Below are 267,078 nucleotides of genomic sequence, written 5' to 3'. Positions count from 1 at the left end.
TGTCGAATTGTACATCAAATTAGGTGAGACTGAAAAACTAGGGTTTCCACACGGATGAGGGCCTGATCACATGCACCGCCCCCTACAGGTCACAGAAGGACTGAGAGCTGGTGGGAGAGGAGTCACATGAGGAAAGCCGGGGTGGGACGGAGTCTGAAGAGTTCATTCCTTATGGCTTTTTCGTATTAAGGAGGAATGTGATTATCAGAGCGGTAAAATTACATGGCATTCTGTCAGGTGACTCTTAAAATTCATGTGGTTTCAAGAGTTAAAAAGATGGAATTTAATATTTGGGTCATTAAAAACACATCTCTTAAGCCAAAGCAAGGCAATTATCCAAGTGGTTCACAGAAATTCTACACAATTTAAAGCAAATAGAGTTTTTCTTATTGTAATTGAGAAACAACTTCCCCCTGAGGGCCCAAAGGGTCACAAAAATTAGAATAATTTAACTAGAAGGCCTCTTAACGATGTTTTTCCCAGTTGGAAGATTTTACTATGTATTTGTCTAATGCACAGTATGTTATGGAGCTGTGGTTAATAAGGAAAAACATTTTTATGGATTTTACTTTTAGATTCAGATGTTGAACAAAAATAATAAAGTGCACTTTCAAAAAATAATTCATTCAGTGGCCTCAGTATTAAGGCAGGTCTAAGTCTTACGAGTCTCCCTTTAAAATATGAGATTGAAGGAACTAGAAAAAGGGTGGGGTATAGCTCAGTGATAGAGCGTGTGCTTAGCATGCACAAGGTCCTGGGTTCAATCCCCAGTATCTCCATTAAATAAATAAATAAATAAACCTAATTACCTTCCCCCAAATTAAAAAAAAAGGAAGAAAAAACTACAATTAAAAAATAAAAGGAACTAGGAAACGGGTATGGATATTGCTGCATTCTTTCCAAGGTGATTCTGTTCAAATTTTATCAGTTTTTAGTTTTCCCACAACGTGTATTATAACACTCAAAGTATTCCAATCACATTAGAAAAACACGAGAATTACTTTAACTCAGTCGTTTTATTTTGAGAACAACATAAGGTATATCTCAAATCCACTTGACAATAAATATTTTAATAAATATGACATAAATAAATATAAGTTAGTTCACATGCTTTTATGAACACAAAGTTATATAAATAAATATTTTAAAATAAATTATGCTTAGAGTGGTTTTTTTCCTACAAACACTTGGGTACTGAAATAGCTTATAAATTCTTGTTCTTCTATTAAAGGAAAAAAAAAGAAAAACATGCCCTTTGAGGACATTTCCCCTTCTTAGTAATTTGCTCATAAAAACTTACCCCTAGGAAATATGAAATATATTCGGTCAAAGGAATTACGGGGGTAGAACGGTCACACCCTTCACATTTGGGATGCTGACCGATGTAGACAAGCATGAGAACTCCTGCACCAGCCTAAATGGGACCAGGTCCAGCCACCCCCACCCCAGATCTTAACCCACACCCTTTAGCATTTCTGTGGTTCCGATTTTTATAAAAATGACTAAGGCTGGGAGAGACCTCCAATGTCTAGGAAGAATTCAGATAGCTCATCATTCTGTCGATGGTCACTGCACGAATTCTGAAGGCGTGAAGAAGTATGCAGAGCTTGACTTTGGTCTTATAAAAATCCGGTTCTTCCAGGGAGGGTTTCTGCGGCACAGTCTCACCGCTGACATTCAGAGCCTAGGAGGATAAACATCGCATGTGACATAGACAGTATTCCGAAATCAAAACGTTCATCCGTAAAAATGGGTGAAGCCAATACATGTCTCAGAGCCTGCAACCCACTCCCTCATTACATCTCCTGAACCCAGCACAAATCTACTCCCAGCCAGATGGCCAGGCAGAACCTGAGAGAAGAAATACTCATTATCCAAGCACATGTATCTTCTGCAAGCTCTGAAAAGACCCTTAGAGCTATTTAGAAAATCATCAGTGGGAGTTGCATTTTAGAAAGGAACGATTCTGTTAAGATGACATCTGCTGTGGTATCTAATTAATTTTTATATGTCACATTAAGAAGCTACGACCTTTTTAGAACAGGAAGGTGATGGATTGCTATTGACTGGAAACTCTGTCAGTATCAGACCTGTTGACTAAAGACACCCATTCATGTGACCTGGCAACAAGTCTCCCAGCTTTAGCCCTTTACTTTGATAACACAATGCAAGACCCCATATTTGCACAATGATTAGTACTTCTGCTTGTTCCTCACAAAAAGCCTAAAAGAAAGGTAGGGTGGAGAAAGTCATTTTAAAGAGGAAGAAATTGAGGGGCAAATGGTCTGGGCATAGTTGTCTGATTACTGGTAGAACTGATTCCACTCTCAGTCCTGAAAATGAAATGTCATCTACAACTCCAGCTGGTGACATTCTTTGATACTTAACATGACGTTCACTGCCTTTCAAACAAGATTTGGAGCAACAATGATAAAAAGTGAATGAAATAAAAATAAATTTCTTTTTAGACAATAATTTTTGACACCAGATTTTTATCCCATGCTCTGGCCACTATAGTACTTACTCTGCTCTTCCTTAAGTGACTATTTCTATGTGGTATATTTGCATCATGTGCTATTGTGATTCAGAAAATTACAAAGCAAGTTCTTGTCTATGAGTAACATCGTGGAGGTGATAGGCCATTCTTTGATTTCATGGACATTTTGGTTCAGGATGGCTCATACCCAGGCACTAGCCCCGCTTATTTTCTCTAGCAGTGTTTGCAGACATGCATGCCAGCCCCTCACATCCACATTTTACAGACTTTAGAGGAGGGTAGTGGAATCCCTTTGATGGGGGTTTAAATCCTGGCTCCACCATTTACAAGCTATGGGACCTCAGACAAGGCGCTAACCCTCTAAGCGTGGGTTTCCTCCTTTGTATAGACCCCATGTGGTTGCTGCAGGGACCACATAAGGAAATGTATGAAGACCTTTGCTGAGAGCCTGGTGTAGACCACGTGGTCAACAAACAGGAGGCTACTCTTCTTAATGTGACCGGCTCATGCTGCCCTCTCTCTAGGGGGCGCCCTCAAGTCTGTCTCCCCCAAAGTGGAGCTGGCTTTAGAAGGGGGCATTTCAGGCCTCCCCCACTCCCGGAAGGGCTGATTATATACCCCTTCATCAGGGACCCCGCTGGCTGCCTCAGCAGGAAGGCATTCTCATTGATGGGAAGAGGCCTTACCTGCATCAGCTCAGCAATGGCTACCAGCATGTTCTGATCCAGAAAGATCTGCCTCTTAGGGTCCATCAGAAGCTTTGCATTCATGGCCTGGAACTCCATATGGTACATCTTTAAGTCCTCATAGATGCTGCTAAGGCACAGGGTCTGTGTAACATGACAAAATGAGGACAGAACCATTGAGATGGGCCAAAAATGTGCCCCACCCCCTCCTTCCCCCACCATTGCCTTTGAGGAAAGAGTTTTATGTCTTACCGTCATAAAAGAGGTCTTTCCAGAAGCCAGGCAACTCCCATGCTAGAAGAAAGAAATAATTACATATCAACGGCATGAATTCATAATGTGAACCGAAACCTATTTAATGTTTTTACTTACAGTTATTAAAGAGGTCTCCCTGGAAGCCAGGCAACTCTCATTCTAGAGAAGGAAAATCACACATCAAAGACATTAACTCTTAATATAATTTTTCTGACTTTTCTTCTCAAACATATGTATTTTTTTTCTCCTGGTAAAAAAATACACGTAAAATTTACCATCTTAACTATTTTTAAGAGTACAGGTCAATACTGGTAAGTATATTCACACTGTTCTGGAAAACCACACCTGTTTTTTAAATTAATTTATTTGGGGCGGGTAGGGGAAGTAATAAGGTTTATTTATTTATTTATTAATAGAGGTGCTGGGGATTGAACCCAGGACCTCGTGCATGCTAAGCACGTGCTATACCACTGAGCTATACCCTCCCCCCACATCTGTTTTTTGTATACATTTATTTTTTTCAAATCAAACTTCTGCTGTGGGACCTGTTAAAGTCCCATGATGATGGACCCCAGAAGCATGCACAGTTTCAGAAGAAGATGAGGTCTGATGCACAGCTCTTAACTGTATTACAAGCTTTGGGAGGAAAATCCTTTATACCGTGGCTAATTCCAGTGGTAAGCAGGCCTCCACTGTGCTGGTTTTATCTTTGGTGATATCTTCATGGTCAATCTCTTCAGAAGTGCAAGAGTAAAATTCTAGGGTTTGTCTGGCCTGTGAAACATAAAGAGAAACCCAGTTTATGGTAACAGTTAATATGGCATCCGGCTCCCCATGAGGGGGGGGGCGCCAGAGTGCCCGCTGCCCTTGACTCCATCTCTGACTTGTAGGAAATTCAGGGTTTTCATCAGACAACAGGTCATTTACAGTCTCTCTCCCTCCCTGCCTCCCTCCCTCCTCTCCTTTTGTTTAGGACATGTTTCTGTGGACAATGTTTTTCCATTATGTAAACACTATAAATCATTTCAACAGGCTGTGCTAACCAGCATCTACACCACGCGGTGGCACTTGCTTCTGGTGAAAACTGTTGTTTTCCTTTTGCCAAAGCGCCTGTGTTTTATGAATACCTTCTTCAAGTATAATTTCTGCAGGGGGACTGTTAAGGCCACTACTTGATGGCTATAACAAACAGGCAACCCTAAAGACAGGTGGAGATTTAATGTGCAGCAGACACACAAACACACACAGAGATAATTGTCTTACAAGCATGTTGGAAAGCATTGTTGAATATAATTAAGAAATTTCTCTTAAGAAGTTGATGACTTTTTGACTGAAGATCAAGACCATTTTTCCATTCAAGAAGCCTGATGTGTGCCAGGCACTACGCTGGGTACTAAGGAATGTGACAAGGAAGGAGATGATGTTATGCGTCCCCAGGATTCCAAGTTCAGCAGTGGAGACAGCCAAGCACCCAAGTGACTAGGAGACAAGCTGGCAGGTGAGGGGGGCTGAGAAGGGTCAGAGGGCTCTGAGAAGGTGGTGGAGAAGGAGGCAAGGGCGTCCCCAGAGATGGGATATCTGCATCCACAGGATTAGAATGTTGACAGGCAGGAGGGGGAATTTCAGGCAGAGGGAAGCCATGAGTCAAGGCTTGAGAGTACAGAACATGCTGGGGAACAAGCGGTCAGATCCCCGTGTGTGGCAGGCAGAACAGCGCCCCCACCCAAAGACAGCCACCGCCCATCCCTGGAACCTGGGGGTCCATTACATTACAGGGCAAAGGGGAATTCAGGTCGCTGATGAAATTAAGGTTGCTGACCAGCTGACTTTAAAATAAAGAGGTTATCTGGGAGTATCTGGGTGGGTCCAGTGTAATCACTCGGTCCTTATAAGTGGAAGGGGGGGGGCAGTAGAGTTAAGGTCTGAGTGATGCAGCACAAGACTCATCTGTTGGCTTTGAAGATGGAAGGGGCCCCCTCTACAAGCTGGAGGAGGCAAGAAAATGAATTGTCCCCTACAGCCTCCAGAAAGGGATACAGCTCTGCTGACACCTTGATTTTAGCCCAGTGAGACACATTTTGGATTTTTGGCCTCCAAGGCTGTAAGATAATACATTTGTGTGGTTTAAAGTCACTTAGTTTGTAGTCACTTGTTACAACAATGATAGAAAATGAATACACTGTTTCTGGAGGGGTTTTAGCAGACCGAGGCAGCCACTATCCTGAGCAGGTTGTAAAAAGTTAGACTTGGAAATTTAGGCCCGCTGTTATAGTTCTTCAGGTCTTTTCAAGAGAAGCTGGAAAACTGGATTCTTATATGAAAGGTCTATTTTTTTCAATGGCATCCAACTCAAACATCAAAATGAAATACAAACGACATGGACCAAACTCTACAGATCTGTGGGCTGGATCTGGCCTGCGAATCTCATGCATTTGCTACGTCTGTTTTCTGTGCAGCAGCCAGCTGATGTGTTCTGGCACATCTGACACACGAATCAAATTTTTAAAAAATCAAATTGAGTTCTGCAATCTTTTGACCTTTGGTGCTGCATCTGGGAGTAGAAGAGTCAGCTTTTTCACTTAAAGCATCTACGTAAATCGGAGCTGCTAGATTGTATCCATCTTGAACCTTTCTTCAGGAATCAAAGCGTTTATCTCTGCAGTTTCCAGTTGGTGAGCTGCCTTTTTAATTAAGATTGATTGAACTGAAGGAGCAACTGGCAGCCCATTATGAAAGATTAGAAGGGGGAAAAAAGTTCTTTAAGAAGGACTCATGGCACTGAGCTTACTTTAAGATATTCATAAAGCAACAAGATAGAAGTATTCTAGAAAGATTTACTAGGAAGCAGGAAGGCAAAAGGACATCTTTTCAAACATCAGTCTTTGGCAATTGCAGCAAAAGCAAGAGATGTTGGAGTGCTTTTAAAAGGCAAAAAAAATTTTTTGCATTAAAATATGAAAGCTAAAAAAATGGCTGAAGCTGTAAATAAAATTAGAAAACTCTCTCCCTAGAGAATGAAGCCTGGCCATGCACCGATCACAAGTTTTCTGAAATGTGTTGCTCCAACAACGAACTGAGTCACCAGACTGAAGGCTGGCCAGGAGTGTGAGGGGCAAGGCTAATTCATCTCTGTAGCCCCTGAGCACAGAGGCCGCCCCTAATAACAGTTTCCTGAATTGATAAGTGTGTCAGAGAAACAGTGTGGGCCTGACACAATTCCATCTGAGTTGGCAGGCTACAGGGAACACTGTAAATATCCACTTTCCTCTGCGTAGACACAGCCAAAATGAATGTTATTATAATTTATTACCACCCCTGCCTTCTCTGGAGACACAATTTCATTGAGACGCTTTAGCTAATAGTTGGACCATTTGTAAAGTTCCCTGTTCCTCTCTTGACAGCTCCTGATTAACTTCCACAATTTGCCGGCGGTTTCTTCAGGCGACCAGGGGTTCGGAGATGCCCCTTCACCAGAGAGGCTGCAAAGTGGGAGCAAAGATGTTGAAAAGCTCACCTTCTGAAGTGTGTCGCTGACGGCCCTGAGCAGGTTTTGGGAGTGGCTGAGGCACTGGAACATTCCTGGGCCCGCTGTGGTTGTGGGGAGGCTCCTGGCCAAACTGAGGTGGTCCAGGTGATTTAGGAAGACCAGGGTGGCCATGAGGAAGAGGCCTGGAAGGGAATCAAGCGGCAGGCTGAACTGGTCTGCCTCTACCTTCCATCTGTTCTGGCCATTTCCACTCATCCACTTCTGGGCACCAAAATCCCTCCACCCCTTTCCAACCTCCTTCAACATCTGAGAGATGAATCAGGTTCTTGGAGGGCAGCGCTCTGTTCTAGGAGTGGAAGCCAACTCACTGTGACGGCTTCCTTGTGGGTTCGGACAAGGGTGTTGGACAGAGTTCACCCAGAAAAAGTCTCCATTTCAAGAGGTGGGAAACTGAGGCCAGGGGTGAAGCGAATGGCCCAGACTCACCACCCCGTGTTTTGGAGACAGCCTCATTTTGAAGCCGGCTAGGATCTACCCTTTTAGAACTGGAGCTGAGGGACCCTGGGCAAGAAAACATCTGAGCAGACCTCAGCTTCTCATCTGTGAAGTGGGCAAAATACTTAACTCACGGCGCAATTTCAAGATTAAAAGAGACAACGTCCTGTGGAGCGCATGGTCAGCACGCAGTCCTTCCCCGTTTCCTTCTCCTCTGCACGAGATTGCCGACCCTCTTCCAGTCTCCGCACAGCCGGCCCCAAGTTTCTGCCTCCTCTTCCCCGCCCCTCCCCACCCGAGCGCCGAGCGCGAGTCTCGGGCTGTTACTCACTGCGCGGTGGGCACATGCTGAGCGGCGCTGCGGGGACACCGAGCTGGCAGTCGGACGCAGACGGACGGACGCCGCAGGTGAGGGCTGTGGTTGGGAGGCTGACCCAGAGGGTCACATTTTTATAATTGCCTGAGGCGCGGCAGGACTTTCCCGGGACTCTGGTCTCTTGCTTTCTTTCTCTCTGTCTCTCTCTACATCAGCTTCTCGGTGACACGTGGAGTCTGGCCCGCGGGGCTTGCGGCGCTTTCGGATTAACTCTATGGGCGCCCGGCCGCAGTCGTTCCGGGACGGCCCCGCCGCCTCCTGCCTGGCCCAAAACGAAAGTAAAATTTCGCGCAAAGTCGCGGCGCAGGGTCCCCGGGCAAGCCCGACACTTTGCCCTCCATCCTCGGACGCCCCCCGCCCCCAGCTATCCCGCCCCGCCGCCCTGCAGCGCCCTCTCCCGGGAGCGCCGAGCATTGGCACGCCCTCTCCATCTATATCCAGGATGTGCCCTGATTGTGACTCCCGCCTCGTTCTGGATGGGGGTGAGGAAATCATTCATTCAGCATTTATTTATTCAGATGATCCACGGTTCGCCAGGCCGACAGTGTGCCAGGTGCTGGGCATTCAGCAGTGAACAGGTCACGCTGGGGCACTCCCACACCAAATCTGACTCAGTGTGCTTTGTTCACGGGTACCATCTCAAAGATGAAAAGACATGAAACCAGACTGGCTATGCAGTAACAACTCTCTTAGAGAATCCAGTTTCCTACAATGTCCAGGAGAGAATCGTTACAATTTAGCGCAATGGTTGCACAGGGTCCTGGGAGGAGAAGCCAGAGAGAGGACACCTCAGCAGGAGCGATGGGGGTGAGGAAGCAGCAAAGGATCCCAATGAAGCAGGGGGACTGCGACCTGAGTGCCGAAGGGTGAGTGGGCATTAGACTGCTTCCAGTAGGATGGGGTGCGGGTCCTAGGTTGGAGGAACAGAGATCAGAAGCACAGTCAGGGAAGGTAAAGGGGGGTGGCCATCTATGGGTCATGCTATCCGGGTGTGAGGTGGGAGAGGGTGATGGGGCTGAGCCTTGAGGGGACTGGATTCCATGCTAAGGAGTGTACATTCTGCTGAGGGCGGTGGGGCGCCTTCTAGGTTTTAGGCAGGAGATATGGTTAGATTTGTATGATAAAGAGATTTTTCAGCAGCAGTATGGAGGATGGATCCCAGGGGTCAGAAGCAGGAAGGCATTTCCATGGCCCCGTTCAGGATGGAGACCCGAGGGTGGACAAGAGGGAGCCTCAGGATGGGGAGGGGCCAAGGCTTGGTAACTCCTCAGGTGTGAGGGGCAGGAAGGTGCTGAGAATGGCTGGATGGAGGTTGTTCACTAACCTGTACAGGGGTTACTACTGTAAGAGGAGAGTGAGTTTGGAGGAGATGCTGAGAAGTTCCATTTTGGACGTGTTGGGTTTGAGGTTCCTGTGGGACTTTTCAGTTCACTCATTTCTACCACGAGTGTTAGTCACCCTGGACATGTGTGAAAGGGAGCGGTGTTTTTGGTCACCCACTCAGAGCCTCTGATGGGTCAGACTGCACTAAGGTCCCAGGACTTCATGGGACCTCTGTGCAGATGTACTAGTCTTGGGTAGGGATGAGCCTTTTGGGATACAGGAGTTATGAGTGGGTACTTCCTCTGGGTCCCTATCTGATTTGGAATGGATGAGATCATTGTGAGCCTTGAGATGCTACCATGAACACTCGACAGGGCCAACCTCTACTGAAAATGGAGTGATGAAGCCAATTAGGAGAAAGCTGTGTTAGCCTCTCGTCTGATTCAAGCTCTCTCCGTTTTTGGCAGCATCATCTGCTCAAGGGTGATGAGGCAGCCACCACAGGGATTTTCAGGTGTGTGTAAAATGAGAGCAAATGGTTGATCTAGATCTAAGGCTCCTTCCAAGGCTGTGGCCTGTGGATTACACCATGGGAAATGAAGACCAGTGCATTGTCAGAAACAACTGCGTCTAGCAGATTGTGTGAAAGAATGACAGGTGCTGAGCTATGTTGTTGCCATAGGGGTTTAGGATGGAGTTAAATGTGCTTAAAGTTAGAATGAAGTCAAGTTTACCACAGCTGAGCTTTCTCCCTTGGAAGGGCCATGACCAACTTAATCCTCTTCATCTGATATCCTTACTCTGCCCAAAGAGTTGATAAGTAAAGACACTTTTTCTAAGCAGATAGCTCAAGATAGTTGTTTGCAAACTTTAATTGTAATTTGGTACATTCAGAGAGTCTTTCTATTAGTCATTTATTTTCCATTCATTTTGAGCAATGAGCCAATCTGAGATCTCACATAATAGTTCCATCACTTGAAATCAAAAGTCAAAGTTCTTTTCAGGAATTTGGCAGAATGTATTAAGACCCTGTATCAGGCCTCTCAGCTGAAGGTGATCTTGTTCCCAGGGGACATTTGACAATGTCTGGAGACATTTTTTGTTGTCATAATGGGGGAAGGGGGTTGCTACTGACATCGGGTGGGTAGAGAAATCATGCCACGTGCTGCTAACCATTCTATACAGGATGGCTCCTCCCTCCCACCAATGACAAGAAGTTATACTGTCAAAATTATCAGTAGTGCTGGATACCTGCAATAGTACCAAATAGCAGCAATAGCTCAGGACACCTTCTTTCATCATTATTCTTCTTGGTGAGCAGACCAGTTCATAGCCATAGGCTCCGAACAAAAGACTTGGGACTGTACCTTTGGTGCCATAATTTAGAATGGCAGCCCATCCTTGGACGAAGTGAGATCCCGCAGAGGCTTGTGATCAGTTGAAACTGTAAATGTGAATCTGTAGGGAGGTACTGCAAATACGAGGGTCTTTCATAACATAGAGAGAACTCTGTGGTCAGTTTTCCTGCAGTTCTGTTCTATAAGGGCCAGTGAACTTGAGCACAAATCAGCTGGTGCTCTCATGCCGTCTGATGGTGTGGATCCAGTACAGCTCTGCTCCCAAAAGGTGCTATCAGGGGAAGAAACAGAGCCTTACGTTCCTTTTTGCATGCACTAACCTAAGCACGACATGCTTGTGAGGCTGGTTCCATGGCGCAGTTTCTACTCGGGTGGTGAAGTGTTTCAGTAACAGGAAGAAAAATAGTGAGCTGAGCCAGAAAGATGACTATAGAGTCTTAAGTAACTTTTTATCTACGATCAAATGCCCCAAGTCCTAGCCCCCTCTGCTGATGGGTAGCTGTGTGAGCTTGGACAAGCCGCTGCCTCTCCTAATTTTCATATCTGCAAAATGGAGACAGTAATCCCTGGTTGTCTAGCATTTTCATGCAAATCAGATTGTATAATCACCAGATAAATATTTCATTTGAGTGGTAGAATGTCATCACTATGAGATATCACTATACAAGAAGAGGTGTGGTTATTATTTTTGAGTCAAGGAGCACACTTGCTAGTTTATTCCACAGCTGCCTCTTTGCACTCTTTTAAATGTTAAGTAGCCACTTCCCAACGAAGGGGGAAGGGGAGTCCTAAACATTCACAGCACCATTTCTAGAGGCAACGTCCATATGTTATCATGCTGTCTTGAAGAACCTCAAAAATATTAACAATGGTCTTCAAGACAGAATTCCAGGAAAGATGTTGTTATTGCTTATTGGTGCCCCAGAATAAAGATTTTTATGAATATTTTTGCCAGATTTTCTACATCTTGAGATAGTTTAACAAACAAACAAAAATGATACAGCTCCTAGGCATTGTAGCCTCATCCATGATGAGGTCACCTGGTGCTTAGACACTAAAAAGGAAAAAATGATGAATTTGACTATATAAAGAACAAACATCTCTGCAAGAAAAAGAAGCCATAAATAACATTTAAAGATAAATGATAACCTAGCAAAAAACATTTGCAACAGCATATGATGGACCAAAAGCTAATCTCCTTAGTATATAAATATGAATATTAATAAGAAAAAAGCCAACAATCCAATGAAAAATGGGTAAAGGATAAGAATAGACAGCTTAAAAAAAGAAAAATACAAATTATTTACAAACATATGAAAAATAGCTGCACTCAAAATTAAAGAAATGCGAATTAAAATGACTAGATATGATTTTTAACCTATAATTCGGAGAACTAAAAATTTGATGATTTATGGGTATGTGGAAATAGGTTGCCATAGTCTGTTGGAGAGAGTGTAATCTAGTGCAGTCTATTTGAAGGGTCAGTTGGCAATAGCTATTAAAATAAAAAATACATATACTTTTGCTAAGCAATTCCACTTCCAAGAATTTGCCTGTGAACTATTTGTACATATGCATAAAGACTGATTTCCATTAAAAGTATCATTTTTAATATCAGAAGACTTGAAACACTCTAAATGTCCGTTAATAGGGAATTGTTTCAGTAAAACATGATTCAGCTTTTCAATGGACTTTTCAATGTAGCTATTAAAAAGACTGAGTTTGATTTATATGTGTGATAGGAACAATCTTCAATATGTGAAATGTCAAGGTTCAGACCAGTGTATATAACTTGCTTCCATTTGTGTAAGGAAAAAGTACATACATATATATACACATATATACACATACAGATACACACACACACACACACACACACAGTATAGGTCTACAGTCATAAGAGCATAGAAAATCAATGACTATTTCCTCTAGAGGAGGAGATTGAATCTTTGAAGTAGGGGGAAAACCTGCTTTTTAGTGAATACCCTCTGTAGTATTTGAATGATTTAACATGCAAATATATTGCAGCTTTATTTATTTATTTATTTTTGTTTTGGGTTTTTTTTTTAGGGGGTAATTAGGTTTATTTACTTATTGTTATTATTATTTTTTAATGGAGATACTGGAGATCGAACCGATGACTTCGTGGATGTTAAGCATGTGCTTTACCACTGAGCTATACCCTCCCCCCCAGCTTTATTTTTGTTTCATGTTGTTTTATTTGCATTTTCAAAGATCACCTATAGCAGGCGAAGAGAGCTGCTGGCTCATTGTGACAGCTCTTGAACAGGGAATTTCCTCTAAGTTGCAGCATTTTTGGGGAATTTACTATACAAACTTCAATCTGTGAGTGGATTAACTCTCTACGGCTGAGACGGGGCGTTTGTGGCTGATTCTATCCATCCACTGTTCCATCTTCTACTGTTCTGAAGAATATGCTACATGTGTGCCGTGCACATTTAGATCTTCTAATTCTGTTGTGCACTTAACGTTATTTCCCTGGCTGGAGCCTTGCCGGCCTCTGGCCTGGCAGAGGCGAAAGACCATGGGCTTTGCAGTACTTACTGGGTTAAACTCCCCCGTCACTTTCTAACTGAGGAATTTGAGGCACTTTCATTGACTTCTCTGAACTCCTATAAAATAAGGAGAAAAACAGCCAGTTGGTGGGGTTGTTGGGACAATTTACTGGGATAGTGTACCCACAGCGAGACAGCGGGAGGAGCCCTGTAACACAGAGGCATTGCCCTCAGCATGTTGCTGGTGTCCTTTTGTGGCACTGGTTTCTAAACAGTGACCAATACGGCTTTGAATAATCCCTCAAAGGCCCGTCACATGCCATGTGCTTCAGTGGGGAGCAGGGTTGGGGCTAGTGTCGTGATGCTGGATGGCCCCTCATGTGGAAGGAAACAGAATAGTCCTAGTTAAGAGGATCCTCTTTTTCTTCTCAAAAGAGAATGAAAATTTCTCAACATACACGACCTGAAAGCTGGTACTAGTGCTAGCTGAAGTCCCCAAACAGCCATTTTGATGGTATTATATAGTCATTATTTATTTCTGTTCAGTTTCCAGTGTTTTCCCTCCCTCCACATTTACATGATCTTCTATCAGAGAGAAAGTTCCTTCTGCCCAGAGAACTTTCATTTAGACTTTTTTTTTAAGCACAGGTCAGCTGGCAGCTGGTTCTCTCACCTTTCATTCATCTTAAATGTCTTTATTTTGGCTCAATTTTTGAAATACATTTTTGCTTGGCAGTTATTTTCCTTCAGCACTTTGAAGCTGTTACTCCAGTGTCTTCTGGTTTCCGTTGCTCCTTTGAAGGTGATTTGGGAAGATAGTCTGTCTGCTCTTACGATTTTCGTTTCGTTTCGTTTTGTTTTCCCAGCAATTTGGTTATGACATTCCTAGGTGTGTTTTTCTCTGTGTTTATACTGCCTGAGGTTTGTGTACTTCTTGAATATATAACCTGATCCCTTTAAATCAGTTTTGAAAAATTCTCAGTCACTAACTTTTCAAATATTGCTCCTATTGCTCCCAACTCAGCTTCCCTGGGGAGCCCTTCTGGAACTCGAGTTACACATATGTTTGACCTTTTCACAATGTCCTACATGTTTTTCATGCTATTTTCCACCTTTTTTGTTTTTGATGTGGATGCTTCTATCTGGATATGTTCTGCCAACTGATCTTCCAGGTCACTAATGCATTCTTATTTTACAATTTTTTTTTTTTGGTCAGTGAAGGTACTGAGGATTGAACCTAGGACCTCATCCATGCTAAGCATACGCTCTACCGCTGAGCTATACCCTCCCCTGCTAATGCGTTCTTCATCTTTCCAAACTGTTGTTAAATTCATTATTTTGCAGTTTTGGAATTTACACTTAGCTTTTTTTTTTGATGTATACTTGATTTACAGTGTTGTGTTAGCTTCTGGTATACAGCAAAATGATTCAGTTATTGATATGTATATATATTCTTTTTCATATTCTTTTCCATTATGGTTTATTACAGGACATTGAACATAGTTCCCTGTGCTATACAGTAGGACCTTATTGTTTATTTTATACATAGTAGTTTGTATCTGCTAATCCCAAATTCTTAATTTATCCCTCTCCTACTCCCCTTCCCCCTTGGTAACCATAAGTTTGTTTTCTATGTCTGTGAGTCTGTTTCGGTTTTGTAAACAAGTTCATTTGTATGATATTTTAGATTCCACATGTAAGTGATATCATATAATTTTTTTAAAAGCTTTTAAAAATTTTTTTGGGGGGAAGTAATTAGGTTTATCAATGTTATTTTTTAATGGAGGTACTGGGGATTGAACCCAGGACCTCGTGCATGCTAAGCGTGCACTCTATCACTCAGCTATAACCTCCCCCATCACATGATATTTTAGATTCCACATATAAGTGATATCATATGATATAAGAGATCATATGATCTTCATGTAGTATGATAATCTCTAGGCCCATCCATGTTGCTGCAAATGGCATTATTTCATTCTGTTTTATGGCTGAGTAGTATCCCAGTGTATAAATATATATACCACGTCTTTATCCAAACATCTGTTGATGGACACTTAGGTTGCTTCCACATCTTGGCTATTGTATATAGTGCTGCTGTGAACATTAGAGTGTAAGTATCTTTTCAAATTAGAGTTTTCTCTGGATATATGCTCAGGAGTGGGACTGCTGGATCATAGGGTAAGTCTGTTTTCAGTTTTTCAAGGAACATCCATACTGTTTTCTATAGTGGCTGCACCAATTTACATTCCCACCAACAATGTAGGAGGGTTGCCTTTACATCCTCTTTAGCATTTATCATTTGGACTTTTAAATGATGGCTGTTCTGGCCAGTGTAAGGTGATACCTCCTTGTAGTTTTGATTTGCATTTCTCTAATAATTAGCGATGTTGAGCATCTTTGCATTTGCCTATTGGCCATCTGTATGTCTTCTTTGGAGAAATGTCTATTTAGGTCTTCTGCCCATTTTTGATTAAGTTGTTTGTTTTTTTGTTATTGAGCTGTATGAGCTAGCTTTATATATATATATAGATTTCAGTTTTCTGATGAAAGTATCCATCTTGTCATCTATTTACTTGAACATGCTAATCATAGTTATTTTACATTTTGTGGCTGATAATTCCAATATCTAGATCATCTGTTTCTATTGTGTATTTTTTTCTCTTGTCCCTCTCTCTTCATTTGCCTGGTAATTTTTGATTGAATGCCAGACATTGAGTATAAAAAGTTGTATAAACGCAGTGATGTTAACTCTGGCAGGCAGGCAGATTTTAAGCAGAGCACCTTAAACCAATCAGGGAATGAGATGATTTGGGGCTGAGTTTCAAACCTTGACAAAGGCTGGTCTATATCTATTTACCCTTATTTCTAGGATGTCGTCCCAGCAGTTCCAGCTGAAAGCAGGAGGTGTTTACCAAGGCCCCTCTGCTTTGGTAGGCCCTGCATGCTAATGCTTATTTATCCAGCACCGTGTACTGTCATTAGCTCTGTTCAGTTTCTCAGTCCCCTAACGGCCGCTTTTTGTTCTGCCTTTTTAACTTTTAGCCTGTTGTGCTTACTAATCAGCAGCCATGTGGAGGGAAAAAAGCAAACAATTCTATTTAAATCACTTCTCTGCACTTTCTTTTCCTCCAAGATCTTGGCATCTCAAGTGCTGGTTACTTTGGTGGCCCTGAGCTTCACTGTTTGTTTCTCCCCAGTGAGTATGCCAAAACCTCTACTCACCTTTTCTGCTTTTTAACAGCCACTTTCTGCTCAGCTCCTCTGTCCTGTACCCATTATGCATATGAGTCAGCAGATGACTCAGTGGGGACTGTAGATTCTTAGGCTGATCTCAGTGAGTTTTCCTTCTTTCAGAGATCTTCAAGCCCTGGCTGCCTTGGTGGCTCTTTAATGTTTTAAGACATTAAAAAAATTTTTTTGTTTGGCTCTTCTGGTTGTTCTTATGAGGGGATTTTCTCGCTACAGGCTAGCCTGCCATAGCTGGAAATAGAAACCGAATAGCCATTTTAACTACAGGGTCTGTTCAGAGTTCCAAAGTTGAAGCTCAGCTTCATTCAGAGTGGTTGTGACAACTGATGGTGTTCTCCTTTTTTAAAATAATATACTGTCCTTGGTACTAGAAGAGCTGTGATGGACATAGAATAATGATAATGACCTATAAGGTGGGCATTACTATTATTATCTCTCTTTTTACAGATGAGGAAACTGAGGAACAGGGTGTCTAAGTCAGTAACTGAAAGTCATGTCGCTAGCAAGTAGCAGTGCTGGGATTTGAATCCATGTGGTTGAATGCTTGAGGTCATTCTTAACGGAAGCGTAGAACTTTAAACAAGTTCCTATTATTGAGAAGGTAATATGATAATCCTTCTCTCCCCTTCCCCCTAAATCTATAACAAGCAATGAGAAACGCACAGAGAGACCTTTATGCCACAGCATCCTTCTGGAGCTCCTAGAATCCTCCTTTTCCATTTGTATCCCCTGCAGGCCTCGCACAGAGCTGGGCACATGCAGATTCATGATAAAACATTTTGATTTCCAGATCAGAGCTGAGGTCTGAGGTTATATTTTGTCATTTGTCCCTGTTGCTTTTCTTGTGTTATTGTTAAGAATTCAGCAACACGTCTGGCACTTGTGAAAACGAAATTTGCAGTTACACAGTACGGTTGTGCAAGCAAAGAGACAGTCTGGGGCAAAAATCGATCCTATGCTTTGCTTGTCAAGCTGTGATACACACTGCAGTGGGGAGGAAGGGGAGCCTTTTCCTTATTCAGGTTCTGGACAACACTAAGTTAGAACTTTTCTCTAATCTATCTCACAGGAGTAATTACCCATCTTTTCTGGCCAAAACAGTTGGACAGGAAGATATCTAAACCCAACTGTTTGTTTTCATATATCTCTGTTTGTTTGGGACCCATTGTATGGCAAACTTACAGGATCTGATAACACTGATCTCGGAGTAGGGAGAAAGAAATAGGACAGGAATACACTGGGCATATTTGTACTTCAGAAAGGGAAGAGTTGAATCAGTTTTCTGTTCCCAAATGCTACCTTTGGCATCAGACCAAAGCTTTTTGTTTAGTAGACTTCCAGAGAAGAAACTCCAGCTGAAAGCAGGAGCCAGGACCTCCTCTGATAGCCTACAATTTTATTTCCTCTGTTGTTTTCACAGCATGAAATACCCCAGTGTTTCTCTCCTAAACAATGACACAAATTTACCCAGTGTCAAGAAACTCCAAAGAATTTAGAACACATTCCGTATTATTTATCCCACTGGTGGTAATATCCTTTTAGACAATGGACACAGGACGGTTTTGAGTAGTGTCTCTCTAGAAGCTGAGTACTAATGTTTGAACACCCAGTAAATATCTAGCTCTATAAAAAGATTAGGCAAATGTATTCTCATAAAGCAATTGAAATGGGTCTGTTTGGGATTTGAATAGAACAAAACCAATTTCATGCAACAGTTTTAGGGCATCTATCTGATAAATAACTTTCTACAGCTGATTTCATTTACCTTGGGATCATCTCAACCAAAACTTCTGGGGACAGCCAAACAAAAAACTCACTGAATTCTAAGCAAAGTTCCAGCAGATCTGTCAAATTAATCGGAATAACTTCTTTGTTAAGTTGCTCAGGGACTTTTTTAAAAAAAATTTAAACATTGATCTCTTTTGAGAGGCTATGACCAAAATGTAGTAGATTGATGCTTATGAGACCTGTTTATGATAATTTATTACAAAGCTGTTTATGTTAATTCTCTCTCTTGCTGGAGAAAAAAAAATCCAAATTTGAGACATTGGCCCTTAAACAAATCTTTTCCCTTGAAATAATAAAGAAAAATTATACCGTTATTTAAATACGGTATAAAGGGCAGAAAACACCTTTTAGAAGACCCTCTTTTTTCCAGGTGGAAACCAAATCAGCTACTATTTTTAGAATACTGAGGCTCTGTGTGGCTTCAATGATTGAGTGACTTCAGCTATTCAAACAGTTTTATTAAACAGGGAAGCTTGGTACTTTTTTCTGACTGTGTTTAGGGGATTTTGCACCCAATTATTCCTCTGGCTAGGCGTGATTTGGGGAAGGGCGATTTTGCTGATTACTGGTAACAGCTGCTGACATTGGCTACATGCTATGTTCCAGGACTGTACTAGGCAATTTTATATTATCATTTAATTTAATTCTCACAGCAATCCTGTGAGTTAGATACTATTACTAGCCCTGATTTACAGATGAGGAAACCAAGCTTTAGTGAGGTTCGTAATTTACCTAAGACTGGAGAGCTGAGATTTGAACACAGCAAGTCTTTGCTACTCTGTTAAAATAGAGTGGGGCGAGGGGGATGGATGAGGGTAGTGGGAGGGGAGTGTAAGTTAATACAACCTTTTTGGGAAGCAGTTTTGAAATATTAATCTAAAGCCTTTAAAAATATCACATATTTTGACCACATAATTACACTTCTAAGGGTCTAGTTTAGGGCATCCATCAGAGACTTAGACAATGACTAGGTACATAAATGTTCACTGTAACATTATTTATAACAGTTTACAATATAGGTTGAAAATGGTCTCTCCTCATGGTAATAGGCACATAATATAAACTATGACAAAGGCATAGCTGGAATGTCATGTATCTTTTAGTAATAATATTAAAAAGCATACTTTGGGGAAAATGTTCACAATTTGTTGTCAGGTGAAAAAGAGATATAAAACTATATGTGTATAGTATGATCATAATTATGTTTAAAATGAAAGGAAATCCAGCAAAATGTCAAAAGTGCCCATCTCTGGATAATGGATTATAGGTAATTTTTATTTCCTCTTTTATGCTTTTTGATAGTTAAATTTTTTTCTAGAATGAGTACAGATTACTTTTATAATCAGAAGAAAATGCTGTTATTAATTTTGTGTAAGCTAAAGAATAGTAAATTAACCAACACTGCAATTTCCATCATTAGAAAAATCACCTTTTTCCTTTAAATTACAAAAAAAATTTCTTTTGCTCTAACTTAGTCTTTTTTTTAATTGAAGAGTACTTGATTTGCCATGTTGTGTTAATTTCTGGTGTACAGCATAGTGATTTAGTTATACATATATATTCTTTTTCATTATAGGTTACTACAAGATATTGAGTATAGTTCTCTATGCTATACAGTAGGACCTTATTGTTTATCAATTTTATACATATTAGTTAGTAACTCTAACATAGTCTTATTTTTTGCCATGCAACTTCTAAAATACCACTCCAGAAGAAATCGTCATTGCAGGCAGATACCTTGGGCAGAGTGAAGTCCTGTGTTTACTCAAACCTAGCCCTAAACGCTATTTGTAGGCGCTCTCTGTGGGCACATTGAAATCTCCTGGACCTTCCCAGCAGATGGTAAGGAGACACCCAAAGGTGGGGCTCGGGGAGCTGGGATCAAAGTGCCTCAGAATTGGAGAATGAGGTCACAATGTATCCTCTGAAACTGATGCTTATCCAAATAATAGAGTAGAGCTCCTACAAAGTAAAGTTACCTTCAAAGAAAAGCTGTGAATACATTCTTTTGTTTATCCAGGGAACATTTACAGACCACCTTCCATGTTAAAAATTCCGTGTTAGGAGGGCTTGGGAAAGTTAGTATAAGTCAGCCACGATGAGCCCACGTGGCTGCCTGAGTTTTTGTAAAGATGACAGAGGGTCTCCAATCAGGGGAGCCGAGAATCTCTCAGCTTAGGTAAGAGGCTGGCAAAAAGGAGCTTTCAAATCTGATTGAAGTGAGGAGGTATGGCAAAACCTCATAATAAGACCTGCATGATGAACATAAGGAAAGCTTGAGTCGCCTCCCGTGTACGTAGTCTGACCGTGTCCCATCCTTGCCAGACCCTAATTATAAGTGGGAAAGTGGGGCTGCAGGGGAGGAATGCAGATGTCCATTAGGCAGTATCTAGTGAACAGGATACTGAGAAGTGGTAAAACACAACTAAAGCAGATCTGGTTCCACCTTTCTCCTTCTCTTTTGTAATATTCTCAGACTAGAATCTCAGATTCCTTTGACCAATATCGTAACGAATGGGAACATCTCTCCACATGCTGGTCTGATCCTTCTCTGGTCTGACCTGGCCACCTCTCCGCCCGCATTTCCCACGACTCTGCCTCTTGTTCCAGTTGCTCCAGAGACACCGGCTTTTTGGCCATAACATGCCAGGTGTGTTCCCAGGTGTATTCCCACGTCAGGTGTTTCCCCCTTCCTGTTCCTTCTCTGTACCACTGTTCCCATGCTCTTTCACATGTCTGATCACAGTCCCTTCTCATAGTCCCTTCCCCAACATCAGCTATAAAACACTCTATTCTCCCACCCACCTCCCATGGCGCCTTGGGACTCTCCAGCCCCCTCCTCAGTTTTATTTTGCTTTCCTAGCATTTACCACTATTTGACAATATATTATGTGTTTAGTTGTTTGTTTATTGTCTGCTGTTCAGTATTAGAATATAGTTCCCTGTGCTATACAGTAGGATAGGGTATTTGGACTTTGCCCATTTTATTCACTATTGTATTCCCAGCATATAGAACAGAGTTTGGTACATAGTAGGTGTTCAAAAAGTAGTTATTGAGTAAATGAATGAATGAATGTGCTTTTCTGGAGGGCAGTTTGGGAATGTGTATCAAAACATAAAATGGTACATACCTTTGACCTTGCCAATTCAACTTCTTAGATACGGGTGAGAAATGACATGCATAATAAGGTTAATCACAGGATTTATTGTAACATGCAGAGTGAGAATCTAAATATCCATTAGTGGGATGTTGTGATATAGGCAAACTAGTTGACATTGTTATATGTAGATCAATATTTATCAATATGAAAATATATTTCCGACAGATTAGAGGGTGAGGAAAATTGACTCTGGAATAGCAAATGTGGAATGATTGCATCTTAATAAGATTCTGTCATACTTTGTATGTATCCGTGCATAGAAAATGTGAGGAGAAGTATTCACCAAAATAACAACAGTTCTCTTGGTGGGTGGAGTGGGATTTGGAGTAATTTTATTTGTGTCTGTATACTTTGTGTATTTTTTAAAATAAATGAACTTGTATATTTCTGAAAAAAATTTTAAACAAAGCTAATAAAGCTGCTTGGTAAGTGAAAAAAGTTCTTTCTACTTTGGAGTTTATTCTAGTCCACCCTGCATCAGAGCAGCCCGTGGTTAACTCACCTGCTGCTATTTCAGGAAAAAGTACTGCAGCTTTACCTCCCGCTCCCACAGGGGCGCTTCACTGTGCTTCTCGGGTTACAATTCCTTTTCTCCAGCACCCCGCCATTTCCCTAATTTAGATTCTTCCCTGGTCACTCAGACAAGACAGCAGTTGCCCCCTATCAGGTCTTCCCACCCCCTCCTCTCTCTCCCCTCCGGTGGAGCAAACCACAGTGGCTCCCCGTGACCCACAGCAGAGTCCAGGCTCTCAGCCGGTGGTCCTGGGCCTTCCACACACAGTCCAGCTTCTTTTCCTAACCTCATCCTCAACCACTCCCTTCTCCTGCCGTTTCATCTGCCCAGGGTCTTTGGCACATTAATGCCTGTCTTTCTTTGTCTCTGGAATTCCTTCCTCTCTTCCTCCTCTTTCTCTTAAGGCCCACCTCACCTTCAACTTTTCCATCCAAACCCTAGAGAACGACCTTCTAGAAAAACGACAGTACTTAAAATCTGTACTGATCTTTGCTTCTTAGGAAACTGGTTTCTCTTAATTTATCAATTGTGAACGTAGGCCGGTAAACTCTTTGAAGACAGGAGGTATTTTGTATGTTTCCTTGCATTATGTGCACGATCTATTTGCTATTCATTCAACAGGTGTTTGTGGAGCACCTGCTGTGCACTTGGCCCTGGGCTAGGTTCTTGAACGGAGCAGTGAACACACGGGAGCTTCTAGTCCAGGAAGCCACTCCGAAGGGCCTTACTCGTTGGACATCTCTTGAGTGATGGTCTGCCTGCCAAACTGCACATCTACAAGTAATATTTTCTCTGTCCCTTCAACAAGGGACTGGTTTGTAAGGAAGCGAGATCAGTAACTAACACTTGCTTTTATCAATAAGGACTAACAAAAGGGCTTTGAAAGGAAATAGTCTCTTCTCTTGGTCCTTTAAGCACCACCAGCCTTGACTCTAGAAGGACACCATCTCCAGATTTCTTTTTTTTTCTAATGAATTCTTTATTTAAAAATTACTTTTATTTACTTAGGGGGGCAGTAATGAGGTTTATTTATTTCGATGAGGTACCGGAGATTGAACCCAGGACCTTGTGCATGCTAAGCACACACTCTACCACTGAGCTAAACCCTTCCCCTCTTCCTCAGATTTCCTGATGAACAAAGTCTATTGAACCAGGCAAGCTTCCTGCTGAAGAGAGGGTAGTGATCATACTGGGAGGTGAGATCCTGAATGTTCCCAGACCTTTGTGAACTGTCAAATGGATCAGTCTGGGACGTAATTTCCTCCATGAATGTAGCAATTATGTAATATCACATCATACTGTATACAAAGTTTTTCATGGATATCAGAAACCATGAGGTTAAATCTAAGAATGCCAAGAGTCTAGTGTTTTCTTAAAATACAAAATATAAAGTTATCATCACCAATAAGTTTGAAAAGTTACATAAATATGAGTAAGCAATCAAAGCTCTCAGCAGCTAAATTAATAAAATGTATACTATCTAGGTACTTACCCTAAGTGTTTTAGGGGGATTCTTGGCCAATAATCCCCCTTGCTTTGTCAGGACATAAATTAAGTATTTAATTCTTGTTACTGAGAAGTGAATAAAAGATTCAGAACTCCGAGAGATAAACATAATTTAAAGGGCTTTTTCAGTAGAATCCCTTTTGCTCTCTGCTCAAGGTAATGTTAAATAAATCAGTGATGTTATTGTTAGATTTTTCATCTTTGTCCCAAAAGTCCAAATCGGTACCGTCTCCTAAGCCCTTCCTTATAACCAAGATGACTCTCAGTAGACATCCAGTTACAATGTTTCCTTTCTCACATAGACGCTGAAAGGTCAACTTTATTTTTCAATAGAAATATAACAAAATATTATAATTTCTCATGACAGAGAGCAAGACATAAAATGCTTGCATTATTGTCTTGTGCTTGCATTAATTCCCTCATGGTTATACATTCTCCTTTGGGAGTGAAATATCTTGCACCCATAGACCATGCCATTTTCTTCTGGAGGTAGGTTCCAGATGACAGAAGTGTTGTCACATGGTAAATAGCCAAGCCAAGCCACACCAAAATTGGTCTATGGGTGTAGGATTTTTCAAAGGTACCATTATCCTTTTTTTTTTTTTCCTATTGGGGAAAATGGCCTTAAAGATGGCCATGCATCATATTATTAGGCATGTAAATATTGGTATTATTTTAGACACAAAGATCAATAAAATAAACATTTCTCTAGATCACTTTTCTAACAATGTGGGTAGAAGCAGCCAGGGTGAGTTTGGTGGCTACATGGGGTTAGGGATCCAGGCTTCTTTCATCTTCTTGCTACACCCTATCATGCTGCTTCTACTTTGCGGCCAAACATGACTGCTCTGGCTCCAGCCATCACACCTGCATTTCAGATGTTGGGAAGGGGATGAATGAACATCTTTCCCTCAAGGGCATGACCCTCAAGTTGCATGCATCCTTCTACTTACATCCCACTGGCCGGAACTTAGTCACATGGCTATACCATGTCTCAAGGGGATCTAAGAAATAACAACCTTCCCAGGTGGCCTTAAGATGCGCTAAAACTCTGTTCACGTGTACGAAGATGAGAGTGGAAATGAGGAGACAGTTGGCAGCCACATCCCCATGCACAAACAAGGAGGGAGAAGAAAGGAGAATGAAAGACTTTAGGAAGTTAAGAAAGAGGGAGAAAGAGAACGAGAGAAGGAAAAGTCGAGATTGTCTTGGTAAAGGTAGACTATATTTTAAGGTGTTTTCTTATTTTCTGTTGTTCAGTGGATTCTACACATCTGAGTTTATTTCTCATCACTGCAATTTGCAATGCTATATAATGAACTTAAACCTCTGTTTACCTCTTCTCAGTAGCTCTTAATTATTGAACTTCATTCAAGGAATAAATATTTGTGAGTGCTTTCTGCAAATCTGAAACTGTCAGACATACAGTGGGGAGAAAGAAAGATCAGTCCCTGCCTTCAAAGAATAAGAAAGCAGGAGGTGAGGAGGGGCAGATCCTGACCAAGTAATTGAAAAATGATGAATGATATAAAGTGAGGAGTACAGGGAGCTATGGCAGCACAGAGGTGAGCACCCAGCTATACTGGGGAGAGAATCATTTCTCCTATTAAATGCCTTTCTGAATAACACCCCCACAGAAGCCTCTTAGAAGGGGAACGTTATTTTTCTGAATTGCTTTGATCCCAAGAATGTTACACCAGAGGCTAAAGAGTCAAGTCCATTTAACTGAGTCTAATGAAACAGCCATGTGTTCAGTGTCTACTGTGTCTGAGGTACAGGCCAGACACTGAGGGGGCCACAAAGCAGAACAAGAGATGGTCTTGCATCTTAAGTAGCTCCTGCTCTGGTGAAGGAGACAACAGTGCCACCCAGGGACTTTATGATCAAGAGCTACAGCAGAGATGGCCACAGACCTAAGGGGAAAGGGAGATGAATGCTGACCCTGACCCTGACCCTAACTCTAACCCAGTCTTAGAGCCTTCAGGGAGGACACGGCATGCTAACTGAGCTCTGAATGATGTGATTGGGTGGAAGGGTCTTTTAGGAGGACACAGCTGGCACAGAAGGCAGAAAGTGCAGAGTATGTTTAAGGACTGACTTTTACTCAAATGTGGCTGGTGAGGTGTCAGGGGCAGAGGGGTGTCATGGGACCCTGGGCCATGCATCCTAGATACTTCTGGAAAGGCACGGGGAGAGGCAGGGAGGCCTTGATCACAGAGCTGAGGACTTTGTTGTGTAGACTGCAGGAGTTTGATGATCCGCTGCTCTCTGCTTTGGGAAGCTAACCACAGAGAGGGAAAATCCAAGGCAAGAAAACCAGAGAGGCTCAAAGAAAGAGCCCTTGATGAGGGGGCATCTTTAGACTAAGCATTTGCCTGGCTGCTTACGGGGTGAGGTTGGGCAGGATAAGCAAGGGGGGATGCAAACTCTGAGGTTTTAAGCCTGAACAATTGGGAGGGTGCTGCTGACATTTAGTGGTTTAGGGGGGAAAAAGGAAGAAAGAAGCAGTGTCCGGACACTACTCATTGTCTACCCAACAGCCCTGTCCCTGTTCTTGACAGAGCCTGATTTTGTCAAATGTCAACCATCCTCAGCCCCTGAGGAGTGTGTCCTCACTGGTGTAAGCCAATCAGCTCAAGGTGACCCACCCTGCTGACTGTTCTTGGTCCAGGAGTGGACGTGGCACTTAATTGACCCTCTCCTACTGAGTGCATATCTCATGTCTGGGAATGCGTACTCCATGTTGTGGGAAGTACACAGCAGAGGGGAGTAACTGAACACCCAGACTGAAAAGGAGAGCTGAAAAGTATCAGGAGATTACAGAGAGAGAAGAGCTCAGGACATCAACCTCATCAAGTTGTTTATGAACCCCCTGGCTCACCCTTGACCTGCACATGTGTAGACCTGACCCTAAATAGGTTACCAGAAACTATGAGAACTGAATGATGGGACAGACCACCATGCTGGTCCCACACTGGTCACTGGATGGCACACACAGGGCGCAGATCCCAATAGCTGTGCAAAGACTTTGCAAACTGAGCTGTGATTAGAACTATAAGCCATAGAAGGCTAGTCAGAACTTGTGACCTGACCCCAACCAGATCAACTGCCTCCTAAGACAGGAATATCAAAATTCTCCATAAGATTTAAACAAGATCCCAAGTCTCATTACATAACAATAGAATATCAAAGGTACAATCCAACATTACTTATCATACAAAGGACCACGAAAATGTCAACTCACATGAGGAAAGATAAATGACAGGTGCCAATACTGAGATAACACAGACTTTGGAATTGTAACTTTTTAGCAGCTATTATAGAAATGCTCCAAAAAGTAAAGATAAGCAGTCTTGAAATGAATGGAAAGTTAGAAAGTCTCAGCAAAGAAATGGAAGATATAAAAAGAACTAGATGGGAATTTTTGAACTAAAAATACAAAAACCAAAATAAAAAGGTCTCCAGATGGACTGAATAGCAGAATGGATATAACAGGAGAAAGAGTCAGTACATTTGAAGATAAATCAATAGAAATTATCTAATGTGAATAACAGAGAAAAAAAGATTTGGCGACAGTAGAAAAAGCGTAGCCTCTCTCGCTCCTGTGGGGAGATACAAAGGGTCTAATGTTCAGGTCATTAGAAGCCCAGAAAACGAGTAGCAGGAGGAAACTTCAGAAAAAAATATTTAAAAGAATTAATGACTGAAAATGTCCCCAGTCTTGAAAATGAGTAAAAGAGATACAGGATAAGAATAAAGAACAAGGCAAACAAACTGTCATAGAAGACAATCAAGGACTGAAAAGATTTTGGACGTACAAATGCCCAGTACTGCCTCTTACTTATTGTGGGATCTTGGGGAATTTTGCTTATCTTACTGAGTCTCGGTTTCCTCCTCTGTAAAATGGGTAGAGTCAGACCTACCTGACATTTGGCTACCATGAGGATTGAATTTAGTAATCTAAATAAAGCACTTAGCACAATTCCTGACCCACAAGAAGTGCTGAATAAATAATAGCTTTTAAAAAAGGAGAAAGAGAGTGATCGGCGAAGATGTCAAGGACATTCAGGACTGGAAAGAGAATACAGAGTTTTGCACGAAGGTGATGATCAACTGAGATGATGTTGGTACCATGGCCAGAGCAGGAACCTGACTATTTTGAACTGAGAAGTAAAGAAGGGCAGAGGAAGGAGAAGTTGGCGTAAACATTTTTTGACAACGTTTGGTGGTGAAAAGAAGGTGAGAGAGAAAATACTCATTTGAGAATGCAAAGCTGATGGAATATTCCTTTCTTTCTTACGATGGAGAATTTGATCCTGTTTTTTAAGCCAAAGGGAAGGAGCCCAGGAGAGGAAGAGATTAATGATTCAGGAGAAAAATGGGATGGCTGATGGCACATGGCCTTGGAGAGGACAGGAAGTGACTGGGTCAAACCCATAGTTGTGTTTTGTTTGACTTTTTTGCTGTGTTTTTTCTTTTTCTTGTGGGAGTTTTTGTTGTTGCAATGGCTTAACAGAAATAAAAAGTCTGTTATAAAAGGATGTGTAATTGTGACCTGCAGATGATATGTTTACTGTTCTAAATCGGTGATTTTCAACCCTTTTCCACATTTGGCATGTGAAGAAAATGTTAATATCTGAAGGATATATTGGAATAAACCATAGGGAATTTGGAGTCAATTTTCTGTGGCTTGGTGGCAAAATTTTAGTATATTTTTATTATATTATATAATTATGATAACAAAAATAAAATGTAATGTATTAGGGAAGAGATTCAATATTGAATTTATGGTAAAACTTCCATGTAAAATATTCCCAAATTGTTTACCAAGAAATTTCAGCTTATTTCTCTGGACATAAATTTGATATAAGGTTATATGCCTGAGTTATAAACATTTCTTGGTGTTGACTTTTTAATGATCATCTCTTGTTAGTCAAAATGAATGAGAAACTTTGTTCATACAATTTGCTAGTTTGAAACACTTAATTTTTTTAATCTTTAAAACTGATAATAGTTGCCAAGAGAATATAACAGATCTTTCATCCTTTCATAGACAAATGTGATATTAAAATTTGTTGTGATGATGCAAATAGATTTTTTCAAAACCATATAGCTTTTTCAGATCATGTACTTCAAAGTAGTGGTGAAGCTCTAGTGTGAAGAAAAGGCAGGTGCTACTGGAGCAGTAACATTGCAAGTAGCTTGAATGTCACTAAAAGAATCCACCAGCACAAATACATGGCAGTGTCTACTGTACATCAGGACCACGATTCCAAGTTGCTGTGGTGAAGTGCCTGCTCTGAGCCCCCTTGGGCTGTGAACTGAGCACCACGCGCACCTAGTGCCAAAACCAGCAGCTCCACGGTCCCATGACCACAAGGCAGTGATGGGGCACTGAGGGGCCATCCTGGCTGGAGGGCACCCCGTGGGCGGGTTTAACAGGTTGCCACAAAGCAAGTTGTGTGGGATGTGGCCGGTTGTGCCTGGTGCTCAGTGACCTCACACGGTCAGAGGTGCCTTGCTTAGGGCTCTCTCTCGAGCCTCCAAGGAGCTTCTTGATTGTAGGTGACTAGCTCCATGGGACACACCAGACCTTCCTTGACTCCTGGGCAGTCGGTATCTTACAGAGCATCCAGTGTCCCACCCTTGGCGTCACAGCGGACCGCACGCAGCACACCAACTGGGAAGCTTAGGTCTAGAAAGCCTGAGGAAGAAAGTGTTGACAATAAAAGAGTGAAAAGAATGACTTCATATATGAAAGCTACATGCATACATATTGAGATAAATATCTGAAAATTACTGAGTTCTCTATTTACTAACTATAACCAGTGGGGAAACATAAATGGGAGAAAATATTGCATTCCCAATAGCAACAAAAGAGATGAAACACCTAGGAATAACTTAACAAGAAATGTGAAAGATTTATATGAGTAAATGACAAGATTTTACTGTAAGATAGAAAAGAAGACTTCATTAAATAGAACCATAATCTGCTTTTGGATGGGACAACTGAATATTATAAAAATGTCAATTCCTACCAAATTAATTTATAGTTGTAATATAACTCCAATCAGAATCCCAATAGGGTTATTTTTAGAGTATGACAAAATCATTCCAAAGTGCAGGCAGAGGACAACCGGCCATAGTAACTAATACACTTTGAGAAAAAAAAAAGGCGTGGCGAGAGGGATTAGCTTTCCCAGAAGGTAAAAGACAGCAGAAAAGAACGGTGATGTTTTCAGTTTGTTTCTGCTGCTAGTGTAGTTTAGTGAAACAGAATCGATAGGCCAGGAATAGCTCAGAGAATATACATAGTGATGAGAAACAGGGTGTCACAACACAGGGCGGAGTGAAGGATTCTCAGTGAGTGATGCTGGATGTTTACTGGTGGGGGCGGGGGGCGCGGTTGGAGGAAGGAATGGGGAGAAGCTGCCCTGAATGTGGGTTTCTGTGCACAGGGTCTTCAACTAGAGTCACACGTCCCTCTTCTCTCCCAAGCCCTCATTTTCTCCTCCCTAGGATAGGAGGAGGGAAATGCTTCGCTGATGAGTTTTGAAGAAGAAATGGGAGTGTGAGTGGCTCAGGCCCCTCCTCTCTTGGACCTGCGGGGCCGCAGGGAAGCCGAGCGCCCTCTGCCCTCAGCTCGTTGGCCCATCTCTGAGGAAGCCCTTGCCCCCGCCCTTCGGGGACGCACTGGGGTCTAGCAGGGCCTGGGTTTGGGCAACGAGGCCATTTAGTCCAGGGATGAGGTGTATTAACAGACTATCTTTTTTAGATAAAATTGCACATTCTAATCAGCTTTACTCGGGAATAAAGAAGACCTCTGCCTGCATTATGGCTCTCTTAATTGGTTTATAACTCATGAGTGGGAAAGGATGTTATTTGTTGGCTGAGCTAAAACTCCAAAACTGAAGTAAGTGGTTGGCTAGTTGGGGGGAAATTTTATATCATAACACATACCAATATATGAACAATCAACTTTTATAAATGTCAGGCTGTTAAAAAAAACTGGAAGACAATGCAAATTGCTGAATCAGGGGAGACTCTCTAAGGTTAAAAACAAATGCAAGGACCCCGAAGGTAAAGACACACAGCTCTAACAAGATTTAAAAAGAGCGTGTACATGTAAAAAAGCAATAAAATGAATGAAAAGGCAATTATCAAACTGGAAAATTATTTCTAGTAAATGTTACACACAATTGCTGCCCTAAATTTCCCAAGACACAGACAAAATGATCAGGATCATGAATGGCTAGTGAATATGTGGAAACTGCCCAATACACGTATGATCAAAGAGATGCAGTTAAAATGAAATGCCACTCTTTGTCTACCTGGTTGGTAAAAAGATGATAAAATAAGAATACTGGTACTGATGAGCATATAATGAAATGATCACTGTGACTGGTAGGAACATAAGTCAGTACCATTTTTCTGAAATGAAATTTGGCAAAATTTGTCATGAGTCCTAACACTTACACCTTAAAAAAAATTTTTTTTTTAAATAGAGGTACTGGGAACTGAACCCAAGACCTCCTGCATACTAAGCATGTGCTCTACCACTGAGCTATACCCTCCCCCCTCAACACATACCTTTTGACCCTAGTAAATCTAGGAATCTATCGTAAGGAATTTGCAGACATGCAAAATAAAGATTTATGTCCCTAGGTTTTTATGATAAAATAAGTGGAAAAACATATCCAATGTTAATAAATGTAAACCCAGTATATAATAGAATAGTATATGGCCATCAAAATTTAGCTACAAAAAGCTTCTTAAAATCACCTTAGAACAGTTTTAAAAATCAACAACAAGAAACATATAAGCTTCTCTGGTAAAGCAAACGATTTAAGGCAGCTTGTGAGTAAAATTAAAATTCAGCAAGATTGCTCAAGTTAGAAGTGGGTGAGGGAAGGAGGCCAACAAGAGTAGGGACAAAATAAGAGCTGGAAAGAACCTATTACAAAAATGAAAACCATTGCTCAAGTCTGAACGTTAGCTATGGTTGGGCCACAAGTCTGACTCTATGGAAATTCAAAAAGGAACGGTATCTTAGAACATCACAGTGTGGAATTCGCTAGGGAGGCAACATGAGATAAATCCAAAGATTGTTAGGCATGATTAAAGGCACATGTGAGGTTCAGCAACGACTTTGTGGTGGACCCACTTGGCAGATGTCTGTGATTTTCTCCAGCAACTCCCAGCAGCCTGAAAGCAACAGAAGCCACAGCATCAGAGGCTGAGAAAATGAGTGCTGGGTAAATTCAAGTTTGGAAATTGACACAATGAATGTGGGAGAAAACCAGAGTAGTAAAAGCATCTGGGGTACTGGTTTAAGCAATAATTAAGTCACTCAACCAAAAGTGATACTTTTGGATACATATCACGTGCCAGGCACTGTCCTAGTTTTTCTTTTTTTTTTTTTTTACATTTTTTATTGATTCATAATCATTTTACAGTGTTGTGTCAAATTCCAGTGTTCAGCACAATTTTTCAGTCATTCATGGACATATACACACTCATTGTCACATTTTTTTCTCTGTGATTTATCATAACATTTTGTGTATATTTCCCTGTGCTATACAGTGTAATCTTGTTTATCTATTCTACAATTTTGAAACCCCAGTCTATCCCTTCCCACCCTCTACCCCGCCCCCCACCCCGGTAACCACAAGTCTGTATTCTCTGTCCATGAGTCTATTTCTGTCCTGTATTTATGCTTTGTTTTTGTTTGTTTGTTTGTTTGTTTTTTTAGATTCCACATATGAGCGATCTCATATGGTATTTTTTTTTCTCTTTCTGGCTTACTTCACTTAGAATGACATTCTCTAGGAGCATCCATGTTGCTGCAAATGGCATTATGTTGTCGGTTTTTATGGCTGAGTAGTATTCCATTGTATAAATATACCACATCTTCTTTATCCAGTCACCTGTTGATGGACATTTAGGTTGTTTCCATGTTTTGGCTATTGTAAATAGCGCTGCTATGAACATTGGGGTGCAGGTGTCGTCCTGAAGTAGATTTCCTTCTGGGTACAAGCCCAGGAGTGGGATTCCTGGGTCATATGGTAAGTCTATTCCTAGTCTTTTGAGGAATCTCCACACTGTTTTCCATACTGGCTGTCCTAGTTTTTCTTGGATACGTCAGTGAACATAACTAAGATCTCTTAAGTATGGGAGTAGGGTGGGGAGGAGGGCACAGAACAAAGAATAAACACAATAAATATGTGTAATTAAGAACAAAAGAAGTGATTGAGCAGGGTGCAGGGAAATGGGAGTGTGGACTAGGTGGGTGAGGATGCGTGACTGGGCAGTAAGACTTAAAGAAGGCTAGGCACAAAGACATCTGGGCTAGCAGGGTCTAGCATGGGCAGTGTGGAAAGAGGGGTGAAACCAGGAGCTGCATCTTAGATGGAGAGGGTGAGAGGGTCTGGAAATAGTTCATATGGGAAAGAGAGAGAAGTCAGGAAGCTGTCCCAAGAGTGGGGAATTCCTGATTGGAATCTTAGAGATTCACAGCTCTTATCTTAAACTCACCCCCCTTCCTCGGAGAACTATTTTTAAAATTTCCAATTACACATGTCCCCAGAGGTGCAGCTTTTTCCCTGCCTTGATTTTAGGGCAAGTGCTATATGGACATAGTGAAAAATTAGGATTTTATAGGAAAGAACTCCTTGATACTTTTTTTTTCAGAAAAGGATTGAATGACTCACACCTTCAAAAGTGCCTTCTTTAGAAGTTTCAAAATAAAAGTAGATTTGGAGGGCACATAATTGTACAAACAGAATGATCGCAACTTTATCAGATAGCAAAACAGTCTAAAATCACATGCATAGAAAAAAAGAAGAGGAGGATGGAAGAAAATACTAAACTATCTACTATGGCTGGCTGGCTTTGGGTGGTGGGACAACATAAGCCCTTTTTTTTTTTTTCTGTGTTCCTTCTTGTTTTACTTTGATAATGGCTGAAGAATATTTTACTTAAAAATAGGCTAGGTTTTCTCCCTCAATTTTCGCTTAAGTATAGTCCTGCTAGAAAGGAAGGGAATGCAATGGGCCAAGGATACAAGAGATAATTACCATAGGAAATAAAAATAGTAAAGTTAGTATGAAAAGATAGGCAATATCACTAGTAACCAAAGATATGAAAATTGAACTTTTTAAAATGTATCATTTTTGCTTATTACATTGGCAATTTAAAAAAAAGATTTATAATCTGGAACTGGAAAAAGATGGAGGCAAAGAAATCATCAAGGAAATGGGTCAGCAAAATTCCTAGAACTAAAGGAAATCGAAAGAGCTGACTGAGTGACCATCAACACAGATGAAAGCAGACACACGTCAAGGCAGAGTCTCAAGACGTTTCACAACACAGAGGATGTAGATAAGGTCTTAGACGTTTCTAGAGGGAAAAGAAAACAGCTTATGCAAAAAAGGATCATGAATCAGAAGAGCTCTGGATTTTTCAACAGCAGAAGTGAAAACTAAAAGAACCTGGAGAAATGTCCTTAAAAATATAAGAGCAATGATTTCCAGCCTGTAATTTTATACCCACCAAACTATCAATCAAATGAAGACAGGATAGAGACATTTTCAAGATCTCATAAATTTGCCTCTGATTTTTTTTTTTTAAGGGGAGGCTCCTGGAGGGTGTGCACCACAAAAACTAAGGAGTAAACTAAGACAGAAAACCGCTGAAAGAAGAGGCAGGAAAAGAGGACATCTGGAGTGATGTTAAAGAGAGACCTCCAAGTGGCCGCCAGCCCCGCTCGGAACAGGTCGGAAGTCTCCTGGAGAAAATCCTTCAGGAATATGACCTGATGAATACCTGATGTCTGCCAACATGTTGAGAGGAATTTAGAGGATTAATGGGGAGTCTGTGGTCAAATTGGTAGTAAGTATGTTGAAAATAAACAAAAGTAGATAATTGTTGACTCCAGGGAAAACATGAAGTTGTACAAGAAGGGACTGTAAATCAGAGCACAGCTTCTGACTCCGTCTGAATTATGTCTAAATAGTCATCAGAATGTCAGCACTAACTATCCCTCTAATCAGAGTCGTGACACGACTCCACTGGAAGGATGGGGGACGAGGAAGAGCATGTGGATGATGTGGAGAAGAACTCTAAATCTTTTTCTTTCATAGAGGGAAGTTAAAGAAAGATGTGTAAGCCAGACACCTCTTCTCCCTCCGGACACTTTTAGTCTGGATGGGAAATTATCAGAATGGCAAACAGCCTGAGGACAAAGGTGACACACTGGGAATAGACAGCAGAATAGAAAAATGGAATCTGGCTCCTTGGTGATCTAGCACTGAATTAACCAATCCTGGAAACTACTGAGATCTCTTTGGTGTGCAAGGACCTCGGTGATGATGCTGTGAACATCCATGGCTTCCACATTCAAGTACTTGGTACTATGAGCCCCACAAGTTGGAAGATTTTCTATAGAAGTCTAAAAGCAAAGAAAAAGCCAGTGTTAATGATAAGATACATTATGATTAAGCACTCATCATGGGCCATGTCCTTTGAGCCAGCTGAAGACTGATAGCCATTTCGGACTATGAATTTCACTGCCTCTGGTCTTAAATCTCTGCATACACAGAATTATTGAAAGAAAAAATGACTTCACTTAAAATGACCCCTAATGTTTGTATAGAAGTTTACACTTTCTAAGGAATAATTTCAACACATGACAAATCACTGCTCTAAAGAAACACACTGTCATGTGCTAGCTACTTCAGAAGTGCTAAACTGAAGAAATGGGTAAGACCACGTACATTTCTACAAGGGCTTTCAAATATATAGAATTACCAAAGAAGGAAAAAATTTGTCCTTAACTTCACAGAACAAAAAAGTAAATAAATAAATAAAAATAAAGGTGGTGATAGGTGAACTTTTTAAAAAAATTATAAACTTTAACATATTATAATCACAAGCAATGGAATTAAGCTTCTCAGTATGTTTGCTGGTATTGCTGGAGATCCAAGGAAACTGACTCTTAACTGTTTATCTCAAGTAGCCAAAAAGAAATTCACCTGTAACCTAATGTACAATAATTGGTTATAATTATTAAGCTCCCCGGATGTGCTGGGGGGTTTATGCAGTACTTTATGTGCATCTTTTCATTGATTTTCGTGATTATCTTAGGAAGGGAGGTATTGTTATTGTCTCCTTTTGGCTTGGACAAGTGTGGCTCATGGAGGTAAGATCTGGACCCAGACATGCTCGGTTCTAGAACCTGTATGCTTAACTGCTGTGCTGTGTGTGCTCTGATTAACGGTGAGGACATCTGAGATCAGGTATGAGAATGATGCCTCGACCAGTCTTGAGTAGACTTCTGTATTAGACCTTCAGTGTGGGTTTATTAACGTGGGCCAAGAGTTCTCTAAATACAGGTGCGTACACCTGGTACTCCTCCCAGCTCTGCATCTCTCTTTGTGCTCAGATGTACTTGACTCTGGCCTGGATGCACCATGTAAATACCGCTTTCATATTTGCTCAAGATTTCAGTTTTCTGTTTGTTGTAAGATCTTACACTTACCATACCATCATGTCTGGTTTTGATTGCACGCCCCCATAGGCCAAGGAGTGTTGTCTGTGTTGCCCGCTTGTTACAGAGTTCTGTCCCAGTCCCGAGTCCTGCCAATCACTCATGCAAACTGCAAGTAAGAAAAATGAGTGAGCAGGAGGGGCTCAGTAAAGGGGTGGCACTGATCGAACCCGACTCAGACACAGAGCCTGGGAGCCGTCTGAGCCAAGTGTAAAGAAAGCGTGGGCCTCTAGGCCCCAAACGGAGAAGCCCAGAGTCTGACCAGGCACCCTCCAGAGGTACTGCATTTGCTTGCCAAGGAATCAGTACAAAGCAGCTTGTGAAAAATATCCCAGCATGCTCTTGACAATCCCTGAAATGAGACTGGAAAGCGTTAAACAGGATTGGATTGTCAATAAATGATAAGTAAGAACATCAACATAAAAAGCTTTATGTCTGTCTCAATTATTCACTCTCTGACGGTTCAGATGTGCATCTTCCCGGCCCTGGTGTTAATAAACACTGACATTTGAAGTGAAGTGAGCTGTTTCCATATCCTTTGAAAATGGAAATGGAAGTGTTGAGAGAATGCAGATGAATTCAGCTCTTTTTCAGTTGTTTCTGGCAGAAAGTTGTTCCGAATAACCTATGATATTACCAGAAAGAGAGGTTGGAAATTTCTTTACATGGAGTGAGGATTTCAGAGGGAATGGTCAGAAATTTTCCTAAGGGGAAAAAATATCATAGTGGCAAGAGATGGAGAAAGATATTCCAGGGAATATAGAATTAAGAATATATGAGGGGAAGGGTATAACTCAGTGGTTGAGCGCATGTTTAGCATGCATGAGGTCCTGGGTTCAATCCCCAGAACCTCCATTTAATAAATAAATAAACCTAATTACAACCGCACTGCTACCCACCCCCCCGAAAAAAGAATTATGTGAGATATCCCAGAGAGGCTTGCTCTTTGAACTATGGGTTCAGGATATAAGGTATTATTAACCGGCCTTTAGTTTCCAGAGAGGAAGGCAAAGACCCCACTAGTATCAGTCTGATCACTTGGTCCTACCTAGAGACTAGGGCTTTGGGCACCGCCTTTGCTGGGAATATAGCAAAGCTCTGAAAATCCATGGTTCTTCTGATCCTGGAGACTCCTCTCCTTGGAAGGTTGGGAAGGGAACTGTTGGGTTTCAAGGATGCTTACATCTTGAAAAAATTAGCAGTGGTACTCAGTGACTTGGAAGCTTCTTCTGTGTTCATTGTGATTTGGGATACTGTCTATGGCAGGAATTATGAACATTTCCCGTTTCAAAAGACTAAGTATTCATTTTATAATTTAAAGCAGTTATAGAAGTTTGTAGTTGTAGCTATGTGTTCTGGCACATCATTTGTGGCCCCTCTGCTGTAGGAAATGCTGAAATCCAGGTCGGAAGGCAACCTCAATTATGAATTATCCTATGGGAAAGTAGACCATGCTTTTTAGTGCTGTAATTACAGATATATTCACATGTGGACACAGAAACCCCCCAAGAGAACACATCAAGTATTGACAGTGAATTTTTAATTCTTCATTCAGATATTTCTTTGTTTTCTGAAATTTATGCAATAAGCCTATATTATTTTATAATGAAAAAATAACAGAAAGGGAGTGTATAGTGCAGTAATAGAGTGCATGCTTAGCATTCACAAGGTCCTGGGTTCAATCCCCAGTACCTCCACTAAAAATAAGTAAGTAAATAAACCCAATTACCCCTCCCCCCCAAAATAAACAAAAAAACCTCGGAGGTTCTTTTGGAACAGAAACAAGGTACTGTCTACTCCATCGCTGGATCAGAACATCCAAAAATCCTCTGTAATGTGGGGTCAGAATGCAATTACACCATAATTTACAAATAGCAAATACTGAAGCATAAGTAGTGGGGATACGGGAGAAGTGTCCTCAGCTCTCAGGTGTAGGAAGTAAGGTCAAAAGCCAGCGGCTCACAGGGAAATGTGGCTGCTCTCTTGTCTACAGGAATTCTGTTCATCCAGGAGTCCCCCATTAATTTGAAGTTACCCCAGGACTATTTATGGAATCCAGAAAGACCTTTGATGGCTTCACTCACTCTGTCTAGAAGATTCTCCTGGAGTCCTGAGCTTGTCTCAGTCAGCACTGAAAGCCTGAGAGAGAGACAAGGAGCGAGCGAGCCAGCAGCACACTTGCTTCTTGACTCAGTCCTGCTTTATAGCTGTACCTGGTGGAAACATCTGTTCTTCAGGTAAATGGAAAATATTTTAAATACTCATTGGTCAGATCCTATCACTGCTTTTGGATCAGCTTTTGGAAATGAAAATTTCAGCCTCATTTGGCAAGTTAGAGGGTGCCACTTGTGTTCGCTCCAGCAACCCCAGTTATGTCAGGAGCTTTGTCGTGGGAAGACTTTGCTAGATCTTGCTTTGACTTGGCTCTGTATATCCTGGTGACTCTGGGAAAATCACCTTGGTCTCTTCTGGCATCTGATCGCTCATCTTCCAGATGACCCCCAATAATTCCTGCCTCCTCCTAGTCATACCCTTGTGTAGTCCCCTCCCCACTGTACCAAGGGAAATAAATTTATTTGTATTGTATATACAAGAAACTGAGACTCAAAGGAGTTAAGTAATTTGATTAGTATAATGGGCTAGAGGAACATAAATTTTGTGTCACCTGATACCAAATCCAAGACCTTGTTCACCTTCTCATAATGCTGTTCCTTGGAAGGATAGGAAAGGAATGAAATAGTCACTTTCCATTGATTCAAATGGTTGCTCACAGGGTTAAGCAGTGCCCTCACACCCAGAGGTGATGTACAAACACATATTTACCCTCCCACAGTCTTTTCAGTCAAATACATTAATAAATGATGAGTAACATCAAGAGGGATGTGTACCCCCCTTTACTCTTGTACCTTTTAAATTAATCAACCCACCCCCTTTTCTGTTGGTGCAGAGATAGATTTACATAATATCCTGGTTGCCATGGCTGATACTGCCCTTTGTTAGTTAACTCTTAAAGGAGGAGTCGTGTAAAAGCCTGTGAATGACCACATGAATTATGCATAAGGGACTCAACTCCAGTCATGCATATAAAATGGGCATTAAGAACCCAACCTTGACGCTCTTATTCTTTCACAAAGAGCCCCACATAGGGCTTGCTGGCCTGGTCTGTAGCTCTTTCATAGCACGAAATGGAGTTTGATGTATTGGTTTGAACTAATTCCAAAATGGAGACCACTAACCAAGAAAATCAAGTTATATAAATACAATTGGCATCTGGCAACTGACAATAATGTGCTTTCTAAAGTTGCTGTGTGCCTTGTAGAGCATTATATTACACTCTGTGCACACAGTGACTGATGAAATCTAACCCCTCCTTCTTCCACCCAGCCAAGAAGAGCCAGTTTGAGACTGGTGAGTAATTTGCTGAAAGAATTCAGAAGGTACCAGAGGAGATTCATGTTCGAATTCCATCTCCTGTTCTCCAGCCTTACTCTCTAGGGTGCTTTTGGAGATCAAACTGAGTCTCCATGAAATCACCCTCCACCAGGTGGACAGACCATTTCGACTTTAGGAAGATGGTGACCCAGAGTGTCCCCTGCTCTTCAGTGCAGCAGCCAAACTCCCTTTCAACATCATCAGCTGTCCAAGATCCAGTTCAGTTAGCTCAAACCCATCTTCTCACCAAATTCCTAGGCTATTAAAGATTCAAGGATGCCTCAAAGAAGGTGTTTGGTCTGTCTTTTTGTCTGAGACTCTAAACTCTAGCATGGCCTGTTGGAAAAAGAGCATCCCTATGTATAGGTTTGAGTGAACCTTACTTGCGAGAATTGGTTTTTGTTTTTCAACCACTCGTAAGAACAGCTTGCTGATGCTTTCTGAGGGTGGCAATATAAAAAGTCAACATTTGGGTCAGCTGGCACGCATGCCTAGTCCAAGCCATGGCCATCCCCACCAGGCTACTGCAGTGGCCCCTGAAGTGGTCTCCCTGCCTCCCCTCTCACTCTGTACTGCCCATTTCCACACAGCAGCTGAAGCCACCAATGGCTTCTCATCACACTTAGAATAAGGCCCAAGCTCCTCCCCCTGGCCGATGAGGCCTCCAGAACATGGCCCCACCTGGTTTTTCTAACTGACTTTGTACCATCCTCCCCATGCCCGCCACTTTCCAGCCCTCGCTTTCTTACAGTTTCCTGAACACATTAAATTTGCTTCTACCTACAGTCCCTCACACTTGTTCCTTTTGCCTGAAATGACCCCGATGACTGCCTTTCCAGGTCTTCTTGTCATTTCCTTTTCTTATTAAATATCACTTCTCCTGAGAATCCTTCCCTGACCGCCCCATCTGAATGAGTTCCAGCATATAGCTTGGTTTTATTTTCGCCTTAATACTTCTGGTATTTTCTTGTTTATTCAATCTGTTCTACCGTCTGGCTTTCCCTGACTGTACTGTTAGCGCCAAAGGCAGGAACCTGGTGTGTGTTATTCTCCATTGTGTCTCTAGTGCCTAGAACCCTGGCTGGCACTAGCAGACACTCAGTGTTTGTTGAATGAACAAATGAATGCATAAATGCTTTTGTTTTCATTTGGATCAGCCATTCTAGAAAAATATGTTGGTTTATTTCCATCTGAATTGATTCAGCCATCTTGTAAAAACAAATCCTTCCCAGTTAAAAGTCAATTCATAGTTGAATAAAAATGACTGGGCGAGCCAGCTCAGGCTTCAGTAAGTTAATGTGCTATATCCCTGATGCGTACAATTCAAATCCCTGACTCAGATACCTGAAAATGTCGTTTGAGTTACAATTACTGGTCCTGGGACTGCCTTACTTTACCTTTATCTGGGCTCTGAGAACCCGACACAAGTTCTTTGTTTTCTGTAAGTCTTTGACACACCCTCCCCCCACCCCCAGCCCACAGAACTGCTCTCCTCCTGGGCTCCCTCCTGCTTCTATAGTGCCGAGTACTCCAGTCACTCCTCAGGCCTTGGGTGGAGGTGGCTATTAGATGTCTGCTCTGTGGGGGGAATTTGAAGGCAGCATGAGGATCTCGGTCCCTTTATTTGTCCTGGGCTTCTGTTTTGGACTCTTTCTCGCTGTGTTTGTCCTATGGGTATTCTGTTGACCTGCAGATCAACTCCAGTAGCCTTTTCTCTAGTTCTGTTCATTTTTAAATGACTGTCAACTCTTAGCAACACTGGGCGCTCAGGACAGTCTGCCCCTAATTCTGGCCACAGTTAGTGGCAGTGGTCAGGGCAGAGTTCAAAGGGGGGCTGTTTCTGAGATGCCTGAAATAGTCGAGGGCTTCCCCTTTTCCTTGTGGTTGAGAACATCCAGTGAAGCCTTTCTTAGCCAGAAATGGGTTGTAAAAAGGCAATAACTACATTCTTTTATCTCCCATAATAGCTTTCCACAAAGGAGGGAGATCTTTCCATCTGAGACAAAGCCTGACTTTAGCTGATGCTGCTGGCAGACCCACAACAAGCCCTCTCCATGGCCAGGGACCCACTGGCATCCTTTGCCTGATAAAGGGGGATGCATTAGCACAGACCCTGACATCCCCTCTCCCTGAAAAGGAGTTCGAATCTCGGAGGAAATCGTGTCCTTAGTGTAAAGATATGGTAAAAATTTTAACTTTTTTTGACAGCAGACAATCCTTCCCCTCTCCATAGGAAGACTGGTACTCTTAGGTGATTCTTTTGCTAAAACACTTGACATGAGAGTGGGGCATCTGAGTTACAACCCTGGGTCCTGGGACTACCTTCTAAGGAAGGTAGATTCAGATGATTGAAAAGTGCAGAAAATTCCTGCCCCCAGTTCTCTCTTACTGGCCAGGAGTTTTTGCCCCATAAATCAATTTCTTTTTGTCTTGAAAGCCTTCTGCTTTTGAGTGCTTTTATTAAAACATAACTCTCCCTGACAGGGATGGACTCTAGGACATTCATCAGGGGGTGGGTCATAACTGGTATGGACCCTCACGTACACGCCACAGAGTCCTATAATAGTATAACACTCTTACAGTATAGAATTGACCACATTGCTTGTTTCATGGTTGTCGCCCCACCAGGTGGACAGGGACTAGACAATTTGTCTTATCCATCCTTTTACCCCCGTGCCTAGTCCTGTGCCTGGCCCAGGATAGATCCTTAGCAGATATTTCTGAATGAACGACCAACATTGCAAGATGCTTCCAAGTCTAGAAGCCTGCTGAGCGGAGGAGTAGAACACAGACGCTGGCACAAAAATAGTTGTGGGGAGGGGGTCTCCCTCAAGAAAGGGAAGAGGATCCCCAGACGTCTGAATCTTTCATCCCTGGTGACACAAAACACAGATGGTGACAAGAAGAGCTGCTTCAGTGGAGAGACAGTGAAAGTTCTCAGGAGACACTGTGGACATTTTTAAACACTTTCTCCGGCCTACTGACAAGCCAAGGCCCCTGCTTCTGTGTCTGTGACAACTGAGCAAAGCCATTTCATTTCCTCACTAATCAGTAAAATTCTTTCTTTGCTACAGCATTTGGAGTGTGAATTCTAAAGGTAACCTTGGGAACCAGCTCCTTCAGTAAACCGAGGGAGTTAGTGCAGGCTTCAGTGTTGGCTGTGCCCAAGGTAATGTCGACTGGATTTTCTCAGGTCACATCCCACTCTGAAAGGAGAAATCGGCATTTCTTGGCCAGCTGCGTGCTGGGAACAGGCTTGTGGCCCCGGGACGGTCCCCACGGCGCACACGAGAGAACAGCGGGGGGGCCCAGTCCTGCGCCCCCCCCCCCCAGGGCTTTCCACACGGAGAGGGAGGCAGGATCCTGGGGGCCTGGCCGGGATGTATCATCCCCTAAAGCAGAGGGCCATCAGCTCAGAAGAACGCGTTTCAAAAAGAGTTTCTAGCATGCTGTCGAGACACCTACTTGTCAGGAAGCGGTGTGTGGGTTCCTGTGGCTATTTGCTTCCTAGGAGCTGTTGCTGCTTCTGTCCAGGTTTTGACTCCCTTTGCTCCAGGCAGTGATCATACGTGTATGAATTCATCTCATGCTAATAGTAACCCTATGAGGCAAGAACTATCGTCACCCCCATTTCACAGACAGGAACCGGATAAGACAGGCACAGTTTAAGGGCTGCACCTTAGCTGTCCTCTTCCCAACTGAGAGCGAGGTTTTACAGCAAGGTTTCAGCTTCTGGGTCTCCCATCTCACAGAGGCTCTGCCTCACTGGTTCTGCCTCCCGATTTGCCTCCCTCCTCCTGGCCCCCCTCACGCTGACCCTTGGTTTCCATGGTATGCCTGGCGGATGTGTCTGACTTCTGTCTGTCTGAACGTGCCGGCCTCGCAGCCACAAGCCAGCCCTGCCGCACCCCAGCACCCGGCTGGCCTCTGGAACCCCTGCCTGGCGTGGGATGGGTGGTTCCACAGGCAGCCCGGCTCGGGGAGTAACGCACTCGGCTGGGAGGGAGCACCAGGCCCTCTGGCGGAAGCAGGCGGGGCTCCCTGCGGAGGCGGAGGAAGCATGGCCACGATCCGTCATCACCGCGGGGAGCGCTCTCCATCTTCGGAGAATTTAAAGAGCGAAATCAAATGCACCGGCAGCCGAGCCACTTCTTTGAAGCCATGTTCAGGACGCCTCCTAAATGTCTTCCCAGAATCCACCTTCCCTAGGATACCTTCATTGAATCCCCACCCAACAGCCACTCCTCCTACCCAATTCTGCACACTTTGTCTAATCTCCCGTGCCTTACACCGTTCATCCCCCACTTCAGCCATTTACTTCTCACACGCGTCTCACTCCCCAGGCCGCACCTCACCTCACTGCCTTGCATTTCAGCGCCCGACATCATCCTGGGTGCTATCGGTTGCTCTTGCTTATTCTCCTTTTTGTTTGTCACGTTGTTTCCTTCAGTGGACTGTAGATCTGGGAAGGCACCTACTGTACTCCTAGTACCCAGTCCAAGACCGGGCAGAAGACACACAGCCCAGAAACAGACTCTGCGGTTGATGACGGGCCATACTGGCCCCTCACTGCATGGGCATCAAGTATCCTGGTGTGGGATGGAGGCCCTCCTTAAAACTGCGACCTCCTCCGAGGGAAATGCATTAGGGATTCAAATATATGTGAAGCGCCAGGGCCTTTCTATTTTTAATGCCAACTAGGGATGAGAGGCTAAAAGAAAAAAACAAAAAACTGACCTCCTCCCTTGCTGCCTACCTATGGATCTAGATTAACCTCCTTGTTTTTTTAGACTTTATTTTTTAGGTCTTCATAGACTTTTTAAAAAGCAGTTTTAGATTCACAGCAAAACTGAGTAGAAAATACAGAGATTTCCCATATACCCCTGTTTCCACATATGCCCTTGTTTCCTCCACTATCAACATCATGCACTGAGCGGGATATTTGTTACAATCACAGAACCTATGCTGACACGTTATAAGGACCTAGAATCCACAGTTTACATTCAGGTTCACTCTTGGTGTTGTACAGTCTATGAGTTAGGACAAATACACAGTAACAAGTGTCTGTCAGCACAGTATTGTACAGAGTACCTTCACTGCCCTCAGCTTTTGGCAACTACTGATTTTTTTTATTGTTTCCATAGTATTGCCTTTTTCAGAATATCATACAGTTGGAATGATACGGTGTGTCGCCTTTTCAGATTCAACCTTCTACTTTTCATCTTTCAATTACTTCCTTTGTTGGACCCTTTTCAAATTCAGGGTTTGGGTCTCTGGATATCTTGGGTAATCACATAGTGAGCATAGTCTGTAAGGTACCCACTTAGAGAGAAAGACCAGGGAACACTATAAAGGCAGTTCCAGGGATCTTCAAGGGCCAGAAATCCCCCTCCCGCTCTACCTTATATTGAGACTGCCCTTTAAGTTAAGATGTTGAAATTCCCTATTAAGATACAAACGTAGTATCTGCAAGGGATGATTATTATTATAATTATTAACTACCAACATTATTAAACATGAATGTCCTGACTCAGATGAGCAGAATGGCTTAAAGGATAACAAGAACCTGCGTGAATGTGCCCAGAAGGTAGGGCTTTGGAAGCCAAGGAACTGAATGAGGGATTTCCTGGGTTGTCTGCACTTGCAGTCTGGACTCCAGGAAAAGTGGAGAAAGATAGAAAAACGTGTGGTAGAATGAAAAGAATACACTTTTGGGAGTCAAGGAACAGAATGAAGTTAGTTATCTATTTCTGTGTAGCAAATTATCCCCAAAACTTAGCGGTTTGAAAAGATAAATATTTGTCATCTCACAATTTCTATGTGTCAGGAATTTGAGAGCAGCTTCACTGGTTGGTTCTGGCTCAGAGTTTCTCATGAGATTGTAGTCAAGTTGTTAGACGAGGCTGCAGTCATCTGAACACTTGTCTGGGATTAGATCTTTTTCCAAGATAACTCACTCACAGGGCTGTTGGCAGGAGCCCCAGTTCTTTGCTGGCTGTAGGAAGGGGGCCTCAGCTCTCTCCGTAGGGCTGCTTGAGTGCCCTTCCAACATGGCGGCTGGCTTCCCCCAGAGTGAGCGATCCAAGAGAGAGCCGGGAGGAGGCCACCATGTCTTTTATGACCTGGCCACTACACTGCCATGGTCTGTTTGTCACACGATTGTCATTAAGTCTAGTTTACGATGGAAGGACAAGGAGTTAGTAGGCTTTACTTTTTTAAGGCAGAATTTTGAAGAATTTGTAGACATATTTTAAAACCATTATACTTATATTGTACTTATTTACACAGTCTGGACTCCTGGGAAAGGAGTGAGAGAGAGAAATGTAGTGTAGTGCAAAGAATAATCTATTTGGCATCAAAGACCTGGCTTGAATGCTGGTTTTTCCACTCCTAGAAAATCACAAGTGCTCTGAACCTTTGTTTCCATTATCAGAATCAAATGAACAATAGGTTTTCCCTGCAAAAAGCCTATCGAGGGGTAAGGGCGATGTGTGTGAAATCTATTTTTGTATCACAAAACGCTACACAGACTTAACACTGTTTGCATGTTTGGACTGCTTTACGCGTGTTTGAGGGAAGCATCCATAGCAAAACGTATCCTCTTCCCCGTGGGCAGAATGAAGCCCTTGCCTCTTCCTCATCAGAAAGTGCAAGCCACAGAGCTCCTACACGGTTTTATTGCAGGATCGGGCTTCTAGATTTCAGGGAGGGATTCAGAGGGTTAGGCATTCTTGTTATATACCCTCTCCTAAGTTCCTCTGAGGCCTGCAGGAAACATTTTACTGTAGTCCCATTTCTTATAGGAACAAGTTGAAGACTTTTCTAATTAAGATCAGAGAGACTCTGATTCAGAAAACAAATGTTGCATTTTTTGTGCCAGCAGGACATTTTACTGACTGCCCTTTCTCCCTACTGCTAAGACATACTTGATTTTCTGCTTTGTTTAGTTACATGGTGGCAAAGTTTCCTCAAAATGCTATAAAGACAGATTTGTAAGTTGGGGATACTATGATTTTCTTTCCTTTAAACTCACTTCCATTGGTGGTTGCATGTCAGGTCCCTTCTTTAAATCATTCTTTGTGATGGAGTCATTAAGCACTGAAAAATGTAGACCTTAGAGGCGTGTAATGAGAAGATCAAATAGTGTGTTTGTTCCAAGGGACTGCAGGATTTCCACCTTCACCTACCTAAAAGTTTTTCCATGTTGGAAATGTAAAAGAGTAGCTGTTCAGATTTTAGGCAGTAACCAGTGAGATCAGTTTCAGTGGAGTAGCCTTCTGAGCAGGCATCATGTGAACTATTCTCTAAATAAAGACTTAAAAGGGAAGGAAGTGCACCTTGAAAACTGGAAATAAGCCTCTGCAAAGTTCACTGGGTTTTTTTTTTGCTGTTTTTTTCTTTTTTTGTTATTCTCTTTTTTTTTTCCTGCAAAGTTCATTGTAACCTTTATTTCTTAACCAGACCAGTACCACCAGCCAATGGTGTGAGGCTTTCTCTGATGTGATGCATGAAATTGACATTATATTTTAGGTTCTTGGACGACCCAGCATTTCTACTCTTTTGGAGCAAGATGGGCCATAATGGATTGAGCCTAGATTATCTTCAGGACAAATACAGCCAGGGGATTCCTGTTGTCTCAAGGTATTCAAAATTCTTACAGCAAAATCAGTTTAAGTCCTCTAGAAAATATTTAATAATAGATGAGAAATAATTTTTTTTAACCAAAGTATTAGGGAAAGTAGAGGAAGACAGGGGTTAATATGGCTGCAGATTGGAAATCACTAATTTCCTATGCACTCTCCTGTCTGCAGAGATTGCCAGTTGTCCCAAAATCAGATCTTTCCTTTGATACTCCAGCATCTATAGCAATATGCCTCCAGTTTTTAGCTGGACACAAGGTCACCCAACATCACTTGCAACTAGGTGCACCGTATGCCCAAGTTCTGGATGCATGGTGTTAGGTTAAAAAGAAATTCGAGTCTGCATCTTCTAGGAAGTTTTCTTGAAAGGAGAGATACCTGCTCCTCTCTTCTTTCTTTCTTCCCAGTGACTAGAATGCAGATGTGATGGCTAGAATTGGAGCAGGCATCTGGGACTGGGAGATGATGTTGGAAATGAGAACCACACACAGCAGAGCCTGGGTTAACACCATGAAGGGAGATGGCAGCCCTGGACCATCCTTCAGCTCCATCCCTCAGCTGAAAGTTTGTCCAGCTGGCATCTTCACCCTACCGTGTTGCCTGTTGGTGGTGTGGCCACAGGAGCAGTGTCATCTGGTGGTTAAGAACATTAGCCTTTTTGGGAGAGGGTAGAACTCAGTGTAGAGTGCATGCTTAGCATGCATGAGGTCCTGGGTTCAATCCCCAGTACCTCCATTCAAAATAATATAATAATAATAATAAAGTAAGAAATAAGAAAGTAAGCAAGCCAGGCAGAAAAAGACAAATGTCATATGATATCACTTACATGTGGAATCTAAAAAAAATTGATACAAATTTTATTTACAAACTAAAAACAGACTCACAGAGATAGAAAACAAACTATGGTTTTGAAAGGGGAAAGGGCAGGGATGGATAAATTAGGGATTGGGATTAACAGATAAACATTGCTAAATATAAAGTAGATAAACAACAAGGACCAACTGTGTAGCATAGGGAACTATATACAATTTCTTGTAATAACCTATAATGGAAAAGAATCTGAAAAGAAAAAATACATTTGTACACATATGTATGACTGAATCACTTTGCTGTATACTGAAACTAACATTGTTAATCAACTACACTTCAATAAAAATTTCGTAAAATAATAATAAATAAGTAAATAGATAAACCTGATTACCTCCTCCTACCAAAACAAAACAAAGCAAAAAGAACACTAGCTCTCAAAATCAGGTGATTTGAGGTTGAAATCCTGTCTTCACCACTTACTGGCTGTATGACTTCGGGCAGATTGTTTAACCTCTCTGTTATGGTCATGTGGTGCCATGGGACAAATTCCTCCCATTTTGCATACTTATAAATTTTAGATCAGAAAGGTGACGGGGCGCAGCAGGGTAGATTGTCTGTTTCCTGAGGTCTGGGGCCTTAGCGGGAAACTCACAGGCAGAGGGGGCAACTCTAGAGCTGGGGGTGAAATCGTCTGAAGGCTCAGTCACACACACGTCTAGCTGTTGGTGCTGCTGCCGGTGGGACCTCAACTGTGACTGCCAACCAGAGCGCCTACACCAGCCTCTTCCTGGGGGCCTGGGCTTCCAACAGTGAGTGTCCCAAGAGGGCCAAGTGGAAATTGGGTTGCCTTTGCTGACCTCGCCTTAGAAGTCACACAGCATTGCTTCTCCCACATTCTGTTCATGGAGACAACAGCACAGGCCCGCCCAGGTTTTAGGGGAGGGAAGAGAGAGATGCCGACTCTTGGTGGGGAAGTGACAAGATTCTTGAAGAGTACACGTGCTTGGAGATATCATTGTAGCTAATTTTGGAAAAGACTCTGCCATGCTGTCTAAAGCTTCCTGTTCTTCATCTGCAAATGAGGATAACCATATCTGTCTTATAAGGCAGAGGAGACGCTGGAAATATTTAATCACCTATAGAGCCTGGACACTGACCAATCACAGCAGTCACCGGCATCAACACTTCAGTCTACAGAATGGTCCTGGAAGTGCCCAGGGGAGAAGAAAGGGTGGGTAGAATGCCGTGTGCGCGGAGAGGGTGGGGGCTGTCACTAAGTGGTTTCAGGGCAGTGAATATTTTACCAACCAGTAACTTGAAAACCTGCTGTTGCACATTGGCTGAACGTCAGCTCTGCTCATAGGGTTGTTTTGAGGATTAAGTAAGATGCTGCACATAGAGCACATGGCAAGCCAAGGCACATGGTAAATACCAAATAAACAACACTATTATTGCTACAGCCATTTTTGGTACTTTCCCATTCTAACATGCAACATAGAAATTAAAATCTTAAAAACATGAGACCCCCTAATGTTTTCTCCCTCTTTTCACATGAAGACACACTGTCTTCATCTCCCCAAGAGCTTGTAGATCTTGTGAGCATCCAAGATCTTTAACAAAACAAGTAGATGACCTTTCAATGGATAGATTTTTCTTAAGAAATAAGGAGTCTGTTCTTTTCCCCCCTCTTATTGGAAACCATGAGTCAATGACAGCATTGCTCTGTATAAGTCTCTTCAACAGTTGAACAAAGCTTGAAATTTTCCTAGATGTTTTGGTGTACATGGTCAAGTGAACTGATGTGATAACGGAATAGAAACAAAAGAGTATTGCCCGGCTGTAATTTCAGAAGGGATTTCTGTGGCTTCATAGAGAAGTGTGCTTTGCACCATGGAACCCCGTATCCTAAATTTAGAATAGGCTGAGAGAGACAGAGTCCAGATCTATAGTTCCTCATAGGAGAGGAACCTTCTTTAATACTGAAATTAGGCTCACAGGGCCTGACTCACAAGCACATTTCCTGGACATGAACGACCTCCCCAGGGTTGGTCTGGCAGATATCTGAATTCTCTGGAAAAAGGCTGATTGATGCTGAAGGATTTTCCACAATACTGGGGAGCCCTATTTTTCCACCAAGCCTCATCAGCTGAGAGAAGTCAAAAGAAGAATTGTCTAATAATGGTAATGGAACGGAAGCTAACTTCAGCTTGGAATAGCTACCCAACAAAACACCCAGGATTCTCTTTTCCCAGCTCTCTGAGCGATGCCGCAGCTCTCTGTGCGTGAGGCCTTTCGGAGTATTGCTGCTGTGGGAGTGGGCTCCACACTTCATGCTGGGGGTCTGTATGCAGCCATGGTCTCCTCCATACTGCTGGGACTTCACCCTGTGTGGACTGAGGTGGGGCCAGGTCACTCCCCCTTTTGAATTAGCACAGAAAAGGTGCTCGGAGGTCTGATTTTAAATAGCTCTTTCTCTCAAGGATTGGCACTCAACCTCCCTGGGGCAAAGTTGGGGGGCCAATGAGAGGCATCATGTGTGGGTGGCACCCAGAAGTGTCTCTCCTTACTAGCCTTCACTGGTTTCCAGTGTGGCACCCCAGCACCTTCTCCAGCCTTGGAGTGAGTTCCTGACCCCACAAGGGCGCTGTCTGAGAGGCCAAGCCCACCTTTGCCCTTCCCTCCTCGGTTCTCTGATCTCTAACCCAGACGCAGAATCCTCCTTCCTCTCCCGGGCATTATGTATTTGTCCTTCTCCAGCAAAGAACCCGCCTCCTGACAACACTTGCTGAGGCCACCATTTGTGAGATGGGAACACGCATCTCCTAGATTGTTTCCTGTCATTTGGACACCTTCCTTTAACCCCGTTAATCAGAGGAAGATGAATTTTAATTGGGTTCAAAGCCAGACATTGACTACCCCAGCAAGTTTCATTAACCTTTTGGTTAATGAAGAGCCTTAACAAAGCTAAATGTACTTCACCCAGCTGATCTTCACTGACGGCAGATTCACTCGTTTTCAATTCACCAAACGTTTAGCTCTGCAAACAGGGCACTGAGCTGTGGGGACGCAGTGACAGTAAATGGTTCCAAGCACAAGGTGTCCCCACTTCTGGGGAGAGACGAGTGAAGGGACTGTGGCCACTCCATGTGCTCAGGCTGCGGGGGGAGCAAAAGGGGGTCACTCACTCCACCTGGGCTCCGTGGTGTCTGCGTCTGTAGCTCAGTGCGCAACCCAAGACATGATGGGAAACTCAAGACAAGCTGAAGCCTTCTTAGGTGGTTAGGAAAAGGGTTCAGGAAATGGTCACACATGTGTTTTCTCTGCCTCTGAGGAAGAAGGAATCTTGGGGACACAGGAAACAAACCTGAAAGGTTCTCAGACTTCTCCAGTGAGCTAAGCTAGGTTGGTAGGAAGGAAAGCTTTGGAAGGGATTCAGGAAAAAATGGGAGGCATGAGAGAATGGCCATGTCCCAGGTCTCGGCTGAGTCCTAGGATGTGCCCTGACAAGTGAGGGTCCTTGGCTTCATGCAGGAAAGAATTCAAGAGTGGGCCATAATTGAGTAAAAGTAGATTTATTTAGAGAGATGCACACTCTATAGATGGAGAGTGGGCCATCTCAGAAGACCAGAGAGGTAAGAGGTTTGTGGAGACGAGAGGGTTAAAATAGAAGTAGATACACATTCCATCGACAGAGTGCAGGCTGCCTCAGATGAAGAGAGAGTGCTCGAGACTGAGAGGTGCAGTGTTGCTAGTTTTTATATGCTAACAAGTGAGAGGATTATTCCAACTACTTTGGAGAAGGCGCAGGGATTCCTAGGAAATGGGCTACCACTCTCTGACCTCTCATGGTTAGCTTCAGAGCTGTCCTGGTGCCTATGGGTGTGCCATTCACGGAGCTAGTACATTACACTATGTACTGTGAAGCCCAAGGTACACTGGAGGTCCACTCGCCCACCATCTTGGGCCTCCAGGTCTCTTGGGGATGACTTTTCTGCCATCTTTGTCCTAATTGATGGCTGTGTCGCTCCTTTGATGGCTGTGTCTTGCCCCTTTCCTTCCATTCTCTGAAGGATTTCCATTTAGCCTAATCATTGTGGAAATTCAATAGTCCCTATTTTGAAGAAATTTCTTATTCCAAGGATCACAGCCCGCGTTTCTCAAGTGTTTTTAGAATATGAATTTTACATCATGTTCCAGTAAATCTGTATATTAAAACATGATTTCCAACTGAAAATTGTTTCACAAAACAAATACAATGTGGAATGCCCTCTCTTTTCTCTCTTATTCTTTTCCCCTTCCTCTCTCTCTCCCTCTCTCTTTCTTTCTTTCTTTTCTCTCCCCCTCCCCCCACCCTGTTGGTAACTACCCACTAAATAAATTTAACAGATAACTAATGAGTTTTAAAAGCTCAGCTCTAGAAAACTGAACCAAAAGCCTTGAATTGTCAATCATCCCCTCCCAGCAACTGCCTGACTTGAAATCAACTGTCTTGATGTCATCCTATCTCTGTCCCTGCCCATCGGGTCTACAATGAAGGCAATTAGAGGTCAAAGTGGGACCACTGGCAGGTCAGGAAGGCTCCCCTGGGGCACCATTCTGCCCTGCACAGTGGGGTGAGTTTATTCTTCTGCCTGTGCTTGGTGGAGCTTTCAAGATGGACCAGAGTGGGCAGTTGGCCTTGCTGCGTCATATAAGGACTTTATTCTATAATCCTCAGAGCTTTCTTGACCCAAAAAGCCTAAACACTTGGAAATCACTTCGAGTTGTATTTGGAGCCATTTTAGAAACATCAACTTGAGAATCAGTTCGTGCTCATTAAGAACATTCGGCTCCTCATTGACACACTTCTGTTTCTTGGACTTGACCCTGAGGAGTTGCTAGAAAAACCCATTCAGTGCGGTGCAGTGGCTGGGTTGGTGCTGGAAGTCAGGCGTGCCATTAGACAGTCTGCGCTGCAGCTTGTTCACCTGTTCAGTGGGGGCAGTCAATGTCCTGCTTTCACAGGCGTGGTCTGGGGATGAAAGGATACGTGACTGTAATGTTCTTTGCAGAGGCCCGGCTCCTGGCAGATGCCTGGTGGCAGGTGAGGTTCGCTGGTGTTGCCATACCACACGACTCCACACTGGGTGCCCCGCCACCTTGCTCAGGTCAGCAGTCCCTGCCCCTAGCTCCAAGGGGCAGTTCTGAGGGTAAGTTCTTGACCTATTGGAACATCCTTGTTTAGATCCTGCTCAGTTCCTCCCCAGGTTACCTCCTTCCTTGTTAAAACACAGGAGAGAACTTTACTACAACAAGGAAGTGAGACTCTCCACAGCTCTTCAGGGGGACACGTAAGTGAGGGTGTCAGGTTCAAACCTCCCATAACTGTTCAAATTTTCGCAGGGACATCCTCCATGCGGGAGCCTCACCCCTTAAGGGAGAGACACAGAGAAGACTCAAGTCTGCCTGAAATTGGATTAAAGAGTGACAATAATGATCTGTGATTTAGGAAGAGGGAAGATGGGGTGAGATAAGGTCCCATGAACAACTGAAATCTGGAGAGCATTTAATCCAAAACATTTATTGTGCACCTACGGTTCACATTACCCTGTACCAAAAAAACAAAAAACAAAAAACAAAAAATCTCCCACAGACTCAGACCTCTAGGTACTTGCCATCTAACTGAGAGTTAAAATCTGTTTATATGTTAACATTCAAAAATGACCCACAAGAACTCATGGGCCATTGGGTAATGGTGCTCCAAACCTATTACTAGTCACCATGTGTTATGAATTGTAGACATTTTCCAAACAGGTTCTGTGGAGGAGGCTGAACCGAAGCTGAATCCTCCTAGGGGTAAACTCCAGAAGAGTGAACAGGATGGGGGGGGATGTCCATACCGTGGAAGGGAGTGCTTCAGGGAGAAACTGAGTGTTCCAGTGGAAGTGAAATGGAGCACAGGGTGGGCACATGTGAGAAAAAAGACTGAGCAGTTAGACTGCGGCCAGGTCATACCTGATGACCGAGCTGCCTCTTTTTATTCAGGTGTTTCGCATTCCCCCAACAAGCCTTTCACCAGAGCTGCTAACAAGTAATGGCAGGACCAGGGCTAGATGGAGGCCAACTGCTGCCCTAAACACAGACCAACAATGGTACCTCCTTGGCTCCTCCATCCTTTCAAGTAAAGGATCTCTTACACAGATTAGCTGATGAGTTAACCACTAGTCAGACTCAGCCCTTGTGTTTACGCTGGCTGGAAGTGAAACCCTCACATCACGAGATGGAAACAAATGAGATATCTGACGACACCTTCAAATCAAACTTAAAACTTAGTCACTTACTGTGTCAAAGAAAATTATTTCCAGCGATGTTGATTAAAGCCGAATATACGCAGATAATGACAATAACAAAAAATTCCATTTGGGTCGAGAATGGCAGTGTAAGAGTTAAGGGCAGGAGCCAGGGGAAAACTCCAAGTTGCCCCTTTCCCTTGGGCAATTAAGCGGATGCTTATTTTGCTTAATGCTTCACCCAGGGCTAGAAAGAACAAGGAGAAGAAGAAAGGGTATGAATACTTTCCAGGCTTATGTCATGTTAACTCGGAGGGGATGGCTGTGAGCTCCTTGAGGCAAGGTCCTTGTCTTAATCATCTTTTTATCCCCATGTCTGACCCCAGATCTGTCACATAGGATTCAAATGAACAAACATTTATTGACCATATACTATGTGCCAGCATTTGGAGCTTGGAACAAAAAATGATCAAGACTGGGTCCTGCCTTGAAGGTACTCATAGCCCTGAGAGAGGCAAGCAGTGAGTAGGTGACATAGAGTGTAAGAAATGCAATGAGCAATTCTTCACAAGTCAGGTGATCCCAAGGAAATGATATGTAGGTTGGTTCTGTAGGAGAGGAGCCAGCAAAGGGTTATTGCTTTAAAAAATTACTTTTAAAAAGGCATTTTTAGGCAAATTTGACTCACTGAAGATCAACACAGACTTGCCGAATGAGTGAAGGTGTGATTGAAGAACATGTCCCCAGGGACTTACAGGGAACAGGCATACCATCTAAAGAGAGTTCATCACTCGCGGTAAGTTTTGTCCACAGGGAAACACCAAGAAAGCTAGTCTTGGCCTAAGATGCTCTATTGCTGCAGAAGATGCTTCGATTGGCCCATCAACAGAGAGAAATCAAAGGCACTGTAGAAGGACAAGTGTCCATGATTCCAGTGAAAGGACTGGCTTGGCACCAATCCCAAATTCAGATTTTATACGTCTATATTTATATCATATACAATATATACCTTATGTATCAATACTTTTTTTAGGAGCAATATATGCAGCGGTATAAAACTTTACCCTTCCCCATCCTTCCCAAGGTGGACTGCTTCAGAGCTGAAAGACCAGCCAGACGTTCAGGTATGAAGTAGTTGTCCCGGGAAAGGATCAGCATTAAGGCGGCCAGGCTCAGAAGAAAGATTATACATTGCTTTTTTTAAATTGCCATCTATTTTATTTTACTTTCTCTCCACAGAGGGTGGTCAGGAGAGAGTCAGTTTCCAGGACCACAAGAAGCAGAAAAAGACAGGTTGAGTCTCTCTCCCCTCCTGCCGGCGTCGGGGTGGGGACCTCTCTGCAGCTTTGACTAGATGGGCAAGGTCTTCAGGGGCTTTCTAAGACTCTTCCCCTCAGCCTCCTGACCACAGGTACCATGCGCTTAGCGGGAATCCCCACCCCTGTGGTAACGGCATGCCTCGGATTTTACAGCCCCTCTCAGGGCACCGGGATGCCTATCACCTCATTTGAACCCGGCAGTAGCCCGTGTGTTCTGTGCTTTATTTTTACGGAGAAGACAAAGCAGCCCAGATCTCCAGACTATAAAAGTCCTCTGCACTGAACCAGCCTGTTTGACTTGGCCAGGAAGCCTGCGTTCCTCTCCCCAGAGGGAGACATCTATGCCTACACACATAAAAAGGGGTTCCTTTTTATATATATATATATATATATAAAGAAAGCAGCCTTCATTTTTTCCTACTGCAAAATGCTTGAGCCTGTTTTTATATGGAAAAATATCCCCATAGCAGAGAGAAATAAAGTTAATTCAAGAAGCAAATACGGGGTGGGGGAGGGTATAGCTCAGTGGTAGAGTGTGTGCCTAGCATGCTCAAGGTCCTGGTTCAATCCTCAATATCTTCATTAAATAAGCAAACAAACAAACAAATAAATAAACCCAATTACCCCCTGAAATTTTTTTTAATTAAAAAAAGAAGCAAATATGTCTACTTACAGTTATCTGAAAACAAGGTGGCCATATAACCCAGATTTCAAAGGAAAATTCCAATTTCTAATGTTTAATAATTATGTAGATGATATATATAAATATAAATAAATACCTGAATTTATTTCTTTATTCGGATTTTGCTTCAATAAAGATAATTTATTAAATGTGCCACTAAATGTGATACTCAAGCCAGAAAATTATTTGTCACCAGATTTTAAGTCCTAATTTTTGTTTTTGAAAGATGGAGTCATCATTCTTAAAAGAAAAAAAAAAAAACAGCCTTCAATTTAGAGTGTCCTAAAGTAGATTGGTTTAAAACTGACTTCATAGGGCCAAGGTTGGAACAAGACAGGGACGTATCTCCAGAATATGCAGAGCCTACTTATGGGCAACTTGAGCTACTTCTGTCCAAGCAGGACTCTGAAACCAGTGTAGGGCTGAGCTGCCGAGAAAGTGGACCAGAGCTCCTTATCCTTCCTGTCCTGCCCAGTGAGGGCTGCTTCCAGAGTTGAGACATGGGCCAGATTTACAGTTGTAAAGAGATAGGGCCCACAGCCATCCAAACGAAAGGCATGCCAGGACAACAGGTTAAACAGATCATTGCAGTAAGTCCATTTGTCCATCATGCTGAAGAGCCCAGGCTTATTTTGGGGGGGAAAAATTCTTAGAATTTTAAACTTGTTTTTAAACTCTTAAACCAGTTCTTTATTATTATTGTTATTGTTATTGTTATTATTTTATTGAAATGTAATTGATTCACAATGTTAGTTTTCAGGTGCACAGCAAAGTGATTCAGTTATACACATACATACGTATATATTTTTTCTTTTCAGATTCTTTTTCATTATGTGTTATTTCAAGATATTGAGTATAGTTCCCTGAGCTATATTGTAGGTCCTTGTTGTTTATCTATTCTATATATAGTAATGTGTGCCTTTATTTCCCAGCCCCTAATTTATCCCTCCCAGCCATTTTAAACCAGTTCTTAAACCTGTTAGAATTATATGTGAGATAAAATATGATGGCTCTCATAAAAAAGAATGAAATTCTGCCATTTGCAGCAACGTGGATAGACTTGGAGGAAATTATGCTTAATGAAATAAGTCAGAGAAAGATAAGTACTGTAGGATATCACTTATATGTAGAATTAAAAAATATATGCAACAAACTATTGAATATAACAAAACAGAAGCAGACTCACAGATACAGAGACTAAACTAGTGGTTACCAGTGGAGGAGGGTGCAATATAGGGATGGAGGAGCAGGAGGTACAAACTACTGGGTGTAAGATTGGCTCAAGGATGTCTTGTACGACACAGAGAATATAGCCAATATTTTGCAATAACTGTAAATGGAAGGTACCCTTTAAAAACTGTATAAAAATTTAAATAAAAAAATTGAGAAGTTGTCCAGGTGATTACCAAAAAAACAATGGCTCTGAGTAAAAATATGATAATCACTACAAAAAAGAAGGTGTATAAACTTCAGGGCAAAACCATGAGATAGATATTTCTTTTGGCCACTCTGAGATCATTCCTACTTCATATTTTTTGACTGCTCCTGATAAGTCATTTCTTGGTAGGTAAAATATTGTTATAATTAATTGTGAATACATATAAAGCACAGATGCATGAAAGCTGTAGATTCTTTACATCTATTGGTTCAGGCATTTAAAATATATATATAGCTTTTCAGGTGTATAGCATTATACTTTGACATCTCTATACACTAAAAAGTGATCACCACACTATCACCACACTGGACCACAAGTCTATTTACTATCCATCACCAAACAGTTTACCCCCTTCACTCATTTCACTTACCCCCAACCCTTTTCCCTCTGGTAACCACTAATCTGATCTCTGTATCTATGAGTTTGTTTTTGTCTTGTTTATTCATTTGTTTTGTTTTATTTTGTTTTAAAGATTCCACATATGAGTGGAATCATACAGTATTTGTCTTTCTCTGTCTGACTTATTTCACTTATCATAATACCTTCAAGGTCCATCCATGTTGTTGGATGGCAGCGCCTCACTCTTTTTTATGGCTGAGTATTATTCCACTGCATATGTATACCACATCTTTATTCATTCATGCATTGATGGACGCAGTTTGTTGCTATATCTTGGCTATTGTAAATAATGCTGCAATGAACATAGGAGTATATATATCTTTTTAAATTCAAGTTTTTTTTTCCTTTGGATAAATACCCAGAAGTGGAACATTTGGGCCATATTTTAATTTTTAAAGGGGTGTCCATACAGTCTTCTGTAGTGGCTGTACCAATTTACAGTCCTATCAATAGTAAATAAGGGTTCTCTTTTCTCTACATCATCTCCAACACTTGTTTTTCTTGTCTTTTTAATAATTGCCATTCTAACAGGTGTGAAGTGATGTCTTGCTGTGGTATTGGTTTGCATTTCCCTAATAACTAGTGATGTTGAGCATCTTTTCATGTGCCTGTTGTCCATCTGTATGTCTTCTCTGGAAAAGTGACTATTCAGATTCTCTGCCTGTTTTTTAATCGGAGTGTTTGGTTTTTCTGTTGTTGAGTGTATGAGTGGCTGAGGAATTTTCTCAGCATCCACAGGCAGAGGCAGATGTCTTGTAAAGCATGAGAGACTGAGGCATGTCTATGTTCTCTGTGGCACTCAAACTTCTAGGAAAAAAGACCTTTAATTTAAAACTACTGCATGAAAACCATATTGATATTAAAACTGTGGGTACCTACTTTCATTTGAATCAGGTATTTTTGGTCAGACAGTAACAGTAGCAAATTTCCAAATAGCCTTTATTTCTTGGGATTCAACCAGTCACTAAGGATCTTTGATGCATATAGCTCCTCTAAGGGGCCAATAATTCTTTCCTGTGGTGCTCTTTTGGGAGACTGTTTAAAAAACTGATTGCACAGCTAGGAAACTCCCCTTCATGGTTTGGAGGAAAATATGTGTTATAAAAAACAGTTATTTATTTTTAAGTAGCTTTGGCTTCAAAGATATGATTGGCTAAAACAGTGGCTAAATCACACTAGAGGGGAAAAAGAAACTAGGTTACCATTTCCTAGACTTGAGTTTATAGTGGTGTTCCATGGGATTTTTTTTAAGTTTATTTATTTATTAACTAACAAAGGTCCTGGGGATTGAACCCAGGACCTCTGCGTGATAAGCATGGACCCTACCACTGAGCTATACCCTCCCCACTTTAAGCTGTTAATTGATATTTGGTGAAAAATAAGAAAGGGATCCCTTGGGCAAGTTTTGAGCAAACTGTCAGCCTCTGAGAGGTTTATAATGCACACCAGTATTTTAAAGGTTCTGAGAAGTCCTGCAGATATATATTTGAGTCACATATTCAATTAACAATCCTTATTGTAGGTTTATTATGTGTCAAGTACTATTCTAGGCACTGAGATAGAGTGATAAACTTAAACCCAGCATTCCCCCCACTTTTCTGATCATGGAATCCTGGTGTTAGTGCAATTCAGTAACATGACTTGTTTCAAAGAACACCATTTGTGAGATGTTGACAGGGTCTTCCTGTGCTTATGTTAGCATTCCAGCCAAGAGTACTTGTAGGCTCCTCCCTCTAGAAAATTAGGAGGCTTCCTCTGGGAGCTGAACTGTGGTGTTGGAGCTGACTGATGACGTTTGGGTTGGATTTGACCGATAACATTGCGTGGGATTTGCCCATAGACTGTAAACTATGAAACCGAAGATGAGACAGCAAGTGAAATTGGGCTGAACCAAAAAACAAAATGAAAGTTTCAGGACAACTGAGTCATCCATCCAGAGGCTCTGTGGAGACTCCAGGTTTGGGGCAACAGAATGGCATCTTAGGAAACCAGACTAGAGTAAGAGGGCTTGAATCCAAATATAATGTGAGAGAAGCCCAGAGAGTTCTTGAAATTTTTGCAGCCTGTTTATCACCATTTTATAAGGCACCAATGACCTTGGCCATGGGTAGCAAGGGGACTTTCAAGGACAGAAGTGATAGCTGAGACAATGTGTCACTCACATGGAAACATATTTTTCTAATGATCTCATATGCTGCTAAACAGTGGTCAAAGGTTGTTTGGCAGCCGTTTTGGAAAGTGATAGCTACAGAGAGACAGCCGTAGAAAGAGTTAAGAGTGTACCTGGTCTTGAAACACAAACTTCCAGGTTCTTTAAATAGCTTTTGAAGCAGGGGGCTGTGGGGTATGAAAAATGGGTTGGAAGACTGAGTGGTTATTTAAATACATTTTCTTATTTTTCCCTTGTGGATTTGAAAAGACCCTACTCACATCTTGCACATAACGTTTAATATATCTGATTACTGTTATCAAGTGCTCTGCTCCCCAAAGCCCCACCAGCTCCCCAAGCTTTTCATCTTCAACTTACCTCTTCAGACCAAAAAATGATCTCAATTTATGTTGCCTTCCCATGTAATGATCATTTTTGCAGCCCATTTATCATTTTCATTGATCACTAAAAAGTCTCTTTGATACAGGAAAATGGGGCGAGAGAGGATGGCCATGTTCCAGGTCTCAGACAAGCCCTTGGGTTGCATCCTACCAAGAGAGGGTCCTTGGCTTCGTGCAGGAAAGAATTCAAGAACGAGTAAAAGTAGATACATTTAGAGGGATGTACACTCCATAGACAGAGTGCAGGCCAAGGCAAGAGAAAGGCCATGAGGCTACCCGGGGTGGGTGGGTGAGGGGGTTAAAATAGAAGTAGATACACACTCCGTAGACAGAGTGTGGGCTGGTTCAGATGGAAAGAGAGAGAGAGAGCTTGAGACTGAGAGGTGAGGTGTTGCTAGTTTTTATATGCTAAGAATTATTCCAGCTATTTTGGGGAAGGGGCAGGGATTCCCAGGAACTGGGCTACAGCCCTCTCTTTGATTTTTCATGGTTAGCTTTGGAACTGTCATGGCGCTTGTGGGTGTGTCATTCACCATGTGGGTACAAGGTGTGTATTATGAAGCTCAAGGTTCAATGGAGGTCCACCCTCCCGCTATCTTGGGCCTCCAGGTCCCTTGGGAGTTGACTTTTCTGCCATCTTGGTGCTAACTGCTGTGTCACTCACTGGATTTCTGAACTTCTTTTTAGAAGCCAGATTTAGTCAAAGCCGGTCCATGCTGGTCCATGCCAGTCAGATCTGCATCAAGAAATACTCTCCTCTAAGAACCCAGAGCCTGGGTGGACCTCAAAGCTGAGTGCTTGAGTTGTGGTGTTACAGGTGGCAAGACATGCTTCCAAGGGACAATGTTTATTTTATACACATTCATAAAATGACTGCTATTTCTTGCTTGAGAAGAGCTCATCATCCAACACACGATTAATATTTACGTTCGTCAAGTTTTCGTCAGTCTTTTCACAAGGGCTTTTGGAGGGTAGAGACTAATGGGAACTTTTGAGCCCTGGGGCCTCGTCTCTACATGAGGGCCTTCTGAGGATGGATCACAGGCAGAAACAGAGCGCTGTGGTGATGAATCATTGCTTTCTGTCTTGGAGACCTGCCTCATGAAATCTCCTTCCTGAACAGTGAGAGGAAATTCCACTCACCCTGGCTCCACTCACAGAACCACAACGCACATTTGTGGGCTTTTTAGTTTCCTTCTTTCTGAGGTGACCAGCTTTCTTCCAACCAACTCCTTGTTGGCGCCTCTTCTTTATTTTGGCTTCCAGAATGAGTGCCGGTCCTGCCCTTCCACAGGCGCCCCCGCCGCATGAGCTCACAGGTCTTCCCTGCTTTCACTTCTCTCACCGTTACTGCTAAGCCCTGCGGGGTTTTTAAACCACGCGTGTTGAGTAATGAGACTCCAGCAGTGTGGTTTGTTGTGAGAGTAATGCCATTTCTGGTGAAAAGGCTCAATATTTTGTTGTTGCTCTTCGTACCTGCCCCTAAGCCCAGGAGAAAATGAAAGTCCCTGTTTACTCTTTTATGAGAAACGCCCACAGTCTCCTCAAACCTCTTCCTCAAAGGTCCAGCTTTGGTTCCCTCTGGTGTTCACTGTCGCAAGGGAGACAGGCAGTCCCTGAACTTGTGGAACTGGTTTGAGCGAAGGGCTTCTCCCCTTGATGATAAGTTGGAAGCTTTAGTTTTCCAAGAGCTTGGGCTGACTGAGGCCGGCTGAGTCCCCCGTCAGGGTTCAGCCCAGCCAGGTCCCATAGCTTCTCGGCCACAGCCTAGGTCAGTCAAAATGTCCAACCTTCACTCAAGCCAGAGCTCTGTCCCTCCTCCTCGTGCAAGCTAAGGAGCTCAAAGAAAGCTTTTCTGTGGAAGTGACATATAAGCTGAAGGGCCAGGTCACTTAATGAACTTGAATCATGGCCTCAGGAATGACAAAGGTTAGCCAGACACACTCTTGCTTACCTAAAACCCAATAAAGGCCTCTATTGTCTTCATAAATCCAACCTCCAGCTTGGTCTGCAGCTCTTTGTAATCCCTCCAGCCTTTCACCAGATTCCATGACAATCCTGCCTCTCACCTCTTCACAACGTTTCTTGAAAGCCAGAGGTTTCTTCTCGTGAAGGCCTCTGCATATGCTCCTCTCTACCTCAAGTACTTTCTCAGTTCTCCTTCCTCTTACTTCTTAGTTAAGCCTCACTGATTCTTCACATCTCAGATTAGATAGCTCTTCTTCCAGGAAGCCTTCCCTGACCACCCAGGTGAAGCTAAGTTCCCTAGCCCTGTTCTTGTTAGTCTTTGTCATGATTGCCTGTGTCCCCACTGGACTATAATTTCCTTAGTGGCAGGGACCATATTTGCCTTCTTCACTACTTGATCTCTGGCATTTAGCACAATGCCTGGCACATAGTAGATGCTCAATAAATATGGGATAAATGATGGCCTGAAAGCAACTGGTAGACCCTAAAAGCAGCAGCAGAGTCAGGGGGCTTTCCAGGCCAGGTTCCTTGTATTGCATATGTATGAGAGAGGCTGATACTGACATAACCAGGACCTGGAAACATCAGCACAGAGGAAACCCAGAGTCTGATCTTTTCCGACAGCAGGAAGGAGCTGCAAAAATGTACTATTGGGGAGAAGAGAGTGACTCTGCAGCCAAGACTCAGGGCTGGCAGCCTGAAGGCCGCTGTCTGGATTCCACAGGCCTGCCCTGCCCATGGCCAGCTGGAGCGCTCTGCCTGGGAGCCACCTGGAGTGGGCTTTTGACTCCCCATCTCATGAGCTGCCTGGATCCAATCAACGGATCTGTCTCAACCCATCTGCTGACGTCCCTCCGCTCAAACGTCAGCCCTAATGGCAGACTGATGATTTGTTCTTTCTAAGTCAGGTCAAGGGCAAAGGAGGCTGCAGGATCTGAAAGAAGAGAGTAGAGGGGGCTCAACTGGAAAGGTGGGGGGTGGTGTTATTTGCTTGGTCTCCACTGTGTCTCGTGGGTATTTCTGTGTACTTGAGAGATGCTGGGAAACCAACCACTCTAGGCTGACTAAGCCGGGGAAATAACAAAGAACAAACCCCTCTCTTGTTTGTTCTCAGGGGTTGGCACCGATAGCATCTCTGCTCTCTGGCTCAAGACTGGGCCAGGTCTGGCCCGCCAGATGATGGGGGCAGCATCCTAACAGGTGTGGGGGAAGGCCCGGCAACCTGGCAGAGGGGCCTGTGGCCGCAGCTCCCAGTGGGCCGGCACCCTCTCCTCCCTTGGTGAGGCAGGCTGCGAGTGTTGGCTGCTGAAGCTGCACTATCCTGGTTCAAACCCCAGCTCGGCCATTTATGCCTGGCTATGTGCTCTTCGGCAAGTTACTTAAAAGCTCTTTGCTTCATTTTTTTTCTCTTGTACCCTTTCCACATGTTTAAAGTCCTTAGAATACTGCTTGGCACCTAGTAAATACAGAGGCAGCATTTTCATCTGTGAAATGGGAAGACTGGACCTGGTGAACTCTGAGAACCCTTTTGATATAAAATTCATAACATGCCTGGGTCCAAATCCTGAGTCCGCCACTGCCCATCTGGGAGCTCTCAAGGTCAGGGTTAGCTTTGTCCCCTCAAAGGGCCTGGGAGAGTGCCTGACACAGAGTAGGTACTCAGGACAGTTTGCATGTATGCATGAATTGCTTGGGGAGGATCCTTTAAAGAGGCGTGAAGACTTGTTACGAAGAAGTAAGTGCCGCTTTCCCTCTGCTGCTAACAGCTGGCCCACAGCCCAGCTGCCACGGCCTTCGGGAAAAGGGAGCGGCCTCCTCTGTCTTAACAGATGAATTTGCGGTCTTGGGGAACACTGAAGCCATGAAGGAAAGGGGGACAACCAGAATTTGGATGACCCAACCAGAAATGTGTGGCCCGGCCCCCTGAACAGGGAGACCGGCTCCCAGCTGACCTAGAACCCAGCCGCCCAGCAGGAGGGAAAAACTCATGGAGTCAGAACCCAGGGGCCTGAGTTTGAATCCAGTCCTGCTTTGCTCCATTGTGTGCTTTGGGGCAGAGCACAAACTGTGTCAGACAATCAATTTTAATAAACCAGGCAATGAATTTTAAAGCACTTCTCACAATACTGAGAGAATGGATGACTAGAAGCATCACTACAGTCAATATTCTCCCTTCCTTTCTCAGGAGGTCAAATTATGTAACTTTTTCATGGAAAATTTTAGTTACCAAAGTGCTTTTAACATAGCTTCCCATGCACAGAACACCCCTGCAGGGCAGGAACCTTTCTTCTGACCATTTTGGAGATTTGATTTGCCATGGGTGCTAAGATCACCTGACAGATTTGCAGACCGTGAATCTTGCCATTTTTCTTTCTTCCTCTGCCTCCTAGCACGCAGTGCAAATGTCCAGACTAACATGAGATCTTTCGGATAGTTGAATAAGAAAGAAATCTGGAGAATATATATGTGGGGTGCATGTGATTATGGCTCAAACTGTCAAGTGGGTGCCACTACTCCTGGGAACTGGAGAGAGAGCAAAAGAACCCATGAGCTGGCCCAGCTGTGAACACTGCAGGGTGTTCAGCTCACCTATGGGTGAAGTGCCCAAAAGGGTGCTAGTTACTGAGACAAGGTAGATGCGGAACTCATAGTAGGGAAATTCTTCTAAAGAAGAGAAAGCATGCAGCCACTGTGGGAAACACTATGGAGATTCCTTAAGAAAGTAAAAATAAACTTACTATATGGTCCAGAAATCCCACTCCTAGGCATACATCTGGAGGAAACTCTAACCTGAAAAGATACATGCACCCCAGTGTTGACATCAACTCTATTTACAACAGCCAAGACATAGAAGCCAACTAAACGTCCATCCACAAATGACTGGATAAAGAAGATGTGATATAAACACACACACACACACACACACAATGTAATACTACTTAGCCATAAAAAAGAATGAAATACTGCCATTTGCAGCCATATGAATGGACCTTGAGATTATCAAACTAAGTGAAGTAAGTCAGACAGAGTAAGACAAGTATCATATGATATCGCTTATATGCAGAATCTAAAAAAATGGCACAAATGAACTTACAAAACAGAAACAGACTCACATAGAAACCAAATGTATGGTTACCAAAGGAGAAAAGTTGAGGGGGTGATAAGTTAGGAGTCGGTATATTACTATATACAAAGTAGATAAACAACAAGGACCACTGTAAAGCCCAGGGAACTATATTCAATACCATGTAATGGCCTATAATGAGAAATAATATGAAAAAGAATGTATATATAACTGAATCACTATGCTGTACACCAGAAATTAACACAGCACGGTAAATCAACTATACTTCAATTAAACAAAAAAAGGGGAAAGCATTAGTTCTTTGACCTGTCCGAGATCTTGGTATTTAATGCCTTAATAGAGAAAAACAGATCACTATATCACAAATTTGTTTTTAGAATATATTTCCTAGTTGTAGTTCAATATAAATAGTTTCTTTTGTAATGTTCTGTATATTATGCATTTAAAAACCTAGACAAGATCTATAGCTTTACCAGACTATTGAATGGTGCAAAATAGGTTAAGAACACTTGATCTAGAAGCAGATTTATGTGAAGCTAATAAAGTTAAGGCTTCAAGGTCCTGCACTTTACCCTGTCCTTTCAGACTCTGTTCCTCAACTTGCATGTGTCATTTTATATTATTTCCTTAAAAGATTCCGGCATTTGTATCTATTTCATACCCCATAGCACAAAACTGTGATCCACCAAGACAATTAGCTTGGTAGTGGGCACAGAGCAGGCTTTCAGTAATTAATTTTGGGTTGATAGGTTCTGGGAAATGTAAAGAATCCTTGAGGTGTATCTGGAGATCCTTCAGACCCCAAGTGAGCACCTAAACTCCCTAAAAGGAGTGGGGCATTAGGGGCTCAGGAAGGGAAGGAAGGGCTGGCTCTACAGCTTGGAGAGCTGTGGGATGAGAAAAAAGAGGAGAGGAGAAAATACTGGAGGAAGACGAGTGCAGTATTTCATTTTGGGTCTTTGTCTGATACATCTTCCTGGAGAGTGTTCTCTCAACTTAGAAGGAAGATCTGGGGACTTAGTTTGAGGATTCGAAGCCTTGAATAGTCTGTTACACCTCCTCACGAGATCACCAGGCAGCTCCGTCCTCTGTGCCAAGCATTGCCCCAGGCGCTTTAGGGGTACGGAGTGGATCCAGGTGTAGTCCTTGACCTTGAGGAACTTCCAGCTGCTGGGTGATATAGTCAGGATTCGAACTCAGGGCCTCGGGCTTCCTGTTTTGTGTTCTAAATTAATACTGTGTTGCCCAGTTAGAAAATGCCAAGTCAGCTTGGAGCAATCAAGGAAGGCTTCTTGGAAGAGGTATCATTTGTGAGTTGAGTTCAGCAAGTGAATGAAGAAGGAAGTCTGTTCTACAGAAGGAAAACAATATGCTCAAAGGCCATAAGGTATGAGAAGAGAAAAGCATGTTTAAGCAGCAGCAAATGATGTGGAATGACAAAAGTAACAATAATAATGATGAAAGGATGGTAGAATGTGCGTAGGCAGAGGAAGGAGATGAAGCTGGGGACTAAAGTTGGACCCAAACCATGGAGTACCTTAGCCCCCATGCTACTTTGCCTTGTGTCTTAGTGGCACTGAGAAGTGGTCGATGTATTTCAGGCAGGGCAGTGGCATGACCAGCACTGTGACATGGGACACTGTGTTCATGGGGACCTTCCAGGAGGGTGTTTCCCAAGCCTAGTCACTTACTAATATAACCGTTTTTCCTTCTTTGAACTCACTTTTCCTCCAGCTTTCCCCACCATGGTAAATGGTAAATGAGACAAATGTGTGTCTCAGGTCAAATATCTGGGGTCATCCTTGATTCCTCCCTTTCCTGCACTGCCAACATCCACCCATCAGCATGTTCTCTCCTTTCTGCTTCTAAGACGTAACCCAAGTCCATTCATCACTCTCCATAGCCATTGTGTCTGCTTGTCATCAGGTTTCTCCTGCCTTCCTGCAATCTCATCCCTATGCAGCAGCCAGACGAATGTGAAAAAATCAGATACTGTCAACTCCTCCTTATATCCCCTTACACACAGCTCTCCGCTGCCCTTGGAACAGAATCCAAACTCCTCACGGTGGCCATCGGAATCTGGGCTCGTCTCCAGTAACCTCAGACTCAGTTTACTCACCCTCTTGTTAGCGGGTCCTGGCCAGCTGGTCCTCTGATGGCTTCTAGGACTTGCCGAGCTCTTTCTGACTCAATTCTTTGGACTCGCTGTGTCCTGTTTCTAGAACCCCCCACTCCCTGAGCGGTTCCTGCCGCCTGCTCCTCCCCCGCCTTCCAGCTGAAATCTCACTTGTCGGGGCCCCCCCCGCACACCTCCTGCAGTTACTCTTCATCACAGCACATGGCGCCTTTCTCCCACAGCTCGCTAAGTAATAACAACAATAATAAGTTTAAAATATATATACATAACCTTTTTCATCTCAATTTGGTTCATTGCTTACTTATTTGAGGTCTGTCCTGTCCTGGGAGAACGCGGGCTTCTTGAGGGCAGGAGCGCGCCCATCCTTTACCGCGGTGCCCTCGGCCTCACACAGGAGATGGGGCCTGGAAAACTCAATAAATATTTGTCGAATGAGTGATTGAGTGAATAAATGCATGCCATTTACTCTCCTGGAGCAAGACTTTTTTTTCCCCTCAGTTGTCTCTCATTCTAAGAAGGGAAGGGATGCTGAGTGGGAAAACAAACAAACCCCCCCCCGCAGATTCTTCCCTTTGGTCTTGTCTCTCTCCTTTGCCAGTCTTCACTTATTGGTTATGAAGATGAATTTCTGATGCTTATTCTCTTTCCCCAGAAGATGCACATTCAGCGTGCTGACTGCTGAGGCCTGTGGTGACAGATTTTCAGCGAGTCTAGGAGCTGTTGCTTGCTCCTGCCGGTCGGAAAACAACGCCATGTCAGAACAGGGGGGCAGCAGTGAAGGCAGCCCACCGCCCAGGGCAGAAGGCCGAGCAGAAGGGATGGGAGAAGCGCACTTCAGGCTTAGCCCATTTGTTGTATAAATGAGGAAACTGAAGCCTCAAGAAGTCGAAGGAACCAAATCCCATCCTGTTTTTCCTGACTGTCCACCCACCGCCACCCCAACCTGTTTCTGGTGAGAGCCTGGATCTGAGTGACATCACCGCCCTGTGGTCCATTCCTCACCAGGGTCTGCTCTGATGGGGACACGGGGTTGTGCTGTCAACAGCCTCCTTGTCCTTCTTGAGCACTTAGGGATGTGCCTGACATTGGAGTGCCCTCTGCCACTCTAACTTTGGTTATGTTTCCAGGAATCTAATGAGACTTTATTTTATTTCATTGTTTTTTTGGGGGGGGATGTGGGGTAAATAGGTTTGTTTATCTATTTATTTTAATGGAGGTATTGGGGATTGAACACAAGATTTCGTGCTTGCTAAGCATGTGCTCTACCACTGAGCTACACCCTCCCCACAAGGAGGCTTTATTTTCATTCTCAACCCAAATCCTGCCCTATGGGTTAATGAGGTTTTTAACTTTCTAACTTAAAATGCAGTAATAGAACTTTTCTTCATTTACATTTAATTTACTTCTGACAAGATCTAAGGCAGGGCCACCACAGGGGACCTGTGAGCCTCATGTGATTTGAATGTCTCATGCCCTGCAGGCATGCTCTGCTGAACCCCCACAACTAATTTGAATTAATTGCCAAGATTAAAACTTGGGCATTTTAATGTAATAATCTGAGATTATGACTTCTCTTGAAAAATACAAATATCCAGCAATTCTGGGCCACACTCCATTATGGTAACATTTGGCTGGAACTGAGTAGAGTTTGCCTCACGTAGACCTGGGGACACTCCCTAGTTTAACAGTCACTACCACTCTCATGGCCTTACATGCAGCTGGCTTTACTCATTTCTTTTACCTGCTCCGTTGTTATTATTTATTTTTTCGAGTTTGTAACCCTTGGAATATCCTTCCCAAAGCATTCTGGATCCTGCTGAGGTCATGATCTTGCAGACCTTCAGCACAGCACGTCCCAGCCTCGGTCTTCACAGTGTGAAACCAACTTCTGCTCCACTGGGTCATGGTCATCACGTGCTTTCACCTGAATGACTGTGAGAACTGAAGCAAAGTCAGTCCAGAGGGATTTGGAGGAAAGATGCAGGCCAAACTCAAGATAAGCTGTAACTATTTTAGGTTAGGAAGGAGGCAGATTCAGATTCAGATTCAGAGAATCCTCCCAAATTTCACTTGAGGAATATTTATTAAGGTTCGACTATACTCCAGGCACAAAGAGATAAAAATGTAGGTTATTCTCACCCACTTTCTACCATTGCCATCTGCTTCTGCTCCTCCCACTCTTCTGAAGTAGCTCTCTCAAAGGGCATTAACAATCCCTGCTATGGACTGGACTGCCCCTCCCACCCCCTCCCTGCCCCTTCATATTTTGTAGCCTTAACTTCCAGTGTGATGCTATTTGGAGACGGAGCCTTTGGGAGATAATTAGGTTTAGGTGGGGTCGTGAGGCTAAGCCCCCATGATGGGGTTGGTGGGCTTAGAAGAAGAGACACTAGAGCTCTCCCTCTCTCTGTCTCCCTCTCTGTCTCCCTCTCTCTCTCTCTCCATCACTCTCTCTTCTCTGCCATGAGAGGACACAGGGAGAAGGCAGCCGACGGCAACTCAGGAAGACTCACCAGAACCCCACCATGCCGGCACCCTGACTTAGGACTTCTAGCCTTCAGAATTGTGAGAAAATAAATTTCTGTTGTTTACGCCAGTCTATGGTATTTTGTTGCCGCGCCCTAAGCAGACTAAATAAAGGGCAAAAGTCCATCTTTGACGTTATCCCTTCTTGCTCTGATGCTTTTCTTTTGGAAAATTTCATCTTTTTTCCAGTGGTTTCAAACTCTTTCTTGAACTCCAGACTCACATCTCCACTTACAGGCACATAAACCAACAGGATCCAAATAAACCACTGCCCTCTTTTTAGTGAAGTATAGTTGATTTACAATGTTTCAAGTGTACAGCAAACTGATTCAGTTACACACACATATATAAATCCATTCTTTTTCAGATTCTTCCTCCCATATTTTTGCTTACTCGTGTCACCTTTGAATCTGTTTTCCAACCTGGAAACTGGGAGTCATACTTCATTTATTCATTAGATAGTTGTTTTTTGAGCACAGTGTGCCAGGAATTGGTGTAAATGCCAAGGACACGGCAGTGCGTAAGAACTTCCTGTCCTCATGAGCTGTGGCAGGACTGCTCCTACCCTTTCACCCCATGTCCAGTTGGTCTCCATGTCCTCAGTGCTTAAAACCTCTCCAAAGCTGACCCTCTCCTCCACCCCCACTGCTTTCCTTAAGCTCTCATCTCCCCTTACCTGGACGTCTTCCTTGCCTCCTAACTAGCCGCCCTGATACCAGGCTGCTCCCGCCCTCCACCAGAGTTAACTGGAAAAAAAATCAAATCTGCTCCACAGCTGAAGATTTCTATCTCTCCTTTCACCAAGGGACCCTTTTGTTTGGCTTCAGTCATCTTTTGCTTTTTGTTCTGACTTCTGACTTCTCTAGCTTTTTTCTTATGAAGCATATAATACATGCAGAATAGTGCCCGTGGTGCAAATAATCAGTGAACTTCTATTTATTTATTTATTTTGTTTGTGGCGGGAGGTACTTAGGTTTATTTATTCATTATTTATTTAATGGAGGTCCTGGGAATTGAACCCAGGACCTCGTGCATGCCAAGCACGCACTGTACCGCTGAGCTGTACCCTCCCCGCTCAGAGTGAACATTTTACCATTCCCCAAACATGTCAGGTTCTTTCTTGATATTTTGTTATCTGTACACTCAGTATTCCCTCCACCTGCACTGTCCTTCCCCTATCTCTTCTTGGCCTGAAGTCTGAAGAGCCTGTTTTGGTGCCAACTCCTTGGTGAAATTTTCTTAATTTTTCAAGGTAGTTTTTGAGAAAAGTCGCTCCCATGCCCACCTCCTCCCTGCCAAACTCCCACAGAACCCCGTTCACGTACCACTGAGATACCTGTTGAATTCCTCTGTTATTACCTGTCCATCTGCTTTGAGGACGGGGGTCTATGTCTATTTATTTCTAGATCTCCAGTACCTGCTGGACGAGCCTGTTCATAGAAGGCAACTGACACATTATTCATAAAGACACGTTGTCCAATCTCAAAGAAAGTTTACTCTGATAGGGAAGCAAGACCCGAGCGCCCACACCGGGAAGTCCGTGATCACTGCTGTACAGTGGGAGGTTTGTTCCAGGGTATCTTCAAGTGTTTATTGCCTTGTGAGTAGGAAATGTTGTTCATTATACCTTTCGGTTAGTTTCTTCTGATGGTGCTGGAGGACTGTGGGTTAGTTTCCCATGGCTGCTGTAACAAATTTCTAAAAGCTTGGCAGCTGAAAGCCACGGCAATCTGTTTTCTCACAGCTCTCAAGGCCAGAAGCGCAAAATCAGGACCACCGGGCCGAGACCAAGCTTGCTGGGGGACACGGCAGGCCGGTGTCACAGGAAGTAAAAGAATTTACCAGAGACAAAGAAAGTTTAAGAGACAAAGGAAAGTTTAATAGAGAGGCTGCTATAGGCAACAGCGGGCCACACAGACAGAGGTGCCTGTGTGAGCCCCGAGGGTGAACGTGCAGGATCTTTTACTGAGGAAGGGGCTGTGAACACAAAGAGAGAGGGGAACGGATTTCTGATCGGCTACGAGTGAGATGAGGGGCTTTGGAGTATGGCAAGGTGGTGGGATTTACGACTCCGATAAGATAAAGACATGGGCTGAGACAAGCAGGGTAGTGGAATTTACAGCTCCGATAAAGAGGAGACGTGGGCTGAGAAAGATCAGCCTGGGCTGGTGTGAGGTTAGCCATTTCCCAGGGCTGTTAATTCTGCTATGGCAACACACGTCAGGAAAGGGTGTACTTTATGTTCCAAAGAGGAGTAGGCGGATGCCTAAGAGCTGGAGGTTTGGAGGTCACAAGGCCTCGGCAGGCACCACAAAGCTGTCAGCGGGGGTGCTCTGCCTCCTGAGGTTCTAGGGGAGTCCGTTGCTCGCCTCTTCTGGCTTCTGGTGGCTGCTGGTGTTCCGTGGTTTGTGGCCATATCACTTCAATCTTCAAGGTCAATCTTCAAATTTCTCTCTGCCTTCACATCTCCTCCCATGTGTGTGTGTCTGTGTGTATGTCTGTGTGTGTCTGTGTTTGAGTATGTGTGTGTGTGAGAGATCTCCCACTTATGACACACATGATTGCACTTAAAGTCTACCTGGATAATTCAGGATCATCTCCTCATTGCCAGATCCTTAACTTAATCACATCTGCAAAGATCCTTTTTCCAAATAAGTCAACATTCATTAGATTCCAGGGACTAGGACCAGATAGCTTTGGGGGCCATTAATAAGTCTACTAAAGACTGCTATTGATTTTGGTGTGTTAACCTTGGATTCAGCAACATTTAAAAGGTTTGTCTGAAGAGTCAACTTTTCTATATAGACAATTATATCGTAAGCGGTGAACACTTTTGTGTTTACCTACTGACCCAAAGGGCGTCTTCTTTTTGCTTCTGTCTCCCTCTTCCTGTGCACTTCTTTTTTGCATTCTTCTTTTCCTGTTTCTTCTTTTTTTAAAATTTCCGTCTTATTTTCTTATTTTTAAATAATCTGAATAATTATTCTCCTTTTATGTTTGTAACAGCTTTATGGAGACACAATTCACATACAATTTACTCATTTCAATCGTAAAATTCAGTGGCTTTTAAGTATATTTGCAGTTAGGTAATCACCATCACAATCAATTCTAGAACATTTTTCATCACCCCATAAGAAAACTGCACATCCTTTAGCCATCAAGCCTCCATCCATCTCTCCCCTGAAGCCAATGCAAGATACTAATGTAAGGACATTAGCTTTTCTCCTTTGTTGTCTCAACCTTCTGTCTCTTCCTTCTGCTTCCCAGGATCACATTCCAAATAAACTACCTACATGCAAGCCTGTATCTCAGGCTCTGTTTTCAGGGAAACCCAGGGGAAGACAGTTTTGTCTCACAAAAATAAGTTGGTCTTTCTTTCTTTTTAAAATTGTGTTTGGTGTGAGAGTTGCCTAGAGTAGGGATCATCTGTTGGATGTTGTTGAAACCTGCCTATGGGACTGCGCTGTGCCATTTGTGAGAGGAGATGGGGGAACTTTTTCCCCTGCAACTTATTCAAGTTCTTAAACTGTTGTTGGTTTATTTAATCTTCTGTTTCTATTTAAAATTATCTCTATAATTATATTTTTCAAATGTATAATGTTTTCTCCTTCAGTTTTAACGTTTTCTCCTGTATCTGCAGTTACGTCTTCCCCCTCATTTCTAATGCTGTGCCTAATTCCTGGCTTTTCTCATTTTTCTTGGTCACTGTAGTCAAGGATTTATGTATTGTCTCTTCAAAGTACTTTAGTTTTATTGATCATCATTAATTTCTGCTTTTGTATTTATTTCTTTTTTCCTGTTTTTTTTTCAGTTTGAATCAAATGCTTTCTTAGTTAACTCATTTATTTTTCTTAAAAATTTTAATATATGAGATATCCCAAACACTGAGAAAACCAAAAACCAAAGACCAATGAATGCCCTCTCCAATTAATATATCTGTAATAAATATCAATGTAACTAAAACCCAGAAAAAATTCTGCACCCAAAGCCAGTGTGTTGGGGGAGGGTTCCCATACCAATAAGCAATTGCCCAACACCAACTGGGTGTCCAACGAATCAACACAATTCCAACATTATTGAAGGAGCAGGACACTGTGGGGTCCTCCCTGATACAAATCCTTTCCGTATCTCCCATTTCTTGTTTGTAGGAAATAGGGTTCATTCAGCCTCCTTGACCTTCCCTGAGTTCTAAAGGGCAGAAATGCAAAAAAAGCAGAAGCAGTCAAAAAACAATCTTGTAGCCTTGGGGCAGGGTCCTGGTTCCTCCTCAAGGAATACATATGACAATATCTTTGAGTTCTTCTGCAGGAACTAAGGCCCCCTCCCAAGTGGAGGCAATTTTAGGCTGAGCACAAGATTTCTGGAACACCACCCCATTACCTCACCACCAACCAATCAGAAGGAAATCACACACCCTGCACTCTCACCCCAGATTTTGCCTATAAAAATGTCTCGCTGAAAACCATGGGGGAGTTTGGGGGCTTTGAGCACAAGCTACTCATTCTTCTTGCTCAGCCCTGCAATAATCCTTTCTCTCCCCAAACCTTGCTGTTTGGCCTCACTGTGCATCGGACACATGAACTTTTGTTTGGTAACACCATCTACCTGGAGATGGCATCAGATTCCACAGGTTAGGGTTAGGGTCAGGGAGTCCGTCTCACAGTTAAGCGCCCCCTCCTTCACTGTGTTTCTGACTATCGATCCCACTTCCCAACAACCCCCTCCTTGGGTCTGATTAGTTTGCTAGCAGCTCAGAGTACTCAGAGAAATATTTCACTTACTAGATAAACCGGTGGGTTTATTATAAAAAAGGATGTGACTGGGGAAAACCAGATGGAGGAGATGCACAGGGCGAGGTGTGGGAAAGGGCTTGGAGCTCCCTTGCCCTCTCCAGGTGCACCGCTCTCCTCCAGTCTCCTCCTGTTCACCAACCTCACAGCTCTCTGAACCCTGTCCTTTGAGTCTTTTCAGAGATTTCATTAAGTAGTTATAATTGCTTAAATCATTGGCCATTGATGATTTATTCAACTTCCAGCCCCCTCTTCTTCCTGGAGTTTGAGGGGCAGGACTAAAATTCCCTTTCACCCCTGGGTTGGTTTCTCTGGTGACCAGCCCCAAACTCAGGTGACCTAGGGGCTTTCCAAAAGCCACCTCATCAGCATAACAAAAGACAACTTTATAGCTCTTACACAGGAAATTCCGAGGGTTTTAGGAGCTCTGTGCCAGAAACCAGAAAGAAGGCGAAATACCTATTTCTTACGGTAAAGCCAATATCACAGCCAGATTTGAAAAATCATATTTTTTCAATCTTAGTTACTAAAGATTTCTTACTTGCTAATAAAAGCATTTAAAACTACACATTTTCCACATTAATACAACATTCATTGCATCTTGATTTTTAGAGCTTTGATTATCGTTTAGTTACCAATATTTTAAAATTTTCTCATAATTTCTTCTTGTACTTATACATTATTAGAATGATGTTTTTAAAATTCCAAATGTATTTTTCCTTATCGTCTCATATCGACCTCTAATTTTATTGATCTGTGGACAGAGGATATTAAATCTATTCTTATAAGTTATTTGATGCTTCTTTTATTGATTTGAAAAGATGCTTATGACATATTGTTGAGAGAAAACAGGGTGTTAAAAATGAATGCACCAGAGAGAAAAAGCATGTACACGCTTACAGGGAGAAAAGATGAAGAGGATATAAGCCCAAACATTTATCTGCCAAATAGTTATAACCAAAGTGAAAGGAGATTATGGAAGGATTTTTTTTTTTTAATTTGCTTTGCTTCCAAAGTGTTCAATAATTTCTTCAGTGACCATATTGTCTTAAAAAATTAAGAATCAGTTTACTGTTTTTAAAAAGTATCTTTCCTTGTAAAAATAATCTATGTCCATTCAAAAAAACCTTTAAAAATATAGAAACGTATACTATAGAAAGTTGTTCAACTTAACATAAGCGCGTACATTTATTAATTTAAAAAATGGTATTATATGTAAATGTATGTGTTATATATGTATATGTAGATGTAAGAATATATAGATGTTTCTGTAACTTGCTTTCATCCTTTAAAATTACATTATGCATATTTTCTTTCGCTATAGCAGACTGACCATATGATTTGCACACTTATCCTCCTCAAACCTCATTGAAATGACAGCACAAAAGTCACAAAAGAGGCTAAATCATGAAAATAAACTTTGAAAGGGGTAACAAAAAAATGAAACATATGAAGAGTCTCAGGAGATGGTGGTGCTGTTACCCGGGAAGGCATGGGGAGGCGGATCAGGGAATAAACCTGACGTGTTTGGGGAGCAGACCACCTCCACTTCCTGCCTGGCCCCAGTCAAGGGATAGTTCTTCAGAAAAATGGACCAGGGATGCTCTGAACTTGGGAACACAGGACATAGAAATTTCTCCGGAACATATCAGTAAGTGAAACAAATAAACATGTTGTAGAGCAATATATATGAGTTAATTCCTTGTCTACCAACAGACAAAATGAAACATACATACATAAATATGAATGTAAAAGCACTGACCGACAATGGAAAGATACATACAACATCTGTGGTCATCCTGTAGCTGGGTGCTGGGCCTCATCTCTAAATATTCTTCCTGGGTGATCTTACTCATTTCAGTGGCTTTCTAAGTTGTCTTCACGCTAAGACTCCCAAATTTTTGTCTCCTTTCAGAGAGGTTCCAATGTTGGCTCAGACTAAGCCAACCATATTATTGCATTCTGTGGCCACAGAGATTGGTTTAGGAAAGAGTATTAGACTCAGTTAGAGCCCATGAGACTTTGATGGAACGTCTTCCAGCTGACTTTGAACCTGAGAGGAAGAAAAGTCTTGTAGCATTCTTGCCATGGCTGTATAAGTTCACACTGCCACCAAATTGCTGCTAATTCTAGGTGTTATCAATTATTTATTTTTCTATGCAAATCAAAACTACAATGAGGTATCACCTCACACTGTTCAGAATGGCCATCATTCAAAAGTCCACAAATAATAAATGCTGGAGAGGGTGTGGAGAAAAGGAAACCCTCCAACACTGCTGGTGGGAATGCAGTTTGGTGCAGCCATTATGGAAAACAGGATGGAGATCCCTCAAAAAAACAAAAATAGACTTACCACATGATCCAGCAATCCCACTTCTGGGCATATATCCAGAGGAGACTCTAATTCAAAAAGATACATGCATCCCAATGTTCATAGCAGTGCTACTTACAATAGCCAAGACGTGGAAGCAACCTAAATGTCCATCGACAGATAATGAATAAAGAAGATGTGGTATATGTATATGTATATGTATATGTACACACACACACACACACACAAACAGAGGAATACTACTCAGCCATAAAAAGTAAAATAATGCCATTTGCAGCAACATGGATGGACATAGAGATGATCAAAGTAAATGAAGTAAGTCAGACAGAGAAAGACAAATATCATATGACATCACTTACATGTGGAATCTAAAAAAAGATACAAAGAACTTATTTACAAAACAGAAACAGACTCACAGATAGAGAAAACAAACATGGTTACTGGGGGAGGGGAAGAGGTGGGTGGAGGGACAAATTGGGAGTTCAAGATTTGCAGATACACACTACTTTGTATAAAATAGACAACAAGGTCCTACTGTACAGCACAGGGGATTATATTCAATACATTGTAATAGCCTATAATGAAAAAGAATATGAAAAGGAATATACATATGTGTAACTGAATCACTATGCTGTACATCAGAAATTAATACAACATTGTAAACCAACTATACTTCAGTTAAATATATATATATATATTTATTTTCCCCTTTGTGTTACGAGTAAATATATCTAGTTTACATATTGTTTTTCCTTAGTGGGGTTAAGCATCTTTTGGTATTATATGGTCATTTCTATTTCTCTCATAAGTTGCCTATTCACTCTCTTTTTCATTTATAAATTGCACTGTTAGTCTGTTCCTAATTGATATGATGTTTTAAGGAATTGTAGATATGATGCCTTTGCTGTATGTATTACAAATATATTCAGCACATTGTTTTAGATAACTATTTTCTATCATTTTAATGCTGCTGTTGATGCTGAGCATGTCCTGGGACAGTCACTAATCCACTGCGTCTATAAAGTCACAGGGGAATTAAAGAGTGCAGCAGGCCCTCTCCAAGTGCTTATTCTTCTAGCCCTATATCTCAACACTGGCTCAGCGTGGATGGCTAAAATATGAAAATTCTCCTCCACAGACTGTTAAATCTTTGAAAGACTATACTCTTATTAAAATTTTCAACACAAAGAATAAAATATTTGAATAATCATTGTTCCTTTGTTTTATCCTTAAAGCATAAATTGCATCGAATACATTGACTTATGTGTAAATTACCTGATTGATTAAGAGTCATGAGAGTTTTCTGTCTTAAAAATTAAGTCCATTTAGGGGTAGGTTTTTGTGGCCTCTTTGAGTTCCCTGGACCAGTGGTTAGGAGATGCTGATTCATCTGGCCAGTAAATCATATGACAATAAATAGAAGAACAACTAACCTTTAAGAACATCAGCAATGTGTCAGGCACACACTATATCCTTTGGTTCTTAAAACAAGCCAAGAGGAAGGGGTGTGACTATCCCTCTTTTCCAGAAAAAGGAGGAGGCACAGGGGGTTAATGAGCTGGTGCAGGCTCGCTCGGCCACTTAGGGGGAGTAGGTCCTTGAACCCAGGCTGCTATGTGCTCTGGCTGCACTTGAAGCCACTACACACACAGCCTTCTTAGTGCTTTGCTTTGCTTTGTTTTGTTTTGGTTTGCTTGTCTTCACCTTGAGTTTTTTTCATTTAAATCCATATGGTGTAGATCTGAGTTTATGTTATATGGCATGAAAAGGGGGAGTTAAATGTGATAAGAACTCTTAGCGAGTTTAATACTGAGCTCTCCAAATAGGATTGGCCTGTATTTCTAAGAGATTAAGAACCGTTGAAAACATTCTGTGATGTTTCAGGCAGCCCTAAGCAAAAGCTGAAGTCAGATTTTGGAATAATTGTAATTTTGACCTATACTGAGAACATGGCATATATATATATACATATATATATATACATATATATATATACATATATACACATTTTTTTTTCCCACTGAGTTTGTCTTCATCAAGCTGGTGGCTGGTAATTTCAGATGATCAGAAAGGCAGATACCAGCTGTCTTGGCAGGGTTATGGGCCCCCGTGTCACCTTAGGGTATGTCAGCATTGCCTGGAGCCAGGCTGAGCTAGCAGGCTGAACTGCCCAGGGCAGGCCCCTAGGGACCTGGCCATGGGAGCTGAAGGGAAGAGCTGGGAGAATCCAGGTGAGGGGACCTTTGACTCCTGGATGCCCAGTGTGGGGAAAGTTGTGCTGGGTCAGTAGGGGTATGGCCCAGGCACAGTGAGGGCATGAAGGCTCAGGGGGTTGGGGTGGGATGGTCCCAAGGGGCTCCCAGACACAGGTCTGAGGCATGTGGTGGCCAGTGGGTCATACTGAGTGGATTCTGTGCCATTTTGCTGGGCATAGTTCTGCATCTGAAAGAAGCAGTAGTAGTTTTTTTTTCTTTTTGTTAAATTGAAGTACAGTCAGTATACAATGCTGTGTCAACTTCTGGTGTACAGCATAATGTTTCAGTCATATATACATACATATGTTCTCTTTCATACTCTTTTTCATTATATGTTACTACAAGATATTGAATATAGTTCCCTGTGCTATTCTTTTTTTGTTATTTAATTGAAGTGTAGTTGATTTACAATGTTAGTTTCCAGTATACAGCGAAGTGATTCAGTTCCCTGTGCTATTCTTAAGCTCCTGCTCTCACTTCCCTGCTCTATTTCAGGGCTGGTAAGGAGATTTCATGGCCAATAGCCTCTCACACAGGATACACTGGGTCACCCTAGATACAATGTTGTTTAAAAATATTAAAAAGAACTTACATCTGTTGAGCTCTTGCGATGGATCAGGAGAGATTCTAAGACTTTCCACATGTACCAATCTTCCGAGGAGAGAATCTAAGACTTTCCACATGTACCAATCTTCCGAGGCTGGTATTGTTAATATCATCTTCTTCCTTATTTTGCAGATGTGGCAGTCGAGGCCAAGGGAGCTTATGAAAATTCCCCAAGATCGTACAGCAGACAAAAGGGGCAGCAGAAAGGGGTTCAAGCTGAGGGAGCTAGACTCCAGACCCTGCACATCAACTATTAGGCTGTATTGCCTTCTTGGTATGTTAGTAAAGGGATTGCTCTCTCTGGATATAAGAGGAGCCCTGAATTTGCTACACTGCAGAGAACAAAATATGTCAATCTCAAAACAATACTTCTTTCAGCCCTTCAGCCCTCTCCCAGAATTCTGACTGTGCACAGTCCTGTGTGAGGGTGTCTTTTGTTTGAAGGTCTTCTCTTGATTTTCCAGGCAGGGAAACAGTTCACTTCTCAGCTTTGAAGCCACAAGAGGAGGTTTCATTACTCTCTGAATGTGTAATACATCTTTTCACTGCTGCTTTCTTGTCCTATTAGGCTCATTTTCCCCATCAAGTTATCTCCGAAGAACCAAGACAAACTGTGTTTGCTGAGTGGGGTCGAGCCACCTCCTGATTACAGGTCTGGCACGGTGATGTTGCGTCCTGGGTCTCCTTCCAAAGGCATCATTACTTAATGGAGAATGTCCACTGAGGCCAAGAATCAAAGCTGCTGGAACATGGAGGAACCAAATAGAAGAAAACTGCTCGTCTTAAAACCCAAATCCCAGACTTCCAACAGGGCAGAGTGAGAAAGTCTGCAAATCATCTCCCTAGAAAACAACGATAAAATGAGACAACATTGTCAACTTCATCCATTTCAGAGCTCTGGAAATTGACCAAAGGCAAACAACAAACAGAAGCCTTTGTTGTTTTTGTTTTTGTTTTTATTTTCATGAAGAACTGCTCTATCTCAGCAGGAATAGTGGGAGGCTATGGCACTCTTGCCTGGGACTGCCCCCAGCCCCGTCCCAGCTCTGTCAGTGAAAAGGTTCTAGCAGGATAGGACACGCTGAGAAAACCTGCCACTTCACCGATGGAGGGAGTGCAACTGAGCAGAAGACGGAGAACCCACGCCCAGTTGTGTTGTAAGTTAAAGGAATGATGTGAATAGGGAAGGACGGTACTTTCTTTCTTTCCCTGAGGCTGCAGTCCAGGTTGGGGAAAGCAACACTATGGCCGACAAGCCAGAAATTTAATAAGGAGGTCCTAGAAATGAGACAACCACAGAGCGTCTTGAACAGTTCCCCACACACCCCCTGCTGCCTTTTGAGCACATGCAGGGTGGGAACAGAGATGATGCAAACCATCCACTCGCCGCTGGCTAACTGATGAGGTGAACTTGCAGAGATGTGGGTGGGCATGCGAGAATCTTACTGGATTGATAGAAATGCTCTAAAACTAGATTTTGGTAATGTTTGCACAACTCTGAAAATTTACCCCAAATCACTGATTTTATACTTAAAACAGGTTAATTGTAGGGTATAGAAATGATACATCAATAAATCTGTTGAAAACACTCAAATTCTAATAAACAGCTCTAAGAAATGTTGTCTTGAAAACTTCCCTTTGGTACATTAAGGCACTGCAAAGTGAACTTCTGTCAGAATGATAATTAACTGTTTTGGTAATAGGTATGGGCCATCTACAATGAGTTCTTCAGTCCTGTATGTCCTGCTTGGAAGGCTTTAAATAGCTAAGACCATCAATAAACAAGACTCACTTGAAAACCACATATTTAAAAAAATGTGAGCTCTGGGACATCATGTGTCAACATTTATTGAGCATGGAGTTTGCCACAGAGACTGCCCTCAAAGAACTTACACTGTTACAACTGTAAGTTGACATACAATAGCAGGTCAAAGCTAAATAATATATAATATTACTGGGATGGGGATGGTTAAAAAAAAAAGACCCTGCCAAACACACATGACAAATTATAAAGGTCTACCGCATCCATTGTTGCATTTAATCCTCATACCAACCTTGTAGGTTTTGCCAGAAGACAGGGAAACTGAAGCTCAGAGTGGTTCAGCAACTTGTTCAAGGTCACATACCTCACGCCAAAACTGAGATTTGAATCGATATGGCTGATTCTCAAGCAAAAGTTGGTAAGGATCTGGGATAACCAGCACGCATCCATGGTTAGTAAGGGTGTAAATTGGTAGAGACTCCAGGGAAGATAACTTGGCATTATCTGTCAAATGACAACTGCATATATTCTTTGTCTTTGGAATTTCACTTCTAGGATGTTTGTAATATAGTCAAAATGGCCATCCATAAGGAATTTGTTAAATTAGGCTCTATTTCTAAAATGGAATACTATGTAGCCATTAAGAAGGAAGTACAACAGAAACAGACTCACAGTCATGGGAAACAAACTTATGGTTACTGGGGGAAAAGAGGTTGGGAAGGGACAAACTAGGAGTTCAAGATTTGCAGATATTAACTACTATGTATGAAATAAATAAGCAACAGTTTTCTACTGTATAGCCTAGGGAACTATATTCAATATCTTATAGTAACCTATAATAAAAAGAATATGAAAATGAATATATGTACGTATAACTGAATCACTATGCTGTATACCGGAAATTAACACGACATAGTAAACTGACTATACTTCAGTACAAAAGAAGGAAAGAAGTGTATCTGTATAGATACCTGAATAGAGTGATTGCAAGATACATTACTAAGTTAAAAAAAGTTGTTTCCCACAGTTTTTGTGTGTTGTTTTAAAAGGGAGTGTCTGCCTAAAGAGGTGAGGAATTGTGGATACCATCATGAAGCCAATTACACAATTTTAAACGGAGATCTGTGGTTAATTTTTAACGGATGTCTGTGGTTTCCACGTTTGCAAGTAGCAAAGTAGTGAGTTGTTGACTAGGATATGGGGTTGCCTTATGACAAAGTGAAAATTTTTATGGGATTAGTGTTGTTGAACCCAAGTTCATGGGCCAATGCACAGTGAGGCCAAACAAACCAAAACGTCAGAGTTTGGAGTAGAGAAAGGTTTATTGCAGGGCCAAGTAAGAGAACCAATGGCTCATGCTCAAAAGACCTGAACTCCCCCGTAGGTTTCAGGGAAGAAGTTTTTATAGGCAAAATTTGGAGGGAGGGTTGCAGGGTGTGGGGCTTCCTTCTGATTGGTTGGTGGTGAGGTAACAGGGTGATGTTCCAAGAACCTCAATCATCAGCCTTCTGATTCCAACCAGCCTGGGTCCATCCATGAGCTTGTGCTCAGCCTGAAGTTACCATCCTCCACCTGGGTGGGGGCCTTAGTTCCTGCAGAAGAACTCAGAGATCTGTAACAGGTTGTTGTGCAACACCCCTACCCCGACCCGCAACCCCACCCCCAGGAAGAGCCAGGACCAGATCTCATGCTGCAGTGTTGTTTCCTCCTTCAGTCCTTCACTCCCCTCATTAGTAACTGAATCTGCCCTTTGGAACGCAGGGAAGGTCGTGGAGGCTGAAAGCCATTTTCCTACAACCAAGAAACTGGGGAGACAAAAAGGCTTTTGTGCCCAGGAGGGCTCGGTTTTATTATTTAGAAAGAATTCTTCTTAACCTTTTTTCTTAGATTCTGGAAGCTCTTCTTTTTTCTGACTTGGCCAATCTCCATCATTCATTGAACATTTAAAAATTAAATAAAAATAAATAAATTAAAAACAAAGTATCAGAGTATATTGCACATAGAAAGGCTACTATTTCCCCTTTTTATTGAAGTATAGTTGATTTACAATGCTTCAGGTGTACAGCAAAGTGATTCAGTTACACACACATATATGAATCCATTCTTTTTCAGGTTCTTTTGCATTATAGGTTATTACAAGATGTTGAATATGGTTCCCTGTGCTATGCAGTAGTTCCTTGTTGTTTATTTACTTTATATCTGTAAATCCCAAACTCCCAATTTATCCCTCCCCCTCCCTTCCCCTTTGGTAACCATTAGTTTGTTGTTTATGTCTGTGAGTCTATTTCTGATTTGTAAATAAGTTCATTTGTATCCTTTTTCTTAGATTCCACATATTAAGTGATATATATTTTTCCTTCTCTGTTTAACTTACTTCACTTAGTATGATCATCACTGGGTCCACCCATGTTGCTGCAAATGGCAATATTTTATTCAGAAGGCTGCATTTCATATTGGGAAACTTTGTGTTTTATAATATGATTCTGTGTGCATGTTATTTGTGTGTAGTGTGTGAGTTTGTGTGTGTGGTCTACATGTGCATGTATGTGCTTCTTGTGTGCATTTTTGTGTGTGATGTGCACTTATGCATACATATGTGTGTATATGTGTGATGGTTTAAAATGTATTTTTACTGTAGGCCTTGAACTAAAAAGTTTTAAATCCATTATCCTCGTTCAAAATACCTTATTTTATGGATACGGAGCTGGAGGCTCAGACAGGCCAAGTCAGTTGCCCAAGATGACTAGCAGGGCTAGAATTCCTGCATGTGTCCAGGCTTACAGGTTTCCTCCCTGTTTCATCATATTTCATAGAAGCCTCTGTTGCCAGTGGAGAGGTAGGTAACTGGACTTGCTTTTCTGAAAGAGCATGAGGCATGATCTGGAGGTTGGACTGGAGGGAGCTGTGTGGAGGCAGGGACGCTGGGGAGGAGGTTTTTATATCAGCCCTGGTGAGAACTGGTGACTCACTCCACTAAGGCATTAGCCCTGGGCCCACTAAGGAGAAGAAACATGGGAGATTTACTTAGAAGGCAGCCATGACAGGACCTGGTGATGACTGAATGTGATGCAGTTTAGGAGTCAAGAAGTCCAAGTTTGAAACTTGGGTACCTGGAGAAGTGGTACAGCTGTTTGCTGAACAAGAGAAAACAGGAGAAAGAGCAGTTTCAGGGGCAAAGATAATGAGGATAGATTTGAGATGTCTTTGGAACCTTCAAATAGAGACTTCCAGAATGGAGTGAGAAATCCAGCTGGGAAGGCAGAAGAAAGCTCAGAGATGGAGCTAATCACCTGGTAGTCATCAATGGAGGTCAAAGGGTAGCTGTGAGATGATCTCTTTTTTGGGTTCCACTGGTCCCTGCCCCTGAATGTGGTTTCCAGGGTTTCTTATTGGAAAGCCATGAGCAGAAATTCTCATGGCACATTACCTCAACCAAATGCCACAGAAATGCAAAATGAAACCACAGGGACACACTCAGAAACCAAATCAACAAATTCTCCTCTCAGAAGCTCTTCCTTTATTTACTCATTTGGTTTCTATTTGTGCCAGGGTAATAAAACAACCCTTTCTTTTACTTGGAATCTCTTTATTCAGCCACCAGGGACTTCCCTCTGGTAGAAGCAGCAGCCACCCCGAGGACTTACCCCAGAGACCTCAGAACAGAAGCAACTGCATTTCCACTTGAACCGTTATTTCTCTGTCTAAGGAATCATCCTGACCAATAATCCTGCTAACCCTTTATGGGAAATTTGGCCTTGGGGCTCCATTACAGATATTAAATTCACAGTGAAACTGTGGAAGACTCCCATTCATTAAAAATTCCATTCATACTCTCCAAGCTAAAAACAAGAAACCACATTTTGGATTGTAGAAGTAGCCACTCTAAATGACCCAACTGACCAATTATTTCTGTTATGATATATGTTTTTTGTGTATGTGTGAATTCCAAGGGAATTCATGAAATAGAGGGAGAAAAATTTTCTTATTTCACTTATTACATAGGCACTGCAGCTTTGTTGGGAAGTTGCATGGGTAGGGGGCAGGGACATTTCTCAGTGGCAGCTATGAAACTGGGCTACGTTAAAGGAATTTTGGATGCAGAATTTGCCTGGACTAAAGGTATCTAGAGGATTTCCACTGGCCACAAATACAGGATCTGTCACTGACTAGATTAGTGACCTTTACAAATTGCTTCACCTTCTCAGGCTTCATTTTTCCTCTTCAAGAAAATGCAAAAAAGCCTTTCCACACTAACCAGAGAGGGGTCCATACAGCGGAGTTGTTCTGGGCTCCGTCTTATAACTGAAAGGGGAATTTTCACAACGTCTGGAGCCTTTGATGTCCTGCAAATGAAGGAGGAGAATGTCCTCAAATCCTTGCAGTAGAACCCGCTTAGGTGGCACCAGCTGTCACTTCCAAAGGGAACAGCACGTCCACAAAAGGAAAAGTGATGGCATTAACTCATAAACCTGAAGAGAATGTGGGAAAAGCTTCTGCTGGCAGCTGGTGTCATTGTTGACACTGAGAACCCGGCTGAGGCCAGTGTCCTGTCCTCCAGGAACGCTGGCCAGTGAGCTGTGCTGAAGTTTGCTGCTGCCACCAGAGCCGCTCCTGTTGGTGCCGCTCCTGTTGGTACCGCTCCACCTCTGGAAACTTCACTGACCGGCTCCAGGCCGCCTTCAGCCGTGTCTGCGGGTGGTTACGGATCCCAGGGCTGCCCCCTAGCCTCTCACAGAGGCGTCTGATGTTGACCTGTAACATGGACTCTGCGCTGTGTGGACACCGCCATCCCTGCAGCCAGAAGGGAGCTCACCCAGCGGGTCGGGTGTCATTATGTTGGCCTGGGGGTTCTGCGCACGCACGGCCGGATCTCCCGGGAACGCCCCCGGGAGGTCAGGTCTGATCTCTGCTTCCACAGAGATCCTGACGGGACTGAGAAGGAAGAGCAGGCGGCTGCTGAAAAGGCTGTGACCCAGGAGAAATTCAGGGGGGAATGGGCTGCTTTAGGTCCCGGATTTATTGCTACTCAACTCGAAGTTGCCGGCGGGTCTGGAGGCGCGGTGGCCTCCGTGCCCTCCAGCCTTTCCTACTGAGGCCGGCTGCGACCCGCCCACCTGAGACCTGACTGCAGCCCCCACTGCTCAGGCCACTGGATGGGGGGGAACAGCCACTGGGTGGTCTCACGCTGATCCTCCACGTACTCTTAAACAGAAAATGGAAATACGGTTGATGGAAAATGAGGTTTCTTTAAAGAAAAGAGAAGGAAAAACAGGATCAGGTGGTCAATGAGTCTCCTTCTGGATCTAAAAATGCTTTGATTTTAAGAATGGCTCTATAGTAGCCCTCATTTAAAGGGTGATTGTATCAGACACATGGAAGAATAAACTACAATTTCTCTGACTTGCAACTTCACTCAGTTAATTAGACAGATACATATGGAGAGCCTTGGATGTGTTTGGCACTGTGCTTGGTGCTGGGGAAGGACAAGGCACAGTACCCTGCTCTCGCAGGCTGTGGGGGAGAACAGACAGATGTGTTCCAGAACCAGCGATGGCCCAAGCTTTCTATTTCTGACTCTGTCACGTCCTTAGTTTGCTCAGTGTAAAATGGAGTCAAATTCTGATAATTTATTGTCTATTTCTTCCACTAGCATAGAAGGCAGGAGTTTTTTTTCTTTTATTGACTGTTGTATGTCGAATAATGGGAAGAATGCCCAACATATTGGTGATTGACTTACAAGGTGTAATGATGCAGCGCTAGTTTGAAGGCTATATTTAAAGGTGGTAGAAGAAGGAGTTAGTACGATGGTCTTCAAACTGCAGTATGCTTATCCCAAAAGAGGTACCAAGATTTTCCAAGAAATGGATGAGCATGGATAGCTTTAGGGGAATCAATTTCTAGGTCCTCAGCTTCCTTAGAACCATTTCTCACAGTTGATCTGCCTGAGAATGCACAGAGAAAGTTGTCGTGCTGGTTTCTTTTCCGTCTTCCATTTTACAATCCTTCTTCTCTTACTTAGCAAATAAATGGCTTTTTTTTTTTTTAAACTCCAGTCTTACTGGGACGCATTCCCCCAGGTGGAAAAAGCACCTATGAAGAAACCCTGGGAGGTATAGGGGCAGATCTGAGAGAGTAAATGACTCTAGTGCCTGGCTAGTAAATTTTTGCAAGCTTAGTGGTTTCCAACACTTTGCTGCCAACAAAATTCAAGAGCTAATGGATTTGTCGTCTGATAGATCACTAAAAATAATTTTTGATGACAGATCACAATGTGTTATTGGCATATAATTGAAAGGGAATTCAGAGAATTGATTGACTTACTTAGGAACAGGTTTTCTCAAGGTTTACATCTATAAATGCAAATGATGGGAATAGAAATGATGGAGAACTCTGTCTCATTCTATCAAAAAGTAATATTCATTGACAGATACATGAATGAATTGGGGAAAAAACTCTCCTCTCAATAAAAGGTGCGTTTTCAATAAAATTTCCCTTTTTAGTTCTGTAATTGTTCATCAAAGTTTATAATATACTTATGTTATTTTAATCAATTGATTAATAATAGTAATTGTAACAATAACATAGTATATTTTTGTTACTTAGAATATTATGGTCACAGGAAACTTTAAGCTTTAAATTGATATTTTCATGTGTATTTATGTGTAAAGAACTTTGATAGGGTGATCAATAAAACATTTAGAAAATTAAATTAAATTACATTAGTACTAAATTTTGAGGGAGAACTAGAAAGGAATATAAATTTAAGAATGAAGATGAGCTTCCTCATTTATTTATTTTTCTTAATGGAAGTGATAGTCAGATTTCTTTGGTATTGAAATCCCATAGGATACATTTAAAAGGCACATTCCTTGTTTAAGTCTTCTGCCCATTTTTAGATTGGGTTGTTTGTTTTTTTCTTGTTATGTCATATGAGCTGCTTATATATTCTGGAGATCAAGCCTTTATTGGTTTCATCGTTTGCAAAAATTTTCTCCCATTCCGTAGGTTGTCATTTTGTTTTGTTTATGGTTTCCTTTGCTGTGCAGAAGCTTGTAAGTTTAATTAGGTCCCATCTGTTTATTCTTGCTTATATTTCTATTGCTTGGGTAGACTGTCCTAGGAGAGAATTTTTGAGGTGTATGTCAGATAATGTTTTGCCTATATTTTCTTCTAGGAGGTTTATTGTATCTTGTCTTATGTTTAAGTCTTTGATCCATCTTGAGTTTATTTTTGTGTATGGTGTAAGGGAGTGTTCTAGCTTCATTGATATACGTGCTGCTGTCCAGTTTTCCCAACACCATTTGCTGAAGAGACTGTCTTTATTCCATTGCATATTCTTGCCTCCTTTGTCGAAGATGAGTTGACCAAAAGTTTGTGGGTTCATTTCTGGGCTCTCTATTCTGTTCCATTTGTCTATGTGTCTGTTTTTGTACTAATACCATGCTGTCTTGATGACTGTAGCTCTGTAGTATTGTCTGAAGTCTGAGAGAATTATTCCTCCAGCCTCTTTCTTTTTCTTTAGTAATGCTTTGGCAATTCTAGGTCTTTTGTGGTTCCATATAAATTTTATTATGATTTGTTCTAGTTCTGTGAAATATGTCCTGGGTAATTGGATAGGGATTGCATTGAATCTGTAGATTGCCTTGGGCAGTGTGACCATTTTAACAATATTGATTCTTCCAATCCAGGAGCATGGGATATCTTCTCATTTTTTTAAGTCTTCTTTAATTTCCTTCATCAATGGTTTATGGTTTTCCGTGTATAAGTCTTTCACCACCTTGGTTAGATTTATTCCTAGGTATTTTATTACTTTGGGTGCTATTTTAAAGGAGATTGTTTCTTTACTTTCTTTTTCTGTTGATTCATCACTAGTGTAAAGAAATGCAACTGATTTTTGAACGTTAATCTTGTAACCTACTATCTTGCTGAATTTGACTATTTCTAGTAGTTTTTGTATGGACCTTTTAGGGTTTTCTATATATAGTATCATGTCATTGGCATATAGTGACACTTTTACCTCTTCTTTTCCAATTTGGATCCCTGTTATTTCTTTCTCTTGCCTGATTGTTGTGGCTAGGACTTCCAAGATTCTCCAAGGAAGAAATACAAATGATCAATAGGCACATGAAAAGATGTTCAATATCACTAATTATCAGAGAAATGCAAATCAAAACTACGATGAAGTATCACCTCACACCAATCAGAATGGCCATCATTCAAAAGTCCACAAATGATAAATGCTGGAGAGGCTGTGGAGAAAAGGGAACCCTCCTACACTGCTGGTGGGAATGCAGGTTGGTGCAGCCACTGTGGGAAACAGTATGAAGATTTCTCAAAAGACTAGGAATAGACTTACCATGTGACCCAGGAATCCCACTCCTGGGCATATATTCAGAAGGAACCCTACTTCAAAAAGACACCTGCACCCCAATGTTCAGAGCAGCACTATTTACAATAGCTGAGACATGGAAACAGCTTAAATGTCCATCAACAGATGAGTGGATAAAGAAGATGTGGTATATTTATACAATGGCATATTATTCAAACATAAAAACCAACAACATAACGCCATTTGCAGCAACATGGATGTCCCTGGAGAATGTCATTCTAAGTGAAGTAAGCCAGAAAGAGAAAGAAAAATACGATGTGAGATTGCTCATATGTGGAATCTAAAAAAAAAAAAAAAAGAACATAAATACAAAACAGAAACAGACTCCTATACATAGAAAACAAACTTGTGGTTGCCAGGGGGGCAGGGAGTGGGAAGGGACAGACTGGGATTTCAAAATTTGTAGATAGTGACAGGCATATGCAGAATAGATAAGCAAGAATATACTGTATAGCACAGGGAAATATATACAAGATCTTATGGTAGCTCACAGTGAAAAAAATGTGACAATAAATATATGTATGTTCATGTACAAATGAAAAATTGTGCTCTACACTGGAATTTGACACAACATTGTAAAATGACTATAACTCAATAAAAAATGTTTAAAAAAAAGACACGTTCCTTGGATACATCAGATATATTTTTAAATGTTTATATTTAGAAAGTTCTGAAAATGATATTCTTTGTAATTCTTTAAATGTATGATGGGCAAATTTTGAAGTCAACTTAGAAATGTATGCAGAGTGCAGAGTTTTAAATGTGTTTCTGGGGGCTGTGCAAGCAGCAGGGTCTGGAGCTGGCCGGGCTAGCACTGCAAGTGAGGCTTTCTCATCCTGGCTGCACAGTTACGCTCAAGCCCTGGGAAATGCCCTTCTTAATCCCTCGGTGTCCATTTCTCTTTCTGCAAAATAAAAAGCACACCTGCTTGCTTTCCCTTATTCTCAGGAACATTCTGAGATCATATAAGATAATGAACTAATGTGGAAAGGTCTAGATTATTTCCTGGGGGCAAGTAGGACACCTCTGGGAAGTTTCAATAACTTTTTCAGGTTAACAGGATACTGTTAGTTCCCCAGAAAGTATAAATGAATGGTACTCGTATTACGATGTCTACTTTACTGTGGCCTCCCATTTCCCCCAGTTTTGATTCACTGGTTGAAACTTCACGAAAGAGATCTAACATCATAGGGTTAGTTTCTGCGTCACTGCATCACGGGGTTAGCAAGAAGGAACCTAACTCTATTTCAAGGCTCAGTCCAAGGTCTACTCTGATGGTCAGTAAGAGAAATCACAGGCTACACATCAGGAAAGCCAACAATACTAAACTCCCCTCCCCAATGGCTGCAGGAGCACATGCTACTTACTCCAGTAAACATTGACTCAGGTTCTGAGTATTGTCACTGTTAATGGCTATTCAGGTAACTTGGGGTGGTCAGTCCACACACCACATGGGCCCCTTCAGCTTGTTAGATCATCTAACATATTTTATATTCAAGATATGATGCCTTTCCTCTTCTCCTTCCTTTCGTCTTAAAGATGCTTACACTTTTATAAACAATTAATGGAAAGTTAGACCTTACACCTCTCCTCCCAGTTCATAAAGCGTGTGAGGTTGTGACGTCCAGCTGACCTAACGTGCTTCAGAACTGGCTTTTGTCTCAGAGGCCTTATGAGAATGTTGAATCTTAAATGAGGAATGGCAAGTCAACTGCAGTCTTGAAAAGACTTGGAGTTTTAAGTTGTACAAGTCTAAGAATTTGTGGGGAAATCGGGTAGAAAGGCATTGCATATGAAAAAACTCTGGAGTAGGATTTCTCTATGTGATGATATTGAACATCCATTTATTCATTCATTCACGCATTCAACATATATTTATTTACCTCCTATTATGTGCCATTTGCTGGGCTGGGCATGAAGAAGATAAATGCCCTTTCTGCTCTCAGGGGGCTTCTCCTCTGATTGCAGAAAGGCAAAAACAATGGCTATACTATACAATTACTCAAATGAAGACACTGTGGGAGCAGAGAATAAGCAGCAGATTCAATCTGAGGAAGCAAAAGAAGACTTTCCAGAGGAGATGGCATTTGAGCTCCAAGCAGGGGGAGGGTAAATTAGGAATAAAGAATGTCATGTACAAAGGCTTGGAGACCAGGGAGAACTTGGGATCAACAAGAAGCTCAAGTGTCACCTGCTCAAAATCTGAGAGGGAGAGAGTGGCTAGAGTTAGACTGGATGGGAAGGCAAGAGACAGATCATAACAGAGCTTGAACATCATGCAGAGAGTTTCTGTTTTATGCTGTGGGTGACAGGTTTTAGGACATTGAGCAAGGACATGTCAAGATCAGCTGTTCACTAGGGACATTACAAGATCACTTAGCCCTGGGGAGGGTAGATTGAAGTGATAGGGACAGGAGTATAGTCAGGGCTCTTTCAGTCCTGACAGAAATCTGATTAAACTAGTATAAGCAAAACAGGATATCACTGGCTGCTATAACAAAATGTCCAGGGGAGGATCTGGCTTCAGACTAAAGCCAAGAACTCATAGGATGACTCGTAGGATGTCATCAAGATTTCCTCCTTCTCCCCCACCATCTCTCAGCTCTGCTGCTCTCCTTAGCTTCTGATGCAAACTCTCTCTCCACATAGTAGACAAGGTGGCTGCCAGGCTCTTACTTTCAGCTGAACAAGTCCAGTATATTTGTATATCAATTCCAGGGAAGCTTCTGATTGGCGCTGCTGGGGTCACATGCACATTAGTGAACCAATCATCAGTGGAGGGTAGAGGAAGGGGTATTCCATTGGGAGTGGCTGCCTGGGTCACTCCTGTGGTAGAGAGGGCAGGCAGCAAGTCTGACAGCCCCAGCAGAACCACATGGAGTTGGGAAAGAGATCCTTTGGGATCCCATCCCAGAAGAAGAGGAATGTGCACTGAGAATATACAGACTGTAGCTACCACTGACCACAAGAGCAGAATTTGATTACAGCATGATAGAGAGGACAGACAAAGAGATTGCAGGGAGGGGCTGGGTATAGCTGACATCAGGACTGTCTTCATTGACTCAGCCTTCTAAAACAAAATAGATTTCTGTCTTAGCAGCTACCGGGAGATGATGTCACTGGGAGAAAATTCCAGATGTTGGTAGCCAGAGAGGGCTAAATAAATATACAGATAAAACATAAATAAATAAACATAGAGAGATACTGATTTGTTTATGATACATTTCTTGGTTCCTTAAAATAATCTGAGGCAACTTATAGGGGTAATATTGTCACCTGAGAGTTACATTACCCCAGATTCTTATTTAATTTGTTATAGGTGGGCTGCAAATTTTGTCCTTTGCTTCCTGGAAACCAAAGCAAAGAGGGCAACGTTATCAGTCAAAAGATTTACAATGATCATCAAAGAAATGTGACCATTACTGGTACTGACTCCTGAGAGGAGCATCTCCCCAGGTCCTCATAAACTGTCATGGTGTAATGTAGTAACGCCGTTTTGTTGATAAACATAATAGTATGTTTTGCAGGGCTCATTCTTAGAATGACTTTCAATGGAGGCTAAAGTCATAAAGCTAAAACATTAGTTACTAAAAGTGAGGTACTCTATAACAAATCCAGGCTATTTTGAAATCCTAAGAAAAGTCTTGCTGAAGCCAGGTCAGCCCAACAGTTATGTGAGTAGCTAGCACTTATTTAGCTGTGAATCCCTTTGGTCAGGGTATGTGCACCCCCTCATTCCTTTTTGTTTTATATCTAACTTGTTTCAGTTACTTCTATTACCAATCCAGCTTCTGAATGTATTTGCACACGAGATCCGACTCCCTGCCCCTCTACTCCACTCAACCTACATGTTAGTAGACCTCAATGACTTCTTTACCCATTCCCAGCTGCATCTGATACTGGTTTTATCAAATATCACGTCTGCTCTCCTCCAGTCTTCTTTGGACAAGTCCTCGCAGTCACCCTTCTCCTGCTCTTGGCTTCAGGACCTGGAAGGTCAAGCTACCATTTTCCTGAAGAACTGGCACCCTCACTTCCAGTCTGGTGAGACTGGTCCATGGTTTGGATGGTTTGCATGACTGGCCGGGAAACTGAAGACAAAGGAATTCCCAATGCAAATGCTTTCATCTTGAGCCAAGAAGCCTGAGTAACTGCGTTCAGAATGACCATCAGTACTTGTCTCAGAAATCTGAATCCGCCCTTCGATTTGGCTTTCACTTTCCGGTGTGATGCGAAAGCCACGCTGCTTGCTCAATTAGTGGCAGCAGAGGAAAATCCATGCAAGCACCTGAAATGAAAGTCGTTTTTATGTGAAACTTCCTGCTTTCTCTGAAATTCACAATTCTGAGAAAGAGTCAGTATGTTTGGCTCCAGCTCATAAGTGCAGAGGCTCTTAAGACAAGAAGTCAAGGCAACCGTGTTGTTTTAAAGGAGGAGTTAGCTGCCTCAGGGAGCAAACAACTCCTGGATGACTTTAGAGTCCAAAATTCTTGACAATGGGTGTAATTCAGGAAGTGATACACATGTATGTACTTTTAAAAAGAGGAAGTGGGCATTTGGACTCTTCAGTTTAGTGGACTGGGGAGGGCATTGTTGTACTATACTGGCACACCAGCTATGCAAATCAGGGGACTGGGCTGATTGTAATAGAAACAAGAGAGAGAAAATAAGACTTGAAATGCAATTTGGATTCCAAAACCACGATTTATCTAGGACTCTTTCTGGTAAGGGGCAAATGGACAACACATTTTAAGTGTGGCCAAAAGGTGCATAATTCTAAGCTTTTTTTTTTTTTTTTAAATTTTTGGATTTGCCCTATCCTTCCAAACCCCATTAATTCTTGCTTCCTGAGTGATTCTTGCCTAAATGTTTGGGGAGGTAGCCCTAAGGTCAGTTTGGGAAGTAGAGGAAACTCAAATCAGGCTTTTGGTTGTTTACATATTGCCTATGAAATTCAGAAAACCTCAGCTATTCAGCCGCTTCGAGGCTGCCTTTGATAAACCACTTCTGGGCCTCAGCCATCCTGGGCCTGGCCCTGAGCCTCACCGGGCCCCACTGGTGACCGAAGCATGTTGTCACGGGAAACCGCGTGTCCCCGAGAGTCACGCCGGCAGGGTCTCTAACTCTGACCCTCGCAGAGGCACCCCCTGGGGGAGCCCGCCGGGCGACGGGTTCCAGGCCCCACGATGCCGCCTGCCGTGCGGGAGGCGGCCGTCGCGGGCAGGCCGGCCCGGAGCTGCCCCGGTCAGCAGCGGCCGCGCTGCCGGCTCCCTGGGCCTCCCGCTGAGCAGGGCCTCCGCGGTCCCCGGTCCTCACGTTCTCGCTCCTGCTCTTGGCCCCGGGTCCAGGAAGTGAAGGCTGCTGTCTCCCTCACGACCCAGCACCCCGACTCGTGTGTGGTGAGTCTGCTCGGGAACTCCGGGTAAAAGGCCCATGTTCTGTTTTCCTCCCACTCTTAGTTTAGCCAGAACTGCAGAGAGACGGATTTATTTATTCCTCTCTCACGAAATATCCCCACACTGAATTATTCTTCCTGAGGCATTTATTACTTCCCTTAAAAAATTACTTAGCCTGACAGAGTTGCCTGGTGCTCTATTCTCAATCTGATTTGCATCTGAGACAATGACACGTCTTAAAATCAGCCTTCTTAAGCTGCAGGGGCAAGAGTCCTTCACATCACTGGAAAGAGGAAACGGATGCCTTGTGATAAGCAGTCAGGCCCTCTGTCCCTGTTGTCTGTGAGGATCAGCACCGTTTTCACCTTGAGCCCTCACGTTGGCGGTGCGGGCTCCTGGCTCTCTTTCAAGGCCGTTTCTCGTATGCGGGGATGCTCTGTGGCCTAAACAGCCCCCCACCCAAGGTGAGACAACACGTCATTGCAGACTGTAATTTCTACTGAGATCTAACAAACATCTGGAAGGAAGTAACTTTATGAGGCAGAAAATTAAAGGACTCACTTCCAGCCTTGTCTCTGCTTTACCAGAGTCAGGATACATGCCACTGTTTTCTGCAAAGCCAAAAAGCAAGTAAGGTATTGATTGAATATAAAAGAAAAGAGATTCTGGTAGTAAATAATCACTAAGAAAGTTTGAGTGCCTAGTCTAGAGAGTCAAAATAAAATTGCTTTCCACATAAGTATTGCTTTTCTACCCTGTGCTCTTGTACAGTGAGCAAGGAAGTGGATTCAACTATATTCAGTATCTTTTAGTAACCTATAATGAAAAAGAATATGAAAATGAATATATGTGTGTATACGTATGACTGAAACATTATGCTGTACACCAGAGATCGACGCAACATTGCAAACTGACTATACTTAAACTAAAACAACAACAACAACAAAACCCAAGGACCATGTTATAACCATTGGCAGAGCATTGTTCTAGAACAGAGGGCTGGCTGTATGCAGAGACATATGCTACTGGAAAGAATTTCTTACAACCGGTTAATTAGCCCTGGTGAATCTTCTCCTACCAGAACTACTAAATGAAATCCCTTTCGAGTGTTTGCTCAGAAATTAGGAGTGAGAATTTCTTTTCCTTCTGCAGAGCCAGATCATTAATTCATAAATTATTTAATATAGTATTAATTTATACCAACAACTGACTATAAGCCTCAATTAAAATATCCTGAAAAACTCATTACCCATCAACCTATCTCATAATGAATGTGTCATATCCTATTTAGAAAAAATAAATGAACATCAGTGCAAAAGGTAATTGCGTTTCTAAGCAGCTGAATTCAGCTGGGGTGTAAGAGAGCATGGCCTTGAGGACTGCAGACACCCAAGGCTTTTCCAGATGGACACCAAAGTCATCTCCTGTGGTCACTTGACAATATGTGTAAATCCATAGTCTTGTTTCTAGTATGAATTAATTGTTTGTTCATGATGAATCTTATTTTGACCCTCTCCAGTTTCTGCCCCAATGGCTAAAGGAAAAGATAGACCAGGGGACAGGAGTTAAATCAAACTGAAGAGATCCATGAACTGAAAACGGGTGAGTCACCGACCTAGAGAAGATTTTCTTGAGGAAAGAGGCAGGGCTTTTAGAAGCAGTGTGGCATGATGCTTAAGAACACAGCGTTTGTCTTCAGAGACCCGAGTCTGTGTTCTAGCTCTTCCTTAAAGGACTATGGCTGTCCTTGTTAGGACTTGTATTAGTTGCAATAACGCTAGCTGTGGTAACAAAGAGATTCAACGTATAATGGGTCGAATATAATCAGAGTTTATTTCTGACTTCTGCAGCCATCAGAGGCATATTCGCCTGGACAGCAGGCAGCTCTCCTCATGCAGGAGACTCAGGGACTCAAACTCCTTCCATTCTGTGGCTCTGCCTTCCTCTGGGTCCTTGTGATTGCAGCAGAGAAAGATGAAGCAAGGAGAAGGCAAACCCCTTCTTCAGAGCCTTAGCTGGAATTAAGACACATCACACTTATTCACATTCCATTGGTGAACATCAGTCATGGGTCAGATCCAAATACAAAGGGAAAAGTGGTCCCCGTGTATGTAACCACTTCCCAGGGACAACTCCTAGCTGTGAACATGGTGGGGCGGCATGAGTTTCAGCATATGGTAGCTACACCTGCCATAGGGCTGTTCATCAGGGACAGCAGAGGTGACAGCCTGCGGAAGGAAAGTCTCTGGGATCGTAGATCAAACATCTGGAGAAGTGAGGGACTTAAGGAAGAGTCAGCCAGTCATGGGGTTTCAAGCGTGAAAACAGTGAGAGTAAACCTGTGTCAAAGTCAAGCCGAGGGGCTCCTCCAACAGCCGAGAAGAGAGGCATCAGGCATCAGGAGGAGCAGAAAGATGCTGGTTAGTGGAAGTATTAAGAGGGTGGGTCCCAATGATCAGTTTCTCTTCAAGAGAAGACTGCCTGGTTCTGGGCTGAGGGCTATTGTTCAAAAGGCGGCTGAGGTTTGCCTCTACCCTCAAACAGGAAATAGGGAAAATCTGTGTTCAGGATGTAGATGACAATCTGTGGAGGCTGAGTTTATGTGTGGGTGTGGGAGTGTGTGTGTGGGTGTGTGTGTGTTAAGAGAGAGAAACAGTTGCATCAAGGAAATGACACCTACGCTCTTTCAAGATGGAAATGAGTTGGTGTTTGTCAGACAAGGGGCGTTGGTTCAGTTTTGTTGTAAGCACTCGAACATTTCTGCAATGGTCTCACCTGTCTTACTACTTTAATTAGCTCTCTGTATTTTGAAGTATCTAAATATAATACTAAGTAATAGTTTAAGAAAAAAATGACGCACTCACAGAATAAAGCACAAGCAAATCTGAGTACAAGCATGTTCATTGCATCATTGCTTTTAGTGGCAGAGATCTGGAAAGATCCTTATGTCCATCATTAAAGGGAATGGCTAATAAAGCATGTTCCAGCGTACTGGGCATTACTATACAGCTGTTAAAAAGACTGGCTCAGATCTGTATGTACTGACCTGGAAGGATGTCCATGGATAAGGCAGAGCAGTTGTTTTCTGTGAGCCACCTTTGTATAAACAAACAGAGACACAATGTGTGTATCTGCACGTATAGGCATGGAAAAAGATGTGTAAGAATGTGTTTCAAGTTTTAACATCAATATTCCGGAGGAGGGAGAGGGGCTTGAAGATTGAGGTGACCTTTTCCTTAAGCATCTGTTTTGTAAATCAGTGACTGATAAACAAGAAAAAACCCCCAAGGACATGTTAAATCTCAAAAACTGGTAAAATACAGAATGCTTCCTCCACCCAAACCCTGATCATTTACCTCTCTCCTTTCAACAATTATTGGGTATCTACTGGGTGCCAGTCCTTTCATGGACTCTACTTTGTTCAGTCTTTAGAATAATCCCAAGCGATAACATATGATAACATAGAGCTTTAGTGACTTGCTTAAGGTCTAACCACTAGGAAGATGGTGGTCAGCGTTGTGCCCAGTCCCTTCTGACCCAGAGCCTCGCTCACACCTCATGCTCTTAAAATCAGGAGGAGAGGTGACCCTATTTTTTTATGTCAGGAAGTCTAGCATCTAAGTGGTAAACTAGTAAGGGTCCTAGTTGATGTATGGAAGGATGACGTGGTGCAGATAAGAATCCTGTTGGGAGAAAGGGTACAGCTCAGCAGTAGAGTGTGTGCTTAGCATGCATGAGGTCTGGGTTCAATCCCCAGCACCTCCATTAAATAAACACATACATGAGTAAGCTTAATATTCTCTCTTCCCCAAATAAATAAGTAAGTAAATAAATAAATAGAAATAGCCACTTTAGAAAAAAAAAAAAAGAATCCTGTTGGGAATAATCCTAAGCAAAGGGACTGGAAAGACCCGAGAATATCCTTGGAGGTGAGCCACTGGGGTGACAACTGTACCTCGACAGAAGTGTGAAGGGGACACTGGTCCCCTGGTGTAGTCTCCTTTGAGGGTCTCGGATGGTGGGAAGAATTGCTCTGCCTTCAGCTGGCTTTGACCGTGAGGGTGTTGAAGGGCGCTTGTGGGTGTAACCTCACTTCCTTCTTGAGTTAGCGGCTCTTTAGTTATCTGATCATGGGGCTTCAAACAACTGAAGGGTTAGAGGCCATGAATTTCTTCAGAACACATTTCTATCCAGAGAGATTGCATTGCTTAAGACAAAGAGAAAACTCATTTCTGAATTTTTATTGGAATTGCCAATTCTGGCAAGGATTAAAAAAAATTGAGATCGTCTTTCCTGGTGGCCTGAGTTCTAGCGTCAGGATTTCAGGTTGCAGATGTCACTGTAGGACGTTTCGGTCACACGACCCCTCTTCCTTGGACTCAGGCATTTTTGTCACACTCTCCCTAGGTCAACTGTCCCCCAAAGTTACAAATTAATAGAAATACATTTTAATTAGAAAAAAATAGAAACTAAAAAAAAAAAAATCAAAGAAAAGCTAAGAAAGAAGAAAGTCCAAGGCATTGGTTCTTAACATTAGTATAACCAAGAGACCTTTAAAAACCCCTGATGCCCAGGCCACACCTCAGACCAATTGTATCAGTGTCTGTGTGGGTGGGACCGAGGCCCCTGTGGTTTCTAAATTTCCTCAAGTGATTCCACTCTGCAGCTGAAGACGAGAGCCGCCGGCTTAGTGACGGACATCCTCACCCAGCTGCAGCAGCGAAGGCCCAGCCACTGTGCCTGGTTCTTCAGGGCTGGGGTCGCCCAGGGGTCACTGACAACTGGTGTAGGACTTTGGGGCTCAGTTGGAGACCTTGGGGCAGAGAGGAGTTTGAGCGCCACCTGTTAGCTTAGTGGTGAGTGATCTGTCCCGCTCAACAGCCGTCTCTCAAAAACCAAAACATACTTATGGGCTGCATTAGTTTTCTCTCCCAGTTGAAGATAACTTGATTGAGACTCATGAAGAAATGCTTCATGTTTCAATTGAAGAGGGCCTATTTTGCTAACTAAGAAGGTTGGGAAAATTGGCAACCCTAAACTACTTAAAATAGCCCTCTGGGTATTTATAAGAACAGAAAATGGGGCCAGCTGACTAAACTCCTATCTTCCGGTCACATCATGGACTTTTGAGTGAAACCAGGTGGTCTGTGGGTGGTTCTGGAGCGTTGGCTGCTCATCTCCGCTTTGATTTATGGTTCTCCAATGCCCCCATGGACATTCGCTAATTATATCATTTTTTCTGAACCTCTCTACCTAGTGAGAAACTGCCTGTCATCTGCTTTAGACTTGGCATTTTTCTTCATGTGACCAACAGAAGTGGTTGAAATGTGAGACATGGCAACACCGGCCTTGGGAAAAGTGTCACTGCGGGTGTCATTTGTTCCCGTGGCAAGTTTGGTAAATGCAGATTTTTTAAACTTAAAAAAAAATTTTTAATGGAGGTACTGGAGATTGAACCCAGGACCTTGTACATGATAAGCCACGCTCTAGCACGGAGCTGTACCGTCCCCCGCTGACAAGTGCAGCTTTGATGCAGTTACCGGCTCTGGGAAGCCCAGCAGCTAGTAAACAGTAGGGACGACGGACTCTGAGCAGGAGCAGAAGTGCTGGCTCTGATGTCTCCCTGGATCACTCCCTCATACACACACAAACACACACACCCCCGTCCACAATATTCCTGGCGATCTGCTGCACTGCTAGTCCCTGGGAGCCCTTTGTTTGTTCCCTGGTAAGACCTTCCCAGCGGGACTTTCGGTTGAGGAGGAGAGGAGGGAAGCCAGAGAGCCAGCGTGGGGCTTGCTAGTGAGCAAAAAGACGTATCCTATGAAACAAAGTTTTAATTTTTATTTTACATATTTATACATAAAACTCTCAGGGAACCCTCTGAATCCAACAGAATGTTAATAGCACATCAAAAAATGAGCTTCAGGTAGTCAACATTCACAAAATGTTGAAAACTGATTAAAATATACATATTATGGAGAGCTACAACTTCACTACGAGGCAGGCAGGTATTTTTTGACTTGGGTAGCACCGTCATTTTACAGTTCTTCTTTAAAACTACAGTGAAGAATGAAAGCAGTCAATGGTAAAATCCTGCTCCAACTCAAAACCTCTAAACAAAGAAAAATAAAGTTAAAACTACCCTCTTTGAGTAACCATGATTTGTGATGGTGTCAGTACTGTACAGTTTTTTTTCGTAACAATATTTTATTAAAATGCCTGATAGTTAGTGGCACAGTACAAAAATGAAAATAAATTAAGAAGCAAAGGCCAATCACCAGACGTTAAGCTTCAGACATGATCAATGACTAACACTGACATTTGTTTGTTTCTGCGCCACCTTTAGCAACAGCATTTTTACAACCACAGAAGCAAAATAAATTCTAGCTTGTCCTCTGGTTGGATGGCTTCTTTTCACTTTGCCGGCATCTTCTCTGCCATGTGCTTCTGCTGACTCTCAGCGTGTCTGTGAAATTAATAATATGATTATTTAGTGCTAAGAAGAAAGAGCCAAACCAGGAGCTAAAACATCCTCCAAACCGAGGTTCGTTCAGAGTTACTCATAGTGAAATCAAGAGAATCAAGAAAGAGTTACTCCAGTCAAATTGATTTGCCTGCTTTCAATGTTTATATTCTATATACGATTCCTAGTGAGCCACTGGATTAACCTGAGACATGGATCTGTCACTATCTTTGGGAAGAAACGTGCTGTATTTAAAAATGAAAGAAGAAAAGCAGCTGGGACAGTTTATTCAGCAAATGTCTAGTATGGGCCTGCTCCACGCCAGGCTCTGCTCGGGGTGCCAGGGACTTGGTGGTGAGCAGACAAGGACGCCTTTGTTCTCGGGGAGCCTATATGCCAATGGAAAGAGACAAGAAAGGAACAAACGGCAAAACCAGGAAATGGGAGGTAGAAAATGGGTGCTAAGCAACAATCAAAACAAGGTGTTGTGACAGAAAGCAACTAGTGACTACTTGAAACACAGGCGCACAGACACAAATCTAAGTATCAAGCAGGCTCCTGTTAATAATCCGATTTGAGTCTCACAGAGGCTAATGTCTTCCTAACAAATGATAGCCCTTTGTGGATGTAAAGATTTTCCATGTTTGCATCCCCCTCCCTCTCCTCCCCTCCATCAGTCCTAACGGCATGATTGGCAGTGAGGGCAGGGGCAGGGCAGTGAAGTCTTCTCACCCTTCAGGCTCAATAATGGCCCGTGAGCCCAACTTTGGGCCAACACAGCAGCTGGCCAGTGCAGACGGGGTGGGAGGTGAGACCAACTGCTTACATCACTTGAATGAGCACTAATTAAACGTCTCCCCAGAGAGTGGTAGGGTCTGAAGGCTGCAAAAAGACAAACATTTTGAAGGAGGATCTTAGGGAAATTATAAACTGGGCAAGAGAAGAGCATCTAAGAGTGTGGTTTCCAGTTGTCATCAAGGATTCAGGGGCAGCTTTTGCAAGCTGCCTAGGCTACGTCAGTGACGTCAAGCTTAACTCACTGGTATTATGCATCTATGGTACAGGGAAGACAAACCACAAACTTTCAGAAATAAGGAAGCGACAGCAGTGTCCTTGCCACATGCAGCAGCCCACAAATAACTGGTGATGTTCATTCAACAACAAAAGGACTCAGGAAAAAGATACCAACAGCACTCTACACCTAAAAACTATGCCCTTCAGCAGACCAGCTCTTTTTTGTGTGTAAAGAGTTGATCATTTTCATAAAGTAGCTCACGGGCCTCACTTAAATTCAGCTCCAGAAATATTCTGATGCCCAGCGGCTGAGATTCCACTGTAGCTAATTAAATTGTAGCTCTTACAGCAGCCTTGGCTTTAAAATCTCTGTGTGTGCGTGCACGCACACACAGCACGGGGTTTTCTGAGCGAGAAGGAAAGAACAGACAGGCAATAGCTTCAGAAAATACTGGCGTGTTGTCTTGAGACATACATACAAGGGTGAATTTCATTAAAATTTTAAACAAAGGAGGGGAAGAGTTTCACCCCATAGAACTAAAAGGTTCTCATCAACTATTTATATGATAAAGTCTTCATATGGATTTATTTCACTCAAACCCCACGGACTTCTTTTTGTCAACAATCGATATTAAGGACCTACCATGCACCTGGTAGGCTCTGTCTTAGGCTCTGGGGACACAACAATGACTGGAAATGGCATCGTCTCTGCTTTCAGGGGGTTTACAGTCAGGCAGGGAGAGACAGCAGGCAAAAATAACACAATACCATGAGGCTCCACTTGGAGGGATGCTATGTTGTCAGGAGCACAGAGAAGGGACCGACCCCAGTGGTCCTCAAATTAGGCCGTGCACTGGAATCATCTGAGGAGCTTAAAGAACTCCTAATACACAGGCTACTCCACAGAACGATTGAATCAGAATCTCTAGGAGTGAGACCCAGGCACCAGCATTTTATGAAACACCCCAGGTGGTTTAAATGTGCAGCCAAAACTGAGAACTGCAGAGCTGAACTGCCACCTGGAGTGGCAGGAGCTAGACAGGTAAAGGGAACAGGGGAACAGGGCTTCCCGCCAGATCCTCTGGGATCTGGCTGCAAAACTCGGGGCCCCTTTAGGGACGTTTAAGTATCCTTAGAGTGCTCCATGGGCAAAATTATACTTCTGCAGCCAGGAATGGACGTAGAAACTCCCCAGCTGCTCCAATTTAAAGGGTTCCTCCAACACCTTTAAATTAGTGACTTCTTTTCTCTGAACCCCACGGTTCTGCCTGCCCTGTCTCCCATAATCACATCATCTGAAGGTATAAACAAAATACACTGTGAATCTAAATAATAACAAAACACTTTGAGAGAAGGGAGGACCCTCTGAATGTTGTCTTTGCAAGGAGGATGGCCAACGCTGCCTAGAGAGGCAGAGAAACAGTCTCTGCTATCATAGGCAAGTCACAGTGTTTACAATAGAGTTGACATATTTTTCAGAAGGAGCAGGTGCTGGTTGTATATTTCACCACCAACATAATCTTAACCCCTATATGCAAATTCTAACCCAATAAAAAGGGATGTGTCTTGTAGTTGTTGGTGCAGTGCCTGAATACACCTGTAGGGGCGACAGTATTATCTGAGTGTTACTGTGATATCTCACATGCAGGCAAATATACTAAGAAGTTAGGAGAAGACCTTCTAGGTTTTTGGCTTTTTTTTTTAGGGGCAAGGCAATATAATATCCAAAGCATATGAAACAGAGTGCTGCCCATAGATCTTTAAAACCAGTCTAAACATAGTTCTGCAGTATCTATTTTGCTACTGTAACTATTTCTGTAACATTGCATTTAGAAAACCATTTTACCCAGTGTTACGCACTGTGAAGAGGTCCCTGCCATGGGTGGTGAGAGCATTTTTCACTACATATGTTTTCAAGCTTCTCTTGGATGGTCTGGATCATGTGGTTAATTCCTTATGTTATTGTGACAAGCAGTGTTCTTTCTTTCATTGGGAGCCTTCAACTCTCTGAATATCATTTCTGGGATTAACAGGAATTGTTGCCTAAGGTTTAAAGACTTCGTATAAACTTTCTCAGAACAGGTAACGTAGTAAATCTGAGATCACAGGGATGCTCACAGTATTTCATGTACTTTATATACTTGGCTTTTCCACAAGGGAAACTACAAAGAAATGCAAGATCTTGACCAGCATTAGCCAAATTTCCTTATCCTCTAAGGAAGGAAGCATTCTTTACCTCTTTAGAGAGAGGTGCTTGGAGCCAGGCCCAGCTAGAAACTCACATCTTGGCGTTTCCCCATAGTGAGAGCAATCTGGTGGCACTGGTGCTGCGGAAAGATGCCAGTGTCCCTGCCTTCTGGGCATGGCAGATGTGATCAAGAGTCAGGTCACATAACAGCAAGGGCCACTTGGTGGCACCCACCACGTACTGGAATCACGCCAGCATGGGATGGCTTACGGCCGACTCCCCAAGGGATAGTCCGTCAGGATAAAGTCTTCCCAGGCCAGAACTGCTGACCTGATTTAGGTGGGGGTGTATGACGTTCGAAGGCACTGGCCATCCATCACGAGCAATGCATTTGGATAGGAGCAGCTTTGGCTGCTTCCCTTCCATCTAACCAGCTGACACCAGCAGAGATTAGGCGAATTACTTATGAAAGAAGGGAAGAAGTTCTCTAGAGCTCACTCTTGCCTTAATTCTTAAACTTCAGACCATCCCAGGCTTCTTTCCTTCTTTGGAAAGGGTGAGGCACCACTGACCTGGTCAAGTCTTCGATGTCTACCAGCATGGCGTCCTGCTCCGTGTGCAGCTCATCTCGGATGAGAAGCAGCTGGACCAATTCTTCATTCAAGCCTGGGGCAAAGAAAAGAGAGCATGTGGAAATAGACACAATTGCATCTAAGTCAGGATGTATAGCTACTTATGGACCATCCTATATGTACCATAGATACACCCGTATATATAAATAGCTAAACATAGCAGGAAGGCATTTTTTGCTAAAATTTAGAGTTCTTACATTAGCTTCTCATAAGCCCAGGAGAAGTCACCAGTTTGAGAACATGACTAGTTGGCATAATTACAGAAGTACTGGAAGAAAAGGAGGAAGAAGGATCTCCAATTACATTCACATTATAAAGTGGGAAAAGAAATTGTTAGCTGTTAGGAAAATAGCTTGTTAGAAGAAGCAGGATTTTGCTTTGAAGAAATGTGAACCAAGAAGGCTAGGGCATGTTAAGGGTTCCATCGTTCATCTTCCCGATGCTCCTCCCACACCGAGGGCCGCAGGGCACCCCCGCCCCGCCGAGACGGTGCCTCACCAGGCAGGGGCGGAAGGCGCCTCAGGGATTCTCAAAGGCTTCCTGGAGCTGAGGGAAGGCGCAGCCTGTTCTAAGAAACGGCAATATCTGAAGATATTGGAGAGCCAGATGTGCAAGACCTGAAGAAATAACCCCTGAGATCTCGGACAGTGAGTACCAAGGAAATTACTCCCTAGGACTTATACCGGCAATAAAATAGATGGAAACATTTCTAGTCTTTCTGAAATCAGTGTACTAGGTTAATCTGAGCCCTATCCTTGAAAAATACGAACAAGCCAAGGGTTCTCTTGCTTTTTCCCCTCAGCAGGGCTGAGAATGAAAGCTTCTAGGTTTGGACACATGGACACATGGAGGGTAACATTCATTTAGCAAGAGCTCTGGGCCCAGAAACAAAAGAAAGGAAGGAAGCATTCGGCGAGGTCCTCCTTGGAAATGCTTTCAGAGATCCTGACCTCAAATAATGCATTTATTTGCCTGTAGTTCAGACAAGTTTTCAATTTTAAAAAAGGAGAAAAAAAAATCAAAGAGGTCTAAAATTTCACCTATCCCTGAAAAGGACTAGATGGCAATGTTATTATCTAAAAGTCTAAGGAAGATATTTCAGTGGTAAAATATCAGAAAGCCTTTTAAGTCCTTGAAAGCATAACACTCCTAGTAATTTATTCTCAACTAAAATTAAAATGTAGAATTTTAAAAAACCCTGTGAATCTACAGTTTCTTAATTAAAATGTTAAATCCTTTCTCTTGACTTTAAAACTATACTGAATGTATTAAGTTGCCACTGAATGCATCCAATTTTATTTTTTTTTTTGAGTGGGTTCTTAGGGTAGCTTTTTAGTCTGGCACCCAGTACAGTGCCTGCATAGTGTATGAGAATGTTTTTCCCATATGAAGTTTTAAATGTTTCATTATGGGAATTTTCAAAATGATACAAAAGTAAAGAGAATTGTTCAATGAACCCCCTGCCCCATGCATCCAAGCAGCTTCCACAATTACCAACTCATGGCCAGTCTTGACTCATTTGTCGCTCCTTCTCTTACAGGATTTTTAAAGCAAATTCCAGGCATCATATCACTTTATCTGTAAATGGTTCCGTATGTATCTCTAAAGACAGGGCTCTTTTAAAAAACTTATCATAACCGTAATACCTCGGTCACAGGTGAGTAAATAAATCTTTAATAAAACATTCAGTCAGTGGTCAGATTTCCCCACTTGGCTCCTAAATGCTTTTTTGTAGTTGGTTTGCATTTGGTTGGCATGTCTCTTAGGTGGTTTCAATCTATAAGCCATGGGCTGTACGGACTCGTGTTTCTGGAGGCTGGAGGGCTCATGAGTTCAGCTGGACTAATCACTCTGCCTGACTGAGCATGCTTTCTCCTTCACTGGCCCAGCACCTGCCCTTCTCTGCACAACCCAGCACTTCGAGTGAGTACCATTCACTCACCACCCCCAACTTCCGGTAGAAGTCCTTCTTATTCTGGGGGGAAAGGCCTAGTCTTTCTCACCCTATAATTTTCGCATATTGGTCACACATGCTTTCACCACCTGGAGTCCCATGACATAAGTCGAATTTGATTTGATGACTCAGAATGAACATATATACAAGTCAAGTCAAGAGTCTAACTCTCCAGTAAGTGACTTGTAAGTACTAAATCACATTCTATAAACAGATAATTCGAGCTAAATATATGCCAGGCACTCTGCTAGGAGCTAGGGATTTCATATTAATAAAAAGGACCCCTAAGCTGTGGAGCCTTGAAAAATTCTTCAAGTTTCTCAACACTTTACAGTAAAAACAGAAACATAATCAAAAGGAGAGCCTCGTGATTCTCTTCCTTTTCTTGCAAGGATGCAGGAAGAACCCAATGAATGGACCCCAATGAGGACCCCAAGAAACTGAATCAAGGAAGCAGTACTATCCATCCCGACATATTTTACACTTGATATCCCATTTTCCAGCACCTCTTACACTTACTTTCTATCTGGGAATGGAGATCATTGACTATGACTTGTAGCTGCCCGATAGTCATGTCTCTCAGGTCAGTGGGCTTTAAACTTCTTTTCATCAAACATTCACTTATATGAGGCATGTGTGGCAGCTGAAGATACAAAGGGAAGAAATGGAGGCGTGAACAGAGCAGCAAGCGCACTGAACATACGACCCAGCTTTCTCCTAGAAGTCCCACCTTCATTCACCCACTTCAGTTTGTGTTTCTGGCTTAAAAGCTTTCCCAGTCTGACTTTTCCAATGTGAGGCCCTCCCTACACATTGTCTAAGATGCTCTCGGCATCAAAATGGGACACGACTCAAATCAAAAGCTTCTGGACTGCTCTTTAACACAGGCCGTGACAACTGAGAGTCTGTTATGATATCAACAAATGAATTCCCAGGGAGCATAAGTAATATCAATCACACGGACAAAATCAGTAATATCAGCAAGTTACTAGTTAATACCAGGCTGCAGGCACTGTGCTAAGTGCTCTGAACACTTTTCCCACTGAATTCTCACAATGTGCTCTGACAAAAGCGTTATTCCCATTTTATAGGTGAGAAAACTGAGATGTGCCCAGAGCCCCACAGCAGGTCAATGGCAGAGCCAGACTTAGGCTCCAAAGCCCAGGGCTCTTACCCACTCTGCCATATTGTCTTCACTGAAAAATGGGAACAAGAGCTAAAGCAATAGTGAGTTTGCCACAGCAATGAGCTCTGAAACTGAGGTTGCTCTGAAGGAATTAAAACATTCCCATGATGGATAACATTGCTCCTAAGACACACAGCAGACAGGAATCAAGAGCAAAGTTTACTTTTGTGAAATCTGTTGCATATGTATCCTCCAGCCATACATACGGAAGGAAAAATAAACAAATATTTCTCAATGACAGTACGTTTTACACACTGCCTTGCAGAAACCCAAGTTTGCATAACTCCGGGAAAGGACTAAGACAGCGCCAACCACTTGCAGTCACCAAACCCTGGCTTGCGTTAAGGCATTCGCTGCTTACGAGATCAGCAACCGGAGACTTTTTCCTGTTCTGTTTTTCCACTTCTACTTGCATTTTGGCCATTGGTTTGGCCATGGCAAGGGCCATTTTGGCTTCAGCTTGCAATTTCTTTTGCCTTGTAAGGAAATCCATGTCATCCAGGGACTCGGATTCTTCTTCAGTAGTGTCTCTATCGGAATAGGAAGAACTCTGTTTGCTCTGCGAAGGGAAAAAGAGCAGCCCTGAGCTTTCCGTGCCAGGTGCCATCTTTGGGGATGGGCTATGGCGTTCCCTGAACCCTCTCTCAGAGCGGCCAAGGGTCCCCTCCATCAGTGCGACTCAGGTCTCAATTTGATCTGTAACAGTTTCAAGTAACATTTGAAAAGAGAGTTTCTTCCCTCAGTGTCAATAATTGACTCTGATTTTAGCATAAAGAATAGCATAACTAATCACAGGGAGACTCTGCTTATGAAATCCTTGAGACATTTCTTTGATTCTTACTCCAAAACTTTCCTGAAGTGAACAGACCCAGTGAAATATTTAACCCAGAGTGAAGGTGATGAGTTGCTTCCTGGAGCGGGCAGGATCTGAGATGTCCAGTGAAGTTCTGACGTGGCATTGCACACAGTGACCCACATGGTTTCCTGTGAGTTGGTCTCTGATAAGAAAGGTAGGCAGACCTCACAGAAAGGAAAGAATTTCAGCCATCGGCACCTGGGGTCATTGAACTCTAAGCTGTAATATGTGTGCAAGGAACAAGGAGGCATTGCTCAATACATACTACCTTGCTGGTTTCTCTGAGCAACATCTCTGTGTGCTAGCCTTCCCACCCCTGTCCCGACCCCATCCCCTACCTTTCAAAATGTGTCCTGCTGCTAGTCTGTGCTCATGTTTCTTTCTCTTTTTTAATGGAGGTACTGGGGGTTGAACCCAGGACCTCACATATTTTGAGCATACACTCTATCATATCCCCAACCACCCTATGCTGATTATTTCTAAGCCCAATGGGGAAGGATTAACATACAGCATATTTTCCTTTACAATTTTTAGGGCCTATGTGATTTCTTTTATAGTTTAATATGAAAGTAGCTGCTAACTTTATCAGAGCTTATTACCTTTCTGGGATCACCATTTTGATTTTTCAGTCACTGCCAGGTTTTAGGAGTGTGTCACGTCAAGAAACGTCACGAGACATTTCTTTTTTAACCTCTCCAGTGTTTGTTCCTGACTAACCACAGAAGAGATGACGCTGAATGACCAGGAAGGTGCACCCTGAGCTGGTGTGATGGCTCTGAGACTCACCATGGGAGACAAGGGGGTGTCCAGGCTGGTTTCGGTCTTGCTGTCGTCAGCATCGCTGTCCTTATCGCTGCCGCTGTCGTTGACAAAGCATATCTGCAGGTTCATCCCACTCTGCAGGCTGGGCAGAAGCAGACAGGACACTCATTCCACTCGGCTGTCTGTTATCTGGCAGCATCCAAAAGAGCTGTCTGGCTTTGCTAACAGAGAGTCATTCAATGAGCCCTTCACATGAAGAAGGGAGTGACCAATATTACCCCCAACTCAGAAATGGTCACTTCTACTAGAGGATAAGAAAGATAATTTGATAAGTTGATAAATGATAAAATTATAACCTTTACTCATATTGTATTAGTTTTTTTCACACACAAATTCATGCTGGGTGAAAAACAGTTTAAGGTCACATGATAGCATCCAGCATAACACCAAATCCACAGCTGGTGCACAATAAAAATGTGTTGAGACACTGAGTTTACATTTCTGTCGAGAAAGATGAATGGGTCCTCAGCCAAATAAGGCTGCCTGGTGTCATCCAGTGTCCTGTCCCATGGGGACAACCCAAAGATGCTCATTAGAGCTGGCATGCCTTGGCCATAGCTCTCCGGAGAAAGGCTCCTCCCCACTACCCCCACAGAATAGGGTTGTCTGAAGGAAAATTTTATTTAAGGCAGTTGCTGAAAGCCAACTGAAAGGGCTCATTTACGTCATTAAGAAAAAAACACACTGGAGGTTCACTCAAGAGAAACTTAAGAAAACCCCCCACCCAGGCAGGAAGGCCCAGTGTTGGAACATAGCAAGGTTCCACGGCTGCCTTGCGCACAGAGCCTCAGAGGCAGAGGCGTCTTGGGAGCTCATTATGCTTGTGGAGAATCTGGGAAGCTCCCAGAGGGATGTTGTTGGAAATGTGGTCACAAAGGGCCACCTGGCTGTGTATCTGCTATACACGTAGCCAGGCTGTGGATCCAACTCTGTGTCCTCACCTTCGTTTGAAGTCGAACCCATTTTATTACTGTTTGACAACAAAGGGTTTTTCAAGAAGTCCTTTTCTTAGCATCCCTAGTAGCCGCAGTCAGTGCATGACCTTAGAGACAGAAAAGCCCAAGGAGGCTTCTAAGCAGCACGGGATCATAAGGAGGCTTGTGCCATCCAGGTTTATGGCAGCGGATCCTGAATCTGCCCTGGTGTTATCACTGTCACAGCAAGAAATGCAAAAAGCAACTCCTCTGATAGTTGACATTTGCGTTGGCTTTCTTTTTCTTTTTTTTTTAATTCCACTGGGTTGGGATGCTCTGTAGAAGATATCAGATGACTCATTTAAAGCACTTCTCTGATGAAAAACAATACAGAACCCAGGAAAAGCAAATGTACTGATTTAACACAGGCACCATCATTGTTATGTGTTTGTACTGCCATCTATTGTTAACTTCTATAATTACTGCAAGTCCCAGCTTACCTCCCCAGGAAGGAAATGCAGCCTTTCCCTCAGCAGGTCCAGTTCCATTCCCTCCCGGCCCTCCTGAGCAGCCAAGGGGACCCAGGTCCAGGGCTGGGCGCAGAAGCCAACAGGTTCTGCCGTGATCAGCTCAGGGTGCCTGGAGTCAGTGGGACTTAGGTTTTGAATCCTCACTTCTTTCCCTAGGCACATTGCTTTATGACCCTCAGTTTCCTCATCTGTAAAATTGGGTGAATAACGCAGTATTTTGTAAGGAGAATGAAAAGAGCTCAGAGCTGGGCGCAGGGCAGGTGGTCCGTACAAGTTCATTATCCCCGTCTCTCCACTTCCTGAAAGCCCAGAGGAACTCAGAAGTTTAGAGGTCACATGACTTTGTAAAGGGCTCTCTGAGGTCACCTACTTGAATACCTGGCCTGGTCACAGCAATCCCTGATGCCCAGCTGACTTGCTGAGAGCAGCCTCGAGCTGACTTTAACTGTTAGGCAGCTTGGACTTTTACTGAGCTGGAATTTGTCTCCTTTTAACTTTCTGCCATTGGAGTATTTTTTCCCTTGGGAGAAATCTAGTATGTTTGGGTTACCCTTTGATCCCATATAAATTAAGTTTTAAAATTTATTATCCATAGTTGATAAAAAAAAAAGAACCCCAATTAACCCATTTTTAACAATAAAACTCAAGACCCATAGATGGAAGACAGCGGGAAATAAAAGTGCAAATTAAAACCAGCCAGATTTTAAAGTCGTATTTTAAAATAAAAAAAGACATTTTAAATTAAACTTAATTCTAATCTAGGATTGTATAGCATTTCCTATTTATTGAACAGCTAAAGTCTTGCAAAGAAGTATCTGGCCACTATATACACAAATCATAAAAACATAAAATAACCCACTATGCCACTGCAAAATAAGGTTTAAAACATCTAAAGCTGTATATTTTCATTCTAAGAAAGTCTGATCATAAATTCTGTTGTTCTGCCCTCAAACTGACCTTTGTGCTAAGGATCAACTCAGACCTAAATCAACCATCCCACACAGCATTTCTAACTCAAGAAAGGAAAAGGAAAAAAAAAAAAGGGAAGGATTTAGTAGTCGGAGTGAAATGAAAAAAAGCCTCAGGTAGAAACTCAGAAAGTCGCCTTAGTAACACATTATCACCGTGGGAAACTGAGCTGAGCTTCTTACAGGGTGAGACTTCTAATTTCTCATGGCGGTAATCACCAAGAATGTTACTCTCAGGAAAAGGAAATTATATGACATAACAGTTAACAGTTCAGCGGGGATTTTAGTAAAGACATCTTAAAACGGACTCAGGTTTCAAGAAGGATTTGTTTGCCTTTAGCCTTTAAGCGGGTTTTAAGATGAAGGTGGCTTTGGGGAAACCCAACCACAGCTCCCAAGCAGAGGCCTGGCTTTGGGGTGAGTGGGGCCACCTGCAGCGGCTGAAAGCCTCTGAGCCACAGGGTCCAGGAATGATAACCCCTGTTCCAGGCCCCTTCCCACCCTGGGGAGGCCTGGCTGTTCTGAGGCTGTCACTCCAGCTACCTGGAGCCCCGGCCTCCTTCCCTCTCACTGCAGCGCCTCCAGCCTCACTTGCAACCAGGCTACACAGTCTGGCAGAATCCAAGCTGCTGGGGAGCGGGGTGGGTGGGTGGGGGGCGGTGGCTAATTGACCTGGAATCTCTCAGGCACCGTCTGAGGTGAAAACAAAACACAATCCTCTTCTTGTTAATTACTGATATAATTTAAGGTAACCAATTCCAGGTAACTGGATGTTTTGAGTGGCATTTGGCAGAGTGCTATATGCAAAAAGGCTGCCTAACGTCTGCCTTGCCTGTGGATTTTATTTCTGGAAGGTCTGCGCCCTGGTTACCCCAGAAACCTCTGCTCCTCAGGCCATGAAAAATCACACTGCTGCCCAGAGTTACTGCCAAGGAGCCCGTGGGTCTGGAGAGGGGTGTTCTGGATGGTGAATGCTCAGAAACATGAAAAGATAGAAGACTGTGTCCTGGATGTCTCAGTGTGAGTGGAAGTGGCTTTCTGAGTGACAGTGCCTGCTGGCCAGGAGCGGGAAGGCATTTAGTCGAGAGGCTGTTCAGAACCGACGTCCGCTTGGCATTTACAGTGAGGAAAACTTACTTAGAAAATACTTGTGCTGAGTTCCAACTACCGTTCCTGGGGATATTATTAAAATATGCACGTAATTGAGACTGGGAGATGGAAAGAGCTTAACTACTAAGAGGATATCTCAAAAACCTACCTGCATGGTAATATGATTTGGTATCAAGATAACACTTTTTTCAAAATACAGGGACAAGACCAGCTTCCTCCCTGAGACCAGTGATGTGATGGTCTTTAAGTCTGCTGGGACTTCTCGTGGGGCAGCAGCACTGTGAATCTGGCCTTTGTCCTCAGCCTTGGGTTTCAGTGACTGGGAGGGCCCTGGTCTGATGGCCAGCTCCGAACCCCAGAACTGTTTGGGGTTTTTAGATTTTAGAAACAGGAATCTCCCAGCACCAGCTCAGACCACAAGTATCCACACAGGCACGGTTAAGGTTCTTCGGTTTTATCCCCTGCACCGCCTTTATTTAACTTCACTCGAACGGTTGCACTGATTTTGAGTTTAAAAGTACATTCACAACATCCTCTCCTTGGGCTGTACGACCACCAGTGGATTACGGGCAAGGCAGTGGCTACTCAGCGAAATCAGATAACCTGCCCCAGATCTGTGACAGCCTGATTGTAAAAATGGCCCCAGTTCTTCCCCTGCATCTGGTCCCTCTGTAATATGACCGCAGCTTCTTCCATTGAGAGGTGGAGCCTATTTCCCTACCCCTGGGCTGGCCTCCTGACTTGCCTTGGCCAACAGAATGCAGAGGAAGTGAGTGCAGTCCAGTTCCGAGTTTCCCCGCAGGGAAGCCTGCCGCTGCCCACAGAAAAGTCCAGCTCAGCCTGCTGGCAGATGACGGACTTCATAGCACAGAGCTCAACTGACCGTTGCCCCAACGGAAGCCCCAGGCACCTGAGAGAGCTCAGCCAGGAGCACCTTGCCAACCTCTAGCTGATTGCAGATGCACAAGTAAGCTTCAGGCGAGTCCAGCTCTGATCAGCAGCAGAAATCAATGCTTATGATCGTGTCTCACTGATGTGGCTGAGTGCTCATTACACATCATTACCGTGGCAACAGTTAACTGGCACAAGGTCACCAAGCAAGAGACTACAGGCTGGCCCTCTGGTTTTTCAGTCCAGTGGCCTTTACCCTATACTCCACTTAATCTCAGGTTTGGATTTATTAGATCTTGCCTGTGATGGCAATATAATTTTAAGAGCATATTCCTCCTGTAGTTGCTTAATTTTAAGGCAACTGTATGGCTTCCTTCAGACACGGAGCAAGAGGGAACTTCCAAAGGCCTATGGATTTCAAACATGCCTTCCTCATCATCTGTCCACAACCAGTGTGGCTGTGAGAGCCCCTGGCCCAGCCATGCCATTCATTACTCAGGATCCCTAACTAGTTCGTGGCTGGGCTGTAAAAATCTATTCTTTCTATTTATTTTAATGGGTCTTTGATGCATTATTCAAAGGTTTTCTACGTAATGAATATCATCACCCATATTTTATACCATTATCTTTTTCTGTTTCATGAGAATTTCAAAGGAGATGAAATATAAAATGTGGGTTGTAATTACCCAGCGGTAGCTATAAACACATTTCATTTTTCTAAGGAATGGCCATGAAGAAAGACTGGAACAGTAGGGGCTTGGTTAAGTTCTAATATACAGCACATGTAATGGTATCTCTTGTGTTGAGGTGAGTTAAAATGAGGTGCCGCTACTCCTTAATAAACTGCAAAATACCTTTTCCATCTCCCAAACCTTGCTCCTTACTCTTCTTTCTCTACTATAGTTCACTGTTTCATATTAACAACTACCGTAAGAGTTACAGAATTACCATTAAAAATACAAAAGGAAAGGCAAAGTTTCTGCTTCCCAATATTTATTGTGAAAACACACTGCTATTTCTTATTTTACATTAGTGGGTTGTGTTAAATTTCTGTTGCTAAAGAATGTGTAATGCATTTTGATGATAATTTGACTGTAAAATTAAAAAAAAATTGTATTGAAGTATAGTACAATATGATGTTTAAGTCACAGGTGTACAGGTGTACAATATAGTGATTCACAATTTTTAAAGGTTATACTCCATTTATAGTTGCTATAAAATAGTGGCTGTGTCCCCTGTGACATCCTGTGGCTTATTTTATACCTAATAGTTTGTACCGCTTACTCCTCTACTCCTGTACTGCCCCGCCCCCTTCCCTCTCCTCACAGCCATCTCTCCTAGGTGTCAAAGGTAGTTAAGCACTAGCTTGTGTTCTATATCTGTGAGTCTGCTTCTTTTCTGTTCTATTCACTAGTTTGCTGTGTTTTCTAGCTTCCACGTGTAAGTGATATCATACAGTGTTTTTCTCTGTCTGGCTTACTTCACTGAGCATAATGCCCTCCAAGTCCATCCCTGTGGCTACAGATGGCTAAATTTCGTTCTTTTTTATGGCTGAGTTAATTTGACTTAAAAAAAAAGTGATATTCATATAACAGGTACAAAGATTGCTGGTCTAACATACATCATCACACACCCAAAAGTACTATAAATGAGTTTTGTAACTATATTAGAGAGAAGGGGGATGCTTAACTGTTCATTCATTCATCCATTTGATGATCAGGCAACAACATCTCTGCAAACCAGCCCCACGGCACCGATCAGCCAGTGCTGAGTCGCTGCCTCCCCTCTGGCCAGGGCACAACACCCTCTAGTTCACTACAGTCCTACCTATTGCTTTTTCTCTGGGTTACTTCATTCCTTTACGTTTCTTGCTGGCCCCTGGGGGCACTTTATAGTTCACACCCCCTGTATTAAGTGGATGCACAGTAGTAGTTGATTCAGAAACAGAAACCAGGTCCTCTAACAGATACCAAATGCTTGGATCATTCAACCACAATGTACAAAGAGAAACGTGGACTATATAGAAGAGCACTGGAAGAGAACTCAAAAAATGCTAGACACTGTCTATCTTATGTATGGGAAAAGGAACACTTTCACTCACCTGGACATTGACTCGTAAGTAAGATGTTAATTAGGAAGAGAGAATGAGTGGGGAACTAACTGCAGAAGGAGGTCTGGCGCATGGGGGGTGGGGGGGACACAAACGCAGAAGAGGGATGCAAAGCCGACCTCCAGCAGTTACACGCCGAGGGAGGTTAAGGGTCGTTCCAAACTATGTGTTAAAGGGGTACTGGCTGGTGGAGAGGCAGGTATCGCGTCTATGTCCTGTCCCCGCCCCATGTCTACAGGACTCAGGCTTTTGGCTTCTCCACCAAAAGCCGAGGAAGGCAGCTCCAAAGGTGGCTGAGTGTGAGCGGCCCCGTCTGGGTTTTCTTCTCCTCCTCCTGCACACCCTTTTCTTCTGCTCCCTTTTCTAAGGCTTGTTTAGTCCTGGACCTTCCGTCTGTATTCGTTCATGTGAGGGCTGGTAGGCAGCCAACTCCACGCGGCCACAGAGCCTTTTCACTGTTTAAGAAAAGGGAAGAAAAGTGGCCCAGCCTTCACCAGCTTTTCTCCGGCGGAGCAGCAGCCCCTGCAGCCTCACTCGATTCTCCAGGGAGCTATAAATACTTGCATTCCTCAGACAGCTGTTGGTTCTAATTTCACATCAGTGTCCAGTTTCTTTACTAACGACCACTTACATAATTAAATTTGGAATTATAGGATCTTAATGTTAAAAAATGCATTTTCACTGGAAATATTTTCTGCATGAATTGAAGACCAGAAATAAGGCCTCTTCTGATATTGGAATAATGATAAACAGCCATCTCTCCCAGATGCCAGTTGTGGCCTGCTTTCATCTTAATTAAAGCCAAATGATTTCTAAGCAATCCACATTCTGAAATAAAAGGACTCCCCACTTTTGAGCATCTGCTATGTTGGGGGCACTTCACATATATTACCTCTAATCCTTGGGTACACATAAACTATTATGACCCCCATTTTACATGGGAGAACTCTAAGGCTAGGAGGTTAAATTTTACAAGGTCACAAAGCTGGCATTTTATTCTAGGAGAGTGTCTTGAGAAGCCAGGGCACTTTAAGAATGTTAGAATAAATTTCTGAAAGGAAGAAAAGAAATGGAAGAAAAAAAAGCAAAACAAAAACAAAACAAAAAACTGGGAACAACTCCAATGTCTAACGTCTAACAACAAGAGATTAAGTACATTATGGTAAAATATATGAGGGACCATTATGCAGCTAGTAAAAATACACATGATAGAACAGTTACGAGTATGGGCAATGTTTCTCGTGTGCTGCTAAGTGATAAACAAAAACAAAAAACAAGCTAAAAACAATAGGTATAGCATGAGTTCAACTCTAAACAAAAATATGAAGATATATGCACAGAAAAAGTGGCTGGAAATATACCTAGATGTTTTTTGGTGGAAGAAATTCAGATGACTTCAAATTTTTCTGAGTGCCTCTGAGTTGCCATGTGTGGGCATTTAGCAGGAATTAAAAAAGGAAAAGGACAGAAAAATGGGCAAGTTGATTAGCGCCTGTGTGTTGCAGAAAGGTGAGTAGGATTAAATGTGTGACAGCTGGAAGAGGATTGCTGCGGGTCTGACTCAGACAGTGTCTATGCAGGGATCGTGACTCACATATGAGTCAGGCTGGGCTTTTGTTTCTGGCAGGGTACTGGCGGTGGGAGATCCTCTTAGAAGGCAGTAAGAAACACATTCTCTTATAAGGGAACATTTCTGGGGATGGACTCTTTGATTCAACTGTTGACATCTTCCCAGCCCAGTCTCTATCCCATTCCCCTTTTCAGATCTGCACAGATTATAGACTCAAACGTAACTGATAATACATTTAACTGTTTGTATTTTCCAAGCCAGCTTGCCTACTTATTCTACCCAGACCAGACAGAGTTTACACCTGTATCTGCCAGACCCGCTGATGAGTTTCCACTGCTAGAGCTGAAGCTCGCTTGTCCCCTTCCCAACCTGTGACAAGGTTCGCGTGGCTGGGGTAAGGACGTGGTGGTGGAAGAATCAGGGCCTATGGATGTTTCTGAGGGGTGTGGGTGTGGTTGGATCTGGTGAAAAATCTTAATTGCAAATTCCTTCCCTCTCGTGAACACTGAATCACTGCTTTCACCACTTTTTGTGTTCATGTTTTAAAAAATGCTGGGGGCTCCCAGAGTCAGTTTCGTTTGAAGATAATCTGTTTCACGATTTAGTCTGTGGTCATTTAAATTCTATGCAGTCATTAAAAAGAATGCAGAGATTTACTGAATTGCAATGATTCTATGACTTGTGGTTATATTCATATCTGGCCATCTTTGAAGTCGGGATGTGCCTCCCAACCTCAGCCACCCAGGCTGCTGGTGGCATGACTGCTCTGCTGACCTGTAACCCCATCAGCCAACGAACGAGATAAGGACCACTGAGGAGGAGGTGGGCTCTGGCAGTGGACCATTCATGACCTCTGATATGAACAAAAAGGCACCAACATCAAAACTTGCAGAGTGGGGGACAGTGGCTTGGAAGGTGCTGCACAGCACTTCCTCATGGCACAAAGGGTGACACTGCAGGGAAAGCAAAGATGGACAACTCTGAGGGGAAGTGGTTAAATGGAGAGCTGAACTGTGAACGTGAAGAGGGTTTAGGACCACTTTAACCAAAATATTTCACTTTCTCTTCTTTCTTTTTTATGCCCCAAAGACACATTGGGATAAAAATGTATATCCAAATAAGCCTAAAATTACTAAATAAATAACTAAATTTATTTCAATAACTAACTTAGTTAATTTCAATAACTAAAATAAAAATTTTGAGTGTTAACGAGGAATGTGCCACCATTTAATTGGCAGTGGTTTTTGAAAATAACTTTCCATGGGTTTTTTCCCCATGTTATTTACTTATTTTTTTCAACTGAAGTATGGTTGATTTGCAATGTTGTGTTAATTTCTGTATACAGCATAGTGATTCAGTTATACATATATATTCTTTTTCATGTTTTTTCATTATAGGTTATTACAAGCCACTGAATATATGTGCTACATAGTAGGACCTTGTTGTTTGTCTATTTTGTATATAGTAGTTAATGTATGTGATAATCTGAATGAGAATAATCTGAGGGGCACAGAAAATTTAACAACATTGAACAAAAGGGTTGGGATAAACTCCAGATGACACAGCTCACCTGCAGTCAGTGAGGCTGTTCTCTAGTAGCAGTGAGAGCTTTTTTCACCTCTCAAAGGAGCTGGTCTTCATATGAGCTGTGTGTGTCCAGACACGTATGTAGGACCACTGTCCAAAGGGAGTGCAAATTGTGGTAATAAAGTCATGACAACTTGTCAAATAAGATGCACGGATGAAAACAATCATTCCTACAAGTTCTTTTAATTAAACATTTGGCTGTCCATTGGAGTCATTTTTAAATATAAAATGCAGCCCTGTGGCCTTTTTCTTCCTGTCTCCCACCCTTTCGCAATAGCTCTGACAATTGAATTCTCATTGGTGATAATAAAAAAATTCATAAGACAGAGTACAGCTGGTTATGCCTCAAGCAAGATGTCAAATTTTGCTTGCACAAAATTAATTGCACCTAATTAAACTGGGGTCATTGGCATTATTGTAAAGTGAGGCTATTTATTAGACAAAGAAAATTTCACAAATACCAATTTGCTTTGCTTTCAGGTTTGTAAAAGAGAAGAATTGCTTCCATAATTAAATTTGTTTTGCCATTTTAATCTTATTACTCCTCAAGTTTTGCTTCAATTTTAAAATTGTGTAATATTTTAGAATATTGGAGGTACTTCTTGGAGGAGGGCATAAAAAATGACAGGTTTTCTGTAAAGTAACTTTTCAAATAGTAAAAAAGAAGAATTTGTAAACTACCATTTCCAATGACACATACCTTGGAATTACTCATATGAAAGGTTTTCTAATAAGCAAGTAATAGTACACATGTATGAGATTAATATGAAGTTTAAAAGGCATGTTGCATGTTATAAATAGGTTGCTGGAACATGCACCTATTACTCCAAGAAAGCTAATTTCATTGCGATGAAACAGGACAGCCTTTTCTCACCCATGCTGGGTATATATGACCACCACTCCGCTTACTTCTTCCAGGAAATTATGCAAAAGTTATTACTGTTAGAGACAAAAAGATGATTCACTTTCCTGGCAAAATGATGCTGGTTTGACCTGTGATTCTGTGGCAGATTATATATTCAGATTCTCAGCTCCTCACATTCAAAACTCCTATGGATTCAATTTCCTTAAAGGCTCTCTAGATCACTGTTACCAGTCCTGGTGATACCACTCTCTGGGCTCTGCTACCTTCCCCCCACCCTGCCCCCGGGACCCAGCCCAAACACAAAAGGAGGTGGGGGTAACTATTATTGGTCTTGTCTCAGCCATTCACCAATGAACCTATAAGAACAAGAAAGAAATGAGTTTTGACTTGGGGATGTTGGAATGACTGAGATAAGCAAACAGTGATCATTATTCAAACCAGCGGCTCAGAAGCTCTCTGGGGAATATGTTTTCCACAATCTTCACAACATGTGGAGAGAAGGGTATAGCCTTTTCTAGGTTACACCATCCCGTTGCATATTTTATGAATAGACTGTATTCGATTGTATTTCTTTTTATATGCGTGTAAATAAAATCTATCTTGGGCAAGGGAATAAGAGAAGTGAGGGTCAGGTTTATTTTGTGGTTACTCCGAGAAAAGAAGAATGGAGAAGGCAGGAAAAGTTTTCTCCACAATGTCAAATCAGGTTGTAATGTTTGAAAAATAAAAGATTTCCTGGATGTCTATTACTAATGACTGCTCTGTCCTGTGTTCTAGCAGCCAAGCCAGTTTCCATTCCTTTAGTAACACTAAGCTTTCTAAACCCAGCATCCTATAGAATGCTGATGCTAGATTAATTGGGTCAATGGAAAACTATTTCATGGAAAAGTATTATACTAGTAATAAGAGAAAAGGCATATTTATTTTCCCCAAGAACGTGAGTAAATCGAGTATTTCTTAGAAACCTTATTTCAAAAATAGGTCATTCATTTTTCTAATTTCCTTTTAAGCTTTTAGCTGAAACATTTTCAAATAGAAAACACTGACAAAGGTCATATAAGCTCAGTTTGAAAAGGCTGATTATGTGCGGATTACCAAATTCAGAAGAAAAATACAGTGCTTCCTAAATTTGCCACATTTCAGTATAAGTCAAATTTAATTAGTTGAGTTATGAAGCAACATCAAAAATTCTTTTGCTGCAGTGTTGGGCATGAAGTGCCTTTATGGGATTATTGTAAGCCCAGCTTACATTTAACAGCTTGTCACTCTTTTAAAAAGTGCTTTAGGAGACAGCACCAAGGAGAAAAATTCAGTGGGGCTGAAACCCAAAGGCCAACTGAGAAGGACTTAACACTCCAAGAGCAGCTTAAACCCATCTTCCCAGAAGACCCTCACGCTACTTTCCAATGTCTCACATAATGTACATGAAGTTAATTTTTACAGGTAAATGCACATCCTTTAAAATGCACAAACAGAACTCCGTTATTCTGCTGAGGAGCCCACTTAACTGGGGAGGCCCTGCCTTAAAAGTCAGCTTAGCACTTCAGAATCCAGTGCTTGGCCAATTCATTTTGAGTCCTCAGCTTTGTTTAAAATTGAGTACTGAGCTCTTGTAAATAGTAAATTCATCTAATATTTACCTTATTTTGATTATCTAACTGATTCAACACGTGCTTTGGCATATTTTGGAGTGCCGCATCAGTGACCTCAGATTTCTAATATCCCTCAAGTACTTGAGTGAGAAAGAGGTAAGGTATTTAGAGCTCAGTGAAGAATTTCAGGGATTGTAATACATTAAGAAAACATTAATTCTAATAGGGATGAAGAACACAGGCTACACAATTGCAACTGAACATTTCCTACGGCTTTTCTCCTGCACGATGACTGGAGAGGGAGAATGACAGTCTTTGCAGACTTCAAATTTACAGGGATAGAGTGATATTTGTTAGAAACATTGTCTCATTATTAACCGTCATCCTAAAGGGGATCCAGAAAGTCATCGTGTTCTCCGAGATGATGATCTCATCCCAGAGTGTGGAGATGAAAACATCTGAAAGAACAGGATATAAATAATCTCCCTTATGGCGAGTCAACAAGTGTAGCTTGTTATGAGCTACTGTGAAGTACATATGCGCTCAGAGAGCTGTGCCTCCAAAGAGGGGGGATGACTCAGTGATTCTCAAATTCTTCCCCACCAGAGGAGTTTCAGGTGGGCTCTGAGGGCCAATGGGGGAGGGATGGTGAGGGGCACTGGAGGCGGAGTAGAGCGGCAATAAAGGGAAAGGTTGGGGGGAGGCATTCTCCAGGCAGGGACGCCCCAGTCTTCTCCTTCAGAGTCAGAGGTCTGCTTTGTTTTACACACATGATTTCTGCCAGGATTTTATTCGCAAAGGTATTTCTGCTATTAAAAATAATGAAAACCTCCATGAGACTCCTACTTACACATGGCCTATCAGATATAGGTATTGATCTACTCTCTCTTTTGAAATCCTACTAAAATAATATTAAAGGAAGAAAGAAGGTATAAACCTACATGGACAAAGAATATGTTAAAGGAGACAACGGCACAGAAAAGAGTTTGAAAAACAACTGAAAGACACAATGCAGATGGATGAGAAGTATTTGACTGAATTACTGCAATTTGCTAGACGCCTGCAGGGGCGGCTGGTGGAGGAAGCTCACGCATTTTCACTGCAGGGTCCTGGAAATGCTCAGTGACCAGGGAAGGCAGGAGAGTGGGCTAAGACCACATAGACCTTCTAACTTGCCCTGCCTACCTGTGGCCTGGCAGAATGAGAAAGCACTACCTAGAGAGATTGAATCAGAGGAGCTCTGGACTGGGGCACACGCAGGTGCAGCTGAGGTGGCAGTGAAGCTCCTCACTGAAATAAGGGAAACTCTACATGCCGACTATTCGACCATTCCTCCACTGGAGTCTTGTTTTTATATATATATAATACAATGTCAGATAAAGATAAGGACCATAAATAAAAACAAATCAGGATAGGAGGAGAAGCAGGGTAAGAGAAGAGAAAGTGACAGGAACGCTGGATGCTTCCTCTTTAACTGGGTGGTCAGGGAAGGTCTCTCGGAGGAGACAATGGATGACGCCAAGCCCCAATTAGAGAGCTGACAACAGCTTTTGTGTTTTACATTTAATTATTAATAGATATCAAAATGAACAAAAATAAACTCAGAAAAAATCATGAACAATGTAGAAATCAGAAGAAAACATTTTGAACAATTTAATTAAAATTAATACCCTCAGCAAAGTGAGAAAGTATCACGCCAAAATTTTTGATAACATAAACAAAACGGACAAATTCTTAGAAAAATACAACTTATCAGAAGTGACTCAAGAAGAAATGAAAAGTGTGTATAATCTTAAAACCATTTAAAAAAAATGGAAGCAGTTAATCAAACACACAAAGTAGACACCAGGCCCAGGCGGTTATACAGGTAAGAGAACAGAGCATTCCAGTATAATGTAGACTTTTCATAGACAATACGACAGCGGGGATAGTAGCCAATTTGTTTACACCAGTATAATCTGGTGCTAAAGCCAGAGAAAAATATTATAAGAAAAGAATACAACAGACCCATGTCAGTCATGAATTTATATTGTAAATTGTAAATAAAACATTGTAAATAAAATCCAATACTGTCTGAAAAAGATTAATACCCCTAACCAGTTCTGGTTTATAATAGGTACGCAAGGGTTGTTTAATATTTTGAAAATCTAAAAATGTAATTCATTAATAGATTAATAGGGTAAATCATATAATCATTTCAATAGATGCAGCAAAAGCATGTGATAATTTTAAATACCTATTCATGATAAAAATTCTCTGTAAATTATGAATATAAGGGAACAATGTTAATCTTATAAACAGTAACAGTAAAGAAAACAAAATTAACATCATAAATGGAGAAACATTACAAGCATTCCATTTACTACGAGAAATGAGCTAGGGATTCCAGCTACTGCCATTTTATTTATTTATTTAAATATAGTTGCTTTACAATGTTGTGTTAGTTTCAGGTGCACAGCATAGTGATTTAGCTATACATATATATAGGTATATATTCTACTTCAGATTCTTTTCCATTATAGGTTATTACAAGATATTGAATATAGTTCCCTGTGCTACACAGTGGATCCTTGTTACTACTACCATTTTTAATCCTCAGTATACCAGGGTACTTATTGGTGCAATAAAATAAAGAAAGAAATCATAAGTATGAGGATTAGAAAGGAATAAAAAAAACAAGCTGCCATTTTTCTGGTAGATGATATTGTTTTAAAATCCCAAAGAAGGTACAGACAACTTTCTTAGAAATAATAGAAGAGTAGAGAAATAATAGGTATAATAATAATACAGTGGCTGGATACAAGCCCAGTACACACAGTAAGTTGCAGTGAGACAGTAAAAAAGGATTATCAAAGAGAATTTAAGATAATACCAGAAGGGCAAATATCTAGAAATAAAGAAAACAAAAGATATACACTATCTCTAAATGGAAAATTGTACAATAGACTCATAGACATAGAATACAAACTTGTGGTTGCCAAGGGGGCGGAGGGTGCGAAGGGATAGATGGGATTTCAAAATTGTAGAATAGATAACCAAGATTATACTGTAAAGCACAGGGAAATATACACAAGATCTTATGGTAGCTCACAGAGAAAAAAATGTGACAATGAATATATATATGTTCATGTATAACTGAAAAAGTGTGCTCTACACTGAAATTTGACACATTGTAAAATGATTATAAATCAATAAAAAATGTTAAAAAATGGAAAATTGTAAAATGTTATTAAGAAATATTCAGTAAGATAAAGGAGAGACAGGCCATGTTCATGGATAGAAGATTTAATATTGTGAAAATGTCACTCTCCCCTAAATTATCTACAGATGCAATGCAATTCTATAGTCAAAATCCCAAGAGTATTTTGCTGAACTTGATGTACATCAATGTACAGTATATACAGAAGTGGTCTGTCAGGTCACTGAGTAAAAGAGAACTGTTTAATAAACATGATGGAAAAAACAATCAAGTATATGGAAAAAGATGAAATTAGACTTCTCCATACCGTATCCAGAAACCAACTCCTGGTGATTACAGACTTAAAAAACAAACAAACAAACAAACACTTTTAACTCAAAGTAGGAAATCTAGGTTAATGTCTTTGGAACCTTAGGGTAGGAGATTTTTTATATAAGACACAGAAAGGATTGACTATAAAAGTTAGATAAAAATTAGTATATTAAAATTAAGAACTTCTGGTCATAAAAGACACATTGAGGAAGTGAAAAGACAAGTTACAACCTGGGAGAAGACGTTTGGCATGAATACAACATACTGAGGATTAGTATCATAACTAAAGAATTTCAATAAGTCAATTAAAAAACCACAAAGAATCCAATAGAAATCTGGACATAAGACCCAAATAGACATTTCACAGAAGGAGAAACAGAGATGGTTAATAAACACAATGAGATACCATTTGATATCTATTCAATTAGTAAAATGTAAAAGAGACTGGCAATAACATTAAGTGTTAGAAAGTCTACAAATCCACAGGATCTCTGAAACTTTGCTGGTAGGGGTGTAACTTGCACAACTATTTTGTAGAACAGTTTGGCATTACCTTCTAAATATGAAGATTCATGTATTTTCCTAGTAATTCCACTCCTCGGTGGAGTAAGATACACTTGCACATGGACAGCAGAAGACATATACAAGAATGTGGATAAGCAGTATTGTTTATAAGATCAAAACCTTTGAAGCAACCCAATGCTTATCATCAGATGAGTGGTTAAATAAACTGTGACACATTCACACAGTGGATATAAAATAGCAGTCAAAATCATGGACTGAAAAAGGGGAAAATGGGGCCATTTAAATTTCAGAACAAACAACACAATTTTTTAGGTAATCATAGTTTACTGCATGGTTCAGCGTGAATAATCTATGATCTTTGCAATGTAAGACTGAAGAGTTATTTGACCTCAAATTATGAAATAATTATACAGGGAGGAGGGGGGAGGTATTTAGATACATCTGTGGGAGAGCTGCAAAAGAGAGTTAAATCCAAGTTTTCTTCACTTGGTAGTCAATAGATGGTTTACAAGTAAAAGCTAAGAAGATAAGCATTTTACTCGAGATATAAATGCCAGCAGAAACAGCTAAGGAGTTAAAGGCTGTTACTTCTGGAGAGAGAGATGAGGATGGCGAGGGATGGGACCAGAGACTGTTACTTTTATTTTGTGCTGCTATTATATACTCTGTAGTTAATATTAATTCTACTTTACTTTCAAAGCCATATAATTTACACACACATATAATATACACACACATACAAGCCATATAATACACACACACACACACACACACACACACACACACACGAAACACAGATCTCCCATTTGGACCAGATGGATGTGACACTGATGAGCAGAGAAATGGAGTTTCTAGAAGAGGACTTTGTGGAGCTTTGGGGAACAGGAGAGAGCAGTGGCAGAAATCTTTAAGACTATACGGTCCAATCTTCTCATTTTACAAAAATGAGGAAACTGAGGAATGGTAAAACTAAGTGAATTGTTCAAGTCTCAAAATTAGAAGCTGACTAGGACCGACTCAGGTCTCCAGAAGCTCTTCCTGCCACATCCCCCTGGGAGGGGCAGGAGGTTCTTCCACGGCACAGGGAAAGGCTGACCTTCCAGCTCTGGAAGGAGTCCACATGACAAAGAGTGAGGGAATCCTGAGACGGGCTGGCACCCACACCCAGCTGAGGAAGACATGTCTCAATACTGCATGGCCAAACCACAGCTCGTGCCCAAGGCACCAACCCACCCACAGTGCCTCCTAAACACGCGTGTATGTGAGCGTGTGTGTGCTTTCCGGTTTTTGCTGATTTAGGTAAGTCTGTGAGGATCAGAGAGAAGTATGAGGCTTATTGGTAGCCAGATAAAATACTAAAGTGTCTAATTCCTGGCCTCAAACGAAGGTAAGAGTGGAAATTTATTGGCCAAATTAATGCATGAATAAATGCTTATCATTTGTCTCCCATGCTTCGCTTAATGTGGCAAATACACAACGTATTTACACAGGGGTATTTGTTCTTAGAGAGCCCCAGGCAAGACACAGACATGTGGGGAGGGATCAAGAGATTGATGACAGATCTTCACTAAAGCAGTGTTCCATGTGCTTTGATCATTTGGAATACCTGTATTTATAATAGCTAATTTTGCAGAGTCTATACCCTCCCTAATCAAAGTGTGACCTATGGACTGGTGGCATGGACATCAGCTGGGAGCTTGTTAGAAATACAGAATCTTAAGCCCCACCCAGACCTATTGAATCAGAATCGGCATTTTAACAAAATCCCCGGATGGTTCACATGCACATTAAAATTTGCGAAGCTATGGTCTACAGCCCTATTTTCTAGGTAAAATTATAATTTTAATATATTTTAATTGGAATTAGAAGCTACACAAAATGACCAATGATATCCTGGAATCAATTAAGATCAAGAAAAACCACCTGGAGGACAGATTAAGCTCTGTAATAAACATTCAGTGATCAAAGTGGGAATTGTATTTCTCAGCTACGAGTTTTCACTGCAATCAGATGTATCAGGGGGGTGAGGCTGGATGCCCTGGGACTGCTTAATGGGAAATCTGGTGGTCTGCCACACTCCTCTAAGCATCAGCAGCTTGCTTAAGAGTGTAGCTTGATTCCCTCAGCACAGCGCAAAATCAGAACTGTGTCTAGGGAAAAAGTGAAATATAGAAATCTGACCTCAAATAGCTGGGCAAATGGGCCCCAAATCCCCCAAACTGAAAACCAAAAACAAAACCCAACAAGCAGTTGGGGAGGGATCTGTCTAGTATCCAAATCAAGGCGGCAGTATTATGGGGGGAAAATACTCAAGGATTTAAAGGATATCTCTTATTAAACTTACAGTCAGATGACAAAATCCATTAGGTACATATCAGAAAATCAGCTCAAAAGAACACTCACCGGGAAGAAAGGCTTGGCTTCCCACTTTTGCTACAGCTGGTATAAATTCCTGGGCCATCATCAAAGAAGCTGCCAAGTGCCAACTTCTGTCGGATAGATTCTCTCTCATTTTTCTGTGCCTAAAATTTCAGGAAAATAAAACATGCCGATAAGCAGGCAGATACATCACAATCATAGGCAATTTAACGGCTAAGTTTCTTAGAACTGTAATATTAGACAACAAAAAAATAAACAGGTCACAGCACAAAAGCATCTGAATTATTATGAGCTGAAATTAAACCAGTCTTTCCTGATTCCACCTCTGTGAGCAATTTCAATTCTCCAGAGCCCTTCACTAGTCTCAGAAGTTACCATCATGGTACTAACTGAACTTCACCAGGTGAGAACCACAGCTGACCCTTGAACAACACAGGCTTGAACTGCTGAGGTCCATTGAGAGCAGATTTTTTTCAATAATAAATATTACAATGCTACCCGATCCCTGATTGGTTGAATCTGCGGATGGGGAACCACATATACGAGGTCCAACTATAAGTTGAACTATAAGGCAGATTTTCGAATGCGTGGAGGATCGGCACCCCTAACCCTGGGGGGTTGTCAAAGGGTCACCTGTAGATTATTATGTGTTATAATCTTTCTTCTTCTTACGTGCTAGATGTGACAGAGTAGTCGTGGAGGGCAAGCACTTTGTCCTAAATCAAATCACCTTTATCCCAAATGTGGCCTTTCTCTGGATCTTGTCTTCTCTCTCTTACATTGTCCCTTCAGTCCACTTTCTCTGTGGCAAGAACATCAATTCACTCAACCAACATGCACCAAGCCTTCGGGAGAGGCAGGAGCCGCGCTGTGATGCCGGAACACAGCCCAGGATGGATAGACACAGCCCCTACCTCCACCCAGCTTACAGTCGTGATGTTTCTGTTCAAGAGTAATCCTGATCTCACCGGGTTTGGATTCTGAGAAACCCTAATATAGTGCCTGGAATAGCTGGAGGATTCTAATTGGACCCATCTGTTTCATATTTTGAAGGGAAGTCAGGCCGGTGTGCATAGGAAAAGGATTTGGTAAACTATACTACTGGGATAGTGTGGATATGTTTACAACACTTGGCTTCCCATAAAAGTCCCATAAAAACTCACCATGCTGAACTTTTAAACCCTTTAAACAACAGGAGAGAAGATTAAACATGATTTCCTTAGTTAAAAATAAAATGACAAAAAACAAATACAATGAGTTAGAAATCCTGGGGTGAGAATGAGAGGTTGGTTTTCAGTTTTGTGGGATGAGGAAGTCTGTGAGAAGCACCATTTGATGTTCTGAGCAGGGGGCTGAAGACTATGCAGAGCAAATTATATCACAAAACCCAGCTCACGTGAATGAGTGTGGCTAAGGAGCACATGATGGCCTTGGACTCCCCCAGTAGGAGGTTCTGGAGCCACATTTGCTGCTACCAGCACCTAGAAGTTACAGTAAAAGCTCTGAGCCGTCATCCGAGCATCACTGTGTCAGAGTAACGAAATGTACAACCTAGTGGAAGGGTGGGCTGACAGATGGCTTCATCTCATCCCAGGTGAAGGGCGGTGGACTGTAGGTTAAGGCTGCTCTGTCTAACAGGGTAGTTACTAGCTACAAGTAGCTATGCACATTCAAATTAAAAATTAACTAATTAAAATGATAAGTTCAGTCCCTCAGTCATACTAGCTGTGTTTCAAAAGCTCCAGAGCCACAGCTGGCTGGTGGGTATCATACTGGATAGGGCGGAATAAAATATATGACAGGACAGCACCGCTAAGACAACAGTTCCCAAACGTCAGCGTCAATAGTCAGCATCAGAATTTCCGGCAGAGACTTTAAAATGCACATTCCCATCGCTTCTCAGCCTTTTGGCTAAGACCAAGTGTAGATACACACCCTGGGCACTAGTACCAGATACTCAGTTTCAACAGGTTTGAGAACTTCTAGTTCAAGGAAAGCTCATCTCTATTCTCGTTTTCTCTAACATTTAAAAATTCTTGAAAAAAATAAAAAAACCCTCTTAGATACCACAAGCATTCTTTCAACTTTCATACTTAGCAATTATAGCTACCCATCTATATAGATATGCCCCCATTCTGGCATACACCAATGGAACTGTGTCATACTAGGAGCGTGTGCGTGTGCATGTGTGATACAGCCACAAGGTGAAATGCTGTTTTTATACAGATATAGACGTGATGTTGATTTCTTGTTGTTGCTGGGCTAGTGCGGCAATGAGCCCTGAGAAAGTAACCATGAGGTTGTAAAGGGAAGTGAGAATGCTTTTAATTTCACTAATCACTTGCAACCATACTGCTAGGAACCTTAATTAAAGCAACCCGCCCTTCAAATATGCAGGGCTGGTACTGGGGATGGTCCTGCCAAAACAGACCTACCACACTTGACATCTTTCTTTTAAACAAATTCATTTCAAAACCCCCAAATCTGCGGGGCAGATTTAATGTCGTCAGTGAACCTGTTTCTCAATCCATGTGACAGACAAAAAGAGATTCTCACTCAATGTCCCCTACAGTCAGAACACTGTTGAGTGGCATGAAATCTCCAAATATAAAATCAGTGGATAACAACATGAGTGTTAATGACTAATGTTGTCCAACATTAGCCTGGGGTCTAGAAGAGGTTTTATTTAAAGACAACACCTATCCCAGGTGTGAAGGTGTGAACGCACCCTTGATTTTGTGTCTGTCTTTCCTGGTTTACTTGGTACCCTAAAGCCACAGATAGTGGAGAAAGCCTTAAAAATATTTCTATTTGCACCAATTACAATTTTTTTATACTGGAACACTTCATGAACAGTTTAAAGAGGGCTGTTTTATAATACACAATCTTTCCCCTTCTCTTCTTGTCTGGATCCCACGGAACAAATAAGAAAAGCTTAAAGAATATACAAGTCACCATAATCCCACCACTTAGACACAGATCATCGCTAACATTTTGGTGTATCTCCTTCTAGTTTTTTTATCTTCTGTGTGTGTTTTTCCCTTTTTTCTTTAATAAAATTAAGATCACACCATTTATTATATTTTGAGAATTTCCCTCATTCATACAAAATTCTTCACAAATACAATTTTCAATGGATGCATATCATTCTCTCCTACGGAATTATGTTCTATTGTTAGCTATTTGGGTTGTATCCAAATAAAAATTACATAGAAGTTAGTATTTTTACATAAATTCCTGCCCACATGTCTGATTATTTCCTCAGGATAAGTTCCTGGAAGTGGAATTACCAGATCAGCTGAGTGTGAACATTTGTTGAGGCTCTTGACACATTCTGTCACATTGCTGGAGAGAAAAATCTGTTCCAATTGACATGCCCACCAGCAACATAAAAGGGTGCAGCTCCCACTATATCCTGGCTCACAGTGAGTATTTCCATGTTAAAAAAAGAGTGCTATTGTTTTTAGTATGATCAGCCCAAAGTGCTATTCTTTTTATTTTAATTTCTTTGCTTACCAGTGAGATTAAATATTTAATTTTTTTCAGTTAATGTACTTGCTTTTCTCTAAGCTTTGCTTATTATTCTGTAAAGGTCTGATAGTTTTGAAAATTTTATATTAAGCATCTGATTAGTTCTTTTGAATTTTAAATCTAAGTGTTATTATATAGTTAAGTCAGTGCTTCCTCTGAAGTGTCTGCTGGCTCTGTGCTTGGAAAGCCCTTCCCAGTCCAGAGGTAAAGCATCTCACTTGATGTGGGTGGGACCAAATGAGGACACTTAGGTCAATGGCTTAGTAGCAGTACCCGGGCCACGGTGATGTAAATCTGCGATAGATGGTAACTGTCACGATTAATCCCCCCACATTCCTGCTCTGGAGATGAAGGCGAAGGAGGGTGAAGGAAGATCACCCCACTGTTAGACAGAGGAGCTAGGAGTCAAGTCCATCTTTTTGGTGCTAGATCTTCCTGCCCCTCTTCCACACGACTCCTCCACATCGCTGAGTCAGGTGTCCGGGCTGGTAACAGCAGACATCACGTTGGAGATACGATGTGGGACTTAGTGACGGATCTATTTCTTTCCTGAGATGGATGTGATGCTTTCTTAGAAAAGGAGAAACACTTAACGGCACAACATACACACCACAGGCCTAATTATAACCACAAATATTTACAGCACAAACACCTTCTCATCAGAGCCACGCTCCTTGACCCCAGTGCTCAATCTTCCTTTTGAAACAAATGTGATTCCTAACACTTCAAGTAACTGTGATTCAACTGACTAGTAAAACAGTTTACATCTTAAAATTCAACAACTGGAACCTGATTTCCTTCCAGTTGCCCACACGTATAAAGTGTGTGTGTGTGTGTGTGGTTTCAAAGTTCTTCTGTCCTCTAAGGAATTACACTTGCAGGGCAATTATGGCCTCCAATCCCCCAAAGCCCAAAGCTGCCCCAGGGTGAGAACCAGGGAAGGAAAAGGGCTGACTCAAAACTACATTGTTCGACTGTGTTTATGGCGAGCAGAGCCACATCCATTCCGAAAACAGCCTTGGGAAATACTGTCATAAAGCAAAAATAAAACATCCAATATGGATATTGCTAGCAACAAGCACGAGGGCACCTGGGGAAGAGTGGCTCATCACTGAGACAGAAAGACTAGTGAGACCATTATCAGGAGTCACGTGTGCTCACAAGCCTGTTGCCCAGCCACAGGCAGTGTTTGTTCTGGCCTGTGGTTGAATTCCCTACTGCCACCCCTTGTGCCTGGGCAGGTAAGGCTCACAGTGCCTTTCGAGGGCGCCCTGAGAGCCATGATCTCTGAACACTGACCGTGGAGCACTGCCCGACCCCGACCGCTGCCCATCAGCCTTTCCCACCGTGCCACTGTCCTGACGCAAGTGCCCAAACTTGACAAGAACCAAGAAGGGTGTGTGGTAAAAGAAACAAAAGAGCCAACGTTCTGCTTTGGTAGATAGCGTTCATCTCCAAATCCGGTATGTCCCCAAGTCTTTTCCCTACTACCTTTGGGATGTGGTGTGTCCCTGTCCCTTAGACACCGGTTACCACTCCTGAGCCATTCCTCCCGTCCTGCCTTCGTCCCTCTGGCCCAGTTCACCTTGCTTGCAGCATCCTGGTGTCTCTGGTCTCTGCAGCAGAGCCTCCTCATCTTTCACACGCTAGTCTTATACATTTATAAGCAGAAGATTGGGTATATTCTGCATTTCTAAAATTTAATTGACAAACTATTCCTGGGGGCAGCTGCGGGGCGCTAGGGTTCTCAGCACACTTTGGGAAATCTCATCCGGAGCCTAAATCTAAAGCCAGCTGGTGCTCAGGACACTGCAAACAGCTGCTTCCTTCTGACTCCTGCACAGATGCTCATCCCTGCACGGACAGGAAAGGGCCTGTCTGACCAAGATGAAGGGGTTCCTTCAACTCCCCAAAGGAGGAAGATATTGAAGGAAGCTTGGCTGAGAGAATCAGGGGGCCCAGCAAATGTGAGTGGCACAGTGGTGCTGTGGGGATAAAGGCAGGTGTCAGCTTGCGTGCAGCAGCGACCTGGGCCTGGACAGGGTTCAGTTGTGGGAAAGGGAACTGTCTCCCCCAAACTCCTGCCTTCCATCTCGTCCCCTCCTCCCCAGTGCCACTATTTCTTCCTTTTACCTGTTCTCCAAGGGAACTGAAATCGCCTGCTGTTATTGGATGTGTTTGATCTACGGTGCTGTCTCAGGCCTCAATTCACTCCCAGTCCCGGAAGACACCCCTTCCAGCAGCCTCCCTTCTGCCGTGCTGAAGTTGTTACCTCAGTCCGTGCTCACCCAGGGAATTTCGTTAAAATGCAGATTCTGATTCAGGGGCCGGGCCTGACACCCTGCATTCCTAACAAGCCACAGGAGTTGTGAGGGGTGAGCTGTCTCACACCTGGTCCTCTCTCCCTCTCTTGAAGAAGCCTCTGGAGCTTGAACGTTCTTTCCCCATCTTCTACCTGGGTGTCACACACAGGCCTTAGGAAATGCGTTAGAGCAGTGATGTAAGCATTTTCCACCAATGGGAAAAAGGAAAGCAATGTGCCACTGAGGAAGAACTTCCTACGGGATGGGGGCTATGCCATCCCAGGAGCTGAGGAGTAATACTCTGGTCCCCCAGGCCCAGGAAGGAACTTCGGGTGTAGGGAGGTCGCTGTGGCCCCGCCGTGCCAAGTGGAGAACTGCATAGGTGGCTGCACGCACAGCACAGCCCTGTCTCTCGTCAGAAATTTCTTTCAACCGGTAATGCTCACACTTGATTATGCACGAGAATCCCCCAGACGGCTTGCAGAACCATAGAGTATGTTTCTGATTCAGAAGGTCTGGGGCGGGGCTGAGAAAGCGGATTTCTAACCAGTCCCCAGACAATGCTGGTTCAAGCACTTTGAGAATCATGGCTTTAAACATCTGAACAGAACAAGGGAGCTGGATGAAACACAGAGGTGGTTCTTTAACTGAACACAGATCTGTTGCATATGGAATGGCCAGACTCTGCACGCAGGTGCTTCTCATTTGTAGCCGCCTGGCCTCTGCCAAGGCCTTGCCAGGATGCCTGTTTTGAAGCAATTACTGATCCCCTGGCTTCGGTGCAATCTATTGCCTGGTGATATCTGGCATCATGGCCATTAGCTGCATCCACCAGGGAATGTGACCGGGATGCTGGAGCTCCCTGTGGAAAAGATCTCTTCCTTTAGGAGAATGGTAGACACTCTTATTTCTTTCCTTGGCTTAAGAAAGACATCTTTACTCCAACATTTATAGGCAGCATTCCAGTGTGGAGGAGTCTGAGGCTTTTAAATACGAGGAACTGGAATGACAGAACTTATTTGCTAATTAGGTCAATTTTATTAAATTTTATTATTTCTTTAAAACAACAACAACAAAAAAATAAAAAGGAAAACCCAAAATATACTGGTGGTACTTTCTAATTATTTTCTCAATGAGACAACCAGGGATTTGTCACAAGATCAAAATATGAAAACAGAATCCTGTAAGAATATAGATTGCATGCTTTTGAATGTCAGGGGAAGAAATCCTTGCTCTGTGCAGGTTATTTCAAGTTCTTGCATCTTATTTCATCCCCTGGGAGGAGCTTTTCAATTATCAGTGGAAATATAAGCTAAATAACCTAGTATCTTTCCATGGTATCACGGATTGGATATTGTCTGTTTTTAGATTGTCTGTTTTTAGTTTGTCTTTCTGGTATTTTCCACTTCAGATACTTACACTCAACAGTCCAGAAGGGTTTCCAGAAATGTGGTTGAAATCTCTTATCACTGCATCCTGTACCCATCTGCCTAAACAAGTCCTCTGGACTAGGGGTCAGGCTGGGCTGTCGGGCAATGTTGAGGCCTGGGTTCAGCGTGCTCAGCGTCAGTCCTCCTGGGAGAGCTGGCCTTGGATACCTAAAGGCCAGGACAGGCATCCAAGGAGGGTCCTCTGACAGCTGTTCTACTTAAGAATCCACCAACATCAAGAATATTGGCATGCCAGGCCAGAGGATGGAGATGTCTGTTTACAATTAGTTAACCCTGAGGATGGTTTTGCCTGTTGACTGCATTCCTTGTCCTCGAGCTACAGAGAGAGGACATAAATAAACACGGCAGATGGAAGTGCCGTCACGCGGACTCCCTAAAACTTGAGTTTCTAACTGCTAAGGACCGGAGCAAAGGTATTTAACAAACAGCTGGGACTGAAGTCCATTAGCCACTTCCTGGCTGAATGGGAAACGTGGTGGAGGTAAAGGAGCCCCAGGTGCAATCCACAAAGACGACCCCTGTGGTGGGAGCGCTTCAACATTAAATCCCAAAGGGATCCATGTGAAAACTCAAGTTTTCTCCCCACTGAGCAGCATATCCAAAATGTGAACTGCTGGGCGCACCCCGAGCTCTTTCGGGTTCTCAGCTGACTGGCTCCAGAGACTTTCACACAGAACAGTGTTATCTGGGGACTACTTTTAGCAGATGCCGTTTCACAGACCTGTAAAGCCACCTCATCATTCCGTATCACTGTCAGAACACAACCGTCCAAAACACCTACTACATGGTTATGAAACAGCCAAGCGGCAATCAACTGCCAGGAAGCTGGTATCCTCCCTCTCCCACGTCAGGGTGGACTGAGGATCTGGGAGAGCTGGACACAGACAGGTGTGTGACCAGAACAGAGAGCAGGGCATTCAGGGCCAAGAAGACTGAAGTTAGCATCTTGACTCAGATACTTAGTGCGAGTTCCAGAAACGCTTCAAGCCCCAGTTTCTTTTTCTGAAAAAAGAGATAAAGGTGCCTATTTCTTCGGTTAGTTCAAGGATTAAATCAAATACTACACAGATGCTTGGCACAGAGAGAAACTCATTAAATAGTAGCTGTTGCTAATATTAAAGGGAGGGTGGGGTCAGCTGCTGAGAAGAGTGGAGAAAGGGATAGAAGAGAGGCAGGAATGTCCCGAACAGGCAAATCCATAAAGACGGACAGCAGATTAATGGTTGTGGGGGGAGGTGGGAATGGGGAGCAACTGCTAATGGCTGCAGGGTTGGTTCTTGTGGTGGGGCTGATGAAAATGTTCTAGAATTGGACAGTAATGGTTTTTACAACCTTATCAATATACTAAAACCCATCAAAGGGTATACTGAAATGGTGAATCTCATGGTACGTGAATTCTACCTCAAATAAAAAAAAAACCGCACCCTCCTCCCAAAATGTGTGTGGGGGGCTTATTTTTAAAACTGAGATACACCTCACACACCACACAGCCGGAAAATCTAGTTATTCGGAAGAAGCCACTCCCTGACCATGCTGGCTCACCAAGGTGTACCGATCTGGCTGTATGATGCAAGGGAGCTCGAACCAGGAGCCAAGAAGCTTCGTATTTACAAAACCTAAAACCAGCCCAGCCAACTCCTCCCTGGAATGAAAAGGAAGACTCTGGCCCAGAAAGTGGAAGAGACTGTCCCCAGGGGGCTGAGGTGGGGCTGGGCGCCAGGGCTCAGTAACTTAACAGAGTTCTTCAGGCGGATTCAGCCCTTACAGACAGGAGGACGTGAGGGTTAATGGAGGTCGACGGCTGCTTTTCCTCCGTAATTGTGTGGGGAGGGCAGAGCGCTCGTCTGGAACGGCAGCTGGCATTCTGGGTTCCTGTTTATGGCAGTTTATCTCAAGCAGTCATTTCCATTCACCTTTTTAAAAAAACATGAGGCGCAGCTGGGGCTTCACGTTAAATATTGTTCCTTCCAGCCTTTTAATTTTTTCACAGGCTCCTCCCTAATCTTTCACCATAATTGGATGCACCACACTAGAGACAGCACCTCAGAGAGACAAAGCCAAGACGAGCCGGCTTTCCCAACCTCCGGCCACACGTGCCCTGCCCAGGGCTCCTTCTGCTGGGGAGAGAGGGCAAGACTGGCTTCCCTGTGTTTGCCTTGCTCTGGGACAGAGTGGGAGCCAGTCTTCTGCTGTATTTCATGTGGAGTTTTCTTGATTTCCTTCCTCTCTCTCCATTGGTATAATCGGGATCTTTCCCCAGCCCTGAGATGGCCCAGGCTGCGTGTTTTCTAGGTCCATGCTGCCTGTCTCATCGCTCTTCAAGGCAGGATCAATTCCAAGGCAGCTTGCTTGTTTGTGTGCCTCCCCACGTGGGCTGTAAGCTCGCCGAGGGAAAGCCCAGCCTCCCTTCTGGGATCCTGGCCCCTGCACACAATGCCAGGGACACAGGAGGGGTCTTGGCGATGATGGCTGAAGGATGGTGACCGGCAGGCTCTGTGCCTCCATGTCCTGAAGACAATGGGCTGTGTGACCGGAGGGTCAGAGGTTGCTCAGAGCAAGGCAAGGCTGTAATGGGCCGAACAGTCACACCTCAGACTCTGCCAAGGTGCAGACTTTCTGTCTTAGATACTAAGATGTGTTTTCTGTTGAGTTCAGTTTTACTACTATTACTGAATAACCAGAGATCCTCAATGAAACATCTTTCTTACCATCAGGACCTTCCCCAAGGAAACAGAACAGATACGTACTCTTTTCCTTCCTTTGCCTGGGTGGAATCTAATTCTAGTTATTGTAAAGTGACCTTTCCCCTGAAGGCTGTTTGTCTGACTTTAAAACGATCTTGTAAAATAATCCCTAATGCATGTGACATTTATGAGTGCAACTGGTATAGGAAATTCCATTGTACCCAGGCAGGGATATATCAATTTTCCAACTGTTTTGGATAATTGACCTCAAAGTGACAGAATGGGAAAGAAGAAATTATTAAAACTTTTATATTTATTTATATTTTAAACATCTTATTCTAAAAAATATCTATTTGTATACAGTCAGCCCTCGATATCTGTGGGTTCCACATCTGCAGATTCAACCAACCACAGACTGAAAGTGTTTGGAAAAAAATTCCAGGAAGTAAAACATGAATTTACCATCCATCCAGCAACTATCTACATAGCATTTACATTGTTTTTCACAATTATTTACATAGCATTTACACTGTAGCAGGTATTATAAGTAATCCAAAGATTATTTAAAGTATACTGGAGGATGTGTGTGGATTATGTGCAAACACCACATCATTTTATATAAGAGACTTGAACATCATGGGATTTTGGTATCTGCGTGGGTCCTGGATCCCCTGTGGACACCAAGAGATGATTGTATATGTTTTATACATACAAATTTTTATAGTGGTATATATCTGTAATTTATGAATAGAATATATGTGTGTTAGAGGCATGGGCTCAAAAACATTTTATTGATGAATATGAGATCAAAAAAGCCTGCAGACCACTGCTTTATGGCATCTAATTTAATTTTCTACTTAGTCAAGCAAACAGCAAAAACATTAGAGGAAAAAACCAACTCAGAAAAGGAAGATGCTAATTAGGAAAAGTAATTTTTATATTAGGTCATTGTTTTCCTATTCTTTGTATTTTTAAGAAAGTATATGAGGCCTTGTTTTACTAGAAATTCTTACTGAAATGATCAACAGTGGGTTTTTTTTTAGCAAAATGGAGCCTGTTATGCATGATATGCATATATTTGAAAGCACATTGCCTGAGAAAGGCAGTTAGAAAGCTGAAATGACGAGAGAACAACTTCCATGTTGAGGGTCCAGAACAACGCAGACTGGTGTCCGGGCATCCTACACATCTAGAAGTCTCATCCAGTGGTCTTGTGTACTAACCTGGCAGATAGCACTTCTCCCGAAGCCACACGTGGCCTCCCCTGCCTTAGTGGGATAGAGGGCTGCACAGTGCAGCTCTGTGCTGTTGTTGTTGATGTTTTAAAGCTACTTGAGCCTTAACATGTTTGTCCCTTTAGTCAGCGCTGTATCAGGTTGCCAGCGTATCATCGCTCAGTCATTCCAGGCATCTGGGCTCCCAGTTTCTAAGCAGGATAAAACTATAGTGGACATTACTTTATTGTCATTGCATTAGCAACGGCATGGCTTTCACTTTTCCTAAGTGCCAACCGACCTACACTTTCCTCCCTGAGAAATGCTGTGACAAGGAAAACCGTGACCAGCCTTGGGCACTGAAGAAAGAGGTGGGATGAGAACTGTGCTCTTGTTCTACTGGGCGGGGTAAGTGACGGACTCTGATTACTGAGGGTCCCAAGTATCTTTTGTACACCCACTTCCAGCAGGAGGGGACATCGGAGAGGTGTTAGGATTTCAGGACTCTGAGCACTTATCCCCTCGGGCCCTCACTTCCTTCTCGGGGATCACAAGGGACGAAAAGCATGCAGAGCAACGTGGCAGGTCACTCAAACCATATTTAAACGTCAGCTTCTGGAGAAAGAACATAAACTATTGCAAACTGCTCTAAGAAAGTATATACTTAAAACAGCCCCCATACTCACACATAATTATGGCTATAAGATCTAAACTGCCATATTTTACATTATTATTCTTAAAGCGCTATCAAAATAGAAGTTTCCATCTCAATCTAGGGGGAAAAAAGTTAGTGACATATTTTGGATCAAATTAAAATTTTAGGAGCAAGTTTTACTGTTTTAGGATATTGGCCTCTGAGAGAAAAGAGGTCTTTCTTTCCAGTCCATGATGGAAGGGCCCTAATTCTTCATACTGTGCTGTGTTGTGACCCACACTTGACTTACGGAAAATAATAAGGTGGGTGGACGTAGTGTTTAGCCTTCTGTGGACAGACAAGCATATACTTGTAGTTTAATTTCACAACCTCACCCGTATAACTAAAGTTATTTTTTCTTGGGCCTGTTATTACCAGACAATGACCATATAAAACATACCAAAAATATATTTACTGACTTTCCCAAATAAAAAGGCAAGCAAAGAATTAGCAGACATGGTAACAATTTTTTTAAATTCCACACTTCTCTTAGTAAAACTTTATATTTTTCATAAGGTCAAACTTAGATAGATTACACATGCTAGTAATTGTTTCTTGCAGGTAAGCTGTCAACATGTCAATAATTTTAAAACTACTCCTTTACATAAAAAGCCTGCTTACAAACTATTGCATCACAGATTTTTTTTTCCAACCTCAGAATAACAACATGTGTCTTCCAGTTACTGCTATAATATATTAATGAATACAAGCTGGGGAAAGTAGAAAGAACTGTCCCAGCTCAATGCATTTGATTCTGTGCATTCAGCTTTCCTGAATATATTACGGCAATGGCCACTGAGTGTGGAATTTGGCCACTCCTCAAGGGTGATCTTTCTCCCCGTTAGAAAAATGGTCCGATTGTTTACAAACAAAAGAGCTCTCTCCCCTTACCTTTTTATAATTCCCCTCCATATCCAATGGGGATTCTTGACTGATGATGTCATCCATTCCATCACTGTCCAAATTCATCCTTTAACTCTTTAGAATTTCACTTAAGAAATAACCTCCCATGAATCCTGATAGGCTGAAGTTGTCCAGAACCCTGGTGGCCGCTCATGCTGCCATGGAGAGCCAGCTAAGAGTCTGTGTCTGGCCGTGCGGTGACCTTGGCCCCCTCTGTCCCAGAGACACCGCCCCGCCCGGCCTCCCCGTCTGTCCTGTGCTCTGGCACAGGGGCGGCTGCTGTTCTCCGAGGCTCCCTCTGCTCTGACACACGGCTGGTGGAGAGTCCAGCCTTCCCACGTCTGCTGCCACCTTTGATCTCGTCTAGATTCCTCTCCCCAGTACCTTTCCAACCCCCAATCAAGAAAAAGCTGATTCAACTCCCCAACTTTCCCGTCCAGGGCTGAGTGTGGACAGGAGTTCTGCGAGGAATCCAGCAACCTTATTCTGAACCAGGGTAGAGTGTACAGGATAAAAATAGATGCAAAAGCCCAGCCTCGCAGACTTCACTGGTGAGTTAAAAGCCGGGTGTATCCCATGACAAAACTAAACAGTATAATTTTAAAGCTAACCTGTAAGACAGATGCTAGCTTTGCCCACCCCACCCGCCTGCCTTTTCCCATAAACAATCGTTTCTTAAAATCAGATGTGAGAGTCTCATCTTCAGGGAAAAACCCTAGAACAAGAATGAAATTTACTTCCAACACAGAGAAGGACCCACTGCCCCAGGATCGGCGCTTTGTTCTATTAATATAGGCGAGAGAAAAAGATCCATCAACTTTTCTTTAAAATTCCGCCAGTGGTGGGTTTTTCACAAAAGAGGACATTCCTTTCTGCTGCTCTGTCTACCCTTTTCCCATGGCTTTGCGTTTTGTTTACTGGCTTCACATACAGAGGAGGAAAAGGCCCACAGCTGGAGGATGTTTTGATGCAAGAAGCAGACAAACAGAAGTCCACACGCAAACGCACACTCCTCGTTATGGAACTACTGTGGCTGTGAACTCTATAACCAGTATTTTTTTTTTTTAAGTCACTGTTTGCGGGAGAAATGGGCCAAAGAAGAACTGAGAGGCCAAGGCCCCGTCTAGCAGCACAATCTTACGCTCTGACACGCTCAGGCAGAAAGCAGCGAATGTACCAGTCGACAGGCTTCCCAATGCGATTTCTTCACCAACCTCAACACTGTTAAGAGTTTTTTTCTTTTCAGTTGTTTTTATTGATGTATAGTTGATTTACACTTAGTTTCAGGCGTACGGCAAAGCGATTCAGTTATACATGTACATATAGATATGTATAAACCTTTCAGATTCTTTTCCATTACATATTATTACAAGAAATTGAATGTAGTTCCCCGTGCTGTACAGCAGGTCCTTGTTGTTTGTCTATATTATATATAGTAATGTGTATCTGTTAATCCTCAACTCCTAATGTATCATAAATTGGCATCTGAACCACTGCTGACATGGTCACATTCAGTTGTCTACTACTTCTCTCCACAAATTAAAAAAAAATCAATTTGTAGGAGACTTGTGGCCTAACTGTGTCTCAATGTAATTCATGGCAATGAAAGCAAATGCCTTCTTCTGCAGCCCCTGACCCAGATCCAAGGCCTCCCTTCACCCCACCGCCGTCTCCCTGCCTCAGACACCCCGAGGGAATGACTTGCACCTCGGTCAGACAATATGATGACAAGTTGCATCTCCTGAGCCACACTTGCCTTCGTGCAGAGCGTCTCCCTAGCAGAGATCTCCCTTGTCTTACTCTCAGCCAGACCCCAGGACCCTCACTCTGGACGAGGGTCCCACCATCTGCACGTGAGAAGCCCAGTACACCGTGGCCTGTAAGGCCATGCTGGCCACCAAGTGCTCCCCCAGGGTGGGTGTTCCCTACACCGAAGAATTCTCCAAAGCTAAGGTTTTGTGGTTAAAATAAAGGATGCTCTGCTTTGAAGGCACTTTACACATGCCTCTTACATATGCCTTTGCCCCTCACAGAACCGCTCTGAGGTAGATATTATTATCAGTTGCATTTTATAGTGGAGTGAGAACCCAGTGAGGATAACTACTCGCCACTGGCGCAGTCTCTTGCTGATGGCCAGGCCCGAATTTGACCCTGGGCCCTCTGTGTCTGTGGCCACGTTCTCAACAGGCGTGCTAGACCGCCTCCCACTGGCTGTCCCAGTAAGAAACAACTGTACCCAATTAAATCATCAAGCATAGTTTTTAAAAATCAGGATTTAATACAGAGTGAATTCCGGCAGGTCTCACACAGCAATACCACATATGGATTTGACTTCCTAAATCACACACCTGGAACAGCAGTGTGTACCACCGCTATCCCCTGATGGTCAGATCTCAAGATAGGAAACAAAAGCTCCTTCACTGATGGTCATGACTTAGCACACTGCATAGTGAATTCTCCTTTCGAGTTTACCTTGTTGTTTTCAGAGCCACAAGGGTTTCCTTCCAACACCGTTAGGGTTGCTAGCCTTTCTCAAAGGGGGCAGAAATTTGTGTTTATTCAGCTCGTTTTCTCTACAGCGTCTAGACACTGCCTTCTACACGTTAAGTGGACGATGAAGAGCTGTTGAATAAATATGTGAACAGAGGAGAAAGGTATGTGTTGCTTACAGTCTTTCCTCGGAGTGCCGCCCCCAGAGGAAACATGAATAGCTCATAAGAGTGCTTTTCAACCCAGATCTTCTCTGGAAACCACATACATTCAAAAGGTAAAAATGAGTCTGCTTGCGTTGAAGGAGGGGGCCTACCACGAATTTGAGGAATTTCACCCTCTTACCGGGGTTAGTATCCTACCTACAATCAACAGCTAACATGGATGCAATTATACAAATTTAGATCTTATAAGACCTAGTAAAATACGTAAAACTATAATCCTAATTGCTGACATCTTTTGACTTTAGCAGGGTTGTCTGAAATAGACAGTTAAAATTACTGAACTCTCACTATTAATTATGCATCTGCATACACATAATCCAGTTACTTGAAATACACTAATAATATATTGACCACATACATACATCTATACATATAAGCACATACATTAATAAGCTAGTACCCTTTGCAGAAGGGCATCTCAAAATCCGAGATGGAAATTTCTCAGCCATACAATAGCAACAAGGAGTAGCACTAAGAAAGAAATAAAGACCACTCCCCCCTCTACCTTCTACAGCTTTTCTTGGCATAAGTGATTCCCTAATAAGTACTATACAGAGGCAAGCAGTAGAACATCTCCTGAACCTTGGACCCCAGTGGTGGTGGATTCACTTTGCACCCTCCCTAAAGAAGTGCTTGGCATACAGGCTCATAGCACAGACCCTATCCAGAAGGCGCTGTACCACTGCTGTCTGGATGGTTTGTTCTGGCTTAAAATGTCTGATATTTTCCTAACACGTGGACTGACCTTTGATGTCTTCTAGAGCTTTCCCTCTCAAAGTGTGTCCTCCGACCAGAGTATCCACATCACCCGGGAGCTTACTGGAAATGCAAACTCTCAGGTCCCACCCCAGACCGGCTGAATCAGAAAATGCACTTCGAAAAGAACTCTAAGATTTTTGAGTGCACTTAAAATTTTAGGAGCACAGCTCTAGACCTTGAAAAAAATTCATTATAAGTCATTATCCTTCTATTTTAGATCATATTTCTAGGCATGATGGCAAGATCCTGGCTTTAGGTGCTTGGGATCAACACTAATCAATTTCACTTCCATGAGGGCCAAATGAACGCAGGAATGGAAAAAAACAAAACAAAACACCACCTCGGAAGGCTTGAGCTGACAGTGTTTGGCGGTTTTGCAGTAGCTATGCAAACGAGGATAACAGCCACTCTTTCTCCCTACAGAGAATTTCCTCTGGTTCCTTCCTCTCCTGCTGCCCTCTCTAAAACGAACTGTGCTGGCAAAACATGGACCCAGATACTAATGATTCCCCTTAGAAAATGTACACATAGCCACTTACAATCTCAGAGGTTGAAAGGGCCTCTTCTCGCCCCCCTGCCCTGAAATTCAAGGACTAGAACGGAGAGCTTCAGTTGCCTGTCAAGGCGCACTGGTCATGTGAGCTAATGCTTTTAAATGATCATTATCGGCCACTGGTGGAAATTATTGACTCTGAGAACACCAACCCCATTACTGAGAAATCACTTATGCATTGTCAAAAGATTTTCCTATTCATCAATAGAAACTCTACCTCATCCCGATTAACCCTTTAGCCTCCCACCGCCCTTCCTTATGCCCTAACATCCAAATTCCACGTGCTATACAAACTGACACCTGGTTTATATCTTTCCAAAAAAATAACTTTTCCCCTTCCGTGCAATGTTTGTCTAAATTTGCTTTGCTTTTCAAATAAGGTAGTCTGATAGCTAGATAAACCATGAAAATCTGCATGTGATTTTGCACTGGACTTTTCAGTGTAGGTTTAAAAAGTTAAAATAATGGCATTGGGAGTGTGGAGTGGAGGAGGTTGAATGTGTTGGGAGTAGACAGAATGCCAGTGGTTTACCCATATCAGAAAAACTGAGGGCCAGAGACATCAATCTTCTTATCCAGCTGAAAGCCTGAGCGTAAGACACTCGGCTGTGGTCACCTGGACGACGGCAGCACAGCTTCCGAGGGGGCCCAACATTAATGCTCTCATCATGTTTCCCTTTGTTCTTAGAATTCTCTTCCCATTAGCGGCCCTCCTACATACACTGATTGTCACTAGGTCTTTTGATGGTTATTTTCTTCTGAATTCAAGCAATTTCGTCAAAGTACTTTCTATTTCAAGAAGCTTGGTAATTTCTGATGCTTCTAGATAGCGCACAGGGGAATACTAAGTACACCAAGATTTCAAATTTTCCCTTGGTATAGAGAATATAAATAAATAGTAGGATATGGCGCTATTAGTGTTGAGCTTCTGCATGTGAAATCTTAGTTACCTAAGATTGTGCCTGTGTGTCTGGGAAAGTGGGGTCTCTATTCTTTAAAAATCATGGATGCACTTATATGCACCACAGCAATGTTCCCATTTTCTTCCCATCCCCCATCTCCACCCACTTTCCTAGAAAAATACTAAGCTTTTGGCTTAAAATATGCATTGCATATTCATTTCTTAAAAATCGCTTGATGTCTAAATCATGATGTTTGAGGCCCCAGTGCTACTTTAAATAGGAGCGATGCACTTGTACTAAATTTCTATTTCCGATCAGGCCCATAACTGAAGCCTTGTTGAAATGATTTTTTCCCACATTTAGACAGATAACTGTGTTTCTTTTGTGATAAAACATATGTTAGATTTTCAGATATACTGACTAAAAACAAGTGGAGATAAGTTTATATCCAGAATTATTTTCTTAATTTTAAAGGTGATAGATACATTACTACTGCCTCAGAGAAACAGTGTCTCAACAGGGCAAAACACAGCTACACCCGAACCAGGCAAAAGAATGAAGACAAAAAGTATTCGTCGATACTATTAACTATGGGGAGCAAAGTTCTCAATCAAATAAAAATCTATAGAACAAGACAGAAAAATAGCATCATTGAACTTATAGTTTATTTATTTACTTTTCATTGAGCTTAGATTTCAAAGGCTGTATCAAATAATGCACTAAAATGCTATGAAATTTCCATTAGGTCAATATATTTTTTTCCCTTCTGTGGATGAAACCAGGCTTAAATTGAGCGGAATCTTAAATGAAGTCAAATTTGATACCTTGTTTTCTCATTCACAGGAAGAGGGGGTTGGGAAATGAGCCCTCACTTGGCTTGGTGTCAAGAGGGACAGACTATATTTCCTTTGTTAACCATTAAATAACCCACCACAATCTGGGCATGAAGACCGGTTTACTACTTTCTCCAGCAAGAACTTTTAAAATATCTTGATGTACTACTTAAATTGATATGCTCTTGAGTTTTAGCACTTGAGACCAACATAGGACATCTTTTGTTTTATGTGCTGGATGTGACACTTCAACTAGGCTGAAACATTTTGCCCAAGAAATATTTGGTATTTCAGGAAGCAGTAAAATGATCCCCCTCTATGGTAAAAAGATTGTGAAAACTTTGCAAAATTCAATCTATTAAGAAAGGCGGCTTGAGGATGCGAACCTGCCTCCACTGACCACAGATATCTTGAAAAATGCTTGGGGATGATCAGGAGGGTCATCTCGGGAAACTTCTCTTGGTGAAGGAGGGGTAGGTGCGGAGGCCCGTTCTTAATGCACTGTCTCTGGGAAGGGTGGGATGTCTGTCTCTTTCCTTTTGTTCCTCGCTCCTTGTCCCCCATCTTGACATGTGGGATGCTGGCAAATGGCCAACACAGGCTCATAAGCCAGGTACCAGGAGTCGCGAGTCAGCTTCATCAACCCCCTGCTGCAGTGCACGCATTGGAGCTTCTCTCTGCTGTTAGGATGCAAAACCCTGATCCTGGGGACTCACGACAGCACCGGCTGCAAAAAATGCAATTCAGTCCAACACCTATTTATTGAACACATACTCTGTGTGTAGGGCTGAAAATGAAAACTGTGCCTTTGCCCTCAGGAAGCCTGTTGTCTAATGGGGGATACGGACTTAGATGTCACTAGCTGTAAATGGGATCTGACAAAAGTAAAAACAAAGTGCACTGAGAAGGAGAAAGTTTCCAGAATGAGGTGGCATTTGAGCCTTAAGGTGCATCAGCTTGCAACAGGTAGAAGCAGGTGTGTGGGTGGCAGACCGTCCAGGCGGAGGCATCACCGCAAAGAAAGTGAATTGATGGCAACATAGGTGCAGGAGTGCAGGGTTTGGAGGGAGGTGTGTTTCTGCCCAGGGTTCAGATCATGGTTAGGCCTTGAATGTCATGCAAAGGGGTCTGAAATTTATCCTAAAGAAAATGGGGGAGCATTAAAGATTTCTATTGCGCTTCTTCAGGCCCAGGTGTGTGTTTGGAGAAGAGTCTCTTTATGATCCCGAGGGAGGAAAAAGATGAGAGCCATCTTCGTATCATTTTACCTTTTCCCTTCTAAGCCTCCATTCCCACAGTAGCTAAGAATGTGAGGGGTGGGCTCTATGTCGGAGGTGGTCATGAGGGAATTTAAGCCCTGGCAAGACAGGGATGAAAGCATGTCATTGTTTTGATAGACGCACTAATCCCTAAAACCAACTGTAGGGAAAGAGGAGAAAATATTTGGGAGTTTTTACAAAATGGAACTCTGACCTAAGGTTGTGCTTTCAAGTGAACAATATTTCAAAGCTTTCTATCAGAGACCGTTTAGAAGGATCTGGCCTCTTGAAGGCTGCCAGGCCTGAAGCTGTGGGCAAGGCTCTTTCCTGAAGAGATTGGCTTCCTCCCAAGACTGGAAAATGGAGGTCGATAGCTCTATCTTTTAACACGGCTACGACTGAAAATGACAACATACACCTCAGTAGCCTCTGTGCTAATGTAAATCCTGGGAGGGAGAGAAGCACATGAAGAGGATGACGACGTGAGAACCTTTAAAAGCAAAACCACCATGAGAAATTCTGCCAGAGAATTTCTCTCTGATCATCCCTGCTTGGATTAGGCTGTTCAAAGCACGGTACACCAGAAATTGACACAACACTGTAATTTAGTGGGGAGGGTATAGCTCAGTGGTAGAGTGCAGCGCTTAGCATGAGCAAGGTCCTGGGTTCAATCCCTGGTACCTCCATTAAAATAATAATAATTAATAAATGGATAAATAAACCTAATTACCTCTCCCACAAAATTAAAAAAATAAATAAATAAAACATATGTTAAAAGACAAACACAGTGCATCCATCCGTCTCATCCTGCATCCATCCACCTAGCCCTTGGAAGCAGCGAAACCCTTTTTCAAAACAGTCATCTATTTGCAAAAGCAGTCTATGGGAATCAAGTATATGTCTGTATATTAGCAATAAATAATTGGGAGGTGAAGTGACGCATGGCTTCCCTGGGCTGCTTGACAGTCTTCACTGAGCCCTTTATGTGTATCAGAAGAAGGTGGCTCCTAATTCATGGTGACTGACTTGTTTAGGCGGAAAGATGCAGAAAGGACCTGCCAACTCTCACACCAGTATGTTAACCAGGAAAAAATCCCATTTCACAGATGAGAAAAGTGACAATAGGGGATAATCTGACCCACAGACAATGAAACCAGTGCAGGCTAATGGTGGGGGCTGGGAGGGAGGGGGATTGAAAGTCACCCCAATGGCCATCAAAATGTAAGAAAGCACAGCGCTCTAGTACATTTACAGTGCTTTTCTTCTTAGTCTGTTTTATATACAGTAGGCATAGCCATTCATATTGTTTGCGAGCTTGTTCCTAGCACTGGGAGAGCAGAGGGACACAAACATAAAAACCCCTGCCCTTGGCGAGCGTCCATGGAGTGAGGGAGATGGAAAATAAACAAGTACATTATGTCGTCTGATCGGTGGTGATGAGTGCCAACTACAAAAATAAATTAGGGAGTGTCATAGAAATATTGGGATGGAACTGGGGAGTTGGAAGTTGACATAGTAAGTCCAGAGAAGGCCTACACAAGAAGGTGACATTTGAGCAAAGATCTGAAAAGCCAGTGAGTAAGCCATGGGGGTTGTGGACAGGACAAATACAGGATGCCCAGGGGAATGTGAATTCCAGATAAACAGAGAACAATTTTTGTAGTATAAGCATGTCCTAAACACTGTAGATTGTCTGCTAAATCTGCAACCCTACACGGGGGTCCCTGAAGGACACACACCCTGGGCAGGAGGGGCAGCATGTGCAGGGCCAGGCCGGCACGGGAAGAGGGGGGAATGGGGTGGGGGTGGGGAGGTGAAGGGGACACGTGGGAGAGGAGTTCGTGCAGAGTCAGGGGCGAGGAAACGTAAGGTCCTGGGAGCCCCGGGAGGACGTGGGCTTTTTTCTCTGAGGAGAATTTTGAGATGATGACAGGCTCTGACTTAGGTCTTAAAAGACTCTTCTGAATACTGTGTTGAAAACAGACTACAGAACGGGGGCAAGGGCAGGAGCAGCACCAGTTAGAGGACGTTATTGCTCTAATGATGATGATGATGATGATGATGACAACAACGGTAATAGTAACATACACCTAGGCACGTGCTCCAAAACGGGCAAATACGTTTGAGGGGTAGCCTCTGAAGCCCCATTCATGGACTCGCCACTAAGAGACCTTGGTTTACATTTATGCAGGAAAGGAATCACTCCTACAAATAAATTCCTTCTACTCACTAAAACACTAACCCAGGAATTTGCTTTACCATTGCATTATCGTCCTTGAGAGTAAATAAATAAATAAATGTAAATAAATATAAATATATTTTCATATATATATGAAAAGGGGAAGTTTCTGAACGACAACAAACACACTGTCGATATCACCAGTGACCATGATAAAATCAAGCCAAGAACTTTCTGAGTCCAAAGGCACATGGTGCCAGGTGGGTTCTAAAACTAAGGTTCTAAGTAGGATTGAGACTTGGCTTCAATCCTTTAATGTTTTTGCTTTGGCTGAGTTATGAATCAAGGGAGAGCATTTTAAAAGGACAGACCCAGGAAGGTAGGTCTATAAAACCCCATGAAGATGCAGAATCTATTGCCCATTATTATCTGCCTAATGCATTTAATTTTATTGTGAAACTAAGCAATAACTATTTTAAAACTATTGAACACACATTGACAGTGTAATATGTTGCAGTTCATGTAAAATAAAATTAATCTGTCTTCCTCTGGAAGCAGGGGGCTAACAAAATCCCTCCTCTTCAGATGAAATTGCTGCTACTGGACCAATTTTTGACTTGTAAAACCAGTGATTCCATGTTCAAACTAATGAAAAGATATAGGGAATAATCTTACAGTATCTTGCCTTTCAAAAATTACATCACATAGCTTCTCTGAAAGGTGAGCAGAAAAAGGATTTTAATTATTATAGTAATTTAATCACCTGGAGCCATGCCATAAGTAGGCTCAGCTCTCCACTCCCCAACTCTGTATTCTGTGTAAGTCAAGTTTTGGCTGTTTCCTCAGCATCATGCCCCCTTTCTCATGGAAAAAATTTCCATGAAGCATAAATCTGATGTCTAGGATCTAAGGACCTAAATATACCATAAAGTGAAAATACTGTAAGACAAGCCTACAATGACAACATTCCAATGATTAAGCAGAGAAAAAAGTATACAAATATATTTTCTCAGCACAGTTAGCTGAGAAAAGATTGCCTTGAGTCTTGTGAGATGTACCTGTATACATTTACCACTGTGAAATCCGATCTTAGAAGAAACACCTGCTGGTCTCAGGTAACCTACCTCACACAAGGAAGAGGCATTGTTAAATCAGAGAAACGGTCCCTCAGAGCTTCTAAAGTCGGTCAGTTGAGTAATACCCTGACATTAACTATCCAGGGCTTGGACTAGCCCTGCTTACTGCTGCAAAGAGCAGTTTGTTTGAGAAAATTCTCGTTGTCTGTTTACAACGAGGATACTTTCAATGTTGCCTCTACAGTCTCAGTCACAGGAAAGACTTATTAATACTCCAGAACTGGCCTTTTGAAATCATCCAAGTGTTTAACTCAAAACTCCAGATAGATAGCAAATGGGCACACAGATGAATATATCTTCCTAAAATTTTTCTGTTTGGAGTTGTTTATGCATGTTGGTACCTTAATTCTTATTTACTAGCCATTTGAAACAACATACTAGTAAAAATAAGTTTGGAAAGACACACAAGTGCAACTTTAAACGTCAAGTGCATGCCAGCTGATTTTTGAAAATCTCTCAGGTCATCAATTATTACTTCCTATTTACATAATTCCCTTAAAGACAATCTTAAAAACTGGATGTGAAGGCACTCATGCCCTATGCAGTGAGCAAAAATCATATTTTTCAATATTATCTATGTGAAATTCCAACCAGATTTGCCTTCTCCAAAGCCCCTTAAATTCAATTACAGTTCAAAGCAGTTCCTCTTCTTTGCTCAGACATACAGAATGTGCACAGATCACCTCAGTGGATTTCACATATGCTTTAAAGGCCAAAGAAGCAGTGTTTTCTGCCCCATTACTCCCCAGAAAATCTAATTACAATTCAGGTACTGTATGCGATGTAGGCCAGGAGTGGAAGATGGCAAAATCCCTTGAAAATCCGGAAAGAGGCAACCTGCTGCTTTGGAAGAGGAAGGCCTCCTCTCCCAAAGGATGCCGGCCTCTCAATCAGGCTTTAAATCTTACCTGATACGAACAGTTCTCCTGATGTACCATCTCAGTGCATCCTAGGGCGCAGACCCCGAAGCAGGACTGCTCAGCGAGGCTGCGGAGGGAAAGCGCAGAGCATCCACTGGCGGAGAGAACGCCCTGGGAAGGCAGGGGCTCCCCGCAGATTAAAATGGATGCTGTTTCGCTGATCAACCTGCGCAGTGGCACTGCCTGTGCCGGGAAGCGCGCAGCGAGCCGAGCTGCTCTCCTCGGAAACCAGCAGTGAGGCTTACAAACATGGAGCTAGGACTGGGCTGGGGGAGGGGGCGCGCTCATCACTGGCACAATCAGCCAATTATATTATAGGCACAAAGAAAAGGATCAGTCTGGGGCTGGTGTGACCTTCTGGTGCTTTATGAAGGCAGTTAACTGATGTGGAAACATTCTAGTCCTCATTAAAGGGAAAAAGGCCAGCGAGGGAGAGAGAGAAACAGACAGAAACAAATCAATGTTGCAGTTAAGTATTTCTAACCTCCGGCATCATCCTTCCTGCCCAGATGCTGCTTGCATGGTGCTTACAGAGAGGCCCTGGGCATCGTTTCAGAACTTTTAACATGAGAAAGAGAAAACAATCCTTTCTGAATACCGACACTGAAGGGATGTTCTCTGTGTTGAGTGTTTGAAGTGTTTGTCAACTTCATAGCTAAAGGGAGGGGTCTTCATTCTTTTAAACAATATAATTTTGTTAATTCTTTTGCTTTCCTACTTATTTTTGGCTCTTATCTGCTTTTTAAGTCAAACAGAAATAAGATGAAATGATTACTCCTATAATTTTGGGGGGTGATAAAGTTTATTAAAGTATCAAAGTTAGTATATAATTCATTCATTTCATGAAAATGAAACTAAGCTGCAAGTTTTTTTTTGAAAATAAGGCCATATATATATACATTACCCAATGCTGTGACTTGAATATATAGCCACATCCAATATAGCACATGTGCTCTTAGAGATAGCCTTTTTCACCTAAGAGACAGTAATGAAAGGATTCTGGACTTGCAGATAGTAATCAAAGGAAACACAGGTTGGATCATAGCTGTCTCTGGGAAAAAGGGGAGCCAATTTCTGAAATACTTCAGGGCCATTCTAGGATTTTAGGATATATAAAGGGGAAAAATTAGACCTGTAAATTGAAAAAAATTTTTATTTATTAATTTTTATTTATTAGTTATTAATTTTTAAATTTTTGAGGGGAGGTAATTAGGTTTACTAATTTTTATTTATTTATTTATTTTTTAATAGAGGTACTGGGGATTAAACCCAGGACTTCATGCACGCGAAACACATCCTCTACCACTGAGCTATACCCTCCCCCAGGCCTATAAATTTTTGAAGCTAATTTAATGACAGGAAACTTAAAAAAAACACACACAATAAAATTTCCTTATCTATATTCTTCAGTTGCCATAGGCAACTCATTTTGTTGTTTCTTTCTTTTCTTTTTCTTTTTTAATCAGTCATTTTTTTGAGGGGGAGGAGGTAATTAGGTTTTTATTTATTCTATTTATTTATTTTAATGGAGGTACTGGGAATTGAACTCAGGACCCTGGGCACGCTAAGCAGGCGCTCTACCACTGAGCTATACCCCTCCCCCCACCTTGTTGTTTCTCGATAAAATAGCCCTGAGCACATAAATGGTACTCAATAAAATCTTGACTAAATTTAAACTGTCAAATTTGAAAAAATTCAATAGAGACATTATTTTTAAGCTATTTTAATATATCTACATCTATTTAGCTTCTTAAAAATTCTTACTAATAACTGCAAAGTCTTCGTTATGCTACTGATAGAGAAAAACAAGTACTTTCTGCCTGAGGAATGAAGCCAACATGTTTGACAGGTTTTCTTTTGAGCTCTATCTTAAGGAATGCTGAGAGTTTGTGTTAGGACTATTTGGTGATCTATTTTTAATTTTATAGCAACACTCTGTTGCTTGGGGAAAGAGACAAATGGATTTTTCGAAAAATTCTTAATCTTTGCGATTTGAGGTTCTGACAGGAGAAAAGTACGCTACCTGAGTTCAACTCCTGACACACACTCACAAGCCTGGCTGCAGCTTCCTGGTCAGGAGAGTGGAAAGGTGGCAGGGATGGCCCAGCTGACGATGCCACAGACTCACATTTCAGCACCAGCCCATCAGATTCAAAGGAAAAGCACTCTGGACATGCACCCTGCAAAGCTCACAGGCCTTCTCCTTGAGCATAGAGGGCGCTGGGCCACTTAACATGTGCAAGACTTTTTAGGCCTTTTTGTTGGCAGGTGGCACAACGAAAGCTTCGTGAACGAAGCAGAAGCCTGAGCTAGATTATGAGTCTTCTTCTTTTTCCTTTTTTTTTAGTGGAATTAAACCCAGGACCTGGTGCATGCTAAGCGTGCACTCCACCACTGAGCTATTACCCTACCGCTAGATTATGAGTCTTCTTAAAGAGATGAAGGAAAGAGGACAGAAACGCTTCAGGGAAAGGAAACAACACGCAACACACCTCGCGCCCAAACTCCATCCCTCCCGGGAGGTTGAGCAATCCATACAGCACAGAGACAGGCAGAGAGACGTCTGTGGGGAGCGCCCTGCTATACAGCCGCCCAGATGGAGGCTCTGGAATCCTAAGTATGCGCAAGGGAAAAAAAAGTCAGCCAAAGTAAAAGTTGCTTTTGTGAGGTAGCAAATAAGATGAAATGGAGATCTTGGACCTTATCTAGAAGGCACAATCCCAACTTTTCAAGACAAAACAGGTTTACTTCAAAGGCTGTTAAAATTTTCTTCAAGTTACAACTTTGACAATCTATGACCTTAAGACTCAGGAACATGCTTTCAAGCTGGACAAGGCCTAAAAAGTCACTTCCTGGACTCTGTTCTCTTCTGAAAACTGAAGGCTCTGGGATATATTACATAAGCTCCTAAAGACATTTATCATGTGTTATTAAAAAAAGAAGAAGAAGAAGAAGCCTAAACATGATCCCACTCTTCACAGTTGCTAGTCCATAAATAGTGGAAATGACTCAGAGGTGGCTCTGGGGGGAACAGACTTCTGACAATTGTATCCCAAATCCTGTCAAAAAACCTTCTCAAGCGATATAAACAAAACAAAACAAAAAGAAATGTATCAAGCCAGCTTCCCTTTATAGTCATTCATCTGAAAGGACTTTGTGTTATAATTTAAACAGAAACCTTTAAACAGAAACCAGCTGTTCCAAGAACATTTAAACTGGAATAACTTACCAGGCTACAGAAACATTTGTTATTTTTGGACTAAAAAATATTGATGAACTGTTTAAGTATGTCTGTGTAGCAGAGAGATTCTTTTTGCTTCTCAGGTCTTCACAACTTCCCTTCCCATAAAAAGTAGTGGGTTTCAGAATGAGATGGGACCTCAAGAGATACACTGTTATTTTCCAGACATGGAAACTGAGGTCTAAGAAAGTCATGATGTGCCCAAGAACACAAATCCTCCAACAGCAGCAAAAAGGCATCAAAGTAAGAAGAAGAAAAAAACCCTCCAGATTTTCTAGCCTCGCACCTTGTATATTCATATTAAAAAATCCTACATGAGGGCCACCAGACTTGGAGAAATAAACGTCTTTTTTACTGAGCCAATGTAGGCTGGCCTTGAAATCAAAATCTATCATAAGGTAAGGGTGGGGTTACAGAGTGGTTCTACCTAAATCTAAATCCAAGATATGTTTAAAAAGAAAAGGAATTAGAGTATTTCCTCATTAAGTTCCTGTTTCTGCCACCATGCAAACTATTACATCTCTAAATCTAGAAAAGGATTTCTTCATTTGATGGCAACAGAATGAAGATGGCCAACAGACACATGAAAAGATGCTCAGCATCACTAAGCATCCAGGAAATATAAATCAAAACCACAATGAGCTATCAGTTCACACTTTATCCAAATGGCTATCACCAAAAAGACGATGGACTACAAGTGTTGGAGAGGATGTGGAGGAAAGGAAATCCTTGTGCACTGTTGGTAGGGATGTAAACTGGTGCAACCACGATGGAAAACAGTCTGGAGGTTCCTCAAAAAAAAAAAAAAATCAGCCATTCAACTTCTGGGCATTATTCCCAAGAAAACAAAAACAATAATTCAAAAAGATTTATGCACCCTATGTTCATTGCAGCATTATTTACAGTAACCAAGATATGAAAGCAACGCAAGTGTTCATCTGTAGACTGATGGATAAAGAAGATGTGGCATATATATATATATTTCTCAGTCATAAAAAAGAAGGCAATCTTTTCATTTGTGACAACATGGATAGACCTAGAGGGTATTATGTTAAGTGAAATAGGTCAGACAGAGAAAGACAAATACTGTATGATTTCACTTGTATGTGGAATCTAAAAAACAAAACAAATGGACAAACATAACAAAACAGAAACAGACTCATAGACGCAGAGAACAAACAGGTGGTTGACAGGGGGAGGGGGTGGGAGGGTGAAAAGAAAAAAGGTAACTATGTGAAATAATGAATGCTAATTAGCTTGACTGTGGTCACCACTTCACAATGTATATTTATATGAAACCATCACATTGTACATTTTAAATATATACGAATTTTGTCAATTATCACTCAATAAAGCTGAAAAAAGATTAAAATAAATAAAAATTTAAAATAGCAACAGAATGAGGGTGGCTTTTTTTATAGGACAGTAAATATAGTGGTAAAAAGTCACATCTGCAGGTCATCTAAGCATATGATTTCCCAAGCGACTTACTGGGATCAGGGACTGACCTGGGAAGGGCGTAGAGAGCTTTCTGGCACAAACTGTATGACGTGGTAAGAGTTTGGATTACACAGAGTATACACTGGTCAAAACTCACTGAATAACAGGACTTGTGCATTCCATTGTATATAAAATTTACCTCAAAAGAATAAAAAAGATCTGGTTAACAAATTATGGACTCTAGTTAATGATATGCAGCTGAAGTATCTAGGCGGAGGCTTAGTGATGTCTGCAACTTACTTTGAAATGCATCAAACAAATGAGGTGAACTGATGAAAGGATGGGGGGATGGTGGGATGAAAAGCTGTGAGAAAGCAAGTTTAGTAGAACAGTAGCTGTAGAATCTGGATGGTGCCTAAATGCATATTCACCTAAAAAGCTTTCAGTTTGAAAAAGTTTGTAATGAAATGTTGGGGTTAAAAATGAAGTTAATGGGGGTGGGGAAAATGAGCAAGGAAGTCAGGGTCTTAAGCAGTAACTTTTAAGCTTTTCCTTAGGAATTTGTGGAAAGTAGACAGACATTTTGTAAGCTTTACATTGTGCTTCTTTACTGGACAGTGGATGGAAAGGACTTGTGAGGGAAATTAATCCTGTGCACATCAAGGGGAACTGGGTCCTTGAATGACTGGCCCAGAGAGCATCACAGTCAGTACCACCAATGACAGCAAACCTTAGGAAATGGCTTTACAGTTTACAAAGGACTTTCCCCGATGTCTCCCTTGACTCTTACAACCTTGCAGTTGAAACAAGTTCCTGTTAGTTGCCATGTGTAGAAGTGTCTCGGCTCCCATGGAGTTTGGTAAGGGAAATAAGGCATAAAATGACTGTACACAATGATGAACGAGTGAAGTACCACCAAAGAGATTTTGTTGTTTGCTCACTAGGAATTCAGGAGAGCACGAGAACTCTTAGCCAGGAGACTGCGATAATCTTGTTCATTTGGTTGTTGACTTTTGGAAGGTCTGTCTTTTCTATTTCTAGATTAATGTAAATTTTCTTAGAACTTGGATCTTGGTTGGTTTATTCAGGGCTATTATCCTCAACATTTGAAATAATACCTGGCATATAACAGGCTCTCAATATTTTTGCATGAATGAATAAATGATTTTGACCTGCAGAAAGTTATCTCATTGCTCTCAACTCAGTTTCCTCTTCTTTAAACTAAGGGTGTTAATTCTGGGTTTATGGGGTTGATGACAGGATAAAATGAGAAAAACATGTAAAACAGCTCCTAGGGGCACAGACAAGAAACATAAATGGATTTTTTTGCCCTATTTTATTGAAAGGCAATAACAACAGTCCAAGGAATAAAGAGAGGACTGAAGGATGGTGGTGACAGTGGGAACGGGAAGTTAAAGACAGAAGGATGCAGCCCATGAGACTGTGAGAAATGAACTGACGGCAGGCATCGAAGCGAGCAACCTGGGGGAGTGGATGGGACAAGGATTCATGGGGTTTCGAGACCACTGCTGGAGTAAGCTTGGTGCTGTGAAAAGAAACAGGGACGTTAGAAGGAGAAGCTAATTCTGAGGGGTTGGCTTGCAGTAAGGAGGGCTTTCGTTCTTCATCATAAAGTTTTAAGTTGAAGGTGCAGGAGGCAACTGGGGCTCAAAATGAGAAGTCAGGCCAACAGATAGGATGTGGGGGTCTTTTGCAGGGAGAGGACAGTTGAAGCTGCAGAAGTGGATTGGAGGAAGGGACAGAGTGTAGAGGAAGAATGAATGAGAAAGCAAAGACATCACCGTGGTGTGGGCAATAACACCCACCCCCTACGCCCCCAACGATTGATGTGGTGGGCGCATCAGCCCCCGGGAAGGGAGGGGGGCGGAGCTTGCTAATCAGTGGACCCTGAGAGGAGGACATTATTGTGGCTTAACCAGGTGGGCCCAAAGTTAGCACAGGGTCCTTAAAAGGTAAGAAGAGGAGGCAGCAGAGGAAGAACCAGAGATGGCAGTGTGAGAAAGATTCAGCCCGAGGTTGCTGGCTTTGACGACAGAGGAGGGGTCACAAGCCCAAGCGTGTGGGAGGCCCCAGAAGATGCAAAAGGCAAGGAAGTGGATTTCCGAGAGCCCCAAGAAGGATTACAGCCCTGCCGACACCTTGATTTTAGTCCAGTGAGATTCATTAGGGACTTCCGACCTCCAGAGCTGTGAGATAATATATTTGTATTGATTTAAGTCACTGGGTTGGGGTAATCTTTTATAGCAGCAATAGAAAACTAATCCAGTCCCCTCATGTGAAAGCCAGCATTTGGAGGGTAAGAGGAAGCAAAGGGGGTGTGGGCACAAGGTGAAAGGAGAACAAAAACCAACACAGCGAAGGGTCAAGGGGAGAGAGCGGAGGCTGACAGACCTCGATGGTTTTGAACACTGCAGGGAAGCAGGAAAGACCAACAGGTAGAAGGGGAAACACAGCCAGAAGTCATTAGTCTTGACGATTCTGAGGTCATCAGTTTCCCTCGAAATAATTTCAGGACTAATGTGTTAGGGGTGGAAGCCAGGTTATAAGTGGTTAGGAAGCTGGGGGACTGAGTAGAGAGCAGTTTGAAACGAAGGTTGTGATAAATTAGAGCATAGGGTGGTAGTGTGAGTGTATAATAGATTCAGAGAGGTGGTTGCTGTGGCTGGTCTTTAGGACAGAGGAGATCCAAACATCTATGTGGGTGTCAGGGAAGGAGCCAGCGAGGAAGGAACTGACGACAGTAGGTGGAAAATAACTAAAAGAGCCAGGTCCTAGAATAGTTAGATCAGGAGCATGAGAGAGGGCTCCATTCAGCCTTGGAACTGAAGATACGGAGGGTGAGACTGCAAAGAGATGTTGAGCAAAGAGGAGGTCGCAGTGGAGAAGGGGAAAGGTGCAGGAGCACAGATGGCTGATTGGGTCCTTGAAGGAGCAGGGGTGGTGAAGATGGCAAGGATGGGGAGGTGGGCTAAAATGGCATCAGAGAGGCAGACTGGTGTGAGGGAAGCTATTCCAAGAGATTTTGTAGGGGATGTTGCTGCATTACTTGAGAACGTTCAATTCATCCTATAGAAGAACAAGAAAAACAAATGGGACAGATGAAACTTACAAGACGTGTTACATATAGGAGCTTGTCAGATGCAGGTGAAGCGTGCAAGATGTGTTAGATTTAGATGATGAGGCAGAATTCTTGAGGTGGGATTCCAGTATGGAAAAGTAAGTTAGTAACCCGGATGTGTGGGACCTAGGTCAAGCATGTGTGCGCTGAGCAAAGAAAGAGATGGAAAGACTGAAGAAGCATCTAATATTCATGACACATCTAAATAACCCTGAGGCACTCAACAGTCATTAGATTGTACATTGACTGTTCTTTGGTGACACCCATTCTGGCCCCATGTGTCCTCTGGCCAAAAAATACAATTTCATAGCTGCTCATCAGGTGAGGGGGCAGGCTACAGGGGAAGCCTGAGGGCCTTGCCCCCGCGTCTCTGGTAAAGCAAGTTGTGTGTCATTGGCAGACACCTTCTGTCCAGTTGGGCCTCCTTTCTAAAGCCTCAACTCTGGTTTGCAACCATACCATCAACTGGGAAGATGGCTGTGGCAGAAAGGCTGGGCGTGTAAATACTGCACAACCTAAGACTCAGGTGGTGCTGTCTTTACATCCCTGTACCACATCCTAAGTATGATTCTGCGACCAATTCCAATTCGTGGTGGGGGTGGGGTGGGGTGGCACTTTTCTCCATCACCAGCAATTCTTGGATACCAGTTGGGTGTCCTACAATTCAACTCAGTTCTGACACCATCTACCTGGAGATAGTGTCAGATCTCACAGGTTAAGGGCTCAGTCCCACAAGATTGCTCCCCACTTCTGATGCCGATCAGAAGTCCAGGTTGTTACCTGTGCTTCTGACCAGCAGGCGATAGACGGGAGGTTCCAACCAACTCCTCTATGGTTTCAGTTAATTTGCTAGAGTGGCTCACAGAACTCAGAGACACATTTTACTTACTAGATTATTGGTTTATTAGAAAAGTATGTGACTCAGGAACATCGGGAGAGATGCACAGGGCAGGGTGTGGGGAAAAGGCGCAGAGCTTCCATGCGCTCTTCCCCTGCACCTCACCCTCCCCAGACCTCCTCGTGCTCACCAACCTGGAAGCTCTTCAAACCCTGCCCTTTTTGGAATTTTCTGAAGGCTTCATTTCACAGGCACGATTGATTAAATCACAGGCCATTGGTGACTGATTCAACCTCTAGCCCCGTCTCTTAAGTCAGGGAGATGGGACTGAAAGTTCCAACTTTCTAATCCCCCGGTTGGCTCTCCAGGTAACCAGTCCCCATCCAGAGGTGATGAGGTGATGAGGTTCAAGTGTCACTTTAATAACCTAACAAGAGATGCCTTTATCACTCTCACCACTTAGGAATTCCAAGGGTTTTAGAATTTAGGAGCTCTGTGCCAGAAACAGGGACGAAGACCAAACCACAGTATCACACTAAGCATGTCAGCTCATCCCATCTCTTTCCTGTGCATCTTGATATGCGTTTTAAACTTCCTTGATGAACTGTGATTTGCGCATCTTAATTTGGTCTGAGACTTCTTGGAAGAGTGCCTGTGGTGGATTCGGAGGCCACTATTGCCTCAAGGTCATTCCCACAGAAAAGGATGCTTGGTATCGGCATATTCCCACAACTTGTCCCCTCACACTCTGAGCCCCAGAAATGAAGAAAGAGGAGAAAAATAGGCTGTAATTTTTTATCCTTATAATTATGAGAAATTTACCCGAGAGTCTTACAAATTAAGTACGTCAACTAATTTACTCAGTTTTGACAATTTTGACCCTGGTTACACCTGTGTTTATCAGTTCCGTTACTCAAAGATAGTTTCCCGAGCAAATTGTTAGTGGGAATCGATGATTGTCATTTTTTCTTTTCTTCAAGTATTAGATGTTTTTCAAATGAAAACTAATATACAAGACAATCAAAAGTGTTTTAAATCAAAATAAAATGATTTTTAGTTCAAATTGATATTATTTACTTACTAAATCCCTCACTGGGAACATGAGGCTGGTTTGTCATACACAAACAGTTGAAAACAGAATTTATAGAAGTCAGTTACAGTCTTCTTCTAACTGTATTTTTACATTTATTTCTTTATTTTGTTTGTGCCACACCAAGAGAATACTGTTTCACACAGATAAGTGGTTCAATGTGGTAAGAGTCCTTTATAATAGCTTATGCTGCAATCTCTGGAAATTCTTCATTAAACACATCCAGAAGCTTGAAAGCAAAGTAGTAAGAAATTTTTTTTCAAAATTGATCTACTAACAACATACAGCAACTGCTCATATTTCTTATTATAAACAAGACAAGAAAAGACAAGAGTCCCCAGATGACAATAGGTCACCAGTCTGGAACCAGACCTCCTCCTCAGTTGCTGCATTGGGCATTCGCTTGTGATTGCACAGTCCACCCAGCAGGCTTGTTGACAGAATGTGCCAAATACATGTGCCTGACCCTGACCTGCCACTAAACCCAGTGGGGCCTCTTGCGCAGCCCAGGTCATTTTTCCCATCCGGACATGCACAGGCATGAATTTTCAGCAAGACCAGTGCAGAGCCACCACCGTCATGGTCAATGACACATTTACAAGTTCAATTTTGAGGACTGTAAAAGACTACTTAACCTGGCAGGATAAATTAATGTGCTGATGTCAGAAAAGGGGATGAAGAGAAATCCTTTGCATAGATATGAGGGAATGGATGCCTACAATTTGGGCTGAAATGTTGTTATATTCTTCTCACCTTGGCTTTACAGGACAACCCTTCTCCAAAAGCCCAGAGCCTCACGATCTCATTTGTATCTGCTCTGAATTCTTTTCACATCTTAGAACTCTTTAATTTCCAATTTGATTTTTTGGGGGTTGAGGTGTTTAGCAGTTCATATAATAGGTGCAAATGAGCCTCTAAAAATACATCCTGCAGCCCTGGGTTTCTACAGACGTAATCAGAAACCTGATGCATCAGGCAGTGCGAGAGCCGCTGCCTGCCTCTCCCTCGAGAATAATGAGATGATGTGTATTTCAACAGAATCTGCCAAAGTGCTTGTTTATTGGACACAGTCCTAGTCCTCTCCCCATAGTACTTTCTGGCCAACTCTGACTGAAATTCACATGCTGCAGAAAAATAGTAACTGACTCATAGATAAATTTGGGTGAAGTCTACATGGTTTCATCCCAAATTGTGCCAATGTTTAAGGACGATTTCTTTTAGTTTCCATTTAGTCTCTGACTTTGGAGTCAGAGAGAACAGTGGCAGAAAAAGTAAAAGGTTGTGTAAACCTGCCAGGGCTAACACAAGACTTTCCAAAGAAAAATAAGTTAGCCTGTCTAGCACAAAGTGTGTGTGAGTGTGTGTGTGTGTGTGTGTGAAGGGAAGGGAAGACAGGAGCACACCTCCCCTTCACCCTCGCCGACAGCCTTCCCTACAAGCGCATTTAGCTAAAGCAATAAATACATGGAATCCCTCCCCGACCACAAGAAAGGCTGTTCATTTCTCCCAGGTGGTGGTTGATTTAAAACAGATTCAGATAATAGGGAAGGGAACTGACCTTCATCTTGAAGAAAGGTGACCTCTAGTGGACAACTGTGTTTTGCAATCTGTTCAAACTATAAACAGGTTTAGGAAACAAAAATAACGCGAAAACTATGCTCCACTGTCTTACCGACATTTCAATATTTTAATGCCAATTATAAATTTAAATACACAAGTCTTCAGTCACATTAATAGAAAAGTAGAAAGATCACACTAACGCTAATATATTCAAAGTTACAATCTAGGCCATCCTTGAAGGTTCTAGAATGCATGGAGTCTTGGACCAGGAGTCAGAGACCTGAGTTCTGGGCTAACTCTGCCTCTGACTCGGTGTATTCTCTTGGGCAACTTCATATATAAAAGCCTGTATTTCCTAATCTATAAAATGGGTTGATTCCCAAACTGTCATCTCCTTGTGCCTCACCCCCCTTTCAGGCTGTCAGATGGTTTGTTGTCTTTTAAAATCAAGTTTATTTCATATGATGAGGCTTCCAAATCAGCAACAACAACAAACAAACCAAAACAAAATTAATATCACATTATATACCAGCACTAGTGAGTCCACAAAAAGCTATTTGATTTCACCTAAGGCCTTCTTAATATAAATGTAATGAAAAGCAATGACTTTAAACTTTTCTTTATACACTGATTGTGGGAAAAAGTATTTCAAACACTAAACACACTAGGTCATTAGTTTATTATGAAATTTTAGTTTATTATGAAAGTTAGAGATACTACTTTCAAAAAAAATTTATTTCCTTGAATAAGGCAAAAATAATGATGAAAAGAAGGGAAACAAAATAAGTTATGAGTATATATCTCTTCTGAAAACTCCCTGCTATTTTCTTGCTTCATCACTGAACACAGGACAGAGGCACAATAATTTACAATTAAACTCAACATAATCTTTAAGGGACTATTAAAATTCTTCTGTGGTCTTTAAATCTTTTTCTTCCCCCTCAGTACAAGAGTAGTGTTGAAATGCTACTAATTATAATAGAATTTAGTACTTAAGAGCTTTCTCAGGTAAATTCTCTAGCTAGCTTGTCCAGGGCCAGTTAAGCAGCAATCCAGAATGGTTTTACAATCTTTCTCATTCTCACATCCCAAAAGAGGTGTCTCAATGATTTTAGTTGCTAAAAGGTAGGAGATAAAAAACACTGGTCTAAGAAGTGTTTTGAATTGCAATAAAAATGCCAGAACATCATTGAACGATTTCATTAACTTGCTTTATCTTAAAGCTATTGAATTAAGACAGTTTCTCATGTTTTAGAAAGAAATTCTTTCAGAATATAAATGTAGCGGTTCGGAAATTGTGCTGCTGTGAACAGTGAGCAAGCAGTGAACTCATCCTCAGAAGAGGACTGAAATCAGTCATGGGTTATTCATTAGCAATAAAGTTAATCTGCACATTAATTCCAACTCATCTGAAACTCCCAAATTTAAACTAGTTTTCCTTTGTGAATAGCACAGAGCCTCTTTCAGACACATACGCTGGGCCAGCAAGACGGGGTTTTGCATTATTTACTAAGAAAACCAAGACTGAAATTGGCAGTTCTTCCGTGGTCTGATGCCTCATGGAATATCTGTCTACCTCGCTCCGACACCTGTCTCCGCTTATCTGAGGTGACGCTAACGGACGGAAGACTTGACTTGCTTTCATTATTGACAAAGGGGGAAAAAGAGAAAATAAACTCGATCCATTTTGCCCAAACACCAACATTTCCTCTCCCCGCTCATTGCCTCTGACTCCCAGTGTAACTTGAGGGTAGCCCACTGCAAAACTCACATCTGCTTTGCAGACGGTGGTGGTAACTTACACTGATGGTTTAAGCTGCTTGTGTTTTGGTTTGAGGTTTTTAGAATCAAATTCTTTCTCCAAAGAAGTGATTTCTTCAGCAGAGCTGTCACTACACCTGAGGCGATCAGACCTTTGACCCAGTTTGAGAGGGCATACATTTATAGAATGTCACTTTAAAAGAAATGCAGCCTCGGTCACTCACCCAGTGACCCCTGATCTGACAGTTTTGATAGCTGCATGCTTTCTTGATTTAGTTCCCAAACTGTTAAGACAAAATTAAGCGCTTGCAGCCTTTTCCCTTTGTGAATGAAAAACACTTCTAAAACCATAAATCAGATTATGTCACATCTTGGCTTAAAACTCAGTAGTTTCCCACAATATTGAGGCTGAATGTTGCTCGCTTCAGGCCCTGCTCTACCTTCTAGGCTTCCTCTGTGCCTCTCACATTCTTGTTCACTTAGCTCTGGGTACACGGGATGCCTTTCAGTTTTCTAGAAAAGCCAAGATTGCTCCTGGCAGAGGGCCTTCTGAGGAGCTGTTTCTCAACCTGGATGCCCCTTCCACTGGGCCTTTCCTTAGCCCCGAGGCTAAATCAGGTCCTGTCTCTCAGTCCCTTAGCACACTGTGATTTCTTTCTCAGCACTTACCACATTTTCTAACTACCTGTTCCTTTGTGGGATGTAGAAGGTTGATTCACTCCACTAGGCGCTAAGCTTTCTCTATCTTGTCTACCATTGTCCCTCCAGCATCTAGCCCAGGGCCAGGCACATAGTAGGTGTTCAGCAAATATGTGAGTGAATGAATGAATGAAGGGAATCCTTGACGTTCTCTCATGGCAGGTCTTGGGACCCAGGGCAGGACAGGGCCTGCAACCAGCTGCTATTAGTTCAACTCATCAACCAAGGCAAAGCCAGTCAGGCAGCCACCTCCTCATCCCAAGACTGCAGGGGAAGCCTCACCTGGCCAGCTCAGGGGCTGACGGCCAGCTTGTGAGCTAAGCCGGGTGAGGCCATCTGGCTGTACTTCCCTCCTCACTGTGAACTGTGGCTTTGGCAGGCTCAGAAGGGCCCTTCACCTGGCAGATCTGCCTCAGGGACAGCACTGACTGTGCCAGCTGGACCTGAGGGCAAAAATAATCATTTGCAGCTCTCCATGCAAGCTTAACACATATCAAAGTGCATCCACTAGACTAGCGCCCCCAATTGAATTCAAGATTAGACTTGAGCATCCAAACAAAAAAAGGGGGGGATATTGATAAGTGTACAAAGTCAGAATTCTTATAATTAAGGAGTGATAAAGTGTCCCAACTAGTTTTGTAATCAAAAGAACTGAATGCAAAATGACCGTAGGAAGCTGAACTGGGTTTGTGAAACACTGATATTTTAAAATTTGCCTGCCTACCATGGAGGTCTAGGCTGGAGAGAAAAAAAAAAAGGCCCAAGAAAGAAAACTTAGCACATTTGCGTTTTTAGAGGAAAACAAACAAAAATGACAGCTTAAAAACAAGCAATAACCTACAATTAAGACTGTGGTTTTCCAAATACTGGACGTGGTCTGAGTCTCTCTAATCCAAAAGCTCTCTCTGTAGAAAAATCCTTACTATTCCATATTACAGCACTGTCACTGACAGTAAAGGAAAGTAAAGTTTCAGGACTCCGGGTACTTGCTTGCCTTGCCTTGGTGATAAATTATTGGTGAATCTGGGTCAAAGGCTGCAGAGAGGACAGGTCTGGCACTGCTGAGTTGAGAAAACCTGAGCAGGCTCTCCCTTCAGCAGTCACTGTAATCCGGGGTGGATGCCTGGATCCGTGTGACTGCGTTTCCTAGGCAGTGAGAGAACGAGGCAGGTATGCCGTCTAACCCCAGAGGAATGACGGCACGCAAACCCACCCTGCCCACCCCTGTGGTCTCTTTCCTTACCCCACGGCTACTGCTCTAGGATGCAGGATGCACACACTACAGGAAGTATGGATCGCCTGTAAAAGACAAGAGAGTTCCTACAAGCAGGGAAGAGATGTTCCAGGGAAGGACTCTGTTTGGCATGATAATAATTCAGTCATGCTTCACTTGGAGTTAAGAATAACTTTCAGCTTTTCAATGTATTAACACAGGGTAGTGACAATAAATGAAGAATCTTTCTGAAAGTGATGCTGGTTCTTCTAAAATTTTTTGATGCTAGTTCTTAATGAAAAAAATACATTATTAAACATTGGGAATTCATAAAGTTTCAGATGCACTCAATGTTTTCTTATTTACAAATGACATGGTTAAGGTGTTTTCATTATTTTCAAATTACCCTTCATTACCGGAATGATGACACAGGGACGGGATGAGAAATCCAATGACCTGACTCTTCCATGGTCATTTTCACCTGGTCTTTGCTCCTGTAGAGGTTGGAATAAGCACAGGGCCAGTTATATACTCCACTGGGTCCTGTGAAAACTGAAAATGGGGACTCTTTGTTCAAAAATTAAGAATTTCAGGGTGGCAACAGCAGAGCACGAAGCTAAGAGCTGCACCCTTTGAAGCCCAGGGCCCTGTGCTAAGGTCAGAGGCCACACACCCATGACATCTGTCTGGGGTGGCAGGCGGGGGAGAAGAGGAGACAAGACATACAGTCGTTTCGTCTGAGAATGGAGCAGGTTCTCAGATGCACAGAAAAAAGCATTTTCAATTTTGGCACGCAAATATCAGTGGAAAGACACAACCTCCCTCAGTAGGAGAGGAAATGAAATTGAAGAGGCTGCTGAGGGGGAGAGGAAGAAAGTGACCTTTACAAGCACGCACCACATGCCGGCTGCTGGGCCCCGAGCTGGCACTGACATTGGCCCTAGTCTGTCTTGCTCCAGCGTAGGATTAACTCCACACTACAGATGCAGAAGCTAACTGGGGTCAGTGATGGGTTTAAGCTTAGTTGCCTCAAATTTAGAAAGAGCAGGTTAAGAGATGCAGACACTACAGGACAGCTGGGGGCATTCTGTGACCCTGCAGGAGACTTCTCTCCTGACCCACATCCTCCACTGAGGACCACTCCTCCCCTCTGCTGTCAGCCCACAGGCCCCAGGGGTCTGTGTGCTCTGGGCAAGCACTCTCCCCATGCCCCTGGCTCAACACTAGCAGCGTCCCCCTCACTGTCTGCCTTGGAGCGAGACCATCAGCCAGACGGCAAGGTCTTTCACTCCTAGTGATGCTCCCTCAACTCCCGGGTCATCCCTCACCCACCCAGGGTCCTTCCTATAAGGCTCTGTAACCCCCTCTCCTAGCCCTTCCAGGGAGCCCCCTTCACTGTCCTGCTGTAACAGTGCCCGGAGGCGCTGCCTCCCCCGCAGCTCTCTCAAGTGGTGGCTGTTCTCATTCCCTCCTCCCTCTTGCCAAAGGCCCTGTGATGGGAGGAGTCTTGCTGCTCCTCTCCTGCTGCCAGACCCCGGCTGCTCTCCCCAGACCCTGCTCGGACCCTCCTGCCATCAGACCCCTGAGTCACCCTGAGTTCGCCCTCCAGGCTGCAGTCTCTGATTCCTCCCTAGGTTTTACTCTGCCTCGTGCCCTCTCTGATGTGAGCCTTGTTATAATCCCTAGGAATTAGTGACTTTCTTCTACAGGATAGAAAACAAACAAGCAAACAAAAAGTAGAAACAAACACCAACCACTTCAGAGAGTAGGCTAAAAAAGACAGGCTGGCTTTCCCTCTTGCCTCTCCCCTCACTTGCCCTGGGGGAAGTCAGCTGAAGACGCTCAGGCAGCCGGTGGAGAGGGTCACGTGGCGAGGAACCGAGGTCTCCAGCCTCCAGCCACGTGAGTGCGCCACTTGGCAGAGGACTCCCCAGCCCCAGTCAAGCCCCTGGGTGACTACTGCCCCTGTGGACGTTCCGACTGAGCCTCACAAGAGATCCCGAGGCAGAGCCACCCAGCCAGGCAGCTCCCGGGCTTCTGACCATCAGAGGACTGTGAGATAACGAACGTCTTTTCCTTTAAGCTGTTACATTTGCGGTAAGCTGCTACAAAGCAATAGATAACAAAGACAGATAAGGACAGGCAAGGACCACACAGTTAAAATTCTTTCATTTTTAAATTAAGAACCTATAACCTATAATTTTGCTAATGTGAGAAAAGGCTTCAGCTGCCAGGAAGGAAAAGGGTCTAGAGGTTCGCACAGACCAGAGCGGGGCCTCTGGGCCAGCCACACCTGGTCCTCACCCTGTGTCCCTGGGCAGGTCTCCTGGCTTCTCCAAGCCTTGGTGCCTCCTCGCTGTGTGGTTGTGAGGACCACATGACATTATAATGCCAAGTGCTGGGCACAGCTCCTGGCTCTGAGGAGGCTGATGGCAGAGGCGGTGATTCCCCCACCCGGGCTGCCCTGCGGACACACAAAGGCCTAGCAGACTGGCAGATGGCGCCCTGCCCACAGCCCGACGTCGCCCCTGCCTGGGGAAGAGGGCATGAACGTGAGGTGATGGGCGGGGACGGGCGCTGGCGACACAAAGTTCAGGAGGTGTAATTAGTGACAGACGGGTTGCACTGTCGGCACACGCTCTTCCACTTTAGTTTTGAATCCCAGAGTGTTAGTGGCCCCACTTTAAAGTACACTCAGCTATTGTTCACAGCTTTTCACCAGCTTTTTATCCCTAGGACTTTAGCATGAGATGCAGTGGCTCTGCCTGGGGGCCATGTGATAAGGGCACTGGAGATATTGCCTTGGTGTAAAGTGCCATTTTTCATTTAGCGTCATAGGAGCATGAGTGAAGTTTCCACACACCTGCAGCCTACGCCTTGACACATTCCTATCCCACTTGAGTGTGACACACACCGACTTTGTAAACCCTCTTTTGCTGCTGACCACTGAGTGGGTGTCTGAGTTTCAGGTGTGTGTTTAGGCTTCAATTGACCACAGTTGCTGGAGGTCTCACCATCAGATGAGTGTGAGGGAGTTGTGAGTTTATGTTAAATTCGGCTTCCTGGACTGTGGCATATTGTGGGTGTGTGAGTATAAAAAGGAAAATCAAAACAATGAGGGCACTAGTGAGAATCTGGAAGTCTGCACTCCTGAGGCCATTCAGAACCTAAGCCTGGAGGCTGTGACTGGCAGCCGTCCTGCCCATAGTGAAAATATAATAACAAAAGTACAATGAGGAGTTTCACCAGGAGGCAACAGGTTACGCTCAGTTCCTCCTCTGTTATCATTACAAAAGCTTTAGTTGAAAGGAAGTTTTAATCCACTGGGTAATTCATCATAGGGTCACATGGGTTAACTTAAATCTGATCTAATCAGTAGTAAGAAGGTTTTCTTTTTAATAGTAATCCATGAAGAAAATGGGCCGAATTGTAGGCATTTTCAAAAAGTCAGCCACAGAAATACAGATACGGGCCAACACCGAAACAGCCACACGAAAGTCGGAAAATTACTTTAAACCCGACTAAGCACTTCTCACAGTGACTTTCTTTCCTTGGAAACCAGATGCAATTCAGTGTCCACGCTGCTTTACGTGACACTTAAAGTATTAGACTCTGCTGTTCCCACTGGTGAAACCCACTGCTTGCTTTTCCCTCTCAGATCTCACCAGCCCTGCAGAGCAATTTTTCATAACCTGCAAAAATGTATTTTTTTTTTACCCCGAGGATGGGTTATATTCTTGATGTCCATGGCAGCCGACAGCTTAGTTTACTTCATCATAGATTTAATTCCTTCACTTGGTCCACACATATCTGTTGAATGCTTAAGACAAAGCAGTCATGTTAACAGGTGCAAGAAACAGGAAATAAGACACAGCCCTGCCCTCCAGTGCGCACACACACACACACAATTACTGTGCATTACACACTATGTATAGATAATATACCACAGATGAGGGCACCTAACCAAGTCTAGAGGAAGGGGGGTCAGGAAAGGCTCTTTGGAGCTGGGGGTGGCTGAGCTAAGTTTCAACAATGAGTAGGAATTAACTGGGCAAAAAAAAAAAAAGGACAGAGTGAACAGGGAAGAGAAAACATTTCAGGCAGGGGTGTAGCAAAAGCAAAGGCATGGAAGCTAGAAACAGTGTGGATCAGGCAGGTCAGCAGGCGGGTTTTGCTCGAATGTAAGAGAGCAGCATGAAACGGGACCACAGATAAGTGAGACCCAGACATGGAAAGCCTCGGTGCCAAATTTAGGACATTAGGCTTTACCCTGAGGAAGTCATTAAAAGATGTGAGAAGAAGTAGAACAGGTAGATGGGTAGATTGGGGGAAGTATTTGAAGGGTACAGGGCTGAAGCAGGGACGCCAGGTGGGAGAAGCTGTAGAGGCTGGGGTGAGAGTTAATAGCATTTGCAGGGTTGGGGCGGTAGCTGCAATGAGGAGGGGAAAGCTTTGAGACACATATAGAAGGTAAAACTGGCAGGATTCGGTGGCTGATTGGTTATAGGAAATGAAGACCTGGGGGAATCATGTGTATGTTGGTGGAGGCCACTGCCACGATCTGAGATGAAAGGTACGGCATAGACTCAAGTTAGAGGAGAAGATGATGACGAGTTAGTTTTGAACATGCTGCACTTGAGATAGTTTATATACAATTTATTTATTCTCTCACTGTCTTGAAAAAGTAATGTATAAGTTAAATTTAACTATGGTCTAAAATAAAAGTAGCAAATGCTGCGTTAACGGACATCACTAATCCAGCAGAGCACCCTTGCTCACACAGCCTAGACATAGCTTCAGCATCCTTCTCAACACACTGCCTTGTCCCCACAAGGCAGCCACCGTGTGTTTCAGCACAATATGGTGGCCACTGCCAGCCCAGTGGACAGTGCATGCACGGGAAACCCACAATCCCCCCAATCTAAAGGCTTGAGAGAGTATCATTCTTTAAAAGATGCATGCCATAATTTGGAGGTATCTTTGAAGGGAATTATACCTTACCAAATTTAAATAAGCAAGACCACATTGATCTTGAGTACCAGAGTCACCGGGACGTCTTAACAAATTTCTGAAAGATTCCTTAGTTTCATGTCAAGGCAGGGCAGACCATGGTGATCAACGGAATCCAGCTTAACATTTTATAACTGCTTGCTATGTTGTGGGTCAGGGTTTCTCAATACGACTTCAGCAGGACACAGCCTATTAGATGCTCCCTGGAAGGCGTCAGGAGGGGGAAAGTTCTTCCTGATGACTTAAGGTACGATGATTTGGATTACACCTCCCTCCTTGAGATCACAAGGCACAGCAGCATATTAAAGACTGAGAAACCCTACAGTAAAGAAATCCATTTAATTGGGCTTAGCTTAGTATCACCCAGAGTTATGGTGGCTGGGGAAGCCTCCTGTTACATGACACCAATGAAATGCCCATGAAATTAGGAATATTTCAATCCTCACAGCATATCCATTTCTTCTCTCCTTTTTTTTTATGAAGTACAGTCAATTTACAATATTGTGTCAATTTCTGATGTACAGCATAATGCTTCAGTCATACATATACATATGTACATTCCTTCTCAGATTCTTTTCATTATAGCTTACTACAAGATGCTGAATATAGTTCCCTGTGCTGTACAGTATATCCATTTTACAAATGAGGAACAAAAGCTCTAAAGTCATACAGGAATAAAGTTGGCAAGGGAGATCCTAAACTCAGATCCTCCCTCTCCAGCTTCAGGGCCTGAGTCACAGGATCACGGACGGATGGGGCAGTAAGTGTTAAAGGTCAGGGCAGATATATCTGGGTTACAAATTCTCTTTACAAAAGGGATGTCAGGGTGGGCTCCAGTATTCTCACAGGGCAATATCTACAGCAGGTGGGCCAGCCAGGCTTTCTGGAGTTTCTCTATCAAGGCTGATACTTCAGCCTGTCTTTCAAAGTCCTCTGCCATCAGCTCCCTTTCATTCTGCTTTCATTCTGCTACATTCTGCCATATCCTTGTTCACATTGTTTCTGCTGCCTGGAAACCTCAGAGGTCATTTGATGCAGGTCAATTCCCCAGGAAGCGACTCTGAGGTGAAGATCACCAGCAGGAACTTTACTGAGGAACGCTCTGGGGATCTGCACCTGTGAGGGAACAAAGGCAGCAACGTGGGCAGGAGAGGCTGAATTCTGATGCGGCTGCAGCAAAGGCTTCGCTGATTCTGGAGGGAGCTCGGAGCTGGGCTGGCCCTTGAGAGTTGACCCATGCTAAGAGAATTGGGTCCCAGCTGCAACCAGACACTGGATGTTGGCTGCTGCTAAGAAGGTGGCATGACCTTGGGCAATCCTCAAAGAGGGTCTCAGATGAGAACTGTCAGCTGCCAACACTCCCAGCAACTGGGGGCAGTTGGGCGCTTCACTTCCGAAGGGGGGTGGGCAGTGACACGGATCTGGGCTGCCTGACAGTAAGTATCCTCCAGGTCGATCACATCACGCTTCCTAATCAGTAACGTAGGTCCACAGACTTGCCTGCATTCTGTAGATGCCAACAGAGCTTAGTGTCTGGGTTGTGGGCTCTGTTAACACTAACTTGCTTTTTAGCATGTTTCATGGGTTTTATCTCCCTGCCTAGATTGCAAATTTCTCCCCAGATTCTATATTTCTTTGTATCCTTAGCAGGGTTTAAGAAAGTGATCAATAATCCATGACATATGTAGCAAAAAGAGTAAAAGATTTGGAGCCTGAAATCTTAGCTTCAAATCCCAGAATTGCCACTTACAGATGTGTAAAGTTACATTGTATCACTTAATTTCTGTGAATCTTAGTCTCATCATTTATAATGTGGGAATAATAACAATCCTTATCTTACCCAAGCTCCAGGGTTGCTCTCAGAACACTGAGATGGTGAACTAAAAATGCTTTGTAAACTAATAAACTAGAACAAGTGTTTTCCAATGTTGTGTAGGAGACACCTGTTAAAGGGGAAAAAAAAGTTAGGCCAATAAATGTAAAGCTAGATGGTATCAATTCTTTGTGCTGATAACACATAAAATACAAATTCATACGCAAATGTAAACAAAATGATATACAATCAATTTCAAAGAACAAATACTGAATTATTGTGACAGACGATGCTGCTTTATTGGCTTTTATATGTATGGTACAAACTGTAAGACAAAGGTTCATTTGGGTTGGAGATGCCTATACTTTGTATGCCATGCAGTAATTCCACTTTCTCAACACTTGCCTCCATTTTATCCACTGTGAAACCTGTCATTTATACAACGCACCACATCATTTGGCCTTCATATAAAAATATCATTTATGTATGTTAAGTCCACTCCTATTCCTTTAATTTTCTATATTATCTGCCTGTTAGAACATGCACCAGGATTTCAATTTAGCAGGAGAAAGTCCATAAAACAGTGACTTTAAAAACTAATGAACAAAAGAAGTATAAGACTTATTCAGTGAAAAACACAAAATATTGTAAGAGAAATTAAAGACCTAAGTAAATGAAGAGACATTCTATATTTATGGGTCAGAAGATGTCAAATTGATCTATAGATTCAATACAATTGATATCAAAATTCCAATGGGCTCTTGGCAGAAATTGACAAGCTGATCTAAAAATTTATATGAAAAAGCAAAGGACCCAGAAAAGCCAAAGTAACCTGAAAAAACAACAACGTTGGAGAACTTACACTTCCCAATTTCCAAACTTAATACTATAAAGGTACGTTAATCAAGATAGTGTGGTATTGCCATAAGGATGGACATGTTGAGAAATGGAACAGAACTGAGAATCCAGAAATAAACCCTGCATTTATAATCCATCTGTTTTTGACAATGTGCCAAGGTAATTCAGTAGGGGAAAAGATGATCTTTTCAACAAATGGAGCCGGAATAACTGAACATCTGCCTGCAAAAAGATTAATTTTTATATTTATTTCACATCATATATAAACATAAACTCAAAATTGATCATAGACTAAGACAGGGGCTAAACCTATAAAACTTCTGGGAGAAAATATAAAGATCTTTTGTGGTTTGGGTTAGACAGAGTTCTTAAACACAACACCAAAAGCATGATCCATAAAAGAAAAAAACAGAAAAAAAAAACTTCATCAAAATTAAGCCTTTTGTGCTTAAAAACTTACCAATAATAAAATAAAAAGATGAGCAAGTGCCTGGGAGAAAATATGTACAAATATTATTTCCAATAAAGGATTTATATCCAGAATATATAAAGATCTCTTATAAGCCAATAAGACAAACCAATTTAGAAATGGACTAAGGGGCACATGAAAAGATGTGCAGCATCATGAGTCGTCAGGGAAATGCAAATTAAAGCAGCAATGATCATGGTGGTGTTGCAGGTTACCTTGGCAATGTGTACATTGCTTTTTTGGCTTTTATTGTAAAGTCAGTACTATACATTTTCTGCTTTGAATTTGTAACCTTGTAGCATTTAAGATAATGCTGCTGTGTTTGTACTTTGTTGTGTGAAGTAAAAGGATTGTGTTGAGTAAGCCTAGGATTAGAGTGCAAACAACAACAGCGAGATGCCACTTCATGTCCGCTGGGATGGGTAGGGTCAAAAAGATGAAATAATTATTGGTGAGGATGTGGGAAAACTGGAATCCCTAATTGCCAATGGGAATGTAAGATGGTACAAACACTTTGAAAATGTCTGGCTGTTTCTTAAAAAAAAAAAACAAAATAACATTAAACATAAATTTACCATACGATTGTGCAATTCCATTCCTAAGTATCTGCCCAACAGAAATGAAAACATATGTCTCACAAAGACGTATATGTGTTCACAGCAGCATTATTCATTACATTAACAGAGTGGGAAAAAAATCACATGTCCATTAACTGGTGAGTGCATAAACAAAACGGGACAGCCATACAACGGAATACTATTCAGCAATATATTATTCAGCAATAAGAAGAGACGAACTACTGATACATGCTACAACATGGATTTTTTTTAAAATAAATGATCCCTTATATTGTAAGTAATGTGTGAACCTCAAAAACAAAAGCAAAACAAAAAGTTAAACAAAAGAAGTTAGATGCAAAAGATAACATTTTATATGGTATTATTTATATGAAATGTCCAGAAAAGGAAAACATACAGGGACAGGAAGCAGATGGGTAGTTGCCTGGGGCTGGGAGTGGGACTGGGAATTGACTGTCAGTGGGCAGGCAGAATCTTTTGAGGGAGACAGAAATTTTCTAAATTTGGACTGTGGTGATGTTTGCACAACTTTGAAAATTTACTAAAAAATCATAGAATTGTACACTCAAAACAGGTAAATTTTATGGGATGTAAGTTGTATCTCGATAAAGCTACTTTAAAAATTTGGGCACTATTGTTCCCATTTAAGGAGGTGTCTGTAGACAGCCAAGGGCAGAGATGTTATGGTGTGGTCTGTAGTCATTAGAGACCCAGACATTCCCCACCTTCAGCTGTCCCTAGCATGTGTTCTTGCCCTCGTGGTCATAACCTGACCTCCATCCAAGCTAGAAAAGGGAAAAGAACAGAGTGTAAAAGGCCTGCCACGTCAGCCACCTTTAAGGACCTTTGTGGGAAACCCCACCCAGTAACTCTCACATATTATTGGCTAGAACAGTGTCACGGGAACATTCTTAATTTCAAGGAAGGCTGGGAAACGTAGGAGTATTGTCAAACCAGGGTCCTGTCAGTAAGGAAGGAAGGAAGCATGGATACTGGGGAAAGCAGCTAGCCATCTCTCGGGTGGAGTAATTACTTGTTGCGGTCCATGGGAACACAAATAGAGCCAGCACTGCTTACATAATAGAGTGGTACTCAGTTATAAATGGATGATCCAGGTGATCCCAAGTCCACTTTTTACTGGTTTCTTATCCAAATCAAATCAAACAAAAGCAATCAAGTCCTCAGTGAAAACATAAGGGTTCCAGAGAAGCTGCCTGTTACTCTGCTGGGAAACCCTACAGCTGACAAGTATTCATTGTTATTCCTATTTTTATTTCTAAGACAAAAACATGAGAGCTGAGCCACTTGGACTAGTAGAAGGAATAGGATCCTTGAGACTGGAAATGTTTGGATTCAAAACTTGGCCACATCCTTTAGTCCTCTGCCCTAGGCAAAGGACTGCCCGGAACTCATCTAAGCCTCAATTTCCTCACCTGTACAAGCACAATAATAATTCCTGCTTCCCAGGGCCACCAAGAGGACTTGCTAAGGCGGCAGGTGTATAAGCCTCCCCCTTCCGCAGGTCACGCTGCCGTACGGCGCACAACAGGGCCTCACGTGCGCTCGGCACAGAAGAGTAAGTCTCAGTCTTTTTCTTGCCAAAGTTAAACAGCTGTCTCAGAGTTCTTCAGCCATGGTTTCCCCATATTTCTCAGGCTGAAAATTTATCTCAAGAGAATTCCTAATGAGATATCATCTATTCAACACACACACACACAATTATAATGGGAGGAGAGAGCAAAAAAACCTAAACAAAACACACACACACACACACACACACACACAAAACCAAAAAGCAAAACCAAAGAAAACACACTGAAGATAAAAGTTCACCTGTGGAGAACAAATTTCTAAAAATACTTCTATTTTTGTACCTAAAGCGTTGGAACCTTCCTAATAGGATTAGGAATGTGGCTCCTACACAATCAGAGAGAGCACTTAGAAAAACACACCAGTGACATTTATGTACTTAGCACATTAAAAGAAAAAGGTGCTCATGAAAGCAGGTGTGCAGGTGGGTCTGCTGGCACGAACCCCAGGTCATCTGTTCCCTGCCCGTCATTCACACATCAGTTTGACAACAGCAACACGGACCCTCATCCGTCACCTTCTCCCTGAAGCACAAATACAACTTAAAATAGGAGGCTGTTCAAACTGGCTGAATGGGATCAGTTTGCAGCTTTAGTGGCTTCTTAAAAGTCACTTAAGCACTGACTGAACAAAATTTGTATTTCTGTAAGAACACTACACATCTCAAAAGAGAAGAATGAATCCAAAGCAGAATTGTAAAATTTGTCAGCTTAACACTAGAATATTTAGTATATATTTGCATTCTCTCCAAAATACCAAATTGTATTAATGATGATAGTCTTGACAAAAACAGCATTTCCCTATTTTTTTTTTTAAATGGAGGTACTGGGGATTGAACCCAGGACCTCATGCATGCTAAGCAGGCACTCTATCCAGTCCCCAGCATTTCTTTTACTTAATTAAAAGATAAGAGCAGGCTAGCAAAACTGATAGAATACAGGACACAATGATACAGAGTGACTGGAAAAACCAAACTATATCAGTGACTTAATTTTTTTCCCATTCCCATGACCCATTTTCCCATTTTGCTTCTCCCTGTGAAAAGAGGAAGAGAAAGATGGTGTGTGACTCCGCTCCCGGAGGAGATCTTGCAGGCCGCGTGTCAGGAGGGGGCCCTACACTGAACCAGCACAGCTCCCTTCGGTGCGCAGCAGCTGGCTGCCAAAACCCAACAGCTGCTGGGCTTCTCCAGCTGTGGCTGCCACCACGTCCCAGACGCTCTCCCTGACCGACTTCAGATTGAGAAATCCTGGCTGTCCTTAGGTGCCCTCCATCGACAGTGCCAATTCATTTCTACTCACAGGTCTGTGCAAAATTTCTCTCATCCAGAGAGCTGCCATATTTACCCTTGAGTTAGAAGTCAATTAGAAGCAAAACAAAACCAAAACCTTACTCTCTTTTCTTGAGAGCCATCCTATATTGTAACTACCACGCTGTTGTCTTTCCTCTCCGCCCTTACCCCAAAGCATGGCACACAGGAAAAGTTCTGTTACCCCAAATGCACAGACCAAAGAAGGGCCCCCCATCGAACACAGCTTCCCCTACAGCTCGGTGGAGCGCTCACAGCAGGGGTCCTTGCCGAGGCGCATAGGAGTCACCCTGCACATCAGCGCCTTCTCTGCCATGCTACCAGGCAGCGGCCGTTCCACATCACAAAGTATGTGTGTTTTGGGTTGTTGGAATATTTTCACATTTACACGTACATATTCCAAACACAATTGGTTGCTTATTTATTTATTTATTTATCCTTGTTATTGTGAGTACAAGTAAGCTGATCTATCTGATTTTGAAAAGTGAAAGTAGTGGCTAGGGAAGGGGACAGGAGGGCCGAGCGACATCTGAGTTCTTCGTTTCCTCACACAAGTGTTCACCAAGCATCGCCGCTGGGTGCTCTGCACCCAGATCCGCCCTCAGAGAGCACAGCTGTCATCTCTCAAGGGAGATCTGCCTTGGATGACTATTTACAAGGATGACAAGGGTTACAGAGAGTGGTCTGAGGGTGCTGCTCGGCCAGGTCAGGGAAGGCCTGTGTACGGGGTCTCGAAGGGTCTTTGGAAGGTTTCTAACTAAACTCACATATTCATTAAGGCACTTCTAGAAGTTTCATTTTCCTCACACTCTCAGTGTGTGCCAAAGGGTGGCACAGCTACTGTGATTCTCATTTCAAAGATTAACCCAAATCTCTGGTTTCTCCCTCCAATGTACTACTCCAAACACTAGGGGTCAGCAGCCTTCCAAAAGTGGGGAGTCAAGCCAAGAGCCCCAGTTCCTGTGGTGCTTCTAGGTAGGGGTGGGTAGGGGCTGATTCTCACAACAGGGAGAGACGCTGTGGATGCTTTCCTGAACCCCCCTCCTAGTCTTTAAGTAACAACGTTAACTTTTATTTGGCTACCCTCAGCTGCTCTTCCAAAGTCCAGGTGCTGGGGGAAGTGGATCTGGGAGCTGGATTTGTGGTTCCGCCTAAGTTAATCTGCATTACCCCACCCCCACCCCCACAGTACTGGTTCAGGGATAAACATGTGACCCTATGCAGGCCAACAGAGATTGAGAAGAAATTTGCTGAGGATGACAGGGAAAGTAGTTTCCATGATCTTCTGGGAGAGCTTCTGTAAGTCTCTCTCTCTCCTTGGATGAGGATGAAGGAACCCAAAGCCCTACAGTATAGACAGTCATCTGACAACCACCAGGTGTGGACGGACAGCTATAAGATGAAGAAAAAAAGAACACAGTGGTGAAAGCAGGCGCCTGAAAAACAAAAAACTGGGGACAGAACAGAGCTCCAGGTCTTTGCTACTGACTTCCTACCTGCTCAGTGCTAAGCAGTCTGCATCCTCACAGTTCTGAAACAGTGGCATTTCCTACAGTTCCACTGAAAGGGCCGAGGGAGCCCTAACACAACTCCAGGGATCAGGAAAATTTGACCCTACCTCCCTGCTTTCCTTAGGCTGTTATTCAAAAAGAAACATCAAAGGGGTCCTTGTTCTTCCTTGCATTTTTTTTTAAAGGTGATAAAGCATATAGATTTTGGTGTCCATCAAACCCAAGTTCAAATCTCAGTAATGACCCTTCCTAGTTATGTGACATGACATATCACAAAGACATTTGATCTGCTATGTCTGTAAACTGAGAATGAGTAAAGCCTACCTTTCAGAGTTGCTCTGAAGTTTAAATGTAGTAACATGTAATGGGTTTGGCACTAAAAGAATAGTTGCTAGGATTACTATTTCAATATTCCTTGAGAGAAGATGGCTCTCTGACAAAAAAGCAGAAAAGCAGCCAGCTCCCTAAACATTCTGCCCAGTGTATTCACATTGGCTCTCTGCATCCATGGGGTCCGCATCCGCGTGGGCCCTGGGTACCAATTCCCAGTGGATATAGAGGAACGACTGTATTTACTTCCCACCCATGATAAGATTCCCTGAGTGTACGTGTACTGATGAGAGCAGTTGTCAAGGACCTGGAAATACATGTCCCTTAGGCACAGTCTGTATCTACATCAGGCAGCACAGACTTTGAAATGGAAGTCAAGTCAAGGGCTTCAGACAGTTGCTGCAGGTTTGGAGATAGTGATTCATCAATGATGTAATTCCTCAGGCAGGTCTTATTTGTGGTGAAGCAGTGTGCAAAGGAACGACTACTAAAAAAAGATTATTGTCATCTTTGATTTTTTGTAAAGACATGGGCTCCTAAATAGATTTCTATGATTCACTCAAAGAGTAAAAGTTTAAGACCCACATCTGCACATCTGCCCCAGAATTCCTGTCCTAAGGCAAAAGGAACATAATGTAGTCTAGCCTAGAGGCTGGATCGGAGTCAGTTTTTCTCTATAGCGCCTTGCCATCCTTTCTGTGGCACACTTTACTAGTCTCCCAATATCTGTTCTCTCTCTTCCTTATTGATAGCACACCCCCGACTCCCCCACGCCCAGGATAAGACTACATCTTCCAGCCTCCCTTGCACACAAGTGTGTGACTTCACAACCATGTGACTACATTCTGGTTAAATGGATCTAAGCAAAGGTGTCATGTGTGACTTCTGGAAAGTGTCCTTAAAGGAAGGGACATGTGCCCTTCCTCTTTTCCACTGGCCAGATTACAACATGATAGTAAGTGCTTAAGCAGCCAGCTGGACCAGGAGGCAGAAAGCCATGAACTGGATGACGGAGCAGCAAAACAGAAAATAACCTTCAGTCACCTTGAACCTCCTTAGATTCTGACCTCCACACTTCTTTTATACGCACGGGAAATAAAATTCTATCTGATATGAGGTACTGGCATTTTGGGTGTTTTCTGGTCACTCATTGCTAAACCTAATCTGAACAGATATTTTCCTATAACCATTGTTTATATTTTCTCCATTCATCTGTGATATCAGAATGGCATTGTTTTTAACGAGACAGGCTGCTTACAAATGGGGTATAGATTCATCAGTCATTTCCACCATACTCCCCAAATCCCACTCACATCCCACAGAATGAATTCTATCCACGGTGTAACATCAGAAAGGTCACCTCCCAGACACGGAAAGAAATAGAGATTTTTGTTTTAAACCAAGAACAAAACCTTCTTGTTTATTTTACAGAAAACCCTATCTATTCAAGATGACTGCTTTCTCCTACCTTAGCTGACAATTTTATGAAATGAAGACTATTTTCTTGGTGACAAAAAGCTCTCAAATGCTTACTATCAGTTAAAAATAAAATACCTGTTACTTCTCTAAGCATCAATTAGACACAATGTAGTAGGAGACAGTGGGCTCCAGAAGATGGTCAGGGGTTTTGGCTTCAGACCTAGGAGCAGACTTTCTGGATTTGCCACTTAACTTGTGACCTTGGTAAGTGATTTAACCCCTTATTAGCTCCAGTTTCTTTAACTATAAAATGAAATCTCATACAGTACTTGCAAAAAAAATCAAATGAGCTAATATGTGCAATGCGCCTAGCATATAAATAGGTACTGTAGTAACAAAGGCTTCTTTTTGTTTGTTCTTTAGGTTTTTTTTTGTTATAAATGAAAGTCTATGGAGTTTAGGTCAGTAGAACTGTATCTATAACCCTCTTGGGACTTATTACTTAAGACTCAGTTTCTTCAACTGTCAATCAGCAAAGGAGGCAAGAATATACAACAGAAAAAAGACAGTTTCTTCAGCAAATGGTGTGGGGAAAACTGGACACCTGCATGTAAATCACTGAAGTTAGAACACTCCCTCACACCATACACAAAAATAAACTCAAAATGAGTTAAAGACTTAAATATAAGACAAGACATGATAAACCTCCTAGAAGAAAACGTAGACAAAACATTTTAACATAAATCTTAGCAATGTTCTCTTAGGGCAGTCTACCCAGGCAATAAAAATAAGAGCAAAAATAAACAAATGGAACCTAATTAAAACTATAAGCTTTTACACAGCAAAGGAAACCATAAGCAAAACAAAATGACAACCTACAGAATGTGAGAAAATATTTGCAAATGATATGACTGACAAAGGCTTAATTTCCAGTATATATAAACAACTCATACAACTTAACAACAACAACAACAAAACCAAACAACCCAATCCAAAAATGGGCAGAAGACCTAAACAAGCAATTTTCCAATGAAGACATACAAATGGCCAATAGGCACATGAAAAAATGTTCAATATCACTAATTATCAGAGAAATGCAAATCAAAACTACAATAAGGTATCATCTCGTACCAGTCAGAAATGGTCATCATTCAAAAGGCCATGAATGAGGATATGAAAAAGAACATATGTATGTATATACATGGCTGGAACATGGTGCTGTATACCAGAAATTGACATATTGTAACTGATTGTGCTTCAATTAAAAAAAAGAGAAAAGAAAAAGTCCATGAACAATAAATGCTGGAGAGAGTGTGGAGAAAAGGGAACCTTCCAACACTGCTGATGTGAATGTAGCTTGGTGCGGCCATTATGGAAAAAAGTATGTAGATTCCTCAAAAGTCCAAAATAGACTTACCCTATGATCCAGCAATCCCACTTATGGGTATATATCTGGAGGGAACTCTAATTCAAAAAGATACATGAAACTCTAATGTTCATAGCAGCACCATATACAATAGCCAAGACATGGAAGCAACCTAAATGTCCATCGACAGATGACTGGATAAAGAAGTCGTGGTATATTTAAACAGTGGAATACTACTCAGCCATAAAAAAGAATAAAATAATGCCATTTGCAGCAACATAGAATGACTTAGAGATTGTCATTCTAAGTGAAATAAGCCAGAAAGAGAAAGAAAAATACCATCTGATATCACTCATATGTGGAATCTTAAAAAAAGAAAAGATACTATGAACTCCTCTACAAAACAGAAACAGATTCGAAGACATAGTAAATAATCTTATGGTTACCAGGGAAAGGGGGCTGGTAAGGGACAAATTTGGGAGTTTGAGATTTGCAAATGTTAACCACTATATATAAAAATAGATTTAAAAAAAAGTTTTTTCTATATAGCACAGGGAACTATATTCAAAGTCTTGTAATAATCTTTAATGAAAAATAACATGAAAATGCATGACTAGGACATTGTGCTGTATATCAGAAATTGACACATTGTAACCGACTGTACTTCAATTAAAAAAAATGCCAGTCAGGTTTATAAGAACAACAGTGATACTATTAATTGTAACAATAACAATTGTTGGCATGTTTTATGATTATCAAGTGTCAGGCACTGCACCAAATGTTTTATTTTCATTATTGCAGTGAAATCTGTTTTTTCTACCTCCTAGAGACGTTTCTAAGGATGTAAATAAAATATGAGAAAGTGATTATAAGGATACTGTGTGTGAAAGAAATTTATAAAATTGTAAGATACATACAACTATAGTAGTAGTGATCAAATCGATTAGTTCTTTTAGGAAAAATACCTTGATTTTTAGAAAGAAAAAGATTTCAATCAAAAATGAGGTACGAAACATATGCTCCTTCCTAAAAACTTGTATTTCATTTAAAAAGTAATCTAAAGCTATATAATGCCAGAGTAGAGGCACCTGTTTACCTAACTGCTTACCATAAAAGTGAAAACAAAATATCCATGCAGAATATTTTGATTTTCTTTCTTTTTAACTTTAAGTAGTCCTCATCATTTGATTCAGGAAACAGTATCTGACAATTCCTAAAATAAGTACTCATATGTACTATGTGTTAATATATACTTAACACATCTGCGTGTACTTTCTTTATTTATAAATGTTTGTGTTCTATAACACGTGTTTGTAAGTTGACTAGAATTCAGAAATTTCACCCCTTAGAAAAACATTCACAACTGTATCTTACTTGTTGTACCAGCCACTGTCCCCAACTGACAAGTCTTTCTTATATAAAATCTTTCGTACACAAACTTACTTTTGTATATAACTTTGTATAAATGCAAGAACATTTTGACCAATTTTGAGTTACTACTATTGGACATCCTGAGGTACTAAAGGACTCAGTGGGGGAATGAAAAGTGAAGAAAAGTAGATGCCAGAATTAGAGGGTTTTGCAGGGCAGCTGTGGAAAAGATAAAGGGAGAATCCAGCCCACAAATGATTACAAACTTAAAATGCTTTAAAAAATGGATTTAAAAATGGACTTAAAATAAAGGGGAATTTTCACATAAAAATCCCGTGATGTGCATTTCAGCACCCAGGTGGCTGTGCACAATGCACAACGCTATCTCTGTCCCCTTAGGTTAAGTCTACTCTCTGCATGAGTGGGGGGCCTCCCTTAGAGACTGGCCTGGCCCGTACTGAAGACATAGGAATTTGCACATACGATTGAAGGTATCTGGGTCTGCACATACACACGTCTGCCTTGTGTGCAAAGGAAGACCATGCAGGTGCAGGTCATGGGCCTGGAGCAACAAAAGAAAGTTCTGGCATGTTCCATTCTCCTTCTGTCACTGGGCTCCCCAAGGCCCACCAGTCACTGAAGGCCACACGTGAGAACCACTGCCATGTAGCCTCGCGGCAGCAATGACTACAGAGGGCCATGTTCCTCAGACCCAGCAGACTCATTGCAAAGTTCACTTTCTAGCGCCGGACACCATCTGTGTAACATAAAGCCAGTAATGATACTCCACCCCTGAAGGCTTTTGAGTTTGCGACCCTGGCTTTGAGAAGCTTTGAACTGGCCCCTTTTCTGTGTCTGTTAGGGACTGAGGGACAGCTGCAAGAGGAGCTCCTGGAGGAGAACAGGAGACTGGCTATTGGGACAGGTGTGCCATTCTTGTGGTCTGAGATGTGCCCTGACCCTGGGCACCAGGAGGTTGGCCTGAGACACACCTGCTCAAGTCTGCTTGACCTCCCCTTCTCAAAGTGGGATCGGGGAGGGGGGGGGCATCAACTTGGTCATAAAATCAGAGTGTTACATGTGTTTCATTTGTATTCATTTGTGTTATATGCTGAGTGGAACTCCGTGAGCCTTTATTCACTACAGTAGCCTAGGCGGTTAGAACAGTACGTGGCACATAATAGATGCTGAATTAATACGTGTGGGATAAGTGAATGAAAGCTCCACTATGTTCTCCCTGGAAGCCTCCTCTTTGCAAGACCAGGCCTCTGCTGTCTCTCGTCTAGAAGACCTCCAACACCTCTCAGCTGAGTCAGACTCCAGGCCTCAGGGTAGCTCCAATCTCTACCTTGAGTTGTCTTTCTAGAATCCAAATCTATGGTATCACTTCTTTGCTTAAAATCCTGCCATAGGTTTCTCATTATTCTTAGGATAAAGTCCAATTTTTTTCATTTTTAGAAACAACGTTATTAAGATAGAATTCACATACCATACAAATTTCTCACATACAGTGAACAATGAATGGTTTTTAGCACATTCACAGAGATGTACAACTATCACTGCAACCTAGGTGTAGAATGTTTTCAGCAACCTCAAAGGAAACCCATTAGTGGTCACTCCCATTCCTCCCACCCTCAAATTTAGGCAATGATCAATATACTTCCTTCCTCTATAGATCTGCCTAAAGTCTAAACTTTTTAATGAGGCCCCAGCCGATCCACCCTGCCCTGGCCAGCCTTACTGACCTTCTCTGTGCCCAGTGCTCTCCCGCACACCCTCCTCCCCTCTCCATCAGGCTGGGGGGCAACCCCCTAACTCACCCATCAGGTCCCAGCTTCCGTCTTCATGCGCTCTCACCACCGCCCTTTATTCCCTCACTGTGCTTACTGAGCCCCTCTGTAGGGCGGTCTGTTTGCTGGCCAGTTAACACTGTCAGGCAGTTGGTCTTGTGACCTGGGTCACCTGTGTCCCTGGCACCTGGCTTAAGGAGGGGCTGGCACAGAGGAGGTAGTGAGACTTCCACTGGATAAATATGTTTTCTTCTGTGCCAGGTTTGGCGCCATGCTGTCTGTAACCCCCCATTTTCAAGATCTCGAGGGTGAGAAAGCTGAGCCTCAGAGAGGCTAAGTCACTGGCCCAGGGTGAGGGTTCAGAGTCAGCAGACCCGAGCCTGCTTCCCCGGCGCTGCGCCGTGGGGTGGCACCTGGTCTGCTTTTTCCAGGAGAGCAGCCTGGGCAGTACACGTGTGCCTGAGTGCTCTCCACGGGCTTGGCTCGCATCTGTTACCTCAGCAAGAAGGCACGCCGGAGGAGATGGAATGTTTGCTGTTAGTCAAGACTGCGAATAAAGCCTCTTGAACACCAGAGTGAAGGAATGTAGGTCAAATAATTGCCCTGCCCAGCGTCTCCCTCTATTACCCAACCTTTCTCATTGCATGTATGAGGCCATGAGTGGAAACTAAACGGAAAATTCCAGAAGCTCTGTGACTATCACTAAACACAAAAGGCTCACAAAGTCAAGGAATGGATTTTTTTTAAATTTATTTTATTTTTGTTATTTACTTTTAGGTGAGGGGAGGTAATTTGGTTTATTTACTTACCTATTTAATTTTAGAGGGGAACTGGGTATTGAACCCAGGACCTTGTGCATGCTAAGCACATGCTCTAGCACTTGCGCTATATCCTACCCCCCAAAGGAAAGGATCTTTAAATCACTTTCTGTTTTAGCTCACGATCATTCTAATTCAAAAGTTCAGATTTGTTCATTTGTTAAGAGCCAACCAGGTGTAAAAGACTGCACTAGGCCCCTGGAAAAATAAGTCCTGTTCAACTGTTATGAAAATGGAGTAAATGATGACGATGATAAAGAAAAATAACACACTAATTATGGGTCAGGTACACACATCACAAATTAACCCTCTAACAACCCTGAAGTCAGGTACTATTAATACCCCCATTTCATAGATGTAGAAGTCAACTCACAGAGAGGTCAAGTAATTTGTTCAAGGTCACACAGCTAGAAGGGATAGAAAGGATTAGAGCCAGCCCAGCTACCTCCAAAACTTGCTTGATGCCATACCAACTTTCTAGTTTGTGTAATATATACATTACACTTTCTAATAGTTAGTTTTACATTTTGCAGAAAACTGTAAGACAGAATTAGTCTAACAACATCTTAATACTAATTTGTATCTTACAAACATGTTGCCTACAATAAGAAACTTCACAAAATTGAAATAATGCTTAATTTCTTTTAAGGTAACAGTGGAAGAGAAAAATCCATCAGAAGAATATAAAGGAAAGTCTTAAGGAATAAGTAGTAGTAAGAGTTCTACATTTTATCTTAAGAGAAATTTAAGGACATCTAATAAAATCAAGTTTTACAATGACATGCTGGATATTGTCACCAATAGGGGCAAAATAAATATATAGGGTCAAAAGCATGCAGCGACCTTACGACCTTATCAATTCCATGCTGCAGAAATGGATGGTACCTTTGCTTCCAATCAAGATTTAGAGGAATTAAGAAAATAGCCCTTCAGGTTAATAATTTTGAAGGGTTTAAGGTTGAACAAGTAGATGTGGATCTCCTGAGCAGTAGAAATCCAAACACTAGACACAACAGGAGAAGCCAGTTAGTCATGAAAAATGGAAATTGAGTTGCTGGTCGTGTAAGTCCTTGTTCTAACTAAATGACATCATCTGGTAGAAAAACACTGTGGTGCTTGTCCAGACAGTTCCAGTCATCTCCCTCCCTGACACCCAGTGCATGGTTTTGGTGTTTAGCTCCCTTTCATGATTTCATGGCCTTGGTACTCTGTCCGAGTGCTTGTTACGTCACTTTCCATGGTCTGTGTAAGGCCTCTTTGTGGAAATACTCTCTGGATCAGCACTTTGCTTTAGTGCAATGACTCTCAACTCTTTGCATGGCAACTTCTATCCCGAATCTCCTTTACTCTGGTTGTCAGTACCTACATGTGTCACACAGAGGGAGGACCGCAGTTATGCAGATGGCTTTCTCCCCACTGTGACCTCCAGGTGTCATTGCTCTGTTTACATCTCTGCTTTCCTCCGGGGAATCTGGGGAGGATGAGTGCATGACCACTCAACCCTGGCAAGTCTCCTTCGCAAGAAGTAGTTGACTCGCTGGATTTCAAACCAGTCACTTTGTGCCAACCCAACGACCCAGAATGCTCTCTGACCGCCCCCACTGCCTCCCCGACTCGTCCCCACACATACAGACCACCTCTCACTACGGTCTGGTGACTCACCATGCTTTACATGGCTTCTCTTTCTGCCCGCCTCACTTCTGCTGCCACCCTCTGTCTTAGTCCAGGAATGTTTTTGCTTAGAATCATTACTCGCTGCTTGAATGCACTCCCACCGCATGGACACCATCCCCCTGCACGCCCCTCTCCTTCCTCCTCTACACTGTGTTCAGAGGGATCTTTCTGAAAATCCAAATGTGACCTGTGGTGGCTCTACCTGAGTGCAAACCCCTCAGAGGACAAGGAAGACCCTCTATGATGTATTTTCCTCCCACATCTTTGCCTGTGGTTAACCAAACTTTAGTCCTCATAGATGCATATGGTTTGCTTCATTTAAAATGCAGATTGCCAGGCTCCAACCTCAGTGACTGTGATTCATTGTGCCCAGGAGAGGCCCAGATTCTGCATATCCAGTGCTTGTAATATATATCTGATGCAGCACAACCCTGGAGAAACACTGCTCCACAGCCAAATGGTCCCCAGTGCTGCTTCTCGTCCACGTGCCCATAGTTTCCATGTGCTGGTCCCTCTGCCTGGAAGGCCTTCTTCCACAGCCTCCTGGCAAATCCAGGAGGATTAATCATTTTTCAAGATCCAGCTGAAGATGCTTTTCTTTTGGCCTATTCAAACGAAGTATAATCCTTTCTTTGGGCCACCACTGCGGCGAGTGCATACCTTTATCACATTGACTCCCCTATACGGAGATGGTATGCGTGAGAGACATCTTGGTTTGGGAGTCAAATATATGGTTTTCAATCCCAGCTCTTCCCCTTTGCCAGCTATCTTAGTCCACTTGAGCTGTTATAACTACCACAGAATGGTTGACTTACGCAACAGACTTTTATTTTTCATAATTCTGAGGGCTGGGAAGGCCAAGAGCAAGGTACCAGAAGATTTGGTTCTTCGAAGGGTCCTCTTCTTGACTTTATGCCATATCCTCATATGGCAGAGAAAGGAGCTCTGGTTTCTATTTCTCTTCTTATAAGGCATTAATCCCATTATTGGGGCTGTATCCTTATCTAAACCTAATTAGCTACCCCAAGCCCCACTTCCTAATTGCAAGCATCACATTGGGAGTTGGGGCTTGAATATGTGAATTGGAGGTGGGGGGGAGGGCACAGACATTCAGGCCATAACAGCAGCTCTGATATCTCGGATGAGTTACTTAATAACTCAAGTTTCATCTGTAAATAAAACCAATAAAAGTACCTTCCCCATTCAGTTGTTGGTAACTATCCCAGGAAGTTATTCTTAGTGAGGAAACTGAGGCAGGAGATGGAGTAAATTTCCAAAGATCACACTGCTATTTAAGTGGAAGAGCCGGGATTAGCCTCCAATCCATCTGGCTCATGCCCACATTCTCAACCACTGGAAACCTGTCTTCCCTACAAGGAAATGAACTGGCTAAGGAAGGAACAGAGGTTGTTAGGCTGCCAAGTGTCTAAGTTTGGTTCTGTCTCACTCAAAGGTCACGAAGTTTTCAGCAGAGAGTGTTTGACAGAAGAATTAGGGCATGGGGCGGGATGAGCTGATGGGCTTACGGGCCGTGTCCATGTCCCAGCACCATAGAACTACTTACAGCTCCTTGACTGGGCCTTGACCTCTGCCAAAGTCCCTCAGCTCTTCCCACTCTGCTTCACTTCTTCTGTGTCAGATGTTAAAGCCGTCCCTGGAACCATCAAGTCGGAGTCTCTGTTGGTGGGTGCCAGCCACTGGTTTGCAAGGGGCACCACCCACCTTCTGCCCATCACTGCAATAAGCAGCTAGAGTTGAAAACCCCCGTCAGGAGTTCCCCCTCCCCCTGGGGAGCTTCCTACGTTCCATGATCATCTTTTTGGTGAGATCTATCATTCTATTAGAATCCTCTTTGTTGGCCTCTCATGGGAGTTGTAAATCATTTTTATGTCAAGAGGACCCCTTTGGCACTCTGGTGAAGCCTGTGGACCCCTTCTCAGAATGATGTTTTTCACATACATGTAGTGAAAAAAAACCTGGATTACAAGGAAATCAATTATACTGAAATACAAATACATCGACCACTAGGGTGAGTTCTTTGACCCTGACCCTGAGGTCAGGAATCCAGTCTTCTTGCGTCAAGGGGCCAAACACACACTTGGGGCTCAATAAATGCTCACTGGAGGAATAAATTCAAGAGTAAGTCATACCTTGTTGAGAATCACGGTTTTAGTAGCAGGGAAGTACCCTCCCTGAGGGAAATGTTAGCAATGTACCATTTCAGAGCTGCTGAAATTCAAATGTTATGCAATCTCAGGTTCCTAAGGCACCTGAAAATTTAAAAAATTGTAGCTTTCTAAAAAAAATCAATAAAATCAAGTTTTTGAACATGGTATCATCACTTCTAGCCTTTGCAAAACATTCCTCTCTTGCCTATCAAAGCCAGAGAGAAGGAAAGCTGTGGCTGACTCAGAGGTTTCTGTACGAGGAAAATGGGAGGATTTGATGTTTTTTTTCTCTTGCTGTGGTAGGCAGAATAATAGCCTCTCCGAAATATGTCCATGTCCTAATCTACATTTCCTTATATGCCAAAGGGACCCCACAGATGTGACTAAGTTAAGATCTTGGGATGGAGAGGTTAGCCTAGATTATCCAGGTGGTCCCAATGTAATTACACGGTCTGAAGCAGGTAGAGCTGGAGAATGAGATGTAATGACAAGCAGAGGCAGGAACGACATGGGGTCACGACCCAAGGAGGGCGGGCAGCCTCCAGAATCTGGAAAAGGCAAGGAAACAGATTCTCCCCTAGAGCCTCCAGAAGGAATCGGTTCTGCCAACAAATTGATTTTAGCCCTGTAAGACCATTTCAGACTTCTGGCCTCCAGGACTGTAAGATAATATGTTGTTTTAAGCCACCAAGTTTATGGTAATTTGTCATAGCAGCAGTAGGAAACTAAAACATCTGCCCATATCCAATAAGCAATGACATGGCCAGCTCACACAATGGAAGAGAGAACCAAGCACACAGTTTGGCTTAATCCTTTATCCCAGTGTTTTTCAACCCTGGTTGCATGTCAGAACCTCCTTTGATAGACAGATAGACAGACGGATGGATGGATAGATAGACAGATAGATAGATAGACAGACCACACACACATTACACACATGCTAATGTTGGGGTACCAGCTGAATCAGAATCTTAGGGTGGAGTTGGATCTGAATATATTGAAGGCTCTCAGGGATTATGATACACAGGGAACTGCCCCTAAGAACCCTGCCCGTACCAACAAAAATAGGGTAGGATATAGTTTGCATACAGCCCTTTTCATCCAAGGTAAATATATGCTATAAGCTATTTATAAATATTCTCATTAATTCTTATAAGACCACTGTGAATTAAGACAATGGCAAACACAAAATTAAAACAAGCAGAGAGAATAAAATAGCTTGTCTATAGTTATGGGCAAATCTCCAACATGGTTAAAAATAGAATCCAAGTCCTTTCTAAAATTTCAATTCAGTGCTCTAGTCACTGGAACAGAACACATCTCCCTACCTAAGTCAACATCACATCTCCATTGTGATGAACCAACTGTCAACCCATAAGTATGAAAACCAAAGGCTTAAAAGAATGGTTCAAGCAAACGAGTTACTTATTTTTAATTCTCTTATTAAAACCTGATAAATGAGAAGCCAGCCACCTCAGACCCTTTCTGGAGTTAGGAACAGGAGCTGTGTAAACCCCCAGCAAAGTACTCATTTTGAAAGAAAACTTCCCTTCTAGGCCATTAACAACTAAAAGGCTGATTAATTGTGCAAACGAAACACAGACATCTAAGCAAAGTTTACTATTAAATTGAATAATATATAAAAAGCCTACCAAAACGATGAATGGTTATCAATAATAATAATGACAAAAACAACAACATGGTACCGTTTACGGGGCAGTTACTATGTCCCAGACACAATGTCAAGCGCTTTGTCACATATAATCCTTAACAATCCTGTGACACGAGTGTTCGGCCTCTTATCATAGACGAGGAAATCGAGCGTGACAGGGTGAGAAACCTGGGTGGTCCAGCTGGAACTCAAAGCCGAGTCTGTCCTAAGCCCAAAGCCACGCTCTCCCCACTGCCCGCCTCCTCTGCCTCCTTGCCTTCAGGGCACAGCCTGGCATTTCACAAGCCCTTATAGAGGCTCCTTGAACCCAGCTGAATCTGATACAAGGAGGACACTATCCCTGGCCAACTCCGTCATCTCTAGAAATGAACAAAGGAACTGCAGCAAAAGTGACGTCCATGGAATTCTAATCTTTCGGAGAAAAATGAGTCATTTTTTTCTAGACACAAGATAGACACACACAGAACGGTTATTCTGCGGACGTACTTTTACATCCAAATAAGAACAAGACTTAAAATCTCCAAAGCGAAATGAGAATATTACACAGCAGTCTATTCTCTGAGAAACTTAAATGTGATATTAAAAATGAGCTGAGATTGTTTCCCTCATTGATATAAAAGTATTTCCTAAAAATGACTGGGGGGCATCGGTAGCATCACCTGAAGGGAAGAACAGATCTTCTCTCTTGTCCCTTATAAATAAGAGGTCCCTTTATCACTAACGTTACCCTCACTTGAGATACTAAGTTTTTTTTTATAGAAATAAGTGAATAAAACTGAGAGTAAAGACCAACATCGGAAGGAAGGGAAACAAAGAAAGCCACGGACGGACTTTGCTCTGTAACGCTAAGGCTGAGCCTCAGCAAACCACATTTCTCAGGCACCTTTGCCACTGGTTCCCTGATCCTGTCCATGGGAGGCACTGATGGGAGACTGGCTGGTGAGAGGCGGGAGGGCAGTGCTCTGTGAGGTCCAGTCCCCCAGCAGCTGTGGAGAGCACCAACCTACCCTGGGGTGACGCCTCTGTGATCTGACAGTGGCTGCCAGATGCCGCCCTCACCCCGGGACGCTCCCCATGCTCGGCTGTGCCCCAGCCACAGGAGGCGCCTCCCAGGAAGGTGCTGGTAACCCCATCTCTTCCCGCTTGTTGCCTCAGTGCCAGGGGTGGTTGCTGCTTGTCCCAGTTACTAGTCTCTGGGTTACCACGGTGTCCGCTTTTTGCTCGTTCAGCCTTTCTTCACTTGCATAGCCAACTCCCTGTATTGAATCAGCTCCCTGAAATTCCTAGAATGGTTTCTGTTTGCTGACTGGACCCTGGACTGATGACAATGAGGTTGGAAGGTTAAGCGTGAGGATGAACCTGCCTCCGCCGTGTCGCTGAGACTCATGTGGATCTACTTCTCATCTGCATCGAGGTCTGTGTACAACCCAGAAGCAGGTCCACGGCCACCCACACTCCTGTGCTGGCTCCATGTGCCAAGGCTGTTCATTCAACTGTCTTTCACAACAAGTTCAAGGCAGGCCAGGTGGGAGGGTTTGTACAGACTGAGCCCACATTCTGATTTCTCAGAACCATTTTTAAGGGTCTATCTTTATACAAAAGGCCAAACTTTTCATGCTGAGGAAGGCAATTGCAGGATTCTAAAAAAAGAACACTAAAACAAACACTATAAACATAACTTTTTTACAACACAATCTGGTTCAAAGGTCTTTATTAAGAAAAGAATCCTGTTCTTAATGTAAAATCTAAAAATAGCACAATGGAGGCAGAAAGCCAAAACTGAGAGAAAAATGGCTTCTAAATGGACATGAAACGTTTTGAAAATATGAAACATTTAAGTGTTTTTTCCGTCAAATCTCCCTAATGTGCAAAGACAGATGGAAATAGCCTTTGAAGGGGAGACTGTAAATTCATTCAAACTACAGCCAAGAAAGGAAACCTAACATGTTAAGGACACACATTAACAAACCCTAATGCTGCCCAAGTTCCTCTTTCATAAAAACAGTGTATGTTACAGCTAATGAAAAGGTACTATAAAAACTAAATTTTTAATGATTCACTAAAAGTATTTCCAATCTCTGTGGACTTTGAGCCCCACTGTTGAGTAGAGTTTGCAATGTAGAGAGAAGCATTCTTTCAGACCAGTAGAAACAAGCAGTCTACTTACAGCATCCATTCTCCAAACAATGGCTGTATCTTATCCACGTACAAAGTCCGGGGAGAGAGGGCCTTGGCCAGGGGCCCTGAGAACATGACCGACCTGTGGTAGGGTGGTTGCGTAGACAGTCACTCATCCCCATTCCCTGGCTCTGATTCTCTGGCTCCCCCTGATCATTGCTCAGCGTTTCATACAGTGGCCCTGAGGGAGATGACCCCTCTCAAGCTGACATGATTGCTCTGCTCAGTGTGGTGACTTTAATTCTTATTATAAATCTGTCAATTTGCATTAGTGTTTCACATGTAATCTTAGTTTGTTTGGGTCCATCTGTGAGAAATAAAACCACCTTTCTTACAACCACAAAATCAGGTTCTGAACCACGAGGCTACAGGGCAGCCCTTGGATTACACAGACCAGTGGTCCTCAGAGCGTGGTCCCTGCAGGAGGAGCAGCAGCACCTTGGGCTGGCAGAGCTGCAAATTCCTGCAGGGGCCCAGTCCCAGACCTCCTGAACCAAGGGGAGGAGCCAGCATTCTGTTTTAACAAGCGCTGCAGGGGATTCTGATGCCTGCCTAAGTGTGAGAGCCATTACACGGAATGCCCTAGTTATTTGGGGGTGGCGGTAGGGGACTGATGGTTAGTTATATATGTCAACTTGGCTTGGCCATGGTGCCCCGTTGTTTGGTCAAATGCCAGTCTAGATGTTGCTGTGAAGGTATTTGTTTTTAGATGTGATTAAGATTTAAATCCACAGACTTTGTGTAAAGCAGATTACTCTCCACAATGTGGGTCAGTCTCATCCAACCAACTAAAGGCCTTAAGAGTAGGAACTGAGGTCCCCTGATGAGGGAGGAACTCTGCCTCCAGACGGTCTTTGGACTCAGAGTTGAAGCATCAATTCCTGGTGGCCTGCCCTGTAGATTTCAGACTTACCAGCCTGGACAAGAGCCAATTCCTTAAAATAAATCTCTCTCTGCAGATAGATAGCTAGACAGACAGACAGACAGACAGAAACACATCCTATGGGTTTTGTTTCTCCGGAGAACCCTGACTAGTACAGGGGGCTCGCCGGTTCCATGCACGTGCTTACGTAAGGACTAGGGTGCCTGCTCTTTCCCCCAGTACGCAGGCTCGGTGTCGCCTAGGCTCTCTCTGTGTGTTTGATAAATGCATGATCCGCGGTAAACGCCCTGAGAAGGGGAAGTGGATAATTTGGCCCTGAGAGGGGGCTCTTGGAAAACAGTCAACACTGTTAGAGGACACTTCCACTAAGTTCCTGTGAGCAATAAAGCTCTCCTCAGGAATCTTCTAGAGTCTAGAGAGGAACCAGCAGGAAGTCACATCAAGGAATTGTGATTCGTGTTTCTGAGTTTAATTTCTCACCGGTGGAAGAGTGCTCAGCACTCGGCAGGCCACTCTCAAGATTCTGCTGTACCCACAGGCCCCGCTGCTTTAGTGCCGTGAGCACGGCCACTGCACCGTGCCATTTCTGTTATGCCCTGTATGGATCAGATTCTTATCAGTACATTGTTTTTCTCGAAAGAGTGAAATTGAAAACTTAGTCTCAAATATTGCCTATTTTAGTGTCTGCCTTAACACGTTAATCTAAAAAAATCTTTAAAAAATGTGCTTTCCTGAGTGACGCGGGAACAGCGCTCTGGGTCACGGGCTCTCCCCTCCACTTCCGTGGCAGACACTCAGCAGGGCCGCTAACTGAGAACAAAGGCAGGGTTTGGTCTCCAGGCTGAGGGGGCTGTTCTGTGCATGGGTCAAAAGTCATCTTCATTAGACTATTCTGAAACCTCAGGGATGGTAATTCTATGAAATCGGAAAAGGTAAACATTCCTCGGCTAACCTTCTCCATTCCACCTACCGAAGCCCAAGTCAAATTCCACTGAAACCACACCAGATTCTCCGTGCTGGCTGACAGGTTCAGGCTGAGCTGGGGGGAGCTGGTCCCAGTGCCCTAGGGGAGGCAACGGCTGGCAGAAAGGAGGACTTAGGTCTGACAGCTGCCTCTTCAACACAGCACTCAGTCCTTGGGTTGAATCTTGGAAAGCCCAGTTCGGCCACGAAGGTGTTTTTTTGGAGGAGAAAAACACTAAGAATTAGTCTGTTGGATTTGCTCCACAGTCACCATAAAAACACAGAATTTGAAGAAAGGGATTCATCCTTTCGCTATGAATCCATTCAGCCTGAAACTCATCAAGGGCAGACTCTGGGGCAGGGCCCTCCACTGATGGTCATTCAGCTTCCAAGGTCTGAACACACAGGCCTGAGCCTAGTGTGTGTGAATGTGTGGGGGATGAGCAGGGACTGGAAAATTAGAGGAAGGTGCCCCAGCAAATTCTAGCGTTTAAAAGACAACCCAAACCCACACCCACACCCAGACAGGGTTGGAAGTTAGGCAGAGGCTCACAGCCTGCCTTCAGCCCAGGTGGGCGTTCTTTTGAAACAAATTCCAGGTATTTGCAGCAGAGTTTAAAAGTCTTATAATAAAAAGAATGAGTTCTACAATAAACCTTACTAACAGGAAAAAATAGAATGAAAACTGTTTTCTTACAGGAACTAAGCAAAACATCTCATACCCCCTCCCCCGCCCATAGAGGGAGAGAAACAGCTAATTGTGTTTTAAATGATCAGACTGATTAAAACAACAATAAAAAAAGAAAATACACATACCAGAAAACTATAGAAGATGTACTGAAATTTCCTAATCAAGTGAGTATCACAGAAATATATCTGATGATTTCAACCAGTCTGTTTCGTATAAACCAAGTAATCATTGTCTGTGAAAGAATAAGTTGTTCCAGTGACAGACAGTTCTTTTGTTTCTGAAGCAGCAATGTTCAGTGGATACCTTGGATGTTTTGTTAAAACTTCTGACTAGCATCCCCTTTATTATTCAGATTGATTAGGAAACTCTATTCTTCTTTTGACAGAGTTGGGTTGCTTTTTAGGGAATTACTTGTCTCAAATTACATCCTTCTATGGTGCACTCTGATTTGACAACTCGTGCATAACTCACGACTCCTGCTCCCGGCTCCCCATCAGAAAACCATGGCCCCGCGGGGATGGCTCTGTATTTACATTCAGCCTCACACATCAGCATTTACCAGTGTGAGGCCGAGGGCTGTCAACTCCTGGCTCTTAGTCAATATTTAATCACTGTGCAGTTATGTAGGGAGAAGGAAACATTCCATCTCCCAATAACATGCCTTTAATATGAAAAAAAAAGCTTTCATTACATTTATGGAAGCCTGGTTACGCTTTTCAGAAAAGCTATCAAATTGAGAAGTTGCACAACTGTTCTGATATGGCATTTTAAGTGTACAGCCCCTGGAAGGTGTATAACCCAAATAATACATAATTGTGATTTTTTTAAAAAAAAGTATTACAGACCTCTGAGCTCACCTTTTTTAATATTTTAATGGATAAGGGTGTTCGGAGAATAAAAAAATGCAATACTCGTCTAGTTCATAACCTCTAGCCCTAGTTCAGGCTCTAGGTTATAAAGCAAAGCAGACATACTAAGGAGCAAATGCAGATTGTTTGCCCGACTTTTACTTAACATTAAAGCACTTGCAGTTTTGTTTTTGATAGAGATTTAGGGACAATTTTCTCAGACCCAGCACAATGCTATGAAGCCATTTACTTTTCCATTTAGTCTATAAGATAACTGAAAGTCCAGAAGCCATGGGCTACAGGAACACAGTGATGGAAACTAATGGGAGGTACTCACGTTACAGGGAATCCTTAGGCTCCAATCTGACAAAAACATTTTCTGTTTCTTGTGGAGCCACCGGGCCTGAGTTGGAGACGTTTTTACCATTTAAATGAGATCGGCGGTGTTCCATAGGGAAGGCTCATGCATTACTTACAGTGTCAAGATGAAAGGGAAACTGCAGTGAAGGTGAATAAGTATTTAAAATGCCTTAGCTCAAAGGCACACAGTTCTTCTCTTTCATTCCTTCTCCTAGCCAACGACCAGACGAACAGGTGTGGACTTGTTCAACTTGATGATATGTGGCAGGAAACATTTTCACTTCAAAGTGGCAAACCCCATTTGACATTCAACAGTTTTTCATTGTGGGTGGGTAGAAGAGAGGATTAAGCTTTATCTCAGCTTAGACAATTCATTGGTCCTGCTCTGACACAGTAATTACCCGTCAGCTCCTAACCAAGACTCCAGATCCAATCATCTCAGGTCCGATGGGCAGGGGAGGGGAGGAGCTTCTCTAACCTCCCTGGACCTGCCTGCAAAGCACTGTGGGGGTCTCTGAAAGGAAGTCCCAGGTCGAGGGCTCACATGGCTGGCATCAGAATGCCTGCCCCCAGTCCTGTCAGCGCCTGGCATTTCAGCACCTCTGCCTCATCCTGGGTTACTGTGTCTAAAGTACAAACAGCTTATTAGGGAAAAGGCTGGGACTTCTGTTCTTAACATATTCCCAGCCCACAGCATCCAGGAGACCTCGGCAGAAAAACCCACAAATATGCCAACTCCTTTAAATCAAAACACTCAAGAAGTTCCTGGAGCATAAGAAGTTTAATCCACTATTGAATTCAAATAGCTTCTTCCCTCTTCTTTCCCCAAAAGGCTCCATTCCCCACTGTACCCCAATTCTCTGAATGGCAGTTCAAGCATTGTGTCTACTATGAAACTCCTTGCAGAATAAAATTTTAAAAAATTTACTATAAGAAAATTCCAATGTGACTTTATTGTTAAAAATACGGCTTTGAAGAGTGGTGGTGGGAAGTTCCAAAAATGAAGTACAGACCCAAATGCCTGGGATGTTTTTGCTAAGAAAGAGAGTGATTTTGTTCAGGTTCCTTCTGGCTGATTTCCACAAACCTTTCAACCCCCCCTCTGCCCCACAGTCCTCCCGCTGGGGCAGCTCTGACCATCCCACCTTACACCGGGCGGGCTCCCTCCTCTCCGGGTCTCCGTTCTGCCGTCCTCCACTAGCTGCCTCCTGGACCTCTCCTTCATAGCACTTACCCTGGATATTAAATAACTAACAAGGAAGCTGTTTAATGTCCACCTCCCTCACCAAAATAAATATGCCATTTGGGCAAGATCCCAGCTCTCTTGCCTCCTTACTGTCTAGCATAGTGCAGCTACTGAGTAAATAAATGGCTGGTAAGTGAGTAAGTACATGAATGGGCAAAATAAAAGTAAAAAATCCTAGAAGGCAGTGGGTTCAGCTGCAGCTTGAGCCCCTGTTTCATCCTGCCCAACCTGTCCCTCCTCCTAGTCCTTCAGATGACAGTCTCTTTTATTAGACCTACTGGACAGATGAAGCCACTGCTGAATGTGGTCCCAGGATGTCGGGGGTGGGGGGCTCTCTGAGTGCACTGCTCACCAGATGGTGGGGGCTCCAGAAGCCCACCCCATCCATTCAGGGTTGCCTGGAATCTCAGGGACTCATCGTCCTGTTCTGCACAGAACACACTTTATGAGGAGCAGCTGGCTCAGGATTGGGTGTCAAGAGAGGAGGAATGCACCGTTTTCCCTCTGTGAGCCTCTGCTCTACCAGAGGATCATTACATCCCCTTTAAGCCAATATGCAGGGTGAGTTCTTGACTGTGCCTGAACAAACCGGATGGATTTGAAGATTAAAAGCAAGCACAGCAGTGGTAGCAGGAACCTTCAAAACTGAGAAAAGAAACAAAAAGCCAAGCATTTATGTTCGTATGACTTTCTAATTATTAATTAATTAATTAAAGGAACGTTTCTGTTGATGAAAAATTCTCAAATAGAAGCACGTGGGACTAAGTGGATATTACATATGAAGAGATTACAGATGCTCAGCTGTGGCCACAGCCATCAGCAAACATAAGCAGTTATTGTGCGATGAAAAGTCAGAGAGGCTACACTCCAAGTAGGTGGTGTGGCGGTTTCCCGCCGAAGCAGAGAGCACATGGCCCTTGGGAGTCAGCAAGACCTGCACGCTCTCTGGGATCCCACCACACGCTGCAGCTGCCTCACCTAGAAAACAGGAGGAACAGCGTTCACGCCACCCCACGGTGAGTATCTGGCAAAGAAACGAACAGCGGCCAGCTCAGTGCCTGCTCAGAACACTCTCAGTAAGAAACAACTATTGTTTTTCTCATTGAAACAGGTCTAGTGCCTGTCTCTCGGGCTCTGACAGCATCAGGGCCCCCTTCCGCAGCACCTGCCACACTCGTGTGCTGATGTGATTCACGTGAGTCTCCGCCACTTGACTGCAAGCTCCAGGAGGGCCAGAAGCCCCACAGCATGGAAGCTGCACGTTACTTGCGCGCATCTTCGTCTGCCGTCCCTAACACGCAGCAGATGTGCAATATATATTCACTGACTGAATAAAGCTATGAAGAAAGAATAATGACATATATTAAGGAAAGTCTTGGCAGACTTCACTTTGTGGACTTTTCACTTTGCTGAAAAGCTTCACACAAGCAATTTTAAAATATAGCTCTTGCTCCAAAATGAATTCAGAAAATGTATCCTTTCAAAGCTCCAAGACTCTCTATGCTTAGACGCCATAAAAGCACAATTTCTATAAAATAAGGAATGTTTAGAAGACAGTCTTTAATTCACATTAAAAACATGAGGTTTATACCATAATACTAGTTATTTTTATGCCCCTAATCATAAGGGGGTTACTACTACTATTCTGGGCCAGGTCTGTCTGATTTCAGAGCCTGCTGATAACCACCTCCTTATGCAACGTCTGAGCTGCATCAAGAGGACACGTCTGGACTGGCATCAGAGGGCGTCTTTCAGCTCAGTATTTGAATATGGGTTACACCACCACCAGCCATAGACTGAATCCCACTGTGGTCCAGTGAGCTTTGACCCTCTCCAAGGCCACGATGCTGCCTTCAAATTCTGGCCAGTCACCCTATAAATTGGTACCAAGGGTCACAGGAACAGGGAAGCAGAAGGAGGATGTGAGGACAAGATGCCCTGGGCAGATGAGTCATCAGGTGTCGGTGCAGGATGCCAATGTGGCGTGTTCTGTTTATGACACCCTGAAAGTCTCTTTCATCTTGTGTGGTTATTTCCTCACCTGTAAAATGAAGGGGACTGTGCCCAGGATGAGTCACCCTGCCCTGGGCCAGAAGAACTCTAAGGCCCATTCCACCTTTGATATCCAATGATTCTGTGAAAGACTCAAAGACACCTTAAAGACGTCTACCTAGTGCTATTGGGCCCACAACTGTCATGTTTGAATCTGAGGCGGAAGTCAAGAGACTGCTGCTGTTATCAGTCAGGGTTCCCAATTTGAAAGCAATAAAACTAACACTGACTGACTGAAGCCCGCAGAATCAACTGGAGGTGGACGCTGAGGAACCAAGGGAGGCAGAGGAGGTTGGGAAGCAGAGGCCAGGGCTGTGGTCCCTTTGTGGGCAGGGCTCGGAAAAGTCACCCCGCGAGGAGGCTCCCACTGCTGCTGAGGGCCTTGAGCAAGTGTGCTAGGCTCAGAGTCCCGGGGTAGCCCTTCCACCTGCAGCAGAGCCAAGGGAGGGAGAATCTGGGGCTGAGGTTCCCAGAACATGAATCAGCCACTAGTGACTGCCCTCCCCCCAAAATCACACACAGCAGGGAAGAGGTAAGTCCCTAAAAGGAATCTGGGTGCTATTAGGAAGGGTAACTGGTGCCGTGAACCCACGAACATCTACAGGAGGAAGACACGCAGAATATAGAGATGGGCGCTGCCCCGCTGTCCTGTCCCCACACAGCAGCTAATGAGATTAAAGGGAATACATACATTGGAGCAGCTAGCCAAAACATTTTGGTCTAGAAAATACATGGTTTTCAATCTGATTATATGGGTTTTGTTGAAAGAAACGTTCAGTTAGTAGTATCATAATCCACAACACATTGAACGTGTCATTAGTAAAAGAATTCTGGGAAATCTGAACAAGGCTTAAGAGGAAATCACTGATCCTGTCAGCCAAGCCAGGCCACCCAAAGGCAGCGACTGAGAGCCGGGAAGCCCTCCTTCTGAGAATTCCTCCCATTGCTGACAACACTGTGCCTGGAGCCCACAACCAGTTTAGTTTTGAAAATTCAGATTATTCAATCAGTCAGCGAATTTTGAACATTCTGACATGCCAACATCCCTTCCTTTTCCATTTTCACAAGAGTCTCACACCCCTTTCCTCGCCATTTCTAGTCTGTGAGATCTCTCCAACTGCTCCTCCTGACCGCCCCCATTTCACAGCTTGAGTGGCCTGTGTCCCTCAGGTCATTTCCACCTCTCTCCAGTCAACCGTAACTCACTCCCTCCTGCTGGAACTCCACACCGCGCTCTCAGAGCCTTCGCAATTCCACCAGGCTCCTTAAAGAGGGAAACTCCCGAGCCAAAAAGCTGCTCCCTCACTACAAGCAAACAAAAGAGCTGGATGTTGGCAAGCCAAGTAACATTCCAAAGGACAGTGACAACTTGTGGCTGGCTCCAGCCCCTATGAAAGCAGACACAACACAGCCCCCTCACTCCGCCTTCCTGCTTGGAGGAGCCACACCCTCCACAGGCCTGCGTGTGCGTGTGCGTGTGCATGTGTGTTCACCTGCCTCCCCTGCCCCTTGACCACATAACCCTTTCCCGCAGGCAGCTGCAAGTTCCTACATGGAGAGACTTGGGGGAGGCGTCCTCGCTGGAGGAGCTGGGGTACTCGTCCTCCAAATGCATTTACAAGGCAAACACACTAGCAGACTTTTTATTTGGGTTTCAAGTTCACTTGGGATGACTTTGTGGGGAGATGAGGGACAATATGGAGGACAAACTCTCTCCTGTCCCCTCAAGCCACAGCCAACAAGGATATGGTATTTATTACCTTTGTTGGGTAGTTTTAATACAATCTTCTTAATTTTAAAAGCTACTATAAATCCAATTAAAGCCTGCAGTTTAGGTAACAATATTGTGCCAATGTTCTTTTCTTAGTTTTGACAAATGTACCGCAGCTATCTAAGATGTTAACATCGGGGAAATTGGTAAAGGGTATTCAGAAACTTTCTGTACTATCTTTGTAACGTCTCCGTAAATCTGAAGTTATTCCACAATAAAAGGTGTTTGTTTGTTTGTTTTTTTTAAAAAAGCTAAGCGAACATTTCCTATATTTCCAAAGGAAAGTAAATTAACACCGCAAACTTGTCTCCTTTGTTTGAAATCTGTTGACTTAAAACTTAGAGCCAATAGTTCTAAAGAGGAGGAAAAAATCGACTTCCCAAGCTCTGTACTTTCAACAGGTTCTCCTAAACATTATATAGTAACAGTTACAATTAAATGAAACTGTAATATGATTCAGCAGTGTTAAAGTTTCATTGGGTCTTATATAACAAGAAATTTTATTAGAACTCACCCCTACTACCAGCCCTTGGAATTAAACAGTCTCGGATAAGTGTGCAACAGATAAAAGAACTGAGGCCACAAATCCTGCAGTGTGTGTGTACGTGAATGCATGTCTATGTTTATGTTTAAGGCAACCTGTACTTAAAAAGCCCTTCCCTTTTCATACTTTATAAATAATGAAAAATAAATCCTTATACATTTTCCCGAATCCAAATAACAAATCAACTTTTGACCTGCTTTGAAGATGAAAGAGAAAAGTAAATTCTAAGAAATGGAATGTCTAGAAAAATAAAGTGAAATAGAGGAAGGTGTGCAAGTAAGGTATCTCTTATTTTTGTCCCTCTAAATGTTATTTTTTATATACAATATTATATATATATATATACATACATATTTTTGTTAACAATTACTTTAAGCATTGAAGGGAGGTAAATGTCACTCTGGTGTCGGTAAACAAGACCAACACTGCTTATGAGTCTTCCTCCCTGAGATCTCTCATTTCTAGACTCTTACCAAACCTCTCAGCAGCCACCCCCACCTCAGCCTACTGCGCCCCCAGTCATCCCCACTTCAGGTAAGTCATCTAACATCTTTGGGTCTCAGGCTTCTCACCTGTAAAATGAAGGGCTGGGTTAAGTGTGGGATGGAAAACTGGCAGCCCAAGGCCATGTTTTGAACCGTAGGTCTGTTTCTTAGGCCCACAAAGTTATGTGTTTATCTAAAGCTATTTGCAATGCATTTAATATTCAAGATGTGTCTCATAAAAGCCTGGGTCTTGGGCTTCTCCTGACGTACCAGAAGCCTGAGACTCTGTTCTGGAAAGTCAACAAGTCAGGAGTACGGAGGAACAGCTGCCATTTGTCCCTGGGATCCGCCCTCCAGTTCACCACGGCCTACTCCCACCTAACCCACTGCTCTCGTTAATCACCTACATGGTCTCTGGAAGCGTCTGAGCTTGTCATCCTTGGGATGGCATCCCTTCCATATTCACATTCTCAGTGTGATTATTTACTAATGAAAGAGAATTTTAATTTGGCTTCCAGGGCACAGGAATTTCTGAAGTGGTGTAACTCACGTGTCAGTGTAAGTACAACCATTGTACACCTGCTTTGTTGAGAGTTTCCGTATGAAACACAAGAAAAATACATCCAGTAATGAAATGGCCATACCATAGTAGAGCTGGTATTCAGAAAAATTAAAAATTACTGCTGCCTAATGCTGTTCTTCTAGAAGGAGATCTTACTTGGAGGCCTATTTGGGTCAGGCCGTGGGGCCACTGTAGGTTGGAAAACAACTCTAACAGGAGATCACTGGTTACATAATGTTAAGCATTCAAAAATAAAATCCCAGTGGTCTTCTCTTACTCCTTACGGAACCAATTTTAGAATGGAAATAAAAAGGACAGAGTACTTAAGATGCTGCCCGTAATAAAATGTCAGACCAGGTCAAAATGGACCAAAATTATGTAGGATTGCACAAAGAAAAAAAATTGTAATTTTCCTAAGTAAGATAATTTTTAGCTACCGGTGCCATGAAGAGAAAAACAGGAGGCTAAGTTGGTTTTGAAACTATTTGAAAACATGTTATTTTTATAGGAGTGAAGATTGGGCTTTCCATTGTTTTCTAAGAAGATGCTGTGCTAGGTTCCCAGAGGTCCAGACCCTTTTGATTTTAGAGAGAAATTCAACACGACTGTTTCTTTGGGTGGAGGAAGGGGGTACAAGCTATTATGCTGGTGGATTCGAGATTAAAAATGCCCCAGCGTTTCGTAACACAACAGCTCTTCTGTTTTTATTTATTTTTTTTTAATGCTCTAACCTCAAATCTAAATTTACAACACTGCTGGAGATCTCAGGAATTATGAGGAAATTACCTCATTCCCTTTAAACTTTTTTAGACAGCAGAGTTCTTTCCATATATGGCAAACCAAGAAGGAAAGAGAATCAAGTTACAGTGGTTTAGTGCCACGACTTACCTGCTCTTTGGTTTGGGGCAAGTCTACAACCTATTTGTGAGCCACACCCCACATGCGGCCACAGCAAGCTGGCTGGGGAGAGTGGCTGCCTGGCCTCAGCTCTCCATCACCAAGTGGTCCATGAGGGAGCCTGGCCAGGGGCTCTGACCACCAGAGGTGTCCAGTGATAGATGAGATACTTTCTTATGGGCTTTGAATTGGTTCTCTGCACAGGCAAGAGTCAAAGGGGAAACAGAGGCAGCCTGCAGATCAAGGTAGGGGGATCTCAGAGGACGAAGCAATGAGTGTGTGCTGCCACGGGGACAATGACATATTGGCCTGCCTGGCTTTCGTCCAGGAGGCACTGACAGAAAACTGTCTCCTAGAGGCCTGGCCGTGAGGCTGTAGAGGTGGTGCTCTGTTCTCTCCTCTTCCTCAAGCATCTTGAAAACCAGCCCTATCCACCTGGGCAAACGGAGCATCACCTGGAAAAGCCCAGCTTGCACACTTCCTTGATAGAAGTTATTTGTACCATTAAAAAAAACCAAAAAACAAAAAACTCTGTGAATAACTAACACATCTATTTCTACAAAGAAGAGTTTTGAACGCTCAATCATCTCTTTTAAGACATGGGTAATAAAACTCATGAATAGATGAACTTGCAGAAATCAGCTGCTGACAAATGCATGGCTCCTTGCAATCCATAAACATCGAAGCTTTTTTGGGGGGGGTTATTATGCTAATATCCTCAGGAAGATTCACAATCACTTTCATAAACCATAAATATTAGGGAAAGACTTTGAGAAATGGAAGAAAAAAGAGAGAGAAAGATGAACGTGATATTGCTAATGATGGACATATCAAAAAGGTCATTCAGTTACAAAGAAATACAAAATATTTGGATGGAGATGCAGGGGTCTCGGTAAAATGTACAAATACATGTGGCAATTATTAGGAAATCTGATAGACAAAACTAGACTGAAGAAAATTGGTAACATTTTCACTGCCAGTAAGCTTTAAGTATAACATCACGTCAGTTAGACAACTAGAACATATTTTACAAGTACTTAAAAACAACAACCACCACCACCACCATCAACCTGGGGCTGAACAAGCACTGGTCGAGTTCATCCCTCTCACCTGGGCTCCTCCTAGTCTAAACCATCACCTTCTGAATCACATGCCCTTTATAGAAAAAAAAATACCACGGAAGTATGGAAAAAATGGGAATCATCTAAAATGACACAAATATTGAAAAATAGGTCAAGTGGAGGGAATAAAATTAGGTTAAATATATGCATGAGTAAAAACAGAGCGAGGCAAGTGATAGAGATTGGTGACAGAACATGCCTGACACAGCTATTTAACACGTATGTAAGGAAAGTAGCAGAATTATCCACAAAAGTGAAACGGTAACCCAACCCAACCAAAACAAAGCAAACAAACAAGCCAAGAACATCTGAAACAATGAGGGCTCGTCTGGATTTGATGAGACTTAGTAACAGAAGGAGAGTGATTCTTACAGCCCTCCCGGACCTGACAGGAAAGAGGGTTGACTCAGGTTTGCAGACTGAAATGGGAAGCTCAGAAACATCTTTGAGGGAACATAACATCCCAAACACATCTCCCTTCCCTGACGTCTATTTTTCCATTCCTAGTTCTCATCCATATTCTAATGAAGCCAGATGTCCTGGTGGAGATGATTTTATGGGCTGCTCCTGGACTCCACAAATACCTTTCTTTCTAGTCTTTTCTTGGTTTTGTTACTTTCCCTTTTTAGGGGCTTATCATAAACGATTCCCTGAAAACTCTATCTAGATAGAACAAAATCTGTTTCTACCTGTAGGGTGAGTCACACAGAGATCTCTCCTCTGTCTTTCTGAACCCAGGCATCACGTCATAGCCTAAGAGTCAGTGGACACATTTATGAATGGAAGTGACGTGCAGAGTGGGGAGCCTGGGCCCTTGCTGCTCCCTCCTCTGTCTCCTAGAGCTGGGGTGGCTCCGTGCACAGCCCTCCAGCGCAGTCAGCCCTGACCCCACGAGAGGAGAGGATGGTGTCGCCCAGAGCTGGAAAGGAGGGTGCACGGCCAGGAAAAAAAGTGCTTACAGCTGGGAAAGAAGAAATGACAGGGGAAAAAAAATTTGTTAGCCCAGAGAGAGCACTGTTCTGTTGGTGGGGATACACACAGTGATAAGCAGAGGTCTGAATGGAAGAAAGCAATTTTATAATTGCATAATGCCATGGGCTTAAGAAAAGAAAAAGAGAATTTTTTCTCTTTTTCACAGTAAAATGAAACTTTTCTAGGAAGGGATAAAAATTAGAATCTACTTCCTGTCTTGAAGCTCTTAAATGATGAGGCTGGATCTGTCCTCCAATTAAACTTTGCAAAGACTCTTTTGGAAGAAGGTAGCATTAGCTGCAGGGGGACAGAGTTCATTAAAAGTGGGAATTGTGGGTCAGGTGACTTGAGGCTGGGTCAGGCCTGGGCTGAGGAAGTTGGGTGAAGATGTTTAATCTCCACAAACCTGTTTCCTCCTTTGAAAATGGTGAGAGTTTGATGAGATGACCTCTCAGATCCTTTCTGTCTTGAAAATCCTATTACTTTTTTTTATTAAAAATGCTCAATTTCATAATTGACACTTGCCAGTTCTACAAAAGCTGTGCAAAATAATCTCCCAGTCACTGACAGTATAAGGTTATCTGTCCTAATAGCTCAAGGAACATAAAGCATTTGCAAAGTCCCTTTTTGTTAAAAACAAATAAACAAACAAAACCACAAAAAAAAAAAAAAAGAAAGAAAGAAAAACCCTAGAACTGAATTCCAAAAGTAAGAAAACAAAACCATTCATGTTTTCAGGGGCAAAGGTCCAGTAGTTAAAACAAATTCCTATTTTAAAATGCAAATATGATATCACAGAATTTAGAGAAGCTTTTAAGAAAAGACTTGGAATTACTATTATTAGCACTAATAAAGTTCATAGTGTAGCAGATTTGAGCAAATTTTAAAACTAAACAGAAAGGTGGTACAAAATACACTAAACTAACCAGATAACAAGTATTCATCAAATGTCTATTCCTCAGGAAATGCCTGAGCTTGTAGAATGTATGTGTTTGAGGGGAGGACGGATTTAAAATAGCTGGGTAGGTAAGAGACATAGCCACAAAAAGATAATCAAGGATATTAGACAATGTCACTGAGAGAGCCTGGAACCAGAAACTGACAGATGTTTTCTAAGTCTTGTCAGGCATGAGCCTTTTAAAACCTAAGGATGAGGAATTGGAACACAAGTGGAGTAAGAAGTTCGGAAGAGAGGTTGCTCAGAGCTGAGATGATCAGGTCCAGCTTCCCAAAGCGCTGGAGCCCTGAATCAGAGCAGGCCTTGGAGAAGAGAGTGCTGGGCAGTTTGGTGGACAGTAGCATCGGACCTGCTGCAGAGCAAAGGGCTTATGCTGTGCCTTCCTGGGCATGAAGTCCCAAGGATGCCAAGCAAAGGATCTGGAGTTGAAAGTGCAGGCTGAACCTGAAAGGCATGGAGGAAGGTGATGTGATGTTGGTGGTGAGATGTTCAAACAGCTTGGCGAATGTGTGACGAGAAATGTGCATCTGTTTTTCAGATCTGCACCTTGACAATTTTCCTTATGATGTTCTAATGGACCTTAATGTGTAAGACAATTGGTAGGCAGAGATTTCCTTTAATCCAACTACATTTTCAAAAGGCTCTTCCACGGTAGGATGAGCCATCTGATGGTAGCTGAATCACACACACATACAGCCTCAGAACCTGTGGTTTAGTGGCAACCATATTTCTTTAAAATCTGGAGTACACGCTAATGGACAGAGCAGGTTTTGCAGCTCTTAAACAGAAATCAACATAAATTAGAAAAGCCGACAATGATGGCAGTAAACATTTCAAGGTAAAGGTAGAGGCACAGAATACATTTAGCCCAGGTGATTTCTGGTTATGGTTAAAAAAATTATTTTTAACACTATCATATTGTGCTCTAACAGGGATAAGTGATAAGTGCAAACCACACAGAATGTTTTCACTGCTGTGTCTCCGGCTGATGAATCCCATAACTTATTAAACTTATAAACTTCACTAGAGTTTGCAGGAATAATAAAGCCTTCTTAATTCAGTCTATAAAAATGGGAATTCATGCAATTTAAACATAGCCCAAGTAACTAAGGAAACAAACTACTCAGCAATCGAGCCCCTTTAGTAGTGTCATTGATGGAGAGAGAATAACTGGGCTGTAATTCTTACAGAATAATACATTCAAAATAACCTGTAATTAGTACCATTCTAGGAAGAAATGTAGGTAATTTAAAGTTTGTTACTAGTTAAATAGTACAAACAAATAAAAAGACAAATTATTTTCAAGTACTTAGGAAGTAACTTCATCAGGAGAGTTTGCTTTCAATTAACATGTCAATTAAAATTATTCTTATCTTCTCATTAAAGAAGGAAAACGCACCTGTCACAGGCAGTAAAAAATAATAAAACTGCGATTACAATGTGTCAGGTCTACAACCAGAACTCTAATTTAAAAATGAGTTCTTTCCTTTTTTTGAACAATGGGTGTAATGACTTCAGTTGGATATAGGATGTAATCCCAGTACTTTCTCATTGTTTTCTTTTGAGAGAGAGAGGAGCAGTCATCCCAGACACCGAAAGAGAGATGTCCTGCAAGTCCCCAAGGACACAGATGGAATAGAGCAATTGGTGGGGGAGGAAGCCAACATCAAACGGTGCAGCTTCTTTGGAAAACAGCCAACTTCTTAAACAGTTAAACACACACCTCCCATTTGATCCAGCCATTCCACTCTTAGGTATTTTTCCCAAGAGAAATGAATGAATATGTCCATGCAAAGACTTGTATGTGAATGTTCATAGCATTTTTATTTGTAAGAGACAAAAACTAGAAACAACCCAAAAGTCCATCAACCAGGAAAAGAATATATCCATAAAATGGAACTCTACTCAGCAATAAAAAGAAATGAACTACTGACACAGATCAATCGCAAGATGATTATATGTGGAGTGAAAGATACTAGACAAAAAATGAGTACATAATACATGATTCTATTCACATTAGTTTTAGAAAATGCAAGGGAACTTACAGTGATAGAAATAAGATCAGTGCTGGCCAAAGGGCAGGATGGAAGGAATTACAAGGGACCCGAGGATACTTAGGGGGTGAGAGACAGGTTCATTATCTTGACTTTGGCGATGGTTTCACAGGCGAACACAATGTCAAAACTCATCAGCTTGTACACTCTAAATGCGCAGTTAACTGTATATTAATTCTACCTCAATGGAGCTTTTTTTTTTTGAGGATCAAAAGGAGGGAGAAGTAGAAGGAAAAAAAAAGGGGCTAGTTTCCAGAGGCAGAACAGGCTAAACACAGAGGATCATAGGCTCTGAAGGAAAGAAAACCTCCTGGAGAGACCACCGAGAAAGAGAGGTGAAGCTATAGACCATTTAGGAAGAGGAGTACGTTGAGGCAGTGGGCAGTTGGTGATGGAGAGGCAGAAGAATGATACCGTGACAAACTAAAACCCAGGAGAAGCAGGAGAAAGAGAAAGCTGACTGGTTGGGGCTATGCTCAGAAGAAGGAAACAGGAAGAGAAGCTCCAGGTTTCCCTAAGGGACTGTCCACGCCAGTTCTGGCAGAGTAGGGGTTGAAGGATGACTGTGAACACATGGGGGCAGGGCTCACTTAACTTGCCACCTTGGTTCCAAATCTGACTCTGAGGCTGTGTGTGGCCCTTGAGCTTACCTGGGGCATTCACACACCCGAGATGTTGCAGGCCTGGGGCAGGACCATGAGAAACACAGGGACACCAGATAAGCAGGGGCTGGCCAGTTGGAGGGGGCGCTTCTGGGAGGAGGTCTGGTTGTTGGGTGGAACCTCTTTCCCTCCCCATGAGAGTCAGGCATTGGTGCAGTCACAGTGGAGCTACTGGGGATGAGGCAGTGCAATAAAGTGACCTTGCTGCCCTCAAGGCTTTGACATCAAGGTGAAGGGTTGGGGCATCAGAAGGGGGTTGGCCACCCGAGGCGATGCAGGCTCTGAGGAGCATCCAAGCTCACCCCGCTCCGCTGCACCAACAGAGAGATTAGCTGCTTAAATTTTTCACAAAGTAAAGGTCAACCCTAGGTTTTAAATCCCACCTAAAATGTGTGTTTTAAAATTTGCCTCTAAATCTTTCCTGGATTAGAGGCAGCTGATTTTCAATACCTTTTTGAGAACTCAGTCCTTGTTTTCAGGGTAGCGCTGTAGCCGAGAGGAAGGGAGGGGCACTGGACAGGGATGAGGAGGCCTGAATTCTGTCACTGCTTTGCTGGGCACAATCGACGTTATTCCATTCAAACCAAGCCCTGTCTGTGAGAAGAGACTCATAAAGTCATGGGATTTTGATTATTTCCTAGTTTACTCCTGTCGGTAACACTAAGGCAGTACAAGAGGGGACCTATCATTTGGAAACACTTTAAATTATTTTACGAAGGTGGGAGCTCTTTCCTTTCCTTTTGTGTCAACTGATTTTAAGCATTAAAAGGGAAAAAGCTTGCCTGGCATCAGAAGAAAGAACAAGACCCCTTTCATAGTTTTCTTACTGGGATCTTTGGTAAATCACTTCACCTCTCTGGGCGTCAATTTTCTCAACTGTACAATAAGGGGGTTGCCCTAGGTCTGGGCTCTTTGAGTCTTATAAACATTCATTCATTCATTCAATATGTGAGAACTGACTACTCCCCAGGCACCATCTCAGGCACTAAATTACAGCAATTAAAAGACGCAGGAAAGACCCCTGCACTCCAGTTTGATTCTAGAGAGACCAAAAATGAAGGCAAACCGAACAAGATAATGTCAGGCAGTGATAAGCACTAAGAAAATATACGAGGAGTGCCTGGTTCGGGGGTGGAGCACCCTACTCTACATTAGGGACGGTGGTCGGGACAGCGTCCCTGAGCAGGTGAGTTGGGTACAGTCTGGACTGATGAGGAGGAAGTAGCCACCAGATTCCACACAGAGGTAACGGCGTGGGCAAGTCATTAGATGGGAATCGCTTACTTGGTTTTCCTCATAAGTAAAAGAGATGTACCTCTGTTTTTCATTTTATATGCCTCCTCCCAGTAGCACATACTAATTTCGTTTAAATGTATTTACACACAACTCTTTAAGGAGGAGCAAAAATATTATGTGATTTGAGCAACTCCTTTAAGGCAGGCTTCCTCTTCTACATCAATTCCACCAAGGTCCTCATGGTTATAAATTTTCCCACTTATTCCAGGCAGGAGTAAACAGGATTTAATCAGTGCTTTCCAAACTTTTATGACAGTGATCCACAGAGAGAAATAAATCTTAAACTGTGACCCAGTATCTACATAAAACTGAAACAAAACTTCGTAAAGAACCAATCTTACTGTGACTACCTGCAACGCACTGTAGTACATTTTCTTTTATTTCATTTTTTAAAAAGTGTTAAAGTGATTTCACAGGGAACTTACAGTTTGAAAAACACTATTTGAAACCAATATCCGCTAGTAATTTTGTTTGACTACAGACCAAAATATGGAAAGATTCAATATTAAATAGCCTCAAAGGCCACCTCCCCCTCCCATTTTTTTCTGCACACATACTTGCTTTAAATCAATGGAACCAAATTTTTGTGGCTTGTGGTGGAAATGCCCAGAGGGGATACTTTCAGGAGAACTGGAGGAGTGGGGAGGAACCCACATGTGCAAACGGTTCACTTGGTGAGGAGACACCGCAGATTTCAAAAATTGCCCAGGAAGGAAAGATTCAGTTCTCACAGTAACAAGACAGAAGCGGGGTGTGTGTGTTGGGGGAGGCAGGTCGGTTAGGTAAGCCATTAAATTGTAAGCTCCTAGAGAGGAGTCAGTCTATATTCCTTTCTCCCTCACAATAATTTGAGGCCCAACTGGACAGATGTGTAACTGCAGCGCTGAGAATCATACCTCGAATTTCGCACATAACACATGGGTCCTCAAGAACATTTCATTTAATAACTTTTGAATAATGGGGCTCATTGTCATCATTAAACCCTAACTTTGATACCCAATCATTACATTTTCCTGGAATGTATAAATGTCAGGCTGTAGTAAATGAAATTCATTGATTTTCAAGTCACTGTTTAAATCCAGGGAGCCTAATCGGGTATTTTTCTCAGCACTAAAAGGGAAAAGGCTGTTTTGAATTGCTAGGTACAGGAGAGAGTATTGGCTGTAATGGAAAGATTCCAAGCCTGCTAGTGGCCATAGTAAACAGCTGGGATTAAAACGAGTGTGTTAATTTCATAGGTAGTTTCTCAAGGGACACCAACCAGTGGGCTCGGTCAGCCAAGGACTCTCTCTGATAGAAACCGTGCCAATTTCTCTGTGAAACGCAGTTACTGTCCTTACCCCTGAAGTCAGAAGTGCACGCACCCAATTTCCAGTAGCCCCAGGGCCCTGGAGCCGAAAAATTACACCTGCAAGCTAGCATTCTCCCACACTGCCACACAGTTGCCACACACAGAAAGCAGCTCATTTAAACTGTGTGCCCTTCAGCCCCATTTAGGAATATCATTAATGATTTCAAATTACAACTGTTGTTTTATCTTAAAACAGTGATAAATAGGGGGGCTACAATCCTGATGCTTTTTTTGAAGTCATTTATTTGCTGTCCTCTCAGGGGCTAAAAACATGTTGAGACAAGTGTGAACCAGCCAGAGCTTCTTATTACAGATGCAGCCCCCTTTCCTTCCCGCTCTCTTTTCCAGTCTGGCACCCTTCCCCCTGTGGGTTTCCTGAACTGAGGCAGAAGCCTCCGGTAAGGAACTGCAAGTGGCTCCTTATCAAAATAAGGAGGGATTCACCGGAGAGGGAGTGAGTCAGGCGACAGAGGAAAGAGCCACTCCTTCATCCTAGCAGGTCAATTCACCCCGTTCCCCCAGGTCAACAATGGGTCGGGATTCAGAAAGGAAAAAAGTCTCCGAGGAGGGCGGTCAAGCCATTAAAATTCAGGAGCAACCGCTTAAATGCGGGAGGGGACAAACCCTGCTGCCGGTGCGGAGGTGTGGGCAGGCGAATGCTTGCTTTTGCGCAGGGACAGCCTATATATGGGATCGACATCAGTGGCAACGAAGGGAGACCCACCACGGTTGACAAAGCCACAACTATTACGACTTGAATTATCACCCGCAGGGCACCGGCTTCAGTGCCAAAATCTCCCCGCATTTATTTTCAGGCAAGTGACTCACAACCTCGTCTCCATAAGTAATTCCATTAAAATGAGTCGCCGGTTCCACTAACCCGACTTTCCGCTGCCCTCTGGCTGCCCCTCCCTCCTCTCCGCCCATCCTGCAAATCCAGACAGCTCCGAGACTGAGCAACCGTACCCAAGGGGAGCAGAAGGCAGGCTCTCCGGCCCGACCCCCACCATCGGGGCAGGATGAATGGGGCTGCAGGCGCGCGGGAGCGCGGGGAGGGCGCGTGCGGGCGGTGCGCGGGGTGTGTACGTGTGTGCGCGCGTGGGCACGCACCCCGGCCAACTTACGGAGGTGGAGTTGGTCCTCGTCTGGCCCTGGTTCCGCACCTCCTGCTCCCGGAACTGCAGTCCAGCCAGATGCTTCTCCAGCGCCTCCCAGTCCATAGGGGGCACTGGGGGCTCCTCTGGGACGCAAGTCCCGCTGTCCGTGGGCTGAAGGCAGAGGCCTCCAGCGGCCGGGCCCCGACCGCCGCGCCGGCCCCCCGCCGGCTGGGGCTTCTGGACCGCCCGGCGGAGACCCCGAGAACCGCTCGGTCGGCCGGCCACCACCACGTTGCCATTGTGCCTGAGGTCCTGGGGGTCGTGCGGGTGGAGGTTGCCGTTGGGCACAGGGGGCGGCATGGCGGTGGTGGCGCCCCTGCCCCCGCCGCCGCCGCTTCGGGTCCTGGCGCTCACGTCCCCCGGCTCTCGGGCCGGACAGCGGTCATCGCGGTACCCTCGCTCGTCGCGCTCGTCCTCCTCCTCTTCCTCCTCCGCGTCCTCCTCCGGCGCCCACTCATCAATCACCTTCTTCTGGTAGACCGGGAAGGGCTCCTCATAGTCCTCCAGGGCAGACACTAAGTCCAGGCTGCCCCCCGGCGACGACGAGGATTTGCACTCGGAGCAAGGGGTCACTTTGGTGGAGTTGGACTGCGAACTGGCGCGGCTGCTGCTGCTGCTGCTGCCGGCGTCACTGCCTAGATCCATCCCATCCTCTCGGTAATCCTAGGGGGAGGAGGCAAAGAGAGTGAGTCGCCGGGCCGAGCTTGCTCCTGCCGCCCGCCGCGAATGCCCCGGCCCAGTGCCCTGCGCCCGCAGGGCCTGGGGTGCGCCCCTCAAGGAGGCCGGGGGTTGGAAGACGGCACCAGCCTGAGGCTTCTCTCATCCCACTCCCACCCCTGCCACAACCAGACTTCCTCAGAGCAACTAACCCTCAAATCAGCAAAGGGGGTGCCCAGCCACTGGCGCGCACACTTTCCATAAGAGGGACCTCGGGGCGCGCATGGACTTTGTTTTAACCATTTTGCGCTGGGCGCGCCCCTGCACCCCGCCCCAGGGATTCTCCGAGAACCAGACACTTTCCCAGAGAATTATAATTCCTTGGGGGCGGGGACCGAGAAGAGGGTGGGCGGCTACTAAATTCGCACCTCGCGCGGGGCGCCGAGACCACCCCCACCCGGCCCCGCCCCGCCCCCGCCGGCGGCGGGGAGCCCGGCTCCTCGCGCGAGCTGAGCTTTACTTTCTAAGGAACCGCAGGCAGCTCAGAGGTGTCACTCCCACCTCCGCGCCTGCCGGGCCGGCCCCTCCTCGGCTCGCCGGAAGGCTCGGGATGGGGGGCGTTCTCGGCTCCCGCCGGGCAGGGTGGCCCCCGCCGCCCCTAAAGGTGTGTCGGGTCCGGGCGCGGCGGCAGTCGCTGCGGGCGCCGCCGCCGCCCTGGGGGAGGGAGGACGCGCCCTCCCGGCAGGGAGCCGGTCCCGCCACCGAGCATGCCCAGAGGCTGCCGGGCGCGGCGCAGTCCGCTCTCCCGGCTTTCTCGGCAGCAGACTGGGGCGGGAGACCGGGCGGGGATGGGGTTGGAGAGGCTGGGAAAAGGCCTGAGGGAAGGGGACTCGGGGCTCTAGGGGCGCAGACCCGGCCACTTAGCAGGGGCGGCGCCCTGGGGAGGGTGGTGAATTTAACCTTTCAGACACACTCATATATCCTGGGCGCGCCTCAAGCCCTCTCTGAGGGGCTCATTACCCCCCACCCCAAACCTCCCTGCCCCAAAGCGCAGGCCCGGTTTCTCCCAAACCACGCGGAAGTCCCCGAGTGACCCCTTGAAGGACCTCCCCCCACCCCCACGCGCACATACACAAGCCCATGTGGGAGCCCGGATGACGTGTGCTGGGTGGTCATGCACCATCATTTCCCTTCCACTTCCTCGTGGCCGCTTCCTCTCCCTCCACCGCCCAGCTCCAGTCGCCTGGCCTGGCCGTCTGCCCTTCCAAGTTCAGGCTGTGGGTGGAACCTGTTGCTTTAGCTCACGTTTTCTTTCCCCTCCCGGCTGCACGCTGAGGATGACCTATGAGAGGTGTGTGTATGAGGAATGGAGGAGGAAGTATGAGATGGGACTGCTGTCTGGCATGGAGGTGCGGAATCTGTTCTCAAGGTTTGGGCGAGCTTCCAAAGCCCCCTTTGGCCACCTCCAATCAAGAGGACATTAAAGGAGGGGAAAAGGTGGGTGTCAGGTCACGTGCTCCTGTCACAGGCGCTGGCTTGGCTTCCTTAAAATTTTCAGGAAACTGAGTCGAAGAAACTAATGCTGGCTTTTTCAAAACACAGCGACTGCCCTAGTTTGGCAGCTCATCCTCTTTAGGAACAAGGTTCCATGAAGTGGAAGATACTACTGGAAAATGGATATGGGTCATATAGAACCCCTTTTAAGGATGAAGACTTTCCTGTGAAGGAACTGTTACCCAACCCCCGGGAAGTAGGACATGATTATGAAAAACAGCACTGAGAACTTAAATGTTCTCCCACATGCAAAGAAAGATAAATATGTGAGTGAGGTAATGGATGTGTTAACTAGGTGGGGGGGGGTTCCTTTCACAACATATATCTCTCTCTATATATAGACATAAAATCACCATGGTGCACACTTTAAATATCTTACAACTTAGATGTCAGTTATACCTCAATAAAGCTGAAAAAATTTTTAAAAAGAAAAAGAAAATCAGTGCTTAATTGTACCGCAGATTGGAGAAAACCAGTTTCCCTGAACTTTCAAATTTGGGCCTGTTATTGATTATTCCCACTAAATTCTAGCCTGGACCAGGCCACTACCCTGGCTTGGCACCCTCCAGATGGAGGAACAGAGGAATGCTTGGAATTCTTCAGTAGGGAGTGGCTGTCACCCTGACATTTCTTCTAGGTCCTAACTGGGAGAGACCCTTTGTTTAAGTGATTTCAGTGAACTGCAACTCTTTGCTCTCTTAGGTAGACCCGAGCCAGGGGAGATAAACTAATCTTTTAACTTGCCTGGAAGCAGCTATCTAATGAATAACAGGAAAGGGGGCCTTCTAGTCTGGCCTCTTTACAGCTCTTCTGTAAAACAGGACTGATTATAACTTAAAATGTCTTTTATGGTAACATCTGTAAACAGCCTGCCTCGTGCTCCAAATATGGTTTGATTTTGAGGTTGCTGCAGAGCCCTCGGTCAGATGGCTGCCCCCCTGTGGAGTGGAGGTGGCCCTGTGAGTGTTCAGAGATGTGGGTAGACAGCATTCTGTGCTGGGGACTAGATAGCTGCTTTTCAAGTGACTTGGCAAGGCTTAGGTCAGAAAAAGCTCCCTGCTCTGTGGCAGGACACAGGTAGACGGACAAGTGTGGATCAGCTGGGGTGATATGGGAGAGTTGTGGTGTCCGTCCAATTTTCAAACATCAGGACCTCTTCAGCCACCCACCCAGACTCCCTCCTGGGCTCCAGCTCAGCCCCCTGCTGCCCAGATGGTCTGTGTTCAGGGAATGCAAAATGAGGCCTTAGGAAAACATTTGGCAAGGTAAATCCATTGCCAAAAATGCATGGCATTTCAAAGCCAAATAGAAACATCTTTGAATTATCTGTCCTTTTAAATTATTTTCTGACCAGATATTCTGGATCAGATGGGAAAGTACCAGGTTTCCTTTTTTTCTTTTCTTTTCATGCAAGGTGCCTGGCTAGCCCAGTTTGCATTCTGTTTCCAACTTTCCATCTCCTGCCAAGAACCATCCCACTTTGGAACAGGAAGCTCTGCCAACTGCTCAGCCGGCAACAGTCTACAGATATGTCCAGCAGGATGGAGAGATGATTTGCAAAGTGACTGAGAGGCCCTGTCTTCCTGTTTACAGGAACAGTTCCTCAAGTCAAGGGCTTGGGGCTTACAGACTTAGATTTGTCCTCTGCAACCTCTGTAAATTAGATGTCAGACATGTGAGTCAGGTGGGTGTCATCCCAGACCAGCACCTTCCCCAATCAATCTCCAGGGTCCTGTCCCTCTCAATTCCCACTATCCCCACCCTAGTCTAGATCACCGTGTCCTGAAATTACTAAAGTCTCCCTACCATCTCTGCAAGCAGCCAGAGTGCCTTTCTACAATGCAAATCTAAGCAAGTCTCTCCAGGCTTCATTAACCCCCGTTTCCCCTCCCATGGCTTCTCACTGCTTCCTGCCCAACCTCCCCCAACTTCTTTTGGTTAATTTCTACTCAGTCCTTTAAGTCTCAGCATCGATGTCACTTCCTCCTGGTAGGCCTCCCTGATTCTCTGTATTTGAGCGAAGAGGATCAGGTGACTTTCCTATGCTCCCATGATGCTCACTTCGCTTATCACACATGCTGTATCGAGGTTGCTGTTTAACTGCTTATCTTCTTGAGTAGAGTCAAGAATCCATTTTATAGCAAGACCCAGGCTGCACATATTTTTAAAATATTAAAACATTTCATAAAACTCTTTATTTTGTAAAATCCTATTCTAATTCATTTAAAACAAAATGTGTTCACATTTCACCACTGACATCACAACCCTTAAATAGGTAAGAGTTCCTAGTGTGAAAAAATACTCTAAATTCCGTGAAGGAAGGGGCCATTTCTATCTTGTTCATAGTAATTGGAATGGAATAAGAACTTGACTGATATTTGTTGCTGGAATTATTAATAGTAACGTTGAATTCGTTTAATCCTCAAAAACCCTATAAAGAAGCGATTATCTCTATCTATAGGTGAAGAAGCTGAGGACGGGGAAGTGAAGAAAGCTGCCTAATGTCCAGAGCTGGAAAGCCAGGTGGCAGAGCCAGGATTTGAACCAAGGTAGCTAGGCGTCAGAATCCTTGCTCTTAGTCACTGAGCCAAGAGCTTAGTACCTCTTGGTCTGGATGCATATGGATGGATTCTGACCAAGCAAAAACATGTCAGAAAGGGTCTCGCTGCAGCATTAGTTCTCCGTCCCCTGCCCTGCAGAGGCTCCTTGGGCAGTGCCTATTTCTATGCAGAGAAAAAGGCAGCTGGCAAGAGCAGCTGCTCCCCTCTGCTCACACGTGCTCCAGTCAGCCACCTCAGCTGTCAACCAGGTCAGCAACAGTCTGCACGCTGGGGCATTTCATTGTCTAAAGGAAGAGTGTAGACACCTCAGAAAATGAATTTCACATTGTTATTAACTATATGCCTTAAGTTCCCCCTCCCACTCCCCAAAACCAAATCCTTTAAGAAGGTAGCCACCCTAAGATTGAGATACTCATTTTGACATGGATAGGAAACTGAATAATATTCAAAGTGGAGGGATGAGATCATGTTCCTTAGGGGTCAGGGCTATTTATAGGATTTTAATCTGTAAAGGCAACATTTGAGAAAAGACAGGATTGAAATATTTAAATCGTAAGGAATATGAATTGGTGGGGAAAAGATTTATTTGCAAAACTCCCAAACCAATTCTGAAGTTATTAGCCCTAACGCTGAACCTTCTGTAAGTTGTGGCATTTAGAGTAATAAAGAAATGGCTGGCAAAGGGGTTTGTATTTCATCTTTATTACGTGAATTACATGCGAGTCACATGCGGTACACAGATGCTCTCCTGTTTCATCACCTGAGTGTAACTACAAGGGAATATTTAACAGCACTGTGGGGCGAAGTGTCCTGGACATAGAACATCTGGGCTTTGTTTCCAGCCCTGTCTCTAACCACCTTTGTGACCTCAGTTTCCTCATGAAGGGGGCTGGACTGCATAATCATGGTGTTAAGAAAATATTAAGAACAAATTAAATGAATGGGTAAGTGAATGAATTCAAAGGCTGCTTCTAGCTTAAAGACCCTTTGGAAATGTGTCTAAATCATTTTATCACTTTCCTTCTTGTGAGATACAAAGTTTGTTCCTCCCCTAATTTAAAACCAAGGTCTGTCTCCATTAGGCAGGTTGAATGCATGGTATTTTTTCTATATTTCTGTGGAGCCAACGGGTTGATCTTAACTGATTAGTCTGTCTATGTAGATACTTTGGAGATAGATTTTATATGTCCTAAAATAGTTTTTTTCTTTCTTTCATTTATAGAGCTGTACTTTAGTGAAAAGGCCTCTTTAAAAAATTAGCATCTGAAATGTTTTGAATCTCTAGCAAACCATGAGACTGCATTTATTTCCAACATTTTCCTCAATAAAAATGAAATGGCAAAATCTAGGCAAAACTCAGCCCTCAACAGAGAGCTCCAATGACCTATTTTCTAAACCTGAAACCAGGACACTTGGCTTGACAAATACTACAGCACTCAGGGAAACCAGGTGAATGCACGTTTGAAGTGAAGGTTACCCTGAAGTCTGTGGGCACTGGTGCACTCGAAGGGCAGCAAGGGGGCAGCGTCTTTATCAGAGAAAAGCCACGTGGAGGGTGTCAGGACCTCAGCGTACGGCCACACAGACCGTGCCCTGAACAGTGCCAGGAGGCCTGTGACCTGCACCACAGGTCCCTGCCAGGAGGGACCATTTGGCACCATTCGCATAGATGGCAATGTAAATGACGCCCCCTGTAGTTGCTCAGTGGAAAACAGTACACTGGGTGCTACTGGGAATTCCCCTGGTAGGAAATTTGTTCTCTGCTGACAAGATTGGAAGAGGAGAGCTGCTCTTCTTTTCCTAATCAAGTCATACCTCAGATTGGATGGCCCTGACACAAATTCAACATGTCTAAACTCTCCGGTCTTTTTCCAGAAGTTTTCTGTCATCAGGTTCTGCTTTCCTTAAGTGCTTAGCAATTCTTGAAAGTGCAATCTGTAAGCAACTCTCAATTTATTTTTTGAGCTCTATTGAAGGGCATAAAGTACATAAGAGGATGTTTAGGAAAAGCTGGGAACGTTTGCAGACACACTGCATGAGCTCAGGGAAGCATCACAAGTGATGGGCACTGAAGCCCACATGCACATTCCTCAACACAGGATCAAGTGCCTCAGAAATTGCGTGCCTTGGACTTTGATGTGTTCTGGTCACTTTGGCATAACTTTGGAAGCACTATAAAATTAGAAGATAGCTGCTGGCATTTGCCATTGCAAGGTGAGCAGGAGGAATACATTTGAAAGTGAAGAAGGAGAGCGGGCGGGTATAGCTCGGTGGTAGAGTGCATGCCTAGCATGTACCAGGTCCTGGGTTCAATCTCCAGCACCTCCATTAAAAAAAAAAAAAAAAGTGAAGAAGGAAGCAGCATGGTGGGATAGGAGATAACTCTTCCAAGAGACTTGGCTCTGCCTCTGACCAGGTTTGCATTTATGGGCAAGGCGGTCCCTGGAGATCTTTGGACCACTGGTCTCATCATGGAGTTGTATGACGTTGTCAGATGGCTCCAAGCCTCAGGCAAGTGAGGTAAATGAGTGAAGCTGGCAGCAGGGGCAACAGGAAGGAACAGGGTGAGCCACTGAGTCACTAAACAGCACGCACAAAGCCATCCATATTAAAATTCAGAACAAAAAGCAGGTTTACCCTCAGTATACCCCTGAATTACCACTTGGGCCTCTGCTCTGAGCTCTATATCCCTGGAGTTGAAGTCTGTATGGAAATGAGTTAGGGAGACCATACATCTTGGCTGGTACAAGCTGGTCCTGGTTTATACCTGTTGTCCTGCCATAATTATTAATGGTGCCCTCCTTCATTCTCAAAAATGTCCCAGTTTCCATGATAAAGTATATGATCATCCCAGGGAAAGGGACTCAGCAGTAACTGAACCTGTGGAGCAGCATTGCCCAGATCTGTCCAAACCTTCAGATGAAGTTGAGCAGATTTGGTGACATTGTTTTATAGGTCTTTAGTAATCAAAATAAATTTCCAAAATATCACAACAAAATGGTTCAATAAAAAGCATTGTGCCATGAATTTAATTAAAAAACACAGAAAATACATGAGAGGCTATCAGTTTGTTAAAAGTGTTCAACTTTACTAGTAATCAAAGAAGTGCAATTTCAACAGTAATGAGGTAATATTTTGCCTGTAAAAGTATTTTAAAATTATTTAGAACTGCAATGCTCAATGTCAGGATGGATGTGATGGAAGGAACGCTCATGTCCTTTCGGTGGGCTTATCAATTGGTTGATACAAACTTTCTGAAATACTATGTGATATTATGTTTTAAATATCTTTACAAAGTTTATACTCCATGGCCTGTTAATTCAACAAACATTTACTGAGACCTGTTACATGCCAGGCAATGGGAGATAGAGAGGTGAAAGAGACAAATACTATTTGCCCCCCAAATGGAACTTCATTGTAGTGGAGAAAAAGACATTATGGAGGAAAGAAATATGTGACAATTTAGATTACAGTTTGTAATAAGTACCCCAAAAGTAGACAGATATGATGCTGAGAGAGCCTGGAGGTAGCATGTGTGTCCCGGGAGGGTCAGGAAATGGGTTGGTCAGCTGAAGAGGGAGGGAAGGGTGTTACAGGCAGAGCGAACATTGGGAACAAAGGTTTTGAGGCTGAAAGCAGCTCAGCACAAGTGAGTTACTGAAAGAAAACCACTAGGTTGGAGCAAAAGAGTCCGGGAAAAGTGGCAGCAAAATGAAGGTGGAAAGGGGGGGGCAGAGGTTGCCATTTAAGATCCTCATCCTAACAGCCACTTAAGGGCTGTGAAAGCAGACTGACATTTTAGAAACTTTCTCCACAGTGGAAAACTGCATGGGGAGAGGACAAAGCAGGCTATAGAGAGACCAGTTAGGTAGCAAATATAGTAGTCCAGGAAAGAGATGAATACGGCTTGGATGAGAGTTGGGGAGATGGAGCGAAACGGAAATATTAAAGATACATTAAGATGGTAGAATCAGCAGGACCTGGTGACTGAATAGATGGGGGTGGGGAGGAAGAAAGAGATGTCACTGATGGTTTCCAGGTTGTTATCATAGGGAATTTAGTGGAAAGGCGATGTCTCTTTACTGAAATGGGCAATTAGGAGGAAGGAGTTTTGGCATGGGAGCAGAAAGATGGAAAATACTGAGTCCTTTTTGGGCATTTTCTGTTTGAAGTGGTATGAGACATACAAGTGGAGATGACTAGAAGGTGTTTGGGTATGTAGGTCTGGAGCTTAGAAAAATGATCTGGGGCTGGTGATGTAAGTCTATGGGAGTCACAGCATAGAGATGGTATTTGAAAGCTTGGGTATAGGTGACATCATCTCGAGACAAATATAGAGAGTGAGAAGAGAAGGCCAGGTCGGAACTCCGTTGTTTACAGCTGGAGGAGAAGAAGACTGTGTTTGTAAGGAAGACAAGGAACAGAATAGGAGGAGAGACAATAGTTACTCTTTAAAAAATGTAGCCTAAGGACACAGAAATGAGGATCTAGATTTATGCATAAAGAGGCTCACTGTGGCATTTACAATAGTGAAAAATTAGCTCCATCCTAAATGTCAAGAAATGGGAAGATGTTTAAATAAATTGTGACATATTCATTCTGTGGAATAAATGCAGTCAAATCAGATGCTTTTGAAAATTATAACATTAAATGAATAAAAGAGGGCATACTGTTATACACACAATGTGATCCACATTTTAAAAATGTAAATGGTTATACACCTCGAAAAAGATGTAGCCAAATGTTAACAGTGGTTAACTAGGGATGGCAAGATCTCAGGTGATTTTTTTTTTTTACCTTTGTATCTATTTTTATTTTTCAGTTTCTTTACAGTTGCCACAAAGTAGATGGTAGTATTCTTACAAAGCAGAGAACAAATTACAAATATTTGTTTTCCTTAAAATGAATGATTCTGAATTTGTTAAAGAATACCATTAAAATCATTGTTTAGGTGAGAGAGAATTTATATAAACTCTGTGATGAATCCTTTTATAAAACCAGTAATTTTTATGGTTCCATTAAATCACCTATTAAAGTTTTTGAATATCAGATTTTCTTTCAAAATATAGATTGAGCCAGCACACTTTTGAAAAAAAGTTTGAGGTCATAATAAACAGAAGTAGGGGACAGCAAATTTTTCCTGTAAACGGCTAAATAGTAAATGTTTTCAACTTTGTGAGTCATATAGACATGTTACCTATTTTTTTCCCCCTAAGGAAACTTTAAAAACGCTCTTAGTTCTCAGGTCATACAAAACCATGTTGCAGGCTGGATTTGGCCCACAGACCCCAGTTTGATGACTTCTGGAGTAAAGGATGAATACATAAGAAAAGCCCATGACTACTTTTTCCATAAAAGCTAACATAATATTGGGATTGAAGCTAGGTGAATCTTCAATTATTAGAGTCCTAGAACTAGTTTGGGTTTATTGCTCATTAGGAAGCAGAATAAATGGAAGCGGTCTAAAAAAGAAAACTTAAAAAAAAAGTTAATATATATTTGAATGGAAAACTAATCCTATGAAATTGCTACTTTGACCTAGAAAATAAAAGCTACAGGAAATTTTTATTTACTTGTAAAATGAAGAATCTGGCCATAATTCTTCTGTAATCTTAGACTTTTGGTACTATGAGGGGAGTGTCGCAGTTCTATACAAGAATCTCTTCACTTGTTCCTGCCACAAACCTGGGAGCCACCTTTGTCCCGCCCTCTGTGTCTCGCCTCCAATCACCAGTTGATGTCCTTAGTGCTGAAAGTGCTCCATGCAGATCCCTGGTTCTGGCCGCTACACAACCCTCCCTACGCACCCCGCTGCTGTGAGTATTGGCTATGAAGGCTCACAGCTATCCTCTACAGCGCAATTTATCCCTCCGCCTTCATCAGGCCATCTGAGCCACATCCTACTTGGCATTTCCCCAGCCCCATCCCTGCTTCCCTCACTTCCTTATAGGCTTATCCTTAATAAGCCACCTGCATCCAAATCCCTGTCTCAGGCTCTGCTTCTAGGGAATCTGACTTAATACACCAAGTCCCAGTGATTCTACTTCCTAAGTATATTTGGCTTTCTGGTCACTGCATCTGCTTGGAGAGAGGATACAGGACTGGTTATCCTTATAATTTTATTCTAATCCATGAATAAATTTCAGAATGTATGATGTCAGTAACTTTTATGAATACCAGGAAATAGTTCTTATAAAATATGCAGCAATGATCCGAAAAACAAAAACACCCACATGGGTAAACAAAGAGCCTGGAAGAGGTTTAGCTTTCAATTGGCATTACTATATAGAATTATTGCTAGTATTGTTTGTGAGTGGAAACAGCTGCCTCTCCAATATTATCAATTTTGCTAATTGTTACTGATTATGTTTTTAAAATTATACAAATAACTAACGGCCTATAAATAATCTTTTATTATAAGAATTTTCCATTTTATTATACTGTAACAGGTTCATTGATGCTTAATACGATGTGGTTATTTGCTGACTCTGAAGGATACCTTAATTAAGATATGCATACATGTTCAATTTATCTTCTCAATTACACCTACATTAAAACCTTTAAAATGATGTTTGCAAAAGCAGTCAAGGAGTGGAGCCATATAACTGTGACCTTGTGCTCTATTGCATCTGGTCAGTGACTCGCAATAACCTTCAAGAATAAGCTCCGAGTAAATCAGCAGGTTCTGTGCCTGGCTCTGGGGGAAGTGTGCACAGCGCCTAGCAGTCCAAGGGCTGGGTCAGGTGCAGAAGCAGGAGCTGGAAGCATGATGAACACAGAGCCCCTGCAACTGCCGGGGAGAGGGAGCACAAAAGCATGGAGCCTCCCCAGGGGAGACCGAACCATTTTTCCCTCCTCCCTCTTCACTTTCCCTCTTCTGAAAGAAGGAAATCAGCTCCTTCCCTACTTTCTCAATGAAATACATTTTGCTTCAAGTTATTCATAGTTATTTTCAACTATTTATTTCAACAATAAATCTAGTATGAAAAATCGAAGTGGACCATTCTTTGGTTTGATAATCAGTGAAACTGAGTGTTTAGTATTTAGGTAGCCATGATCAGGATATCAATTGCCCAGCAACAGAGACTAAAAGCCTCTTTTCCTCTCCTTTCTTACTTCTTGGGTTAAAAACGAAACAAAAACAAAAACCAGACGCCTCTGAGTATGCTGTTATTTAAAGAGAAGTAAGTCCGTATGATTCCAATACCTATGGTGAGTCTATTTCCTAGGAGTCTCTTTTCACTCTCTTAAAGTAACTTCCGTGAATTACAGCCACATTCCCCAGCCTGAGCATAGGTGTATGGCTCAAATCCCTCCCCCGTGCTCAGTGGAGGAGCCAGGCTCTCCCTCAGGTAGGATCTGGGCATAGTGCCGGAGGGTGACGGGGTTGGCCTGAGGTGACAGGTGGGCCCAAGGGGCAGGATCTGGGCCTAGGCTGTTAGCGCAGGTCACAATCACTTGGCTACCACCTCCAGGATTTTGCCATACGCTATTCCGCCTCTACTCCTATTTACATAGCATTTTTCTTTGAATCAACTTGTTTTTAAATTAAATTCATTCAAAGGGGAAATTTTATATCACTATGATAAATGGAATGTAAGTATTATCTGCTAAAATAGAAGTGTACATATACTACGTTTCATCAGTTCTAAAAATAATTTTTAACACCTCTGAAATTGGGATGTATCTTAGAAAATGGCATCTTGCAGTTATAATTGGCAACATCTCTGTTGTTCTTAGTAGCACATAAAATAATGAGGTGCTTTACATGTCAATGGTACGTTAGATTTGATGAAATATAGTAAATTCTATTAAAAAACAATGCTACTAAACTTTTAAAAATGAAAAGTAAAAATGCCAAATAAAAAAAAGAATACCTCAAATTGACTTATAAAATGTATGGCTGAATATAAGCTTCTTATTGATGATAATGGGCCCTTTGGATCAAAATAGCTAGAAGTCCTAACTGGTAGTTTCAAAGAAAGGTGAGGACCCACACCAGTGAAACGGATCTGTCAGTTTCTGTATTAACCCACTAAAAATCGGAACTCCCATGAGGACGTGGTTGGCCAGCTCAAAAGCTATTTTACCTGTTACAAAACATTTTTTATAAGATATGTTATTTAACTATTTTATCTGTTATATTTAAGTGTATACATACACACTCAGCAACTTCAGGAAGTAATATTTCAACATATAGCTGAATAAAACAGAGGTGTCTGTAGAATTCAGGGGATGGGACTCCTTTCCTATTGGTGTGATTCCTGGCTGCCTGTGCTTCTAACTGGCATGGCCTGGGCTTCAGTTATTGAGGGCTTGGGACATTTATGATTATGCTCGAACACCTCACTCCTGATTTATGAGGTCTAGGTAAGGCTGATTACCAGGGCACGACTACATTTGTCTCATCCTAAGCATTATTCTCTGTGAAATTACAGGTTTTATGTCCCCAATCCCCCCTCCCTCCAAATGAATGGAAATACAAGACTGTCAAAAGACACTTGTCTGAGTATCATGTAAAAATTACTGTGTTTCACACTTTAGGCAACATTCTTCTGGATGGAGCACCAAATAGGAAGGACTCAGCAGAGACAGGGTCAATCGGGTTACAGCTAGAGCCAGGTGGATCAGGTGGGTTGGGGAAGGCAGTTAGGAGGGAAAGCCTGGAGGGGCTGCCCAGGACCAAAGCACTGACCCAGACCTCTAGAGAAGGCCCTTGGGTGGGGAGGTGCTACCTTAAGGAGAAAACAGCATTCAGGTTTCCATTCCTCTATTCATTCAGTTACTCATTCATTGAAGTACCTACTATGTGCCAGGCACTGGGTTGGGCTCTAGAGAGAAGAAGTTGGAAGAGGTCAAAGAACTCCCAGTCTAGAAAGGAAATAAAAAATCTCAGTGATTACAGTTCGGTTTCAAAGTAGTCGACGGGGGGTGTAGTCAAAGAATGCAATGGAAGAAAATATTGGAGAGGGCATTGTGGACAGCTCAAGGAAGCCTTCCAAGAGGAGTGATGCTTGCATTAAGTCTTGAGGTAAAAACAAAAGTCCTCCAGAGGCCAAATGACACAAGGACAGCCCGAACAGTATGGTCAAAGTTTAGAGGTGTAAGAAAGCAGGATGTTACCCACAAATGGGAGAAGTTAGGATAACTGGAATAGAGAGTAAGTATTGCAGGACAGTAGAGAAAGAGGCTGGAAATGGTAGGAAAGCAAGAGCTGGATGTGAGGGATACTGAAACTGAATTTGAACTCGAAGTCGACAGAGAGACATGAAGGGTTTTAAGCCAGAACTGGCTGGAATATACATGTGTTTTCTGTGTGGACGGATGTTGACAAAAAGTAAATTCTTCATCAAAACAACCCAAAGGCCTTAGCCAGAGTGCCAGACAGTCAGCAGATAGAGATCTGCATCACTTAAAAAAATGATTTAAAATATAATCAAGGGATAGGATAGTGGGCTGCTGAAAGAGCATGAAAGTGCAGACAATTAGCGTTGCAGACGTGAGGCGTCGCATGAGCCACACACCAGCACGATGAAATGTCCCAGGTGAGAACGAGAGTCTGGAAAGAAAGGAAGAGAAGTAGCATGTGCTGAACTTCACAGTGGACGTTCAGGAAGGGCTGAACCTCCCTCCAGGAGGTGACGATGACAGGGATAGCTGGAGAATGACGGAGGCATTCCCTCTCTACATCTAAGGGAATCCATGGATCAATTTTTATTTATACATCTATATATTTAAAAAAACTTTTTATTGTGTGAACCCTTCAAACATTCACATAATCGAGCAGTACAGTGAACCCCACGAACCCATCACCCAGCTCTGGCAACAGTCGACCCACAGCAATCTTATTTCACCTGTAATCCTCCTATTACACGATTCTGAAGCAAATCGCAGACATCCTGTCATTTTAAGATAAGGGTCTTTATTCTAAACCCCAGTCTGTGTCAGAATCAGAGGATATGTGGACCCTTGTACTGTGGCTAGAAAAACAATGAAAATGAACAAGCACAGAAGCGAAGTCTTCTCTTCCATAAAGAGAAATTAAAAATCAGACAATATGAACGTGATTATCAGTTATTTAGAGAAAGGGGTAAAATAGAATAACATAAATAATACTAAGCTGGTGAGGTTACTATCAAAATCCTATGACATGAACTAAACTAATGAGGGTAAACAGATGAGGAGGAAACAGAAGGAAATTAAATTTAAAAATGTGTAAACTAAAGCGTCAAAGAAATATCGATTATGCTGGAAAGAAAAACCCGAGAGCAGAAAGAGACCTGGGCCAAGGGTGGGATGGGGAGGCAGATTGAGTGTAAATCGGAATATAAACTCGCCCATTTAAAAGATCCCAATTAACTCCTTCATGTGGTAATGACTTACCGAGCGCCTGCCTTGTGCAGGGCCCTGGAATGTCTCTGGAATGTCACGTGCCTTTAGTAAACCATCTCTGCCGCTTAAAGAGGAGTCAACAAGTGACCTGGGGGCAGGCAGCTGCATCTACCTAGATTCTGCCTGAACCTCACCCAATTTCTTTATTAAACACCTGGCTTCTTGAGAAATAGCGGCAACTGGAAGGGGTTCAAAGGAGTGGAACAGAAAATAATTAGAGGAAGAGATTGATTTTAACGGAAAGATCAAAGGAACCAAATATAGGGAACTTGGCTAAGCCAGGGCTCAGGGAAAAAAAATGAGCTATTTGAGGCATGTAAAGAGCAAAACAAAATAAGAAATACTGAGCTGGCGCGCAGAGCATAGTGGAGAACCTGGGACGGACACAGGGAAAGGCGGCCGAGGGCAGGCCGAGGCGCTCGCCTGGCACCGGACTGTACGTCAGCCCCGCTGAGCACACTCTGACGTTAGCAGGCTTCTTTCTGCTCAACGGCTACCTTGCGTTAGAACACCAGCTTCCAGAGAGCGGGCATTATTTGTGACCTTTCAACTTTGGAAAAGAAAGTGTGCTGAATCAGTCCCTCCCTGGTGAGCAGGATGGGAAGGGAGGGGAAAGAATATTTTCTCTCAAATGTAATTCATAGATAAGTTTTAATGCTTCTCACTCCTACAGAATTTTTTCCAGTTAGCAAACATTTTACCAGAGGGGGAGAGGGGTGGGCGGAAAGCGAGGGAGGGAGGGAGAGAGAGAGGTATGTTGGTTCTATGGTTAATGTTTTAAATGGTTAATGTTTTAAGACCGAAGGTCTTAGGGACTTTATTTTGGCAACATTTTTTAGTTCTTGATCAGTTCCTTTCAGTCAGACCATAGGTCTTTATTTTGGGGGGAGGGAGTTTAATTTCTTTTTATTTTAAAATAGGCCGGAGGGGAGGGATAAATTAGGAGTTTGGGATTAGGAGATACTGACTACTATACACAATATAAGTAAACAACAAGGACCTGCTGAATAGCACAGGGAACTACACTCAATACCCCGTAATAACCTATAATGAAAAAGAATATGTCTAAATATATAACTGAATCACAATGCTGCTCACCAGAAACTAACACAACATTGTGGGTCAACTATACTTGAATTAAAAATAAAGAGATAAAATATATCATACATGCACAGCAGGGCAGGAAACACACATGCACAGTGTAAAGAACAGTGATCAAATGAACCCCAGCGTCCCCCGCCTCTCCGTTCTAAGTCAGATTATTCTGGTACCTTTGAAGCCCTCGGCATGTCCCATCCTAACCACATTTCACCCTCTATCTCTCCTTTCCACTCCCAACGTTATCCTGAAGTTTAGCTTAACCTCCTGCCTCTCCTTACGGTTTTCCTCTAAGGCATGGTTGAGCAAAGCTACTCCGTGGTACCGCTGTGTCAGCATCCAGGTTGTTTGGCCAAGAGGCCTGTGGGGGCACTTAAACTGGTGCTAGTCCCCTCATGTCACCAAGCGCATGCCCTAGTAACAGTCACAGAGGTGTAATGTATGTTACATTTCCCGAAATAACTCCCCGGCAGCCCTGTGATCAGCAGCTCTCCCCCTACTCGGGGTCTTCCCCTCGTGGAGCTTACCAAAACCCTGCTCTTTTTGGTTTGAATAAGGCTTGATAGTTGTCATTAAAGCTCTAGCTGTGTCACGGTCTCGAGGTGGTCTCTTCCTCTGCTCCCAGGGCAGCACTAACAAGGGCCAAAAGGGCTCACTTCTTTACACAGTGGACCAGAAAACTAAAAATAATTGAGTTCACGACACTGGCCACCCCAGTTGCCGACAATGGATGGCTGAACTGCACACAGCACGTCCCCACGCTGAAGCTGGGTATCCATTATTCTTGTCTCGTGTACAGTATTCTGGAAGAACCCGTCATTCAGCATCCCTCGGGGACACCGCTGGCCATTCCACACTGCGGCGACGGCGACGGGGCAGCCTCAGCCCTGCGGAAGCATCTGTTCGGCAGGGGGCCCGGTGCAAGGAAGAGGCACAATCAGCTGCATTTCCCTTTTCCTTTTGACCCCTTTCCTGAGGCTGGAATCACTCGTGCGTGATCCTCCCTGTTTAGGCTAAAGTTTATCAAATGTTTGGCCACCACCCAGAAGTTTTGGTACTGCACCAGATCTCAGTCCCCTCAAATCCAAACTCCTGGAACTGGACCAGCCTGGGTTTGTCACACTCCCGGCCACCTCTGCTGGCAGTCTCAGCCCCCTCCCCTCTTCCCAGCACCACACCAGCAAGGTTTTACCATTTTTGGTGACTTGGCCAGACAGGCCAGGGGGGTTATTCCCAGATGTCCTCCCTGTGTTCTTTAGCAATTCTAATTATGAGGCCAGGATGGTTACGAAGTTTAAATAAGTGAAAGGATCAAAGCTTATGAAGACAAGATGCAGGCAGTTTTAAACTTTCTGATTTGCTTTTTTTTTTCTTCTGAGAACAAGAGGCATGAAGTCATAAAGTAAGGGATCTGGAAATTTCTACTCAGCAATTTCATACCAGCTTTTTACAAATATAAGACATTCCATAAAGGCTAGGTAAAACTCTAGTATTTCTAAAATCCTGTAAAATCGGTGTATCTCAGTGGAGACATAGGGTATTAGATACTGTGATGTCTGAAAATTATTGCTACAATATCTAAAATTCCCTTTTCTCTCTATTTTTAATTCTAAGAAGGCCAGGGTCTTATGGGCAGAATATATGGCTTTTAGCAAAAGCTGGCCCTTGAGCTTCAACTTGGTTTGGCCCATTCACCTCTGTTTTTGTATCTTCCCTATCCATTCATTCAACAATGAACATTTATTGAACATCTAGTAAGTATAGTGCTAAACCCTGGCGATTCCAAGACAAAACCTGACATTGGTACTTCCCTTCCTGGGGGCTGAAGAGCAAGTGGAGGGAGAGAGCTATGCAAAGAAAGAAAGAAAAGATGTAGTGTTCCAGGTGTGCTGACAGGAGCAGCTAGTGGGGGCGGCATGGAGAAAGGGATTAACTCAGAGTGAGAGAGAAATAGGAGTTGGGGGAAGCGGATAGATTGTTTTGCAAGAGGCTTTAGGGGAGCCATGATCTTGAGCTGAATTCTAAATTACAGCCTCAGAACACATCAGAGTCTCAGAGAACTTTTGATCAACTCTATTTCGGAAGCCTAAGAAAGTGGCCTTGTCCAAATTCACATGGCTAGTTAGTAGCTGGGACAGGATTTGTTAATGCAAAACATTTTCTCTTTCCCTTCCAATACATGGTCCTGGTTTCCCCCTTTTGCAGTCGGCAGAGAAGTGGCCCATCTCTTGCAAGACCACACCTGTATGTAGACCTTCTTCTTCCTTGTTTTTTACAGTTAAGCAAGACTCCTTGCTTTTTTAATTTCTGAGAGCTTAGCTTATTACACAGACTGGGTGGTGGGTTCACATAATTTAATATGCTTGGGGTGGGGGATGGTCCTGTCCACTTTCTGTTTCTCTTCTTCAGTTTCACCTCAAAATCAGAAGGCAGGATGCGGTCAGTGAGTACCTGCTCCACCAGCTCCGCTGGAGGCTGCGGTGCGTTGTTCTGCCTGCCCGCATCCAGTCCCCAGTGTTTCTTTGGTGACTATCTGCCCTGCTCTGGGGACACAAGACTCTGGTGGGAAGACCCACCTGCTGACTTCAGGACTCGGGGGAACCATTCACCAGTGTGGGGATAACCTGAAGTCAGCTGTCTCCTCTCTCTCCTGCCACCCTCTTCAGTTCAGCCTGGGGACCAGAATGCTTCTCCCTCCAGATATTTCAGAAGTGGGTTCTTCTGCAGGTGAACTAATGGGTTCCCCTGTTGGTGCTTTATGGGTCTCTGTATTTGCAAGGACACTCCGAGGGCAGTCTGGGGGCCACTCGCAGCTGGGGTAGAGTAAGAAGAGATGGCAAGGAGCAGAGAGAAGAGTGCAGTGAGGGGGATTCTCTAAGATCCTGGAAACTGAATTGCCTTTGTGGGGGAGCAGCTGATGCACCTGAAAACCATTTGCAAGGCTTTAGTGCCCGAGTAAATGAGTACTGAAATGCCTGCGGTCTCTCCAAGAGATTTTGATGTTCACTTACTGTGACTTTTTCAGCCGAAAAAAAATGTAGACTTGGTCCCTGTTATTCATGTGATTAGGCACTAGTTTTGTAAAATGATGTATGTAGGCTAATTCCTACTGACCCTTCAGAGAGAGAAATCACATATTGTTATTCAAGGAGCACATGTAATTTTTATCTCTTTTTACAAGCCCAAATCAAATAGATTACCTTCCTGAGCTGTGAACAACTTGAAACGCACATGGATCTGCAAGGTTAAAGAGCAAGAGGACAAGGACTTGCATTTGACAGAGTAAAGTCTATAATTTGGTGGCACAAAGATTCTCTTAAATGACAATAGAGGAAACCAGCGGATTCCGAAATGGTAAAATCTTTAAAGAAAAAAAAAGATAACATAGGGATGCTATGGGAAATAGCATTTTGTATTTATGTAGCAGTCTCCTTCTTGACGGTAGAAATACTTCTCAAAACCTTCACCATTACTCCCCATCCCCAGGCCCCCCCCCCCCATCTCTACTCTGGGTCACTGGAAGAGCTGCCTGTTGAATTTCCCTGCATTCACACTTGTCCCTTTACAGTTCACGCTCCACTCCCTAGCCAAAATGATCTTTCAAAGATCATCTTTAAAGCTTACAACTCCCCGGTAACTTCTCACCGTGCTTAGGATAAAATTCAGACTTCTTTCCCTGGCCTTAGAGACTCTTCAGGATTTCTTGACAGAGACAATATCTGCAGGACAGTATGAGCAGGGCACATCTTCTTATATGCATCCACCCAAAGCAGTGCAAGATGTTTAGCATCCCTGGTCCTGCCCACTAAAAGCCAACAGTGCTCTGACCTCAACTCCATATTTTGCATCTGGATCACCAACTGCACATCAAACACCATCTAGGCAGGGGAATGAGGGTTGTATCACCCCCAGCTGAAAATCCCTACTAGCCTACTTAATCTGAGCCCCCTGCCTACCTTCAACCTCAGGATCTTTGCACGGGCTCTTTTCTCTGCAGGGACTGCTCCACTCCCAGACTACCCACGTTTGGCTCCTTTTCCACTTTCATGTCTTAGCTTAAATGCATGTCTTCAGAAAGATATTCCCTGGACTACCCCATCTAAAATAGCAACACACACACACAGAGTGTGTGCACATACTATGCACACATCAGTGTATACAATTTCCTTCTCTGTTTCCTTGTTTATTCTCTGTCTTTCCTCTCTAGAATGTAAGTTCCATGAGAGCAGTCTGGATAAATTTATATAACTATTTGTTGATTGAATAAAAGATGCCATAAAGTTATATATCATTTAATCACATACATCGTACATATTAGTAAGAAGCAGAAAACCATTATCAAACTCACTTTTTAGGTAAGCACTAAGACACTAAAAACAACAAATCCCACACTGAATGTTAGTGATGGAGGGAGGAACAAAACCAGAAAGCTCATTACCTCCTTATTAAGTCACAGTGGATTATTTCAGTATATGGTGATCTATTTAGACAGGTCACACTGAGAGACAGGTAACATACAGAGACTATAATTAACCAATTCTCTTGTCATTACCACTTTAAGTTAAAATGTCCATGGTGGTTACTACTATCTATATTTCAGCTGCATTTCATTTTACTTTACTGGTTATTATACCTTCTCAAATCTAGGCTCAAAAAAACAGATTCACCCTTTAGAGAAGGGTATGAAAAAGGAAGTAAGTTTCATTGCTTCCCGTGGAACAAATCTGAATACCTATCTCTCATCTGATTCTAGTAGTTGACAGATGGATCCACGAACAAGGCATCATGTGGGGATGGCAAATACACAGCACTCAGTTCCTCGCTCTCTACTCCTGCTTCCTTGGCAAGTACAGCTCATTATTTCCAGAACTTCCTCTTGCTGAGCATCTATTCCACCTGGGACTCCCCAGTCCAGTGCTGCCGGCGGTGGCTACCAATGGATTGGAGGTGACATACAAGTTACTGCCAGCCCTGGAATGGAGGAAAGATCAAATCTTTCCAGATCAATCTGAGTTTGAATACCATATCTGCTCTTTGCCACCTGTGAGATCAATCTGAAGCCCTGTGTGACCCAGCAGAATTTAAACCTGTTTAAAAGTAACCCCTGCAGCACCATCTACGATTGCCTCAGCACCTTCTTCTCTTTGGTTCCACCTAATGTGAGACTTAATTTTTATTAAAAGTGTAGGTCACACATTCTTGGACACATACTCATACTTGCAGACGGGTCTGAAGGGTGTAGACAAGATTTATGGTTGGTGTAGACAAGATTTACGGTTAGTGTCTTATCAAAGTACAAGGACCCTGTTAGAGACCATCAGGTTTTTGGATCCAACATAATTATTGAGACTGCACTGCCAGCTTTCCTGTCTTTCCCACAGCCACACACATGGGCATTATTATTTTTTCCATGAGGCAGACCACAGAACTGAGGCTCAGACACATAAAGGAACTAGCCCAGAGTCCCAACGGCTACTTTAAGCGGCCAAGTGTGGATCCAAAACACCAGTCTCCTAACAGAGGCAGTGTTAATTCACCACTGGAAAATCGGCTGTAGGAGTGACCTACCCTTGCTTTAGTTAAAAATGACAGCCCTCAGTTCCCAGCTGATGCGTGTGCTGTGATTTGTACTGCCAACGGAATGTTCCTGCTGCTGAAATTTATCGCCACCTTTCTAAGCTGGTGGAGGGAATGTTTTCCGTTTAAAAGTGCAGCCCCACTCTTAAAACAGCCTGAAGTGAAAGATGAAAAGCCTGCGAGTAGCACTAACCACGTGCTTAAAGTGTGTGAATGTATTAGGAGATTTCACAGAAAGGTAGCAACTGGTTATTACTGAAACAATTGTAAGAGGTGGCTTATAATAACCAAAACAGTTCCTTTAAAAATGCTGTTTAAACCAGCTTTTGGGTAGACCACCCTTACTGAGATTCCAAGATGGCTTACCATTGTCTGCAAGCATATGGAATATTTTTTATAGCAAAGGAAAACAACCAGCTACTTTCCATGTCTCTGAACTTAAAATATGTGGAAGTGGGTTTGCTTTAAGAAGAACTTCCAAACAATGAGCCTGGTTAAATTATAATTAGGACTGGATTTCCTAGGGAGTTAGGCATCCTTTTTTGAAGGAGGGTGGGAAGAAGGGGGTGAAGTAACAGGGGTTCCAAAGCTGTGCTCCAGGCTTGGTTTCCGCTCTCAAAACTCATTTCCTCCCCAAGAAACAATATGGTTTCCTAAGTCATAGGAAAAAAAGAAAGAAATGTAAAATAATATTTATGGAGGCTCCACTGGATTCTAGGTTCCTCCACTTCTTTGCCCCCTTCTTTTTATCTATCTATCTATCTATCTATTTTTGATCTGTGATTTTGGTTTTCATTATCTTAAGCCTTAGGATCACATAATTTACAAATTTGTCCTGATGGTGTAAATCCTCTAATCTTTCTAATGAGCTGGCAAAAGCACCATTACCAATCATACATAAAGGTTAATACCACAGTGCTTTTGCATAGCTGCTTAAAAGACAATTCTGAATTATAACTCAGTTTGACTCAGCATAGAATTTGCAAACAAAGTTTGCTGTTCTAGCTTATAGGTCATCTATAAAATATGAAAAGTATTAAATATTCTTTGTTTGATATTATGTATATAAACCACACTAAAATGCCTTTCATGAAGTAAAGGGCAACATTTTAGATACAGCGAATTTAATTAAGTTGGCATAGTTAAGACCGAGAAGATAATGTGAACGTTGCCAGCTTGTCTTCGGCCCTGGCCTTTAGCAGGCTAATGAACGGAACTTGAAATGCAGGTGCATCTTGCTATGAGACGGTGAAGGGATAGCCTCAGTCTTTAAATATAGTTATATAGCCAGTCATATAAATTTAAATGTAAACCCAGCTTCCTATAGGTTTTGAGATGGCATTCACCATCTTTGTGAATAGTTGGGCATTACTCATCAAGTCCAGTCATATATTTAGAAGAGGAAAACATGGATAGCATTTGCTGAACTAGAATATCAAAATTCAAAAAGCTGATCTTATTAATTTAACCACAAGTCAATCTATATAAATCGGTCCAAAAGAAACATCATATCTGCCATCCATGGTCTGAATTCTGGTGTAGGAGCTCAATTTAAGTACGGCACACGTAAAGTCATGAGATACTTCTGTTCTGTAATAAGTAAGGCAACAGCCAACTTCTACTCATTAGTAGCTGTTTTGAGATAAGCTATCAAGTCTGCCTTTTCTGCCATCTTCTTAATGCCTTGTCCCAAGGATGTACTTCTTGGGATTCTCCATCTAGCCCAGCAGTGTTCCCTCTCCCCAAGAGATGCCTTTGTTCTTGCTAGCATCCAAGTAATAAAATCCAGGGGCCTGACCTGTCTTTTGCCCAAATGGCCCATGGAGATTCGGCTCAGTCTTGTGCTTGCCTCCCTTTTCCATGGTGTGGCACTGGGGACACTTCTGAATAAAAATACTCTTGCCCTTCTCAGCATCACTCTTTTTAGAATCACCCTTTTGTCACAGGAGACAGAAAGGTTCCCACTTGTGAGCAGGACGTCCTGCTCACTAAGTTCAAGGACATGCAAGTCTGCACCTATGTACCAGTAGGTTCCTCTAATTTTAATGACACTGTTAATTATTCACTCTCTTTACAAATAAGGAAACCGAGGTTCAGACTGGCTGTATAACTTGCCTAAGGTTATGGAATAAATGAAGGGACTGGAAATTTAACCCAGAACTGTTCAATTCCAGCTCCAACTGATCTTTCCACTTCATTGGACAGTGCCTCCCAACAATGCACAATTTAATGGTGAGGAAACTGAGGCACAGATGAAATAAACAACCTAAGAAGTTGTGCAGTCAGTATGTGATCGAGGGTCACTGAGTGAAATGTTCAGAAAGCCATATCTTTTTTCCTTTTAAATACCTTAATTCAGCTTATAAAAGATCACAGTCTGTTACTTTTAGAGATTTTCCAGCTTTGGGGATTGAATTTTGTTTTTCTTGGCAGCATTCGGCTTTGAAAGCAGTATATTTGACACTGCCTTCTGGATTTAGCTTGAAACAAATGACGTAAAATTATACCCCCATCCTGCTCTCTTCCAAGTTAGGAACTCAAAAGTTAACTTTTTTGCTCAGAACATCAGCCTTTCTGAATGGGTAAGACCCAAGTGGAGTCCTTTGGGATTTTCAGAGTCAAGAACAGATCTTCCTATTCAGCAAGCTCTAATCATCCTTTTCCCAGCTATCAAAAGTGAAAAAGAGGAACCCTGAGCTTACAAGTCTCTGTTGATAAAATAAACCTTTTTTTCATGAACATTCTGTCTTTAGAAAACAAGTAGCTATAGCACTTGTTAGTTAATAATAAAAAGAATTCTTCAGTGACTACTCAGATGAATGAATATTTTTTATAGGCATGGGGTATGTAAGGAATTTTAATCCAGCCTCTGTGTTCACTCCCCCACACAACTGTAGAGCAACCACTGGCCTCAAATGAATGATGAATGGCCCCAGACTGAACCAGGAGGGTAGACAACCCCAGCCGTATAATTTGGCATCTTTTAGAATTCCTGGGTGGACTTCATTTTTTGGCCATAGCTGATGAATGGGCTCAGTTAAAGGGCTTTGGATACACTGCAAAATAACCATCAGGTGTTTCTCCTCCTCTGCCATACCCACTTCTTTTGGTTCTATCCATAAAATCCCAACCCCAACTGTATACATCTCAGCCTTTCACTTAGACACATGCTTCTGTTAGTGCATATTTAGCTGCTAAAAAGTTCTATTAGAGAATTCCCAATTAATATCTTAGGAGGCTCCAGGCCATGGGGGAAAAGAAATCAGGAAACTGAATTAGTAAATGACAGCAATAATCAGTTTAAACGAGACTTCTTCCAGCTCTTTGCCTGTGGATGACACAGAATTGCCGAGCTTAGAAAATTTCGCTGCAGGTGGTACTGATGGGTTACCAGAGATGCGGTTCCACGATCATAGTCTCATCCATGTATTTAGTCTCCTACTTCAATACTCCACGCAGGCATCCCCACCCCAGCCCCCACTCCTTGCTCTGTGCAGTCAAGCTCTACTTGCTAATCAGCCAGGCTGAACAAAGGGTTAAGGCTGCAGCCTTCCACGCCAGTAGACGCTGCAAACATTCACGTATAGTTTCTGTCTGCAGTCAGCCCTGTAGCTCCAGCTCCTGCAAAGCCTTCAGCATTTGCAGAAGCACTATTTCCTCCCACCTATGTTTGGTTTAAACTTGCAGTTGACCAGTAGCTCAGAAGTCCACACTTACCCTTGTCGTACCTAACATCTGTCCTTCATCCCCTGCTGAATTTGTTTCCCCTGCCCTGTCCTGGAATGCCTCAGGGCTTCCTATAACCTTGATGCCTCCTCCCTGCTGGAAGTTAGAAGCATCCTCAGTGGCTGCATTACTGCACATTTCCCTAGTAACCTTGTATTTTTTCCCCTTCAACTCAAACTTCTCCAAACAACATCATCTCAACTGACCCTGAATTTCTCTAGCCCTCTGTAATAGCATTTCCAACCGGCCACGCCACGAGAGCGACTGGAGAGGGCAAACTGGGGAGAGAAGGTTTGGGAACTCACCTGCACAGCTGCAAGGATCAGACACAGGATGGGGCTGCCCGCAAACTTCCCAGGGACTGTCTGCAGCCAAGTCTCTTGGCCTTAAAGCGACAGGGCGCTTTTCACCATATAAGGAAGACAGTTTCACTTGTCTGCTTTGGGACCTGTTTGGGCAAAGCAGCTCCTTCTCTGGACATAGCAGAGGCTTAAGCCTTCTGGGGGAATCTGGAGCCTGTCAGTCCAAGAGGATCTGTACACAGTGGGCAGCTGGATAACCACTGGTTAAGGCACAAGAACCGGTGTTTGGCAGGCCATTTTCAAAGGCTGGAAAACCCTTTATGTGAGTTTTGCCCCCTACAGAAAGGATTTACCGTGACTGGGAAGTCTTCCTCAATGACATGAAAGGGCTCTGCTTCTATTTCCAGTTTGGCTTCCTGGAAACCAATAATCTTGCTCATCTCCAAGAGGAGAGGCAGTTCGACCCTCTTCGTTCGACACTGAGACTAAAGAGAGACGACTGAGGGTGGTGGGAGACTTCGGTTGTTTAATACACATTAGCCACACTCCCCTGAAAACCGAGGTAAATGGAGATGGTGTTATTTCAGCTGGCAGAGGCCCTTCCTGAGCAGATACGCACACAGTTCTCCACCAAGGCCATCTCCGCCCCTGAGCAGCCTTTTTGGGCCCCCTTGGCTAAAGCCCACAGCTGAAGTCTGACAGTGCTTTTATCTTCCAACCGGCAGGGTGAGAGTGTGTTTTAGCAAAAGCAAACGCTTTCTGCTGATGCAATTCAAATGCCAAGTCTGGCCGGTTGGTTTGAGGTGGATTAGAAGCAACTCTAAAATGTCAGATTGTGAGAACAACATAGAGCTTAATATAGTTATCATTTGGATGGTCACGCACTTTTTTCTTACTGCCAACTGCATATTGTCTCTTTATTGCTAGATGGTTATGCCTAATGCTTAGCATTTGTGCCATGGATTTTAGATTTTTTAAAAACACATAATTTGGCCCCTGGTTCTATTGTCTCATACTACTTTCACATCTTACCTTCTTACATAGATTTTAAGTCTTTAAAGACAAAGACCATTTCATATTCTTCCATACTCTGCTTAACACCCAGCATGGAACAGGCCTAGAGCCGACTGGGAAATACTTGTTATTAAATCAACTGAATGGAACCCAGGGGTTTTGCATAATGTTACATCGTTTTATGAATAAAATGGATTTTTCCTAAATTATTGTTGTTGTCAAACAAAACTATGAGCTCTTTGCTCTATCATCTCTTTCGTATCAGCTAGTATTTGTTTTCCATGCAATCACATTTTCTTCAAGGGCAGAGGTTAAAGGAATTTCTTTTAAAGGTAATCATTGTGATAAACTCTTTGACCCAGCAATCTGATTCCTAGGAATTTAATCTAAGGAAATAATTAAAAAGAAGCAAAACATCTGATAAGTAGAGATGTTCATTGCATTGCTATCTGTAATAGCAAAAGCAAGAAATGACTCGAAGGCTCCAAAGTCATTTATACATCAATAATAATAGTTCACGTTTATTGATCGCTTATCGCATACCAGGCATTGTTCTAAGCACTTTATGCAAATTAATTCATTTAATCACGACAAACCTGTGTAGTAGGAATTGTCATCATCCCATTTTACGGACCAGAAAACTAAGGTACAGAGGTTAAGACACTTGTATTTGAACTGAGGTATTTTGGCACCAGCACTTACAATCTAGCATCATCCTATGCTCCCATCAGGACTTATTAAATATTATAATAGGCGCTGAGTATAGACAGAGTAATAAAATTAAATGGTGGCCTTCACACAGCCATTAAAAGTAATAATTACAAAAGCTCTGTACAGGCATGGAAACATGCGTGTGGTATAAAGTTAACGGAAGGAAGCAGAAGAGAGAACATCTATGATTACAACTAGCTAAATATCTATGAGAAATGGAAGGCCATGTGCAAAACTGAAAATTGCTGTATAACAGTGCTGAACTATGATATAATTTATCTAAAATTGTCTTAAATGTTATCTACTATTTTTATTTTTAAATTAGTAAGAAAAAAAAATCCTGGCTACACAAACGCTGACCTTGCCATTCTTTCTGCTCTGAGCTCGTCTAAACGATGCTATCAGCCTAGATTAGTGAGTGTCAAGAGGTTCTCCTGATGTGCCATTATCCCAGGGGAGCTCTCTGCCAGCTGAGTGAGTCACCGTAGCTGGGGGTGGGGCCTGCCTGTGTCATACACCGCACACCTGTGCTGCCTTTCATTCACCCTTGAGTTGACTGTGCATCACGGTGATATCTTACCAGATCCATTTTCACCGAATATCTCATGATTTGTGGACCTGGTAAGGATAAAGCATTATGTGTTAGTGATGTTGGGGAACGCTGTCTCACCAACATTTGTGGGAAGGCTTCCAGCGGGGGATTCTGAATCTGATAACGTTTATCAGTAAACACACAGATATGTCTCAGAAGATGTGTTTATTCTAGGAATACAAGGGGAAACTTTGGTGTAAATTAACTAAAATTTAAAAAAAAGTACTGCTTCTAGCTGTTGAGGGTTGTACTAAATGAATATACTTGTACCTTAGAAGGTACTGCAAAATCAAAGAAGTTAAGCTATAGAAAGTATGCTGAAAACTTGCATCAGGAGGCATTAATATTTTTATAGCTGTTGACCCAGTAGTCACATTTTCTTTTCTAAAATTATTTCAGCGATTTTCTCTCATGGGAGAAGGGAGAAAAAAGGGAGAGACCACGTGATTCCAAATGAATGAGTAAATAAATTACGATTTTAATGAACTTAATAGAAGGTTTAAAGGAAAGTAATAGTTTTTTCCCCTAATAAAATGTTAATAATGTAAACTGAAATGTAGCTAGTGAAGACACAAATTGATCAAGGTTACTTAATATTCTTTTAAACTAAATACACAGCATGTAATAGTGTATTACTTATTTTGGAAAAGAAAAAATAAGCATAACAAAAACCAAAGAAATAAAGTAAACAACAGGTTGAGAAGAGTGGTTATGGATCCTTCTGCAGTCACAATCTTTTGCACGTGATGTGGGAGGCATCAGTAAGGATATATCAGTTTACATGTGTTATTTTCATGTTCAAGCTTAAGGTTCAGTTTATTCTTAGGAATGTCAAAGATATTTTTTCAATTTACATTATTTACAGTTTAATAAGTTGTTTGTTTCCCAAAATACACAGAAGCCAATTGTTACAAGTGTAAAAAGTGAAAAGGGAGAGTTCCCTCTAGAGGGACCTGGAGATGTCTGGTAGGGGCTACAGTGGAGCCACAGAAACACACCAGTCCCATCACTCCTCTCTCTGGCAAAGTTTCCCAGGAGCCACGTCACACCAGAAGCTGCAGATGAGGAACCAGAGGATACTGTCCTTAGTGGCAGTAAGAAGAGGTCGGCACCCCGATGAAGAGCTGCTGAGGGCCAGACAGGAGCCAGGGCTACATCAGTGACCCAGCTCAGCAGTGTTCACAGCCTGGATCAGGAGGCAGCTTGGAAGGAGACCGGAAGAAGCGGGCTTGGCTTGGAGGAACTGAGGAAAACACTGTTTACTCAGGCATCTACTATTTACGGTTTGATGTTTCCTTCCATATATTTTCTGTGCTTATACAATAGATTACTACTACTACATACATCGTTCTGAATTTTGATTTTTCACTTAATAACATTAACAACTTCCTATTATGTATGGATTTTCTGGTACTTAGCTGTACCAGAATTTGTTAAATATCTCCTTGCTGATGGGTTTGTTTCTGAATTTTTGTTATGATAAATATTTATTCACATTCTAAGTGAACAGTAGGTACAATAGAGATAGACAGTGTTTTAGCTGCCCCCTCCATGCCACACCTCTCTTTCCTGTACACGTCTACTTGTGCACACGGGCAAGAATTTCTCTAGGATTTGAGTGGAGGTCGACCAGCTGGGTAGATGGGAATGCTCATATACATTTTGATACTGTTAACTTGAACAAACATTCCTTTTTTGATCTATATTTTTATTTCTTTTATTGCTTAAAAACTTTTTTCTCTTGAAAAGCTGACATACACATAGTAAAAATATCAAATGGCATAAAAAGGATATATGGTTAAAAGGCAAGTCTTCTTTTTATGCCATCTCTCATTCTTCATCTCCAGCAGCAAATGTTCTTGGATGCTCTGAAGCACACACGTGTGTAGGAGTGTGTGTGTGTGCTTAAACAAATGACATCATAATATATCTACGTATTTGTGCATATATCCTTATATATGTATACACACAATAGATATGATATGTTATTTGTGTGTATGTATATCTATTTTTGCAACTTGATCTTTTCACTTAACAATGTATCTTAGAGATTATTCCACACCCAGGCCTGCAGAGCTCCCTTATTTTTTTAAATAGCAGGATATCACAATGGTATCCTCTGGGAATATACCATAATTTAGCCAACCTCCTACTGGTGTACATTCAAACTGTTTCCAGGCTATTGCAGCTATACTAATTGCATAATAAATATCTTTATTTGCACACGTGATTTCAACAATAACCAAAAAAATTTTGTTGGCATTTTTTATTGGAATCACATTCAGTTAATAATTTAATTTAAAGAGAGTTGACATCTTTATAATACTTAACTCTTAGTCTAAACACAGAAAATGCCATTTTATTCTGTCAAGATTCTTCCAAGTCACATATATCCTGCACATTTATTATTATTTTTATTGTAAGGTATTTAACTATTCTGAATACTCTTTTAAATGGGAATTTTTTCATTACATTTTCTAACTTGTTCTTATATAGAAAAGTTACTGGTTATTGCATTTTATAACCACTTTTCTTACTGGATTATCTTATCATTTCCAGTCATTTTCCATGTGGCTTTCTTTTAGCTATTGTGATTATATCATCTGTAAGTAGTTATCATCTTGGCTCATCCTTTTCGATTTTTTATATATTTTTTTCTATTATCCCAGCGGGTAGTACTTAGATAATATTATATGTTAAATATATTGACAATGTTGTCTTCTCTTTAATGGGAAATCTTCTTATATTTCCCCATGAATCAAGATGCTGCCTTGGAAAAAATCAGAATAGCTAATTCCTTACCATTATAAAAATAATTTACGTATAAAATTTCAATTTTACTAAGCATGTATCTAGAACGAGTTTATTTTTAATGACTAAATTTGGTATCTCTAACAGCCCTGGCCTTCAGGAGTGATAATTCTCCATTTAACTGTTCCTCAGCTATTTCTCCAGGTTTCCAGGTGTTCTCAGAGGCCATCTGAAGTGTACCCAAGGCAGGCAGGACCTCCCTACTTTGCTGTCACTACTGCAAGTGACTTTCACAAGGTGCTTCTGAGCTCAGGTGTCCTCTGCTGGTGACCACTGCAGCTCACCCTGTGCCAGCCTCCCTGGAGGTAAGAGGGAAGGGAAGCTCTTCTCCCCTCTGTCACTCTAGCTGATGTGAGACCTTCTCCCCACTATCTCACAAGACAGCTGACTCAAGGATAAAGCACAATGAGACATTACTGAAAGTTGGAAGTGAATGGAAGAGAAAAAGCACAGCACATCCGAAACTGGCCTTAGGGGCCCCTATGAGGCGGGTTACCTGCCTCCATCTCCATCTGTCTCCAGATGTCAAGAGAATCCCTATGTCTTGGAGTCTGGACAATATGACAACCCACTTCTATAAGAGGAGAAAGATCATCTCCAACATAAGTATAAGGCCCACTTCCAGAGCCCTTATTCTCTTCCCAATCTTGGTATCTTCTAGAACCACAGTGGAAAGACACATTCTCTTCTGGAAAGCGCTCACCCACCCATCTACAGGCAGAAAGTTTGTCCCTAAGGCCCTAGCAAGACAACCAAAACATAACTGACATCATGTAGATTACATATTTAAAATGTGTCCTTGAGAACTAACACCAGGGGGAGATCGCTTTAAATCATTCTCAGATTAGAGATTGGCCTCCTTTTAAAGACTGTATTTTTTATTTGGTGATGCCATGGATGTGACCTGAGCTATGAGGGCAGGATCAGGAATTATCTGGACACCCATTTAGAGGAAGACGACCAGCTCTTGATGTTAAGGTCCAGGAAATGTCCTGAACAAAGACTTAATAATTTTTTGACTAGCATGAAGGCTTTGCTAGCAAACCTTCATTTCATACAAAGTTACAGGCGTGGAACCAATGTTCCCTATGTGTGCGCCACAGTTTGCCCTGTCCCCCAGCCCCACACTAGCCCAGGAAATGGAAGCCCAATCTAATGACTTCCTCTAGGAAACCTAATTCCTTCCATAAGCTCCATCAGTTCTTCAAGCCCCTCATTGCTTTGAGGTCTATTTAACTGAATGAATAAATGAACATTATTGACATGGGGGTTTCAGTTTCTATCCCTTGTGAGTGCATGCCCCTTCTGAAGGTGAGAACTGATTCATTCTTTGATAAAAGTTTGTTGAAAGTCTACAACAAGCAGGGCTCTGTTCAGAACCCTGGGGATACAGCTGTGGACAAAACAGACGAAGTCTCAAGGATCACAGAGCTTACGTTCTCGTGGGGAGAGAGACCAGTAAAGAAATGAGGGAGAAAATGCCAGGTGGTAATAAATTCTGTGATGTAGACAAAACAGGCTAAGTGAGGGGATGACTGGGTGTTGGTCAGAACAGGACTTTCTGAATTCTTTTAAGCAGATCACATCCTGCTTCTCAGTTCCTATTGCTCTTCACCTGGCAAATGATTCTCAATAAATGTCAGAGAATCATTTATTTATTGTTCGAAAAACTGACGAAATTTTCCATTTTAGGACTTTTAATTTCATTTGGTTCAGAGAGTAGAATTTATTTTTTAATCTCCAAATCAGATGGCACTCTCACTGGCCTTTCAATGTAAGCCTTCTCTCCTTTGTGCCCAGTATACCGCCAGTTGTCACTTATACCAGTTACAAAAGAGCCAATACAAAAATAAAGGGATCTCAAATTCCGGTCAAGAAACATCTGCAAAATAGTCGGCATTATTCTCAGACAATCGTCTCTCCAAGCAATTCTGGAAACTCCCCAGTTGTACCTCTTGACAGCTTTGCACCTGGGGACTGGCACGGAGATGTTTATGAGGAGTGCTGTTCCAGGCCTCACGCCAGCGCTGCGGGAGGGGAGGCTGGAGGGAGCTCTGGTTTATGGCACAGTGAGGTTAGCCATTTCCTGTTCCCATAAGCTATTTCACTTGCAATAAAGGTCAATGGGCCTTTTTAGGAAGGAGAGCTAGACCCCTATCTAAAACTGCCGTCTTTGACAGTCAAAAAATCAGGCTGCTTTAGATTCTTCTGGAAAGTGGCAGGATGTTTATTTAACTTGGAGCGTGGTTCGGTACCACCGGCTGATGAGCAAGGCAGTGAGAATTCACTGACTTCAGGGTGGAAGACTTAAATCCTCAAGTAGCCTGACTGCAAAGCTAAGCAGGGCGTGGCCGACCCCAGCAGGGTCTGTCTGGTTGTTACCTTGATGTGTGAACTCTGCCTAGAAATACATTTCTGTACCTGGCATGGCCTATCCCTGGACTTTCTGGGAAGTTGGTATCATAAACTACTGTGTTTTGCAGTCCACGGCATCTGCAAATCCAGTACAGCAGAAGCAGCTCTACTCACAGTGCATTTTAATTTCTTTCTTATTGGTTTTTAAATAAAGAAATCAAATTGGGGGAGGGTTTCCCTAAAGACAGGACAGGGCACTGGGCTGCAACATTTTTGTTCACTATCTCCTAAAGGGATTTTGAAAAACTCTGCACCCTCCTTCAGTTTTATGTTGTCGTGTAAAAATTTTCATCAAAAGCTTGAACGGTAGCAAAGGATATAATTTATGATCTGTTGTAAATATTGGCTTTTAAAGTGATACAATTACCCAACTCATTATAATAAATCCAATGGCATGTAGACACTATAGCAACTTGATACCCACTATCAGTCACTGGGTAAGAATTGCAAATTTTACATCTTTTCATTTTCCTCTTGTATTCTTATTTTTATTCATATGTAGAATTTTATCCTGATTAAATGTATTTTTGTGTTTGAGTATTTAATTATTTACCATTTCATATTTCCCTATAAAAATAAAGTGAAATTAAAAAAATTTTTTTCTTATCTGTGACCATAAGGCTCAAACTGTTAAAAAAATTCATCTGAGCAGAGTCATCATTACAATCATTACTAGGAATACTTGTAGCAGAAATAATGCTATGTTCACCACATCCTTTTCTCTTCTTAGAGGTGCAGGAAGTTTATATTTCTCAGTTTCCCATCAGGAGTGTGAGCAGAAATGAGGTATTGTTTCCTGCCCTAGTTAAGAGTGGGTTGAACTGAGCTCTTTTTCTCTCTCTCTTTCTCTCCTTCCCTGCTGGAAGCGGGAAATTCTGAGATGGCAAAGATGCAAGATGAAGCAGAGTTATCTAGGACCCCTTGGAGAAGAGTCCCCGCATAGAGCCCCCTTGTCTGCACCAGACTGTGACACAAAAAGTAGCAACAGACTTCTGTTGTGTTGGGCCATTGAAGTTTTAAGTTTATTGGTTACTGTGAGGTAGCTGACACTGTCCTGATTAATAGATGCCACAACCGATCAAAACAACATGGATGTTTTACAACTTTTCACAGGTTATTGTTAAGAAAAACAATGTTTAATTTTTGAAAATGCGTCTCAATAAAAACATTGAGCAGCCTCGTTCATGGAGATGGGAACGAAGGCAGTTACAGCAATGTCTCCCCATTGAAGTACATGCGTGCCCAGTGCAAATCACCCTAATGAGATTTTGTAAAACGGGACAAACAGTATTGGAGGACTGAAGTAGGAAAAGGATTTCTCAGGGTCAATTTTAGGAACAAGGTATATGAAGTGTGAAGATCTGGAAATTAATTCCCTTAAAAATCTCTGTCTACTCATTTGAGAGTCTCTGTGGGTGTCCAGTGACACTTGTATTTCACATTTAAGACCCATCTAGGGAAGAGGAAGGAGGGTCAGGAGATGGAGTGGCCCCTGACCTGTCCTCTTTTGGCTGCAGACCTTTACCCAAATCCTTGGCTCATCTTTTTCTGTCCTTCCTTCGAACTCCCGCTAACTCACAATGAGAAAGATCCTGATCAAGGTTAAAGTCTGTGACATATAAAGAGTTATTTCAAATCAATAAGAAAAATATGATTATTTCAGAAAAAATGGGCAAATGATACAAAGGGACAATTTGCAAAAGAAGAAATACAAATGGCTAATACCCACAGAAATCATTAAAGCTCACTTGGAATTCATTAATGTGCAATTTGAAATAATGAGGTACCATTCTGGAAATGAAATTAGAAAAACTAACCTTTAGTGATGGTTGGGAAGAGAATAAACTAATTTAATATTTAATATTTCTAGAAAGCAATCTGGCAATATATGTCAAAAACAGTTTAAAAATATATAAAGTTGAGCTAGCACCCCACTTTGAAGCATTATTCTAAGAAATAATCATGAATAGGTTGGAAAAAATTTATCCCTGAGCTTTATCACAGGTTTTTAAGTCAAGGTTCTTTTGGCTGCAAATATTAGGTTGCCAAGGATCTTTCATTTGAAATGGCTACTCTCTCCTGCATTTTCTGGTTCTCTTAGTTACAATTCTTGATTGATTTAAGACTGATAGCTTGCTCAGTGCCAACAGATTGACTGACTTCATCCAGTCAACTATTGTTTGTCTGGGAAGAGAAGTGTCATAGGATGTATGGGGTTACTTCTTCCAAGGGCTATTTGTAGGGTGAGGGTTAGGTGCTCCACCCTCCCTAAGAGACAGGAAATGAAATAAGCAGAGCATATCTGCAATGGTGATGAAGAGAAATCGCTTAAAAGCCCAGCTCAGGATATGAAGTAAACTGCGACACCATGCAGCGAGATAACTATTATAAATGTTCTTATAGAAGACTAGTTAATAACATGGAAATATATTTATGATATATTTCTATTTCTAGAGAAAAAAACATGTGGCAAAGAAAATAAACAGTATAGTGTTTTTAAAATGTTTACATTTATAAAGAAAGAAGTGCTATGGACTGATTGTGTCACTTATCCCTGCCTCCCCCCTCCCATTCTCATGTTGAAGCCCTAAACTCTGATGTTATGGTCTTTGGCAGGTAATTGGGTTTAGAGGAGGCCAGTTTCCCACTGGGAGTGTGAGCAGAAATGAGGTATTGTTTCCTGTCCTAGTTAAGAGTGGGATGAACTGGGGTCAAGAGGATGGAGCCCCCAAGATGGAGTTAGTGCTTTTATAAGAAGAGGAAGAAACCAGAGCCCTCTCTGTCCATCATGTGAGGATACGGCAAGAGGGAGTTATATGCAAACCAGGAAGAGGACACTCACCAGACACTGGATGTATGGAACCCTGATCTTGGACTCCCCAGCCTCTAGAACTATGAGAAATAAGTATTTGTTGTCCAAGCCACCTATGGCATCTTGCTAGAGCAGCCTGAGATGACTAAGGGAGGAAGGAGAGACACCAAAACTTCAGGGGTGGAAACACCTGGTGGGGTTAGTAGACATTTCTAATTTCTTATCCTTATGAAACCCTTTTTTTCTAAATTAATGAGTCAAAATATAAAAGTATTTTAATAAGAAAAACAATATCCAGTTTCAGGGATAGCTCCTCAGTCTCTAAGGGGACTGAAAAGAAGCAAACCAGAACCCAAATTCTGGGTGCACTAAGGTCAAGGACTCCGACAAGAGGCTGCAAATTACGCACCCGGTTCCTGGAGCGCTGGCCATGCGCAGGCTTTGGCTGCGAGCAGCAGCAGGTTCTAACTGCTGGAGCTGGGCGTGGGAGAGGTGCTACTGAAAGGATCACTCCACTACTCTTTCTGGTTTCCACTTCGCTCCAGGAGCACGGAGGCGAACTCTAAGGCCCTTCAGTTATACTTTAGGGGTTTTTTAATATGAAAACATGTCATTTAGGGAAAAAAGAACTGGACTCAGAAATAAAGGCCCGAAATCTGGTCTGATGGTTCACTAGTCGGGTTCTCTTTATGAAGCCACCAAACCTCCTAGAGCCTCTTTGGGAATAATAATGGGTCACCCACTTTCCTCATATGGTTGTTGTGGCGACTGAATGAGATAGTATGTGAAAGAGCTTGAAAAAAATGATATGCATACAAACATGCTTGTGCATGTGCGCACAGTTCTCTATACACACACACACACACACACACACACACACACACACACAGAGATACGTATGTTAACAACTGTCCAAGTGTATACATCACACAGTTGTGGAAATAATCATCAGAAGCCTAAACCCCTGATTTGACCTTGGCAAAGAATGTAAATAAAATTATAGATCACTGTGGATTTGATGAGATGCCTTCAGAAGGAAATCTCTCGTTGACCTGAGTACTTTAAGACATGTTGATTATTACTCTCTTTCATAAGAAGGTTAGAGAATATTTACTTTCCAGTGACAACAGGAGCACGACAAACAAGGAACACGTGAAAGACAAGCTAGGGGAACAAAGGTCTTATTTAAATTTAAATATTTGCCTACAGTGTTTTAGAATGTAATAAATTATAGCTCCTCTCCTTTTATGTCTACTGAGAAGAGGAAGACACTCTAAAATTTTCAAATATTAGCAATAAATATGACCATTAACCACAAAGTCTGAGAATTACCACAAAGCTAGTCAAACATGTCTGAAATAGAAACTGTATTTGTTTACTTGGCTATAAATATGTTATGGGAAACTGTATTTGTTCCCAGGCTGAGTATGAACTCTGCTTTGAATAGTAGGCCCATTGCTCGGTCAATTGACTCACTAGTCCAGTTAAATCCCCAGACATATATTGGATAGGTTCTCACATGAGTCCAAATGCTTCAAACATTTGGTTCTAGCTTTCCCTTGGTAGATCACCTGAAACAAAGGGTGCTTCTAGAAGATTCAACTTCAAACACAGTAAAGTCTGATTTATTTCACAGTGTTATCTGAAGTTACAGCTGGGCAGCGGCAGTGGGAAGTGAAAAGAGAAAGATGAACTTGTACTGTGTGAACTTGTGTGTTGTTGGACTATTGTTTCTTCAAACATCTACTACTCTTATAATAATAAACATTTTAAGTGCTTTGAATACAGCACAGCACCATACACACTGTTATCCATATACCAGCTGATGGGGAGGGAGAGGGACTTGATCATTCCCATGTGCTAAAGTGGACCAAAAACCACTCTCCAGTTACTTGACTTGAAGTTGAATCTGTTGGGATGTATTTGATCACCTCCCACATTATTGGCCTACCCTTTAATTTTTATTAAAATATTGATTCAATGACCAGCATTTAAAAGTTCAGGTGATTTTTGCATAAAAATAGAATGTGGCAGATAAGATAGATTGTTGCTCTGCCTGTATTCCACACGCCCCCAGAGGCTGGGCAGCTCACAATGACATTTCTAAGCTAGGCATCTGGAAGTGACTTAGCTTTAGCTTAGACCAACCACCACTCCTGTGAGATGCCACAGGCAGAGGTCCCCACTGCCCCTGGTGGCAGGCTCAAGCAAAGATGCTTTGGGTTTTTCTGCAGTGGCATTCCTGTCACCAGCTTTGTGGGGACCAACAGGTGAGATCGGCAGCATCTTTTAGCTGCTGTCATTATTTTTGTTGCCAGTGTGGACCTACCAGGTGAGGTATGGCTGGAGCCAGCAGTGACAGCATTACGAGCTACCCAGGCTCCAGACTGTTCCAGAGCTAATGGTTCAGAGGAAACGTTCCAATTTCCCATCTCCCGCACTGACGCAGTGGGGGCAGCCTCGTTGGACGCGAGTTATTCTTTGCTCTTTCGCGGGTTGGTCCTGGAGACCCAGCCTTAACACCCTGTAAGCGCCTAATTCCCTGTTTGAAGCCTTTTGCCCCTCGTCCTTAAAATAGCCAGAGTGGTTTCTGTTTTCCATAACAGAACTCTGACGAGTACACAGGAAACATAAGAGCGCTGGCAACAGCCGGCCCTGACGCTGGTTATGTGAACAATGGACTGGAAGTCCTCCGTGGGCTCTGGTTGCACAGACCCCACCACAACTTAGGGGACCCCCCAACTGGAGACCATTTAAAAAATGCCATTTAACCGAATCTGTAGTGTGTGCGCATGTGTTTAACAGATGTTGCACTTTTCTTAGTTATTTTACCCTCCTGGACCCTGCGGGAATTTTAATTTGCCATCTCACTAATATTTACGTAAGGCTTGATTGAAAAACATTTTTTGATTTCTTAAAGGATGTAATTCTCCCATTTTGAATATACTCCAGATTGCCCCCAAATCAAAACCAGAATGCTGTACACCTAAACTGCATTATTTAGGTCCCCAAGAGAACTGTTTTTACCCAACTATGAAACTACTTGTTTTCTTAACCCTAAGGATGTTGAATAAATTGTAATGTCACCTCTGTGACAACACATCAAAGAAGTTTCCTTCAAGTCAAATTTTATCTTATAAGCACGTAATACATCAGGTTTTGCTTTCTGCACTGGCTGTTAGAAAGGCAGGGCCCACGACCACCCGCGTGGGTGACTTCTCGCAGTGCACGTGATGGCATGCTGGCACACTGTGCATTAACTCTACCCCTGACTGTGTCTAACTGTTGCTACCCTGGTTTTCTCTTCACCCAGATTTTGTCACATGTTAGGAAAAATCCTATTGTGTAATGTTTGAAATCCATTTTATTTTTAAAATTTTTGTCTTTTTTTAATGTTTACTAAGCAAGTATTTTTACTTTTTGGGGGGTAATGAGGTTTAATTAATTATTTATTTAATTTCCAGTGGAGGTACTGGGGATTGAACTCAGGACCTCATGCATGCTAAGCACGTGCTCTATCACTGAGCTATACTCTCCCCACCCTTGAAACCCATTTTAAATCCTTCTTGTATTATGATGGAGGATAAATATTTAAATAAACTGCTTCACTTCCCCTGCTCTATTCCTTTTGTTATGTCTGCTAGACACCTGTTCCTCAGATCTCTCTGCCTCCACATGCTAAGGCATGTATTTGTGCCAATGTCTTAACAGACCAAGGCTATTCATGGTGTGCTCAGGATTCTGCAATCTAACAAACATTCTAAAGATGTGGTCAAGTTGAAGAATGAGGCACTTTTTAGCAAAGACCAATTTGTTCAGTGATTATTACTGAGTACAAATCCCAGGAGCTACACATTTCTGTGTAAACCAAAGGGAAGACGCAGTCTTTTGGAAAAGCAAATAATTACACTTCTTTTGATGATAGAAGGCCAGAAATATCTAGCATCTGCTCTTAAGCTAACCTATTTTTTTTCCTTTTTAATTAAACATTTTGTTTTGATTATAATTCATGTGCTGTTGCAAGAATAATATGAGCGACCTTCTGTACCTTTTACCTGGTTTCTCCCAATGGTATTTATTATCTTATAAAACTGTAGTACAATACCACATCTAGGATACTGGTATCAGTACAGTCAAGATACAGAACATTTCCGTCACCACAAGAATTTCTCCTGTTGTCCTTTTACAGATGGTTCCTTCCCTCCCAGCCCCTCCCATGACAAACCACTAATCTTTTCTTCATTTCTCCACTTTCTTTATTTTTTCTTTTAAATTGAAGTATAGTCAGTTTACAATGTTGTGTCAATTTGTGGTGTACAGCATAATGTTTTAGTCATACATATACATATATATATTTTCATTTTCATTATAGGTTACTACAAGATGTTGAATATAGTTCCCTGTGCTATACAGAGGAAACTTGTTGTTTATCTGTTTTACATACAGTAGTTAGTATCTGCAAATCTTGAATTCCCAATTTATCCCTTCTCACCACCTTTCCCCTCTAGTAACCATAAGTTTGTTTACTGTATCTGTGAGTCTGTTTCTGTCTTGTAAATAAGTTCATTTGTTTCTTTTTCTAGATTCCACATATAAATGATATCATACAGTATTTTTCTTTCTCCTTCTGGCTTGCATCACTTAGTATGATGATCTCTCAGTCCATCCACGTTGCTGCAGATGGCATTGTTTTATTCTTTTTTATGGCTTAGTAGTACCTACACTTTTTTCATTTCAAGAATAGCTACTCTCTTGATGGCATAAATGTTCATCACAAGTGACTGCACTACACTGGTAAACGGATCATCCTTCCCCGCCTCCCCCCCCATTATCTGCCCTCTTCTAACCTATTCTGTGCCTGAGAAGGCTGGCCCATGAGGATTCCATTCCTCAGGCTCGCTTGTCCTCTGGCTTCCAATTGGGGTCATTGGTGGTGCTGGCAGAAGATGGAGGGCAAGGGGGAAGGGAAATGTAAGAATATTTCTCCCTTTGGGCCCACCTCTCACCCCTATGAGGCCTGGGGAGAAGAGGAGGAGACAGAGAAGAAGAAAACCCACCACTACCACCACCACCAGAGAGGAGACAGTGCTCAGATGAGGAAATGGACAGAGACCTTGGCCAGTTGAGGTGCCTGCCTTCAAGGGCTGACACCATCTCAGACAACAAATTAATCACAAGTGACCTTGATGAACTGACGATTAGGGAGGGGGAAGGAATCCAGTAATAACTGAGACTGAATTCCTTAATCTATAAAAAATATTCCTTGATCTGGGTAAGAGTAAGATTTAATTAGATTCAAAGAAAATTGTGGGGCTCCTTTCATAACAAGTTTGTGGACCACAGTTCACACTTCCTGCCATTAATGGTTTGGTGCTCCCGCCTTAATGCTGGGGTACTTAGTGTCCCCCAATCTACTAGTTTGCAATTTAAAAGGCTTATGTTTTGTCTTCAGTGAATAAATTGTCAGCGTCACATCATGTCTATTTATGGATTATAGACAAAGGTTAATGAACATTATGTATTGGGCTTTGGGTAAGCATTTTACATCCATTATTTCTTTTATCTTAGCCAGCAATCCTCTGAGATAGATAATTTTACAGATAAGAACCTTTAGGTGCAGAAAGCCTAAATAACCTGCCCAAGGGCACACAGCTCACAAGTGAAAGATGTGGAATTCAAGTCTATCTTTTAATAACTGGCCACATTGCCTTTCAGGGAGGCATATTGCCCCTCACCTGGGAATGGAGAGACTGGGCTGCCCCTTCCAATGGTGCTGAGTGCTCTTCCCTTCCCCTCCTCCTGGACAGCTCCTACACATCCTTGGTGTCTAGTCAGTCACAGCTCAGGGAGCCATTCTCACCCTCGTGTCCTCATAGCACTGTGGATTTCTTGTTTGTAACACTTGTCACTGCTGAAATTTATATTTGTCTGTGTGATTATTGGATCAATGTCCGTCTTCTCTCCCCTAGCCTGGGAGCTGCATGAGAGAGGCCATTCTGCTCCGTTATATCTCCAGCATTTAGAACACAATGCCTGACATATAGTGAGTGATCAATAGATGTTTATTGGTTGATTGAATAAGTCCTTTTATCTTTGCTTTATACAATTATAGATTCTCAGAGTCAGCAGTCACCCCAGCTGCTAACTATTCCACTCAGTCACCAGAAGCCTGGTGGAATCATTCTAACCAACCGATTAGCCAACTGTTCTTAAAGCATCTTTGCATCACTCTGACTGCTAGTGCCATTGTTCAGGGGAGCATACTGATGAGCTCCAGTGCGCCTTTCCTCCCAGGAAGACTTCAGCCGAGTCTTCTCTTCTTCAGGCAGCGTGGGTCCGGTACCTTAGATTATCCTCAGATAATCATTCTGTCCACATTCTTCTGAATGTGTGCTCATGCTCAGAACTCAGGATAGAAATCTGAACTTTAGATATGTTCAGAACAGATTTATTAGATCTTAAACAAAGATTATGCTAACTTACTCTCATTATGATCAATACAGTATTTGAAGAAATCTTCAACATCCATTTAAAAAATGGTGATGAAGGTAATTATTTAATCTCCCCTCTCTTCCATGTCACTCTGTTCCCCCTGTTTCACTGGAAGCCAAGGATCCTCACCTACTCTGTTAAGGGACTGGTAGGCAGCTTACAGGTATACTCAACGATTGGAAAGTGGGGGTTATTTATATGGGACAGTATGGGTGGAATTCAGAAGCCTTAGTCTTGAATGTTCTTAGGCTGGAGAAACCACAGGTGGCAACAAGGACACCGGTTGATAGAAGAAACAGCAAAACAGCTCTTCCATCTCTGCCTCGTGCAGTGTTCTTTTGAGTGGCGATGACTGATCTCAGTTTCCTCGCTGTACCAAACTCCGGCAGTGCTGGGCAGTCTTCTGATGTTGACTGTCCTTGCCTCCACCAAACCTCTTTCCCATGGTACTTCACAGGCACCCCAGGCCAGGGCCTCTTCTCCTCCATTCCCTGACCCCTAGTCCCGTTCCATCTCTACACCTGCTGGTCCTCCTTGGGAGTGGTAGGGGCTGGTGGCTTGATCTTTCATTCAATCTCTTTCTATTTCTGTGTCATGATCTCTGGGCTCTCAAGCTGTCCCTCTGATTCTCAAAAGCCTCTTTTGAAGTTTCACAGCTGAACATGTACCATTCTTCTATTTTATTCTCAATCTAGTTATCCCACTCTCTTTGAGACAATGTGATCACATAAAAGAAAGTTGGGAAAAGAAAAGCACAAAATTAATTTTTAAAGATATTATCTCATTACAGTAGAAGACATTGCAATGCTGCTAAGCCCTGTCTCTACATGTGCCAGTGACTCTTTTGGCCTCAAGAGCAGCATTCAAATATTTTTGAGTGGAGGTCTTTTTGGTGTTGAAGAAAGAGATTATTTTCTGGAAAGGAAATTTGCATTTTAATTTCCAGCAGAATTGCCTAATAAAAATAGCTTCTCATTAAAACATGTTCATTCATTCAAGAAATATTTGTTAAGTTACTGCTAGGTGGCAGGAAGTTTGATTTTCCACTTTCCTGATTTAAAAAGGAGGTGTCTGGGAACCACAGGAATCAATCTTCTGACTGGAAACAAACAAGACAGTCTCTGTTCTAATGAAATGACATTCCAGTGAGACTTTAGTATGGAGATAGTCATCATTCAGTTATCCACGCAACATGTTTTCTGAGCCCAAGGTCAACCTTTGGCACTAAATATATAGGAAAGACATGGCACCTGCGCTCATTGTACAGTGGACAGACAGACACATTAAACAATAATTACTTTACATTGCATTTAATGTTATTTGATGCAGACAAAGAAGGCCTTGGGAGAGGGAGTCATGGAGGACTTCCTAGAGGAGGTAAGGGTTGGGCTTCACTTGTAGGGATGGGTGGGAGCTTAAGAAGTGAGGAAACATGGGATGGACACTTCAGAACATGCAAAACACAGAGGCAAGAGCTGCAAGAGTATGTTTGCAGAATGAAAGTCTGCATGGATTTAGGGCGAGTAGAATGGCTTTTGTCCAAATACAGTTCAACACACAAGAAAGAACTCAAGTTCTCTGAATCCCTGTGTTGCTTTTTCTTAAGAGTGAAAACTTGACTGTGTAAGTGGGTGCCATTCAAACGCTTGCTGTTCTGGATGAAATGCATTATGCTGGGAGACACTGATCCTCAGAACTCTTTCAGGGCACCCGAAAGCAGAGATGGGCTGGGGTTGGCTCCAGGAGCGAGACTGCTCGAGGATCCAATTTTTGTAAAATATTGTGATAGGTCCTGCTGTGGGACTTCTAGATCAATCCTGGAGTTCTTCTGTGACATAATTTACCCATATCTCTGTGGTAGGTCAGCTACAAATCTTGGGCGAAAGCCACTCCAGGCTATTGGCCAATGTCACTTACTGTCAAGCTTTAACTCAACTTTTCCTCTATCATATGTTCTTAGATTAATAAGGGGGAAATGATTATGTAAAGAGAACATTTATGGAAGAAAATTTTGAAAAATAATTTCCTTCAATGCAAATCATTAATGGAAAGGTTTTTAGTCATTCAGTCTATAAACACCCTGGAACTCTATTCGATCCTGCAGCTCAAGTTCTCGAATCATTTGATTCTTTTTTGTTCTTTTTAACTGAAGTATAATTGGTTTACAACTTTGTGTTAATTTCTGGTGTACAGCATAGTGTTTCAGCTATACATATATATTCCTTTTCATATTCTTTTTCATTATAGGTGATTACATGATATTGAATATAGTTCCCTGTGCTGTACAGTAGTCCCTTGCTGTTTATGGGTGATCCTCCGTCCTCACTCCAGTCCAGGCAGAAAGGCACTACACTGGTTTCTAATCATTGGCTGAATTAAGATCTGAGTTATGAATTTGGCTCAAGTTCCCAAACAAGAGTCTCCTCCTTTACACCTCACCACTCAGAGAATGGCAAACAGATTAAGAATAAATGCATGTACTTTGTCAATTATCTTGACGATTGTTTAAGAAAGAATTGCCACTTTTGTAAACAGAAATGCGAGAACAATTTTATCATTGACTGGCTTTAACAAGTCTACTTGATAAGTCTACTTGTTTCAAAAGGTCATCACAGAGTCTCACTATACTTTGGTTCAGAAAATAATTCCTTTGTTGAACTGGAAAAAAATATTTTAAAAGTTTTAAAATGTATAAGCCGTGTGTAATAAAGTTTATGTAGTTGAACCTTTGAAAATTAAGTACAGGAAGGCAGTCGCACTTTCAGTTTCAAATGCTGTACTTGTTTTCTGAAAATTTCAATCCGAAACTAACATTGGGTTCTAAATTCACCTGCTAGGAGGAATCCGGGCAATTTATTTTCAGTGCATTTTTTTCCCCTCCCAGAATTCAGCTTAGCTTCTTGCTCTTAATGACTGGCTTTTTCAGGTATTAAGAGCTCTCCAGTAAGCACCTGAAGTCAGGCCATGACCACACGGGCAGTCCCTTTACAGATGCTCTCTGCTTAACAGCAAATATTTTTTTCCTTACCCATGTACAACTCTTACATGTTATATGCTGAAAAGATCTCAAAAACATTATAAACATGTAGGTTGCCATTGTGAACAAAATCAATTCAGGAACTACTCTTTTATTGAGTAATCTGGTTCAATTCACTGCACATAGTTTTACATATTTGGGACCTTTTCATTTGAATCAAAGAAACCTCAAGATTGTTCCTGACTGCTAAGGGTCTCCTGCAGCCTTATTAACGATGCTGGGTTTTGTATTTATTTAAAATAATATTATTTAGAATCTTGTCTTCAGATACAAAGAAGTATCAAGGCACGGCTTGTAAGTGCAGTGAAAGTGATCACTGGTATTCAGCAAACCACCTCGTTTGGGATTATCTGGTAAGGATGAGGGTCACAGGCTTCCTTCCGTTCCTCCAGCAGCCAGGCAGATAACCCAATGTAAGCGAGGTAGGCTGGGTGCAGACTATGGCCACCTGAGGGGCACATGTGCCTTCTAAAGAGAGCAGGGCTTCTTAATTCTGGTTGACAGCAGCCATGAAGAAAAGTGAGTCCAAAATGCTGTACTCTCCTATTTGCTGACTCTGCCAGAGAGCCCTCAAACTCATATTTCTGTTTGAAATCTCTGGATTAAAAACAAAAATGCCATGTGGGCCAAATGTCTTCAGGCTTCCTGTTGTCAACTTCCGGTATAAACTTGTATTAATTCATTGCTTTGCTTGTTTATGAAACAGACTAGGATTCCCTTTACTCTGGACCATGTCTTACCAATTTTGGTTTCTCCAAAGCCTTAAACAGTGCCTGGCACATCTTAGAGCACAAATATTTGCTATTAAACTGAACTGATCTCTAGATAAATGAGGGTCTGAGAAGGTTTTTTTTTTTTTTTTAAGCACTGGACAAAGCTATTAAATCTTGTGGACACTTTGGAAAGTTAAACATTCACAGCTATTATAAACTGTGTCCATTCCGGGCAGAACATTCCTTTTAGTAATCTGCAGACTTTGAAGTTCACTTCTATGGATGTGTTTGTCAGGAGAAGATTAGGTTTCGCTTTATGTACTTTCATGGAGAAACGATGGACAGAGAGTCTTAAATAATTTATATAAGAAAGCAAAAGGAACAGGCATTAAGTGAGATCTCATTATTATTTAGACTATCATAGTGTCTTAAGAAATATTATGACTGAATTAACAAATTACTTTGGTTTTGTGAGAGTTTACTCACAAAGTACGAACTGAGGAAAGCTTTCCCTTCCCCTTGGAACATGTAATAAAATGAAGAACTCAGGGATTTCTTCAGCTCCTCTAGTGCCTCTGAAAACTGCCATGATGACCTAAAGATCCAAGAACACTGACCAGCGGCACTACAATGATCACCTGGGAGGTTCAGTTTAGTTAGGAAATGAATTTTTATAATTCCCTTTTCATTACTACAAGTAGGTAAGCCCTCTCAAGCTCCTGCATTATTCCAAGTCAACACTGATTTACTTCCCAGTTAGGATGTTTAGGGAATTTGTCAGGATTCTGCAGTGCCCTGACCTTGATGTGCCCAAGGCACTTAAAGATGTGGATTTGGATAGGGGTGGGAACTGTTACTGTCTTCAGCCACACTTTACAGATGAGGAAACCGAAGCTTAGACATGATAAGCCTGGGCTTCAGTCTAGATCAGTGTTCATCCAAAGAACATGCTGGTAACAACTATACCATTCTGACACACTGCTGGGAGTCTTGCCCATCTCCCTATCACTCCTTCTCCTGTGCCACCTTATGTAAATAGCTCGTGTAAGGAAATAGGAGGCAAAAAAGATCAATCAGGATTAAGAGGGCCACTACATAATCTTTAAAACACAAGAAAAATTACCCCCCAAATGGACAAATCCAGAATTGTAATCAAGGATTTAAAAATATATGTTAAAGAATGATAGATCATATCAAAAATAAATAGAACCCTGTATATAGAAAAATGACTATCTTTTCAAATATTTACCATATGTTAGGTTATACAGGAAAATGAGTTTAAATATAAATTCTTATGGAATCAAGATTATACATACCATTTTCTCTGATGACAGTGAAATTAAATACCAAATTATCAGTTAAAAATTCCCATTTAGTTTGTAAATAGAATTTGTATCTTTTTTTAGATTCCACATATAAGTGATATCATATAATATTTGTCTTTCTCTGTCTTATTTACTTCATTCAATATGGTAATCTCTAGGTCCATTCATGTTGCTGCATGGCATTTCTTTCATTCTTTTTTATGGCTCAGTAATATTCCATCGTATATATATATTACATCTTCTTTATCCAGTCATCTGTTGATGGACATTTAGGTTGTTCCCACGTCTTGGCTAATGTAAACAGTGCTACTATGACCATTGGGTTCATGTATCTTTTTGAAAAAATAGATAAACAACAAGGACCTACTGTAGAGCACAGGGAACTATATTCAATTTCTTGTAATAACATATAATGGAAAAGAATCTGAAAAAATTATGTATATGAATGCATATGTATAACTGAATCACTTTGCTGTACACCTGAAATTAACATTGTAAATCAATTACATTCAGTAAAAATTTAAAAAAAATCTCATTTATATGAAAATTAAAAACCAGATCTAAGTAACTCATGGTGCAAAAAGGACACTGTTGACCGTGGGGAGGTTACATGTGTGTGCAGTCAGGGGATACACAGGACTCTGTACTCTCTACTCAGTTTTGCTGTGAACCTAAACATGCTCTAAAAATAGTTTATTAATATTTTTTAGAAAGGATACACACACACGTATTTTCACAAAGAAAACTGACAAAAATTTTAGAGTTGAATGACAATGAATGTGTATGAAAAACAGAAAAGGGAAAAAAATCTAAAATTTCCTCTTTAAAAATATAAATAAAACAAAATAAAATTTCCTCTCTAGAGAGCCATGACCACTCTAGAAAGTTTGGTGTATATTCTAGAAGAATATAGCAAATGTTTACTCTGCCAAGCTTTGTGCTCAATATTATTACACTTAATTCTCATAGTATCTCTATGAGATAAGAACTATAATTATCTTTACTTTAAGATGAGGAAATGGAGTGATTAATTTGCACAAGGTCCAACAGTGGGAATTAGCCTTACATTAAAATCTAGGTTTTCTGATTACCATACCATCCATATTGTCCAGACTGCCTATAACCTGCTTTTTTCCTCCCTCTTAATTTACTTTTCTGTTTCAATACTGCATCTTTTTCAGTGAAAGTGTAGTATTTCCACTGTTACAAACAACAGAGAAATGGAAACCCACATACACACATGTACTCTGTTTAATTACTTATTTTAAATGACTAGAAGTTGTATTCTATACCAATTGCTTATTTTTAAATTAATATCAATGAAGTATCTCTTATTTTATAATTTATTTCCTTTTATTTCTTGCCATTAATTTGTTGGAGAAAATGCATTATTTGTGGTTAGACAAACTGGATCTTGTAAAATATTCTATATTCAGGATTTGGCTGATAACTTCCTTGTGGCATCATTTAACTTGTTTCTCTATCCCCTCTACTTAGTATAAACTGGTAATTAACATGGAGGTTTGGCTAGATGCAGAGTCATTTTTTAAAAAGCAAGAATACTTTACAAAAGCCAATTGCATTTTTCTGACAAAAGCAATCCACTTGATTTAGATGTTCTAAATCACCCTTTGTTATGATGGAAACCTTTCTAAAGAGTGAGCATGGTTGCCTCTGAGGGCTTCACCATGTGAAACAAGATGATGGCCTGGAGAACACCAGCCCCAGCGACACTTGTATCACCTAGTCATGAGGATCAGGCACAGGAGACCTTTGCCTAGCACATCTTCTCCACCTCGCCTTCCCTTCTCTGACCAAGTCAGAAAGCCTCTCTATGTGCTTCTCATGAGCCACTGAGAAAAGCTCCAGCACAAACTCCTTACGACCTGTTTCCTGGAATCCATTTCCATTGTTTTATAGAAATGTTCACTCTATTTCCTTATGCCACCACCAGGTGCTATTTAAAGGAGAACTTCCACATGACCCTGCTGTACCCGGCCTTAGTGATGGAGCCATAGAATTCTAAGACTCTCCAGGCTACTGATGTCACTGTTCATTTTCCCATGTTCATTCTTGCCTCTCCCCTCGGACGTGATACATCGCACAGCCTTACAACCACAACCGGAGCTGTCTTCAACACAATTTTAGTTTTCCCTCCCTTGCTCACCTCTCAAGCCTGCATTTTCATAGATAAGCACCCCTGATGGCTTTCTCCATTTAACTCTCCCCTAACCCCTGAGCGCTACCTGCTTTTACTGGG

The 267,078-nt window shown here is 42.7% G+C and overlaps 2 protein-coding genes, 1 long non-coding RNA gene and 1 pseudogene across 11 annotated transcripts; all 4 read right to left on the bottom strand.

Annotated features, from left to right (window-relative positions):
- Window positions 1–1,164: 1,164 nt before the first annotated feature.
- IL12A (interleukin 12A) lies at window positions 1,165–8,136 on the bottom strand. 2 transcript variants are annotated; one of them, XM_031679452.2, is made up of 7 exons: window positions 7,752–8,136; window positions 6,953–7,107; window positions 4,099–4,212; window positions 3,556–3,597; window positions 3,436–3,477; window positions 3,184–3,327; window positions 1,165–1,684 (listed from the first exon to the last, which is right to left on the bottom strand). In XM_031679452.2, the coding sequence occupies exons 1-7, from the start codon at window positions 7,765–7,767 to the stop codon at window positions 1,529–1,531; spliced, it is 669 nt and encodes a 222-aa protein (XP_031535312.2). In that variant the 5' UTR covers window positions 7,768–8,136; the 3' UTR covers window positions 1,165–1,528. The 2 variants fall into 2 exon arrangements, with proteins under 2 accessions (XP_031535312.2, XP_072816200.1); XM_072960099.1 differs by lacking the exon at window positions 7,752–8,136 and having other exon boundaries at window positions 6,953–7,282.
- Window positions 8,137–34,490: 26,354 nt separating this feature from the next.
- Window positions 34,491–42,735, bottom strand: LOC140696162 (uncharacterized). The gene is made up of 3 exons (XR_012072267.1): window positions 42,659–42,735; window positions 35,753–35,870; window positions 34,491–34,663 (listed from the first exon to the last, which is right to left on the bottom strand). It is a non-coding gene; the product is annotated as an uncharacterized lncRNA (long non-coding RNA).
- Window positions 42,736–101,370: 58,635 nt separating this feature from the next.
- SCHIP1 (schwannomin interacting protein 1) lies at window positions 101,371–242,930 on the bottom strand. Of its 8 annotated transcripts, none has more exons than XM_031679451.2 (8): window positions 242,900–242,930; window positions 216,997–217,692; window positions 129,241–129,359; window positions 110,629–110,746; window positions 109,348–109,545; window positions 108,320–108,443; window positions 105,787–105,880; window positions 101,371–102,015 (listed from the first exon to the last, which is right to left on the bottom strand). In XM_031679451.2, the coding sequence occupies exons 2-8, from the start codon at window positions 217,672–217,674 to the stop codon at window positions 101,964–101,966; spliced, it is 1,383 nt and encodes a 460-aa protein (XP_031535311.2). In that variant the 5' UTR covers window positions 217,675–217,692; window positions 242,900–242,930; the 3' UTR covers window positions 101,371–101,963. The 8 variants fall into 8 exon arrangements, with proteins under 8 accessions (XP_031535311.2, XP_072816135.1, XP_072816163.1 ...); XM_072960034.1 differs by lacking the exon at window positions 242,900–242,930 and adding an exon at window positions 218,819–218,970; XM_072960062.1 differs by lacking the exon at window positions 242,900–242,930 and adding an exon at window positions 218,248–218,489.
- LOC116279764 (cytochrome c-like) lies at window positions 240,487–243,536 on the bottom strand (annotated as a pseudogene).
- Between the last annotated feature and the right edge of the window lie 23,542 nt (window positions 243,537–267,078).

Source organism: Vicugna pacos, chromosome 1 (genome assembly GCF_048564905.1).
Source record: "Vicugna pacos chromosome 1, VicPac4, whole genome shotgun sequence".
Lineage (NCBI taxonomy): Eukaryota > Metazoa > Chordata > Mammalia > Artiodactyla > Camelidae > Vicugna > Vicugna pacos.
This window is presented reverse-complemented; position numbering and strand designations above follow the sequence as displayed.

Coding starts and splice junctions, on each gene's coding strand:
- IL12A (XM_072960099.1), bottom strand. CDS start 7,231: ATGTTGAAGGAGGTTGGAAAGGGGTGGAGGGATTTTGGTGCCCAGAAG. Junction 3,598..4,098: donor TACCACTGGAATTAGCCACG/GTATAAAGGATT, acceptor TTCCTTCTCTAG/AATGAGAGTTGCCTGGCTTC. Junction 3,328..3,435: donor GAAAGACCTCTTTTATGACG/GTAAGACATAAA, acceptor CATGTTACACAG/ACCCTGTGCCTTAGCAGCAT.
- SCHIP1 (XM_072960034.1), bottom strand. CDS start 218,872: ATGATGGTGCATGACCACCCAGCACACGTCATCCGGGCTCCCACATGG. Junction 108,444..109,347: donor AGTCTCCGGTTGCTGATCTC/GTAAGCAGCGAA, acceptor TTGTATCTTCAG/CTGCCACACATGCCTCATAT. Junction 105,881..108,319: donor TCTCCATTCCCAGATAGAAA/GTAAGTGTAAGA, acceptor TCTTTGCCCCAG/GCTTGAATGAAGAATTGGTC.